General features: G+C 47.1%; 7 protein-coding genes and 1 long non-coding RNA gene across 9 annotated transcripts; 2 read left to right on the top strand and 6 right to left on the bottom strand.

The window, feature by feature from the left end:
• Positions 1-6,026: 6,026 nt before the first annotated feature.
• Positions 6,027-26,248, bottom strand: GCAT (glycine C-acetyltransferase). The gene is made up of 9 exons (XM_084809765.1): positions 26,004-26,248; positions 18,110-18,240; positions 16,844-16,945; positions 15,884-16,030; positions 15,319-15,473; positions 13,912-13,994; positions 12,251-12,422; positions 10,469-10,590; positions 6,027-8,908 (listed from the first exon to the last, which is right to left on the bottom strand). Exons 1-9 carry the CDS (start codon positions 26,203-26,205, stop codon positions 8,757-8,759), a joined length of 1,266 nt encoding a protein of 421 aa, XP_084665891.1. The 5' UTR covers positions 26,206-26,248; the 3' UTR covers positions 6,027-8,756.
• A 16,637-nt stretch (positions 26,249-42,885) lies between these two features.
• Positions 42,886-46,521, bottom strand: H1-0 (H1.0 linker histone). Its single transcript, XM_084809764.1, has one exon. The coding sequence runs from the start codon at positions 44,752-44,754 to the stop codon at positions 44,176-44,178; it is 579 nt and encodes a 192-aa protein (XP_084665890.1). The 5' UTR covers positions 44,755-46,521; the 3' UTR covers positions 42,886-44,175.
• A 12,107-nt stretch (positions 46,522-58,628) lies between these two features.
• TRIOBP (TRIO and F-actin binding protein) lies at positions 58,629-143,645 on the bottom strand. The gene is made up of 21 exons (XM_084809763.1): positions 143,565-143,645; positions 140,524-140,721; positions 131,842-131,987; positions 130,009-130,141; positions 128,390-128,564; positions 121,293-121,689; positions 119,448-119,580; positions 116,870-118,276; positions 114,252-114,338; positions 81,652-81,708; positions 79,338-79,406; positions 77,810-77,899; positions 76,436-76,545; positions 74,004-74,562; positions 72,559-72,654; positions 68,178-68,325; positions 67,004-67,115; positions 66,038-66,197; positions 65,104-65,217; positions 61,937-62,023; positions 58,629-58,871 (listed from the first exon to the last, which is right to left on the bottom strand). Exons 2-21 carry the CDS (start codon positions 140,668-140,670, stop codon positions 58,710-58,712), a joined length of 4,389 nt encoding a protein of 1,462 aa, XP_084665889.1. The 5' UTR covers positions 140,671-140,721; positions 143,565-143,645; the 3' UTR covers positions 58,629-58,709.
• Positions 143,646-150,864: 7,219 nt separating this feature from the next.
• Positions 150,865-159,549, bottom strand: NOL12 (nucleolar protein 12). Its single transcript, XM_084809762.1, has 6 exons — positions 159,400-159,549; positions 157,894-157,999; positions 157,598-157,646; positions 156,604-156,746; positions 154,289-154,383; positions 150,865-152,776 (listed from the first exon to the last, which is right to left on the bottom strand). The coding sequence occupies exons 1-6, from the start codon at positions 159,483-159,485 to the stop codon at positions 152,602-152,604; spliced, it is 654 nt and encodes a 217-aa protein (XP_084665888.1). The 5' UTR covers positions 159,486-159,549; the 3' UTR covers positions 150,865-152,601.
• Positions 159,550-162,457: 2,908 nt separating this feature from the next.
• Positions 162,458-183,322, top strand: LOC146339609 (arf-GAP with dual PH domain-containing protein 1-like). 2 transcript variants are annotated; one of them, XR_014784288.1, is made up of 12 exons: positions 162,458-162,770; positions 166,308-166,438; positions 169,389-169,480; positions 169,583-169,665; positions 173,521-173,633; positions 174,252-174,398; positions 176,165-176,248; positions 177,406-177,468; positions 178,197-178,268; positions 179,724-179,955; positions 180,996-182,017; positions 182,169-183,261. XR_014784288.1 is itself a non-coding variant. In XM_084809761.1 (11 exons), exons 1-11 carry the CDS (start codon positions 162,680-162,682, stop codon positions 181,022-181,024), a joined length of 1,137 nt encoding a protein of 378 aa, XP_084665887.1. In that variant the 5' UTR covers positions 162,482-162,679; the 3' UTR covers positions 181,025-183,322. The 2 variants fall into 2 exon arrangements, 1 of the variants encoding a protein (XP_084665887.1); XM_084809761.1 differs by having other exon boundaries at positions 162,482-162,770; positions 180,996-183,322.
• Positions 183,323-190,165: 6,843 nt separating this feature from the next.
• On the top strand, positions 190,166-191,203 carry LOC146339608 (urotensin-2 receptor-like). The gene has a single exon (XM_084811888.1). It carries the CDS (start codon positions 190,166-190,168, stop codon positions 191,201-191,203), a length of 1,038 nt encoding a protein of 345 aa, XP_084668014.1.
• Positions 191,204-196,121: 4,918 nt separating this feature from the next.
• Positions 196,122-206,121, bottom strand: LGALS1 (galectin 1). The gene is made up of 4 exons (XM_084809760.1): positions 206,051-206,121; positions 201,730-201,809; positions 197,233-197,404; positions 196,122-196,352 (listed from the first exon to the last, which is right to left on the bottom strand). Exons 1-4 carry the CDS (start codon positions 206,054-206,056, stop codon positions 196,206-196,208), a joined length of 405 nt encoding a protein of 134 aa, XP_084665886.1. The 5' UTR covers positions 206,057-206,121; the 3' UTR covers positions 196,122-196,205.
• Positions 206,122-217,447: 11,326 nt separating this feature from the next.
• Positions 217,448-218,562, bottom strand: LOC146339606 (uncharacterized). Its single transcript, XR_014784287.1, has 3 exons — positions 218,287-218,562; positions 218,057-218,176; positions 217,448-217,958 (listed from the first exon to the last, which is right to left on the bottom strand). It is a non-coding gene; the product is annotated as an uncharacterized LOC146339606 (long non-coding RNA).
• Positions 218,563-225,522: the final 6,960 nt, after the last annotated feature.

Raw genomic sequence — 225,522 nt, 5'->3', positions numbered from 1 at the left:
CTTTCTAATTTCTAGACAATCAGACAGGTGACAATCATATGCACACTCCCAGGTAAGTGAACTCAATGGGGTTTAATTCTGAGTGGACATGTACAGGATTGCGTTGTCGGACGCTCTCTGCACAGCCTGTAAGGAAACTCTTTGGTAAGCATGTCTGACATGACAGGACATATGCCTGACAATTTAGAAGTTACAAAAATGTCCAACTTCTAGTCTTGCACTATTTATTAGTAGCAGCAGCAGCAGCAGCAGTTGTTCAATAGCTCTTTTTCAGTAGAAGTCAAGGTGATCCTCAGGCAGTTGCTCATCCAGTTACTGATCAGACCCAGAACTGCTTAGCAAGGGTAAGTTTGCTTGATATGCCTCCAGCTCGTAACTCTGTCCATAGGGATGTATGTAGGGAAATAAAAGAGGAGAAAACACCCAAATGTTTACCCCATCATCATAAAACCTTACCTTCCTAAAGCACCATATTTTTCTGCGCTTCAGTACTTCTGGGTATACCCACACACTACATACTCATATTAGCTTAATAGTTGCTCCCTCTTCCCAAGGTGCACTAGGAATCCTAATCTTCCCAGGCAGCCCTAGGAACTGTACTAAAAACGGTAGCTCTGTGAAGGGGGGATGCTAGGGAAACTCTGCAGCCTTCCCCAGGCTGGGACCCTCTGTGCAGCCTTCCCAGCCTGGCATTTGATTGCAACTCCCATCATCCCCAGCCAGCTTGACCATGCTGGCCAGGGATGATGGGAGTTATGATCCAACAGTTCTGGAGGGCACCAGGTTGGAGAAGACTACAAGTATTCACCACCCCACTGAAATAGGAGCCAGCAGCTTCCACTGAGTCTAAGGTCTCAGTACCCTTACCAAAGTATAGTTCCCAGGATTATTTGGTGGAAGCCATTATTGTGGCATAAAGCCGATATAGGTTTGGAGTATATAGATGAGGCATCACCTGGGTTCAATTTCTGCCTTTCAACAACAGTCAGTCTCAGAGTAGGTCAGGCAATGATTGATAAAATTACTACTCACCCGCTTATCAAGAAAGCCCAGGACTGGAAAACGGGGAGCACTCAAGCTCTAAATAGAGGCACACCATTTGCAGGGTGTGTGTGTGAATGTGGTAGAAATATATTAGTAGCTTTAAACATAGTCAGTGCATTGCCACTTTGATCTAATTTATCCTCACAAAACTCCAGGTTTGTCATTTGTTTTCATGTCTCAAAGAGGGAAATCAAAGCTAGGAGCAATTCCATTGATGGCTTGTAATTCAGCACCATCCATCAGACCATGCTGGTGGTAGGAATGAGACAGGAATTTCGCAGTTATGAAAACTGTGGTCCTGTGATGCACTGATGGAGCTGAAAGTGACTGAACTAGGATAGCAGAGAACAAAAATTATCACAAAGAACTGGCTGGAGCTCCAATGGTGGAAATTTCAAGGGATTGGCCAAACTGGGGATGGGTGGGTGGGAGAGAGATAGGGAGTACATTCCTTTTAGCTGTGTATTGTGCTGGATGGCAAGACATATGCTACAGGGGCCATTGGGAGAAAGAGATGCCTTCTGACCTGTTTGAAACTAACTTGGTCATTTTTAAAGCTGCAACATTTATTTCTGTGAATTAACCTACACAAAGAAGCAATGGTTCAGAGGCAACATTTCTTTTCAGAGAGGAACACGCAGGCAAAAGCAGAAGTGTCATTTGCTAGAAGAAGAGCCAGGGTACTGCTTGCTGGGGGGAAGTTAGATTTGCTAAAGCAGTGTTTCTCAAACTCTTTTAAGCAGGTTCCTCTTGTAAAAGAAATATTCTACCTTTCGCAAATGTGCACATGCCTAAACTTGCACCAAACATGTGTTCCAAGTGGAAGTATGCAAGGTCCTCTCACGCAGCTGAGTGCGCCTATGTGCTTGTCTGCACAGTCTGCTGTTGCATAGGAGGATCTGTGGAGTGGGAAATTAATGTAACAATGACATCAGAAGAGGAACAGCGAAGACCTATTTGAATTCTTCCTAAAGCCACAGACAGGATAACATCCTTAGAACGGATAACAAAGCAACGACACAGGGGCATCTCCTAGGGGACAATCTTGTGCAGGGAGCGGTGTATTGATTCTGGAGGCCCAAAGCTTACATTAGGGTACAGAGGTATACAGACTTAACTTCCTTATCCAGAACAGAATGAAAGCCATGTCAGTCGATTCAAAAAACTCCAATATCCACTGTGGGTCAATACCTTCAGTAGGGCAAACCAAAATGTCACAACATAGTGAGCAAGCTGTTGATTTCTCCAGAACTCTTGATCACAAGATAGTGAGCAAGCTGTTGATTTCTCCAGAACTCTTAACCAGGCTGGATGTTAGGCAGACCAGGTGGGCAGGGGATTGGGGAGGGAGGGAGGCTGTGTTTTTTTTTGTTTTGTTTTGTTTTTGTTTTTTTGGAGTCACAAAGTCTGCATTTGGTCAGTTTTAAGATGGGGGTTGGGGGGGGAACTAAGGCTGCAATCCTATGCGCACTTAGGAAGGAGTAAGTCCTATTGAATTCAGTGGGACTTACTTCCAAGTAGACATATATGAGATTGCAATGTTAATTGAATTCAGTTCAACTAAGTGCTATGCAGCTTTCAGGTTCCTCCTTGTACTGCTGGAACAAAGAAACACGTTTTTCAGGTTGTTCATGCCCCTGTGTTGAATAGGAACATGGGAACCAGGGGCAGTATCCAGTGCTGCCAACCCACCAGTTCTAAACACGTTGCGCTAGCAAGAACAACCGCTAGCCCAACGGGAAAGTAGTGCTTACTAGCACAAACCAAAAACCTACCTGAAACTACCACTTCAGAAATGGGCAAGTCAGCAGAGCTCCCCTTCCGTGATGCAGAAGTTTCTGGCTGCGTTAGCAAGTGCGACATTCCCAGTGCGCTAGCAGTTGTTTCTGCTAGTGCAGTGGCAGGATTGGATACTGCTCTAGGAAACGAATTTCGCCTCTTTCCAATCACACCCCACAAATCCAATACAGATCAATGAACGACAATTCAGCCACCCAGTTCTAGGCCAGGGAGGAAGATTCTAGCTTCCTCAGGATGTTGTCCCTTCCTAGAACTGCCTACCCACCCAGTCCAAGGGCCCATCCCAGTGGAGGTTGGTGGCTCTGATTTCGGTGGGGCTGTGATTCCTTTCTGGGTTTTAGTCAGGACCAACAAGAACTCTAAATGAGCTTTCCAATATGCTGAAACGTATCCCCAAAATGGGTTCAGTGCCTCGGATATCCCCTTTAGATTTCTGGCTGGTTCTGACCAAAACCCAGAATGGAATTACAGCCCCACTGACATTGGAGCCACCAGCCTCCGCTGGCCCATCCTACAGTTTGAGAGCATAAACATTAAAGTTCATCAATATCCTTGGCTGGGGCCCACTGCCAGTCCCTTTAGCTTGTAGGCCCTGCTGATAAGGTGGCCATGTTTCCTACTTTTCAGAGGCCAGTCCTCTATTTGAAGCCTTCCTCTTCTATTTGAAGGGCTGTCCACTCCAAGTCTGGTTTCAAGATAAAGAGCCATAAAAATGGAGAGCCACCAGGAGCCCTTGAAGTTGCCCATCCACAGTTAGCACCTGAATAACAGACTGAGCAGTCACAAACCGGTCACCTGGTCACAGTCTTCCCCACTGTGGTGAGACGTATGGCATTTCTATTGAAGTGATGGTAATTACTGCTAAATTTGCATCTATGCCTACAAATTAGTGAGTGCAGATTTTAGGCAAATCTGTATCCTCTTTTGGTGTGTGTGTTTTTTGGTGATGCATTTCCTCTTTTCTTGGTGATGCGTAAGTGGCTACCTATCTGCTGCTCAGCCCCCTCTTGAGCGAGCACGCAGTGAGTGCAAGGAAGAGAAGTCACTTCTGCACACCCCCAGAGAAGGGGGGGGCACTGAGAGCATCTTGCCCAAGCAACCTTCCCCACAACCAGCACTGCCAATATCAGCCATGAGTTGGAGGCTCACTAGACTTGGGCCACAATGCAGAGGTTAAGGAGAAAGGTCCAGTCATGTTTCTTCCATATTCAGTTCAGCGAAGAGCTGGCCCAATCCAGTAAGTCTTGGATGGCAAAATTCAAGCAGTTCCAAGTTAACCAGGAGGCTGTTGAAGAATTACAATTACATCAGATTCTTAAAAAACTGGGCCTGGGGATCTGGTTGGTGCATCATCCGATGTGTTTCCCAGCTGAAGCCTCTTAGGGCGGCATTCTGGCTGGGAAATGATGGGAGTTCTAGGGCTTTTTTCTGCCTAAACATGCCTAGGATCGCATCCTTAAAGCCTCACGCCATTCACTTATGAAGCAGGGCTACAGTTGGGCAAGCCACTGAAGAGGGAATAGAATTGGTGTTCCCACTGTCATCACTCAGTATGCAGCAAGGTATAAAGTGGAAGGGAGATTACATTTCCCCAAGGAGTTTGCATTGCAACAATGATTACACACCATGAGGTGTACACACTGATTCCTCTAAAATGTCAAAATGCTTTAAGAAAAGCAGTCTCTTTGGAACCTTGAAACTGTGCAACTTTGCACACGCTCACTGATATTGTTCTGCAGAATGTCACCCACCTTCTTTTACAGGCGTATAATAGATTTTTAATGGGGGAGGGCGGGGGGGGCATGGTGAATTGTAACAAATATGTGTTTGGGAACTTGTGGCCTTCCAGATATTGTTAGATGACTCCCAACATTCCTGACCATTGGTCATGATGGCTGGGCTGGATAGGAGTTTGAGTCCAACAACATCTGGAGGGCCACAGGTCTCCCCCTGCCCTGCTGCAGCTTAATGCTTCTTGCTATGTCTCTCAGATATAGTATGGAGGATGTGTGAATGAGTGTATCAAGCTTGATCCAAGCCCACTTTGCAGCATGCATGAAAGCCAGGGGATAATTGTTTCATATAGGGCAGATGTGGGCATCCTGTGGGCCTGCAGATGTTTTGGTCTACAATATCCAGCATCCCTTACCATTGGCTATGCTGGCTAGGGCTGATGGGGATTGTAGGCCAAAACATGTGGGGGACCACATGTTGCCCAACCCTGCTATAAGGTAAAAAGAAACATCCCATTCCTCTCTCCCCAGTCCCCCAGCCTTCCTGTTCCCAGATTGATTATGCAGCAGAACTAACTGCTGGAATACAGAGAACCAGACAGATAACTGAGCTTCTTTTAGCATTCTGCGGAGCATTGTAATGGCAATGAATACATCAAAATGATGGGATTTTTATAATGAAATACAATCAACCTATTGAAAGAGCTCAGTTTCTGCCTGTTCTTCTGCCTCCACTTCTCTTATGCAAGGGCAACACAACTGAATTGTTCCAAAGCTGCCCTCTAGTGATGAGACTGAAGCAATGGTTTTCATAAAGATGCTTTTTTTTTTGCTGGCCATGCAATGCTGGCCAGGGGAGGGGTAAGAAGGTCACTCCTTCCTTCCCACTGCCTTGAGCTCTGCAGCAACCTGGTAGACCAGGGCCAGGACACACTACCCAAGTCATGGCTGTGGAGAAGGACAAGATGACATGCCCTCCATTCCACCTACAGAAGCTGGCAGGTGAATCTTACTTTGACAATGGTGATGGGACAATGCCCTTGACCACACTTGAAGACAGCAAGCTAACTTAGGGGGTGCAGGGCAGGCTGCCTGGAACACATAACTCTGTCCTCCAACAGAGGGGAACAGCCAAGGGATTGCTGTTGCCACCGCCACACCACCTAGCATCTGGTGCCTACTTAATGGTAGGGCTGGCCTTGCACACAGGGCTTTGATAGATAGGAAGACACCCATGATGCCATGGCCACTGAAGCTTATGGGAAGAGCCACAAGAGTAGAGACTTTATGTGGCCCGTCCCATTGTCTTAACTGGGATCTAGTCTCCACTGCAAATTGTTCTTTATTTTTGGGCACATCAGTTTAGGGCCTGTGTTTTGACAAGCTGCAGTAAACTTATACCATATCACTGGGATCATTTTGAAAAGATCCACGAGTCTCTTTGGACTGCCTTCTTGGAAGTTTATGCCCCATAAGTGTGGGCTTTTATCTTTGTGCCCTGCGCACCATTACAGATATCCTTTTTTTTTTTTAATAGGAGTTGTTTGTTTTGGTATTATTGAAATACACAAAATAAAATACCTGGGAAATATCTTTTTTTAACACTGAACCAGATGAAGGCATTGCAGGTTTTCTCATAATGTCTGCATATTTCAAGACCCAAGATTGCAGTCTACAGCAGAGTATATTGCCTATTGATTCTAGGACAGATAGGGATGCATATGCAGGTACACAGCTGTACAAACTAAGATAGAGGAATACTGTTCACATTGGCAGGTAGGCTTGGCTCACCATGTAATGTCAACCTGGGGCAGAGACCTATACTGCACACTTTTGCTCTTGAAACTACCAACACTCCACTCCCATCTGACTATGTATACTGACTATGTATACTGACTATGTATGGGCTGTATTGGCAGGATGGGGTATATTCAGTCCCTCCCGCACCCCCACAGCACACCCTGCATTAAAGCTTCTATCAAAGTAGATTCATAGAATCATAGAATAGTAGGGTTGGAAGGGGCCTACAAGGCCATCGAGTCCAACCCCCTGCTCAGTGCAGGAATCCAAGTCAGAGCATCCCTGACAGATGGCTGTCCAGCCTCGTCTTCAATGCCTCCAGTGTGGGAGAGCCCACCACCTCCCTAGGTCATTGGTTCCATTGTCGCATTGCTCTAACAGTCAGGAAGTTTCTCCTGATGTTCAGCTGGAATCTGGCTGCCTGTAACTTGAGCCCATTATTCCATGTCCCGCATTCTGGGATGATCGAGAAGAGATCCTGGCCTTCCTCTCTGTGACAACCTTTCAAGTACTTGAAGAGCGCTATCATATCTCCCCTCAGTCTTCCCTTCTCAAGGCTAAACATGCCCAGTTCTTTCCGTCTCTCCTCATAGGGCTTTGTTTCCAGTCCCCTGATCATCTTTGTTGCCCTCCTCTGAACCCTCTCCCGTTTGTCTGCATCCTTCTTAAAGTGTGGCACCCAGAACTGGACACAGTACTCCAGGTGAGGCCTAACCAGTCCTGAGTAGAGGGGAACTAGTACTTCCCAGGATTTGGAAGCTATGCTTCTATTAATGCAGATCCAAATAGCATTTGCCTTTTTTGCAGCCACATCACATTGCTGGCTCATATCCAGCTTGTGATCGACGACAATTCCAAGCTCCTTCTCGCTTGTAGTGTTGTTGAGCCACGTATCCCCCATCTTGTCACTGTGCATTGGTTTCTTTTTCCTAGGTGCAGAACTGGGCATTTATCCCTATTAAATGTCATTCTGTTGTTTTCTGCCCAGCACGCCAGTCTATCCAGATCACTTTGAATTTTGTTTCTGTCTTCCAGGGTATGAGCTATCCCGCCCAATTTTGTGTCATCTAGTAAACATAAGTAAGTTCACTTTGTGCTAAAAAAAAGTTGACGCTTGTACCATGCATAAATAACAAATTATTTGCATGACCAGCAAGTGTTGTGGAATTCAGGAGAGGGGAAAAAGTCAAAGCACAGCCTAAAACTGCATGCGCTCAGTTGCATTTTGGCTTCTGAGACTGCACCTCTTCCTTTCTTCAAAGCCTTTAAGGCTAAAATACTGTGCTTTTAAAAATTGTTTTTAAAAAGAAAGCAGAGATTCTCAAGACAGCAATTTTTACATCCAATACCAAGCTCTGTGCTTGTGTAGTGTGACCATGGAATCCTCCATTGTACAATTGAATAGACCTGCCTTTTCCAACCTGGTGACCTCCAGATGTATTGGACCACAACTACCAGCATCCTTGTCCATTGGCCAGGTTGGCTGGAGCTGATTGGAGTCTAAAACATCTGGTGAGCACCAGGCTGGAACAGGTCATGTAAGCTAGAGCTGGGGTCTGGCAGCCAGTGGGAACAGCAGAGAAAGGGGTAAGGGCAATGGGAAAAGAAAGAGGGAGATGCTAACCAGCCCACATACAGTGCAATCTTGTGCATGTTTACTCAAAAGCAAGACCCACTATGTTCAACGGGTCTAGATCCCGGGTAAGTGTGCACAGGAACACAGTCTTGGAAGGTCAACTCCACGGCTCAGGTTGCCTTTAAGGAAATAGACCAGCAACCGACCCATCTCATTTTTCTTACCCATTTCTGCACCATAGGAACAGTTAGAAAGAAGGGGAAAAATATGAATGTATAAGCCAGATCATGAGGTCAGGAAGTAGATGAGTATTTATCATTGGTTCTTTGAAGTTCTGTCAAACACAACATAAGTTACCAGCACTGTCTGCCCTGGTCAGCCCATGCCCTTCAGATCTCTAGCAACAAAAAGCTTCCTGAGGACCAGGGTCAACATCACCTTTATTACTCCAGGCCTATTGCAATCCTTCTTTAGTGGAGGTAGAATACACCGATATGAGTCACACCATAATAGTGAAAGCAATTTGAGGGATTAGTGGGAAGCACATCTTTCATCCCGCTAACACATTTGCTTGAACAAGATCTGGCAGCTAAACAAAAACCTGTATGACCGGGCGGTAAAATGGGATGAGTATACCCAACCCACACTTCCACTGCTTTCCAGAGTGGTGAAGAAGATGCCTTTGAAAGAGGAGTGGCTCTTTCAAAGACACCTTCAGCTCTCTGGAAAGCAGCACGGTCCATTTCCAGCTTCAGGTTCTGAAAGGCACCCTGCGGCACAACTCATTTTCCACCCCCAGCCATTCAAGGCAAGGCTCCATGTTTACGGCCCACTTCAGTGAAGGCCTCCACACACCGATCGATATCCTCTTCACTGTGAACGGCAGAGATCTGCACCCGGATACGAGCTTTTCCCTTGGGCACCACAGGGAAGCTGAATCCAATGACATAGATGCCTGTTGGGCAAGAAGCAAAGAGGGCGTTGCTGTAGGGTTTTAGCTTGGGTTTATTCTGCAGCTGTTTCAGACGTTATATTATGGTTTATTACGGTTGCATATTTTATTGTCTTAACTTTATTTTGTGGGTCGCCCAGGGTGCTTTGGCTGAGAAATGCAGTTAATAAAATGAAGATGGGTAAGCCTAGCAGCGGCAGTGGCTGAACTACATAAGCAAGAGCATGAGGCAGCGATTTGTTCGGACTTGTGGTGGTAGAATGTCATGCTGGCTAAGATTCAATCCAAGCTGAAATCTTAGCCAGCTTAGATTGGCTAAACTGGTGTGCTGTCATGGAATGTTCAGCAGTCCAAGGAATTAAGCAGTTTCGACTACACTCCTTCTGCGATAGGAAAGGGCTGAGGCAGCAGCGAGCAGAAGCAAGAAGGGGCTAATTAGGAGACTTAACAGTACTTCAGGAGGAGCTGTATACTATGGAGGCTGATCATGAGACAGGGTGAGTAAAGAAAGTGATTGCTAGAATCCAGGTTAGTCTCCCCCAACCTGGTGCCCTCCAGCTGTTTTGGACTACAACTCTCATCAGCCCCAGCCAGCCACTGATGCTAGGAGTTATAGTCCAAAACAGCTGGAGGGCACCAGGCCGGGGAAGGCTCAACTAGAGCCTGACAGGAGAATTATGCCGCCTGAGGCTTCTACCATCACTGCATCTTTGTGACCTGTCACTCCGAAGGGGGAATGAAAGCCAAAACAACAGTTATAAGGGGTGGATTTCACCACATTGATTTGAACTAACCAGGCTCTTCTTTGGCTGCAGGCTCCCTGGGTTGTTTGGTGCTACCAATAAAGCAACCTTAAGAGTTGCACCTGAGGATGTCTTGCAGTGTCACAGAAGGTACACCTCTTGGAGGCATTTGTGAGCGGGGGCGAAGGGGAAGAGTATTAAATCTCGTGAAGCAGAATTAACTCATCAGGATTTTCTTCTTCTCCTACTTGAAGCCTGCCAGAGAGTTTGCCTGGCTTGCTTACCGGTCTTATCTGCTGTTCAGGGCTGGATTTACACGAAATCTAATGGGGATGGGAGGGCCAGCATTCTGACTGTGACAGCTTCCAAGCAGAGAGGAGCCCGTTAGACCGTCCCTTCTAACTCAAAGGTTCTTAGACCTCGGGTGGGCAACTTTGGGAGGTCTGGGGGCATTTTTGCCCCTTGGCCTCCCCCAAGAGCCGCACCTGCCCCCCTGTGTAGCACCAAAACAAATTAAAAAGATATGGTGTCCTGAGCAGCAACAGAGCACCGAAAGGGTCAAAACTAGCTTGTTTTCAAGCTAATTTGCCCCTTTTGGTACTCTGTAGTAGCTAGAGTACTACAAGGGTAAAAGGGGTCAAAATGGCAGCTCTGGACACCATTTTATTTTTAATTTGTTTTTTACCATTTGGGGGGGCAGTGGGGGCCACGGCAGGGGCTGCATGTTGCCCACCCATCTTAGACTACCCTAGGGCTGATTGGGCACTGGCAACCATATCTGAGGGCAAAGATATCATAGGCTACATGAACCTCCCCTTACCTCTCTTCAGCATGTCATCAGCCATCACCGACGCTAACCGAGCATCGCCCAGCATCACAGGACAAATAGGGTGATTATTGCCCGAAATGGTGAATCCAGCTGCTGCCATCTTGCTTCGGAACCTGCAACGAAGAAGAAAGCCTTCATCATGGGACCTCCTTTACCCTAAGCTCATAGGCCTGGCACCTCTACAAATCAGTACAAGCACATCAAGCTTCCCTCTCCGAGTTGAGTGTGGGGGAGGGATTGTATTCTAATTTTACGTCCTTTCTGATCTGTGCCCCAGAAACACTTGTAATAGACATCACTCTTGCTAATAAAGAACTCAGCTGCTGAGTGCCAACAGCTATATAATCAAAACAGGGTCACTGAGAAACAAGCGGGAGGTATTAACATGGTCTGGGATCCCCCAAGGTTTGCAGAAATACAAGACGTCCTTAGTAAAAATAAAAATAAAGGGGCTAACCTCCCCAGAACAGTCCAATGAGGACTACGCATATTTAATGGCCTGATGACCTTACTTTGCAGGGGGAGGGGAGTGAAAACAGAAAACCTTGGGGTGGAATGGAGTATCCTGGAGGAGGACATGGCTGGCTGAAACTCTGAACACAAGTACAAGACTGTTACATTCTTGGGCCGTTCAGATAACACGCTCACCCACACTCAGTGGTTGAGTGTGGGTTGTTGTTGAACAGTGGGTTGTTGTTGAACCATGGGTTATTGTGTTGTCTGAATGGAGCATGTTTTCCACAGGGTGGGTTATCGTGTTGTTTGAATGCAGCGTGTTTTCTGCACGGTGGCCTGTTAACCATGCAGTGTGGCTTGTTAACCACTCTGAACAACCCAGCAACAAACCAGGGGTTCTCAAGGTGGCTTGTTCAAGAAAAATAAGCCACACTGCATAGTTAACAAGCCACCTTGCAGATATTCAGACAACACGCTATCCCACAATACAACAAACAACCCATGGTTCAACAACCCACACTCAACCACCGAATGTGGGTCGGCGTGTTGTTAGAACAGTCCCTTTGTTGCAGGTTCCACTCAGTTCAAACTGAGCAAGTTTCACTAGCTTGCTTAATTTGCACAGCTGTGGCTCCAGATGTTTGCTGTCTTCTCTGGAATTTTTTGGCAAGGACTGAGGTAGTGCCAGGGGATGCAGAGGAAGCACTCAAGATAGCGGAGCGCAGGAAAGAAGGGACACATTTCCTAAGAAAAAGCATTGGAGATCAATCAATTCTTAGACTGGTAGAGTGCACACTCACGGAAGTATTATTACCTGTTCCAAAATGGTGTGACCCAACTATGGTATCAAAAATATCCCTGTAGAACTCAGCTGGAACTCTGTCAGCCAGAGACAGACAGACTAGTCGCAGCTAAATTCATTCCTCACTCTCTAAGCAAAAAGGATTAAATTTCCCTCGGGAAGAAGGAGCCAGACAAGCAGGGTGAAAGTGAAGGATATGACTGTATATACAGGGGTGGGCAACTTGTAAGCCAAAACACCTGGAGGGTTGCAACTGCCATGATCCCTCACCACTGCCTATGCTGGCCAGGGCTGATGAGAGTTGTAGGCCAAAATGCCTGGATGGCCAAGTTGCCCACCCTTGCTGCACATACATGGGCCTCCCCCCTTGGATCTGTTCCACAGTACAAGTTCATAAGTGACACACACACACACACACACACACACACACACACACTGTTGTAAGCCAGCTTCGAGGATCATCTGATGGAAAGGTGGGATTGAAAATCATCTGGAAAAATAACACCTTCCCTTACTGTGTCGTCTTGGCAGCCATGGACTGTGCAATGGCATTGCTCTCCATGAGCAGATCCAGAGCCTTGGAAGCACACCCCACTACAGCAGGAGGCAGGCTATTGGAGAAGAGGTAAGGCCGAGAACGCTGGCGCAGAAGGTCAATGAGTGCTCTGGGGCCCACTGTGTAGCCACCTGCCAAGAGAAAATATTAAGATTCTCGGGCAGGCCTGCAACGCTTGCGATGCACCAGCCAGCCATACACTGTGGCCCACCAAATATTGGATGCGCAGTCCCTGCACGGCTTCTGCAATCCTAGGCAGACAGCAAAGACAGGAGGTGATTTCGAGACTCTGAGGGGCCACCAGATACGATTGGTGTACCGTATTGTCCTTGGAGGCTCATGTGTTGGGTGGGAAGAGGAAATGGAGTGAAACAGCAGGACGGGCTACCCAGCAGCTTCCCCTCTCTCTGGAACAGGATTGTTGAACCACTTTGAGCATGAGGGCCAAATTCCATTTCGGAAAAGCTCTCAGGGGCCGCATTCCAGTGGTGGGAACGGCCAAAAGCAGAAGAGGCGGGACCAAAATACCAGCATATTTTAGCTTAGAGCTCGTACTGCCAGTAACTTAACCTTTGGAGAGATATTTCAACCTTTTAGAAGAGGGCGGGGGGCGGGATGCACAAAACCCAGAAAACCACCATTGATCAGTGGTGGGGCTGGGGGAAGGGGGCGTGGCCTTCTGGGGAAACTCAGAGGGCCAGATTTGGCCCATGGACCTGAGGTTCTGCACCCCTGCTCTGGAGGGATCCCTCCCTAGATCCTGGCATGGCCCTGTGCAAGGTAGGTCAGTGGAAGATGCATGCAATAGGTGCCACCACAACTACAGTTAGGCTGGTTGGGCAGCAGGAGGATTTGCTGCCCCAGGGCCCTAAGACTTCCTTTTGAAAGTGCTCAGAGGATGGGGTTTGGCTCATGTTCCAGCCTCCATAGTTAGGACAGGGAAAGATAGTGGCTCTCTTGGTAGCTCCGGCAATTCATACAGCAAGACAAAACTTGTCCCCAAATATCCTTTCCCCTGTAGTAGGAGTCCGTGAATTTCTGCTTGGTAGATCACCCTTGTATTTAAGCACTGCCCAAGTACCCTTAGGTAAGAGCGTGGGAACAGCCTGCAAGCGGGAGCGTGGAATGGAGTGCTCTGTCCCTGTTCTGCACCCAACGAAGAAACCAACCTGGCTGCCAGAGCTGGGAAGGCCCCTCTTCTTTACACTCAGCATAGAAATGCAGCAGGCTGCTGGCTAGCATATCTATTTTTTTGCAGGCTAATAACATCTGTGGACTGATTGACAAGGCTGGGGTAGATAGCACCATATCTGGGGGGTGGGTTGGAATAGATGACCCCGGAACCCTTCAACTTGATAATTCTCTTAACTTGCTCTCCCTTCCCTGCCCCTGCTTCATTGTCTAGCTATCCTCTCTAGCTTTTGGCCCGCAGACCTGATAAGCGTACTACTCTCCCTCAAACCTTTTCCATGAAAGGGAACTTTGGAAAATTGTTCACGATGCAAGCTGCTTTGGGTTTATATTTATAAAGAAAAGCAGGGCATGTGTTGCAACATAGAATAAAAATAAAATGGCCCAGTATTTTCCCCAAGCTTCTGACCAGGACACTGCCAGTTGCACCTGCTGCTCCCCCAAGTGCCTTCCCAAGCGTCGAGTTGATTACAGTGACTTGATCCATCACTCCCAAGAGCTCATCAGTGCCCCTGCAAGGAGAGAATAACCTTATCAGCCTAGGTAGCTCAGCGACAGGCATCATACCAAAGCTACTGCAACCCCAAACCAGCACACTGCCTCTAGTGTATCCCATGCAGTCTTGCTGCTTCCCAGAACACTCCAAGAGACAATACAACCCAACAAGAAAAAGCTATCCATTTCAGTGGAACACAAACCACTATTCGCTAACCTGCTTGGCGCACGTGCCTTCCTAGGCAAAGGGTCCCTAAATCTTAACTTCTCAGAAGATAGGGAAGAGAGAATCCCGTCATCAATGCCCACTGCTTTTTACCCTCCCTCTGTGGCATCCAGCATTGCCCATAGCCAGAGACGGGATACTGGGCTATGCGGAGCACTGGTTCAGCCACTATGACAGTTTTTAATTTGCTCTCAATGCTAAAATAAAGGATGTGCTCAAAGAGGCTCCCCTGATGGAGGCCATTTTATTATTACTGTCCAAAACATACACGCTATCAAGAAATATAAATTACAAAAACAATTCTTTATTATTGTCTAAATGTTATATTTTTATTCATTCAAATGAAGGGTAGCCAACTTGTTCCAAACATCTGTCCTTGGTTTATCCTCTCTTAAGACAGATGTTCTCAGCTTGCTTCAACACCTTAACAATCTTCCAAATCTTTGCTAGCCATTCTTTCCTATGTATGAACATTGGATTCACACCCTTTTTTTAGAAGTAATAATTCTGGCAATCACTAGCAAATGCCGTACAGACTCCAGTTTGGCCCACTTCATCTGCTCTTCAAACTACTCAAGAGAGATATAACACTGAAATTACATTTTATATTGTATTTTATGTTTCCTGTATTAACTTTTCCATGCCAATTTGGGGTCCTTCTGGAGCATCTTTACAACAGCCTAAAATCCTGCATTTCAAACGGGGCTGTCTGCTTCCATTTCAAATGCAGGATCACAACGACTCCCTTTTTCATGTGCTTCCTTTTCCCCTATCCTTCCCCCCTCCTCCCCATATCTGAGTCTTCCATTATCTTTCACTGATCTTGCTCCTCTTCTTGCCGCTTTTACTCTTTATAGCTCATTATCTGTGATCTATTTAAAAATGGAACAAAGGGCCTTTAGTGCAGGAAACAGGCATCAAGAGCCCACAAACTTCCGTGAAGGAGCAATCTCAACTGCAGGATAAAAGCTCAGTGTGAAGGAGCCCCTAGACAAAAAACCAACAGTAAAATAAACTGTAGCAAACTATTCCCACCAATCACTGTAGATACATTTTCTTTCCTGAAATCCTTAGCTCCAGTGAATGAGACAAGGGGGAATAATTGGATTTCTTACCGTCCATTGGGCCCAAGGAATCCAGTGGCATGACACTCATCCACAAAAACAATAGCTTTGTATTTCTGAGCCAGGTTGCAGATTTCCTTCAAGGGGGCAATGTCACCATCCATGGAGAATGCACCATCAGTAGCTACCATCCGCAGACGATATCTCTGTACAGAAGAGCAAACGGCATGTGGGCAAAGAAACACAGGTTAACAAAGAGAACCTGAAAAAACCTGGGAACCTGAGAGAGCCAGTGTGGCGTAGTTGTTAGAGTGTTGGACTGGGACTTGGGAGATCTGGGTTCTAGTCCCCACTCGCCATGAAGCTCACTGGGTGTACTTTAGGCGAGTCAGTGACTTTCAGCCTAACCTATCTCACAGGGTTGTTGTGAGGATAAAATGAAGAGGACCATGTAAGCTGCCTTGGGCTCCTTGCAAGAGGATAAAAGACTGGATATAAATATAATGGTAAAAAAGGGTTTGTGGTGGTGAAGGGGGGCACTTTAAAAATCAGTGATCTAACCTTGTTTTGGAGCAATGTGCTGTTGAATGATCTAAGAGCAACAGCACCAACTTACTTGTGCATCCTGCAACTTGACTTCCAGGTCCTGCATATCCATGTGCTTGTAACGATATTTATTGGCCTTACACAGCCGAATCCCATCAATGATGGAGGCATGATTCAATTCATCTGACAATACTGCATCTTCAGGGGTCAGTAGGGCCTGTTACAGCAAGCATCTCTTTACTACATATCACCTTTTATAAATGTATTGCCACTTTTCATTATGAAATAATCTCAAAGCAGGGTACAATACCAATAAAATGTTAAATCACATAACCATAAACAAATAAAACAGTAGAGCAGGTGAGAACACATATACAGATAAACAACACTTTGCAAGACACAGCAACACAGACGCAGTCAAAAGCCTGGGTGAACAACACTTAGTGATTGAGTTTTCATTCTCCCCTAAAACTAGCAAAATAAACAGGCTATTCTACAAACTATCCCAAAGATGAAACCACAGAGTCTTGTGGCACTTTTCCATCCCACTGCAAGTGGGAATTAACTTAGCAATGCTAGGATGTTTGCATTATCATCAATTATGGCTGTTGTGAGTGGTCAGTGTGCTTATTTTGCATATATTTAAGCTTTAATGTAACAGTCACAGCCTGCAATTCTTGTATTTTATTTCCATCTGACTTCACCATTTACATTTTTTCCTCTATACCTGTGTGTGGGAATGTGTGTATACATACATACACACACACACGCGTGCGCACACACACACACATCCAACTGAGGATAACACTTCTTGCATCTGATAAAGTGGACTCTAGTCCTCAAAAGCTTATGTCACAGTAATTTAGTCTTTAAGTGCCTCAAGACTTTTTGTTGTTTTTGCTGCAACATACTAATATGACTACCACTCTGGAAATAATCAAGAAGAGAGTTGCTTTGAGCTTTTGATGCTTTCCATAAGCCACCCCTAACCCGTCCTCCAACAGTCTCCTACAGATAAAGTGCTACGAACCTCAAAGATTCCAGCATTGGCATCAAAACAGCTGGCATAGAGAATGGCATCTTCTCTCTGGTGGAAACGAGCAATCTTCTCCTCTAGATCTTTGTGTATATTCTAAGGAGTTGGAGAGAAGACAAAGAACACACCACAAAGGGTTCCAACTGTTATTGCTAATGTTACCGTCACAGATTTGAGTTCACTTATCTATGAGGATATAGTCACATCCTGTCAAAATGAGATCCAAAGTAGGAACCGTCTTGCATCTGGAGAATCTTGGCTCATTTTTTAAAAAATCGTGTTTCTAGTCCTTATGCCTATAAAGTTAGGCTTGAAAATATGGGCAAGTATGGGCAATGCTTGGTGAAACCCCATAGGCTAGCAGAGCGTGGGGTGGGGATAACATACCAGAAGGCCCTGCATGATTTATTGCCTGTTCCCACAGACTTGTAGAAGCAGAATAAACTTAGGTAACATAAGCAGATACATACACATCTGCTTATTCTACATCATTAGCACTATGGTTGACAAAATCTATTTTTCCTTCATGCAGATTTTTGAATTTCCTCCCCACCCCCCTTAGTGCAGAACTCTTTGTTTTGGGATCACAGCTGGCTGTACAATTAAAAACAAAACAAACTCACAATACAAACAGAGCTCCCCTTGCTTACTAAGCTAGCAACAGCTTTCATCAAGAAGATTGCCCCCAGGGCAATTACTGAAGACTAGTGGCATTTCCAGATGTTTGCACAGCAAATATGGCTAGTTGGGGGGGGGCAACATGGTGCCAGTGAGCACCATGGTGTCAGCAGGTGCCATGGTGCCCGTGAAGCTCTCCCCTTCCTACCCCCTTAAAAAATTGTTTTAAGAAAAACTTTGGAAATATTGTGGGCAGTCTTCTTTCTCTCCCTTTCTAGCCTTGCTCTTTCTCTCCCTTTCTAGCCTTGCTCTTTCTCTCCCTTTCTAGCCTTGCTCTTTCTCTCCTCACTATCCCTTTGCCTTGCTATTTCCCCCTCCCTCCCAGCCTCTAGCCTCACTATTTCTCTCCCCCATCACCAGCTCCTTAGCTCACTTTTGACTAGCCAGGCCCCCATGGCAGCCATTATGTCACTAGCCACATCCACTGTGGGAGCCATTTTGTAGTGGTGCCCACAGCAGTTTCTCAAAGTCCCAATTGTGCCCATGGGTCCAAAAAGGTTGCAGGCCCGTGGCTTAGGGTTTTGCAAAGGAAGAAACAAAAACAGAAAGCCCTTAAGGTTCCACACTCCTATTTCTTCCTACTTGTGTTCCACAGATGAAACGGACAGAACTGAGGCCAGCTCCATACTTCTTCAGGGCATCCAGTCCAGAATGGATCACCTCGGGATGACTCGAGAGTCCTAGGTAATTGTTGGCACAGAAATTCAGGATATCTGAAACAACAACGACAAGGCTATCAGGAAGACGGGAACACACACAGTCTAAAGCAGCACATGCACTTCAGTAGCTGTATGCTACTTTGACTCTAGGAATGTAGGAAGTTACCTTATACTGTGAGATTATTTGTCCATTGAGCTTACTACTGCGTGCACTGAATAGCAGCTGCTCTCTAGCAGACCTCTGACAGAAATCTTTTTTGCCACCTGCTACCTGATCCTCTGAACTGGAAATGCTGGGGACCGAATCTGAGACCTTCTGCCTGCAAACCATGTACTCTGACACTATTTTATTTATTTATTACATTTATATCCCACCTTTTTTCCTCTTTGAGGAACCCAAGGTGGTGTACATAATCCTCCTCCTCTCCATTTTAGCCTCACAGCAACACCCCTGTGAGGTAGGTTGAGCTGAGAGTCTGTGACTGGCCCAAAGTCACCCAGTGAGCTTCCATGGCTGAGTGGGGACTAGAACCCGGATCTCCCAGCTCCCAGTCCAACACTCTAGCCACTGCACCACGCTGGCTCTAACCACACTAACACCACACTAACCTATGGACCCTCCCCAATAGCTGGAGGTAGGGCTGCCAGCTTTGGACTTTAGAGAATTCTGGTTGGAACTGCAGAATTCTGGTCGGAACTGCAGAACTCAGCTCTAGTTGGGGCCAGAGGGTTGAGCCAGGACACGTTAAGGGGCAAGGCCCAGTGGCATTAATAGCAAAAGGTTTCCGTTTGCTCCTGTGTCCACTGCTGGCAGGTGTGGTGGGCCTGTGCTTGGGTCCTGGGGCTGAGCTCAACATGGTGGCTCGCTAGTGCGCACGTACATGGGCTACATGGCTCAAGCATGTACGCTGACTGAGAATGCTGCTGCTGCTACATCAAAAACTGCAGCTTTATTCAAAAGAAATTTGGCAAAAGGTCAAACAATTTTGGCTTACACACACGCGCGCACACACACAAGATTTAGTAGCTAGTGCAGAGGCCAAAAAAACTGGCCATGCTGGGTTTCCTCTGTCCCCATTTGTTTGGCCATCCTACTTGGAACCAGGTCAACAAGTTACGACTTGTCAAGTTGAAGGGCTAAACCAAACACACCAAGAGTCTTGAGCATAAGGTCAGAACTATGGAGATATTCCAGCTCATAGAGATTCTGCTTGACATATGCTGAGTTTTGATTGGTTATTAGGGTGGCTGCTCGTGCATCACCAAAGAAGAGGAAATGCATCACACACACCCTAAAATACAAAGATGGATGCAGATCTGAAATAAACTTGCATATGCAAATTTATATGGACAGATACACATTTAGCAAGGATTACTACAATTTAAATAAAAACACAATACATCTCACTATGGTGGGAAAGACTGTGACCAGATGACCTGGGTGCCTGTTCAGTCCGCTGTCCAGGTCATAACTGTTGATGGTCAACTTCAAGGCCCCTGGTTCTTTCTCTTTAAACCAGGCAGTCCTTCAAATAGAGGCCTGTTCCTCTATAAACAGGACATATGACCACCCTATGTGGCTATAAAGGGATATCAAATATTAAATAAAATAATTTCTTCTTACAATTATGGTTCACATTACTGGGCTATACTAGAGGTACGATCAGCTTTCATATGAAATCAACAGTTTAAGGAACAGATGCTGGTTAAACTTTGGTCAAAAACATAAACGGGGGGTGGGGGGAAGAACTGACACACAGCCTGAAAACTGATGTTTTTTTTAAAAAAAAAAAACTGATGCTGCAGATTAAAGTTTGTGTTTGTTTCCATATTGCCGTTCAATTGCCTTGTGGATTCTGATGGAACTTGGGGTTTCAATATTTTAGGCCAAAGACATATTTCAGTAGGAGAATTGCCTACTCAAGACTCTGCCGATCAACGGAAGAGCTGCTTCTGTGAGTGGACGTCTTTACTGTCACCAGCCCCCAAGCCCATTTGAACCATAAAATCGCCAAGTTGGAGGGAACCGTGTAAGGCTGACTTCCTGCTCTCTGTAGGAAACCTAGAGCTAGTTCACCACCATTAGGTGGTTGCCCAGACTGCCTGAAAACCTCCAGGAAGGAAGAGGACCCCCACCCCTTCTAGGTAATTGGCTCCGTCAACTACTGTTACCATTAAAAGGTTTCTCCTAACATTCAGTCGAAGTGTACCCTCCTGTAACTTAAGCACATTATGTCTAGTCCTGCCCTCTGGGGAAGCAGAGAACACATCTTTGCCCTCTTCTGCATGACAAGATATGAAGAGTGCTCTCACATCCCTCCTCGGTCTTCTTTTCTCCAGGTTAAATACACCCAGTTCCTTCAACCTCTCCTCACAGGGCTTGTTTTCCATGCTGCTGACAATCTTCATTGCCCTTCTCTAAACACATTCCAAGTTGTCCACATCCTTTTGGAAGTGCAGCGGCCAGAACTGCACTTCTTTTCCCCATCCTTCTGAAGAAAGAAGAACCTGACACTTGGGACTATCTCACTAACTGCCAGGGCCCAGGACAGACTGCCCCCATACACCGCAACATTGCCCTAATTATATAGTATGGCTTTTTAAATTATAAGCTGCTCTGGAAGCCAATCTTGGCCGAAAAGCAAGACGGAAATAAAATACTGGATATTAATTCTATCCTAATATTCTGCTTATTAGGCCAATACTGGGTGCTCATGTAAACTCTCGAAGACAAAGGCAATGATATGAAGTTTACAGTCCAAATTATTCACTATTGGATCCTCAGAACGTGATAGCAGAATGTATTTTAAAAAATGTTAAAATGAGGAGTAGTTTTTATTGTTGCTGGGAATTGAAGAAACTTTGTAAAAAAACACAGGAAAACTATCAAAATTAGAATATATTGCAAGCGTTACACTCTTTTTTATAAATACAATTGTATACTGCACTTATACGCTTTGTATTCTCCTCCAATTCTTTGTGTGTCCAAGTTCAACAATCCATGTTTTCACACTCTCCCAGTTATGTAAATACCTCCCCCTACTTCCTGTCAACACCAGTCACCATTCTCCAACTTCAGTCTTGGCTAGACTAGTATTATTATTTATTGCACAGCGAATTGTGCTGAATATCGTTGCTTTTTATCATGCTGCACCACCATTTGAATACAATAATATTTTCTTCTATTTCCTCGTGACTAATTTAAGCCTCATTGATTTAAATAGGGCTACTCTAGAAATGACTAAGGCTGGATCCAACTGCCTTGTGCATGTAAAATACAGAAGATCTTCTGTTTTAATCCCTACAGCTACTAATCATTCCAAGGTGACAAGCTGGGTTGTTTTGGCTTGCAGGTTATCCCATACTTATCAAAGCTGAAACAAACACATACACACAATTTTTAAAAGTATCAAACTGCACTTCCAACAAGTTTATTCTGGATCCCAGAATGAGGCCGTTAGGGTGCAATCCTATGCATATTTAAACAGAAAAAAGTCCTACAATTCCCAGCATGCCCCAGCCAGCCATGCTGGGAGCTGTGGGACTTTTTTGTGTTTGAACATGCATAGGATTGTGCCCTTAATCCCCTAAAAAGTATTTTTATTAGTGTGACTAACACAACAGGAGTATTAAAGTCATTTCAAAGTGGGAAAACATTTTAAGGTGGAAGCTGAAACATTTTGCTTTAAGGCTCTAGTATTTCAGTTGTGTTAGGCCATGTGTGTGGGGCGGGCTATCACAGCGGGGGCCAGGAGGGCCATTTGGCCGAGGCCTCACATTCACGGAGGGCCTCAAATGCAGACTTGACGTTATTTCCAAATGAGGTTATACATACACAGAGATAAACTGACAAGACTGAAAGAAGACGTTCATCATACAACTTTAAACTTCTGTCCCACTAGTAATGGGCCCATGGTAGACTGAGAATCATTCTGGGACTTCTTCAAGTATTTTGCACAGTTTGGCTTACTATGTCCTGGTCTGATGTAGTAAAAGCACCTTTGCTCTTCTGACTCAGTTTAAAAGAGTGTAAATGGGCACCTGCTTCATGGCCAAGAATTTACTCTGTTGGGTGAGATAATCCAGCAGGCCTGTTGATGGCTTCCAAAGCTGTGCTGCTTAGAATGCATTTTCCCCCAGTCCCTCTTTTCACCATGATCTCCCTCCTCTAGGGAAACTCATCAGCCATTCCTGCTGCTTCCTGGACATTTTAGGGTGTTTCTGCGCTCTATGTGGGGCTGCCCTTAAGGCTGCTCTGGCAGCTGGCGTTAGTGCAGAAAGCAGCAGCTTGGCTGTTATCGGGAGCTGCCCCTTTTCAGCATATAACCCTTTTTGCTGAGAGAACTGCACTGGTTGCCTCTTTGCTACTGGGCCAGGTTTAAGGTTTTGGTATTAGTGTAAAAAGCCCTAAACAACCTGGGACCAAGATACCTGAGAGAGCGCCTTCTCCCTTACCAACCTGCCCAGTCACTGAGGTCATCAGAGGGCTTGCTCCTGGTGGTTCCACACAGATCTACGGCCCGACTGGAGTCCACCTGGAGAGGAGCCTTCAGTGTGGTGGCTCCTGTCCTGTGGAACTCCATGCCTCTGGAGGTTAGGCATGTGCCAACACTGCGTTGTTTTTGGCACCTCCTGAAAAGAGCTGAAGCCTTCCTTGGTTGACCAGCCTGGTTTTTATTGGCACCCTATTTTTTAAAGAATAATTTTAATACCATGTTTCATTCTTTATCTTTTGTGCATTTTATCTCTTGTTGTTCACTGCTCTGGAATCTATTTAGATGTGGAGCGGTATACAAATGTTGTAAATAAATAAGTAACTGCCTCATGGGGCCAGTGTCAAAGGTAGGCATCTGCCAAGGGCCCACACCCCAGGAGGGGCTCACTGACAAGAGCCCCCTGGACTTCCTCCTCCTCTTCATCAATACAACCGGCTTGTTCACCTACCTTTTGCTCGGGCATATACAATGCCGGTGAGGAGGAGGAGAAATAGATGCCACTGCCTCTTTGCTCACTGACAAAGCAAGTGAGTGGTATCCTTGATGAGAAAGAGGATGAGGAGCAAAAGCAGCTGATGATATTGGCAGTGAGAAGGCAGAATCACTGAGGAAGGGGGCCCATTGAGGGTGCCTTGTCCAAGGCCCCTCCAAAATCTGGAGCAAGCACTGCTGCCTCACTTATGTCTGCTAGGCACATGTTAGAGAATTGTTTGGACCCCATAACGTTAAGACATAACACGATTCTGTCAAATGGAAAGACTCTCCGCCTTTCACCACCTGAGTAGTAACAAGCATGCCTGTAGTTGAGCAACAGACCCGCTAGGCCCTCTTTCAATTTCAGAATTTCCTTTGACTATAGGGGCAGAGCACGGTATGGGTGAACTGCTGAGGAAAGTCACAGCCCTGGAACTTGCTTTGGCCCAGATCACTTTAAACTTCCCAAAATCCACCAGTAATCTGTGACTTGGTGTTTCTTAGGGTCGACCTGCACATAACATTAATTACATAAGGTGTAGCTGACCTCTCCCTTCGTTTTTGTTTTTTTTACTGTACTGTAAATGTGCTTGGCCCTGTACTGAATTGGGAGGGGAGGATTAACCCTTCTGCCCTGTTTGCTTCCTGAAGTCCCCTCCCATGCACACACAGAGTGTTTAACCAAAGAAAAAACCCTCCATGGATGCCAATCGAGCCTTCTTTTTTTTTTGCCCCCTCCAAAGATGCGTAAGAATTTTGGGAAGCAAATGGTGCACTGTGGTCCCCATCTGAGTCAGGGCTTCATGTGAGAAGGGTCATCTACATCTATATGTTATGTAATTAGCACAGTGTGGTATTTGATTCTCATTTTCTCCCCATCAAGCAGGGCATAGCCAGACCTGGGTCTAAGGGGCCCACACCCAAATCTATTTCCTAGGGGCTCTGACCATTCATCACTGACTCCATTATATCAGGTCTTAGAAGGCAGCTTGATCTAAGTACATCAGGCAAAACGATTCCAAAGAAAGTACACCAAAGAAATACCAATGGATCTGTGTGACAAGGTCATTTTCCTCAAGCAGATACATTCTGTGAACTTTAAGCTGGATTGTAAGCCAAATGAATTGCTTCAAGAAATACTCCAACAGACTTGCTGGTGTGTTTCCTAATGTCACCATTGCATTGAGGATTTTTTTTGGTCTACCTGCATCAGTAGCTTCTGGGGAATGGTTTTTCAATGTGCTGAAGAGATCAAGACTTCCTACCATTCAACTATTTTATTATTATTATTATTATTATTATTATTATTATTATTATTAAATTTATTAATCGCCCATCTGGCTGGTCACCCAGACACTCTGGGCGATGTACAGCGTACAATAAAACAGTTTAAAACAATAAAATTCTACAGTAAAAATATTTTCTAAAATACCCTAACCCACCCCAAATGCCTGCCTGAACAACCACGTTTTTAATGCACGACGGAAGCTCATTAAAGAGGGGGCATGGCGGAGTTCCCTAGGGAGGGAGTTCCACAGATTGGAGGCCACCACAGAAAAGGCTCTCTCCCTCGTCCCCACCAGTCTAGCTGTCCTGGCTGATGGGACAGAGAGAAGGCCATCCGAGGCTGATCTTGTTGAACGGCCTGTCTGGTGTTGCTGGAGGCGCTCCTTAAAATAGGCTGGGCCGGAACCATATAGGGTTTTAAAGGTCAAAACCAACACCTTGAATTTGGCCCGGAAAACAACTGGTAACCAGTGCAACTCCTTCAGCACTGGAGTGATGTGATCTCGCCGGCGGCTGCCTTTAATCAGGAGAGGCGCCGCGTTCTGTATGGGACAAAATCATTTGAATGGCCTTGCTATGCTTAACATAATGGCCTTGCTATGTTTGACATAAACTGCGACACTGCAAGAAAACTATTTTTTTCCAGAATTGGTGAAATTGCACAGAAAAAACGCTAGAAAAGCACTTATTAAATAAAAAAGAAACATGTATTAGAAATTATTGCATGGTATTTTTTTTTGTCTTAAAAGTGTTAATTTGTTAAATATGCACATTTAAAATATACCACAATTTTTGTAACCCTGTTTTGGCATTTCTTCATTTTATAATATAATGGGAGCATCAAAACATGGAAGTGGCCCGGGCGGGCCTCTTTCAACCCCTGAGAGGGCCTGCATACACATGCATCTGTGATTATGCATCTGATGAAGTGGTCAGTGTCTATAAAAGCTTATGCAAGAATAAATTTGTTAGGAACCAATTCTATTCATGTTTAGACAGAAAAAAAAGCCCTACAGCTCCCACCACTCCCCAGCCAGCCATGCTGGGTAGGAACTGTGGGTCTTTCTTCTGTCTAAAATTGCGCCCTTAGTGTCGCAAGACTCTGCTGGTTTTGCTGCAACATATTAAAACGGCTTCCTCACAGCTACATGTGCGCGCTCGTGTGCGTATAAAGGTTTTTTTTAATATAAGGGAGGGAGCCTTTGGGAGTCTTCTTTCGGTTCTGCATATCTCAGCGGACTCAACAAAACTCTCCGTATAAGTGATCTCGCTAAGGAGTACGGGGCGCTTGGCAAGCTTACGATGCTCTCTCCTTAACAATCTGCACCCACAGAAATTCAACCGGTGCAGCTTTTAATTTCTGCCTAATTTCGGCCCAGAAGCCCAAGAAAAGAGAGAAAAGGTTCTTCCGGAGTTACCAAAAAATAATCCTCCGTACTTCTTTTTTCCCTTAAAGAAACGCCTAGCCAAAACCCTCCCTCCTTTCCGGGTATTTTCCACCGGAATGGCGTCTTTTCATTAACGTTAAAAGGGTCGCTTTTGTCCTCCCGCCGCGCTTACCCCCTTGGCTGCCTTCCACGTGAATGTGGGGCCCTTGCTTCGACGTGATCACCCGCTCGCTCTTCCAGGTCCCAGCGCCTCGGATGTCCTCGAGTTCCCCGTCCAGCAGGCGCTTCAGCTGGGCCAAAGCAGACTGCGCCCGCGAGGAGCTGAGTTGCCCCAGGGGCGCAAAGGGGGATCTCGAGAGCCGGCTGCACCACATGCCTGCGGCTGGACCGAGCTCCGCATCCAGACGGGAGCGAGAGACAGGCTGGGACAATGTGGAAGGAGGTGTAGGCTGAGGTGGCCAATCAGGTGGCCGAGAGGACCTTCGCAGCAAAACCAATCAAAGGGAAAGTTTATTTAAAGGAACAGAGAAAATTCAGACCAAAATACTTGGTGGCTGAACCGAGGTTTGGGGGCGGCAGCGCGCTGCACGGGGACAACATTCATTCATTCATTCATTCAGGGCGCAATCCTATGCATGTTTAGATCGAAAAATGCCTTACAACTCCCAGCATTCCCCAGCCAGCATAGTTAGCTGGGGAATTAAACATGCATAGGATTGCACCCTCAATTTGCCACATTTATATCGCACCTTTTCCTCTAAGAAGCCCGAGGTGGCATGAATAATCCTCCTCCTCTCCATTTCATCCTCACAACAACCCTGTGAGGCAGGTTAGGCTGAAAGTCAATGACTGGCCCAAAGTACATCCAGTGAGCTTCATGGTCAGAATGGCAGGTCTTTTAGGTAGCCAGCCTAAAAGTTCTGGGCAGGGTGGAGTGGGGCAGGGGCTCAAGAAAAAGTAGGGGTGTGTGTGTGTGATCTGGTTTGCAGGCTACTTAAAAACAAAATTGTAAACTTAAAATTTTGTTTGTAAAAAAGTGGGGGGGGGATTTAGGGGAGGGCAGGCCCCCCCAGCCCACCCCTGACTACAGGCCTGCCAATTCGGGATTTGAACATGGGTCTCCTGAGTCCTAGTGCAACACTCTTAATTACTACACTGCACAGTGGGTTTTTCCTGTAAGATGAGGGCAGAGGTTCAGCTAGATAGTTTTAGACACTGGGCTTAATAGTTTCGGGGTGGGGGCTCTTTAGATGGCCATCTGTATTACTTCAATTCTGAAGCACACAGCAATCCCCTTCCTCCCCCAGCTGTTATTTCATGCTTTAAAACTGTACATTCCTGATATGTTAGAACAACAACAGCAACAGTTTGCCAATCTTGAGCATGGGCAGTCTTGCATTTTAAGCTCTCTTACATCATAGCGCCATCATAACTACAGGAATAACATGGAGTTCGCTTCTGCACCTATGGCTCTCGGAGTGATCATTTGTGGGGCGGGGGGTGGACTTCAGTGCCAAGCTCCAGTTCTAGCTGCAGCACTGGGTTCGAACAGAAAAGAGTTCATGGAGCCAGAAGCACTGATTAAGGTTGAGTCACTGAGGTCTTCTGAAGAGACGCTCTTGGTGTTCCTACATGGATTGGAGACAGGGGTGTAGTGGTGGGGTGTCTCACAGGGACGAAGACCAGGGACTTTTTTAAGAGCCAGGTCTCAGCCTGGTCCCTCTCGCTCCCAGCCTATCGCTGTGGGCCAGGCTCTTCCAGCTGTCCCCTCCCCTCCCCTGCCACCGAGTGAGGGTGAAGCTTCCATCATATTTTATCATAGAGTATCATATTTTGAAAACCTAAAATGTTTGTGTTTGACTGAGTGGGTGAAAAAGATTTTAACACCCCTGCATTTTTTTCTCAGATGTCCAGTTGAAATACCACTGCCTTACTCTCAGCTGTGTTAGATAAAAAAAGTCCTTGCTTTCGGTTTAGAAGAAAAGGATGCCAGGCAGGCAGCAGTGGATCCAACGCTATTTTATTGAACGTTTTGCAAAACGGGTGCAGAGCAGTCTGGACCCCGAGACACGTGTGCAAAAGCCTTTTATACCATATCACTTCCATTGTTCTTGCCAGTAACCAGTGAAACAGTCAGTACATCAGCTTACCAAGTCAATAGCCAATAAACAGTCAGTATCAGCTTACCAAGCCGTTAGTCATGAGCGCGTCATTATGGTTCTCCTTTTGGCTCCGCCCACATTTTCCCCGCCACTCGGGCTCCTACGTAACTGAGGCGCCAATGGTTATGGAGTCTCTTTTTCTAACAATTCCCTCCTTTAAGTCTTTACTCACGTCTTAAAGCGTTTAAAACGGAGCCTCTTTATTGGTACAATAAAGCAAGAGCATCTGTTTTGACAGAGCGGTTTCTATCAATCGCTGGGATAAGCCTCTAACACAGGGGATAATGCAACAACCAAATAATACCAGAACTCCTACTACCACTACAAGCGAGATAAGGATTGAGGCTGCTAGGTGTTTCCATTTTCCAAACCACTTTTCTAACCAGGCGGTCACGGGGTCGTGACCCCGAATTAATCCCCGAATTCTCGGCTAATTCTTCAGACAAGGCGTTGAGGCCCTGCAAAGCCCTTGTTACCGTGCCATCTGGGGCAGTGTTGTTAGGGATGAAGGTGCAACACCGTCCACCTAGCATGACACAAACCCCCCCTTTTTCTGCTAACATCATATCAAGAACACGCCGATTTTCCCAAGCCATTTGGCTGGTGGCATCTAGCTGCTCAGCCAATCCTTTTACAGCATCTCGAGTATAGTTTATAAACCTCTGTTGATTATAATAAACGTAATTGATCCAATCTACATTTTTGTTAATGGTCACCCACCAAAACAGGGTAGATTCAAATCCTGCAGCAATTTGATTTCTTCCTTTGAACTCATCTGGCACTCCCCTTGGTACTCCTATGGAGTCAATGTATATTTGATCATCAAAAGGGGTTACTGATCGTTTCTGTCGGGGTTGGCTAGTCTTCTCTGCTGGATGATATGCAATTGAAAAGGGGACTGCCAACTGAACTAACCCACAAGCTCCGGACCAATTGGAGGGCAATACCTCATACAACTCTAGACCACCACAATACCACCAGAGATCAGCCCGTGGGACTGAAAGGGAATTATTCCTAAAGTGGGTGGAATTAACACATCTTATTTTACTCGTCAGGTTCCCTATACGCCCTTCTGTGTCTGCAAGGTTTCGGTGTATGCATCCGGTATGGTTTCTTCTTTGCAAGAAGACTGTGGAAGGTCTGACGCGATCCTTTAATTTGCGTGGGGGGCATAATTTATTGAGGGTTTGGCATTCCTCCTCTCCCCATGCATCGGGGTGTTGGAACAAACGGATCACGCAGGTGAGGAGGGAAGGAGTGTCCCACCCCAGAGGAAAAGGCAGCACCTTTGCTACTGATCTTCCTGTAGCACAAACAAAACAGTCAGACTTATTTAAGGACTTGGCTGTATACTTTATCCACTCTAACCACACATCAGTTTCCTCTGTTATTGGGATTCCTAACCTGGTTCTCCAGGGACGCCTCTCTTTCTCGGGGATCTGTACCAGAAGTGGTTTGAGGGGTGTAGGTGTGACAGTTCGGGGTTTTATCTTAAAGCTGTCAAGCCCAAGTCCTTGAGGTATCACCATCCATGTTAATATTTCTTTGACTAACATTACCAACACCACCCACAATACTTGCTTCATATTACAAGTTTTTTGTAATTTGAACCCGAGCTTTTCCCAGATGTTGTGACTTGTATATTACAGGTGATTGTGGCTCCTGGATGGCTTCTTCGCCTGTGTCCCTGGCAGCTTCCGGAGGGGTGCCAGGGAGCAAAGGACCGTTGCCCGTGTCCTTCTGTTCTTTCCAGGTGACAGAAGGAAGCAAGGGTCGCCTAAATGGCTTTATCCGGCTGCAATGTGTCCATTTGCTAGAACCCACAAGCTTTACACACGAGTGGCTGGTTGGTCCCACCAAATAAGGCCCCTCCCACCCTTCCTTTAAAGCTTCTTTATTCCACTTTTTCAGCAACACCTCGTCTCCCGTCTGGAAGAGATGGATAGGTGCATCTAACGGCAATCTCTGGAACGGAACAGAATAAGCTCGTAGCTGTGAAAGAACAAACTGTAGAGAAGTCAACTGATCCCTTAGCATCTGATCACCCATCTCCCACTTGACTTCCTCCCTCCTTCTGCAGTGTACCCGAGGCAGGAACCTAAACATCAGTTCGAAGGGGGACAATTGTATGTCCTTTCTTGGTATCCTTCGAAGCTTCGTTAAAGCTATTGGCAGAGCCTCAACCCAAGTGAGCTTCACCCCTCGTTGGAGTTTGGTTAAAGTCTCCTTGAGGCTCCGATTGATTCTTTCAACTTGTCCACTTGCCTGGGGCCTCCAGGGGCAATGTAAATGCGACTCTACTCCCAGAGCCTGTGCCAGTCCCCGTGTAATAACCTAGGTGAAGTGTGAGCCCTGATCGGACTCTATAACTTCGGGCAGGGAGAACCGGGGCACCACCTCCTGTAACAATTTAGCAACAACAGTTTTAGCTTGGCAGTTCCTACATGGAAACGCCTCTACCCACCCTGTCATTTGACACACTATTACAAGCAAATACCTGTAACCCCTACATGGTGGCATTTCAGCAAAATCAATCTGCACCCTCTGGAAAGGATAGTAGGCCCATGGTCGCCCTCCTTTTGGAGGAGGGGGTGCCCTGGGAGGGTTGGTTTTCTGGCAGACTTCACAGGTTGTGGCCAGTCGGTGGGCGCATACAGTTATGCCAGGGGAGACAAACAGCCTCTTGCAATAGTCAATCATGGCTGATGCTCCAGGGTGTCCAAGAGAATGGTGAACTTGTTCTAGAACAACCCTCTGCAGGGTCTGTGGAAGAAGCAGTCTTCCATCTGTCATCTGGATCCATCCGTCGTCGCAGGGACTTATTCCGTGTTCTTGTGCCATCTGTAACTCAGCAGGGGAGTATGTGGGGCGCTCTTTTCTTTTGGGTAGAATGAGGAATGTTCCTTGGATTCCCTCTCTGGCTGCTCTTTTTGTGGCCTCATCTGCCTTCTGGTTTCCCTGTCTCCATTTTTCCTCTTTTTTTTCCCCATGGGCTCGGACGTGGACAACAGCCACTTCTGAGGGTAGCTGGAGGGCATCCAGAAGATCCACTATTAGGCCGCCATTAGCCACTGGAGATCCGTTTGCTGTAAGGAATCCCCTCTCTTTCCACAGTTGCCCATGAGCATGCACAACGGCGAAGGCATTTTTGCTATCGGTATAGATATTTACTCGCTTTCCCTTGCTGGCTTGCAGGGCTCTTGTCAGGGCTACCAGTTCAGCGGATTGGGCGGAGAAATGAGGAGGCAACCTTTCCTCGTGCACATTCTCGTCTAGAGTAACGACAGCCACTCCTGTGTAGCGCCTTCCATCCAGCATATAGCTAGACCCATCTACAAACAGGTCTCTGGCTCCCTCTATTGGTTCATCCTCAAGGTCCGGTCGGCCTTTGGTGTCTAGGTCTAATACTTCAAGGCAGTCATGATCTGGGAGTCCCGATCCGTTTGTGCCCAGTAATGTTGGCAGTAGTGTGGCGATATTAAAGCTAGAGCAAGCCTTAAAAGTGAGGTTTTTGTTTGTTAGTAAACCTATTTCATATCGGGAATGCCGGGCCGGGTTGAGAAATTTGCTTCCTCCTCCTGATCCCAAAATTTGTGGCACCCCATGCGGCACCCAAACTTCAATGGGTCCTTCCATCGTCATTTTCTCGGCCTCGGTACAGATCAGAGCTGTTGCCGCCACTGCTCTCAGGCAACTTGGCCATCCTCGTGCTACGACATCTAGGACCTTGGAATAATATCCCACTGGTCTCCAAGAGGGCCCTTTTCGCTGGCAAAGCACTCCCGAAGCTATGCCCTTATTTTCATGCACATAAAGTCTAAATGGCCGGCTGGGATTTGGTATGGCCAGTGCGGGTGGTGACACAAGAGCAGCTTTAAGACCGAGGAAAGACTTATTCATTTCCTTAGTCCATTTCCATTTATCCAGTCTATCTTTCTGCAGCGCCTCATACAGCGGCCGCGCTGTCTCCCCATAGTTTGCTATCCATAGTCAGCAGAATCCAGTCAACCCCAGGTAGGCCCTCAATTCGCGGGGGGACTTAGGGACAGGAGTGTCACGGATGACTTCGACTCTTTCTTGCCCTAGGCTCCGAGTCCCTTTAGTTAAGTGGTAGCCTAGGAATTTTACAGTTGGTTGGGCCAACTGTACTTTTTCTTTTGACACTTTATAACCCCCCCCTGCTAGATGGTTGAGGAGAGAAACCGTCCCACTCAGGCACGCATTCTTGGCCTTGGCTGAAATCAGGAGGTCGTCACAGTACTGGAGGAGATGCACCTCTGAGTGCTGCTGGACCCAGGGTTCGAGATCCTTTTGGAGCTGCTGGCCAAAGACGACCGGTGAGAGATTCAGCCCCTGAGGGATGACTGTCCATGTTAATTGAACTTTTGACCCCCCCCCCCTCTGGGCTCTCCCATTCAAAGGCGAACAAAGGCCTTGAATCAGGGTGGAGGGGGATGCTGAAAAAGGCGTCTTTTAGGTCTATGACAGTGAACCAGGCGTGCTCTTCCGGAATTCCTACAAGGAGGGTGTGTGGGTTGGGGACCACAGGATGGGGGGCCTCAATCTGCTGATTAATGAGCCGGAGGTTTTGCACTAAGCGAAAGCCCTTGCCCCCCCTTTTTGACACAGCCAGGATGGGCGTGTTATAAGAGGACATTATCTCAATGAGCCGGCCTTCTTCTCGGAGCTTTGTTATTACTGGTTGTAGGCCCTCCTTTCCTTGATGGGAAAGGGGATACTGTTTCACATGAACAGGCCTTGCTCCCTCCTTGAGGGGAATTTTGTATGGTGCTGCCGACTTGGCACGAGAGGCCCTTCCAATCCCGGCCCAAGCTAGAGGGTAGACTCTGTTTTCTATTAGGCTCCAGTCCTCGATGGCCTCTGGGGTGGATTCTTCTGCAACCTTCAAAAGGGCCATTTGGTAGTTACTACTCTGCTGTTTAGGGAGCCGTATCTCCATCCTTCCGTCAGGAGTAAAAGCAATCTCAATTTGGAGTTTAGTCAATAAGTCCCTTCCTAGCAATGCCACCGGACAGGAGGGGGTACAGACAAATGCATGTTCTAGGTGTGTTTTCCCAACCTTGGTGAACAGGGGACGAGAGAGGGGCACTTGGGTTGCCCTTCCCTCGACCCCCATTATGGTGGTGAACCCCCCACCTCCCGTTGGGGGCTCACTGAGGGGGAGGATGGACAGGGCGGCCCCTGTGTCCACAAGGGCTTTGTAGGAGCGGCCCACAACCTTTATTTTGACCATGGGGTCCCATCTTGCCTCAGAGACGGCTAAGAGGGGGCCAGGCCCTGGTCTGTCCTAATCTCTTTCTTGTTCATACAGAACTCTCTCTGCTTCTCCCGTATTTTCCCCTCTCTCTTTCTGCTTCAAAGCCTCACAATCACGCTTCCAGTGCCCCATTTTCTTACAGAAGGCACATTGATCTTTCCCCAGGGGAGATCCCTTCCTTCCCCCTTTCCTCCCCTTTCTAGCTCCCTCTTTGTCGGGTCTAAGAACCGCAGCAAGGAGTTTGGCCTGCCTCTTGTCTTTTTCTTTTCCTGCTTCCTCTTCTCGCCTCTCATAAACCTTTTGAGCTACCTCAACTAAAACTCCTAGGTCAGCTGCCAACCCTCCTTCAACTTTTTGCAACTTCTTTCTGATGTCCTGGCAGCTATTTCCCACGAACTGAGTCGTGAGGATCCTTAAATTATTTGGATCATTCAAGTCAATGTCAGTATATTTAGCGAAGGCTTCCCTCAGCCTTTGGAGGAACACGGCAGGAGGTTTGTTTTTGTCTTGCTTTAGAGTCAGGACTTTTTGCAAATTGGGGGCCCTTCTCGCGGCTTGCTTCATGCCTGCTAAAATGAGCCGAAAATAGTCAGCATGTAAGCGTCTATGTGCCGCTGTGGCCACCCCCCAATTGGGTCGCCCTGTGGGCAGAACCTCTGCCGTCTCCTCCTCAGTTGCCTGGGGATTTTCCTCCCTATGCTTGGCTCGTGCCCCCGCAAGGATGGTTGGCTTTTGGCTGAGGAAACAGGTGTTCAATAGCATTTGTGTATCGTCCCATGTGGGGTTGTGAGTAAGCCTCACATTCTCCATCAGAGACAGGAGTGGCCCGGGATCCTCTTCAAAGGAGGGGTTAAATTGTTTCCAATTATACAAATCAGATGTCGTGAATGGGACATAAACAAACATCGTCCCTTGAGGATATTGGGCGGTAGGGTCGGGGACTTCTCTGATGGGGAAGGTGAACTTCACCGGTGGTTGGGGGTCCTTTCGCAGGTTATAGTTAGGTCCCCCTTTTGCTTCTCTTTGTAGGACCTCCAATCTTTCCTCTAGGGAATGTAGATGATCTTGGAGAGTGTCCTGACATTCAATTAGAGGGGTGGGGTCCTCTGGTACTATTTCGTGAGAGGGCTCCTTCTCGGGGGCATCTAACCGCTGGGCGGGCCCCTCAGGAGAAGGTGGTGGTTGCAACAGGCGTGGTCGCCCTGCGACGGCTGTCCCGTAGGGAGGAGGAAGCAATAGGTCCTCCGGTGCCGTGGCCACAACCCTAGGTGGTCCTTCTTTTGGTGGTTTCCTTTTGACCACCATGGGAAGGGCAAGGGACATGCATTCAACAACCCATGGAGCGGGCCTGCCGCCAAGGGGCACACAAGTTGCCCACGAATCAATATAAGGGAACTGGTCCCAACTTCCCCTCTGTGCTACTGTTGTTTGCACATCAGATACCAAGGTTGGGTCAAAAGACCCCTCGGGTGGCCATTTGGGTTCTAATATTGGCCATTCCTGGGTGCAAAAAAAGACAAGACGATCCTTTGTCATCTTAGTTCCATAATCCTGCTTAAAACGTGACCAATTGCGCAAACAACACTCCAAGGGCGTATGGGACTTCTTCGCAGACTTAGATTGGGACCCGCCCATGACGGTGGGAATTTCAATCAGCAATTCTTGCGCTTCGCCCTCCTCTGACCCAGCCCGTCTCCGGGGTAGGGAAATGCAGATCGGGGCTCCCCACTCGCTTCGCCCATAGGCGTCTCACACAATCACAAACACACCACCGTCCCACGTTTATCCCCTAATGTAAGCTGTTTCACTTACCCCAAAAGCCTCTTCTGTCCCACCCGCAGCTGCGTCCAGCTGCTTATTGATCCACTGCCGGTGCCTAAAAGGAGTGATCACATCTCCCTCTTCCTCTGGCGTTGGTCCTTACTCTCAGCTGCACTGTTTTTGGATCCCAGTTGAAGGTTGTATATCTTACAAGGTTGTGTAATCTTAGAAAGGGGCATGGCTGTGAGGGGGTGTGGCTGTGACTGTCATGAAGGGACCCTGCACTTCTGAATTTGCCACTACACTACTGGTTGGAGATCTGCTGGGAAACCACCAGGCAGTGCTGGCTCCAGGATTTTGAGGGCCCTTGGGCAAGACACCTTCAATGGGCCTCCTCCATCAGTAAATCTACCTTCTCACTGCCATTGTCACCAGCTGCTCTTGCCCCTCCTCCTCTTTCTCATCATTGCTACCATTTGCTTGCTGGACAGGTAGACAGCCAGTGAGCAAGTTGGTAGTGGAATCTCCTCCTCCTCCTCCTCACCACCACCACCACCACCGTTATCTGGGCCAGAGCAAGAGGCAGGTGAACAAGCAGGCTGCAGTGGAGAAGAGGAAGATCAACTCCAGGGGGCTCACGCCTATTATTTATTTATTTCATCTCTATACTTCCCAGTAGCTGAAGCTCTCGAGGCAGTTCACATCAGGCCTTGACACTGGACCCGTCACTAGGAGTAAGGGCCTTTAGTGTGGAAGCTCCCACCCTATGGAAAGCCCTTCCAGCTGAGATCAGGCATGCACCTACATTGCTTTGTTTCTGCCGTTTGCTGAAGATTTTTCTTTTCAGGCTAGCATTTCCCAACTGATGGATAATTTCAGCCACTGTTTTATTGACCTATTTGCTTTTACTGTAACTTTTTGTATTTTGTGTTTTAATTTATCGTACATGGCTCCAATATCTCTCGATGTGGAGTACTTTATACATTTCTTTAAAATAAAGTTGATCAAATCTCCTAACCAGGTCTATCGATCTACTTTCCTTTTATTAGGGAGATTGCTGGTTAAACATCCAGTGAATGCTTCGTGGCTAGTTAGGAAATAGCTGGAAAGTCCTGAAAGGGGGTGTGCCTCCATCCTCTACCTAAGGGTAATGTAATGTAAGTCTGTGGAAAAGTAGTGAAGCGGCAGTTTTTGAGGGAATGTCAAGGAAATGGGTGCCGCCGTGGGTGGGTGAGTGGGTGGGGGGGAGAGTAAACTCTGTGAGGTGACTTTTGGGATGCTGGACCTCTCTCTGGAGCTCTGATGGGGAACAGGGTTCTGGCAGGCATCCCCTTGGCTATGCTGGCTAGGGGTAATGGGAGTCGTAGTCCCTCACATCTGGAGAGCACCAGGTTGAGCAAGTCTGGTTTAAGCTGTGCCTCCATCTATACTCAGTCAGTATATTTATAAATAAACTCAAATATTACCAAAGACCATAAACCACCAACGACCTCCTTCCAAAGGAAGCTAAGCACTGCAGCCCTGGAACTTTTAATTGCTCAGAGAAGAGGGGCAAGCGAGACAATATTGACGCTCCGCTCAAGGAAGTAAGAGAGGTTGCATCGCACAGGTGTTCTGGGAGGCAGCTCCCAAGCATACTGGACGAGAAAGGGCGCAGTCTTGTGAGTGAGCGGGAGATCTTCGGACAGCTGAAGATGGTGGAGCTGGAAGAGCAAAGTTCACAGCCAGAGATATATAGGGAAAGAAGAATGGCATCTCTACACCAGCCTAACATCCTGCATTTAAAACGGGGCTTTCTGCTTCCATTTTAAATGCAGGATCACGACGACTCCCTTTTTCACGTGCTTCTTTTTCCCCCACCCCCTTCCCCCTCCTTCTCCCCTCATCTGAGTCTTCCATTACCTTTCATTGATCTTGCTCCTCTTCTTGCTTTTACTCTTTTCACAGAGGAAAATGAAGTGGAACACAATGGGGGTAATTTGGTAGCTCATTATCTGCGATCTATTTAAAAATGGAACAAAGGGCATTTAGTGCAGGAGATGCCTTGAATGATCACTGCGTCATGTAAAGAGCCCACAAACTTCCATGAAGGAGCAATCTCAATCGCAGGATAAAAGCTCGGTGTGAAGGAGCCCAAAAGTGTGTATGTGGGGTGGGGAGGCCATGTAGGGCTTTGAAGGTAAGGATGAGAAGTTTGTACTCCATTCAGAACCAGCTTAAGGTGCAATCCTATGCATGTTTAGATGGAAAAAAGTCCTACAACAGCAGAGCTGGCTGGGAAATGCTGTAGGACTTTTTTCTGTCTATATCTATGTGTTTTCTGTCACATAGGATTGTGCTGCTAGGGATTTATGGAGAACTGCCTGTGATCACAGCAACAAGGTGAATGGTTTTGGTGGCAGATTGTTGGATAGACATCAGGGGACCAAGGTAAGGCAATCAAAAACCAGAGAGGAGAGGATGTACACAGTGTTTCCCACAGGCAAGGTGTGCTGGGGTGGTAATGGTGGACACCTTTAGATGAGTAAAATGTTTTGTTGAAGTGCAGGTGAACAGCAGGTGCACCCTAGCTGAAAACTTAATATCATTTGATGTGGAAAGGTGGCATGAAGTACAAATGCCAGAATTTTAATGCACATATTTCCCCCCCCACACACACACACAAAAGGGATGTACCTGTTCTCTTTCAAGAAGAAATTTTGATTGACAGGACAATATAAACTCTCATTTATTCCATGTCTGGAGGAATTTAAAGTTAAATTATGAAGTGCCGAAGGTCCCAAGGTAAGCCTCCTCTCCTTATTTATTTAAAATGAATAATGTAGCTGGTAGCTTTTCCCTCTACCCCTCACAGAAACCTCCCTTGCCCCACTCTCTCGCCCCATAACCAGGGATGGGGAACATCCAGATGTTGCTAGACTGTAACTCCCATTATCCCTCACCCTTGGTTATGCTGACTAGGGCAGATGCGAATTGCAGTCCGCCAACATCTAGAGGGCCACACATTCCCTACCCCTGGCTTACATTGACCTGGTTCATACAACACAAGCCAGAGTACAGGCTGAGTATGGGTTGAGTGTGGGCTCTCTTTGAACATGGGTTGTTGTTGAATCATGGGTTGTTCTGTTGTGTGAACCTAGCTATGCTAACAAACCATGCTTTGCTAATTATGAACTCACAGTTCACAACACAACAACAAACCATGGGTTCTCTTCATGGGTTGTTTGTGGTTAACAAACCATGGTAGTGTGGCTGCATTCACACAACAGAACAACCCATGGTTCAACAACAACCCACACTCAACCCATATTCAACCCATACTCTGGCTTGTCATGTTGTGTGAACTTAGTTATTGACCTGGTTTGCACATCAAAACAAGCCACTGTGGCCTTGTTGTGAGCCATGGTGTGTGCCGAGCACAATTTGCATAATCACCACCAGGCCTTGGCTTGTCATGTTGTCTGAACCCAGGTGGCATGAACATAAGAAGAGCCAGGCTGGATCAGACCAAGGGTCCATCTAGTCCAGCATTCTGTTCACACAGTGGCCAACTGGCTGTCAACCGGGAACCCACAAGCAGGGCATGAGTGCAACAGCAGCCTCCCACCCATGTTCCCCAGCACTGGTGTACATAGGCTCACTGTACTGGAGGTAGCACATAGCCATCAAGACTAGTAGCTATCAATAGCCTTTTCCTCCAGGAACTTGTTCAACCCCCTTTTAAAGCCATCCAAAATAGTGGCCGTCGCTACATCCTGTGGTAGCGAGTTCTAGTTTAAGTATGCACTTTGTGAAGAAGTATTTTCTTTTATCTGTCCTGAATCTCCCAATACCCAGCTTCATGGGATGACCCCGGGTTCTAATATTTTGAGAGCGGGAGAAAAATGTCTCCCTATCCACATTCTCCACACCATGCATAATTTTCTAGACCTCTGTCATGTCTCCCCTTACCCTCCTTTTTTCCAAGCGAAACAATCCCAGTTGTTGTAACGTTTTCTCATAGGGGAGATGCTCCAGCCCCTTGATCATTTTAGTTTCCCTTTTCTGCACTTTTTCCAGTTCTACAATATCTTTTTTTAGGTGTGGTGACCAGAACTGGACACAGTATTCCAAGTGTGGCCACACCATCCATTTGTAGAGGAGCAGTATGATATTGGCAGTGTTATTCTCAATTTCTTTTCTAATTATGCCTAACATGGAGTTTGCCTTTTTTACAGCAGCTGCACACTTGGTTGACATCTTCATTGAGCTGTCCACCACAACCTCAAGATCTCTTTCCTGGTCAGTCACCACTAGCTCAAGTCCCATCAGGCTATACTTGAAGTTGGGATTCTTTGCCCCAACGTGCATCACTTTACACTTGCCTACATTGAACCTCATTTGCCATTTAGATGCCCATTCTCCCAGTTTGGAGAGATCCTTTTGGAGCTCTTCACAATCCCTTTTTGTTTTAACCACCCTAAATAATTTGGTGTCATCTGCAAACTTGGCCACTTCACTGCTCACTACTAATTCCAGATCATTTATGAACAGGCTGAAAAGCATTGGTCCTAATACAGATCCCTGTGGGACCCCACTATTTACTTCCCTTCATTGGGAGAATTTACCATTTATTCCTACTCTCTGTTCTTTAACCAGTTACTGATCCATAAGAGGACTGCTAAGTTTTTTCAGGAGTCTTTGGTGAGGGACTTTGTCAAAAGCCTTTTGGAAGTCCAAGTAAACAATGTCTACTGGATCACCCTGTCTACACGTTTACTGACACTCTAAAAGGTTAGTGAGACAAGACTTACCTTTGTGGAAGCCATGTTGATTCTATTTCAGCAGGGCTTGTCCTTCGATATGCTTACTAATCTTATCTTTAATAATGCCTTCAACCAATTTACCCGGAACAGATGTTAAGCTAATGGGCCTGTAATTTCCTGGACCCTGCCCCCCCCCCACCGGATCCCTTTTTGAAAATTGGTCTTACATTAGCCATCTTCCAGTCCTCTTGTATAGAGGCTGATCTTAGGGACATGTTGCATATTTTGGTTAGAACATCAGCAATTTCATATTTGAGTTCTTTGAGAACTCTAGGATGGATACCATCTGGGCCATTTGCTTTCTATTTATCAATAAGGTTGAGAACTTCATCTTTTGTCGCCACTATTTGCTTCAGTTCCTCAGACTCCCTTCCTGAAAATATCAGTTCAGGCACAGGTATCTGTCCTATATCTTCTGCAGTGAAGACGGATGAAAAGAATTCATTCAGCTTCTCTGCAATCTCCTTGTCCTCCTTCAGTACTCCTTTTAACTCCATTGTTGCCCAACGGTCATGCCCAATAGGCATGGCTTGTTGGAGGGTTAACCCCTCAAATAAAACATCCCATGGGTTATTGGATGGTTGTTTCATCCTCCAACAAGCCATGCTGCCTCAGTTCAGACAGCAAACCAAGCCATGGAAGGGTGGTTATTATGCAAATCATGTCCAGCACACACAGTGGCTGACAAGGCACAGTGGCTTGTTTTGATTGTGCAAACCAGCCCAGTGTTACACAGAATCATGCACCCCTGACTCTTTCCCCCTTTCCATTCTTTTAAAAGTGCCCAAAAGATCTTTGCTGGTGGTTATCCACAGAGGATTCCTGCACTGAATCTAAGTGGATGTTGACAGGACTGCAATATGCCAGCAGTCTTTATAATGGTTTGATTTAATCCATTTAATCTCTGTTCATAGTCCTAGAGACTTGCTTAAAAGGTAGGGTAGGAAGTTCTGTAATAAATCTGTATTAAATCTATATCCCACCTTTCCACTAAAGATAATGCTCAAGGTGGCTAATAATTAAAATACAAAATTATAATTAAAACATAAAAATAAAAATATGACAACTTTGGATGCAGCTCCAATAAAATTGTATTGATAGACAATTAAAGGATGATCCAGGAAGTCCTTATAAAAGGAGGTAGCATAAATTAATCCAGATCTCAGTACACTAAACAGATCTCTCCACTACTTAGCCAGAGGTTTGTGATGGAAGTTTTAAGTATTGGAAACACTGAGAATCACAAAACTGGATTAGGGCTTTTGAGGATTGGGAGCGGGGAGAGAAGGGACTAAACTCTTATCAGAGATACAAACACTGAATGTTCTTCTTTGATCCATGTTTCCTGCAGCTACCAGATCAGTTTGGAACAAGGCTTTCATTCTTTTACATCCCACACTAGCTCACAGCCTTCCCTTGGAGATGGAAACCCACCCTGTGATACACACCATCTACCCAGTCAATATCTGCTCAGGTTTTCTGCCTTCTGTATCACTGGCTGCCCTATCTATATACTTTTGGCTAAATATGTGATGCTACAGAAAAGCCAGGTACATAGTTTCTCCTAATTTATCCTGCCTTAGTGTCTTCCATGCCTTTTCCAGGCAGAGACTAGGCACCCAATTTTGGAAACACCACGTTTAAAAAAACAAACAGAAGAGTAATAGGTCCCATAACCAAACCATCTTTTCATACTCTGTGCTTGCTCCTGCTTGGAGACATTGATCCTGATCAGATATATTCACGTGCGACCATGTATCATGGGGACTAATAGCACGCAGGTAACAAACAACCAATTGCACTGGCTCCAGATGGTGACTGTACATTCCCAACCTACTTCACAAGACAGCTGAGAAAATCATCTATCCTGTGCAGTGGTGTGGAATCACATGTGTATCTGTATCACACTGCACTTCCAACACATCCATGTCCCATAAATTCAATAGGTTGGGTGCTGCATGTGATCCCACACTGGAAGTGTGTGCAACCCTTATCACTGGATGCAGAGAACTCATCCGTGTGGCACCTTGCTGCATATGTGGATCCCAGTGTAGCAAGGTGATGATCCATGCACAAAGTCTTCTTCCACCTGTGAACTTGACAGATTTCAACGAATTTTGCTTCTACATAGGGATGCATCTACATGGGTATTTTAGGGGATCAGATGCATTTGTCCTGCCAATCCACCCCACCCCCTCTATTGTATGTATACTATGTGTTCTACCTAAGCTGCACCCACCCCATCCCGTTGAAATGGTGATCGCAGACCAACACAAGGCTTCCAGTCTGCTTAGTCTCAGCATTCCTATGGAAGAAAAGGGGGCCTGCTTCTCCTCCCCCTGCCCCCAATTCTCTTGAAGCATTGAAGTGACAAACCACAAGCATAAGCAAGTTTATCTCCCATACCTGCACAGCAGGTGGATCTGCCATGTGTACTCTAGTCTGAAGCAGAGTTCTAAACACATAGTGGTCACACCCCAAGGAGTAGACAGTTGAGGGTTCCAGGTGCATGTCCATCATGTGTTCACAAATACACATCTACATTCTACAGTGTTTACTGCTTGCAAACACTGATGTATACACTGCCCATATAGCTTGCAACAGAGTGACTTGGACTATAAGGCTGTGGTCTCAGGCAAGGCACCAGGTAGCAAATGGTATGTTGGCCTTTTCCTTACAAAAACACACAACTGTTTGACGCTGCCTTTTTTCCACTGTAAAGTGAGATCATGTCTTGCTAGGCTGCCATCTGGTGGCTAATCATGTTGATCTTTTTCCTTAGAAAAAGCTTCCTTTCTCCAACCTGTCAGATATTCAAATCCTTCGGAATTTCCCCAGGAGGGTGTTTCTATAGTTTAGTGCAAACAAAAGTTTTTGTTTCTTTTCATTGCTTTTCTACTGGACTTTCCTCCCATTCAACTTTACACATCTGAACAGGAATTACACTCCTATCTAATTCTGAGTACAGCTCAGCCTGCAATTTTGAAATGTTTGTCTTATAACGCTGTATTTCAAAAGACAGTAAAATGAGGGAAACCTAAGACAGTGTGCAGTTTTAAATTTTATTTTAAACCCTAAAATTACAAAGACAGCTAAATCCTTCTTGCACAAAATGACACATACAAAATAAAATGGACGATCAGGTATCAATCCTATGAGAATTTTACTTTGTTTAAACAACAAGTATACTTAATTCTTTTTTTAATTGGAGTACTGAAAGTTATCCTTTCCATTCCCCATGGAAAAAAACCACCCCAAACCTAAGCAATAATAATACACAGCTTCATAAAGCTACCTCAGTAGATTCAATATTGGCTACATGTCCATTACCCTCTACATTCGTTCTTCCCTCCCTCGCCAGTTCAAGAGACCCACAACTGAAAAAGTAAAGACTGCTTTGGGAGCGGGTATATACTGTGAATAAAAGACTCTAATCAGAAAAGCTGTGAATTAGGAGGCAGGCACTGTAGGGTTGAAAAGCACTCGGATGGCAAATAAAGGACGGTTTCATCACACCTTCTCTTGAAGTTGCTAGGACAGAGATAGTGGTCAGACTCCGGGAAAAAAAACCCACTTGCCTATTTCTAAATTTCTTTGGAAGGAGAAGGGGTATTAAAATCTTCACACTCTCCACATCAGTGTAGTCAACCAGTACAGATTTTAAACAAGGGGAAATCCAAATATTTGCAGAATTCTTCACTGATCCCATTTAATACTTCTCCCCCCAGATAGGAGCACACAGTTCTTCTCTGAAAGAGCAAAGTCAGTGGAAAGCTTCTCAACCTCCCATCCAGCCCTCACCAGGGCAAAAACCCCACCATCCTACTTGCATTGTTACAGTGGAATCTTATTCATCCTTGAAAAAGCTGAACTTGTGTTTTTCTTTTTAAAAAAGGAAGTTACAGGACTCAGTCGCAGGTAGCTGATAGCTTCCACTATGGTTATTTTTCTCAAACCCAATATTTAAGGGGCCTCTACCAAGGAAGGTCCCTTCCTTATTCATTTTTTTTTTCTAAAATCCTCTACAAGGAGTAGGAATATTCAGAATACCCCTGTCAGACCGTCTTCCTTCATGCTTAAAAGACAAACAAGTATTGCATACCTTTAAGAGGGAGGAAAGATGAGCACATAAAAATATCTTTAAAATTACAATTGAAAAAAAATCCAAACCAAAAAATGGAGCTTTCCATATTGATGGGTGTTGTTTAAACTAATATAGGGGGAAATCGTTGTCTTTTATAAAGCTGCAATAGAAAGGAGTAGAGAATAAAGGAGATATCTATTTACAAAGTAGAGGTCAAGAAGAATGTCCAAGAAAGAAGGTCCCAAGCGTGCACTTCACTTTTTCTTAGCTGACTTCTTTGCGCTGGACTTTGCTTTGGGTTTTGATGCTTTTGCCTTTTTAGGCTTTGATGCCTTCACTGGCTTGGCCTTGACAGTCTTTGGCTTCTTGGCTTTCTTTGGAGCAGGCGCAGGCTTCTTCTTGGCTTTCTTTGCCACAGGCTTGGGCTTCTTGGCTGGCGACTTGGCGGCAGCCTTCTTGGGCTTAGCTGCTTTCTTGGGTGCTGCAGCCTTCTTGACTTCCTTCTTGGCCTTCTTGACTGGAGCTTTCTTGGGTTCATCCCCTTTGGCCAGGCGGAAGGAACCTGAGGCACCAACCCCTTTAGTCTGCTTGAGGACACCTGTTGTCACCAACCTCTTGATGGACAACTTGATTTGGGAGTCGGCATTCTCGCCCACCTTGTAGTGGCTCTTGATGTATTTCTGGATAGACTGGCGGGAGGAACCGGCCCGGCTCTTTTCGGCCTGGATGGCAGCCACAATCATGTCAGAGTATTTGGGGTGGTCCGTTGACTTCTTGACCGCCTTGGCCCGCTTGGGCTTGGCAGCAGGCGCTGCAGCAGAGTTCTCAGTCATCGTGCCTTGCGATTTCCCTTCAGGAAGCGCAGCTTGCCGTCTATGCCACCTGGCGTCTGGGCTAGTCTTAAAAGTCTTTCTTTAGGCACAGGAGGCTCCTTCCCAATAGGGTCCCGCTGAGGAGATGTAACAAACTTCCCCCCCCAATTCTCCTTGCAGACTTTTGTTTGTGAAATGCACCAGCGGGGTATCGCCCCCTCCAGGTCTCTTCCAGGCAGCTGGTGGCAGGGTGTGGTCAGGGCAGTCTTCCCAGGGAATGCCCCTCTGAAACTTCAGCAGCCCTGGCTAAGGCCTGCCGGCCTCCTGCCTGCGAGTTTCCTTCGCTGGGCACGCGCCCGCTGCCGGCTCCGGAGCCGCCTGATGCAAAGAGCCCAGGCCCTGCTTGCCCCCCCTTTCCTGCTCTCTGGGGCCGAATCCCCCACCTCTTCTGCCAGCCTCGGCCGCGCTCCTGCCTCTGCCTCTTGCTCTGTGTCTGGCTCTCTAGGCAGCAGCCGGCGCATCCGGGTATTTAGCGCTCAGGCGCGGACCGCGGTGAGGACAGGGCTGCTGGCTGCCTGCTCAGGCCCCGAATGGCGCCGCGCCGCCGACATCTGTGTTTCTTCCGCCGCCTAAAGCGACTTTTTCCCGCGTCTCCCGGCAGCTCCTGGGGCCCGCACCGCCGCCGCCGGCTGCTCCGGTCCTTCAGCTCTTGGGCCCCGCGGCCGGCTCCCCCTGTCGCCGTCCCCCGCCTCCTCAGGGCGCCCCAGACGGCGCTGGGTGCGAGTGGGGCGCAGCGACATTTCCCCTTTGCTCCCCCATAGCGAAGCCGCCGAGGGGAGCTCGGGCGAGGGGAAAGACGAGGAGCAAGGGCCACGCCTAGGCCGCCGGGGGACCCCCACCCCGGCCTTCTGGGCGCCCCCAGAGCCGCGCAGGGGGGCCAGGAGCAGACCCCAACTAACACAGGGAGCCCCGAGCCAGGCGAAGCTCAGCTCAGACCTGCCCGGGAAGGGGGGGAGGAGTGGCTCCCCCAAGGGTGGGGGGGTCCCTGGGGAGACCCCTGCCCCCCATCCCGTGCCCCCCCTCCTCCGGCCGCCCCCTCCTCCCCGCCCCAGCGCTGCAAAAACTTTCCTTTTTGTTAGATGGGAAGTTTGCAGCTCTCCCCTCCCCCAAGGAGCACCTGGCAGCCCCCTGCTTGGGGGTCGGGGGGGACGGGGACGGGCGACCTGGCCCTGCCTTGCCTGGACTAAGGGGTGGAAAGGGGCAGGAGGGGAGCTTGCTGCACTCACCCCCTGTCCCCCCAAAAAGTCATTCACTGGCCGCAGTGGCTTCTAAAGAACAAGTATGTCTAAATGAGAAGGGATTGGGGAGGGCGGAGGCGACACCCCCTATCTTTTTCATCGTGGTGCCGGCACCTTCCCAGGTAGCCATTGTCCCCCCACTCGCCGGGCTGCACCTGCGCCCCTCCCCCAATAGTTTTGTACCCCACCAAAGTGCTATGGAGATTTACATAGGCTGTTTTGTTCCTGCTTAGCTTTTTCAAGGTGGAGTCGATCCTATTGCTTAAAAACACTTTCTCTACCCAAGTCTTCGGGGAGGGAAGTCGGGGTACGTGACGAGTGGGGTGAAGAGCAGTTTCACGAAATGTATTAGCACTAATTTCCCAGTCCTGGGGGAGTGCTTGACTGTTGTTAGATTAAATGTACGTGCCATCGCCATCTTGCTGGAAGAACTGAGCTTGTTTTTCCCCCCATCTCCTCTTATGTGTGTTTCCCCCCTTAATAAAGATATTAATTAAAAAGCGTCGTAGCAACAATAAAGATGCGGAGCTGCGAACTGACGGCTTGCGATACCGAAGAACTCAGGGGAGGGAAAGTAAAAACACCTCTGGAACACTTAAAAAAAAATTATAAAATCAAGCTGGCATCCTAGCAACACGGAGAACACCAGCAACAAAAATATACACCTTGGCACCTCTGCCACCCCCCCCCCCCGCACACCCCATAGGTCAGCTAAAGAATTTTAAATGTGTACTATGTATTTAGGGTTTAAAAAAAACAACAACATGAAGGTGCAGTTCTCTGACTAGACTGAATAATTAAACGTCACTATATCTTTGAAATGCCCACGTCTTTTCGTATGTTTTCTTCGTAGGTCCGTTCCTCAAAAAACAATCGGACAGGTATTTATCGACCTCGAATAAGTGAAGACACTAATTTGAATGTAAAGTGAGGGATGTGATAGGATCCTACCCAGTGGTAGACAGCTGTAGGCTTGGTGTTAAGCCACCACTAACACAAGAAGTTATTCAGGGAGTTCCAGCGGGAGATGGGAGTGGGGTGGGGTGCGGGAGATCGGGCCCTATCCACCCACTTTCAATTATTTTTGACTCCAACCTGTAGATGAGTTTTGGGGCGAATGGTTAGTTCGTTTTGGTGAGATACCAGGTTTCGGGCTCAGTTGCTTTCCCCACTAACCTCCACCCTTTGCCACTAACCCGGTGTATTCATTTATAAAAAGCTATTTAGGGTATAAAAAGCTATTTAGCTATTTATCCTCCTCTGGATAGCTATTTACGCCGGTAATAAGTGGGATATTTAAACAAACAAACAAATGAACACATTTGATGGGGAGGAGATAATGTGCTGTCGTGAGCCTTTTTTGGGGGGAGCCGTTTCCCCCCTTGATTTGCGCTATCAAGAAAACGTAAAAGAGACGTTGTAATAAGAGTGAGGGTTATGCTGTCGCATTAAATGTGCGTTTCTATTTCCCCACACCCCAATATTTTAAAGTACAATGTGGGGGGAGGGATTAGTCGGTGGAGTGAGAAAGTTATCTATGGAGAGAATAAAAAGTGTAAAAAGTGCGGTGCATACAAAATTGTAGTGACTGTTTTTCGGAAAGTTAAAAGCGTTTTAGGCGAAATAATGGAAGTTATAAGATGGGGTGTTTTCTTAGTACGGCTTGAGGAACTTGTTATCATGGAAGTAGCTTTGCACGGGGCGTGCAAGTATTTCCTGAAGAGTTGAGGAAGATCGTCACGAGGGCCATCCATAAAGCAACCCCGTGCACAGTAGCCCATTGACAATCCCCTGTTGACAGTAGTCACAGCCACTTTGAAGAGCCTCTCATCAGTCAGCTGATTAGTTCATCAAGAGAGGGGGACAGCCAAGAGGAGCTGGCATTCGTCGCCGAGAGCCACCGTAGGATGCGTGAGCAGTGGCTTGTGGGAAATGTAGTCAGTGAATTGATGGGTGCCCTCCTCTGAATAGGAACGATGCTATATTGCTAAACAAATACGAACGTGACTAAGTCATTCGCCACTGATGCACAGCGGCTATAAGGGCTTCCTTGCCTTGGACAAGGATTAGGCGCGCACCAAAACGCGTTTATGAGATGTCGGCCTTGTCAACAGTAGGCAAGATCTCGCTTCCTTTGTTGTACCGATCGAAGCCACTTACGTACGTGTGTGTGTGTGTGTGTGTTTTAAAGATTTCTAGTGGTACGCGCGGTATTTACTTCCCGTTTGTGGTCTGCCGCAGCACTTTTGATTTCCACCTCAGTTTCGCCATTGAGAAACACCGTCTGCTGTTAGGAAAGGAATGCACCGTGGTGATAGAAATGAAGAGAAGGGATGGATTTTAAAGGCCGGTTTAGGTTATTTAGCGCTCAATCCTATCCATGTTTAGACAAAAAAAAGTCCCACAACTCCCAGCACTCCTCAGCCAGCACCTTAGAGCACAATCGTTTGCATGTCTACTCAAAAGTCCCATTGAATTTATTGGAACTTACTCCCAGGTAAGTAAGTATGCATAGTACTGCAGCTTTTGTGAGTAAACTTGCATTGGCTGCAACAAGAAACGTCCATTTAAAAGGGAATGGAAGATCTAGATTTACATATAATTGTATTTGTTTGTTGTTTATTCGGTCAGTCGCTTCCAACTCTTCGTGACTTCATGGACCAGCCCATGCCAGAGCTTCCTGTCAGCCGTCACTACCCCCAGCTCCCCCAAGGTCGAGTATGTCACCTCCAGAATATCATCCATCCATCTTGCCCTTGGTCAGCCCCTCTTCCCTTTGCCTTCCACTTTCCTAGCATCAGCATCTTCTCCAGGGTATCCTGTCTTCTCATTATGTGGCCAAAGTACTTCAGTTTTGCCTTTAATATCATTCCCTCAAGTGAGCAGTCTGGCTTTATTTCCTGGAGTATGGACTGGTTTGATCTTGCAGTCCAAGGCACTCTCAGAATTTTTCTCCAGTACCACAGTTCAAAAGCATCTATCTTCCTTTGCTCAGCCTTCCTTATGGTCCAGCTCTCGCAGCCATAGGTTACTATGGGGAATACCATTGCTTTCACTATGCGGACCTTTGTTGTCAGTGTGATGTCTCTGCTCTTAACTATTTTATCAAGATTTGTCATTGCTGTCCTCCCAAGAAGTAAACGTCTTCTGATTTCCTGACTGCAGTCAGCGTCTGCAGTAATCTTTGCGCCTAGAAAGACAAAGTCTGTCACTGCCTCCACGTTTTCTCCCTCTATTTGCCAGTTATCAATCAAGCTGGTTGCCATAATCTTGTTTTTTTTGAGGTTTAACTGCAACCCAGCTTTTGCACTTTCTTCTTTCACCTTCGTCAGAAGGCTCCTCAGCTCCTCCTCGCTTTCAGCCATCAAAGTGGTATCATCTGCATATCTGAGATTGTTAATGTTTCTTCCAGTGATTTTAACTCCAGCCTTGGCTTCATCAAGCCCAGCACATTGCATGATGTGTTCTGCATACAGGTTGAATAGGTAGGATGACAGTATACAACCCTGCCGTACTCCTTTCCCAATCTTAAACCAGTCTGTTGTTCCGTGGTCTGTTCTTACCGTTGCTACTTGGTCGTTATACAGATTCCTCAGGAGGCAGACAAGATGACTTGGTATCCCCATCCCACCAAGAACTTGCCACAATTTGTTATGATCCACACAGTCAAAGGCTTTAGAAAAGTCAATAAAACAGAAATAGATGTTTTTCTGAAACTCCCTCGCTTTCTCCATTATCCAGCGGATATTGGCAATTTGGTCTCTAGTTCCTCTGCCTTTTCTAAACCCAGCTTGTACATCTGGCAATTCTTGTTCCATGAATTGCTGGAGTCTACCTTGCAAGAACTTGAGCATTACCTTACTGGCATGTGAAATAAGTGCCACTGTTCGATAGTTTGAACATTCTTTGGTGCTTCCCTTTTTTGGTATGGGGATATAAGTTGATTTTTTCCAATCTGTTGGCCATTCTTGTGTTTTCCAAATTTGCTGGCATATGGCATGCATCACCTTGACAGCATCATCTTGCAAGATTTTAAACAGTTCAGCTGGGATACCGTCATCTCCTGCCGCCTTGTTATTAGCAATGCTTCTTAAGGCCCATTCAACCTCACTCTTCAGGATGTCTGGCTCTAGCTCACTGACCACACAGTCAAATCTATCCCCGATATTATTATCCTTCCTATACAGATCTTCTGTATATTCTTGCCACATTTTCTTGATCTCTTCTGCTTCTGTTAGGTCCTTGTCATCTTTGTTTTTGATCATACCCATTTTTGCCTGGAATTTACTTCCGATGTTTCTAATTTTCTGGAAGAGGTCTCTTGCCCTTCCTATTCTATTATCTTCTTCCGCTTCCACGCATTGCTTGTTTAAAAATAATTCCTTATCTCTTCTGGCTAACCTCTGGAATTTTGCATTTAACTGGGCATATCTCTCCCTATCACTGTTGCCTTTTGCTTTCCTTCTTTCTTGGGCTGCTTCCAGTGTCTCAGCAGACAGCCATCTAGCCTTCTTGGTTTTCTTTTTCTTTGGGACGTTTTTTGTTGCCGCCTCCTGAACAATGTTGCGAACTTCTGTCCATAGTTCTTCCGGGACCCTATCTACTAAATCTAGTCCCTTAAATCTATTCTTCACCTCCACTGCATATTCATGAGGAATATTCATGAGCTCATATCTAACTGATCTGTGGGTCTTCCCTATTCTCTTTAGTCTGATTCTAAATTGTGCAATAAGAAGTTCGTGATCTGAACTACAATCAGCTCCAGGTCTTGTTTTTACCAACTGCATAGATGTCCACCACCTTTGGCCACAAAGGATGTAGTCAATTTGATTTCGGTGTCGACCGTCTGGTGAAATCCATGTATAAAGTCGTCTCTTAGGTTGTTGGAAGAGAGTGTTTGTTATGCACAGTGAGTTGTCTTGGCAAAATTCTATCAGCCTATGTCCTGCTTCATTTTGTTCTCCCAGACCATGCTTGCCTGTAATTCCAGGTGTCGTTTGACTACCCACCTTAGCATTCCAGTCTTCTGTAATGAAAATAACATTCTTTTTTTGGCATACTATCCAGTAGGTGCTGCAGATCCTCATAGAACTGATCTACTTCTGCTTCTTCAGCATCTGTGGTTGGGGCATATATTTGGATCACTGTGATGTTAAATGGCTTAACCTGAATTCGAATTGAGATCATTCTGTCATTTTTTGGATTGTATCCAAGCACTGCTTTAGCCACTTTATTATTAATTATGAAGGCTACTCCATTTCTTCTGTGGTCCTCTTGTCCACAGTAGTAGATCTGGTGGTCATTTGATGTGAAGTGGCCCATTCCAGTCCATTTCAGTTCACTGACACCCAAAATGTCTATATTTAATCTTGACATCTCCCCAATAACCACATCCAATTTGCCCTGGCTCATAGATCGTACATTCCAGGTTCCTATGGTGTGTTGATCTTTAGAACATTGGATTCATCGTTCACCACCAGCACCATCGGCTGCTAGCCGTCCTTTTGGCTTTGAGCTAGCTGCGTCATCACATCTGGGGCTAGTTGAACTTATCCTCTGTTCCTCCCCAGTAGCATTTTGACCATCTTCCGACCTGGGAGTCCCATCTTCCGATGGTATACCGACATATCTCTGGTTGTACTGATCCATTTAGTTTTCATGGCAAGAATACTGGGGTGGGTTGCCGTTTCCTTCTCCAGGGATCGTATTTAGTCTGACCTCTCTGCCATGACCTTCCCGTCTTGGGTGTCCCTTCATGGTTTAACTCATGACGTCACTGAGGTGCTCAAGCTCCGGCACCACGACAAGGTAACGATCTCCTTTGCTGGAGATATAATTGTATGGTGACTCTTAAAACAATCTGCTGTTAAGGTGAAGCTGGCATTTTAAAAGTGAAAACTCAAGGTTGCACCCAGTGTTAGTCCTACTTAGAGAAGATCCATTGAAATGAGTGGGACTTACATTAGACTAACATTGGACATAACCCTCTGTGTTTCAATGCCCTGCAATCTCACAAATGTAATTAATGCTATCTATGCCCTTTCCATATGATATGGTGATGAGCGCCAAAGTAAATGGCTCTTTAAAAAAAACTGTTATATACATTCATGGAAGCCATATCTATCTGTAGCTGTTTCGGAACAATAGCATTTTGATCATAGCTGTGTTCAAAGCCCTCATTACTTATCAATGGCTACTTGTCCTGATGGCTATATGCTACCTCCAGTATCAAAGGCAGTATGCCTACATACACCCGTTGCTGGGGAACATGGGTGGGAGGGTGCTGTTGCACTCATGTCCTGCTTGTGGGTTTCCTGTGGGCAGCTGGTCCAGAATGGTGGACTAGATGGACCCTTGGTCTGATCCAACATGGCTCTTATGTGCCACATGCTGATAATGCACAAAATTGGGGATGGTTACCTCTGTTGTGCCCAATTTCATTTACAGAACCTGACCAGAGTGGCAGCTAAATTTGACTTCAATGCTAGCTGCCTTGACTGCCCTTGAGGACAGCAGGCTAGCCTGGGCCGGCACCAAGGGTAGGCATGGTTGGGCACCTATTAAGGGCTGGTGGCCCACCGACAAGAGCCCCCTGGACTTGCCCTTCCTCTTCCCCATCGCAACCTGCTTCTTCACCTGCCCACTTGCTCCTTGATGGTCAAGCAAGCACTAGGCTGGAGAAGGGTGGGGTAGACAAAACATGCAAAGCAGGCCACAATTTAAAATGTGATGGGAGAGTTAGAACCCCCCGCCCATCACACCACACCCTTCACCAATGAGTAAAGGGCAGAGGGAAGAATCTTTTAGGAAATTTATTTTTAATGAAGTTCAAAATGGCCTTTGCATGCATTATTGTCTTATACTTTTACAACAAACATGTAAGGTAGGTTAGTATTATTTTCATATTGCAAATTTGTGGGGAGGGGCTGAAAATGGGAGAAAAGGGCTTGCCTATGGACACCTCGGGCAGAATGCAGTGCTGACCATGGCCAGCCCCACCAGTTCCATTGCATAAGCAGCCTCTACTGCTCACAGAATGCTATTTAGCACGTCTGGGGGCAACCTGAAATGAGCAGAAACAATCATTTATGGAAAGGGGCAGATCGATGGTGCTCCCTTATGCAAGCTCTGCTGCCCTGCTCCCCTCCAGAAACTAGGGTTTGTGCTCATTTCAGGTTGCCCCCCCAGCACTAAATTGTCATTGCACTAGTGGTAGGGGCTACTTACACAATGGAATTGGTGGGGCACATAAGCTCCGTCTTTTAGTCTCGCTACAGTACACAGGTTTGTGCCACCACCAATTTTTGCTTAGGGCAGCTAACGTAAACAGTGCTCGATGCTTTATCCTAGGGGAAGGCAACTTGCTGCCTTCCAGATGTTTTGGAGTACAATTCCCATCAGCTCCAAACATGGCTGATGGTCAGGCATGAGGGGAGTTGTAGTACAAAACATCTGGAGAGCATCATGCTAGTTGGGGCTGATGGGAGTTGAAGCCCCAAACACCTGGAGGGCACCAGCTTGGGGAAGGCTGGCTTAATAAATTATTTAGAAAGCAGTAGTTCCCTAGACCTCAGTTGCTAGAGGGACCTGAAGATGGAACATAAAAGCTCTGGACATAAAGATCATCTCCTAATGTAGACCAAAGCATTCTAACACAGAGAAGATCCAAGTTACCATGAGACAACAGGATCTGTGGGGTTTTGTCAGCCCTTCACGCTTTGATCAGGCTTGCACTGGGAAGATTTTCAATAACATTTTAGGGACCGAATGCATAATTTAAGCACGTCACAATCTTGTCCTAGTACTGTGCACCAAGTAAGCGCCCACAGTCCTGTTCAGTGGTGTAATAGCAAATTTTTGAAGTGCAGGCATTCATCAAGACAGTCCCTATAACCACACTCCTAGAGTCCCAAAATTCAGGCAGCTGTGGATCCTTATTACTAGTTTTCCATCTCCACCAGGAACGGGTCTTTTGTGAAGCTAATGGCTCTCAATTGCCCTTTCCAGACCAAGCCACTCCAGAATACATAGCATGACAACCAGGAACAATTACTTTGTTGCTGGTAAAATTTATTCCCTCCTACATTGTCTGCTAACTTGCAAGAGTCACCATTAGCAAATAAACGTTGCAGTGTATCTCTCCCCCCCCCCCCCACTGCTCCTGTTTAGGGTTCTATCCAGCATGCCCTCCTTCCTGGCACTATATATTGGAGCTCAAGCAGGACATTCCATTTCCCACCAATCCACCCCCACTCCCCTTGTTTGCCTTTTCCAACTGAAACTTAACACTCCATAGCTACTGAACATTCTCAGTCTTCAGTACTTCGTTGAGTGAGCTTTTTGCTCTTAGGGCGCAATCCTATGCATGTTTAGACAGAAAAAAAATCCTAAACACTCAACATGCCCCAGCCAGCTGCCTGGGGCATGCTGGGAGTTTAGGATTCTTTCTGTCTAAACATGCATACGCTTGTGCCATATACGTCTATATTGATGAATGAATTCTTTATATATAAAACCGCCAACTTCAGGGATTCCCCAAGCATTCCAATACTTCTCTCACTTTGGCTCAGTTCTATTGGCACTCACCACTGGTGTCCCCTATCAAGGGAGTGAAGAAATAGTGAACGCTGGCACAGTGCAATGTGCACCAAGTAAAGCACCCAATGATAGCTGAGGCAGGTACGATTCAAATCTTGCTTCAGCCATGAATGTATGTATGGTAAGGCAAGCTCCAGCTCCAGACACCCCTCCCACCCCAGTCACCCCCATCTCTAAACTGGGGATAATGCTACTGACTGATCTACCATTGAAATGGACGGACTTCAGGCCTGTGGAATGTGCAGATTTTTTTAAAAAAATAATTATTAAGACCTCAAGGTCCACCATCAGGAGCCAAAATGCTGACTCAGGATTGGAGCCATATACAAAATGCTGACTCAAGGATGGAGCCAATATGCATATACTAGGATGACCTGTTTATACAAGTACAAACCTACATCCAAGTTACTGAAGATCAGGGACTATAACAGCCTGATTTAACGGGCAATCCTACGCATGTTTAGACAGAATGCAGAAGTTGTAGGACTTTTTTTCTGTCTAAACATGCATAGGATTGTGCCCTTAAGAAGTGTTTGTTTGTTTTTCTTGCTATTGTTAAACAATTGGGGAGTCAAGCACTTGCTGATCTACTGCAAATCATCCAGCCATCTATGAATAGATCCCCATTTACCTTCTGCCACCCCGGCCTTAAAGGATTCTAAGGAGGGAGATAAAATAGGTGACACAAACAGCACTAAGTACCCATGTTGATGATGATGAGAGAACAGCAAACATCATCTTCTGTGAATACAGAAGTCCAATATTTACCATGACGTACGTTGCCCCAACCTGGTGCCCTCCAGATCTGTTGGGCTGCAACTCCTATGATACCAGTGGGCATGCTGGTTGGGAAGGATGGGAGTTGCAGTCCGACACATCTGCAGGACATCAGGTTGGGAAAGGCTGAGTTGCTGTAGGGACGGTTTATTCTAACTTTTGTTACCAATCCAAGAGGCAAGCAAGCATGCACCACCACCTTGGTATATCAGGATTTTATTAAGTTAGTTTATAACTGTGAAGAAAAAGAAAGCATCAGCCGCCTTCATCGTTTGGCTCTGGCGACTTTTAGCAGTGAAGTCTCCCCCGCAGGAAGACACAGGTGGAAGACAAGCTTCTGGAATGCAGTGGGTGCTGTCTTCATAGCAGGACGCACAGACGTTTTCATCAACATAGAAAAAATCTGCCTTTGTTTCAAGGACATGAAAACAAATGACTAGTCCCAGTTTCTTAACGAAAGAAAGCAAACAAATAAAAAACGAACAAAAAACTCTGCGCAGTCTCTGGACCAAAACCAGTTCCTCTCAGAAAGCCATCAGTACAACATTCTCCCAGCACACTGCATCACCGTGAAGCAACACTGCCCATTCCAAGGAGACTCGCCATAAAGCTGGGATGTGTGGAATTTTGTGTCTCTGCTTGAGGAGAATTGAAAGCAGGTGGCTATTTATTCTTTAGATATACTCGAGGATTTTGGAAGAGTGATCAATTATGACGATTAAAAGGAAGCTGGAGAGAAGGATCTGGTTCACTTCTCTGGTCAACTGCTGGTTAAAAACATAGGATAGCATTTCATAATGTCACCCCCCCCCCCAAACCATATAAAATATATTTTCATGTATAAAATCCCAAAGAAGGTGCAAGTAGTAGGATCCAGCCCAATACACGCTGAGTTATGCAGATGCACGTGATGGACAGTCCGAAAGAGGCTTGGTCCTGTTTCCTGGAGAGGGACGCTGGTGGCTAGGTTCCATCTTTGTTCTCCGAAGTGAGGGACACAAAGCCAACTAACCTGAGGAACAGACAGTAAAAATTAAGGAAATTGACCACACCTGAAACATACTGAGATGTGCAAGGCTTAGGACAGCCCCCCGCCCCCAGACCTTTACTGCAGCCCTGCATGGGTACCACCCTCCTACTGCTGTGGCTAAATCCCCCCATCTGCCTGTATTCTCCACTCCCTCCCCCAGCAATCTTCATACAAATCGCTCTTTTCCTGCCACTGCTAGGAGCAAGAAATGAGCAATCTTTATCAGGGCCGGGGAGGGGCTTGTTGCATGCATGCACACGCAATGTTTGTGCAGCATGCAGGCATGCGCAAAGTAAAGAGGAGGCTCCCACGGAGGTTGTGGTTAGTCACATAATGGTTGCCGTGGAGGCCTGCCTAGTCCAAAAACAAGTAATTCACCCAAGAAACTGAGTACAAGCAGAGGAAGGGTCTGAACTTCAAAGCCAATCCACATATGCACAACCCATAGGGATGGGAAACCTCTTGATTTGGAGGAGCAGCAGCACTTGCTTTCCATGCAGAAGGTCCCAGGTTCGATCTCTGGCATCTCCAGGAAAGAACTCTGCCTGAAAGCTTGGAGAGCTGCTGCCAATCAGTGTCAACAATACTGGGCTAGATGGACCAAGGGTCTAACTCAGTATAAGGCAGCTTCCTAGGTTCCCATATTTGAGCCCACAGAAGCACAACAAAATACACATTTAAGGTTGCAATTCTATGCCTGTTTACATGGAACTCAGTGGGAATTTCTTCTAAGTAGGGTTGCTCTGCTCATTCTGTGTACACACACACACACACACACACACCCCTCTCTCCAGCCTCAAACGAAAGGAAAATACCCCCAACCCTAAAAGGAAACATTTTCCCTACCTTGACCCCATGCTCAGCCACTCTGTTTCCCACCTGATGTTCCTACCTCCTCCTCTACTGTTAGAGCCCCCTCCCAGGAAGGTGATGTGTGGATGTGCGTGTGCGTGTGAGAGTGAGTGAAGAATGAGAGAAAAAGGGGGGGAAGAGACAGAAAAAGAGCAAGGCTAGAAGCTAGGAAAGGGAGAAACGGCAACGTAAAGAGGTGCGTGGGGAGAGAAATAGCAAGATTAGAGGCTAAGGGGGGGAAATAGCAAAGGCAAAGGGGTCGAGGGGATAGAAAGAGCAAGGCTGGAAGCTGCAGGGGAAGGGAGAAACAGTGAGGTAAATAGGTGGGGAAAGGGAACAGCGAGGCTGGGAGGGAGGGGAAAATAGCAAGGTAAAGAGTTGGGGTGAGACACTGAGGCTAGAGGCTGGGGGTGGAAAGAGAGAGAGGGAGGGAGAAAACAGTGGGAAAAGGTCTGCATAGGCGGAAGAAGATAGGGCGGGGCCAGGAAGCAACTCTTCCCTTCTCTTCCTGCCCGCCAAACAGCTGATCAACAGCAGGTTCAGGAACCTGGCACCCTAACAGGTACCACTTAAAAAAATTAAAAATACATTTTTGAAGGTGCCAAGGAGTAGAAAGCTTCATGGGTGCCATTGGAGGTCCCTGTGGGCACCATGTTGGGGACCCCTGAAGGAGAAAATGATTTACAGAAAACATTAATTTTTAATGGAATGGAAGAAATTTAAGTGTGCCTTCCCTCTCTCTAATGATTTGGGGCCCAACTAGAAGAATGAGCATCACCAGAACAATCATTTTACCCTATGGTAAAATTTCGTGATCAACAGGACACTGAACCTATTTCCTTTGGGTGTCAGAGGAGCAGAACATAGGGGCGTGCGAGCTTAAGAAAAATGGAGTTCTGCAGGCTACAGTGAGCTGATAGTCCGGGGTGAGGAACCGCAGCCCTCCAGACCGAACTCCGGAGTTCAATTTTGCAGAATTGCGGCTCCCATCAGCCCTGACCATTGGCCGTGCTGGTGGGGCTGATGGGAGCTGGGCTCCAGCCACTACCAAGGGGCCACAGGTTCCCCACCCTGGATTTATACCCTTGTTCATAGGCAGCGTGCATATCACCAAGCTTCTTCCTCTTCCCTTCCCATCACCACTGGTCCATACCTCCCTCTGCTTCTCCAATGGCTGCCACCCACAATCAATTTAAGAACCGCGGCGTCTGGCGCTGGGGAGCTCTCCCTCGGAGTGCGGCTGCTTCTGCTGAAACCTTCTGCCTGAAGCAAGAACTTCATATGGCCTTCCAGCAAGGGCGGTTTTAGTCACGGGCAAGCTACAGGCAAAGATGCCCGATCCAAGCACCATACCCACTGCTGGCAGAAAAGTGCCCTGTCCCCCAAACCCTTCCTGCCTCTGCATGCTGGCCAGCTGAGCACTACTTGCCAATACTGTTGTGCAGCATCTCCTTCTCTTGCAGGGCTGCCATGGCCAGGCGCAGGTGCTCTTTCAGCTGCTCGATCTCTCGCTCCGACCGCCGCTTGATGTGGTTCAGCTCTACGTAGACATCCTGGTATTTCCCCGAGGTAAAGCTCTTGTCCTGGCAGGGGAAGGAATCACCACACCGAGATGGGTATTTATCTCACAGAGAGCTCCTCTTGGGAATCCTCTTCTCCAGTTCACTCTACACAAACCCTCTCTTTGTACAGCTGGGGGGATGTGGCAGCTGCACAGAAGTGCAGACTGCATGATGCCTGAGGTCTCTGATCATCCCCTAACAATTCCCCTGCAATGGTTTAGTTTAGGGGTGCAGAACTTCAGGCCCAGGGGCCATATCCGGCCCTCCCAGGGTTCTCCAGAGGACCACACTCCCTTCCCCAGGCCCCACCCCTTTCATTCCAACCACCAATCGTTTGGTGGTTTCCCAGCTTTTATGCAGCTTCCCCCCATTCTAAAAGGTTGAAATACCTCTCCTGAGGCTTCATGACTGGCAGTAGGAGCTTTAAGTTAAAATGTGCTGATCTATTTGGCCCCACGACTTTTGCCTTTGGCCCCACGCACCACTGGAAAGCTTCTCCAAAATGGAATTCAGCCCTCGAGCTGAAAGTCATTCTGCACCGCTGGCCTAGTTCAGAGCCTCCACAGATAAACAGGAGCAAGTTTTTAAAGCTGAAAGATTCCTGGACGCTATAAATGGGCTGGTTATGAACTTCAGCTTGACAGAAGTGCAGCTAATGCTTTGAGTCTGGGTGGGCCAATATGCTTGCACTTGATAAAAAAAAAAAATGGGTGACACAGTGCAGATCACCATTAGGTGGTTAACCCTGATCAGATGCTGACAAGCTGGAACTGGTGCTGATCTTAAAAGAAAAAGAAAAACGGGGAGGCATGCAAATCTGATAGTTTGGAAGCTGAATTATGCTGAATGGGGAGAGGGAGATGTATAGGGCAATAATAAGGAGCCACTGATATGGGATGGTCAAGACTCCAGTGATGTAAGCCTTTTGTTTCATGCTTTAGGGCAAGGGTGGGTAACTTTGGGGGTCTGGGAGCCATTCTTGCTCCCCAGGTTACACCCCTGCTGCCGCCACAGTGCTGAATGCAGCAATGGCAAAAATTGGATGATGAATTTTGGTAGAAAGATACTGTTTTTTTGCTGCAGTTTTTGGCGACGGGGGCCTCGTGTGGCCCACGTGTTGCCCACCTCTGCTTTAGGGCACAGATGGGGAACCTCAGGCCTGCAGGGCCCAAGTCAAGACTTCTCTCCACTGCCTGAAGCTCCTCCCTGAAGAGCAAAGCTGTGTGTGCTCTCAGCCAGTGCTTCCAGGAGTCATCGGAGTCCTAAGGTTGGGATTCAGACAGCTCCCAGAAGCGCTAGCTGAGAGCACTTCACTCCTCTTCTGCCATCCCCACGTGGGGAAGGTGACGGAGGAGCGAAGGAGGTTCCCCAACCAAAGCACCATCTGGAAAAGCGCCAGCCAACATTTCAGCTTGGGACCCAATGATGGCAGGGGCTGGGGCCATGGGTGTGGGAAGGTTTGTCCAGAGGAGGTAATCTGGCCCCCAGACCGGAGTTCCCCACTTTCAGGGAGACGTCCCCTTTCACTCAGATGCTGAGAAAGACATTTGTACATGTATCGTTGATTCTATTTAACCAATAGAGCATGTACACAAAAAGTACAAATGAGATCATGGATCAGTTTTAGCCACTAGGGAAGGGAGGCAGCATCTTGCACAAAAGAAGAAAGGAGTATAAAACAAAGGTGAGTCAAAGGGGAAACCAAGTGCATGAGATCACAAGAAAAACGACCAAACACAACTAGCTCCAATTGCGTTGAATTCAGACTTTTGAACTCCGAAGGAGGAATCTCCAACCACCATGATTCCAACGGGCCTGCCTGTGCCCCCATCAAAGCCTTGTCCTGAGCTGCCTGGAAAAATTCAGGCCTTGTTTCCACTTGCAGATCAGAAGTCTGGCCATCTCTTTTGCTGAAGGTGTACCCTTAGGTAGAAGGGTGCCATCCCTGTTCAATAATTATATCCATTGCTGTGGCTGGAAGCCTTGCAGGCTTTGGAAGTATAACTGTATTGCATGGTAGCTTGGATGGCAAATGCATCACACTTGTAATCAACAAAATGGAGTTGGACCTTTTCCCTTTTGTGGTCTGGATTTCTGTTCCTAAGGACACGGGGAGTGGGTTTGCACGATTATGGAGGAAAAATAAGCCACGGTGGCTTACATTCCCTCCCATGACAGTCAAGAGCTGCCTAATTACCCTTGCTGGGCATGCGTTGTCATGATGTCCAAACCCGGCGAGGGTGGCTGGCTGGAGTGGTTTACAAACCACCCAGAAACCGTAGAACAAGCCATGAATTTCAGGGTGATTCGTAAACCACCCCAGCCGCCCACCCTCACCAGGTTCAGACCTCACGACAATCTGCGCCCAGCGAGGGTAATTATGCTAATTAGGCAGCTCACGACTGGCATGTGCAGGGAGGGAAAGTAAGCCACCATGGCTTATTTTGCCTCTCTGCCCGTGTGAACCCGGTCGGTTTGTTTAGCCCTGGTAATCCTCACGCTGACCAGTGTAAAAATCCACAGCCCTGTTGTATTCTCCCAAAGTCTATGGTCCAGAAAGGATGGAAAACAAGAATATGAATGCAATAAGAAAGAGGCTTATTCTGAGCCAAAAGGCAGTGATATTGCAGGAAAGAATTGGACACAGCAACATAGGTGCTGGGGACCAAGCTACTCCTCCCTAGATGGCAGAGTGCTCTATGTAACACTGGCCCAGCTTTCCCCAACCTGGTGCTCTCCAGATGCCCTGGACTACAGCTCCCATAATCCCCACCCAACAGACATGTGGCTGAGGGTGATAGGAACTGTAGTCCTACATATCTGGAGGGCACCAGGTTAGAGAAGGCTACATTGACTGACCAGTTGTGCCTGCCTCTAAGACAGGGGTGGCCCTCCTGATGTGGTTGGAGTCCACCTTCCATCAGCCCCAGTCAGGATGGCCATTGGTCAGAGATCATGATGCAAGCTGGAGCTCAACAACATCTGGAGGGTCACAGGCTCCCCATCCCTGCTTTAGGATTTGAGCAAGGAGGACTTCACCTTCTCCCTGCAGAAGAGCAAATCTAACTTGTTTCTTAGAAGTTTACCTTGTGCATCATTTGGAGTTCATCTCTAAGGCACTGGACTTCTTGTTTTAGGTACTGGAGTTCATTCTCCTTCACTCGGAGCAGCACCTGCCGAGAAGGGCAGAAGGGGAAAAAGTAAGGGAATGGTCTGAGCATTTGCCAGGGAGGCAGTTTTCAATAAGCTAGGGTTGGCTTTATAGTACTCTGGAAAAATGCAAGAGCAAGACTGGTTTTGTATTGCCCTGGAGGAGCTGCAAAAGCAAGCGTCCTGAGATGCCTTCTGGCATGAAGCAAGGCATTGTAGCACGCACATTTTCATGAGCAAGCCAAGTGGTTTTCAATATGTGGCTAAGTACTCTTGGCTGTCTGGAGGGCAACCAGGTTCAGCAAGTAATTTGTCTTGAGTACAAAACAGACACCAAGGGCTTCTTCACACAACCATCTCTCAGCCTGTGGCAGCTCTGTGTGTGTGTGTGCGTGCACGCGGGGGGAGTTCGCCCTATGCCAGATTCCATTTGCATTAGCCCACAGACAAGCAGTTCTGTGCATCTGCTTCCAGGTTCAGAATTCAGCATGGATTCGCTTTTGCATGCCAGTAGCGTGCCATCGCAAAACTGTATTTGCAGTAGCACACCAATAGCCGATCCAAGCTCAGTGCAGCACAAGGGTGTCAGGTGCAAACAGTCATCACACCGTGGGGTTAGGCAATGTTTAATGTTTTTACGATTTTTAATGTTCCTGTTTGTATTGTTTTATTATTTTAAATGGTTGTACACCGCCTTGATGGCTTTTTAGCAGATAAGGTGGTATCTAAATAATAATAATAAATAATAAAACTAGACATTGATACAGTGCTACTGTCTTTCTCCATGCTTGTCACTGTTTAAAAGGCTTGGGCAAAGAAGCCCCAACTTTTATTGTTTACTCCAGATTTAGACTTCTGTTTGGGAAGGGAGAGCACTGCTGTTTGCTAAACAAACAATCAATTCTAGATTCGTGTTTTCAGAAAGCCCAAGATAAATCAAGTTAAAAATCGAGGCTCTGTTTTTATTGATCACAGGGATAGCTTGCCTTCCTTGTGGTCTACAGAAGACTTCTAGGCAACAACGATAGAACTTCACATTAAGTTTCAACTGAGAAATCCATTGCACTATTATAAATAGGAGGAAGCAAATTGCTAACATGCAATTTTGGAGGATGGCATCTTGCAGATGCAGATACCTACACTTCTTTATTAGTTGTATTACTTAACGACTAGCTTCTTTACAAATGCAGATTCTAGGAAACTCTCAGACTGCAATGAAACAGCTAATCCACACATCTACAGATATCAGTAGAGGAGACAGAAGTAGAAGTTAGAGAAGTTGCCAGCAGTCTGGACAAGAACTTCTTGGCCAGACTAGCTTCGCAGAGATGCCCCTCCCTTAGCATGGCTCCCTCCTACATTGGCTTCCACGACTGGCCAATCTGACAAAGCGCCTGAGCCCTGCCTCTAACTTTTCCCACTTCACATCCCTCAAGTCACGCCCCTCGCTCTCCTCCTCAGAAACCTGGGCTCTGATGGTGGAGGAAAGGGCGGGGGGCATTCAGGCTGGACCATCTGTGTGTCAAGGTCTTGGGAAGAAAGTCTTGCTGTATCCGAGCTCACTAGGGAGAGTGCCTCCTGCTGTTCTGGCTGTTCCCATCCTGAATCTGAGCTGCCAGATATCTCCACATGCTCAGATTCATCCCTGACATCTGGCCTGGACCACAATTAGTAGCCATTTCCAAAAACTGTCCAAGAGAGAAGGATGTCAGCAACAGAAAAGTACAGAGCGGGCATACATGCTAGAAAGGAAACTGTTCATAATGGAGGGAGGTACAGCAACAAACCCTTGGGGGGCAGAGAGGGAACAGGAGATCTGGTATAGCCAGGGATCTATGCATTTCACAATTCTGTGCAGACACAGAATTTGCAATTGGGCACAGATTGACTTCAGCATCCCACGAAGCCCAGATTTTAGAGAAAACACACATGCACGTGTGCAGAACAGGGGAGTTTCGGTGCCCTCTGTACCTTCTTGGCCTCCTTTAGCAAAAAAGGGAAAAACTAGAAATTCTATACACATTTGGTTAACTTGCATAACGTAGAGGGGCTGATTTATTGGAGGAAAGTTTCAAGTTTCTTTGGGTTTAACACATAGCAGGACAACAAAGTCAACACTCGGCACAGAGTACACCAGCCTTCCCCAACCTAGCACCCTCCAGATCTGTTGGACTAGAACTCTTATCATCCCAGCCAAGTTGTTGTCCAACACATCTGGAAGGTGCCATGCTTGGGAAGGCTGGAGTACACTTAGCCCTGGGGCAGGCAACCTTTTTGGGCCGTGGCCACATTTGGCAATTTGAAAAAACTGTCCTGGGCACCACCACAAAATGGCTACCATGGGAGGCATGGCAAAGGACAGGTGACCTGTCCAAATGACTGAAGACAAGGCAGAGGAGGGATCTGAGCACCAATATATCAAACAACTCCTTTGAACCCAGTTTTCAGTACCAACAGAAACCTATGCACAGCAATCCTAGCTGCCAGTATGAAAATAGGTTAATTAAAAAAAAAAAGTGGAAGGTCTAGGGCACCTTGGTGGGTGCCAGGAAAGTGTCCGGGGGTGCACTGCTGCCCATGGGCATGACATTGTCTACTGCTGATGAAGCCCCTGGCGATAACTCCTTCCTGCTCTATGCCCTCATGCCTCTGTTATTATTTTCTCTTAGCATATTACATGCATAAAATGCAGTACAGCCCTTACAATGTTCACAACCACCCTGTGAGGAAGGTCACCATTAGTTGTATTTCACAGGACAGGGAAACAAGGCTGCCCCTAAGGCTTCTTAGCAAGTCCATGGATGACTAAGGGTGGGTTTGCACTATGACCCAAGTCAGGCACTCTCCAAATTGAATCATTCTCATTGGTTGCTGTAATGTTCTCTCCTTTATAATATCTATTCCAAATGCAGATCCTACTGGCAACTGCACAGACCTCTCCCTTTCCAGCCTTCAAGTCTACTCCTTTCCAAATCGATGACTATTATCTTGGCACTCTGAGAGCAGTACGCTCTCCGATGTAAGCAGCAGTTCATTTCCGAGACTCAGACATTCAGCAAACAACGGACGTTCCATCCAGAAAAAAAGTAATAATCTTCCTCACCTCTAGCTCACAAGAGTTCCTCTCGTTGTTATGGGAAGCACCATCCCGTGAACTCTGGGCCACGATGAATGCCCGTAACTGCCCAATCTCCTCGGACAGGCGCCTCTGTAACTCCTGGAGGCAAGGAGGACGAGAGTTGGGCTTTGTTTTGTTTTGTTTAAGAGCAGCAATGGACACTAGGCAACTCATAAAGCCCGTCTTCTTATCCCTTTCTTCAGCTTTTAGTACAGCCCACGCTATTTAGAAGAGGGGCTGTGGCTCAGTGACGGAACACCTGCTTTGCATGGAGAAGGTGCCAGGTTCGATCCCCAGAATCTCCGGGGAGGGCTGGAAAAATTCCTGCCTGAAACTCTGGAGAGCTGCTGGTGCCAGTCAGTGTTCGCAGTACTGGGCTACACGGACCAGTGGTCAGACTCAGTATAAGGCAGCTCGCTGTGTTCGTGCTCAACTTGACCCAAAATCCTACGGCCTCGAAAACATCTGGCAGTCTTCACAAAGTCGTTGCCAAAAGCCTCCAGTATCATGACCCAACAGCAGCTGCTCGATAAAAACAAGCAGTAACTAGCAGCTTTGGGGCCATCTTTTGAAGGACTTGTAAACTGTTTAAATTTACAGAGATTGCAACAGGCCTCTCCCCCCACGCACATAAAGGCCTCCTTTCTCAAATGCTACCCTCCACGTCATCCCAAATCCTCCCCTTCCAGGCAGCTTCCTATGTTTAGGGGAGGGGCAGCAGCTGAGCAGCAGAGCACCTCCTTTGCGTGCACAAGGTCCTGGGTCCAATCCCCAACATCTCCAGGCAGGGTTAGGAACGAGTCCTGCCTGAAGCCCTGGAGAGCCACTGCCACTCAGCGTCAACAATACTGGGCTAGATGGACCGAGGGTCTGACACAGTATAAGGGGTCTTCCTAGGTTCCTGTGACAAGCCACATGCCTGGTTTTGCCGCAGCAGCTCCTTTCCCTCCTGTTGGCAGTGCTGCAGCATTTGCTCCTGCTCGTCTGCCTTCTGCACGAGGTTCCCGATCTCTAGGCACTTCTGCGAATACTGCTCTGAAACCACCTGCAGCTCCCGCTTCAGAGAATCCACGTCGGATCTGCAGCAGAGGTCAGAATGATGCCACCAGGGCGTCTAGGCCCACGCCAGGCCCCGATGTAAACACTGCCGACCCTCCGCCATTTCCCACCCCCCAGGCTCTCCGTGTACCAAGGCACCTCCTAACACAGGTATCTCAGTGTTTCCCCTTTGGGGGCTACAGAAGCTGTCCCTTGACCAGAGGACAGAAGGTACTGGGAAGCAGATGGGGCTGGCCAGGTCCTGAATGACCAATAGTTAACAGTTAGAAGAAAAGGGAGGGCTTCCAGTGAAAACTGACGTGATGCATTCATTTCTGTAGCACTTTGGCTTAAGGCAGGAGAAAGAGGGGAACCTCTTTCAGCCTGAGGGCCACATTCAATTTCAGAGAAGCTCTCAGGGACATTCCAGTAGTGGGTGGAGCTGAAGGCAAAGGGGTGTGGCCAAAGGCAAAACAGAGGGGGCCAAACATACCAACATATTTTAGCTTAAAGTTCTTACTGCCAGTAACCAAGACTTGGGAGAGGCATTTCAGCCTTTCAGAATGGGGGGAAAAAACTAGACAGAGGCCAGGAAACTGCCAAACAATTGGTAGTTGGGGAAAATGGGGTGGGGCCAGTGGAAGAGGGCTGGATAGGGACTTCAGGAGGGCTGGATTTGGGATACATCAGGCAGTATGTTACAACTGGCCATTCCCCCATTTCACCAACCCCAGTGGCATTGGAACCTGCACTTGGGAACACACCACAATCCCATCCCCTCTCCACTCAGCAGTCAATACTCCAAGTTTGGAACACAGCAAAAGGTCATTCCCGAAGAGTTGCTTACTGATGCTGCCGGTGAAGTGCATCTGGGTCTAACCCCCCCTTCTGGAAACTTCGGGTCCTGCCCAGCTCCTTGTTCAGTTCTTCCCTATGTGCCTTCTTCAGTGCTTCAATGGCTAGAGCAAAAGAAAAGGAAGGAAGGAAGGAAGGAAGGAAGGAAGGAGAGACACCCTTATAACATCTGCTGAACTGGGATGTCTGATGCATTTTATTGCTTCCTAACTAATGGGAAAAGTAAGGGTCTCTTGGAGAAAGGTCGGAGCTCAGTGGGAGAGTAGATGCTTTGCATGCACAAGGTCCCAATCCCAATCCCAGGCATCTCCAATTAAAGGGGCCAGTGAGCAGGAAGACTTTCTGTGCAAGGCCCTCGGAGAGCCATTGCTAGTAAGAGTACGCAGCAGAGGGCTAGATGGACTAAGGGCCTGACCCTGTATAAGGCAGCTTCACAGATGCAGAAATTGGCTGAACCTATGGAATAGGTTGGCAATCCCCAATTACTCCTATTCCATATAGCACATGTCATGATTTATATCTATACCAGCCTTTGCCAACCTGGTGCCCTATAGTTTTGAACTATAATTCCCAATAGTTGCAGCAAGCATGGCTAATGTTCAGGGATATGAAAGTTGTAGTCCAAAACATCCGGAAGGCACCAGGTTGGGGAAGGCCTGCCTATCCATCTTATCTGCCTATCTAATCTGCCTGTCTTATCTGCCTATCTAATGCATATTATCTCTATATGACAGCCTTCCCCAACATGGTGCCCTCCAGATGTGTTGAACTACAATTCCTATAATCCCTCAGTGAACATCCTATATTGTGTGTGTATGTTTTATCATGACATACATCTTGGTAATTTTATATAAAAATAAAACCACATCTTTCCTCCAAGGAGTTCAAAGATGGTTCTTCCCCCCACATTTTATCCTCACAACCACCCTGTGAAGTAGGTTAGGCTGAGAGAGGATGACTGGTCCAAGGCCACCCAGTGAGCTTCGTGGCCAAGGGGGTGGGCAGGATTTGAACCCGATAGTCCAACATTTAACCACATCACACTGGCTCATGTCACCAAGATTTTCTAGCTGGTGTATAGAAGAGACTGCTTTCATGCAGTATTTAGCATGGTGCTCTAAAGGAGATCTGTAATAAGCATGCAGGAGACACATAGTGGTTTCTACCTGCAGCAGTGGCAGCTGCCTCCTCGGACAGAAGCCGCTCCTTCTCCTGCTGCAACCATTCCATCTCCTGCTGGTGGTGTCGCTGCAGTTCTGCCATGACCTGTTGGTGGGAAGTCTCCATCTCTGCTAAACTGCGCTCACATGTCTCCTATCACATATGATTGGGGAGGGGGGGAAGAGAATGAGAATGAAAAGCTGTTGGCAGTTCAGTTGCTAGATTAAGGACGCAATCCTATGCATGTTTAGAAAGAAAAAAGTCCTACAACTCCCAGCATTGGGAATCATAGGACTTTTTCTATCTAAACATGCATAGGATTGTGCCCATAAAAATAAGAATTATGGAGAATCCAGGAAAACAACGTCAAGTTTGGTAAACACAGCCACCAGCACCTCAAACTGGGGAGATGTTTCAGGTGACAGTCTACACTCAGCACTATTACAGGAAAATAGGCTTTTTCCATAATAGGTTGGGCATCTTCAAAACACACTCTTACATGCAGAAACGGAAATATTGAGAAGTGCCTCCACCTGTCCCCACGGTAGTATCTCTGTTCACCACGTGGGGGCAGCATATAAAGAGCAAGTCATCACAGCAGTAAGAGGTTTCTCGCCATATTGAATAGGGAGACTATACAGTTCTATTAGAGAGTTAATTTAGTAAACCACACTCCCAATAGGAAAAATGTATTAGAAATAAAAGCGGTGCAGCATTGAGCATGGAAGGAATCTGATTAATTATGAGGCCATTGCAAAGAGATTGTCTCAATATTTTTTTGTGTGCATTTTAATTTATGTACTAGTATTTTAAAATGTTAGGGTGCAAATATCTATCTATCTGACAGTATATGCTGTATCTTCCAAGACTTTAACCTGAAATCTTGAGATAATGAAAGGTCCAAGGGGAATAAAAGTCTCTCTGTTTTAGAGAGTCAGGAAAGAGGTTTATCCTGCTCTTGCTAGAGTAAGAGCTATTACACTGAGTAAACCTGACTGTACCCTGTTTTGTGCTGTGGGCCTCAGGCTCCCTCTTAGCAGTTGTGGTCACTGGACTGCATGCAGTTAATTTCTATCTATATGTGGCCTCAGACTTATTTATCAACAGCCTCCTTCAGAAACAGTGCTAAACCAGTAGCAGCCCTTAGCAGCATGAAAAACAGCTATCCTGCAGGCATGGCTGCTGGGGTTTCAGAGGCATTCACTTCTCTCAGCAGTCTGGGAGACAGGGTTATGGAAGCCTCTCCAAACCACAAACAATATCGCTGTCTCAGTGCTAGTATCAGCACTAGAACAGCATTCCCCCCTTCCACAGTCCAGCTGGGCTGCAGGGAAAAGTGGGCAGGGTCCCCACAGCTCCAAGGGCCCCTGTTTTAACATTACAAAAATGAGCCACAGTGAACCTCAGCTGCACACACTTCCCCTTCTGGACCAGCAACAAGGAGTTCAGAAGCTTTTGCTTCCATTTTAGATTAATCTGAGCTTGCTGGGTCGTCCACGCCCACACAGGCTGCGGCTAATCTTACCTATGGTTAGTTAAATCAAGCCAGCTTCAACCCATTGTTTATGAAATTGGCTTGTTTCTACTAACCAAAATTAAGATTAACCACAGTTGGTCCAGGCTTGGACCACACAACAAACTGTGGTTAAACTAAAATAGAAGTTTTGATCTCCTCCTTGCAGCTATGGCAGCGGGGGGGTGGGGGTCTCGCTGTGGCTCATTCTAATAATGCTAAAGGGCTTTGTGCAACCTTCCCCAACCTGCATTTTTATCTTTGGACTGGGACACCCCCACCCCCCCAAAAAGCTGAGAAACCACCAAATGATCAGCAGTCAGGAAAAAACGGGTGTAGCCATTTGGAGAAGCCTGGAGGGCTGAATTGGGATCCCAGGTGCACCAGATTTGGCCCGCAGGCCTGAGGTTCAACACCTCTGACTTCACCCCATCCCCTGCTCCAAAGAAAGACTCTCAGCCTTTCAGCCACTAGCACAGGGCAAGCAACGTTTTCTTCTGATGGGTACAGCTTGGCTCACACCACTCTTGACACATGGAGTGTGTTTGCTGGTAATGGCACGCAAAGGAGTAATTTCCTTATCCAGCTGCAGATAAGCAAGCAGTTAGACCAGGGGGTTTTGTGACATATTTATTTGGACCCAATCCTTGAAAACAAAATACAAAACAGAAGTAGCGTCACAGAGAAAGGGCAAGAAGGGACACAGCCCACACCCCTCTCTAGTGGAGTAGGGGGCTGCTGCTCTTAGAACTCATAAAATCCAGTGTATGACTGATGGATTTTAACCCTCCTAGTCATTAGCCAGACACCTGCTTTTCAAAAGAAACAACAGAGGTTGCCCAACAGAACCACAGTGAAAAATTGGCCGCTCAAGCAAAGCATGCTTAGCTGTCAGGACAACGTCATAAGCCTTCCACAGTGGTGGCAACTCCCTCTTCGGCAAATACTGATAGGTGGAGACTCCATATCCATATCTAGCCAGGCCAGCTTCCTGCCTACAGTTCCTGAGAGAAGTATTTGGCCATGATATGTGTTTCAGTTTAAAAGGAACCACAGAATTCTGTGTTGGAAGGAAAGTATGGAGGTCATCTACTCCACCCTCCTGCTTGATAAAGATCTATCATGGAGGATGCAGCTGTATAGCATCCCTGGCAGATGGCCACCCAGGCTCTGCTTGAATACTTCCATTGAAGAAGAGCCCACCATGTCCCAAGGCTGAACAGCTCTTAAAATTAGGAGGTTTCTCCTAATATTTAGCTGAAATCTGCTTCCTTGCCATTTTCACCTGTTAGTTTTAGTCCTAATCTAATTTTTTCAGCTTTTTGTACAACTCTTGTCATTGTACCATTGGTTTAGACCAGGGGTCCCCAGCGTGGTGCCTATGGGTGCCATGGTGTCTGCATCGGCCTCCAATAGCACCCACAAATCTCTCCACTCCCTGCCCCCTTCAAAAATTTATTCTTAATTTTTAAAACCCTTGAACAACATTAGGACATCAGCTTCTCCTTCCTGTTCCTGAACCTGCTGCTGATCAGCTGTTCAGCAGGAAGGAAGAGAGGGGAAGAGCTGCTTCCTGGCCCCGTCCAATCTTCTTCCATCCACACAGACCTTTCCCCGTTGTTCCCTCTCTTTCTCTCCACTCCTGGCCTCTAGCCTTGCTATTTCTCTCCTTGCATCTCTTTCGACTAGCCAGGCCCCCACAGCAGCCATTATGTGACTAGCCACATCCTCCATGGGAGACATTTTGTGATGGTGCCCACAGCAGTTTTTCAAATCACCAAAGGTGCCCACGGGTTCAAAGATGTTGGGAAACGCCTGTTTAGACTGAATTAGACTGGGATAAAAACACTAAACAGTGCCTATCAACTAAGTAAGTTGCCCTCTTGGTAGCCAGGGCAACCACTTCACCATTACCAGGTATAAGAAAACCCACTTATCTGCTCATGTAATTCCTTTAGGAGAGGCAGGCTTGGTTGCAAAATGGGATCAGATCAGCTTTCCCCAGTGTGGGTCTCCCCATATGTTGTTGGACTTCAACTCCCATAATCCCCACCCAGCATGTCAAGGATGATGGGAGTTGGTGTTCAAAACAACTGGAGGGACCCCAATTTGGGGAAGGCTGGATTAGAGTTTGCTGCCAATTCTAGGTCTCAAAGCCCAAAGAAGTTGGAAGGCAATCCCTTGGCATCTCTGATGCTGCTCAATTTGTGTATGGGGCGGTGGGGGAATAACAGCATGGCCTTTTTGGATTTGCCAGAAAAATCAGGCCGATAATGTACGTGTCAAAGGAACAACAGCTTGGCTCCAAACAGGCACTATTAGCTCCAAAAATATGCATTGCAATTCCATCCAGACCTGTTACATGGGACATTGTATCAACTTAAAAGGACCCTGGATTACAAGAAAGCTTCTAAAATGGCCACATCAGACCTATAAGTGGTGTGCCTACACCAGAACCCCTGGTAGTATTTCTTACTGTGTCAAGTTTGCTTCTCTTTGTTCCTGACTTAGATTTTGCCCTTTATGGGAGGATGTACAAACCAACCAAGATTAGGCTAAAAAAGAAAGCTTATAAAAACAAGGGCTAGGACCAGGACTTTTCCCAAAACTGACAGCTTTGGCCATGTGCTAAGTGGAGAGTTCCTTGCATGCAGTAGCTACATATAATTAACATCGATTACAGATGGGTCTGATTGTGGTTGCTATGGCAGCAATGATCTACAAAGTGCAAGCAAATGGGTGTGACCCCTGGTTTGCCTTTTGCTGCCCTCATGGTATGGCCGGGGGGACTGGGGCGGGAAGACGGGGCAAAAAGAGCACGAGAGAGAAAGGCAGATCTTCTGTATCAAGAGCATGCTGGGCTGTGCTATTACCTGAGAGATGTAGCCTCGGGGTGCACGTCCATCTCTGTGAGACTTTGCCTCACTGTGGGCACGCAAGGACTCCCGCTGTGACCTCAGAACCTGGACCTGTGCCAAAAAAGGAAGAGACTGGGCCATACGGAAGGAAAAAAGGCATTGATTGCCGATCAACTGACTGCATCCCAGATAGATAGGATAAGGTGCCTGTCTAAGCATCCCCCGCAGCCAGATTGACACTGAGCGGGTTCATACGACTGGGGAAGGAAAGTAAGCTACCATGGCTTATTTTCCTTCCCCAATCATGTGAACCCAGTCAGACAGTTACTTCAGCTTAATAGGTCCATTTTAAAAGTCCCAAATTATAGTCACACACTATTCACACTGTGGGCCAATTGAAGCATTACTCTGTAAAGCATTATTATTATTAATTATATTTTTATTATTACTATTATTATTATTATTATTATTAAAAGCACTCTAGCCACCACATGGAAATCACTGAAAACAGTCATGTGGCAGTGGATTTAGAAAGGGGTGGCAACACTCAAAAGCCACTCTTCACTGAAGTTATCCAGTCTCAATGTGCTCTGAGTGATAACACAGACATCACTGTACTATTGTTCACCACTGCAATTATGTCTGCCTTATCACCCAACAACATTTTGTGAATGCCAGCAGTTAAGGTAATCATCCCTGTCTGTACTTTCTGCATTTCAATTCCCTGACAACACAGTTTACGTCCCCCAACCCCAGCCCAGCGAGCGTACATAAATCTGCCAATTTGAGTTTAACTCTTCATGCGTCTAACGAAGTGAACAGTGTCCACAAAAGCTTATGCCAGAAACAACATTCCATGACAACACAGTTTACGTCCCCCTGCCCCAGCCCAGCAAGCGTACATAAATCTGCTAATTTGAGTAACTCTTCACGCATCTGACGAAGTGAAACAGTGTCCACAAAAGCTTATGCCAGAATAAATTTGTTAGTCTTAAGGTGCCACAAGACTCTTTGTTGTTTTTATTGAAACACAGAAACCTTTTCGGTGATCTCTACATGCTGGCCTGGTGAAAGATGCTGAATCGAGGAAGAAAGAGGAATATGGGTGCCTCTCTAAAGACAAAGGCCACCTATTCTTGCACTGTTTGTTGCTGTGAACTGTACATGAACAAGAAACAGACAGTTTTTCCCCTTCCTGGGATGCCTTTATCCACAATGGAGAGAGTAATGCCCTGCGTCAGACTTTTACATGCCAAGAGTTCTGTGTAACTTCTCATACACACTGATAAAAGACGGTAACACCTCACACACTTGCACACACCAGCCTCTTTGCAGCAAAGCACTATATTAAGAACGGCCAGAATTCAAACACACACACAGCATGATACAAACTTGTTTTTAAAAAGTACTCTGTCTTCCTGAACATGGCACCATAGTTCTCTCTCCATGACCAATTCTACCTCTTTCTCCAGTGCCTCGCTTGCTTCCTCATGGCCTCCTTTGCTCTGGTTCAGTAGTGCCATCAGTGGTACCCGCTTAGAGTCCTTCAGGGGCAGACGCTCCAGCTCCTGCCATTTCTTCTCAATCTCTTCACTCAGCCAACTCCTCTGAGCCTCGGAGAGGGGGGTCCCTGGAGATTCATGGCCTCCTGCCTTGTGACAGAGGTCCCCTGTCAGGCCATCCGTCTGAAGGACCCCACTGGCCGGAGACTCAAACCACTTCTGCCGTTCCTCCGAGCGGGAGGCCAGGTCCCGCTCCAGCTCCTCACGCTTGGCTGCTCCATCTGCGGCTCTTACACTCCCTCTTGTCCGCTGTGGAGACCCCTGATTTAAAGGCCCCTGTTGCAAGGGCGACAGCTCAACGTAGTCAAAGGCGTGCCGCTGCCCATCTGCTTTCCTGCTGCCACCGCCCCTGGTTATAACCTCAGATCCTGGGCTCGGCCGCTGCTCTTCGGACCTGAAGGAGCTCTTCTGGGATCCATAGCTGTGGAAGGAGTTCTCCTTATTGCAGCCAGACAGCCTAGAATCAGGAGAGAAGCCACCCAGAAATTAGAAGCAGGAACAGCACAGGCAAGTGCTGTGAAGACCGCCCACGCAGACTCTCTAACCCCGTTGTATGGTCACACCCCAGTCCCAGGAACCGCCCAAGTACAATTCACCCTGTTAAACCACGTGGCGATGCAAGAGGAACATGTTTGCAAGAGGCCACAAGGACCAGGTAGTTGGGGCTGCAGCCACACACTCAAGTTCTGCTCTGCATAAGAGATAAAGTTTGGGATGAGAAAGGCAGCCAGTTACATGGCCACAGGAATTCTCTCTTCCTCTGGGGAGAATGTCCTGGATCATATAGTTTGCTCCCTCCACTTTGTCCTGAATGTTTGGCACCAGGAACTGTCAGAACCAGAACAGAATGTGAAGTACTGCCGAGATGGTGCCCAGTTAAACATTTCCCTCAGGATGACTTCACAAATTTTTTTTTTTTTGTACCAATGCCATCTCTTAATTGGGGGGGTGGGGGTCCCTGAAGCAACATGCCCTTGGTAGGTCTTCACTCCACTTATTTATTAACATAACATTTATAAACTGCTCCACATCAGTGAGAGATATTAGGGCACTGTACAATAGAACAAAAGCACAGAATACAGAAACTTACAACAAAAGCAAACAGATCAATAGAATAGCAGCTGGAATTTTGGGTTTTTTATTTTATACTGTAGTTTTAAACGTTTATATTATATTATATTATGGCGTACTTTATAGTTTTAATTGTTGCAAACTGCCCAGAGTGCTTTGGCTATTGGGCAATATAGAAATATTGTAGATAGATAGACAGACAGACAGACAGACAGACAGACTCAACAGTCAGGAAACGCTAGCCTGAGAAGTCTTCAGCAAACGCTGAAAACAAAATTGTGTAGGTGCTCGCCTGATCTCAGTTGGAAGGGCGTTCTGCACGGTGGGAGCCACCACACTGAAGGCCCTACTCCTGGTGGTTTCCAAGCGGATCTCTGACCCATGCAGAACCACCAGGCGTGCCTCTGCAGAAGACCTCAGCAATCACTTGCATGACAGCAGCTCCTTCTCTGCCGTACGCATGATTGCTGCCCACTTACTCAGTTAAGCAGGCACAGTTGAGGCAGAAGAAGCGCAGCAGCTGCCATCGCCATCAACTACTCTGGGAGAGGGCAGGCAAGCAACAGCAGCATCAAGGAACCAACAAGGAAGCCTTGCTGCTGGCTTCCCCAGGAAGGAAGCTAGTGGACGCAGCTGCAAGGAGCGGCTGCCGCAGGCAGCTCCTGGCAGAGGTGGGCCCTTCCAGGACACTGGGGCTTCAGCGTCTGCCCGAGGATGCCCACCCTCTTCCTGTCACTCACATTCAGTGCTCAGTTTTGGGTGCGTACACAGGCATCCGTGTACGATTTGACTTGCACAAGCCACCTAAAGCCATTTGTTTTGTAAAAGCACTTTGGGCAGTGTACCTTCTCTCTGTTTGCAGCACACCAAACTTTGGTTTTGCTTTACATATTTTGACCTGGTTGAGGTAGGAAGGAGAACCGACAATTCAGCCTCACAGCAAGGGATGAGATTAGAAGGGTCGCTTGCAACGGGGAAGGGCCTCAGAGCAGCAGTACAGCACACGCTCTGCATGTGGAAAGTTCCAGGTTCAATCCTGGCTAATTTAAGACCCGTTCATGTCAGTGGGTCTACTCTAAGTAGGACTTATGTTGGATTTTACCCAGAGAAAAGAAATATGGGATATTTTGGAATGCGCAACATGGTGGGTTCCAAACAAAGCTTGAAAAACATTAGTCAGCGACCCAATCAGGAAAACTGATCAAAATCGCTGTGTTGACAGGAGTCATGGGGAAAACAAAAATTCCCAAGGCCCATACTTTGTGACATCCGGCACGCAGGCAGGGCGTATACTTTTCCTCAGAGCCTCAATCCAGTTCCGTCGGATTCCCGATGTCATTGCTGATAACGTGAAGACGCCGTCTTTAGTCTGAAAAGGAAACACCACACAGGGCTTGGTTGTATATGTCAGGCAGATATGTCCCTTAGCTCCAATACAGGAAGGAGGAAAGAAGGCAATGGGGCAGATGCAAGCCAGCACATCCCACTGAAACCTCCAAGCAACATCTGGCCAACGTTTGCATACGATGCAGCCCTAAAGTTTGGGTTCTGACTAGGGATGTACGAAAGTCATTTATCTTTTCAACGGGGTGATTCGTGGGGGGGGGGGGAGGCGCTCTGCACCTCCCCCTGAAATCCTAACCTGGCCGGCTCTGTTCCGCGGGAACTCTGCAGAGCCGCCGGCCGGGTGCATTCGCAGGCGCCTTGTGGAGCCTGCAGACGGAAATTGCGGCGGTTACAGCGGCCGCCATTTGCGTTCCTGTTTTTTGGCCGTGATAGGCTACGTAAATATTTACGTAACCTATCACGGCAAAAAACAAAACAAAACCAGGGGCGCAAAAAGCATAGCGGCCGCCATTTGTGTTCCTGTTTTTTTGCCGTGATAGGCTACAGCTCATTATTTTATCTTCAACTGAAACTCAAGCCCAGTTAATTTAAACCTTTCCCCAACAAGAAACTAGCCATTTAAACCCAAAGACAGAACATTTACACTGGGATTTAGTAGGGAGCAGTTTATTCATGTTAATGTTGAAGGGGACAATGCCAAAAATAATCTTGGAGTATCCCTAACAGAAAATGTATAGACATCAGCTTGGGCCATATTTTTATTACTAAAAATAAAAAGGGTCACAGTGGCATGATTGTCAGGTTACTCTCTCTATGTTCCCACCCACTTAAGAAATAAATACAAACTTCACTGAAACCTTATGTTGCCTGCCTCCATAATCTACAAGCATGTGTAGAGAAAATGGGCATCTATTCTGTATCAGGGGTAGGCAACCTGGTGTCCTCGAGATGTTTTGGACTGCAATCCCTATAATCCATGATGGTGATGGGAGTTGTAGTCAAAAACATCTGGACGGCACCAGGTTGCCTACCCCTATTCTAAAGGAACAGTTTTGAAGAAGTAATGCAAGAAGGCCCTCAGTGCTATAATTTTATAACTACAATTTACAGAACAATTTCCATCTGAAAACCGTGTTATCAACTTTGAGCTTGTCCCATTATAATGGTATGGGATAGGCCCTTTTATCACAGCAACACCTAATCATCTCAAATGCTTTTGTGCCAAGCACTGTAGACTAGATGGCATTTTGTTTCATGTAAAGCATCTATGGATTCTAAGCACTCACATGTATCTGGAAGCCATAGTTGCGCTGCACAGCATATTCTGTCACATCGGTGCAAGAGCGCAGGTCGATCTCCCCATCCAGATCATCTGCCTGAAATGACCTCCAGAGCATCAGCTTAAGCTAGGCTTCAGGCCTAATACCACTCCCAACTCCTCAACTTCTTCCTTAAACACACACACACCCTCTTACAACCTATATATTCCTCTGGACAACTCTTTCCAAGCCCAGCAGAGTCCATGCTCTACCTACTCCTCCTCTGTTAGTACAAAAGACAGTATTAAAAATACCATAGCCTCCACTGTCCCCTTTCACCAGTGTCCTAAGCACACCACTTCTGCTCATGTTCCTCCAAAGTAACAATATACAATCATTATGCATGGTGTGGAGAATGTGGACAGGGAGACATTTTTCTCCCTCTCTCATAATACTAGAACACGAAGTCATCCCATGAAGCTGATTGGTGGGAGATTCAGGACAGATAAAAGGAAGGACTTCTTCACACAGCGCATAGTTAAACTATGGAATTTACTACCATGAGAAGTCCACCAATCTGGATGGCTTTAAAAGGGGGGGTTAACAAATTCATGGAGGAGAAGGCTATCAATGGCTACAAGTCCTGATGGCTACATGCTGCCTCCAGAACCAGAGGCAGTAGGCCTATATACTCCAGATGCTGGGGAACACGGGCAGGAGGGTGCTGTTGCACCCATGTCCTGCTTGTGGGTTTCCCATGGGCAGCTGCCACAGAATGCTGGACTAGATGGACCCTTGGTCTGATCTCGCATGGCTCTTCTTATGGTCTTGTTATACTATGCTTTTCCTCAGTGCTCAACTTGCTCCACGTGTATTCCGAAGTGTATGGCACTGGCTATGAAGTAGAGGGCCTTTTCAGTGGTGGCATCCCATTGTGGAATGCCCTTCCCAGAGAGGCTTCCCTGGTGCCTATGCTGTGCTGTTTTTCAGTGCCAGGTGAAGAACTTTTAAAAATAATCGCCCAGGCTTTTTAATCCTTCAGTTTGTAAAACTGTTCGTGCTTTTTTAGATATTTGCGCCACTCCTGGTTTTAGTTCAGTTTTCTTCTGTATCTGTTTTTGTTGTTCAACGTTTTTATGCTATGTTTTTAAACAATATTTTATGGTTTTAGCTCTGTTTTGTGAACCATCCAGAGAGCTTTGGCTATTGGGCAGTATGGAAATGTGATCAGTACAGAAATGTAAACAAGTCAGTGACATAAATAATCAAGGAGAACTAGTATGGTGTAGTACTGGGACTGGGGAGATCCAGGTTCTAGTCCCCACTCGGTCATGAAGCTCACTAGGTGACTTTGGGCCAGTCACTAACTCTCAGCCTAACATACCTCACAGGGTTGTTGTGAGGATAAAATGGAGAGGATGATTGTGTGAGCTGCCTTGGGTTCCTTGCAAGTGGAAAGAAGTGGAATATAAATGTAAAAAGAAAAGAATTCTCTCAGTAGTGGCCTGACTAACCCCATGAAGGAGAGACCATGCAGGTCAGGACACTTCCTTACCTCCTCAGCATTGGAGTCCCTGTAGTATCTCAGGCTCGAGTCTGTCAGCACAAACCAGTGCTTCGTCCACTGCAGATGGAACCATTAGGGCAGCGGGGGAGGGAAGGGCAAGACAAGAGGGAAGGGGCTAAGTTAAAGAGCCCACAGAAGCATGTAGCACTTGTTGACCTTTCAGACTTATGCTCAGGAAGGAAAAGTCAACCCCAAGGTCCAGCTGCTCCATTTTTGCTCAGGAGACACCTCCGTCCCGCTGTTTCTTCAATGGGACAAAGCAGGGGTGTTGAACCTTAGGCCCATGGGCCAAATCTAGCCTTCCGGGGTCCCTCAGATGTCCCCTCCCCCTCCCCCTTGCCCCACCCTTTCCCCCCAACTACCAATTGTTTGGGGGGGTTCCTGGCTTTTGTGCAGTCCCTGCCTCCCATTCTGAATGATTGAAATGCCTCTCCTAAGGTATCATTATTGGCAACAAAAGCTTTAAGCCAAAATATGCTGGTATTTTTGGCATAGCGCCCTTTTGCCTTCAGCTCCTCAAAAGTGCCTCCAAAATGGAATTTGGCCCTCGGGCTGAAAGAGGCGCAGCAGCCCTAGGACAGAGGCAGCATTTGATGGGTCGCATGCAACAGGGATTACAGAACACACAAAGCATGCTGGGTAAAGTGTGAGTCAAGATTCTATTCTTATGAATGAGCTACAAGTTCTCAGCTATGCATCCACTTCATTCCATTCCAAAAGGAATTCTGGAGTTGGCTCGAGAGCAGGGGTGGATAACCTGGTGCCCTCCAGATGTTTTGGACTGCAACTCCCATAATCCCTGACCACTGGCCATGCTGTCTAGGGCTGATGGGAGTTGCCCTCCAACACATCTGGAGGGTAACAGGCAGCCTGCCCCTGCTCTAGAGAGATTAGTTTTCTGTGCTTAAAAAAAAAGCCCAGTGACATTTTCACCAGCACCAGACAAACAAAAGCTTCTGTACAGCAGCATGTTTAATGATGAAGGGAAGTCAAAAGCAGCGATCATTCCTATTTCTTCAAAAAGGATTGCTCGCTTCCCCCAAAAATGTTGAAGGGGGGGGGGGAGAAAAAGAAAACTACTTTCCTTAGTAATGGGGGGCAGAAAACTTTCCAAGGCTGTTTTTCTGTGGAAAATGGATGCCACTGAATGGATGCCAATTGCAAATACAATGGCTGGGTTGAGACAACACGATAAGGGTTGAGTGTGGGTTGTCACTGAACCATGGGTTGCTGTTGAAATGTGGGTTATCGTGTTGTCTGAACCCTGCCACAATAATAAACCATGGTTTGTTAATTGTGAACAACCCACAGTTCACAACCCAACAACAAACCATGGGTTCTCTTCATGGGTTGTTCATGATTAGCAAACCATGGTTTGTTAGCACAGCTGGGTTCAGACAACATAACCCACATTTCAACCACTACCCATGATTTAACCATATCCCACACTCAACTCCTGAGTGTGCGTTATCATGTTGTCTGAACCGATTCAATATTAGGCAAGTTTGGCAGTTTCAAAGTTGTAATTAATATTTTTCAGGCGATTATCAGCAGCACATAATGTGAGAGAATACATATATGTCATTGAAATGCATATATGTCTCAGTGTATAATGGGACCAATAAGTAGTGACAGTAAAACTGAAGTTGCCTCAATAACCTTAGAAAAAGAGAGTTTAACTGTTGAAATAGATGAGTGGTGGTAGGCATATCATGCACAGTTCTTGAATTGCTAAAATCAATCAGAGCAGCCCTTTCCAAACTGGTGCCCTCCAGATGTGTTGGACTATAATTCTCAGCATCCCAACCAGTCATGCTGACTAGGGGACACTGGGAGTTGTAGTCCAACACATTGGGAGGACACCATGTTTGGGAAGGCTGAATTAGTGGTCAACAGTTTTCAGTACCTTTGTTTCTTTCTTACATGTAAGCAGTGTAAGGGAAATACATATTGTTTTGCAGTTTTTACAAGTATTCCAATAAAAATGTCTACATAATATAACATTTAAATTACATTAAATGTGCTTTAATTTCCCCCCTCAAATATTTCAGGTCAAATCCTTGTGATGTATTGGGACAAAAAATAACATGGGTAGTTTTTTTTAGCTTTGTTGTTTATTTTATCTGTACTGAGTAAACATGCAAAATTAGATCACTCTCTAGTGATTTTCTGATACAAACTGAAAATTTTATGATGCAAATAACTTTATGCAAAGTAGCCTTATGTGCATAGGAAATGCTTCAAAATTTTAAATTACGATTCAATATTTTCTGGAAAACCCACATCACTGTCTCAGCCTTACCTCTCCTGGCTCGTCCAATATGGACATCCATCCCTTCTTGAAATTGAGAAGATCCGGCTAGAAAGAGAGAAGACCACACAGAGATTTATTAAACAGCATGGGATTAAGACATAAAAGATGGAAGTCTACATTAAATCCATAAAACTGAGCTCTAACTATTTATTTTACTTATTTATTACATTTATATACTGCAGTTTTTCCTCCGGCACAAACCCAAGGCGGCTTACATAGTCTTCCTCCCCCTCTCCATTTTATCCCCACTGAGAGTCAGTAACTGGCCCCAAATCACCCAGCGAGCTCCATGGCTGAGTGGGGACTAGAACACAGATCTCCTGAGTCCCCATCCAACACTCTAACCACTACACTACACCGGCTCTCATAACTGAAACAACTATAACTGAAATATCGACTAGAAAGAGAAGATACACGTGTTCCAATTAGATCAATTACTGCACTTTCCCCTACTCCTTCTGAGTAACTAACTCAGCCTTGAAATAAGCCCCCCGAAGTTACTAGCCTGCAACATTTTTTACTAGCCTGGCAGAGAGGGACAGGGGGCTGTATTTCTAAACTGGGTGGGTAGGACTCCTCTCTTCTAACAGCCAATCCCTCCTCTGTCAGCTCGCTCACACGACTGCATGGAATCGTGCTATTTATTTCAAACCATTTATATCCCGCTCTTCCTCCCTAAAGACATCAGAGCAAAACCAGTAAAACTGTAAAATATAAACAACAACTAGCAAGCGACGAAACACACAGCAGCCAAAATATCTAGAAGGACTCAAAACCCCTATTAAAATAAAAGTTCTAACTGTCCTCCTATCCAGAAGTAGAGAAAGAGCCATGTAGAAAGAACCCCTCAAGGGAGAGGGAGTTCCAGAGGTGGGGGGCCACCACAGAAAAAGCCCTCTCATGTGTTGTCACCTTATGTGTTGTCACCCTGGAGAGCCAGTGAAATGGGCCACTGTGGAAGATCACAGTTCTCAGGCAGGATTTATATACAGGAAGGTGGTCCTTCAGATAAATACCTTCAAGATGTCCCCAACCTTTTTGGACCCGTGGGCACATCTGGGAATTTGTGGAATTGCTGTGGGCACCACCAAAAATTGGCTCCTATGGTGCATGTGGCTATTCACATAACGGCTGCCGTGAGGCCGGCTAGTCAAAAGTGAGTTAAAGAGGTGGGTGGGGGAGAAATAGTGAGGGAGGGGGAAATAGGAAGGGGTAGAGGGGAGAGAAAGAAGACTGTCCTAACATTTTCCAAGATTTTTCTTAAAAACAATTTTTTAAGGGGGCAGGGAGGGGAGAGCATCATGGATGCCCTTCAAGGTCCCTGTGGGTGCCGTGGCGCCTGCGGGCACCACATGGGGGCTCCCCTGGTTAAGGGCTTCATAGATCAAAAAACAGCACTTTGAATTACGCTCAGAAATGAATAGGCAGCCAATACAGTTGGTAGAAGAGAGGGGTTACCTGAGCCCCCTATCCTGCCCATGTCAGCAGCCTGGCTGTAGCATACTATGCCAACTGAAGCTTTGAAACAGGCTTCAAAGACAGCTCCATACGGAACACATTATAATCATCAAGACGTAAGGTGACTACGGCATGGATTACTGTAGCCAGATTAGAAAGTTCCAGAAAGGGGACATGACAGCTGGTGCACCAATTTAATTCTGCAAAGGCACTCCTGGCCACAGGTGAGGCCTGAAAATCCAGATCTAAGGCGAGATCCAACAGCATACCCTAATGGCAAACCTGACTTTTCAGAGGGAGTGTGCAACCCTTTCCAATACTGGTTGAACATCCAAATTGCAAAACCTTTCCTATTGATCAGAAGAACCTCTGATTTGCCCAAATTTAGTTTTGGTTTGTTAGGCCTCATCCAGTCCATTACTGATATCAAGCTCTGGTTACAGACGTGAAGGCCTGGAAAAAACCAGGAAAAATTCAGGAAAAAAAAAAAGTTTTCCCTTTTCCCCCCAAGGACTGTTTTTGTTTTTTTCTGAAAAACTGAACAGCTTTGGATCATGAAATATTTTCTTTTAGAATTTAAAACAAAGTATTTATATATTGTTACCCAGCCTTTACTCCCCACAAAATGATTTCTAAAAACTTTCTATAAAAGAACACTTTTACAGAAAGTCTAGAGATGTAAAATGTCTGGAAATAATGAAATCATGGAGAAAAATATTTTGTAATCCTCTCTGTAAGATTTCCAGCATAGTTAGTTCTTTCATTCCTTATTAAAATTATTGATCTAAAGTATATTTTACTGATAGACATTTATGCTCAGTTTCCCAACATGTGAGTAGAGTCACCATTGTGCATTCTTGACAGTAAATGTGTGTTCTTGACAGCTTGGGTTTTGTTCTATAGAGTCCTGTGTTTCTGATGCTGTAGCAGTCGTTTAATGTAGTTCTAATCTATTCAGACAATAATTACAAATCTCCTGAGTTTACTTTTAAAATAATAATTTATGAACAAACTGAGTCATACATAAAATACCTTTAGGAACAGAAAGGCTGCTTTATGTTCCTAAAGCAGCCCTCCTCAACCTGGTGCCCTCCAGATGTTTTGGACTACAGTGCCCAGCATTCCTGACCATTGGCTATGGTACCTGAGGCTGATGGGAGCTGAGGTTCAAAATATCTAGAGGGCACCAGATTGGGGAAGGCTGTCTTAAAGCAACAAAGTGACTTTAGATCTGTAAAGAGCCCCCGCCCCCAATTGCTTATTTTTCAATTTTTCCACCCCTCCATCCCCGGCCAGGAGAAAATCTGTTTTTTTCCCCAGGGCTTCAAAAGTTCTGGAAATTTTGCATCCATAGCCTGGTCTAGGACATCTGCAGCTTCCTTGGGACAGTCAGAAATGGAGAGATAGAGCAGTGTCCTCAGTATACTGACAACACTGCACCCCAAAATTCCAAGTAACATTTCCCCAGTGGTTTCATGTAGATCGAGGTGGGCAACACACAGCCCATGGGATTCATGTGGGTTTCACCACCCTTCAATGCACCCGCCCTTATTGTCCCCACGGTGCCTTAAAAAAAAAAAGCTGAGGGAAAAAAGGGGAAAGTTTGGCAGCAAACCACTACCAAGGCTTAAAACTGACAAGTTTAGCTTTTTTGTTTTTACTCTTCATTGTCATGATGACCATGAAATCCTGGGCCACTCTCCAACAGGAAGGCCCTGGTGTGAACAATGAAGTCACCCAAGACCATAGGTCGGCCTTCTCCAACCTGGTGCCCTCCAGATGTGTTGGACTGTAAGTCCCATCATTCCCAGGCAGTATGACCAAGATGGGAGTTACAGGCCAACACATCTGGAGGGACCAGGTTGGAGAAGGCTGCCATAAGCCCTAGTGGACTCCAATGCCATATTTTAGAGGTGAAGGACGCTAGTAACTCTTCTTCAGAAATGGCATCCCTTCATTAATTTGAATCAATTTCATGATATACGAAGATTGGATCTTGTTGAATTTATGTAAAAAACAGCTGAGTTTAGAACAATGTTTTTAAAAGGTGCTAATCCAATACTATCCATCAGTTCTTAAAACGGTGCAGGCCAATCAGCTTTCGTTTGCACATCACAGGCAACAAGCATGAAACTTTGTCATGTCTGCACAGGAGATGAGTAAATATAGAAATATTAAAGTTACCTGCCCAAAGCTATGGAACGAGTCAGATCTGAGACTACAAACAGCCTTTTGAAAATGCAAGACAGGCGCTCGGAGGAGCAAAGCCCTCCCACACATCTTACACATTCACCCCTTTCCCTGCCTGCTCCTGCTGGCAAGGCCCTTGTGCCTCACCAACGTAAACGGGGTGGATGCCATTCAGAATCAAAGCAGTTATGCCACACACTCACTCTCCCTAGACTGCTGCACCCCAACCAGTTTGGCTTCCCAGTGCAGAACAGCTGACATAGGAAGACATCCTTCTTGCACCACAAAACCAAAGAAGGGCATAACAGCCACCCCCCAACCCCACACAGAAAGTCAAGCCAAAATCATTAAGTATTTGGATGCATTATATAGATGGTAAAATATAGGAAGAAAAATGAGGGACAGAAGGAAGACACCAGAAAAACAATTGTCTGAATAATCCCCCTTTTCACATGCAAAATGCCCCCTTACTCACTCACACCCCTTCAAATCCTGCATGTTCATTCGTTCCACAACAGGTTCACATGGCTGACAATGCTGCCACTACCTCCCACCTCAGCACAGGGTTTCTTCATTTACTTCATCCTTTCCCAGCAGCGTCAGACTCTCCTCCAAGTTGGATTCTTGGCAGGGGGTACAGGAAAGGTCTGCTTCCTTTAAAAAAATCAGGATTTTCGAATAGACTGGGCCCAAGGCAGCCACAATTCTGAATGCAGGCCTGTAGATGAAGTCTTAAAATATCACTAGCTGGTCTACTCTCCAAAACGGAGCTCCTGACTTTCCAAGAAGAATTGATATAAACCCTGAAACGTCTTTTAAAAAAAGAGCTGGTTGGCTTCCACCTGGCGCCCTCCAGATGTACTGCACTACAACTCCCAGCACTCTCAGCAACCTGTGATGGAAGCTGTAGTCCAACACATCTGGAGGGTGCCACGTTGGGGAATTCTGAGCACCATACCGGTGCTATTCCAGTCTCCGAATGCATTTTTCCCCGCTGTGGAAGAGGAAAGCAGAAACGTACAAGAGGACATTATCCATACCGGAGTGCCGTCAGCATCAAGAAAGCCATTCATAGGTAAGGTGTCCAGGGGTCCTAACTGCCACATACTCCCCCTCCAGAAGAGGGTATCACGGGGAGCAGCTCAGCACCTCCTGGAAGGGTGCTCAATTCCCCAATGGACTTCTGATACTTCCAAGAAAGCACCAACCAGGTGCCAGGTGGCTCTGCAAACCCGGCTGGGTGAAACTTTCCCTTGCTTTCATCTCCGAAGGCTGAGTTCTTGGGTTACACCCAAGCTTACAAGCAGACAGAGTGAAGCACGGACAACCCGGCCCACCCCGAATGGTACAACCTGATTGGATACTGGGGAGGGCCACCTGTTGCCACAACTGTGAATCCCAGCCTATCGCTGGCACGCTTGGCTGGGGTGTCGGATTGCAGGGCCTCGATGTCGACAGGAAGCGGGGGGGGGGGAGAAAACCCCCATGGAAAGAAGAGCCAGGTGACCTCGGCTTCCTCACTCTTCACCTTCAGGATTGCCGAACACTGGGAGAAGAGCAGTGTGGGTGGTGGGAGACGACAGGGGAGGTCAGTCAGCCATTAGGATCATGTAAAATAAATGAACTTTGTAGGAGACAGAGGGAAAGAAGATTTCATGGCACATTAGATAAGCCCGATTTGGCTGTTCTGACATTATGTTTTGTAGGCAGCCCTGCACTTCCCCATATGCACAAAACTGACCGGAAAAGGCAGAAGGAATATCGATCTAAATGATCCAGGATCAAGTTATTTGACGGTGTGCCTGCGCCCATATGAGCCAACCCTGGCCCTAAAGCTCAGCTTCAGATGTTCTGCTCTTTGGCCGGCTTACACAGCTTAGGACCAGTTTACCTGAAGGAGCGCCTTCTGCCCAACTGCTAAGATTGTCAGACGCTCTTCCCTGGGTACTGCCACCCACAGAGGTGTGACGGGTGGCTACCACGGAAAGGGCTTTCTCCACCGTGGTCCCAGTGGAGGCAGGTGGCCCCACTGTCAATGGGGTGGTGAATCTGCTCCGGGTTTCAGTCAGAACCAAGCAGAACTCTAAAGGAGCTATCCAAGCTGTGAAGCACCTTGAATAGCTTCTTTAGAGATCTGACTGGTTCTGATCAAAACCCAGAGGGAATTCTGAGTGGCCCCCTGTCATAGAATCATAGAATAGTAGGGTTGGAAGGGGCCTACAAGGCCATAGAGTCCAACCCCCTGCTCAATGCAGGAATCCAAGTCAGAGCATCCTTGACAAATGGCTGTCCAGCCTCGTCTTGAAGGCCTCCAGTGTGGGAGAGCCCACCACCTCCCCAGGTAATTGGTTCCATTGTCGTATTGCTCTTACAGTCAGGAAGTTTTTCCTGATGTTCAGCCGGAATCTGGCTTCCTGTAACTGGAGCTCATTATTCCGTGTCCTGCACTCTGGGATGATGAAGAAGAGATCCTGGCCTTCTTCTCTGTGACAACCTTTCAAGTACTTGAAGAGCGCTATCATATCTCCCCTCAGTCTTCTCTTCTCAAGGCTAAACATGCCCAGTTCTTTCAGGCTCTCTTCATAGGGCTTTGTTTCCAGTCCCCTGATCATCTTTGTTGCTCTCCTCTGAACCCTCTCCAGTTTGTCTGCATCCTTCTTAAAGTGTGGTGCCCAGAACTGGACACAGTACTCCAGATGAGGCCTAACCAGTGCTGAGTAGAGGGGAACTAGTACTTCCCAGGATTTGGAAGCGATGCTTCTATGAATGCAACCCAAAATAGCATTGGCCTTTTTTGCAGCCACATCACATTGTTGGCTCATATTCAGCTTGTGATCGACAACAATTCCAAGATCCTTCTCGCTTGTAGTGTGGTTGAGCCACGTATCCCCCATCTTGTAACTGTGCATTTGGTTTCTTTTTCCTAGGTGCAGAACTTGGCATTTATCCCTATTAAATCTCAATGTCTATGGAATGCCTTTCCCAGGGAGATCACCCTAGTGTCTGTATACATTTAGATGCCAGGTTAAGACCTTCCTCTTTAAGCAGGTATTCAACTTCAGTCTGTTGCTTTATTACTGTTATTGCTGGCTCTTCAATTATTTTAATATATATCTTTAATGTGTAATATTGTATTACTCTGATCCTTTTATTGTTGTATTTTTTGTTTGGTTATGATGTTGTTGTTGTTGGTTTTGTTTTATAATTGTAAACTTCCCCAAGGTCATTTGCCAGTTGGGCAGTATACAAATCTGACAAAATAAATAAATAAAAATAAGGGGTAGTATCCAATGTTAGTCCTTTGTAGAGTAGTCCCACTGAAACGAATGGGATTTGAGTTAGTCATGACTAACTTGTCTCATGCATTTCAATGGGTATACTCTACATAGGACTAACACTGGATACTACCTAACTAAAATAAGATTGGTGGTTTACCAGGATCAGGGACTTTTCAGTAATAGTTCCACAGCCATGGGACTCCCTTTCTGTGCAATCTCTGTCTTACCCGTCTTATTCTCTTTTTAAATGGATATTGAAGACCTCTCTGAATTTCCCAAAGGCTTATCCTCTGCTGGCTTTCTTGGTGGTGCATTTTAAATGCTTTGATATTGTTTTTGTTGCATTTCATGGTTTGTTGCTAAGGCACCACGTTCAGATTTGTACCTTTAAAAGGATATACAGGATAATAATAATAAATTAGAACTGCACACACAGGAGGATGAGAACGTACAGCGGCAAACACACCAAGTTTGAGAGGCCTTCCTCCTGGCTTCCTGGGAAAAAGAGATGCAAAGGGGAAACATGCATCTGAGAATGACATTTTACATTTTATTTATTGAAAAGATTTAAGCCACCTTTACTTATAGGGAGGATTTATAAGTCAGCCTACCAAGATGCCATACTAAATTTTAAACCACAAAACACCAATAAAAGCAACAACAATAAAATCAAAATTAACAATTAAAACCATATAGCACCATACACACAACAGCACCCAATGAAGTCCTGATTCAATCATAGGCCAAGGTAAAGAAATAAGTCTTTAGTGCCCACTTGATGGGGCCTGACAGACACAACTCCACAAATAGAGGGCCACTACCAAGAAGGCCCTATCCTTTGTGCCCACCCACCAGCCTAAATACTTTGACAAGAAGCACACAAACAGGACCTCGGAATGTGTACACACCAACTTAGCTTATACTTTAATTTATTTATTGTTATTTACTTTGTTACATTTATATTCTGCCTTTTCCTCCAAGGAGCCCAAGGCGGTGTGCATGATCCTCCTCCTCTCCATTCTATCCTCACAATAACCCTGTGAGGTAGGGCAGGCTGAGAGTCAGTGAATAGCCTGAAGTACACCCAGGGAGCTTCATGGTCAAGTGTGGACTAGAACCCAGATTTCCCAAGTCCCAGCCCAACACTCTAACCACTACAGTACACTGGCTCTCAACAGTACTTGTAACACAGAACTATGGCCTGAATACATATCACAAACACCTCCCACCAATCGTTAGTATTGAAGATCTGAAACGTTGAGAAGACATCATGTTACAAACTCACATACAAACCAAATGTTGAGTTAAAACCAAAAGGCCTCGCTTCACTTGGTCAGCAACGACACAAGAATGAAAATGTAACAGGAAGCCAAGAATACATGCAGACAACCGGGAAATGATAAATACAAACACAGTCTAAACATTTGCTGGAGCATGAAAGCCAAACCTATTGCTTGCGTACCACATAGGCAGGGGGAGTGACACATGCAAGAGCCACAATAACCTTGTTTGAACCTTAAAAAATTATCAGAATGTGTTAATTTAGGAATCCTGTGCCAAATTTGCTCCTTCATAAGACAACTACGAATCAGGGTAACAGGTGACAAGTTACCACATGCCAAGCAGCATAGTAAAAGGACAAACAGCAACAGGGAATAGCAGTTACAAACAAAGAAATAACAAAATGAGCAGTAACTGTGAATATCATTGCCATTATATCACATTTTAGAAAATGTGGTACTTTTTAGGTTAGAAAAAGGGAAGTAAGAGGGGACATGATAGAGGTGAAATTTGGAATGGTGTGGAGAAAGTGGAAACGGAGACGTTTTCCTCTCTCTCATAATACTAGAACCCGGGTCACCCAATGAATGACAGGAGATTCAGGACAGACGAAAGGAAGTACTTCTTAATACAACATATATTCAAACTATGGAAAGTGATACCTCACGATGTAGTGGTGGCTGCCAACTTGGACGGTTTTAGAAGGGATTAGACAAATTCCCGGAGGATAAGACTATCAATGGCTACTAGTCAGGGTGGCTATATACTACCTCCAGTATCAGAGAGGCTGGATGCCTCTGAATGCCAGTTGCTAGGGAATGTAAGCAGGAGAGCGATTTTGAGCTGATGTCTCGCTTATGGGCTTCCCACAGGCATCTGATTGGCCACTTTGGGAAACAGGATGCTGGACGATATAGGTCTTTGGTCTGATCCAGTTCAGTGCTTATGTACCCCATTTTTGGTTTAAATCATGAGTGATTTTAAACTCAACAGAAGCGGCAGCAATCCACAAAATCCCAATTCTGGAACATCTCCACTGACTTTAAATTGGTTGGGATTGCAGCTTTAGTTTCATTAGCACTACTGGGATCAAGGCCCTACTTCAGGGGTCCCCAACCTTTTTGGGGCAGTGGGCACATTTCAAACTTTGAGATTATGTCATGGGCAATCTCTCAAAATGGCTGCCATGGAGATGGTGCATTCACATTCATAAAATGGCTGCCATGGTGGGCATAGCTGGTTGCAAAACACACATTTCCCAGAAGGCAAACTGGTGAGGCTAAAAGAAAAGTAATTCGCACAAGAACCTAATATAAAGAAGAGGTAAGGCCTGAGCTCTGAAACACAAAACTCTTTTGAACTCCATTAGAAATGGTACTGAAGGGCAGTACTTCACTTTGCAGCAGTCAGCATCCCAATTAAAATCATCACCATCATCAGAAATAAATAAAAACCAGGAAGGGCAGGAGGCTAGCGGATGGTAAGAAAGATGTCCATGGGCACCACATTGGAGACCCCGCCCTATTTGATTCCAGAATTTATCCATACCACATGTATTGTGTCCAACATTTGATGTACCAGAAGTGCCCTGGCATCACCAAACCCAGACAGCCATGCTGTTCATATCCATTCTCCCTTCCTAGAATCCTCCATCACATTCCAGATTAACTACCAATGTCCATGTTGCTATTTTCCAGAAAGAAAGAAAACATGAGGAGTTTTGCCAGAAAATCCCTAGGCATTTAGATGGCTACAGAAACATGAGCAACAAACAGCAATCAATTATAACGGATAACTCTGGCCAGTTACACCCAGATTTCTTAATGGGCCAAAGGAATGCAGTGTGTGTAATATATTTGCATTTTGCAGCCAAAATGTAGTACTGTGTTTCCATGGCATTTTAAGTCCAAATAGGCCAGGCTGTCATGCAGATCAGAAGCAACGGTAGTACTAGTCACAACAAACATCGAAGTAATGAGATGGAGCACAGTTATCTAATAAGGACACATGGTGTGTCAGGCATTTTTCCCCAGTGGAAAAAGAATAAGCATAAAATTAGACCATATTTGCAGGCGACACTAAATCAGGAGGAACAGCGAGCTGCATGGGGAACAGGCAGTGGCTTCTGCTCTTTTCGATGCACAGGTGGGGGAAAAAATACTGAAGGCTACTGGCTGTCCTGATAGCTAAAAAGGTCTACCCCCAAGAATTTGACTTTTATTTCCTATTCTTGTAAAGGGATGGTACCCACGTATTTCATGCTGGGAACTGGCTTTAAAAAGGGGCTGCAACAATTGCGGGCAAGGTTCCTATAGAAACGAATCACTGTAAAGGTACCAGTCAACAGCTCTGTTGAAGCACCCTGGGTAAAACCCTAGCTGTGGCGAAGATGTCAACAGGAGCTTTGTTTCTAAAAAGTACGGGATGGGACTACCTAATGCAGCCTTCTAAATAAGGCCACACAACTTAATAGCCCGCACAGATCTCGATTAACCTGCCTGCCCACACAAAGGGATTCTTCCCTAGGGGAGAGAGCAGGTGCCAGGGACAGAAGCAAGGTAATAGCATCTGCTTTCCACTGACTCTTTGGTACTATGTGCCTCCTTTACAGGCCTGAAAGCAACCTGTGGGCTCAGGTTGTCCTGTGCCTTGCATCTTGCAGGCAGGGTGTAACAGGCCAAGGAAGAGAGCAAGCAGGAGCCATTGTTACCTCAGTAAAGGCGCAGATGGAGAATCCCAAATGTACAGCAGCCCCGTGTTTCCTGCATTCGATACTGAGGCTAGTAGTTTAGCTGAAGCAGCAAAAGCCTCACTATACCACGCATTATCTTGGGAACACCGGATCAGGTCAGACTGTACATCTAATAGAACGTTGTCTACATCCACCTTCCCCAACCTGCTGCCTTCTAGATGGGTTGGACTAAAACCACCATCATCCCCAGCCAGCACAGGTAGTCCAAACGGACCTGGACGGCACCAGGCTGGGAAAGGCTGGTCTCCATCTACTCGGAATGGGAGGAGCTCTCCAGGGGCTCGGGACATCTCATGCTATAGCCTTTCCACAACCCGGGTGTCTCCAGACGTTGCGGGCTACAATTCCCATCAGCCCCAGTCAGCATGGCCAATGGTTGGGGTGACGGGAGGAGTAGTCCACAACATCTGGAGGGTCCCAGGTCAGGGACAGCTGTGCTATGCAATAATTTTAAATGGCAATGCCAGGGATTGAACCTGGGACCTTTGGCATGCAAAGCAGGTGCTCTACCGCTGAGCTACGGGGCTTCCTTGCCTTACAAGACACAGTGCAGCAAACCCAAGGGGAGCCAAAGTCAACACACTGCTCCCAAAGAGAGGTTCCAGAAGAAGTGAGAGGGATAGGATGCTTCAGGAGAACATGGGAACACAAAGGTGGGGAATCTCTTTCAGCCCAAGGGCCGCGTTCAATTTCGGAGAAGCTCTCAGAGGTCACATTCCAGTTGTGGGTGGGGCCAACTGAAAAGGGGGTGGTGCCAACCCCCCCCCCCCAAGCTAGCATACTGTAATTTATGGCTCTTACTGCTAGCAACTAAGCCTTTAGAGAGGCATTTCAACCTTTCAGAATGGGGTGGGGGAGGACTGCAGAAAAGCTGGAAAAACACCAAATGATTGGTGGTTGGGGGAACTGCAGTTAGGGCAGAAGAAAGGCGCATGGCCCTATAGAGAACCCCAGAGGGCCGGGTTGGGACCCTGGGCCTGGAGCTCCCACCCCCCCGTGGTAACACAACAAATCAGAGAAGGGCTTGTAACTTGTCATATTAAATTAATAGCCGCCCGGAGGAAATGCCATTGCAAGCTCAATATGTCTTGAGTTTTGAAGGAGGGATGGCAGGACTCTGAGTTAACTACACTGTCAAGCGGTAGTTTTCAGCTTAGGGCACTGTGATGCTGCTAGATACAGAAACAAAAATACTTCTCAGAGGGCTGAAGGGGCTGCATTGCAGGAAGAGATTAAAGAAAACTCAGTATGCTTCGCCTGGCAAAAATTGAGTCTACAGGGGCCATGATAGTAGCGTGCAAGTATGCAAAGAATGTAAACACCAAAGAAGGAAAGGAATTGCTTAGGATGGCACAAATGAGTAGAAGAGGAACAGAGAATGAATGATCATAAGACACGTAAGGATATGTGAGGTCCAGCAGCAGGCTGAGAAGTAGATCAAATAAAGAGACAGCACAAAGTCTCCCATTGGGAGGACAAAATATCTTGCATGCCCTCAGGAGATTTGGGTGACCTTTTTTACATTGTTAAGGATGAAAGCTAAGCAGTGGGATGTGGGATGGGGGCTCCCCCCCCCACAAGGCCTCTCTGGCTCTGGAATGTTTCCCACCAGGAGGCAGAGCTTAACAGTCCTGGGATAGGCAAAGGATGCTTGTGGCACAATCAAAGCCAAGGGCAGATGGGTGCAAAGGATGCAAGACTTCTGGATTCAGCTGTAAGGAACTGAGGATGTAATCCCTGCCCAGCCATGAATCATACTGGCTTTTCTGGCAAAGTTAATATCTGCTTGCTCATACGGACTTTCCAGGGTTGTTGCGAGGATTAAAATGGCACAGACTTTAAGCATGCTTTGGATATCAGGAGCCCAGCAGACATTGTCCAGCAATTTGTAGCAGCATTATTAGGACATCCTTTGCTCTCCTGCTCCATGCCCATTCTCAACTGGTGCACTTGAAGGAGGAGGTAGATCTCAGAAAAAGTGTAACATTTTCACATGTAAATCACACACTTAACTTGACAAAACCAATCAGTTTAAATTGAAGTGGACAAAAGGCAAGGCAAGCACAAGAATTATCTGTGCCATTACTCAAGAACTCAGAGACAGGACATCTGTCAAGATTAGGTCTCTGTTCACTGCACCAGATTTGATCTGGAGGATCTGAGTTCGAGTCCTGGTTCCACCATGGCCTGATTTTCCTGAGGCTACACAGTCACACGCCATCTCATCTGGAGCTTTCCAGTGTTGGAAATAATGGCTTCCCAAGACATTTGTAAAGATGAATATTAGATACAAAAGATAGTGCTAATTAAAATGCTTTATAGAGGATAAAGCAACAACATTGACAAGCTGAATGTGCAGCTGCTGTAAATAGGCAAATTCCATTTTAGGCATAATTAGGAAAGGAACTGAAAATAAAACTGCCTGTATCATACCGCCTGTATACAAATCAATGGTGAAACCACATGTGGAATACAGTATACAGGTCTGGTCACTGTATCCTAAAAAAGGATATCGCAGAGTTAGAAAAAGGGCAGAAAAAGGGCAACTAAAATGATCAAGGGGCTAGAGCAACTCCCCTATGAGGAAAGGTTACAACATCTGGGATTGTTTAAGGAGAGTCAAGGGAGACATGATAGAGGTGTACGAAGTTATGCACAAAGTGGAGAATGTGGACAGGGAGACATTTTTCTCCCTCTCTCATAGTACTAGAACCCAGGGCCACCCCATGAAACTGATTGGTGGGAGATTCAGGACAGATAAAAGGAAGGACTTCTTCACACAGCGCATAGTTAAAACTATGGAATTCGCTACCATGAGAAGTCCACCAATCTGGATGGCTTTAAAAGGGGGGTTTAACAAATTCATGAGGAGAAGGCTATCAATGGCTACTAATCCTGATGGCTACATGCTACCTCCAGTATCAAGAGGCAGTAGGCCTACACTAGTTGCTGGGGAACATGGGCGGGAGGGTGCTGTTGTACTCATGTCCTGCTTGTGGGCTTCCTACAGACAGCTAGTTAGCCACTGTATGAACAGAATGCTGGACTAGATGGACCCTTGGTCCGATCCGGCATGGCTCTTATGTTACGTAATGGACCTATCCAAAAAATTGCCAGATTGTAGACAGGTAATTATGGCTGAATTTTTTTTTTATCCTTAAAAGGCACTAATGGATGCATGGCCACCATGCAGTCATTCCAAGACAAACAACAACAATACCACGTCCTTTGCAGAAAAGGTCCATTTTTAACCAAACTCCATGATCAGGCTTGGGGGAAAAGGCAGAGCAAAAAAAAAACTTAGAATCAACAGGTTTCTAAGCCCTTTGAACTGCACATCTCGCCCTACAGCCTACAAACTCTCAAAAGAAAGCCCCATTTATGTTTTGCCACGGAATGAGAGTGCAAATCCCAATGAAAAACATGTAGGATTCACAATCTCCATCATGTCTGTAGCCAGCTCACCCCAGCTGAACATCCCCCACCGCTGAAAAGCAAACAGTACTTTGTATCTAGGGCAGGCTGGGGAAAAACAAACAAGCACTTTATTAAAAAGGTTGTGGGGCAGATAGGGATGAGATAAGGTGGATGCAATATTGGTTACAAAGAGAAAACCAAACATAACGTGCTGTTCCTAGCATAGGTCTTAACCCTTACAACTTCTGTTCTTTAGCAAGAAGGCATAACCAACATAGCCAAGGAATTGAGGTCCTCCTTAGCTCTCCGTTATCCTGCTTGGCAAGAGCCTGGCTCCCATTGTGGGCAACCATTTTATGGGGCTCTCAGCCTTATCTCCACGAGCCTGCAAGACTGCTCTGCTCACCTCTAAGACTTAGCAAGTTTCCCCAACGCCAATCTCTCTGTGGCCTCTCGTTGTGGGCATCTATCTAGCAAAGCCATCCTGTGGTCCAAGTGAAGGAAGAAACTCACTGTCATCCATGAACAAGAATTGCTACCACTTGAGAAACCAAATCAACATCAGAACATAAGAACATAAAAAGAGCCATGCTGGACCCATCTAGTCCAGCATTCTGTTCACATAATGGCCAACCAGCTGCCCATGGGAAACCCACAAGCAGGACATGAGTGCAACAGCAGCACCCCCCCATGTTCCCCAGTAACTGGTGCACATAGGCTCACTGCCTCTGATGCTGGAGGTAGCATGGAGTCATCAGGATTAGCAGCCATTGATAGCAGTCTCCCCCAGGAATTTGTCTAACCCCCTTTTAAAGCAATCCTAATTAGTGGCCATCACTATGTCTTGCGGCAGTGAATTCCATAGTTTAACTATGTGCTGTGTGAAGTACAGCACATAGTACAGCGCATAGAACCAAACCGTTAGCTGCTTTAAGCATAAACAAAAAAAGCAGCATATAGATATACTGAAATAAAATAAGGAGAAGCCAAAATTGTGTCAGATGGGAATTGGGGTAGCAGAAAAGCAAGTAATAAAGCTGAACCAGAAATATTTTTGACCCCCACCCCCACCTAAAATAAGAGGCTGCATGGCCATCTGTAAGGGATGCTGTAGTTGCATCCTGCACTGTAGTTGCTGCACTGAGCATGGGTTGGACTATATGACCTTCAGGGTCCCTTCCAACTTGAACATTCTATGATTCAAATCAGTAGGTATCACTCTTTATCACAGCCTTCCCCAACCTGTTGCCCTCAAGATGTGTTGGACTGCAGCTCCCATAATTGCCAGCCAGCACAGCCAATGGCACCTTGATTATTAGGAATATTTGAAAATTGAGGATTAAAAAAACTAATTGACAAAAAAATTACCTCAGTTTGGGCTTAGATTTGGGAGTGGGCACTTGCAGAAGCAGCCAAGAAAATGCATCTATGCTGGTAGAATGCAAAAAACTTTAATATAGAGCAAGCCAGCTCCTACCTTTGTTTCTTAGTAACTGTTGGCCCTGTCTAGACCAGGGACAGGCAGCCTAGTGCCCTCCAGATGTTTTGGACGACAACCCACAATTCCTGACCACTGGCCCTGCCAGCTGGGGCTGATGGGAGTTGTAATCCAAATAATCTGGACAGCACCAGGCAGCCTGCCTCCTGGTCTTGACAGCGTGGAGAGTGTGTTGGCACAAGCACCGTCCTTGTTCTCTGTCTCCCCACCCCACGCTTCAACAACACCAGCTTTAGAAAACTGAAGGAAATTGAAAGAGGTTGTGTATCAAGGCATGCAGGTCTTTATAGCTGTCAGTAGCCTGGCTAGAACTCTCTGGAGAGACTTGGGAAGTGTGATTGGACCAGCAAGTGGAGAATCTCTCTTGTGGTCTCAGAACCAGCCATGCACGACTCCCCTCACCTGCAGCAATACAAGTCACAAGAGGGATTCCCATTCTACAAGATGCATTACTAGGTACTAACAACGGGCCTGTAGGAGCTCCTCTGTCCCGCTCAAGGCACTGCTTCCTAAGAAACCGGTAGCACATCCTGCAAATGGGCATTGACGCAATAGCTTCTGCCAAGCATTGGCTGTGTTTTTCCAGTGGGAGCACTCTCTATGGAAAGTATCTTTAAAGAGCACTGAAATAAAATCATTGCAAACCAATTGGTCCTATACTCAAGCTTCCAGCTCAAGCCACGTTCACATAACGACTTTGGTTTAAACATAACTTTAATGTCAGCACTGCTCTCACAAAAAGAGTTAAAGGAGAGGAGTAATAGAGTAGCAGATATACGGTAAAACGTTCCCCATCTATTCAGTTGTAATGCTAAACTATAGTTCGGCATTATGTGAATAAGCCGCCTTGTACTCATGCATTCCCTCCTCCACACATGGCAATCAGAAACATCCAAGCCTTACTTCTACCAAACCGTGGTTGGTTGTTTCATCATACACAGGTAAACTATGGTTTGGCCGTTTCAACATAATAGGTAAACTATGGTTTGTGATGGCCACTTGTGAAGGGTAATAAGCTGATCCTGGTTTGTAGGCTACTGCAAACCATAGACAGGACTGCAAAAGCATAGTTTGCCACAACGTAAGTCTGACATCTCCAATGGCTGTGGCAGGAGGGTGAACCAGACTGCCTGAGGCTCTTCCCAGCTTGATCTTGTAATACCAAATGGCTGGGCTTTACATCTGAACAACACCTACGGGGTCAGAAGGCACAGATGACTGGTTCCTCACGTAGTTCTAGGCATATTGCTATAGGTTACTATTTGCTAAGCCAGCTTTCCCCAACCTGGTGCTCTCCAAATGTTTTGGACTTCAACTCCCATCACCCCCAGCTATCATGGCTAATGATCAGGAATGATCATATGTAGTCCAAAACATATGGAGGGCACTAGGCTGGGCGAAGTTGTGCTAAGCTGTTAGCTACTCATCCCTTTTGGTGAAACATTGAGGAATGTACTCCTCTAACACAGAAGAGTTCATAGTATAGAGCAGAAGGAAGATCTCCCTGATGTTTCAGACGTCATCTTCCAGAAGTCCCTGCTTACACTGGCCAATGGCCAAGAATGCTGGGAGTTGAAGTCCAAAACATCTGCCCACCCCTAGTTACAGTCTCCCTTCTACCGAGATGTGTACTTCCCTGGACACATCTTCTGAAACTATTTTCTAAACAGGGAAGAGCAATTAGAAGAATGCTGATGGGACAACTAAACCTCATGAAGTGCTCCTGAGTAGCACCCACAGATGAACTGGGAACGAGACCTTGCAGGCAAAGAAGTAAACAAAAAGAAAAAGAGGCATTGCCCACTCCAGTCTTGCGTATTTGATGAGATGGAATCCAACACTCCTAGAGATTAAAACAGCTCCCTTTCTGCACTGCCAGGAAACGCTTGGCTGAAGACCAAAAGACATCCACCCCCCATCAAAAGCAGGGAGAAGGCAAAACAAGCATGGAAAGGAAGGGCTAGCTTGGTTAGGATTTATGTCACTGTTGTGCGATGATGGGTGGGCAGCGGCGGAGGATTCCATGCAGTTCTACTCTTAGGCCTCAAGAAGGGAAAACCGTTTTCACATGTCAGTTTCTGTCCCTCTCTCTCTAAATCAGCAATTATCCTTGGCCTGGGTGCAAGGCAGGCTGGGGGGGGGGGGAGAGGAAAAGGAGTGGTGTCTCCAGGAAGGATAGGAAGGGCGGCAGGATATAACGAGGGTGTAGGAAGCGCAGGCAGAGCTCAGGGTCATGGCTTTCCCCTAATATGGGCGTGCAGTCACTTGACGCCTCCATTCTTCACGCAACCAGCCATAAGTCAATGCCACATGCACTGCTCATTACACCAGACATCTCTCACGGCCCAGTCAGCCTCAAAATTTCCCTTCAACATTGGTCTCCCATGAAAGACACACACAGGGATGAGGGAAGCTGCCTTACACTGAATCAGGCCATTGGTCCATCTAGCTCAATATTGCGGACACTGAATGGTAGTGGTTCTCCAGGGTTTCAGGCAGGATTCCCCCACCCCAGCTCTACTTGGAGTAGCTGGGGATTGAACCAAGAACTACAGGAACAGGGTGTGCGTGCGTGCGTGTCACATACCTTCCCCAACCTAGTGTCCTCCAGATGATTTGGACTATAAGTTCCATCAGCTCAAGCTGATCCCTAGGTCAGGGATGATGGGAACTGTAGTCCAAAAGAATCTGGAGGCCACCAGGCTGGGGAAGTCAACCTCCCCCAACCCGGTTCCCTCCCGGTGTGTTGCACTACAACTCCGACCATTCCCAGCCAACTTGGCCACCAATAAATAAGGTCACATGTTAGGCAGGTCTGCTGCACAACCACAGGAAAAACTGGCTCTCCATGTGTCCTTGGAGGGCGACTGATATCCCAGAGTTTACAAAAATCAGCCAAGTACTCTTGTTGTCTCATCATTCGCTCTCCCCCAAAGTCCCCCTGAACTGTGCACCACTCCCTGCTTATCTGCCCCATGAGACCATCCCCCTCCACCATTGCTTGAAACCAGCTGCCTTTTTTTAAAAAACAGATGATGGGAGCAGAAACACTGTTATGCTCCATTCTCTCATCTACAAAGAGTAAACTGGACCCTTTAAAACTTGTGCAGAGAGAGGAAAGACACACATACAGGAGAAATGGAAAGCAAACCGGAAGGCGAAGAGGTGAGACAGACAGAGGCCATCTCTTCCTAATCCTTTGGCTGCTTTTAAAAGAAATAGCCTTGACATATTATCACATCGACCAAGTACAAAAAAAAGAAAGAAAGAACAGGCACAGCAGCTGAAAAGCTGAATGCTTCAGGAGGCTTGTCCAAATCAGCATAACGTTCATGTCCAAAACTTGAGAGTTGATCCATTCCATGATTATAGCACCACCCACCCTCAGGAGGCCAGTGGGTGGGGGAGGAAAGGAGTTGGAATTGGGAGGACTGCAGTTGTGCAAAGCTCACTTCTTGAGCACCTCGGAAGCCGAAGCAGAGCCCTCCCCAGACATGAAAAAAAACATTTCCCTAACCCCGTAGCAAAACCAGCCGCTCTTCCTGGTTACAAACATGCCTGCTCTACCGGAGGGGGGGGGGGTGAGGAGGAAATGGACAGACCGAGGAAGATCTTTCTTGCTTCTCTTTTTATGAGGTCCATAACCTTTTATTGAAACATATGTATGCCACCTTTCAAGTTAACACAAGTCTTTCCCTAGGCGCCTGATGAAGACTCCTGTTAAAAAATAATTTTCAAAAGTACTCGAAAAACTGGCGTGCGCCTCTCCCAACCGACAGCGAGCTAAAAAGGGATCGCGTTGCCTATGTCGCGCATCGAGCCCTCCGAGGCAAAAACACGGCAACAGAAATACTCCGCGCCCTCGTGTTCGAACGTGTGAACCCCGCCAACTTCTTTCTGCACTCGTTGAAGAAATGCTAGCCCTAAAACAGGGGCAAACCAGCTAAGGCGATCATATCCAGGTCCACTCGCGGGGAGGCGGAGGACCCCTTCGGAAGTGGGATCGGAGGCGGAGGGATGGGAAGCGGGGGCTTTCCTTCTCCGCCGGAAAGGAAAGGCTACTTACGGGAAGCCGGATCTTGGGGTAGTAGCCAGTGTTAGTCCTACTTAAAGCAGACCCGTTGAAATTAAGGCGTAAGTTAGCCACGATTAACAAGTCCCATTTATTTTCAGTGGTCTACTCTAAGTAGGATTAGTGCTGGATACTGCCTTGGAGCTGAGGGGGGCAGCGAGCTGGCTGGGACGCCGTAAACTCCACCTGCACACGCCCTCCGAAGAAATTTCTGCACAACTATGGTGGGAGGTAATAAAGTTGCCTAGAGCAGGAAGGCAACTAGCTTACCGTCATGCTGTCGGCTGGCCTGAGCGGCTACAAGTCTCCTTGTACGTTTTAAAAGCGGCCAAATCTAGCAAAGCCGAAAGGAGCAAGAGCAGGAGCAGCAGCAGCAGCACCGCCGCCGCCGAAGTCCATCGTCCGGCTCCCCGCCTCCCTCTCCCCGCCTGTTCCAACCCCTTCTATCCGCCCAGCAGAAAACTTTTTCTCCCCCTCCGCTCTCTCTCTTTAAAACTTCCTGGGCGGGGCCTTCCCAGCCAATGGGACCATCTCCAGTGGGAACTTTTGCAGGGCACGACGTCGCGAGCGGCCAATGGAGCGGCAAGAGAAGGAGGCGGGGTGGAGCCTGGCCGCCCAAACGCTGGAAAGAAAGGCGAGAAGGGCGAGGGGCTCGCCGACGGAGCGGCGATGGGGAGGCGAGCGAGAGAGAGAAGACGGCGAGGGGGACCCGCGGGTCAAATGGGAGGGCCTCGAAAGCAGGCAGGGAGGCGCCCGGGAGTCCCCTGTCCGTCGCAGAGCGTGTGCCAGGCGGCGCAGCCAGCCAGCCAGCGGCGTCAACCCGTTGATGGGGAAAGAAAGGAAGGCGCCGCGCGGCGGCTGCGCTCTGGCGGGCTGGACAAAGTAACCGCGCATTTACGCGAGGCCACGAGGCGCGCGCGCGCGCGCCCCCCACCCGTCGGATATAATCCCAGCAAGAGCTGCACAGGGCAAGATTAGAAACCAGTTTCTGCTGCCGTGCTTCCAGACGAAGCTTTTACTTGTTACATTTCCATCCCGCTTAAGGCAGCGTGCATGATCCAGCTCCATTTATTGCTCACAACCACCCTGTGAGGTAGGGTAGGCCTCATGAAGAATCCTGTTTAAAGGATTCTTTAGACTGACCTGCTACTGGCCCGAAGTCACCCAGCGAGCTTTATGGCCCAGTGGGGACTAGAACGTGGATGTCCTGAGTCCCAGTCCAACACTCTAACCACTACTCCACACCACCCCTGGCTCTTTTATGGTGCTATCACCCAGCCTCATTCCTGTATGTTTACATATATGCGTGCAAGTCCAGACAATGCCTTCTACTTGTGACCGTCCCTTGTTTTCTTACAGGCTTTCCTTTTTCCTTAACACAAATTTGTTGAGGAGAAAAGGACGGGACAGCTGCTGAACGCCAGCTGCTAACACTAGGAGGCTTCTGTCTGGAAGCAGTGGCTGATCTCCTACTAACCCCCATATTCCCAGGGTGCTTCCAGATTGTTGCAGTCTAACTGTTCTGCCTCAAACAGGGGATTTTATGGGGGGTCCAGACAAAGTGGTTTTCCATTTGTAGCCTTCCTACATTTTCCCACCACTTCTTCCATCTTCCCCCTCCCTTCGTACCAACAAAAATGCATTAAGGAGGGAGAGAATAACCGCACAATGCCTTTTGATCTGTAGCGCTAGGAAGCACCCTGAGTTGCTCCCATACCTTTTGCTAAAGTTGGGAATTGGGGGAGGAGGCAGCATCTGGTTGCAATTTATAGTCTATGGGACCCTCTCATGAGGCCTTTTGGATGTGAGGAATATAGAGATATAAGGCCTCATCGGAGGGTCCCATAGGCTCCTTTTGTTTCTATAAATTGCAACGATGTAAAGATGCCTTAGGAATAAATGGGAGTAGGGGTCAAGAAGGAGGCGGCCCAGTTATTTAGCAGGGTCTCATGGTGGTTTATCTCAGCCCTCCTCAACCTGGTGCCCTCCAGATGTTTGGACCAACTCCCATCAGCCCCAGCCAGCATGGCCAATGGTTGGGTATCCTGGGAGTTGTCCAAAACATCTGGAGGGCACCAGGTTAGGAAATGGTGACCTTATCTAGCAGCTCACTTGAACAACTGGCACTGTTGTTCCCAGTGCCCCAACCAAAGTCACACTTACTGCCATCGAAAAGCAACGAGGCTCACTTCTGAGCAAGCCTGGACAACATCAGGCTGTGGTGTGTTTTGTCAAAAATAAAATATGTAGCCAAAATAAAATTTCCAGGTTTTCCATTGTTTTTCCCTTGACCAGAGATAATAACACTTACACACTTTGCGCACTGCAACAGTACGGGAATGATAAATAGTAATATCTCACCACACGAGGAAGCCCATTAGAGCACGAATTTTGTTTCGGAGAGCCTCCTAAATCAAAGCACTGAGACGTGTGGCACCTTAAAGACTAACAAACAATTGTGTTGTGAATGGCCACTGTTAGTAATGTAATTCTCACTATCTGTACTTTCTGCATTTCATTTCCTTCTGACTTCATTGTATATATTCTCCTCCGGCAACCATGTGTATATGTACCTGTAACTCAGGACAACACTTCATGTATCTGATGAAGTAGTCTGTATTCCATGAAAGCTTATGCCATTAACACATTTGTTAGTCTTTTAAGGTTCCACAAGACTCTGTTGTTTCTCCTGCAACAGACTAACACGGCTATGCTGCTGGAAACTAAATCAAGGATGACTCCTTGATTTAGTGTGTTCAACTATTCATGCCTCTTAGCGCAATGAAGGTTAACATTCCTTTGCTGGAAATACACATGAACCAATGTCCAGAGATCAGATACATCTGGGCCTACAGAAACCCACTGAATCCCTGAAACGTAGCGACTAGAGAGAAACAAACGTTCTATGATGAATACAGGCTCCCCTATCCACTGCCAGCACCAGAGGTGTCTTAATCCCATAGCACTGATTTTCACAAGGGCATGGAATGCTTCAGCACTCCACCAGGCCCAATTAAGGTGTTCAAAAATGTTATACGTGTACGTGCGTTTGTGCGTACGAACACATCCTTGAATCTCCTTAGGGGGCCTGCCTCATACTGAACATCGTAACACAGAGAATGTTAGGTATGCCATAAAGCTAGAAATTGCAAATATGCAGAAGAAGAGCAGTAGAGAAATAACTTCTGATCTTTCTTATCAAGAGAAAGAAAAAGTATGGTAAGAATTTCCCAGCATTTCTTTTTTGCACCCTCTCATACCTCCTTTCAGAAGAATAAAATGCCACCAATGTATGTTTATTCCCCTGCCCATTTGTACTTTGTATCCCACTCTTTCTCCAAGAGAACTCAGAGTGGTATAAATGGGTTCCTAGGCCTATCCAGACACTGGTGGCCACACCAAGACTTAGGGTACTTCCAGACAGAGGGCTCCTAGCATTACTGATCAAAAGGCATTGTGCAGCTATTTCATCTTTCCCTCTTATCAGATTTTTTTCTGCTAAGGAAAAGATGGAGAAAGCTGTGGGTCACAAACACAGGAGGATGGAAAAAGACGTCAGGGAGGCCTCCGAACAAGGGAGTGTTGTAATAATGGGTGACTTCAATTGTCCCCACATTGGATAAATGCATGTTCCAGTCATGACAAAGAGGTTAAATTTCTCGATGCCTGAAATGACTGCACTCTTTTTTAAACTTTAAAACAAAAAGTTGGTCATGGAACCAATCAGAGGGGAGGTGACCCTAGATTTAAGCCTAAGTGGTGTTGCTCAGGACCTAGTATGGGATGTGAGTGTTGTCAAACCGATTGGAAACAGTGACCACAGTGCTATCAGATTTAATATATAAGTGGAAAGTTGCCAAGGAAGTCCAATACAGTCACATTTGACTTCAAAAGAAGAAACCTCTCTAAAATGAGGGAGCTGGTAAAAAGGAAGTTGAAAAGGGGAGTCAAGAGGGTTAAATCCATTCAAAACGCTTGGAGGTTACTCAGAATCACAACAATAGAGCTCAGCTAGCATTATACCACAGGTTAAGAAAAGTAGCACCAAGTGTAAGGGGTCACAAGCAGTGTCAAGGAAGCTGTTAGAGAAAAGAAGGCTTCCTTCAGAATATTGGAGTCTTGCCCAAATGAGGAAAACCAAAGGGACCACAAGCTTGCACAAAGGAGATGCAAGCAGACAATAAGAGACACAAAAAGGCATTTTGAGGAGGATATCACTAGCAACATCAAGATCAACAATAAAGAATTCTTTAAATATATCAGAAGCAGCAAACCAGCTAGGGAGGCAGTTGGACTATTAGATGACAGGGAAGTTAACACAGTGCTAAAGGAGGACAAGGAGATTGTGGAGAAGTTGAATGAATTCTTTTTATTTGTCTTCACTGTAGAAGATATAGGACAGATACCTGTGCCTGAACTGATGTTTTCAGGAAGGGTGACAAAAGAGGAAGTTCTTAACCTTATTGACAAACTGAAAGTTAATAAATCACCAGGCCCAGATGGTATCCATCCTAGCGTTCATAAAGAACTCAAATATGAAATTGCTGCTCTTCTAACAAAAATGTGTGACATGTCCCTAAGATCAGCCTCTGTACCACAGGACTGGAGAATGACCAATGTAACACTGACTTTTAAAACAGGATCCAGAGGGGATCTGGGAAACTATAGGCCAATTTGCTTAACATCTGTTCCAGGTAAACTGGTTGAAAACATTATTAAAGATAAAATTAGTAAGCATATAGAAGGCAAACCCTGCTGAAAAAGGATCAACATGGCTTTTGCAAAGGTAAGTCCTGTCTCACTAACCTTTTAGAGCTCTTTTGAGAGTGTCAATAAACATGTGGACAGGGGTGATCCAGCAGACATTGTCTCCTTGGACTTCCAAAAGGCTTTTGCCAAAGTCCCTCACAAAAGACTCCTGAGCAAACTTACTAGCCATGGAATAAGAGAAGAGGCCCTCTTATGGATCAATAACTGGTTAAAGAATAGAAAGCAGAGAGTAGAAATAAATGGTAAATCCTTCCAATGGAGGGATGTAAACAGTAGGGTCCCACAGTGACCTGTATTGGGACCAGTGCTTTTCAAGATGCTCATAGATGATCTGGAATTAGTAGTGAGCAGAGAAGTGGCCAAGTTTGCTGAAGAAACTAAATTATTTAGGGTAGTTAAAAAGTGATTGCGCAGAGCGCCAAAAAAATCTCCAAACTGGGAGAATGAGCATCAAAATGGGAAATATGGTTCAACATAAGCAAATGTAAAATGATGCACATTGGGAAAAAAATCCCAACATTTAAGTATAAACTGATGGGATCTGAGCTGGCAGTGACTGACCAAGAAAGAGATTCTGCAGTTGTGGTGGCCAGCTTGATGAAAATGTTGGCCCAGTGTGTGACAGCTGTGAAAAAGGCAAATGCCATATTAGGCATAATTAGGAAGGGAACTGAAAATAAAACTGCCAAGGTCATACTCCCTCTATACAAATCTATGGTGTGAGAGCACACTTAGAATAGCGTGTACAGCTGTGGTCACTGCACCTAAGAAGGATATCGTAGAGTTGGAAAAAGTGCAGAAAAGGGCAACTAAAATGATCAAAGGACTGGAGCAACTCCCCTATAAGAAAGATTACAATTTCTGGGACTGTTTAGCTTAGAAAAAGGGCAAGTAAAGGGAGACATGATAGATGTGTACAAAATTATGCATGGGGTGAAGAAAGTGGATAGGGAGTCATTTTTCTCCCTCTCTCAAAATACTAGAACCTGGGGGTCATCCCATGAAACTGATTGGTGAGAGATTCAGGACAGATAAAAGGAAGTACTTCTTTACACAGTGCATAGTTAAACTATGAAATTCACTTCCACAAGATATAGTGATGGCCACCAATTTGGATGGCTTTAAAAGGGGACTGGACAAATTCATGAAGGATAAGGCTATCAATGGCTATGTCAGGGTGGAAACTGAGCCGATAGAACCCCAGAGCAGTTCTGATTCTGAGGATCAGCAATCCGTGGGAGAGGAGCCAGCTCATCCCTCACAGGCACAGCAGCTGGCAGAGATTCCTCCTGCCGGCATTCCTGAGATAGTGATCTTAGCAGTGAGAAAGTGCGGGAACGGGGCTTGCTTGACGCAGACGCAGGGAGCGATGAGCGATGGAGGGCGCGGAAAGGAGGCGTAGCGCCCGTTTGGCACGCAAGCAACGGCCACCTCCCGTGGACCCAAGGGAAAGAGGGAGGATCTCTCCCTAGCCCATAAGTTCAGGGTCTTCAAGTGACTCTCCTTTAAACAGGGATCAACTGCCTACTCGGCGCATAGGCTACTCTGCTGTTCCTTGCTTAGTCGCTGGTGATTAGAATCTGAAAGTCATTAAGTTGTAAAAGGATTAAAGCCTTGAAAAGAATCCTTTTGTCTGTGTCTTGAGTTGGCTATTGGAGTCTACTGAAAGAGGCCGCTAGGGCGCTCCTGACAGGCTACTAGTCCTGATGGCTATATGCTGTCCCAGTATCAGAGGCAGTATGCCTATATACCAGTTGCTGGGGAACATGGGTGGGAGGGTGCTCTTGTACTCCTGTCCTGCTTGTGGGTTTCCTGGCAGCTGGTTGGCCACTATGCGAACAGAATGCTGGACTAGATGGACCCTTGGTCTGATCCAGCAGGGCTCTTATGTTCTTATGACATCGGGACCCCGTATAAAAATTCTGTGAATGAGGCAGGGTGATTGTACGATGAAAGCCTCATCTAGAAGTACCTTTAGTTTGATTTGGAGAAGTGGAATTGTCTGGCATCTTCAGAATATTCTGTGGGTAATATCCGCTACTTGTGTTCAGCATACCATGCAGCGCTGGTTATGCTGAAGAGGATTCTTCTGCACCTTACCAATCGCCCTAGAGTGGAGGTCCCCAACCTTTTTGGGTCAGGGGGCACATTTTGAATTCTGAAAGGGTGTTGCAAGTGCTCTCATAAAACGGCTGCCATGGAGTATGCAGCTAATCACAAAGCATCCATTTCCCAGGAGGGCGAACTGGTGAGGCTAAGAAAAAAAAGAAAGTAATTTGCCCAAGCATCTAAGCACAAGGCAGAGATGGGATCTGAGCCCCAAATCATATATTTGCCCCCACCTGCTCTAGCTACCCAGCCTACCATTGTTGTTTTTATGTTTTTATCACTTTTAATATTTTAACTATTTTTATGTATTTTATTGTTGTAAGTCGCCTTGGGAGGGCTTCTGCCCTGAAAGGCGGACAAGAGATATTTTAAATAAATAAAAATTAAAAAAATTATATCCTGCCTTTTTTCCTCCTTATGGAACCCATGCCGGCATACATAATCCTCCTCCTCTCCACTTTAGCCTCACAACAACAACCCTGTGGGGTAGGTTGCGCTGAGAGTCAGTGACTGGCCCAAAGTCACCCAATGAGCTTCCATGGCCGAGTAGGGACTAGAACCCAGAGCTCCCAGCTCCAAGTCAAACACTCATGCCACTACACCACACTGACTCCAGGCGTGTGTCTTCTGGGTGGTTGGGCACCCATTGAAATGAAGCACTGGGCTGCAGCCACCCACCACATTTATTTCTTAAGAATGCCTCTGGGGCCCAGAGGGACTCCTGGAACTACACATGATACAGGGAGCCAGCACTCCACTTTGCAGCATGCCAACCTCCTGGCTATTGTTGGCAATTTAAAAAAAAACTAGGAGAATGTAAAATGAAGATCAGGAGGGGCAGGGAGCCTGGTGGCCACCAAGAGGGGTTGGGGACCCCAGCCCTAGAGAAAGGAAGCATATTACGGGGTCAGCCAATTGTCTTTTCTTCAAAAGAACTGTGGGAGAAGGAAAGAGGCTCCCCCATTCCGGCTGCCCAACATGGAACAAGCAAGCCTGGCGATCCTCCTCTCCAAGTGAAATTCAAGCTTACAGCTGAATTTCACGTTCTCTTAGTTTTGCTGCCCTGCATTTCGAGGAAGTTCCCGTTTACCTGCTGCCATCATTAGGGAATTGCAACACTTCCCCCCCCAACTGTTCTGATGCCTATCGCTTTTCTGATTGCGTAAGAGAGGAGTAGCACAACAAGTTATCAATGGACACCGCTACTTGGCTCCAGGATTCATGGCCCAATACATTCAATCAGCATTCTGTGATCCCAGGGCCAATTCCCTCCTGGAGGCAAATACTAGCTCCTTGCTGCAGCTGCTTCCCTGGAGTACCAGGGTCCTGAAACATAAGCACATGAAAGAGCCCCACCCCTGCAAGAAGTGAAAGACAAGCCAGCAACACGTTCAGTGTGCTAAAGAACTAGAGACACACAGAGACACACAAATGTCTGAGCCAAGGTTGGGGAAAAAACAGCAAACCTCTCTGTTAAAAGCCTCATTCCAATGCCCATGTTTTAACATCACGCATAGCCTGGACGGTACGCTAACAAAGCTTTAACTCCGCTGATCAGCAGCATTTATGCGATAACACTCCAGAGGATTTATAATAAATAAATAGGAGAACCTATTTGTGACCAGAAAGGCTTGTATCTTTCACCGATGGTGAATATCCACTGTGGATTTATGCATGACGATATAGAAGTCACCCTCTCTACTTGATTTGTGAGTTTCTAACTTGCTTTTCTAATAGTTTGCTCAAAGCAGCTGCTATTTTTAAAAGATCAGTCATATAACATTAAATACAAATACAGCATTTAACATTTCAACCTTACAGCCCAGCTTAGAAACAATGGATCTACTGGAATCCTAAAACGGTAAGAACAATCTGATAAAAGTGACACAGAATTTGCAGCACAGAACTACAGATTCTTTGGAGAAAGACCCATGACTGTTAAAGTAGTATAAAACAGTGGTGCTGGAGCTCTGTCAACACGAGGGCCAAATTCAATTTTGGAGAAGCTCTTGGGGGTCCCATTTCAGTGGTGGGTGGGGCCAGAGCCAAAGGGGGTGGAGCCAAAATACAAAAAATACCAGCATATTGTAGCTTAAAGATCTTACTGCCAATAACTAAGCTTTAGGAGAGGTATTGCAACCTTTTAGAATGGGGAGAAAATTGCACAGAAAGCTGGGAAAACCATAAACCGATTGGTGACTGGTGAAAAGGAAATGGGGCCAGGGGAAGGGGGTGTGGCCATCTCAGGAAGTTGGTGGCATGCTTGCTAGCAGCTAATCTGGATCCTGAGAGGGTTAAGGAGAAGGGAACACTTGCATCGACAGTGTACACCTACAGACAAAACCATACAAGCAAGCTATCACCAACACAAGGACCTGGTTTGCACATCATGGCAACCCACCAGTGCCCGTCTCTTCCGCTTTAGCACGCAACCCACAATTGGCTCCCTTCATAGGTTGTGCAGCATGACGTGCAAACCCAGACCACTGGGTTGTTTAGGGGCTTGTTGCTTGGTTAACCAGTGGGCTGTTTAGCCCCTAAACAACCCAGCAGCCTGGGTTTGCACATCATGCTGCACAACGTATGAAGGAGCCAATTGTGGGTTGCGCAGTAAAACAGTAGAGGCAGGTGCACTGCAGGCAGTGCACCCACTCATGCCCGACAACCCATCCGTTTATGTGTGAGCAGGGAACAGCTGCCTCTGCCTCCCACCTGCCATCCTTGCTCCGTCGTACATCTGGGGTAGCCAATTATTGCCTCTCCTCCACCTTAAGGTTACATTACATAACTACCTTTATGAGAAGGACCATTTTTCCTCATGCGTATTTGTAGGTTGTCCAGCATAACGTGTATCCTTCCCTAGCTATGGTTGGGAGACATTACCACACAGTGGTAATGTGAATTCTGTAGCTTCCCACCAAAAATCCTTCACTTTAAACCAGCCAACCAACCAACCAGCCACACCCTAGACTAAAGGCAACTGTATGCACATTCAGAAACTATACATGTAGAATTGTCATGCCTTCTGCAACCTGCATGTAGATCATAACACACTTCTTTGGAGGAATATTGTTGTTTATAAAAGGACACAGAGGGGTCTAGATATTGGGCTTTCCATAACCAGTCTTCTTCTGTGCAATCATGGGGTAGGAACAGTGGAGGCTGGTGGCTCTGATGTCAGTGGGGCGGTGAATCCGCTCCGGGTTTCAGTCAGAACTCTAAAGGAATAGCTCCTTTAGAGTTTGGACTGGTTCTGACTGAAACCCGGAGTGGATTCACTGCCCCAGGGACATCGGAGCCACCAGCCTCCACTAGGTAGGGAAGTACGAAGAGGACATCTAGACAAACTCTCTGCTAGATACAGCGTAGCACCAGGCATCTTCCCACACACCCAATCAAGCCATGCAGTCCAGAATACAACATATCAGATGCAGAGATGCTACTGAGTTAATAACTCCAGAAATGCTAATAGAAATGCCCGTTCCCACTACGATCACAGACACCCAAACAGGCATATGGGTATTGTGTTGCACCTTTTAAAAAATGGATTGTATATTTGCAAAGATGTCCCAAATCTATCTACAAATATCGTTTGACTTATGACACAGAATATAATCTGAGAACATGGCAAGAAATGTTTGCATCCTGACACAGGGCCTTTGCCACTGACACCAGGACCTTGGGTCATTTCAGCTTTACCGCCTCTGAACAGGGATGAACAGAGCACTCCAGCTATTGTGTTTACTGCTGCTGCAATTAAGGTGTATTGCATGCTCAGCAGTAGAGGCAATGTCTGGAAGAGAAGAGATGCAGGTGCTAGGTTTGCCCAAGGCATATAGGCAGATGCATATTATTCCCTTCCAGCTGCATTTCGAGCAGAGGCTTGTCCAAAAGGGTGGAGTAGGGGGCGCTGTATCCAAGGTACGTCTTGATGCACTGTCTTTGGATTTCCTAGCTACTCCAGGGTGCCCATGTGTCCTCTTTTACAGAGGACAGCCCGCTACTTGAAGGACTGCCGGAGGACTGTCCTCAGTTTTGAAGGCATCTTCTATGTGAAGGACTGTACAGTCCAAGTCTGGTTTAAGGATAAAGATCCATCAGAAGGAAGAGCTGGGCCTTGCAGGTGCCCATCCACAGCACCTGGACAGCAGACTGAGCAAGGCACGCAGGTCACCTGGTCACAGTCTTCCACACGATGGTGAGATGTTATGTGTTTCTATTTAAATATAATTATTATTTCTAAATTTGCATCTATACATACAAAATTAACTTACGCAAAGTCCTCTTTTATCCTCTTTTTTGGTGATGCATTTCCTTTTTTTGGCAACTCTAAGCGGCCACCCTAAGGTACTCATGTACGCACTGTTGTGGTACACCATTTGTGTGTACCACAAAGATGGTTCACACCATCTTTCACAGCCCAGCATTCCACGTTGCACCATCCACTCTCCCCACAAATCCAGACAAAAAGGTAGAAAAGCTCATGGCCTCTCATCCAGGTATTGACACTGATGTGGTAGAGCACCTACTTTGTATGGAGAAGGCCCCAGTTCAACCCCAGCATCTCCAGGTTATGCTGGAAAACTCCTGCCTCAGACTCCAAAGAGCCGTTGCCAGTCAGTGTCGACAGCACCGGGTTAGATGGACCAAGGGTCTGACTCCATATAAGCAGCTTCCTGGGTTACTAATCAGAATTGTGTGGCCTTAAAGCAGAGGTGGGCAACTTGTGGTCTTCCAGATGTTTTGGCCTACAACTCCCATCAGCCCCAGGCAGTATAGCCAATTGTGAGGGGTTGTGGGAGCTGTAGGCCAAAACATCTGGAGGGTCACAAGTTGCCCACCCCGCCTTAAAGGATGATCCAGCCCCTTTTAGCTCTGTGGCAAAATTGGTTTAGACTGCAATCCTATGGACATCTACATGGGAATAACCCCCACTGATTTCTGAGTAGACTTACACAGGAGTGCATTGTAAGCATGGTTTACAAGGCATCTCCCTCTCCAGAAAACCAGACCAATGGCCTGTTTACTACAGCACCGCAACCCTGTCAAGGACCGAGACCACTATTCAGGGGCAGCGCACGTCTCTGGTTGTAAAAAGCAAAGGCCAGGTTCAATCCCACCATCTTCCATGGAAAGGATCAGGCAGAAGGAGATGAGAAAGACTGTGCCCAACACCCTAAATAACCATTGTCTGTCAGAGTAGACAATACTCAGCTTGATAGACAAATATTCTGACTTGGTAAAAGGAAACCACTTACATTCCTATCAGATAAGTCTCACATCCATCTTTTTAGGATCTCATGATTTCTCTCTCCTAGAACTGTTTCCAGGTATTCCTTACATGGAACTGAGTCTGGGGCCAAGCATGCACCCCTATCACCGAATGACAGACTTTACAAATCCTTACAGCAGCCTCCCCCAAGCTAGTGCCCTCCAGATGTTTTTGACTGCAAGTCACAACAGCCCCAGCCAGAATGGCCAATGGTCAGTATTTCTGCAAGTTGAAGTCCCAAACATCTGGAGGGCACCAGGTTGGGGAAGGCAGCATTACAGAGGTAAGTTAATAAACAGGGCATCATCAGCCTAGCAACAGAAGACAAATCAGCTGCCAAAAACGCCACAATGGAGAAGTCAGATCTGCCGAATGTTTTCCTAACATACATTTATTTGTTAGTAGGTGCCCTTTCAAAGTGAAGAGTTAGCAATCTGGGATGGAGACCTCCAACTGATCAGCCAGACAAAGAGTTTATGCTCATGCTGTACCTTGTGTTTCTTACTGGTGTCCAGATAAAGGTCTTGGCTTCTCGAGGGGCAGGCACTTTTCAGGGATTGTCCTCTATCGAGCTGGTGCTACAAAGGAACATGCATTAACAAAGCCATATTCAAGTTTTTTTCCCCAAGAATTTCTGCTCAAAAACCAAAACCAATTTCCTTACTCACATGTTTATGGAGAAATGGTTCAGAATGCAAAAGTCATCTCTGCTCAGAAAGCAAAGGAAATCTTTGGCACATCTTCTACTGCAGCCTTCTCCAACACAGCACCCTCCCAATGTGTTGAACTACACCTCCCATAATCTTCAGCCAGCAGGGCCATGCTGCTAGGGACGATGGGAGTTTTAGACCAACACATCAGGAGGGAGTCAGGTTGGTGGGTTTTTCTGGTAAAAGGATGGAGCTTTCCAAGCATACATCAATGCATGCTGGTAACGTAGCAATTCTAAGCAGTTTTAGTAACTGCATGTACAATGCCACCAAGGGGCAGTTATTCCATATTAATCACCCTGAAATCTTCTGCATTCAACACAATTCCTGATCACCTACTATAGTTCCCTCCTACTGTCCTTCCAATATTTCCAGTGTGTTCTACCACTCCTGCCTCATCCACTGCTCCTTGTCTATATTAACTAGGGATGTGTAAAAAATCCATCGGGTTTGCATTTTAATACGAACTTCCAAAATTCACACTTCCTGAACTAATGCACAAACCAGGGTGGAGTGATACGTCAGTATAGATGTGCTTTCCCAAATTTTGCAATGCAGTTCGTGATTCAAAAAAATGCGCAAAATTTTTTGGGGGGAAATGATGGGGAAGTCTGGTTTAACGCAAACTAGGATTGCAGTGCCAAAGCTGTCATGTGAGGGGAGAGTGAGGGAGGAGTACATCTCACTCCCAGGCTTTATAAATCAAGCACCTGGTACCTTGCAGTGGTTTTGGAGTACAAATCCCATGAGCCCCAGCCAGCACGGCCAATGGTTAGGGATGATAGGAGTTGTAGCCCAAAACATCTGGGGCCACCAGGTTGCCAGAATGAACATCTAAAATGCCAGTGGGTAAACATTTATTATATAATATAAAGTGGAGGTGGGGAACCTCTTTCAGCCTGAGGGAGGGCAAAGTCAATTTTGGAAAAACTCTTGGGGACCGCATCCAGCGGTGGGCAGGGCTGAAGGCAAGGGGGTGGAGCCAAAGACAAAAGGGGCCAAAATAGAAAACACACCAGCATATTGTAGCTTAGACGTTTTACTGCCAGTAAATCAGCTGTAGGAGAGGCAATTCAACCCTTCAGAATGAGGGAAAACTGCACAAAAGCCAGGAAACCACCAAACAATTGGTGGCTGGGGGAAAGGGGGGTGGGGCTATTTGGGGAACCCCAGAGGGCCGGATTGGGACCTGACATAAAGATGCATTCTGTTTGAGCTACTCTACATTTATGACTGCTGCTGGAAGTGCCTCTTCTTCCCACAAATCCACACCTCAAGAGGCACATCCCCAAACATTGCTTTTGTTTATATTGTTGGCTGCCCTAGGGTGAAAAGGTGGCTTAAAAGCTGACTAAAACAATTTCTTTCTCCTTCTTTCATTTCTGTACTGCCCAATAGTCGAAGCTCTCTGGGCAGTCCACAAAAATTAAAACCGCAAAGCGCAGCATAAAACAATATAAAATATGAAAGCTTAAAACCACAGTATAACAGTACAGCCAGAATAAAACCTAGCAGCAATACAGAGATTAAAATACAGATTTAAAAGCTAAAAGACTAGGAAGCTAGAATGACAAATAAAAGGAAGCTAAAACAAACAAAACAAATATTCCATTCCATGTGCAACTTCGCTTGCTTTGTGCTGGAATGTTGGCCTCTTTTTTGAGGTAAACTTCATGACCCTACTTTTGAATATTATGTGCAACAATGTCCTATTTTCAGACTTTCTGTTTAGTCATCTGCATGTCTTGGGCAATGTGTGTGCCAAATTTCAGCTTTCTGGGTGGCCTGGACACACCGTAACCCTGTCAGGATGGACACATTTCAAGTCCGTTTTTCTGAGAAAGAGCTGTGGCTCAGGGGAAAAGCATATGCAGAAGGTCCCAGGTTCAAAACCTGCCATCTCCAGGTAGGGCTGGAAAAACTCCATCCTGAAACTCTGGAGAGCCCATGCCAGTCAATGTCGACAAGATTCGGCTAGATGGACCAATGGTCAGACTCAGTATAAGGCAGCTTACTTTCTTTTTTTATATACTAGTTCTAGATAGTCCCATTGTACTGATAGTCACTGTATTTTGGACTACACGTGTGCCAAATTTCAGGTAGTAATTCTGATACCTTCCTGAGTGAATGAGACCCAAGCAACTTCTATATATTTTATACACACACAGCACACATTTTGACTAAGTGACATGACTGCCTTGATGTAAAAATGAATGATATCCACAGTTACTCAAAGCAGCCAAAAATCATTCTCCTGCTGGCATGTAGGCCCCTAGCTATAATTTTGAGGGCCACAGGCAGCAGGGAACCCCAAGAAAATCTTCTCTGTAGAGAAACTGGAAGAAAAAGGTGGGAGGGTATGACAGCAATTTGTGGGGATGTCCCCATCACTTCTTTACCTGGTAGAAGAGCTTCTCCTCATCGTTCCAGTCGTTTTCTAATTGCTTCTCTGGCCTCACGGGGCTTGGACACCGTCCCTGATTCTTCCATGCATCCTCTACCCATCCTGTTGGACTCCCTTGGTTTTCCCAGTTGCTGTCCAGTTGCTGCTGTCTTGCCTGTGCAGGCTGTGCAGATTCTCCTTGGCTTATCCACTCACTTTGCAAGAGCTGCGTTGGGGTCAAATGGCACAAGGGCCCTTCATGGCTCTGCTGGCTATTCTCCGACCTCCCGGAACGAGGGGAGTCTCCCTGGCTGGTCCTCTTCTGCTCAGCAACTGGCAGGCTTGCGTGGCAGAAGGACTGGCCACAACCCTTCCAGTCATGCTCCTTCCTAGGACTGAAAGGGTTCGATTGCTCCCCTTGGCCTGGCCGATGGCTCTCAGTACTGGTCCTTCTATTCGTGGAGGGGGCTTCCCTTTGGATTTTCCGGCTGTATTCCGGGTGCTGCTCAGAAAGAGCAGAGCATCTTGTCTGCTTGGGACATGCATGGCTCGCTTCCATTGGCCTCCCAGGACCAGGAGAACATCTGACCTCCCCAGAGCTGTTCCGGCTCCTCTCCCTGCATCTCCCTGGGCTGAGGGAGCACCCGATCTCTCTTTGGCTCCCGATGGTACATCTTCCAGGACTGAACACCCCACCAGCCTCGCCATGGCTTTTCAAACCAATCCCCATGTCTCTTCCTGGACTGAGAGCACGCCTACTCTCCCCTTGGGCTCCCCAACCACCCTCCCTGCATCGTGGGGGACTCAATGCCTGCCCACTTTTCCCCCTGGCTGCCGGTCCCCTCCCTGGGCTGAGAGCATGCTCAGCTTCTCGGCAGTCCCTTGTGTCCTTGCCCAGCTGATCGGCCACACCAACGGGGAGCAAAGGTTTGCCTCGTGCCTTCCGGTCACTCTCTTTGTACCTCTCCAGTGGCTTCTGGTGGCTTACTTGACTCTTGTCCAAACTCTTTGCAGGACTGGCGGTGTGCAAGGCTTCCAGGCAGCTTTTCCATTTGGTCTCGGCACTTTTCCCAGAGCTGTTGTCGTGTAAGATGTCCAACTGGCTCTTTCTACCACTATCAGGTTGCTTGCTATGACTCATGGCACGAAGGGGAGCCTTCTCTCCACCAGCTCTCAGAGAGTGCACGGGCTCCTCCCGTTTCCTCCTGTCTCTCTCTACTCGCTGAGGCGGTGAAGCCACTGAGTGCGGAGAGACCCCTCTGCTCTGGCTCCCCCTCTCCAGGCACTGGGAGGGTCTCCCTGGGCGCAAAGACTCGCCTTGGCTCCTGCTACTTCTCTCAGGTCGCTGATCTGGTCTCCCCAAGCGCAGGGATCCTTTGCTTCTGCTGGGCTGTTCTGGCTCCCAGGGGAGTCTCTTGTTTACCTGAAGAGGGGGGAGGGAAGAGAGAGGGGTGCCTTGTTTGGCTATCCATCGCAGAAGGCTCCCTCCCTATCCCTCATGGGTCATGCCTTAAATTTAGACTGTAAGCCTAAGGGTAGAGAGTGTCATGCTACTTATCTTTGTAAGCCACTCTGGGGGCCTTTTTGGCTTAAGGGCAGGGTACACATGCTATAAATAAAATAAAATAAAAAGTGGCTCAGACAGCATCTACAGCTCCCATTACCCCTCAACATTGGCTCTGCTGACAAGGGCTGATGGGAAGTGTAGGCCAAAACATCTGGAGGGCTACAGGTTGCTCACCCCAGCCTAGAATTTGTGGTAGTTCTCGACTCTGGGGTCCATTTCATCCAAAGACACTCTACTACTGCAGGGTCAAACAACAAACCCCCTCTGCCTTAGGGAGCATTTTTTCATTTCAAGACTGGGAAATACCATGTCTGTTGCAGAAATAGTAGCATCAGAGCCGCAATTCAGCAGGCCTAGTTCAGATTCTTCTCTGGGTGGTGTCACAGGCATAAGTGGAGAGCAGACTTCTCTTCCCCCCACCCCTCTCGAAGGCCATATATTTATTTAGGATGCTACTTTGGGGTCTTTCCAACCTCTTGAGAGTCATGAAGATATTGCTGCATACAGCCAGAGGAACAAGCAGCAATGAAAAGAACTCACTAAAGAGCCAATGCAAACATTCACTGTACAGACAGTAAACTTCAGAGGGATGGGTGGGCTGGTGGGAACGGCTTGCTGGAAAGTGCTGTCCTGCCAAATTCTCCGCACTCTGCAAGTTAGGCACATCTACTCTTTCCCTTGGCTAGAATTCCTCTCCCTCAGATCATGGCGAGTTTCATGGAGCCAGGGAGAGTTCAATGAAATAGTGTTTTCAAACTCCTAACTCCCCTCTCCTGTGTGTGCCTTCTGAAGTGGTACAGTCCTTTTCTTGACTGTACCATCTGGGCATATCTAAATGTCCCTTACCATAGCTGAGCAAAAGTTAGAAAGCAGGAGCGTTGCTCTTCAGTGTGGACAGTGGTGAACACAGACAAATTGGGGGGAAAAGACGCATCAAGAGAGAACAGTTTGGGCAGGGGCCCATTTTCCCCGCACTATCCAACTGCCATACGGGACTGAAAACCCACTCTATGGACTAGCCACTCACTTCCCTGTGCAGCGTGGGGCTCGACTGCCTCCTAACTAGCCGCCCTTCCTTGGCCAGCTTCAAGGTCTTACTGTCCAGCCGCTCAAGGAGCCCCTCCTCCAGGGCTTGGAACGCCTCCAGAGTCTCCGACTTCCTAACAACCAAAAGCAAACAGAGAGTTATTAGGTATAACTAGAGTTGAACTTCAAAGGGTCTCCAAACGCACTGCAGCAGGGGTGGGGAACAGGTGGCCCTCCAGATGATCTGGGACTGCAACCCCCATCAGCCCTAATCATGGCAGCTGATAGAAAAGTATTATGGGATTTGCAGTCCAACAACATTTGGAGGGCCACACATTCTCCATCTCAGAACTACAGGGAACTTGCTGGCCCTTGTGCTCCAGCTATCAGAATTTTAACAAGCTGTGCGCATAATCTACAACCAGTGATGGGAAAAGTACCCCGAGTCGATTCGTTATTTCCTGAGAAAGTAACAAATTCATCCATGTGAGCTCAGACGAGAGTTCTCCTTTAATACAAGATCTCGTTCCGTGTATGTGAGTTTTTGCACATGTGCAGTATCAAAGTGCATCTTGGGAGCTGTAGTTTAGAATCACGTAGCGTGGCATCACGTTATGTGTTGCCATGTTATGTGCCCCCTTCCTGTATGGTGGTTTTTGTATGGCGTGCCTGTACGACATGATGTTTCTTTCCAGATCGCCAGTATATTTCATTTCATTTCTTATATTTCTATACTGCCCCATAGCTGAAGCTCACTGGGCAGTTCACAAAAATTTTAAAAAACCATTAAAATACATTACGTAAACTATGAAACCATTCATGTAATGACACAGAACAAATAGCACACACAACAACATATATCCAAAACAACAACATATATCCAAAACAATTTAAAACAATCAGCCAGAGGCAATCAAAGAGACTCCTTATATGCTGCCAAATGCCTGAGAGAAGAGGGCAGTTTTAACAGTGCCAGTGTGGTGTAGTGGCAACAGTGTTGGACTGGAAGCCGGGAGATCCGGGTTCTAGTCCCCACTCAGCCATGGAAGCTCACTGGGTGACTTTGGGCCAGTCACACACTCTCAGCCCAACCTACCTCACAGGGTTGTTGTTGTGAGGATAAAATGGAGAGGAGGAGGATAATGTAAGCCGCCTTGGGTTCCTTGCAAGAGGAAAAAAGGCGGGATATAAATGCAATAAATAAATAAATAAATAAACTTGGCGCCAAAAAGATGACAATGTTGGTGCCAGGTGGGCCTTGTTAGGGAGATTATTCCATAAATGGGGGGCCACCATCGAGAAGATCCTCTCCCTATATATGGAGGAGAGAAGACGGAGCCACAGAGTCCTCTGCTTCCTCCTCGTGGAGCCAGAGCTGCGGTGGTTACAAAGACGAGGGAAGCAGCAGTGGGCACACCAGATCATTCAAGCAGTAAATTAACCAATTCAGCACATGGAAAGAAATGGTGCTATTTAGATGCAGACTGCCCTGCTCCAAAGCTTGCAATTAATTCCAAACTTAACAGCGAATTCGTAAGACATCAATCCAGGCTCACTACAAAGGTGAGCGTTGCAAACAGGTGGCGTGGCCAGAGGAAGGGGGCATGGCCATCTGGGGAACCTTGGAGGGCTGGATTGTGACACTAGGAGGGCCGGATTTGGCTCATGGGCCTGAGGTTCCCCACCCCTGCTCTAGAGAGAACAGTAGGCATGCTCTCCATATATCCTATACTGAGAATCTATGCTGTAACATACTTAGCTCGAAGATTAATCCGGCCCTGACATTTCTTGTGCCTGACGTTCATGCCACAAAGCTTGCATCTCCCAACGCCATGCTATCTCTCACCTGCGCTCTTGTCCAAAGATCCGCTCCACCTCTGCCCGGCCAGGGCTACGGGTGCGGGAGCTGCTGCGCTCTTTTTCAAATGCCTGCCGGTGGTTGAGCCGCTTTGGCTTGGGTAGGTCAGCCAACACCGTGTACTCCTGCCTCATCAGCCCATGCCGGCCCTCGCTGCTGCTGCTCATATGCCAACTCCGGTCTGCATCTGCTGGGCTGATGGAGGAAGTAGGCCGTCCGGCTGTCCCTGCAGCATCGCTGCGGACGGGCAAAGTGCTGCAACCAACCCGGGGACGGGACGAGGCCCAGCTCGGTTCAGATTTCCGACGCTCCAGAGAGAAATAGCTACTCTCTGCTTGATGCTTCCTCCTACTGTCCCCATGATCCTGGCTCAAGGCTCTAGATTCTGGAAAGGGAAGAAATTAAGACTGCAGCAATGCCTCCCACGCTCAAGGGGTCCGCACGTTTAGGGAGGCCACGGAGCCAACAAAGAGTCAAGATGATTTTCCAGTCTCCCCCAGCCTGGTGCCCTCCAGATGTTTTTTACTTTTACTTCCATAAGCCCCAGCCAGCATGGTGAGAGCTGTAGTTCAAAACATGTGGAGGACACCAGGTATGGGAAGGCTGTGGTACTCCAAGTAAGTATTGGCAGGTAGAAACTAGGGATGTATGGACTGTGTAAAATCCATTACGTCTGTATTTCACGGGTTGTCAAGCACTTTTCATTTTGCTGTCCACCCATCATCGGAATTGGATTTTTTTGTTTCTGAATTTGCACAAATTTGCATTCGTCAAATATGCCAATGCAAATTTGACATGCAAAAATGCACAAATCCCCACAAAATGCACATTTTCACATTGTAGTGTATGGGGGAAAGGCGCATTTTTTATCAGTGTGTGTGTGTGTGTGTGTGTTTTCTATGATGAAATTTGCACAAAATTTCTGAACGTTAGAAAAATCATCTGCAAGTCTGTGGAATCTGCCCAACAGGGGAAAAGCCAGTCAGCTACAGAATCCTCAAGTTAGATTCTTGAAAATCCAAACTCATTTGGTTTCCACTGAGGATTTCTCCAATATCTCTAATAGAAACCCAGAATCACTTCTCCAAGCAGAAGCATTTTTAGCCAGACTGGGCAGCACAGAACCAGAGAACAATTACAAACTATGCTATCCTGTTAGTCAGAGCTGCCCTTTACTTTGGTGTGGCTTTATTACTACCAGAAGATGCTCACTGATGCACAAATCTATGCAGAAGCTCCCTTTGTCCAGCGTCAGCTTAAAAACACACCTACAGTGAGAAAGGAGAACCTGTGGCCCTCCAGGTTTTGTTGGACTACATACCACAGCATCCTCATTACTGGCCATGCTGGCCGGGGCTGATGGGACTTGGGAGTCCAACAGCATCCAGTGAGCCCCAGGTCCCTCACTCTACGGGAAACAACTATGAGCAGCCTGTGTGTGGGAGCAAGGGGAAAAAGCCTTACAAACTATAATTTTGGGGTGGCTGGAAATTGCTGCAGAGAAGCTGGCTTGGGCGATTTGCAGGGTGCTTCTGCTGCGGTGAACTGCCTCCTTACAGCTTCTGCACCACTATGTTAATCCTTTAGACAAAACGTACCTCTTCAATCCAGATTTGTGGCTACAATGAAAAGCAGAGAACCTTCGCATAAGAACATCTGTAAGCTAAGCCAAGGTTGTGTGCATTCTATTCCTCCATGAGGTCATGGTACCACAGGCAGAATCTAGTTTCTGGCTCTAAAATGCTGTTATTTCTAGAATCACAGGTTTATTTATTTATATATATATTTACAGAGATGGTGTTTCTAGCCCTCATGGTTACAGACATGAATTTGGAAACATGGGCAGGAAATAGAGAAGACTTAAGGCATGATCCTACATATACTTAGACAAAAATGTCCTACCAGAGCAAGCTGCTCCAGCTCGTCCAGGGACTACAGAAGCAGGCAAGCTCCCAGAGAGCGAGCGAACAGGGGGAGCAAACAGGAGTTGGCCAGGGGAGTTGCAGTGGTTGAAGAGACAACGGAGACAAAGGAGACAGAGGCTAAGAGGTAAGTGGGCTGCAGGAAGCCCAGGGGGCTGCCCTTTATCCTTCTGATTGGCTGTGAGCTCACCAGGTGCTTCTGAGAGCTCCAAGTGAATTGGAGGGGTGTGGCCTGAGTACTCCCAGCAGCTGACTGGGTGGGAAGCTTCAGTCTGTTTCCCGCCTCCCAGCTGAGCAGAGCAGAGCAAGTTGCTCCAGCTGGTCCAGGAACTACAGAAGCAGGCAAGCTCCTAGAGAGCGAGCGAACAGGGGGAGCAAACAGGAGTTGGCCAGGGGAGTTCGGCAGGGGAGGTCAAGGGGGAGGCCCCTAACATTTTTTTTAAATTATTTTTATTTTTTTATTTTAACTAACTTTTTTCCATTTATTTGTCTTGTAGCACACACTTCCACACCAGTGGGACTCTGCTTTTAACCTCTACTGAATAGAGGAGCAGGCACAGGCTAGTCTAGAACAATCACAAAGCTAGACACAAAAAGGGAAAAGAGGCTATGGAAGGACAAGACTCTCCAGTGGTGGTGACCTGCAAGGTGTGTGCAATGTTTGTTTTCTTGCCTGAGAACAACATGGCCTACACCTGCAACAAGTGCAAGTTGATCACGCTGCTGGAGGAAAAAGTAAGTGGACTGGAGCAGCGACTGTCAACCCTCCGGGGAATAAGAGAACACGAAGAGTTCTTGGACAGAATGGGGGAACTACAGCAGCAAAGGGCAGACCAGAAGCTTGAAGAGCAACAGCAAGATGAGGCAGTGGGAAATGCTGAGGTGAAGAAAAATGGAATAGAGGATACTCCTTGGAAAAGGGTGACAGTTAGGAGAAGAAGAACTAGACGCCACTCTGCACCAGTGGAAGCAGTGGAGCTGTGGAACCGATTCCAGGTACTTGCGGATGAGACTGGAGGACAGCCTGCAGAGGAAGAATCACAGGGGACCCTGCATGAGAGTGAGCAAGAGGCTGAAGGTCAGTCAAACAGAGGCGATGAAACCCAGGCCTACAAGAAGAAGAAGAGAAGAGTGGTAGTAGTGGGAGACTCCTTGCTGCGTGGGATCGAGACCCAAGTATGTCGCGAAGACCCATGGTCTTGCCAGGTATGTTGTCTCCCGGGAGGACAGATTAGAGACGTGACTGAAAGGTTGCCTGCACTCATAAAGCCCACTGACAGGTATCCCTTTCTTCTCATCCATGTGGGAACAAATGATACCGCCAAGCGGAGCTACGAAGAGGTCACGTCAGTCTTTGAAGCTTTGGGAAGGAAACTCAAGAACTTTGGGGCCCAGATAGTTTTCTCATCCATCCTTCCAGTAGTTAGAAGAGGGATAGAAAGGGAAAGAAAAATACTCCGGGTGAATGACTGGCTACGAAGGTGGTGCCGACGAGAGAGATTTGGATTCTGGGACCACGGGCTATACTTCCTGGAAGATGGGCTGTTGGCTAGGGATGGGTTGCACCTCACGAAGGATGGGAAGAATGTGTTTGGCCACAGCATGAAGAACTTCATCAGGAGGGCTTTAAACTGAATCCTATGGGGAAGGGAGATGTAATGTTGGGGGTAACAATGGACATAGGCGCATGCACTGCAATGGAGAGAACAGCTCTGATAGCGCCCAATAATAGTCTTCAGACACATGTAGGAAGAAAGCCAGACTATGAAGCACATGGTCTTCGATGTCTATATACTAATGCCCAGAGTATGGGAAACAAACAGAACGAACTTGAACTCTTAATACAAGAGGGAAATTATGACCTGAAAGGTATAACTGAGACTTGGTGGGATGACTCTCATGACTGGAATACAGCAATTGAAGGATATAACTTGTTCAAAAAGAACAGGAGGAACAGAAAGGGAGGTGGGGTTGCACTGTATGTGAAAAATACATGTCTCTGCACAGAAATACAGGAGGAGGAGCTTGGTAGCCCCATCGAGAGCATCTGGGTTGAAATAAATGGAGCAAAGAATAAAAGGAACCTGGTGGTCGGAGTCTACTACCGGCCACCCAATCAAGGAGAAGACAAGGATGAAACTTTTGAAAAGCAAATAGCCAATGTTTTAAGGAAGCATGATGTAGTAGTAATGGGGGACTTCAATTTCCACGATATTTGTTGGGAGACAAATTCTGCAAAACATGGCCCCTCCAGGAAATTCCTGACTTGTGTGGCAGATAACTTCCTCCTACAGAAAGTAGAGGAAGGAACTAGAGGATCGGCTATCCTTGACTTGATCCTAACCAACAGAGATGACTTAGTGGATAAAGTAGCAGTTACAGGAACTCTGGGGGAAAGCGACCATGTTGTACTTGAGTTCTTGGTTCTAAGGGAAGCAAAAGCCGAGTGTAGTCAAACGCGTACCTTGGATTTTAGGAAAGCTGATTTTCATAAACTCAGAACAATGATCAGTAAGGTCCCATGGCAAGCGATGCTAGCGAGAAAAGGAGTCCAAGATGGGTGGGAGCTTTTAAAAAAGGAAATTCTCAAGGCACAATCACAAGCAATTCCAACAAGAAGAAAAGGTGGAAGACAACAGAAGAAGCCAATGTGGCTTCACAAAAAGCTTAGGGATGACCTGAAAACAAAAAAGGACACATACAGGAAGTGGAAAGAAGGCCAAGTAACAAAGGAAGAGTACAGGCAGGTAGCACAGAATTGCAGGGATGGCGTCAGGAAGGCTAAAGCGGAGAACGAGGTGAGGTTCGCAAGGGATGTTAAAAACAACAAAAAGGCTTTCTTCAGCTACGTGCATAGTAAAAGGCAGAGGAAAGAAATGGTGGTTCAGCTATTAAATAAGGATGGCAAAATGATAACAGATGACAAAGAAAAGGCAGAGGTGCTCAATTCCTACTTTGGCTCAGTCTTCTCCCAAAAGAGGGTCTATGACCCCCCTGGCAAAGGCGAAGTACAGGCTGAAGGGGCAGGATTGCAGCTTGAGATCGACAGGCATATGGTCAAGGAACACCTCATTACTTTGAATGAGTTCAAATCTCCAGGGCCAGATGAACTGCATCCTAGAGTCATAAAGGAACTGGCAGAAGAACTCTCAGAACCACTGTCTATTCTCTTTGAGAAATCATGGAGGATGGGGGAAGTGCCAGATGACTGGAGGAGGGCTAACGTTGTCCCTATCTTCAAAAATGGTAAAAAAGAGGAACCTGGGAACTACAGACCAGTCAGTCTGACATCAATCCCTGGGAAAATTCTGGAGCAGATCATAAAGCAATCCATCTGGATGCACCTTGACAACAATGCCGTGATTACGCAAAGCCAACATGGATTTGTCAAAAACAAGTCCTGCCAGACGAATCTGATCTCATTTTTTGATCAAGTAACCTCCCTTGTAGACCGTGGGAATGCTGTAGACATCATATACCTCGACTTCAGCAAAGCTTTCGACAAAGTGCCCCATGACCTCCTGATGAGCAAACTAGCTCGAAGTGGGCTAGATGAAACAACGATCCGGTGGATCCACAGTTGGCTACAGAATCGGACTCAAAGAGTGCTTATCAATGGGACCTTCTCAAGCTGGGGAGAGGTAACGAGTGGGGTACCGCAGGGCTCAGTCCTGGGCCCAGTGCTCTTCAACATTTTTATTAATGACTTGGAGGAGGAGGTGCAGGGAATGCTGATCAAATTTACAGATGACACAAAATTGGGAGGGATAGCTAATACTTTGGAAGACAGAAACAAAATTCAAAGTGATCTGGATAGCCTGGAGCGCTGGGCAGAAAACAACAGAATGACATTTAATAGGGACAAATGCCAAGTTCTGCACCTAGGAAAAAGAAACCAAATGCACAGTTACAAGATGGGGGATACGTGGCTCAACCACACTACAAGCGAGAAGGATTTTGGAATTGTTGTCGATCACAAGCTGAATATGAGCCAACAATGTGATGTGGCTGCAAAAAAGGCAAATGCTATTTTGGGCTGCATTCATAGAAGCATCGCTTCCAAATCCCGGGAAGTACTAGTTCCCCTCTACTCAGCACTGGTTAGGCCTCATCTGGAGTACTGTGTCCAGTTCTGGGCACCACACTTGAAGAAGGATGCAGACAAACTGGAGAGGGTTCAGAGGAGGGCAACAAAGATGATCAGGGGACTGGAAACAAAGCCCTATGAAGAGAGCCTGAAAGAACTGGGCATGTTTAGCCTTGAGAAGAGAAGACTGAGGGGAGATATGATAGCACTCTTTAAGTACTTGAAAAGTTGTCACAGAGAAGAAGGCCAGGATCTCTTCTTGATCATCCCAGAGTGCAGGACACGGAATCATGGGCTCAAGTTACAGGAAGTCAGATTCCGGCTGAACATCAGGAAAAACTTCGTGACTGTTAGAGCAATACGACAATGGAACCAATTACCTGGGGAGGCGGTGGGCTCTCCCACACTGGAGGCCTTCAAGACGAGGCTGGACAGCCATTTGTCAGGGATGCTCTGACTTGGATTCCTGCATTGAGCAGGGGGTTGGACTCGATGGCCTTGTAGGCCCCTTCCAACCCTACTATTCTATGATTCTATGATACCATTCCCAGCATTCCCCAGCCAGCCATGCTGGCTAGGAATGCTGGGAGAGGTAGGACTTTTTCTGCCTAAACATGCATAGGATTGTGCCCTTAGACATCAAAAAGAGTGCTAGGCTGGGCTTTCATTGGTCAGAAGGGTGGACCATTGGTACCCTGTGCCGTTCCACTCACTGTACTTCTGGGTTTCCCTTGCCTGTTCCCTGTCAACTGTGGACATTTAACCCCAACTCTCCATGCTGGTTCCTACCTTTATTTCATTCTCCCTTTTGTCCTCTCCCACCTCAACCCTGGCTAAAAAACTTCAGGTTTTTTGAGAATCTAAATCAAAGCCTGATGGGAGTTGTAGTACAACATCTGGAGGGCCACACATTCCCCGGGCCTGATCTAAATGGCAGGAGCAGAATTAAATGCACGAATGTATGCATACTTATTTAATTTGTGCACTGGATTTGTGTTCCTTGGTGGAGCAGCAGCAATTCTTCCCTAAGGGGTGGAGCGTTCCTTAAAAACACGGTATCTGTGGCGAAAACATACCTGCTTTCAGACAACTCCAGGACTCTGTTCTTCCAGATGACGCTGTCTCAGCCCATCTGGGTCTCTCAGAGTGTAGGTTTTCAGGGCATACCTCGTGCTTCTGGCCTACACAGTACATCATGTCTCCTTTGTCAGATCCCAAAATGTTGTCAAGGAGCCTGGTCATTTCCCAGTCCTAGGGGGGGCAGGGGGGGGAGGAACTTTGCATCAAATCACTGAAAAGCCCTGCAGAGAGGCACATTTATTTATTTCATTTATAGGAATATTTATAGGCTGCCTTTCAGGACATAGCTCTTACAAAGCAGCTCACAACAGATTTTAGAAAACCAAAATTCACACACACACACACCACAGACAGCAGCACAAAATCCAATTCAACAACATAGGTCAGTTAAAAACCAGCAAAGCGTTCCTAAATAAATGAGAATACCCAATCCTTTAAGTAGCTCATCAGTTTTAAAATGTGTGAAAGAGAGTGCACTCATGCTAACTTATGAGAAAGCAACCTGGACAAAGAGATTTTAAAAACCCACTTAAAAAGTGGCAGCATTCAAGCTGTACATACCTCAGTGGGCAGGGAGCTCAAGCAAGCTGAGGGCCACCACTAAAAATGCTTAACCCCCTATGACTGCCAACCAAACAGATCTTCCCAGCAGGCCTATGAGTGGGGCCCCTAAAGCAGACCTTAATGGGAAGACAGGTACGTATGGGTGTAGGCAGCCCTTCAAGTAAGCTGGATCCAAACTATTTATGGTTTTATAGGCCAAAAACAGCACTTTGAATTGGGCCTGGAAATGCAGCACAGCTGATACAGAATTGGTATCATATTTTCCTGTCACCCAGCCCATGCCAACAGCCAGGCAGCTGTATTCTGTACTAGCTGAAGTTTCCAGACCATCTTCAAGGGCAGCCCCCGGCAGAGTGCACTACAGTAGTGTGGCTAAAGCATGCATAACACAGGCAAAGTCTGATCTCTCTAGATGGGGCCGTAGCTGGCATACAAGCCTAAGCTGGTAAAAGGCACTCCTAGCCACAGACACCACTTGCCCTTCTACAAATAGTCTAGGAGAACCCCAGGTTACGAACTGGGGTGTCACATAAACCATATAAGGCAGAAATGCTAGATCCCCAGTAGAAGAGCCAGTTCCTTTAAGATGATGCACAAGTTCCACTTCACTTTATTTGGCAAACTAAAAGGCAAGGGTGCTTTCACGGCACCTACAGAAATTCAAAGTGAAGAATTCTTTCCTTTAAAATAGGGCTGGGCAACTTCAGGAGGTCTGGTGTCCATTTTCCCCCACCCCCAGGACCCCCACCCCACCCCCCAAAATTGAGAAAGGAGTGAAATCACTGGTTTGCCACCAAACCCAGCAGTAAACTTTTCTATAATGCTACGGAGAGCTACTATGGTTAAATTTAGCTTGTTTACAAGCTAACTTTAACTCTTTTGGTGCTCCACACCCGCTATGGATGCCATTCGTTTTGGTAAAAAAATTATTACATTTTGGGGTGGGGGGGGACTGCAGTGAGCAGCAGAGGTTACACATTGCCCACCCCTGCTTTAAAAAGTGGGGGATCAGTAGGCTGCTAAGAGAAGAGCACACACACTTCCATCTTACCCTGCTGAGCGTGGCACTGGCGTCCGTCTCAACACCAGGGATGGCAGTGGTGGCGCTAGGACAGGTAGCGGCTTCTTCAGATTCTTCGTCAGCTGTGCAGCTGAGCTGGGTGTACTCCAAGCTTTCCTGCCAGCTATGGGGCAGGCAAAACACGAACAATTGACAATCACCCAACCTCTCAGGTGTGAGCGCTGAGCTAAGTGCTGTGCTCCTAGCAGAAAGTAGCTTAGAAGGTTCAACCCTGCCTTGGAGTCAGTGGCGACATTAGTTAAATCAGGGGTGCAGAACCTCTTTCAGCCTATGGGCCGAATTCCATTCCAGAGAAGTTCTTGGGGGCCACGTTCTAGTGGTGGGTGGGGCCTAAGGCAAAGGGGGCAGGGCCAAATGCCAAAACATGTCAGGAAGTCTTTGTTTTGAATCTTACTTCTGCCATGAACTCATTAGGTGGCCTTACGCAAACCAACTACTTCTGAACCTCGGTCCCCACATCTGCCAGATGGGTATAATAATATGGACTTAACATTCAGTGTAGCTGTAATGATTTTATTTATTTATTACATTTATATCCCACCTTTCTTCCATCATAGAATTCAGGGTGGCTACATGTGGTTCCCAGGGGTCTCCCCTCCAAGTGCTGACCAGACCCAAACTTGCTTAGCTTCAGCGAGGCGGCTGCCACACATGCCTTCAGACTATGCCCTGGGACCTATGATGAATTCTAGAGTGCTTTGAACCCTTGAAAACACCACCGTTGGCTATGCTGGCTAGGGCTGATGGGAGTTGTAGGCCAAAACACGTGGAGGGCCACAAGCTGAACGCCCCTGCACTAAATGATCAGTGGTTGTGGGAAAGGCGGCAGAGCCAGGGAAAGGGGGTGGGACCATCTGGGGAACCCAGGAGGGCCAGATTGGAATACCAAGCACGCTAGATTTGGCCTCTGGGCATAAGAATCGGGGCGGCCCATCCACATAGGCAAACTAGGTGGTCACCTTGGGCGCCAAGTCAAGTGGGGAACCAATTTTGAGGGGAAAAATATAATTAAAAATACAAATAAAATAATAAAGATGTCATTATTTCAATTCCCGTGTGTGTGCAGAGGGAATATGACTGAGGTTGTGGAGGTGAGCAAGGGACCAGCTGGGGTTGATGGTGGGGCTAAGTCAGGCCGCCCACCTGCCTGCCCTTGGGGCCCAGTCCTCCCTCAGACAACGCGGGATAGCCTCCTGCTCTGCTGCTACTCTGTGTTGGAGGCAGGGAGTGAGGGGCTCCCCCGAGAGCAGCCATTTCCTTTGCCCTCAGAGGCCTAAGCCTAGAGGCTGGTGGTGCCTCGTGGGCCATATCGCCCCAAGGATGCAGCTGGGACCCTTCTTCCAGGGACCTCCCTTGGGCGTTGTGGATGGGACTTTTGTTCCCTCGCAGAGTGGACAGCTGTGCTTGTCTTCTTTGTTGTATTTATCAGACCCTCTGTGCTGATACTGTGCTTAGTAAAAAAAAAAAACCATTTGGGGTGTGTTTTATTATAAATGATAATAGTTCTGCTTCCAAAGATGCAGGGTGGGTGGGTTGCCTCTTCATCAAACGAAAATAGGGGCAAAATGTTTCCCAGATTACCAAAAGCCTCAACCTTGATCTGCCCTTTGGGTTTGGAGGTGGGGTGCCGACTGCATGGTTCGCCTAGGGCACCAGCTGCTGGCAGGTAGACTAGGGCCTCCCCTGCTGAGAATCTTTAGCCTGGCGATAAGCCATTGAAGGTCAGGGTATAAATTCTAGAAATAAATAAGTGAAACAAATAGAATATCTTCTCCTCCCCCAACCCCCAAATGCAGTACTTACCTCTCAGTTCTGTCCTCCGAGTCCACGCATACGTAGAGCTCACACTGTGGCACTAAAATGCACAAGGGGTCCCATGGGTCACAGGGCCCAGATTCGTTGGTACCAGCAACACAGTCAGGAGTTTTCACTGTCGGTTCCTCCAATTCCTGTCAAAGGAAATGGGAGCCAACAGATGATGGACCAACAGCACCCTATTGCACCTTCTGCAGTGCTCAGGGGAGAGACAGAGGCTGCTTTGAGCAGCAGAGATTAGAACAAAAAGTTGCCTCATTTTCCCCCAGCCACCTTTCCATTCCATTTGATGAGAGTTCTATGTAAGTTTAAGGATTACATATTCATTTACTAACAGAAATTAAAGTACTAACAGGAAAAGATGGCTTACACATTCTGTATCTCTGGCTTAAGAAAATAACAGAAGATGCCTCTACTATTCAGTTTGATTCTCCTCCTTCTCTGGGGCAAGAGAACTATTTATTTGTCCAATCAGCTCCTTGACTCTTAGGATATCACGTTAAGCTAAGCCCATCTCCAAATGTTTTGTGATTTCCTCTTGTGCATATATTCAAATATAATGTTGCCTTCTTGGTGGTAGTCCCTTGATTGTGGAACTCCCTCCTAGAATTTTTCAGTTAATCTTTCCCATGAGCCTTCTTCCCTCCCCCTCCAAAACAAAAAGGCCTGTTTCATGAAAAATGCAGGGCGGGAGGACAGGGAGGCAAAGATCGCCTCCACTGCTCCTCCCGCCCTGCATTGGATGAACAGAAGCCTCCAAATTCGGGGGCTTCTTATAATTGAGGGTGCAGCCCATAGGATTGCACCCTAAAACTCTCACTGCCAGTAACTAAGCCTTTGGAGAGGCATTTCATCCTTTGGAGAGGCATTTCATCCTTTGGAGAGGCATTTCATCCTTTTAGAGTGGGTGAAAAACTGCACAAAAGCCAGGAAATCACCAAACAGTTGGCGGCTGGGAGAAGGGGATGGAACCAGGGGAAGGTGGCATGGCCATCTGGTGGATACTCGAGAGTGAAATTTGGCCCCTGGGTCAGAGTTTTCAAGGATTCCTAAGACAGTGTCATAGAGTCCAACCCCCTGCTCAATGCAGGAAGCCTGATTCCCAGGCGGTCTCCCATCCAAGTACTACCCAGGGCTGACCCTGCTTAGCTTCCGAGATTCCTACCCCATTCTAAAGCAGTGGTTCTCAGACTATGGCACACTGAGCAACCCTGCACCAAACTTGGGAGCCTTCCCATTTGTCAAGATTAAGCCCGTATTCATTTTAAAGTAACATTCACACACAAGCCCGAGGCATACTTTACGAGGGCCTGAACCAAAAAGCTTGCAAAGCAAAAATATAAATAGCGTTGTTATCCCAACTGATCTCCAGCACTATCAATCAAGAGCCTATGCTGCGGAGGGCAATGCCTTCTGCACTGCATGAACCAGATGGCGGAGAGGGCGGGAAATACCCATCTTGACACTTGTGCTGTCACAATCCCGGTATGCACTAGAAAGAGATTGTGTCTCCCTTGGCAACAGTTTGCACCTGTTTATGGAACCCTAACTGGCTTTACAGCTCCTCCAACATGGTGCGACTCATTAGTTTCTGCTCTCTTACTGTGGCACAGGATCATCTAGAGCAGGGGTGGGCAGAAAGCTGGTCTCCAGATGTTTTTGACTGCAACTCCCAACGCTCCTGACTGTTGGCCAAGCTGGCAGGGGCTTCTGGGAGTTGAAGGCCAAAACACCTGGAGATCCAGCTTCTGCCCACTCCTGGTCCAGATGGCACAAGCTAACCAGAGAGAGGAGGGGTGCTGAACCTCTTTCAGCCCAAGGGCCACATTCCATTTCAGAGAAGCTCTTGGGGGCCACCTGCTAGTGGTAGGTGGGGCAAAAGGGGTGGGGCCAACATACCAAAAATGACAGCATATTTTTGCTTAAAGCTTTTTCTGCCAGGAACTCAGCCTTAGGAGAGGCATTTCAGCCTTTTAGAATGCGGGGGGGGGGGGAACTGTATCAGAGCTGGGAAACCACCAAACGATCAGTAGTCAGGAGTAGGGCCAGGTGAAGGGGGCATGGCCATCTGGTGAACCCTGGAGGGCCAGCCCCCAGGAGGGCCAGATCTGACCCCCAGGCCTAAGGTTCTGCTCACCTAAAGTAGAGAGGCCAAATACAGAAAACCCTTCTCTTTTTTTGCAGGAGGTCAAGCTAGACGGCCACCCTTCATCCAATCCTGCAAGTCTTTGGGTCGGATCACCACCCCTCCCACTCAACTCAACATGCAGCATGGGGGGAAAAGCACTTTTGGAGGCTTGATCAGAGCTGAACCCCAGAATGGGAAGCCCTGCGTATTGCCTGCGCTCCACTGCTGGGGAGAAAAAGACTCTGGAAGCAGAGAGAGAGAGAGTGAGAAAAGAGCAGACACTTCCCCTGCTTAGATTCAGAGTGGAACCTCAACCCCGCCTGTCCCTTTAAGAGCTTCCCTGTTGCCCTGGCAAGCTAGAGAGAATCATCCCCTCCAGCCACCCCCTCCTGCCTTCTCCCCAGCCCAGTTACCTCAGCAGGGTAGTGTCACCCAAGGGAGGGTCCCTAGCAGGCGGGCTGTCAGCACCTCCACTTCCCCTCCATTGTCCTGCTCAAGCTGGGGTGGGGTGGGGAAAAGGCTTGGAGCAGATCGCAGGCGAGCCAGGAGGAAATTCTAGAGGGCCAGGAGTGGGGAGAGAGGGAACCTCATTACTATTTCATAATCTGAGGCTGATCTAGCCCAGCAAACAATGAACAACACGAAACCCTTTGTTAACAGGACACCAGCTGGCACCCCATAGGGAGAGATGGAGTTTACACCTGCCCAGCCAGGGAGTGGGTCAGGAGCCAACAGGTGACTCACTCCAGCCTTTTCAATCCTGCCACATTTGAGAGGCAAACACTTGCTAAAGAAGAGATGTTGATCCAGTGTTGTAATGCCCATGATGTCTGTATCCTAGAGGGCACAGCAGAAGTAAAAGCAGCAATATGAAACAGCGTTCACAGGTTGCCACTATTCATACATTTAGGAGGGATTTGCCCAGTGGAGGTTGGTGGCTCTGGTGTCAGTGGAGCGGTGAATCCGCTCTGGGTTTGAGCCAGAACTAGTTAGAATTCTAAAGGGACTGTCCAAGGTGCTTGGATAGCTCCTTTAGAGTTCTGGCTGAAACCTGGAGTGGATTCACTGCCCCACTGACATTGGAGCCACCAGTCTCCACTGGATTTGCCATCAAAATGTCTCTCTCCCCATCACCAAATCCTAGGAAACAAAGTTCTGCAAGGGGACTAAAGGTACTCCCAAACTGAGAGGTCCTAGCACTAGCAGTCAAAAGGCGCTGTGGAGCTATTCCATCTTTTCCTCCTTAACTGATTTTTTTTTCAGAAAGAAAAAAGACAGAAATGGTGGGAAAACATGAGAGAGTTCGACAGTGGAAGATAACATCTGGATATCTGTAAAATTCTGTGGATGAGGCAGGGTAATCACATGATAAATGCCTCATCTGAAAATACCCTAGAGAACTCATAAAGGTAATTCTTACTATTTTCCCTGTCATAAGAATTCCCAGGGTTTCTCATGGAACCAAGACAGTAAAACAGGCTTGAAACCAGATTTACAATGTTTGCAATGTAGATGCAGCCTCAATCCTGGCCTAAGAGAAGGCAATGTAATTCTGATCACAGTCTATTCAGTCTTATGGTTTCCTGTCAAAATTGTAAAAGGATTCATAGAATCATAGAATAGTAGGGTTGGAAGGGGCCTACAAGGCCATCGAGTCTAACCCCCTGCTCAATGCAGGAATCCAAGTCAGAGCATCCCTGACAGATGGCTGTCTAGCCTCGTCTTGAATGCCTCCAGTGTGGGAGAGCCCACCACCTCCCTGGGTAATTGGTTCTGTTGTCGTATTGCTCTAACAGTCAGGAAGTTTCTCCTGATGTTCAGCTGGAATCTGGCTTCCTGTAACTGGAGCCCATTATTCCGTGTCCTGCACTCTGGGAGGATCGAGAAGAGATGCCGGCCTTCCTCTCTGTGACAACCTTTCAAGTACTTGAAGAGCGCTATCATATCTCCCCTCAGTGTTCTCTTCTCAAGGCTAAACATGCCCAGTTCTTTCAGGCTCTCTTCATAGGGCTTTGTTTCCAGTCCCCTGATCATCTTTGTTGCCTTTCTCTGAACCCTCTCCAGCTTGTCTGCATCCTTCTTCAAGTGTGGTGCCCAGAACTGGACACAGTACTCCAGATGAGGCCTAACCAGTGCTGAGTAGAGGGGAACTAGTGCTTCCTGGGATTTGGAAGCGATGCTTCTATGAATGCAGCCCAAAAGAGCATTTGCTTTTTTTGCAGCCACATCACATTGTTGGCTCATATTCAGCTTGTGATCAACAACAATTCCAAGATCCTTCTCGCTTGTAGTGTGGTTGAGCCACGTATCCCCCATCTTGTAACTGTGTATTTGGTTTCTTTTTCCTAGGTGCAGAACTTGGCATTTATCCCTATTAAATGTCATTCTGTTGTTTTCTGCCCAGCGCTCCAGTCTATCAAGAGCACTTTGAATTTTGTTTCTGTCTTCCAAAGTATTAGTTATCCTGCCCAATTTTGTGTCATCTGCAAATTTGATCAGCATTCCCTGCACCTCCTCCTCAAAGTCATTAATAAAAATGTTGAAGAGCACTGGGCCCAGGACTGAGCCCTGTGGTACCCCACTCGTTACCTCTCCCCAGTTTGAGAAGGTCCCATTGATAAGCACTCTTTGAGTCCGATTCTGTAGCCAACTGTGGATCCACCGGATCGTTGTTTCATCTAGCCCACTTTGAGCTAGTTTGCTCATCAGGATATCATGGGGCACTTCATCGAAAGCTTTGCTGAAGTCGAGGTATATGATGTCTATAGCATACCCACGGTCTACAAGGGAGGTTACCTGATCAAAAAATGAGATCAGTTTCATCTGGCAGGACTTGTTTTTGACAAATCCATGTTGGCTTCAAGTAATCACTGCATTGTTTTCAAGGTGCTTACAGATGGATTGCTTTATCATCTGCTCCAGAATTGAGGGTCTTGAATGTAAAGCAGTGGGACTTGACCTGTCACTATTAGAAATTCCATCGCAGTTACACTTTCCTAGTCGCAAACTCCCCGTACAGCTGCAATCCTATACACCAGGCGCAGGGGACATTTGCCCTTCTAGGTGCTGTTGGACTGAGGCTCCCATTATCTCTTACCAGCATAGCCAATGGTGAAGAATGATGGGAGTTGTAGTACATTGTCATCTGGAAGGCCATGCATTCCCCACCCCTGCTATACCCACTTACTTTGCAGTAAGGTCCATTGAACCTTACTTAAGACTTACTTTTGAGTAGACACGCATAAGATTGTACTCATTTGCATTAGCACTGGAAGAACAAGCATTAGTTCTGAGCCTCTCAGGAAAGGCAATAATGAAACCAGTGCAGGTGATTTGCAGTTATTTCTTCTCTGCGCTTTTGAGCAGCAACAGCTAGAGTATTTAATATTATAACATCCATACTCCTTTGCTCGTTGTAAGATAGCCATTCCAGCATTAAAAAGAAAAAAAGATAAAAGATTGCAGGATGGGAGAAACCAAGGCAAAAGGAAAGTCACACCCTGAGTAACCAAAGGCAGGGCTAAATTTAGGTATGAGATGCAGCATGCATGTTATTATTTTTTCAGCGAACAAGCATTTCATTAACATATCTCTTAGGGGAGAGGCCATAGATCAGTCAGTGAAAGAACACCCGCTCTGCATGCACAATGTCCCAGGTTCGATCCCCAGCATCTGCAGGTAGGACTGGGAAATCCTGGAGAGATGCTGCCAGAGTGCAGGAGCGAAAACTGAGCTAAATGAACCAATGGTATAACTTGCTACAAGGCAGCTTCCTATGCAAGTTAGGGCTGTCTCCCCCACTGTTGAATTTTAGGATTGCAAGCTCTTTGGGACAGGGACTCTAAAGTGCCATGCACATGAATAGTGTTACATAAAACAATTGGAAAGCTTCACCTGCTGAATTGCCAACTGCCATGCTACTGTAAAAGACACAGAGCTTCTGTGTAGTCCGCTAACTGCTCTACACAGCAGCCACCAAGACCTCATTTGCAATCTTTTACACCTCCTGCCAGAACCCTTAGTATCTCATTAACACAGTATCTACCAGTCCCTGTGCTTGCATTCAGAGCCAGCATTTGCAAATAGCATCTCAACCATCTTGTTTGGGGAATTTCTCTTTCTTTGCATGACAGCAAAGGAAGCTATCACTGTGCTGCAGAGATGCTCAGATTACAGAAACCACTCCTCAGCCTTCTTGGGATACCCTAGAGTAGGAAAATGGAGGAACCAGGCAAAGGCCAGGTCTATTGCCTTAAGTATGCTCGATGGCAGGGAAAAATCAACTTTTCAACGCTGCAGCATTCAAAGGGGGCAACTCGTCACATCACAGTGCTGCAGGGGTGAGAAAAGCTGCACTTGCCAAAATTCCCACTTCTTCATAACTGTTTTAAAAATAGCCTTATTATTGGAAATTCAGCCCTCCTCGCTCCATGGCAGCCTTCCCCAACCTGGCACCCTCTAGATGTTTTGGCCTACAACTCCCAGGATTCCTGACTAGTGGCCATGATGGCTGGGGAAGTCCAAAACATGGGGGAGGGGCACCAGGTTGGGGAAGGCGGCTCTACAGTTTGAGCCTCGCTTATACTGCACAGGTAAATAAAAGCCAAAGGAATTACAATGAGAACATAATCCGATGTAATTAATCTGGGGAGAGATGCTAAGCGGGAGCATAGCCAGCCTTCCCAAGTGATGGATTCGGAGTGACCTGTGGAAGAGGGGGCCATCACCAGGTTGCCTATTTGTCAAGATGTTAGGATCAATGACTGTGGGGTAGGGCCCACAAGTAGGGAAGAGAAGATGTGGGCAGAGGCCGGAAGACAGCAGCTTACTCCAAGTCACCCTGCAAGTCTATGGCAGAGTTGAGATATTCCCCCAGTTCTTCAGATCCGAGACAAGCCATTAAACCACACAGGCTGTTACCACGGAAGATTCACTCCAAAATCCATTTTAAAATAATACCCTTACTAGGCCAACCAAAAGATCACAAAAACTATGCAAGCCTTCAAGATCACCAGATCTCTTCATCAGACAAGACGTTACAAAAAGCAGGTTTGCCGAGACAGGGGCGGGTGCAGGGTGGGGAGACGAAAAACCTGACTTGATGATGAAATTGCCATGTCTGCATGTTCGGAGTCCCAAGATGAAGTGGGGGAGGAGGGGTCTGCAGATACTCAAGTTAGGCTCTGCAGGTCATGTGATGGTTACAAGGACAGACCTGGAGTTGCCCGTGGGGTTGCTGGGAACAAGAAAGGAGAAAATGTTGGATCTCCCATTTTGGAAATTCAGCTGTTACTCAGACATGTTTCCATACTGGTTGTTAATTATGAACCATAACAAGGTTAATAATAATGTGTTTTCAGAAATGGAGTTCAATCACTGCTTCTCTATCCCAAAATGCACTGCTAAGTATAATCTGATACCGGCAACACCTACCACTGACTAATTCATTCAGACTGCCATCTCCATTTTGGAACTGGGTCTACCTAAACTATAGACCTCATGGCCACCACATCTGGCCAAATATTTGAACTTTGCTGTTTCTTCCCCCATCCCCTGCTTTTTGTATCACCTAGCCTGATGAAGAGTCCTGAAGCACTCAAAACCTTGCACATTTCTGTGGAATTTTAATGGGTCCTAATAAAGGTACTGGTTGCAGGTTCCTATGATCAACATTCCTCTTCTGGCAATACCCATGCAGCAGGGACCTGTGCTATACTGAAGGCCACACCTGATTTCTGAGGGCTCCCTGAAAAACCTCCCTCATGATCACAACCTTGAATCTACACACCTTCAACCATCTCAGTCACCTTGGCTACAAAATCATTTCACAGTTGCACTCTGATCCCATTCATTCAGCTCTCTTACCACACCCACTGCCGTGATGTTCTAGCCGACCCCAAATACACCCCCCCACACACACACACACAGTGCTCTGGCACTTTCCGCCATGCTCTGCCCCAAGATTGGTCCAGGACATTTTGCTGCTTGAGGCAAAAGACAAGATGGGGTGCCTCCTACCCCAATTCTATGTACAGATGCCAACTGGACTGGCAGTCAAATCTTACTTCAAGCACTGACAACAGGACAGCATCCTCCACTGCACCAAGGGCAGCAGGCTAGCTTAGGACTACAACTCCCAACATCCCCAACCAGCACAGCCAATGGTCAGGAATTCTGCAAGTTGTTGTCCAAAACATCTGGATGGCACCAGGTTTGGGAAGGCTAGCTTAAGGGAAGCAGGATAGGCTGAATGGCAGCCGTACAGTTCTGTCTTCCAACAATGGGCCTGGCCGGGGTGGGGCTGCTCCAGCCACTGCCCCCCCTCCACCCGGGGCAACTTCCTCACTCTGCCAACTCCCTGGCATCAAATTGCCAAATTTCTCAGGGTTCTACCCTTGATCATTTAAAGCTGGAGCACCAGGAAAATTGCCTCCATTATCATGCCCTCCCCTAGGAAATTTTCATTGGTTCCACTTGATCACTCCCCGCCCCCAGTAAACCCCCCACCCCTGCATGAAACACTGATTAAATGGTACGCTCACCTGGTTACCACGCTGGTGAGCAGCGACAGTTCGGAAACAGTTCTGGCACCGGCTCTTGGCAAAAACATTGGCCTCAAACTTCTCACAGAGAGGGTGATCGGCTATTTCTGACATGGTCCATGCAGGGAAGGGAAGGTCCCTCAGCATGCAGGTCTAAGGAACTAGCTGCAATGGAGTGTGGAGGGGGCAGGGAAGCAGCTGTGAAAGGATCATAAGACAAGATTCATCAGTCCTCCAAGTTCCTCCAAGCTTATCAAAGAGAAATCAGTCTCCTACTGCTTGGCATTCATTGGCGGCCAGGCAGCAACAGCAGGAAATTATCTGCAATCACATCAGAGAAGGAGTCTTCAAGCCATGGTAAAGCATCCATCCATGTTAGTGTTCTTCATCTAAATGCACCTGTCCCATTTGGGGCAGTGTCATATAGTGGTTAGAGTGTCAGAAGAGGACTGGTAAGAGTGCAGTTCAGATCCCTACACAGCTAGGAAGCTCTCTTGCCCTGTCACTCTCTCTCGGCCTAACCTACCTCATACGGCTGTTGTGAGGATAAGATGGGTAATGGGAACAGCAGGGGTAAGCAGAAGGTAGATCAGGATGTTAGATCTCTCACGGGATCTGCAGTAGATCGACAAGGATTTCTGACTCCCAATGGACGGCATCTGGATGGCATCAGGTTGGGGGAGACTGCCTTAGCCTCTTTGCTGCTTATGATTCAAAGGCCATGTCACCATCTCCTCTACTCAGCCCACTTGGTCTCGTCTCCCCCTGCCCATGGGCTTCCACCCACAGTAACCTGGTCATCCCCCTTTGTCTCCAGAAAGGGGAACGCCTTCAAGGTGGCACCAGGAATCTGCAATACACACAGGATTCCTAGAGAAGTTGATTTTAGGTTGCACTACCCCCAACAAGGATGCAAGGGACTCCAGCTCAGCCTCCCCCAACATGATGTCCAAAATATCTTGAGGGCACCAACTCCCATCATCCCCAGCCAGCATAGTCAATAGTCAGGAATGCTGGGAGTTGAAGTCCAAACTGTCTGGAGGGAACCAGGTTGGGGAAGGCTGCTTCAGCTGGCAAGGTTGGGACCTAGAACAGGGGTGGGCAGAAAGAAGACCATAATCCACCAATAGCTCACTGGCCCAATTCTCATGACTGTGCTGGTTGCTGGGATTCTTGCCAAGCATGCTGGGCTAACTGGGCCTCAGTCTGATCTAGCAAGGCATGCACAGGATCACTTAATGCAGGTTAGTTATGTTTTTCCAGTTAAGAGACTCTGAGGATGTGCTCAGAGTGTTCTTACATTTTAAGAACACATTGGTGAAGCACAGACATGCCATTTCTAGCTTGCTTGTTTTTGAAAGCAGACCTCACAAGACTTAAGTCAGCCCATCCTGGGGAAGAAGAAACATATTATGAACAACACTTGATGCCCCGCAGTTGCAGCGCACCCCACATTCACTACCCACGCAGCTTGTCTCATGCTTTGGCTGGCCCTGGCTGATGGAAGGAACGCATCAATAGCTTCACATTTGCTAACTAGATGTACACCCTTGAGCAAGGACTTTCCCAGCATTGACGGATCATTTATGCTAGTGCTGCGCTCTCAGGAACACTAGCTGTAGCAGAGCAGTTGCCCTGCTGGAGAGTCCTCTTCTCCATCATCTCAGTAAAGCTCCAACTTTCTACTACATGTCCTAAGCGCTTGCATCTGTCTGCTCAGCGGCTTCATGTTAAAATCATGCAGCATTTGCAGCGTGCAGATCTCCACCGAAGATTATCGCACAGAGCCCTCAAACCAGATCTGTGACATAGGCTCATTCTAGTTTCTGTTTGACAGATACTGGAAGTGGTAAGGATCAAGATCACACGGAAGAAAAGACTTTGGAGAGTGGGGGGTGGAATAGGAGCAGAAGCTCGATCACCAGGCTAAGTTTAACAGTGAGGCAGCAATCAATGTGCGTTTGCATAAGCATAAGGTTGGATTAACTTGCCCCTACTTTTAACCTACTTATGCTCACGAGAACATAGGTAATGATAAATCAAGTGAGAATACTGAAAAAGCCATTAAAAAAAGCTGCATCTGCAATTTAGTAACTTTACAATAGATATAATACTGGTTTGCTTTCCCACTCCCCCATACCAGGATTTTCTCTGGATCAGAGGTACATAGGCAGCCTAGTGCCCTCCAGATGTTTTGGGCTACAACCCCCAGATACCCGACCATTGGCATTGTTGGCTGGGGCTGATGGGAGTTGTAGTCTAAAACATCTGGAGGCCACCAGGCTGCCTACCCCTGCTCTATATACTATTTCTGGGTGCTGGATTAATGAGCCACTTCATACCAGTTTTATTTAAAAGACTTCCCTAAGTTCTATCTGGAAATATTTTACCTGAAACCAGTATCACCCTGGAAAGAGAATAGTTATAAACGACAGGCCATGCCACCATACATTTAAAACTATCACTAGCATGCAGTTTCCCCTCTCATCACAGGACAACACACCCAATTTTGCTAACAAAATTTTGCCAATTTTGCTAACGCTATTTGTTATTTATCAGACTTTTTTTTTTAACTAAGTAAAAGCAGTTTTTCTACAGGACTTCTTGCACGAAGAAAAGAATAAGTTCTCATAGCCAAACCATGCCTCACAGCTTCTTCACTTCTCATCCTTCCTTGCATGACTTTAAAAAAAACAGCCGCACACAATACCTTTTTGCTCCCTTTCTTTTTGGCCGCTGTTTTTAATTAACACGCAACGCATTTAGAGACTTATTTAAAGGAAACACAGCGTAGCAGAACCACTTGCAGCTACTCGGGACCTCAGCAATAAAATCAGGTTTTATTGTATCACCTGGGGAAAACACAAGCCCTTTACAATGCATTTTCTCTGCCTGTAATGAGAGTAGCAGCTAGTTTCACGTTTGCATCACAATTGAGAAGATACTGCTAAAACACTTGGGCCGTGTTTAACACATCAATACTGCCCGCTTAGTCCGCAGCCTAAAATATAACACGCTCGAAGCTTATCAATATAACATACCGGTAGAAAACAACAGAAACGCGCCCTCCAGAGCAGAGTTCCTACTACACGCGTTTATAGCCTGGCTCGGTTGGAAGGCTTCCGCCGCTGTCTTCTTTTTTTAACAATGAATACAAACTTTCCTCCGGGAGGCGGACTAAGGCCCCACCCACTTGCTACTTTTTAATTGGTTGAGCGGACTACCTTCATTTGAATGCTACGTCTTAAGTGGCTGTCCGGGAGAGGGGTGGACCGATTTGGCAGCGAATGGAACGCGGATCAAGAGTGGCATTTTCAAGAGTCGAAACTTTCGGATTTTTTTAAAAATTAATTTGACGCCTCCCCTCCCCCCATGTTTTGTAATCGACGTTGTAGTGACAGCGGGTGCGTGATTGATTCCCCCCTCCCCCCCCACACACACACTTTCCTTCCAGTGTCAGCTCGCTTGGCCTTCGTGCCAAAGCAACATTCCCCTTACGCCTTGGGATTTTTTAATTATGAGAAGGAAACGTGAAATACACGAATAGGAAGACATATGCTTTGAGTACTTGTGGAGATCGCTGACTCGCTTTTCACCATCACGGGAGCGCCGCTGTCTCTTTTCTGTTCAGGACAATTCAGCTGCCCTAGTCTCCTCTCTAGGTTCCATTGTCCCCAAGCATGCAAAACCACGTTTTTGGCGAGAGTCCCATCACCAATTAAATGCCATGGACCTTTGGCTCCGCTTTTTACCATTTTTACTCCAGCTTGCCCAAGGGCACATTCCAGATGTGTGAGCCTGTAACTCCCATCGTCCTCAGCCACCAAGCCCACACAGTAGGTGGATAATGAGGGGTGAAGTCCAACATCTCTGGAGGGTGCCAGGTTGGGGAAAGCACATTTAGGACACAAGCCTATGCATGTTTAGACAGGAAAAAAGCTCCCAGCATTCCCCAGTCAGCCATAGCCTGTATGTGCGTGTGTGGATCAGGAGTGGGTAGACTTCAGGCTCATCAGATCTACTTTGTATTTTATTAGAACCCCAAGTTTCACCAACTAGAGCCAGGTGCAAAAGATATATGCTTGGCATTAAAAAATACACCAGGTGCCTCTGCACATATTCTGAGCCTAGGAATCTCTTTTCGTTAGCAGAACTAAACTGTTCTGGTACAGTCCTTTCACACCAAAGTCCACTCCTGGTTACTCCAGGCTTTCTTCATTTCAGCAGGCAAATTTAGGCGGAAAAGGGCATTTTGAAATAATTTGTAACCACATCAGAGGTTATGGATGAAGCTGAACTGGAGTCTCCTTCCATCCCTCTCCATGTATGCAAAAATGAGTGCCTCTGTGTACCCATTGCGGAGGAACATGAGTGGGAAGATGGTATCGCACTCATGTCCTGCTTGTGGGTTTCTCATGGGCAGCTGGTTGGCCATTGTGTGAACAGAATGCCGGACTAGATGGAACCTTGGTCTGATCGAGCTGGGCTCTTCAAATTCTTTCTTGTAACTGGAAAGCCAAATATGTAAAGAGGGGGCAGGAATCAGCTTCTTCCCCCCTCCCGCCCAGACCACTGTCCTCTGATTCAGAGTCCTTACCCTTTAACTCCGGCTATGCAGAATCAACCTGTGGCTATGCAGTGATAGGACACTTTGCACATGCTCAGAGGCACCATTTCTCACAAACTTCCATGATGTAGCATGGGGGGACCTGATACTGAAAACAGATATCAAGCTTTGGACACAGGGAAAGTATACATTTTCCTTGGTGTAGGCCTTGGTATAAGATTAGGATTATGACCTCCCCACGCCCTCACAGTCTTTAATAGATCCCTTTTGCATTCGATCCAATTTTTGCTGTATTTCTACAACAGTTCTCACAACGCAAGCTGGGCTTTAAAAAAGTCTCAGGCATTATCGAGGAGTAGTAGGTGCGCCTCTTTAATATTTCCCTTACCCAAGGGATTATTTTTTGGGGGAGGGGAGTGTCTTCTTTGAACCAGGTCATAAAGCATCCCTTCTATTTGTTGACAGGATGGATGATAACTACCAGGTTCCAGTATAATTATCCTAGTTTTCATAGGCATTTCCACATCTCATACAGAAGTTTGGGCCCTTCCTGCCACGCCCTCTTTCTTTCCTCTCACTTAAGTCTGCTTCTCCCTTAAGGAGGTGGGACGATGGCCTCATAGGAGCTGACCTACCTCTCTTCACTTCGTCTCCATTAATCCTGGGCATGTTTTTCTTCACTGCACGAAGGGATGTTCACCAAAGCCAAGTCTGAATATCTCTTCATTAGACCACCCAACCACTGAAGGCTTGCTCTTCCGCACATCAGTAGGAAAAGCTAATTCATTGCACATTTAAGCATGCGCACACTATTTCTAATTATGGATGATTCCCAGATGTAGCAAGGCAAATGCAGGCAGACCCTGCAATCCCATGGTGCAGCAAAGATGGCTGCCACTAAACCAGAGCTTACACCGGTATAACTAGCTGCGATTCCATGTTCCCACGCTGCCGTGGAAACAGAGTGGTAGGGAAAAAAGACCAACAGTGACAGTCACTCTCAGCACATCTCTAGCAACTCTGCCACCAATCAGTGTTGCTTACTGACAATGGACCATATCATGCAAGCCTCCCCCAACCTGGTGCCCACCAGATGTGCTGGGCTACAACTCCCAGGCAGCATGGGAGTTGCAGTCCAACACATCTGGAAGACACCAGGTTGAAGAAGGCTGATCTATGCATAGCAAGTACCAGTCAACATGTGGTAGCCATGGGAATGCTAGGATGACATCACCAAACCCAGTACACATAGACCCACCCTCCACACATTGCACACGAGTGCAGTCCGTGGAAGCACCCACAGCACTGTGGCTGAGCAATGAGGAAGGTAGCAACTGATGCCTACAAGGATCCCTACCGACAAGGATCCCTACCGACAGGGATCCTACAAGGATCCCTACCGACTGTCCTTTTGGGACAGGCAGCCCAAAAACAGAGCTTTTGATACTGAAACTGCCAGGGAAGGAAGGAAGGAAGCCCATTCTAGTCTCAAGCACCAGTTAGCTCCACAGTTTGGCAGTGAGGAAGCCTGCAGGTAGGATCCATATGTGACAAGTCGCCCCAAAGAGAAAGACTGGAGTCCTGCTGTGGAACATTTGTTTCTGCACCAATGCCAGCTCCAGGTTTTTGAGGGCCCTTAAGCGAGACACCCTCCATGGGCCCACTACATCAGTGAGGCTCCCTTCTTGCCACCACCGTCACCAGCTGCTATCACTCCTCATTTCTCATCGTCGCTACCGCTTGCTTGCTTGGAAGCGAGCTAGTGAGCAAGGATGCAGCGGAGTCCCCTGCTCCTCCTTCTCCCCGCCACTGTTGCCTGGGTCAGAGCAAGAGGCAATGGGCAAACCAGCAGGCTGCAATGGTAAAGAGGAGCAACTCCAGGAGGTCGTCAGTGGACCCCTGCTGGGGTGTGGGCCCTTGGCAGGTGCCCAACCCTGCCTACCTTTGACACTGTCCCTGCTAAATATCATGCTGCAGTCATGGCTGCTTCAGTGTCCACTCATGCATCTCTTTTCATGGGTGGAGGGCTTCAGAGGAGGGGTGGAGGAAGAGAAGGAATTCTGCTCTGCGGTCTGCACTTCCTCTAGTGATCAGATGCAGGGTGCTTCTGAATACCAGTCACTGGGGAGCAAGCTCTCATCTTCAGGCCCCATCTCCAGATACAGGGGCCGAGGCCTCTGTGGCACACAACTCCATATATGTGATGCACCCGCTAACTAGGGCTCACATCAAGGATGGGCAACTTGTGGTCCTCCAGATGTTATAACCTACCACACCCATCATCCCTCACCATTGGCTATGCTGACTATGGCTGATGAGAGCTGTGGCCCTCCAGATGTTTTGGCCAACAAGCTGCCCACCCCTATCGTTATCTGCATTTTATACTACAGCATGTACTGTAGTTGCAGTCCAGATGTTGTTGGACTTAATTCCCATCCTCCCTGACCACTGCTCATTCTGACAGGGGCTGATGGGAGCTGAAGTCCAATAACACCCGGCAGGCCACAAGTCCCCATCCCCCCGGTACTACAACACCGGGCCTTTCACCCACCCCATTTCCCTTCTCTTGCTAGTAAAAACTTGGGGCTACAGAGAACGCTTCTAAGGCTGAACAGAATCCAAGCATTGCTCCTCAGCAACAGTAATTAAGAAAAAATATTTTTTAAGAGATCATACCCTCATTACATTTTTCTTTGGACAGTGAGGATTCTATAGCGAGCTAGAAACCAGGAGATTCAAGGAAAAAGCAGAACGTCATCTGACTGCCACAACGCTGGCACCTCTGGTTTTAGCTGTACGCCAGGAGTAGCCCAAATGCTTAATCCTATGAGCTGCATACCAAAATCCTCACATGACTGAGTCATGAGATATAGACACACACACACACTCCGCTGCCCCCCTTGATCACCATGTCTCTGCTTCCCCACTACTATGGGTCATTCCTGTGTTCTCCTAGGCTCCATTACCAATTACAAAGAGATCTGCAGTTTGGCTGGTGCAGTTACTGCAGGGGTGCATACTGCCCTCACGCAACAGCATCTGCACTGCCCCCACCTAAATTCAGAACACCATGTCCAAATGCTCCCCTCCGTTCTGCCCCAGCAGGATAGGCCAAAAGGCACTTCCTGTAGATCAGGGGTGGGGAACAGGTGGCCCTCCGGATGTGGCTGGACTGCAGCTCTCATCAGCTCTAGCCTTGCTTATGGGAGTTGCAGCCCAACCACATCTGGAGGACCACCCATTCCCCACCCCTGCTGTAGATCTACCTGTGCACTGCATTCAAACACAAAGGCATTCTGGGACATTTCCCTCCCTCTCAAGGCCTGCTGACATTCTGGACGTGTTTCAGAAGCTCTGCAAGACGATTCTATTTGAGCTTTTGGTGGGATAGATTGCAGGGATGGGACAATCTAAAAGGACCCCTCCGTTACACCAAGGAGCTAGCAGAGTATCTTTTCCTCACTTACCTTCAGCAAGGTGGCAGAGACATTAGCAAGCAGCAAATATAAAGAACTGTGGCACTTATTCACATATCCCAAATGCCCCACAGAAGAAGATGCCTTATTATATATATTGCATTTCTCTATTGCCCATTAGCCAAAGCTCGCTGGGCAGTTCACAGCGAGTCAGACCATTGGCACACCTAGCTCAGTATTATGGATGCCAACAAGCAGCAACCCTCCAGGGTTCCAGACAGAAGTCTTTCCCCGCCCTAATTGGGATGCTAGAGATCAAACCTGGGAGCCTTTTGCCAGCCGCACGTATGCTAGACCACCGTATGCTACGGCGGGGAAAAGGATCTCTTTCTGGATTTCACTTTGTCGTGCAGCCAATAAAGCAGCCTTCCCCAACGCGGTGCCCTCCAGATGTGTAGGACTACTGGCTGGGGATGATGGGCATTGTAGTACAACAACTGGAGAGCAGGGATGTACACATCAGCAAAACCCGAGCGCGGGAAGTTCTCCGAACTCCATCTCAAAGTCTATGCTGGCTCAAGCTGTATCAGGTCAAGAGGGTTTTTTAATTTTTGCATAAAAATCCATGCATACTTTCGTACATTTTTCTAAATGTATGCATCAGTTGTGCGTATCTTTGAAACATATGCATGCTTCTCCCATTAAAGCATATTTGTGCGCATTTTTCAAAAGTACGCATCTTTTCCTGCACATTTTTCAAATGTACGTATGCTGTACAATCCATTTTTGGGGAGTACACAAATCACATTGTAAGCTCCACAGACTTCGACTGCAGATTGCGTCAAGTCCATGTTCTGTCCGGAAGCTGCGAACTGGGTAAATCCTGATAAAAAATGAACTGAATTTCCCATACATCTCTATTGGAGAGTGCCTGTTTGGGAAGGCTCCGATAAAGATACAGGAGCATAAGAAGCTGCCTTGTTTCAGGTCAGACTGTACGTCCAGCTAGCCCTACCTGCTGTGTACTCTGACTGGGAGCAGTTCTACAGGTTCTTGGGCACACATCTTGTGCATCACACGCTACCCAATCCTTTTTTATCTGGAGCTGCCAGGGATTGACCTTCTGCATCCAATGCAGGTTCTCTGCCACTAAACTCTCGCCCCCGTCCCCCATCTTATTGGGTGCCCTAGAGCAGGGGTCTGTGGCCTGTTAGGAACTGGGCCATACAGCAGGAGGTGAGCGTAGGGGTGTGCGAAACCCCCTTACCTTGGGTCCGCCGGGGGGGGAGGCGATCCGTCCCTCCCCCCCCAGAATCCTCGCTGGCCCTGCTCCGCGGCAAGTCCGTGGAGCTGCCGGCCTCCTCTGGCCACTGCTGGACTTCTGGCCACTGGGACGCAAATGGCATCCGCATAGCGGATGCCATTTGCGTCCCTGTTCAAGTAATAAGCTACATAAATCTTTACGTGGCCTATTACTGCAAAGTAATAAATGTAATGCAGTTGAATCATCCTGAAACCATCCCAAAAATTGTCTTCCACGAAACCGGTCCCTGGTGCCAAAAAGGTTGGGGACCACTGCCTTAGGGGGATAGGCTATATTTGGCTCCTGGGCACCAAATCCAGCCCAAAGGGAGTTCCCCCTCTGCCCCCAGCTTAAGCCCATGTCGCATCTGCATGATTATTATAAACCTCAGCTACGTTTTCTTCTGTCAAGACCTAGGGAGAAGGCCCTGCACCATCTCATGTGAATGACAGAGGTTCTGTCCAAGTCTGTTCAAGCCGAGTGGAATCAAGCAACAAAACCAACATGACTGAAGGCCAGGGAAGAACAGCTTTCTGCCTGGTGTCAGGAAGACATCAACTCTAATGCAAGGCGAGCTTGGGAGAGAGGGAGGGCACTCCAGATGCAGGGAACTACAACTGAGAAGGCCCTCCCTCGAGTCATCCCTGCCTAACCTCAGTAGGCATGGAGGACAGACTCAGGTGGCCAACGTGAGGCAAGGGTGGACGGAAGGTAGACCAAGATCTATTGGTAGATTTGAGTGATTTGCAGTAGACTAATGAGGGTTTCCAACTGTTTAAGAACAGCAACAATGAAATGACTTTTCCCACCTAAATTAGGTTTGGGGTAACCAGGAGTGGGCTTTGTGTGAAAGGACAGTGAGCTCAAGACCATTCTGGTGCTAAAAACAAATTCCTAGGCTCAGAGGCACCTGGTTCTAAGTGAATGTCTTTTGCACCCAGCTCTGGTTAGTGTATCTCGGGGCTCTAGTAAAAAAAGAAAAGTAGATCGCACAAGCCTGACACCCTTTAAAAAGTCGTCGAGCTGTGCCCAGAAACAGATCAGCAGCCAGTGCTACAGCACAAGATCCATTGTTCAAAGGAACAAAAACAACACCAGAAATTGTAGTGGGTAAGTGCAAAGCCATGGACACATCTAAAGAAGCTCTTGGGTCCTGGCCATTTTATATTTTTGACAGCCAGCGGATGGAGCGCTGGACTCTGAACTGGCAGACTGAGATTCCATCCAGTCTCTGCCATGGACTCACAGCCTGTGACCACCCGCTGTGTCTTAGGGTGATTCCAGATGAGGGTTTTGTAATACAGTCGCCCTGCCCCATTCACAGCAGTTTATGGCAGGGGGTGTCCAGATGACACCAACTTCCACTTGTAACCCACGTGTTTCTGCATCACTTCTTCAGTCTTTTTTCTTTCCACAAAAAATCCATTAAGGAGAAAAAGACAGAATACCTGCACAACATCTTTTGATTGGCAGTGCTAGGAACTGCCCATCTGGAAGCACCCTTAGTTTCCATCTCCAAATGGGAAAGGCAGCAGTCAAAACGCTGTGCAAATAATAGCAGTCGGCATAACCTCCCCCTTACCGAGCGTCGGAAGGATCAGTGAGAAACAAAAGCACATGCAATTCCCTTATGAAAAAAGGCATTTATAAATTTAAAAAACAATGACGCCCAGGAGGAAATATGACCTTTTGTCTACGCCTTGCTTTCCCAATCTGGCCAGATGTTTTGGACTCCAACTTCCATCAGCCGCAGCCAGCATGGCCAATGGTTAAGAATGCTAGGAACTGGAGTCCCAAACACCTGGAGGACACCAGATTGGGGAAGGCTGGTCTACACACTCACCCCACTTGAATGTGGCATTTGGCCCTGAGCATCTATAACAGCAGATGGGCTGGAACTGCACAAGATGGCAATCTGTGGATGCAAGAGCCAGAATATAAATTGGACCCTCCACACAGACTTGTCCACTGATTAAATTGGGGATGGGCAACCTTTTTGGCCCTGAGGGCTGCATGTGTTGCCGGGTTGGGGACCACATACACATGTGCACAGAAAAGTCTCCCCCTACCCTCCACATCTCAGCAGGCAGGGATGGGGAGGTTTAAACTTCCCCTTCTTATCTGCTGAGATGGCATTGCTGGGGGTGGGGGACGACACATGAGGTTAAAGCCTACTCCACCCGCTCCAGCAACCCTCTCCAAGATCACCATTTTCCTACTGCTATTAGAGGCAGAGAAATGGTGATTGCAGCAAGTCCAGGATTGCTGGATCAAGATCCCCAACTGGATCACTGGAAGGGAGGGGCGGAAGGCTACAGCTTCTTCCCCTGCTGCAGTGACCCTGACTGGGATCGCTCTCCCAGAACAGCCGTCTTTTTCCCGCAGACCAGCTGAGCCGCATGGAAAAGCGGGTGGTGTTTCCCAGGCTGCACAAAGAGCAGAGAAAGGCCACATGCAGACCACAGCTGGCCCAGCCCTGGATTATTGGACCTAGCTGTAATCTGTACCTGGAAAAAAGGCACACCTGTCCCCCACCTCCATTTCTTCTGTGGGCAAGGGACCCATACAGACCAAGAACCATCACACTAGCTCAGCCCAAGTGGGCAATTTTGCACAACAAAGATTTGACAGGCCTCTCATTCCTCAGCTCCTGGATTAGTCTGAGAAAGCTCCGCAGCTCCTCTGTGGCGCCCAGCATGGTAAGCTCTCATTCAGATAAACTAGGCTGTAAGCCGGAGATCGTAACTTCACGTTTCTCCACAGGCTTTGCTGCCATCGCTTCGGCCTGCCCCTCAGTCTTGGAAATGCCTCCCTTTGCCTGTCATTTTCCGGCGCTGGGACTTGCTTGTGCGCCCTGCGCTTGGCTTTTGGGCTCTCTTCTTTATGCTTTGACTGTGTCTGGCCTGCTTTCCTTTTGTCTTTTTCTGGCTACTACGAGAGTGCAGCGACGCAGTGAGCGAAGAGATCCTGGAAGCGGGAGAAGAGCAGAAAGTTTTAGATACAAGCTGGTTTCTAGTCCTAACTTTTTAGATTCTTCAGCCCTGACCACATTCCCCCTTGCCCCATCACACACCTTCATCTTCTATTTAGAAGGCATGTGGTACAGTTCTATTGCTGACATTAAGTACATCTGGCCCTCTAAGCTGCCTGGGTGGGTGACCGCCTGGGAAGAGGCATAACTCAGTGGCAGAGCACATGGTTTGTATGCAGAAGGTCCCAGATTCAAGCCCCAGCCTCTCCAGGAATCTCAGGTAGCAGGAAAGACCCCTGCTTGCTCCCAAGTATGCTGGTACAGAATTCCTCACTAAAACTCTGGCCACAGGCCAGGAATGATCAATATACTATTTAAGTAAAAGGAAAGAAAGGGACAAAACCAATAGTCAGAATAAAAAACTGCTCATAAAAATGTATGTGACAAAATTAAGTCACGGACACCGATTTAACCCATAGCTATTTTAATCTGAATGAACTTGAGCACACTCCGGGAGAGAGCGCAGGACAGGAAGGCCTGGCGTGCTATGGTCCATGGGGTCACGAAGAGTCGGACACGACTGAACAACAAAATTTTAATCTGCCTACTTAACAACTAGAGAAAACAGCATTGGCATCAGGCAGTGCACTGCCCCCTTGTGTCACTGTAAAAAACAAACGCGGTTTTGCTATGTAAAGCTATTTAAGCTTTGGGTCTAACTTGACGTGAATGTGCCATGACCCATGTGTTAAAACAAGGGCTGCCACCAAACAGATAAAATGTGGAATTTGGGGAAAATGCTTACATGCAGACGAGTGGCAAAAAACAACTCACACAACTGATTTGCTCCCTGTGGGCCTTGCTTTCTATTCACTACAGGCCCATTGGCTACCAGGGGGTGGGCGGGGGTTGGGGCAGGAGGAAGAGAAAATTGAAGATTTCGGGGGGAAGCATGGAAGAGAAAGCATGTTCAGCCACCCCTTCCCACCCACCATTTCTCTGTATGAGGTCATCTAACCCCACTCCACTTTTTATCTGTTTGGTGGCACCGTCCCATGTTCTAAAATAGAGGTCTGCCTCTCTTAGTTAGACTAGGGATCAGCAACCGGGTGCCCTCCAGTTCTTTTGGACTACAACTCCCATTAGCCATGCTGACTGGGGCTTATGGGAGCTGTAGTCCAAAACATCTGGAGGGTGCTAGGTTGCCTACCCCCGAGTTAGACCCACAGAAGTATGCCAAGAATACTGTTAAGCATAGCTGGCTGGGGCATGCTGGGAGTTGTAGGCCATTTTTCTGTCTAAACATGCATAAGATGTCACCCTTTGCACACTGTAGACATTCAGCAGTCATTTGTTCCCAGACAGGTTTGTGAATGGATCAAAAAGGGCAAGGGAAAGGCTCCCCCTGAACCCCAGAACAATCTCTTTGAGCAATCCCTTCCAAGGACTGACAGGGTGTTCTGAATGGCTTCTGGGGGGTTAAAGGAAGGTTAAATAATCATAATGACCTTTGAGACAGGAAAGGATCTCTAGATTTTTTAGGCACGGTGCTTGCAGGTCTGCTTGGGGCATCTTCTTCTCTTTCCAGTCCAGCATCTTCCCCCTGAAAGAGCCACACAAGCTCACATGTCACCACCACACAGCAGAAACCTGGTTCAATTTGCCAAACAACTAATCAAACCTGCAGATGAAAGAAGAGCGGCTGTGATTACATCAGAACAGACCTCTTTGAAAGGGTAATCAAAACTGACAGTGTAGGTCCCAACCTGGTGCCCTACAGATATCTTGAACTGCAACTCCCATAATTCCCAGCTAGCATGGCCATTGGCCATGCTAGTTAGGAATGATGGAAGTTGCAGTCTGACACATCTGGAGGACGCTAGGGTGGAGAAGGTTGGTGTAGATGTAAAACCACTTGTGCGGATTCATTAAGAGCAGTGGCTTTCAGTGTGAACTGTGACCCAAGAAAACCTGGTTCAAGTCTTGGCCACGTGGTGGATTTAGGCAAGCTACTCCTCACCCCATCTTGCACTATGAGGATATGCAGGCCTATCATCCAGTGCTGCCGCAGGTATTGCCAAGATCTTGTTAAATCCTTTAACACTCAAAGAGCTATGTAAATATATAAAAGCCAGCATGGTGTAGCAGTTAGAATATCTGGCTAGGACCAGAGAGATCCAGGTTCAAATCCATGCTCAGCCACGAAGGTCACTGGGTGACTGTGGGCCAGTAGGTCTCTCTCAACCTAAACTACCTTACAGGGTTGTTGTAAGGATCAAAATGTGGTAGTGGTGGGAAGAACCATGTGCACTACTTTTGCTCCTTGAAGGAAGGGCAGAATAAAGACTGAGCAAATAAATATATATCTCAACTCAAGCCATGTCTTTATGATGAACTTTCAATCAATTAGATTGTATCTGTTAACACATTCCTGCTCTATGCTGTGCTCATCATTAGAGTCTAGGATGTGTTAAAGAATATACAGTCACATCTTTAAATAAAGGCCAAAAATTTAACACACACACTCTCAAGTCTGAGCATACACACTCTTAACAGCCAATTTAAATGAGCAGCATTTGCAGTTCTTGGGAATCTGGCAGATATCAAAGCAAACTGACTTCCCCAAGCAAGGATCCAGCTCAGAGAAGGCTCTTCCACCAGCTGTGCCACAGTGACTAAGCAGACGGCTTCCCTGGGGGAACGCAGAAGGCGTCTTGGAACATACAGCAAGCACTGGGTTCTCCACCATTGATTCAAGAGAAATGTATCTTCAACTAAAGTTTCTGCAGATGCCACCTGACATAGAGATATTGTTCGTATTTATCTGCTGAACTCTGGAAGAAGTTACTCCCAGCAGTTGTTTAACATTAAAACAGGAAAGTCTATTTCCTTCCTCCTACATGTTGAATTTTAGATTGTAGGTTCCTTGGGGAAGGGACCTATCTTTTTGTTGCACACTGGTAACACCGCATAAAAAGACATGCTAGTTCTAAACTTAAGCTGCTGCAAGCTAGTTGGCACCATATCCTCCAGCCAGCCTGCTTGCTTGCAACCCTGTCCTCTGCCCTTTGTACTGGTGCCGGACTTGTGTTCTGCTTGTTTGCTGGCCCATGTGTCCTCTGCAACTCCCCCAAAAGATCTGTTTACTATCCTAACCCTGGTTGTTTGGAGGACCTTTTCCCCTGTCTTGACAAGGAAGAGTTTGTAAAGTGAAGAGATTGTATAAATGTGTTAATTCTGGACTATACTCTCAAGAACTTCTGATCACACTTTTTTGCACTGAAAATTTGGTATGGCCTCTAGACAGTGCCTGGGGGGCCGTAGGATACTTCAGATTCCTGGGTCCAAAGTCGGAGGCAGCGCTCTGACCTCGGATCCAGGAATCCGTGCTCTGCCCCCCCTCGCAGCCAGCGTGAAAAGAGCCGTGCCAGGTCCTCTCAGAGGCTGGGAACCTGAATTTGGAGAGGGGGTAAAGGTGGCATTTCAGTGGGTGGGGAGGGGGCTGGAGAGGCTGGGATACCAGCTATCCTGAGGCATTTCCAGCCTCCTTCCCTCCCCCTCTGGAACACCCCAACTAGATGGGCAAAAAAGCCAATTTAACGAAAATGCAGAGTGGGAGAAGTGGTGCAGATGACCATCACCCCTCCTGCTCCGCACTGGATGCTCGTAAGCCTCCAAGGTCAGAGGCTTAGAACCATTGGGGGCACAAGCCATAGGATTGCATCTTAAATCATCAAATACCCCAAGACATCCCCAGTAAAAGTTAGAACCGGGCCAAACACACACACACACACACACACACAAGCTGGGAGGGAGGTATTACCTCATGCGTGTTCAGTCCCAGCAGGCGCACTCCTGAGAGGTCCAAGTCACTGATGGTAGTAACGGTGACAGTGTGGCTTGGGTGATCATAGCTCACAGATTCTGTCTGGGACGTCACCATACGCTCCAACTCGTCCGCTTCCTCTGAGAAGGTTAAATAAGGAACAGACTGAAATTGCAAGTGTTAAAGCAGTTTCTGTCACCGAACTCTTGGAGGATGGCACCCATGTTCCAAACGAAGAAGACACCATGAAAGAAACCCCTCCAAGTTTGGGCTTCTCAGAAATGCCGCTATTTCTTCACGCATGCTGGAGCTAGAAACCCGACTGCTTTTTTTTGCTGTAGCTAGCTGCTTTCTAATGAAAGGATTCTAATGATCTACATCAGGGGTGGAGAACTTGTGACCCCCCCAGAAGTTACTGGACTAATGGGGTTTGTATAGTCCAACCACATCTGGAGGGCCGCAGGTTTCCTATCCCTGATGTAGATCATTAGAAGGTTCTCATTAGAAAGCAACGAGCTACGACAAAAAGGCAGTCAGGTTTCTAGCACCAGCGCGTGCATGTGTGTGTGTGTTAGAGAGAGAGAGAGAGAGAAAGAGAGAGAGGGAGATTGATTTGATCTACACCAACCGTCCAGCCCACAATCTAGCCAGTACAGGCCATTATATACAACTGTCCTTCTAAAAGACAGAGACAGTAAACTTATCAATAATACTTCATCAGAAAGAAGTGCAGAGAGTGTTTTTCTCACAATTGCTTGTAATGCACACCCCAGTTCAAAGCAGGTTTACCCTGGTCAAATCCCATCAAGTTCAAGCCAACACCAGCCTAATAAATCAGCTTAAGGCCACAGCCGCAAAGACTGAAACAAGCCCCCATAGGGCAGATGATAATAATGCTGACCACAGCTCAAGCCCACTCACTCCATGCCCTCTTGCCTCCCTGCCACCCCCCCCCCCATTTTAATGGTTACACATTCAGGTGCACACTCACCTAAGGCTTCCTCTCTCTCCTTCAACATCTTCATGTATTCCTTGTGCCTCTACAAGCAAGAAAACAAGGGACAGCCCCAAATAACTGAAGTGCTTTCAGATAATCAACTATTTGCTCGGTCTTGCTCAAGACACCAGTCAAAAACCTACCATCCAAAACTCATGCACTGCTTTCCTACAGAGCTGGGTGGCTGTCAGCTAGACAGGAAGTGGCCAGAGTTCAGTTTCCCAAATAACATTGTACTTCCAAGGCAAACAATATAGGTATATACCCATCTGCCCCAAACAGAACAGTACCTCTTCCTTCATCTTCTTTTGCTCTTCCTTCAGTTTGCGTTTTATCTCCTCCACAGCTACTTTCCTCCTCTCCACCTTACGCTTGTGGAACCCTGTCAAGTACTCCCTGGGAAGAGTAAACACATAGCAAGTTAAACACAGTGGAAGAAAGCCCCCCCCCCCCCCCCGCTGTTATCCTCCTACATATCTTACCAACATGCTACCAATAAGCTACCAGACACAACCAGTAGACAAAAACAGGTAAAGCATTTGCCTATACGAGCATTCAATGGGCACATCGCATCATGTAGGGGGGTATGTGTATGATGGGCTGACCCCCCCCCCCCCAAAAGTGCTTTCATAGGCCCGGTCTACATGAGCAGCAGAACTGCCCAGAGAGCTTTGCCTATTGGTGGTATAGAAATTTAATAAATAAATAAGTAAAATAAATAAGTAAAATAAATAAGTAAAGTGGTAGAATGGACTATACTACTTCAGCCTGCTGGGGTGATGGCAGTGGGCGAGAGATGCCATTTTTGAATGCTCTCTTTAGTAAAAACAAAACCTTGCATGCCAGGTAGTGTCAGTGCTAGGTTAGGTAGGTGTCTCTTTGGACAAGTTACCCTCTGTGGGCCTCCCTGAGTGGGCTGTTTACTTCCTTGCCACTGCCTCCACTGCCCATTCTCTCCCCCTCGGCCCAATCTGCACAACTACTAGGGAGAGGGAGCAAGCATGCACAAGACAAGTGGAGGATGCTACCCAGTCTCCCCAATCTTGTCTCGACTTGCATACGCAGAGAGGGCAGATAAATAGGCAGCAACAGTGAGGAGGAGAAATAGGCTCAGGAACATCCAGAGGTTGGTACTGGGCCCCTGCAAGGGTGTGAGCAACAGCAGGCGCCCAACTAAGCCAACCCCTAACATCAGCCCTAACATCAAGAGAGAGTTTTAGTCCAGCTTTTTGCCTTCTGGGCCGGCTTACTGTTTTTGCAGGGAGTTTTTACATATTGAACATTCAAAAATGGTGCCATCACTCACCCCTGTACTGATCCAGTCAATTCTGCCACCCCCCAGCCCCGCAGTGTTACAATCCATTCTCCTCCCGCCCCTCCCCCGCCCATTCTACACCTTCAGAATTTCACCACCTGCTGCACGTGTGAATTCGGCCCTAGTAAAACGCTGCGTGCGCGGAACGGTGACATGGGCAAGGGCTTTCCCGGCGGCGGAATCCAGCGCCAAAGTCTGACGGGCGTGGGGGCAAGCTCTGGACAATCCGCCTGCTTCCACGTGGGAGGCTCCGCTGGACGCAGGGATGTATGTGGGCGAAGGGAGGCTCCACGGTGAACCCGTGGGTAGTGTGCAACGTTAGTCCTACTTAGAGCAGACTCACTGAAATGAATGGGATTTAAGTCAGTCATGACTAACTCCCATTCATTTCAATGGGTCTACTCTAAGTAGGGCTAACATTGGATACTGCCCCGTCCCCCTCCCTCCTGCCCCGTCCCCCTCCCTCCTGCCCCACACGCACCGTCGACTCTCCTCATCGAAAGTCACAACCCGCCGGAGCGCCGCGCCGCCCTCCTGCCGCTGCTGCCTGCTCTTCTTGCGGCCCATGCTGAGCTCCGCCGGACAAGGCGCGCTTCTTCCGGCTGCACTCGCCAACAGCTCCCGCAGCTCCGGCGCCCTCCAAACACCGCCTCTTCCTTTCTGCTGGGTCCTCCCTCCGCTGAGCATCATCCTACGCCGCCCAGTTGCTCGTTTCTCTCCACCTGAAAGGGAGAGGGGAAAACAACCCGAGTTCACTCCCCCTTTTTTCTTCATTAAGGACGCAGTCCTATGCATGTTTAGACAGGAAAAAGTCCTACAACTCCCAGCATTCCCCAGCCAGGGAATGCTGGGACTTGTAGGGCTTTTTTTCTGTCTAAACGTGCATAGGATTGTACCTTAAAAGGATTTGCCCGCTGCATTTGCAGTTTATTACCAGGCGCTTCTTCTCGTCCGGTAGGCGCTGCTCCTTCTCTAAAGAACTTCGGATCAGGGCTACATTTCAGAATCCACGCTCTGGCAAGACCTTTATTACGATCAACTCAAGTGTCACAATCTAGAGAGCAGGAGGCTACTGAGCTGAAATCTGCATCGGGTTGGATGTGAAGGAAAAAATTTGCAGCCTGATCTTAGAGATTTACACCGGCAAGTCTCAGTGAATTCAGTGGGTTCAATGGATAGAACTGCAGTGTTAAAATTATACAAATCAACAAAGAAACAAAAGGCAGCTGTGTTGGCCATGAGAAATATTTCTGAAGTGTAATGCTTTTATTAGGTCAAATCAAAGATCACAAAAAATTTGCAGGCTTTCAAGAGCTCCAGATCTCTTCCTCAGGCACCATTCATAGGCAACAACAGTAAGGAGGAGGAACACACCCAGAGCTTGGTTTCCCCTTAATGTTCTCTTCTCCAGGTTAAACATACCCAGCTCTTTCAGCTGTTCTTTATAGGACTTGGTTTCCAGATCTCTCACCTCCCAAAAGCAGGTGGTGAGGTACCTGCTTTTTGTAATGTCTGATGAAGAGATCTTGAAAGCTTGTGCATCCTTTGGGTTTGTTGCACTGGCTTAATAAAGGTATTACACAGTATGGATTTTAGTGTTAGAATTGTTTCCTGCATTTCCCACAGTTGTAATTCTAAGTAAAGCCTACAGTGATTGAAGTAATGTAGATTCAATTTAAAATAGGCTCTTTAGGTTTCTATCCCACATTAACAACATTTGCAAATGACACATAAGAGGTGTTCTTAACACTACGATCCTATACATGTTTACTTAGAAGCAGGCCATACTGGGTTCAGTGGGGCTTACTCTCAGGTAGGCACACATAGGGTTACAGCCATTAAAAAGTGTGGAACACTGTTTTGTAATGGTTGGGGACTGTAGAATTGGGGGTTGGTGTGTTAAGATGATGGAGAAAAAGTTCAGTGCAAACCAACAGCTTTTGTCTACTTTGTAATAGCATGTCTTCTGACATGAATCTACCCGTACTCTACGTTCAGCATCTTAGGTCCTCCACTGGATGCTTCCTCCAAGGGAGGCTTGGGAGATAGCAACAAGGGAGAGTACCTTCTCAGTGCTGGCCCCTCAGTTATGCAATGGTCTGCCTGACAAGGCCTGCCTGGAGCCAATGTTTTTATGTTTTTGGCCACAGGTTACGACCTTTCTCTTTTCTCAGGCATTTGGCAGCATGCAATGAGTTTAATCCTGTCCTGGATTTCTCTTATGGTTATGGTTGATTGCTTAAAGTTGTTTTCGATATATGTTGTCTCTGTATGTACAGTCTGTAAGTTTTTATGTAAATGGGTTCTAAACTTTATATACTGTATTTTTAATGGTTTTTAATCTTTGTAAACCACCCAGAGAGCTTCAGCTATGGGGAGGTATAGAAATGTAATAAATAATAATGATAATATGATCTCTTCCTTTTGAGTTCATTTTTTAAAAACATGAACAATGCCAGCTCCGAAGGGACTTTTTGTATAGGTGGTTTATGATGAGTGCTCTGAGCTCCTTTATCAAACAGGTGCATAGTAACAGCTTAGGCTGGTATACCAACTACGCCCTTATCTGGACAGAGGTAGCCTAGCTACAGTTATCCATGCTCTGATAACTTCTCGTCTGGATTACTGAAATGCATTATACGTGGGGCTGCCTTTGAAAACGGTCTGGAAACTTCAGCTGGTCCAAAATAAGGCAGCAAGATTGTTAACAGGGACTGGCCTGCAAGCTCATATTACGCCAGTACTTTTCCAGCTGCACTGGCTGCCAGTCCATTTCCGGGCCCGATTCAAAGTGCTGGTGTTAATATTCAAAGCCCTTAACAGCTTAGGGCCAGGTTACCTGAAGGATCGCCTCCTCCCATATGTGCCTGCCCGGACCTTAAGGTCATCGTCAGCGGCCCTTCTCCATGAGCCCCTGCCAAAGGAAGTGAGGCAGGTGGCTACTAGGAGGAGGGCTTTTTCTGCTGTGGCACCCCGGCTCTGGAACGAGCTCCCTAGTGAGGTTCGCCTGGCATCTACATTGTATTCCTTTCGGCGCCAGGTGAAGACCTTTTTATTTTCCCAGGCATTTTAGCATTTTAGCTTTCTAAATTTTTATCTTTGCTGTTTTAAATCTGTATTTTAAACTCCTGCACTGCTGCTAGGTTTAATTGTGGTTGTATTGTTATATTGTGGTTTTAATGTTCTGTATATTTTAAATTGTTTTATTGTGTGTTGTTTGGTTTTAGTTTTTGTGAACCGCCCAGAGAGCTTCGGCTATTGGGCGGTATAGAAATGAAATATAAATAAATAAATAAATAAATAAATACACACGATGTTGATTGTAATGGAGCAACGTGGGCGGTGTTGCGTTTATTGCTTTTGTGCACTGCTTGTGTTACTTTTTCTGGGGCTCGTCCTTTGGCCCTATACACGATCTTGAAAAACCGGTTCCGTGGTTAATAGCTGTACTTCCCTTCACACCCACAGGTTTTCCCTCCTTTTGCTGCTGCTGCTGCTGCTGCTGCTGCCTGGGCCTATCACACCTCTGCACTGAGCTTGGCTTGCCTTGCCTTACAAGGGCCTTCTGCTGTTCCAGCTGCCTTGCAGAGAGGCTGTTTCTGATTAACCCTGCAGCTGTCTCCCTCTCCAAAAGAAAATCATCATCATCGTCGTCATCCTGGCTAATTCTACCTCTTGTGCAAGGTGCTGGTCGTGTGATTACAGGTACAGAGGAAACAAATCTTTCTCTGCCTGGAGGGGTTCCTACGCAGTCAAGGGCGATGGCTGCAGAAGATGAGAGGAATGCAAAGATCCTCCAGGAAGTTTGGAGGAGAGAAGAAAACGCCTTGTGTGCAGATTGCAGGAAACCTGGTAAATCGCTGTCCGGGCGGTGCAAAAACAGACTGTAAAGCAAGGGTGCAGGATGGGGTGGGGAACAGCTCGCAAAGATGGCATTTGCAGCAGAGAGAGGAATGATAACATCTTGGAAGAAATAGGGGCTGGGTGTGTGTGTGGTGGAATTAGTCCTGGCTCTTGGGACACACCTGAGGGGGACATGCTTTCCCTAGCCTGGTTTGGGGCTGGGAGGTGGGTCAGGTTTGGTCATGTGTCAGTGAGTGCTTGTGTAGACTTCAAACAAAGATAGCTTGACTCATTCATTCATACTGCCGATCTCCATTTTGAGACTGGGTCTATCTATAAACTGCAGACCTCATAGCCACAACATCTGACCATATTATTTATTTAAAGTATTTTTACACTGCTCCTCAGCTTAAAAAGGAAAAAGAAAGGCTCCCGGACAACCAGTTATCAAAAAAGACAATCCCTGCCCACAGGCTTAGAATCTTAAAAGAGACATGACACACAAGGAAAAATGGATGGAAAGGGAAGAGACTTTAGGGGCTTTTCTGTTTCTTCCCTCATTACCTGTTTTTTGTACCACCTAGCCTGATGAAGAGTTCTGGAGAGCTCAGAAGCTTGCATGTTTTTGTGGAATTTTGATTGGCCCTAATAAGTGTATTTCCCAGCTGTGGATTGTGTGTATGTGTTTTAAAACATTTCAGCTGCTGTCAGTGGTACAGCTAGGTCATTTTTAGACCCTGGACTTAACGTTCTTATGGTCCCCTCTTTAGATGGTCTTGTGTATTACTTCAGTTGTGAAGCACACAACTAATATTTTTCTTCCTGCCCCCCCACCTTTTCATATTTTACAACTGCTTCCATTCCTTATATCTTAGAACGTTTGCCAGCCCTAATGTTTTTTTTTTTTTATAAAAACCTAAACTCTAAGCATGTGCAGTTTTGCATTTCAAGCTCCGTTAAATCATAGCACTATCATGACTACAGGAATAAAATGGAGTTTGCTTCTGCTGACCTGCTGCCCTCGTCACCTGTTACTTTCTGGGTGGTCCTTTGGGCCAACCCTGGGCAGCAAAGCCCTGGATGTCGGCCACAAAGCCTGGGCCAAGCTGCACCACTAACTGCTGTGCAAGAAGTGAATTCTTGTCACTTCTATTAATTGTGGAAATTTGCATATATTCCATTATTTGCAAAATGTATCCCGTTTCAGCCTGTGATGAGGAGAATGAAATGACTGTGCAGGGCATTGAAGCCCCCCACCCACCCACCCACTCATAAATAATCTTCTTCCATCCTGGTATAGCTTCTCACACTCCACTTTGGTAGCCTGTAACTTTTTCTGTTGTAAGGCCTGTACAGAGCCCCACTGGGTGCTTCTGGATGGGAGGACTCAACACAGGGATTAAGGGTGCAATCCTATGCACGTTTAGATAGAAAAAAGGTGGCTGGCTGGGGAATGCTGGGAGTTGTAGGACTTTCCCCCCTCTAAACATGCATAGGACTGCACTCTAAGGTCCTCTTATGGTTCTTATACAAACCTCTGTTCTGTAACATGTCCAGCTCTTTCACAGCCATCCAGTACAACCTTGGGTGAGTCCCTCAGGCTCCACGTAAGCCTTTGATTGTGCAACCGTCCTGCCTCGTTCATGGGATTCGAGAGGGGAGGGGGAAATGACCATTTTTGAGGGCCCTTGGGCCAGCCACCCACAGTGGGCCCCTCCCTCAGTGAGCCTGCCTTCTCACCACCCTGGTCACCAGCTGCTGTTGTTCCTCATCCTCTTTCTCCCCATTGCTACCGCTTGCTTGCTTGACAGGCCGAGAGCCAGGGAGCAAGTGGGCAGCGGCATCTCCTGCTCCTCCTCACCACCGCCACTGCTCCCTGGGCCGGAGCGAGAGGCAGGTGAACAAGCAGGTTGCAAGGGTGAAGAGGAGGAGAAACTCTAGGGGGATCTTGGCAGCGAGCTTCTGCTGGGGTGTGGGCCCTCGGCAGGTGCCCAACCATGCCTACCCATGCAGGCCCCGCGACAACGTCTTCTGCTTGTAACCCTCCTGTGTTTTCCCACTACTTCTGTCTTTTTTCTTTCCTCAAAAAATCTGTTAAAGAGGTAAGGATGGAATAGGTGTACACAGTGCCTTTTGATTGGTAGCGGTAGGGGCCATCCATTTGGAAGCCTTCAAAAACTGACATAACCAGGCAACATCTTTCTTTAAGCCTTTTACTGTTTGGGCCCAAAGCTACACACTATGCTAGAGATCCACAATTGGATCCCTTAACATTTTTATTTTTACTTTGTAGTGGCTGCAGAGGAAGGGGAGCGAATTAGACTGCAGCAGTAGCTCTGGCCAGTGCTTCGCACCTTGGATAACTCCTTTAGGGTGCCATCCTATTCATGTTTAGACAGAAAAAAGTCCTACAACTCACAGCATGCCCCTGCCTGCCATGCTGGCTGGGGCATGCTGGGAAGTGTAGGACCTTTTTCTGTCTAAACATGCATAGGATTGTGCCCTTCGAGTTCTAACTGAAACCCGGAGCGTATTTACTGCCCCAGTGATGTCGGAGCCACCAGCCGCCGCTGGCCCTGGCAGAAGGGATGTTTAACTCTTCCCTCCGGGTGGCATCGTTTTCCTAATAGTTGCCCCCCGCAGCTGCTACTAACTCCACAGTTGGGAGAGGGGGAAGACAGCTTTCTGTCTCCCCCCCCCCCCCCAGGGCTAACAGCAGCTTGGGAAGGGGATTTGGAATGGGAAAATGGTGCAGGGTGGGGAGAAAGGAGTAAACACTCTCTCCCCCACCCCTGTGTTAGTGCACCAATCAAATTCAGAGCCCGTGGTGGTTGCTTAAGGCTTCCATCCTATGCAGACTTACCTGGCCACAAGCCCCCTAGAATGCAGTGGGACTTACTTCTAAATAGACATGCATAGGGTTGTGCTGTTAAACTGAAAATGATCTCTCGTGTAATGTGCATTTTGCCCTTTCAGGCAGACTACCAACGGAGGCAGGAATTACTTTTGGCCCGGTCCACCTTGTTAACCTCTGCTTGTACTGTAGCATTTTATACAACCTGCACATTGTGTGTCGGGAAAGATCCAAGGTGAACAGGCATGCCTTTGAGTGAATAATTGGACTACCAGGCTCTAAAGCAGGGCTGGAGAACCTGTGGCCATCCAGATGCTGTTGGACTCCAATTCCCATCAGCCCCGACCAGCCTGGCCAATGGTGAAGGATGACAGGAGCAATAGTTCACCAACATCTGGGGGGCCGCAGGTTCTCCACCCTTGATCTAAAGTATGGTTCCTACGATAATTCTCACCATATCCACATTGATCTCAGTCAGGATTTGTAAGCATTAATGGGATGTGAGTAGGAAACAAGGACGATAATAGTTAATTGCTACCCTAATCTTTACTTTCGACCTGAAAGTAACTTAGGCAGCTGGTGGCCTTTCATATATATTTGTCGCTGGCTTGGACACATTGGTTGTTCCGTGTTATCCCCTTCTCTGTCAGGAACCAATCCTCAATCATGGATACTGCTTTTATTCCACTCAGATCCTGACTGGGCCTCTCATACCTTGGGTGTCTTCGTCTGCTTAGACTGCTCGAGGATTCATCGGAACATCTCTAGTATCAGCAAAGTTAAGTCAATAACGATGGACCGCTGGGAGGAAGACCAGGTTCAGGTGAGTCTTGTTCGAAGAAGATTTCTGCCCTGTTATTTGTATGGGGCAGGCATACATCTCCCTATCTTTTCTCTCAGGAACACTGGGAGTAAGGAGGGAGGCAGGGCCAGCCTTCCCATGAAACAAGGTCAGGCACCCACATCAGGCAGTGAATTGTGCCGCTCTGCCCCCACCCCCCCAGGAGGGCTTGCTGCCACTGCCCTGCTACCTCCAGTGGGTGCTCTGAAGAGCCAGCTGCTCTCCTGCCATGGGATTTGCCACAGTGAGAGAGCAGCTGGTGGGGCTCTCTAGAGCAGCCACCTGCCCTCTGTTTAAGTCCTCGCATGGAGAGCCACGCAGCCAGAAGAAGCGGCTCTCCACGGGACGAGGCAAATAGAGGGCGGGCAGTGGTGGCAAAGGTTATGGGGGGGTCACAGGGTGGTGGCAGCACATGTTCTCTCCTGCCTCAGGCAGCAAGAGAGCTTGCACTAGGGATGAGAGGAGGTGGCACTAAACTGGGATGGCCACTTCTGCATCATCAAAAAAAGAGGACAAAAAATAAATCTGCAGGGGTGGGCAAGGGCCACCTGGCACTTGTTCAGTGAACCCTGGCCCTTCCTGCACCAGGCCAAGTTCTTGTGTCTATGCAACTCCTAAAGGTATAGGACTTGGCAGTCCTAAGGCTGCTTCATATGTTACCATTTTAGATGTACACCTAGGATATTCTAAGTGTACACTGGTGGTGATCTGTCCTCTTTTTTTGTTTCTTTATATTACTCTGCAAGGGGCCATCTAAATAATAAGATACGTAGACATTTAAAATATTAATGCAATGACAGGTCAGCAAACTCATGTGCCATGCAACACACCCATAACAGAGCTGTGATGGACGGCACCACCCTACTGAGTGTAGAGTTCAGCTTTCTCCAGCCTGGCACCTTCCAGATGTGCTTGACTACAACTCCTAGAAACCCCCAGCCAGCAGAGTATTCCCACATATCTGGAGAGCACCAGCTTGGAGAAGGCTGGATAGGTGATGGCAAATCTCAGGCTTGACTGTAGCCCTGTTTGCTCATTCCCCCTCACCTGGTCCACGTTGCATGATGCAGTGGAGGCTGGTGGCTCTGATGTCAGTGGGGTGGTGAATCCATTCTGGATTTCAGTCGGAACTCTAAAGGAGCTATCCAAGGTGCATGCTCCTTTAGAGTTCTGATTGGTTTTGACTGAAACCCGGATCAGATTCACCACCCCATTGACATCGGAGCCACCCGCTTCTACTGGCATGATGGGACTGAACAGGAGCGCTCTTGTTGGCCTTGCCCCCTCCGCTGTGTTTCCAGTGGTCCATCCCTGCAGCCCTCCTCTCGTGGAGGTTGAACTTCTGCAGCACAGGGGAGCGTACTGTACATGTGAACAAGGCTCCTTGTGCGGTTTAGACAGGCCATCAGGTACACTTCAGAAGGGGTGAAGACAACAGGTGTGTCCCCATTCCTCCCCCAGTTGCAACTGGAATCGTGTGAGGGGAAATGACTGAACAGGGCCTCTGCATTGTGCAAAGCTCAACGGTGTGGGATTCCAGACCATTGGGATTCTCTGTTGCAGGGGTGGGGAACTTCTTTTAGCCCAAGGGCCATGCCAGATTTAGGAACAAGCCAAGTAAGCCATATTATGAGGGGCCTCTAAATAAGTTTGCGATAACTTAAGATGTATTATAATTGAAAGTGCTTTCATTTAAATGTGTTGGAAAGTCTGGTGTGACTTCCAGCAGAGTTGCCTTATATAGAGAAAGCATGGCAACACAACTTTTAGTATTGGAGGCAATAAATACAGGCTAGAGCCAGTTTAAAAGAAGTTCAAATCAACTTAATATATTAGTGTTTTTATACACATATTCAGAGAAGGCTATCTAACACTGTTTAACTACAAGCGCTGGGTGGTACCCTTTCATTACCCTTTCTATTGTAATGTAATACACTGTTTTCTCCTTATTTATATGGTATGGGGCCTCGGAATCTTGACATGGCTTAGGGCCTATGCATGTCTTAATTTGGCCCTGCCCAAGGGCCTAATTCTGTTTTGGAGAAGCTCTCATTCCAGAAGCTGCATTCCAGAAGTGGGCAGGGCAAAAGGGGTGGGGTCAAAATATAAAAAATACCAGCATATTTTAGCTGAAAGGTCTTAATACCAGTTAACTAAGCTTTAGAAGAAACATTTCAACCTTATAGAATGTGGGGGGAAACGTGCTAAAGCTAGAAAATCACCAAATGATACGTGGCCAGGGGAAAGGAATATGGCTAGGAAAAGGTGTTATAGCCATCTGTGGAACCTCAGGAGGTCCAGATGTGGCACATGGGTCTGAAGTTCCCCACCCCTGCTGTATTGTGTATTAGGGATTCCAGAATATGACTTGGCAAAATTCCCTTATTTATTCTGGTGCTGATCTGGGGAGATAATTCTTTGTACGGAGACTGGGTATCATTCAGAGTTTGTAGGTGGCGAGGGGTTAGGAGATGGCAGGGATGGGAAGTAGGAGTGGGGGCTTCAACACATGGGGTTTTTACCCTGCTATTGAGATTGGGTACTCACAGAAGTTTGCGGGTCCTTTACACAACATCGTCAACCTCCAATGCCTCTCCCGTGCTTTCCAACCATTTCCGTGGCTTTATTTGAAATGGAGATAATGAGGTAATTAAAAAAAATGAATTGAATGTGTCCGTGTAAAGAGAGAGTTGTGCTATGACAGCAGTGCCATCTAGTGGCTGTATAATGAAACGTATAGAACTTGCAGCCTTGAAAAAAAGAGGAAGTGTGTGTGAAGGAGCCAAACTTAATCCTGCAAAGAGTCAGGAAGCAGAAGCCACAGTAAAGTTGTGGAATAAATAACCTGGTATGGAGAAGCTCTGGGACTAGTCAGGAATGTTCCTGTGTGAAAGGGAAAGAGTGTTCAGTGATGCATCTTCCTGCTTTGCAGTTTTTGGCGCAGCACGGGAACGCGATGGCCAAAGTGACGTATGAGGCCCATGTCCCTACATACTATTACTGCCCAATCCACACAGACTGCCTGTAAGTGCCATTGCTCTGTCAGGATCAGGAGGAAGGGATTGGGGGTGGCTACTGTTGGACTTCTCTTATCTGTCACATATCTCTTGTTGTGACATCTTACAGAGTCCTGAGAGAACAATGGATACGAGCCAAATATGAAAGGAAGGAATTCACGGAGCCAGGAAAACAGCCACTGTATTCCAACGGTAATGAATCTGCAATGTTCCCAAATCCATATAGTGTAATCCTGGGGTCTCCAACATGATTGCCTATGTGCACAAATGTACCTGCAGACATTTCTCTTGATGCCCACAAGGCTCTCTGCCACTCCTGATTTTTATTTTAATTCTTATGCTTTTTGAATTAATTATTTTTTAACAAGGATGCTGGCATGCTGCAAAGCAAAGGGCTTCCCTCCAGAACCATCTTTAATTGTATTCAGAAAAATAGTTTTGTGTTCTCTGGAGCTCAGACCCCATTTCTGGTTTGTACTTAGGTTCTTGGGCAAGTTACTTTTCTTTTTGTCTCACCTTTTGCCTTCTGGGAAATGAGCATTTTGTGACCAGCCATACCCATACCCCCCATGGCAGTCATTTTATGAATGGGCAGTCCCTCCATGGCAGCCATTTTGTAAGAACACCCACAACACTCTTTCAAAATTCCAAATGTGCCCACTGACTCAAAATCATTGGGGATCCCTGATGTAATTCCTTTGTTAGGCCAACTCAAAGTTCACAAAAAAATGTGCAAGCTTTTGAGATCTCCAGATCTCTTAATCAGGCAAGACACTACAAAAAGCAGGTTGGCGGGGGAATAGGAGGAGGAAAAAAGGCTGACTGCATATTGTAGTCAGGATGTCTGCATAGTTAGAGTCCTAAGGTGATATGGAGGAGGAGGGTTTGCAGATTTCAAATTGGGCTCTGTCAGGTGATGTGATAGTTTCAGGTTTCAGTGCCCCTAGGACCACTGGGAACAAGAAGTAGCAGACAGTTGTTTTTTAAAATATAAAATCCAGCTGTTAACTCAAAGCTGTCTGCAACAGAATCTGTTCCCACTCTGAACGACTTTGTTAGCAGCGGTGAGACACAGTCTAGCAGCTGCTGCTCACACTACAACCATCTTAGTACAATTTGCAGAAGCCTGGGCCCCATCTACACTGGGCTTTTACTCCGGGGTGTGTGCGAGTTGAGGTCCCTCATGATAGATGATGCAGTTGTGACTTCATAGCCATCCATGGTTTTCACCTGGAAAATGCAGAGTTCCAAGGAGTCGTTTTACTGCGATTTTTTGAGTTTGCTGCAGGTTTCCCCATGGTTGCGGGCTGTTTGTTTCTTCCCCGAACCAACTTTGCATCTTGCAGTGGCCGTGTTGTAGGCGTGCGTAGTACCTGCGTCACTCTGTGATGCCCCTTTACTCCCCCATCACTTCACAGCTGCGCAGTTACAGAGGCACAGAAGGGCGTTTTCATCTATTTAATCACACTTTTGCACAGTTTTGCAGCTTCGTATCGTCGCAAAGGTTGCTTTTGGACTCAGTACCCAAAGGCTGGGGGGAGACTTGGGGGAGAACCAACATCGCTCCGGCCACCATTTCGGAGCGATAGGTAGGCACGTAGCACTCACGCTTATGAGTATGAACCATAGCGTGAGTCTCACGCAGGGGAACTGACAAACTGATGGTGTGGAAATCAAGGAGCACAGACCACCCACTTTTTACCTAAAAAGGGATGGAAAGACACAGCAGAGCCCCTCAAATACAAAACAGCCACTGAAGTGTCACACCCCCACACTCATGGGGCTGCACAGCTGCGCATTTCATTAAAATGGCAAAAAAAAGGGCACAGCGAATCTGTAAGGGAAGCGCGCAGTACATCGTGAGTCTATCGCAGGGGAAGTTGATTCGAAGCCGCATTGCTGCGCAGTTGCAGTGGGGTGGAGGGTCAAAGCAGTGCCATATAGATGGGGCCCTGGTTAGTACCAACAGTTGGGTTTATTTATTTATTTATTTATTTAATTTCTATACCGCCCAATAGCCGAAGCTCTCTGGGCGGTTCACAAAAATTAAAACCAAACAACACACAGTAAAACAATTTAAAATATATAGAACATTAAAACCACAATAAGAGACTAGACCCTGAGGAGGAAGTTACGTAGAATTTGACCAAGGGAGACTTTTCCCAATCACACTGCTAAAGTGACAGGAGAATCTGAACCAGATCGAATTTCCTCTTCTGGCACAGGTGAAATTGTACTTGTTAAGCTGTCAGGTTCTGGACAATTCATCCATTCACTATGGTCAAGTAGGGCAAAATGAGTATGGCACGAAAGGGCTTAGAACATTGTGTTTAAAAAAAATTTTAAGCTTTTATTTTTAATTTGCAAATAGAACAGAAAAGGAAATAACAGAAAGGTCAGTCCACAATAACATTAGCAAAAAATCAACACTCGTATCTTAAAAATACGCATTAATTATTAATGCATATAGTTAAGAAACGAGTGTTGAATTTTTGCTAATGTTATTGTGAACTGCCTTTTTGTTTCTTTTTCTGTTATATTTGTAAATTCATGATTAATATAAGCAAGCTATATAGCTGAATAGGTATCCCAATGAGATTGACGACTATAGGACAGAGAACATTGTTTTATTTTGAGGATTAAAAACAGAGCTTGTTGGACTTGGCAACCCAGAGCCCTCTCGGGGTCTAGAGTTGACAGTCCTGGCTGATATATGAGAACTCTCTCTGGTGGAGTCTGGGTAGCAAGTATCACTAAAAATCTAACCAGCTAGTTCTTATAGGGCAGATGCTTGCTGAAGCATCTTTCTCCTTAAAGCTGCAGTTAGTGGCTCAGGAAATGGTATTTTTAGTGCTACAGGATGTCACTTGGTTTCTGGCCCCTGAAAGAAATACTGTGCCCAGAGAGCCCACCAAATGTGACAGCAAGAATTAGCATTTGTGGTCTATGCAGGCTGGAGAGTGTGAGGCTGTGCAGCAAACAGCAAGATACCATCTCTATGTGTGAATGTTTTCTCCATGGGAACAGGCACAGCAAGTGTCCAGCCCACCACCCCTTGGAGCTGAAATACTAACCATACGGCAGTCCTTTTTCTTCTGGCAAAGGCCCTGCACTTTCAGAAGATAGATGACAGGCAGAAATGCAACCACTGATGCTTTCCCCAGCAGTGATGGATGAAAGTGAGCATCACTGGTTGCATTGCAGCCATTGCACCACCATAAAAGCCACAGGAGTCCTGCCAGAAGAAAGGTCAAAGTTCCTAAGTAACCACAAATCATGTAATTCCTGGTTAATCTCTCCTCAAGGCCATCTTCCCTCACCCTCACATATACATCCCCATGGCCAGCCCTACCATTATGCAGGCTGATGTGCCCGCATCAGGTGGTGGAACAGGAGGAGCAGTGAATTGCGCCACTCTCCCTCCCCTGACTTTGCCAGGAGGGCCTGCTGATACCTCTCTGCCACCTCCAGTGGGTGCTCTGGAGAGCCCCGCCAGCTGCTCTCCCACTGTGGCATTTGCTGCAGCTAGAGATCAACTGGCAGGGCTCTCTAGAGCAACCTACTTGGTGCGCTGCCTGCCACTGCTTCGCCTTACCGTGGCTGGCCATGTGCCATGGGGCTCCCATGAGAGTCGTCCGATCTTTCTCGATAGTTCAGCTGACTTCTCATGGGAACCCCGCAGCTGCGGCATAAGGCGGAAGTGCCCGGGTGGGCAGGAGCATGTGGCTAGCTGGGCTGGCCGGCCAGGCAAGTCAGCAAGCAGCTGGCTGGCTTGCTGGGTGGGTGGGCGCGTCACCTGAGCAAGCAAGTGGCTGGGCAGCGGTGGCAGCACTGCCACCTCACTTGAGGTGGCAAGTTACATTGGGCCAGCACACCCCCATGCTAGGAATTGTGATCCAACGCGCCTAGAAGACGCCCAGCTGGGGAAGGCAGGCATGGAGTCTATAGGCAAATAGTCTGATGGTTCACAAGGCAGCTTCCGGTGTTCTGAGGCTCTCTGACGCTTCCCCCTGGCCATTGTATGTACTCTCCAGCCTTCTTTTCTAGGACTGAAGGAAGGGACCCTGTGGAAACAAGGCCGAGACAACGGGCAGTATCTGCCACGCAGGTTTCTGCTGTCCGAGAGAGAGGGGTGTCTCAAGTACTTCGTTAAACAGGATGTGAGTAAGAATTGCCTTGCGAGTTCATCCCAAGCTGGAATATGCAGCCTTTCCTAGGGCCAGAGAGACATTTCAGGACCATCTCTGGAGTAATCTAAGGGAACCTTAGAGAAGGGGTGCAGAACCAAAGCTCCCCCACCCAGGGTTCCCCAAGCCCACGGCCCATTCCCTGACCACCCATCCCTTGGTGGTTTCCCAGCTTTTGTGCAGTTCCCCCCTCCTCCGCCCCCACCATTCCAAAAGGTTGAAATGCCTCACCTAATGCGTTGTTACTGGTAGTGAGGTCTTTAAGTCAAATTATCCTGGTATTTCCCCCTTCTGCTTTTGGCCATGCCCACCACCGGAACGTGGCCCCCGAGAGCTTCTCTGAAATGGAATTCAGCCCTCTGGCTGGAAGAGGTTCAACACCCTTGCCTTAGAATGACTCTTGCCTCCCTGCTGTCGTCTCACCTGTTTTCAAAACTGAAATTGTATGCTCATTTGGGGCAGAGACCTGTTGTTGCTGCTGTTATGAAACTCTGAAACATCTCATGAACATCGGTGTTGTTGTAGAAATAATATTAATTAATACTAATACTAATAATATTAATACTACTACTAATAATAATGTGTTCTCAGGTGAAAGAACCCAAAATAGCTGTGAAAATTGACATGATCAATGCCATGTTCCAGCCAGAGAAGACAGGGCACCCCCATGGCCTGCAGATCACCTATCTTAAAGATAACAAGACTCGCAACATCTTCCTTTACCATGACGATGGGAAGGTATGTGTGGAGCTGGCCAGCCAATATGCTGCAGCACTACCAGCCACATTGACAGGTCATTCTGGATAAAGCCTGGATTAGCAGAGTCCTTGTCTTAATTCAGGGGTAGGGAACCTTACAAGGCAGAGGTCTTGTCCGAGCCCCAACACACTTCCTATCTAGATGCCCATCAGCCTCTGAACTCTGAGAGCCAGAGCGGTGTAATGGCGAGAGTGTTGGACTGAGAGCCGGGAGATCCGGGTCCTAGTCCCCACTCAGCCATGGAAGCTCACTGGGTGACTTTGTTCACAAACTCCCAGCGCAACCTACCTCACAGGGTGGTTGTTGTGAGGATAAAATGGAGAGCAGGACGATCATGTAAGCCACCTTGGGTTCCTTGCAAGAGGAAAAAAGGCAGGATATAAATGCAATGCATGCATACATAAAACTTGGAGCCTGATGAGCATCCTATGCAGAGCAGAAGGAGCGTGGAGGTGATTGTCCCCTCCGCGCTCCTCTCGCCCTGCTTTTTCGCTAGATGGGTGATTTCTAGCTGGGGTTCTGCGGAGAGGGAGGGAAGGAGGCTGGGGCGGCCAGAGGATTCTTCATAAGCTGGCCACTGTGGTCGCCTTCCCTCTCTGCCCACAGAACTGCCTCCTTTCCCTCCTCTCCAGTTCACATTTCTGAACTCCTAGAGGTGGTTCTCTCTGCACTGGCTGTGAGGAGGTGGGAAAGGGTGGAGAGCTCAGCCTCCTGGGTCCAATGTTAGAGTGCACCTCTAACTTCAGGTCCAGGAATCCAAACCATCTTATGGCCCCCCAGATGCTGTCTAGGGGCCATAGGCGTGCTCTAGAAGCATCTCTTTTGAACCCACGGTTTTCAGCACCAACTGAAACCTATTTCATAGCAATTCCAGCTGCCAGTAAGAAAAGGTGTTAATTTTTTTAAAAAGTAGGGCCTAGAATCAAGGATAGGGCACCTTGGTGGGCACCAGGGCCACCGCATTGCCTGCCCCTGTCTCGAATGGTACTAGAGGCCTAAAGCTGTCAGTGCGAGCGATCCGTAGGAACAATGGCAACACTGAACACGAGTCCTTAACGTTGCCTGTAAATATGTCTGGGATAAGAATAGGGAATGCTGCTCTTTAGGGTCTTATGCATGCTGGCTGTGGGAGATGTTCATAGGACCGGATCGCATGCCAGGCTCACTAGGTAGCATGCAGCTCTGTTCCTTCTTCCTCTTAAATCAAGATCAAGCATGGGGGTGATTTGGGGGCGGGGGGAATAGCAGTGCATGGGGAGGGTTGGGTTGCTGTTGCTGTTTTTTAACTATTTTACTGTTGCTTGTAGCTGTGCAGTGGGGCAGACTTTTGGGGAGAGGGGCATGGCTGGGAAGGGAAGGGATAAGCCTCCCCTCCCTGTGTGTTGAGATCCCTCCCAGATTGCCCCCATCCGTGCCTGTAATTATTCACAAAAAAGAAGAGACATCGCTACACCAGCCTTCCCCAACCAGGCGCCCTCTGGGTGTGTTGGACTGCAATTTCCACTAGCCCCAGTCAGCATGGCCAGTGGTAATGACAACCTGTGATTTGGCCCATAGATAGTGCCTCGTAGTACTCCGTTCTGTTGGGCTTCAGGTTCCTCAGACTCACACTGCCATCTTAATTGTATCGACTAGGGAGTTGAGTTCCATAGAACTAAATGGGGCTTTCTTCTGAGCAGATGTCTTGAGGATCAGGCTTCCAATCAATGATTCATTCTTCTTTTGCATGCCTTCTCTCTTCCTAGGAAATAGTGGACTGGTTCAACGCAATCCGTGCAGTACAATTCCACTATCTGAAGGTGGCCTTCCCTGTAGCCAGTGATCAAGAGGTAAGAGATGTAGCAAGCGAGATAGCCCACTAGCAAGGCCACCGGGCTATGTGGCTTGCCAGATCAGGCTTTTACTGAGCCATTGCCCTGCCTCATTCACAGAACTTTACAGGATGTCCACACAGCAAAGTCTTCCATTTGAAGCCTTCCTATGTTTTACTGATGCTTCTTCAGTCCTTTTTCTTACCAGACAAAAACCCTATTGAGAAAGAAAAGAGAGAATAGTGGCACACTGCCTCTTAAGAACATAAGACTGGCTTCCAGTCCATTTCCAAGCCCAATTCAAAGTGTTGGTCTTAACCTTTAAAGCCCTAAACTACTTGGGACCAGAATATCTAAAGGCACCCTCCTCTGGGTGCCCCCACCAAAGGAAGCTAGGTAGGTGGCAACAAGAGAGAGAGGGCCTTCTCAGTGGTGGCACCCCACTTATGGAATAAACTCCCCAAAGAGGTTTGCTTGGCACCTACATTCTTATCTTTTCTGCGCCAGGCAAAGACCTTTCTTTTGTCGCAGGCATTTTAGAGACCTAGTTCTACGTTATTACAGCTGCTTTATCAATTCCTGCGCTGTTTATTGTTTTGCATTATATTGTATTGTATTCTTTTAAATATTTGTCTTGTATTTTATATTTTTAACAGTTATATGGCAGTTTAGGGGTGTTTTTTTTTAACTGTTTGCAATCTGCCCAGAGAACATTAGTTATTGGGAGGATTAGAAATGTGATTAGATGGATGGACGGACGGATGGACGGACACTGAATCAGACCAAAGGCCTATCTAGTCCACACAGTGGCCAACAAGTACTTGTGGGAAACCCACAAGTAGGTCACGAACGCAATAGTGGCCTGCCACTCATGTTTCCCCTGCCACTGCCTCTGTTGCTGGAGGTAATATATAGCCATTGTGACTAGTAGCCATTGATTGGGAGCATTAGGAATCTTCCATCTGGAAGCACCCCTAGGGACAATGGAAATCTCATTTTTTTCAGCCCTTTGGCCATCTTTGACTCAAGGTGAAATTGTTTGTCTGTCTGTGTGTAAGTCTGGTTGGGTCAGCCTTAGGCATTTTGATAACCTGAGTAAAATGACGGTGTGATTATCCAAAATGGTCAAAATTTCTGAGCATTCTGATCACTCAGAACTGATTCCTTTGTTGCAGCTGAGAAGCCGGTTGACGCGGAATTTCCTGAAAGAAGGTTACATGGAGAAGACTGGGCCCAGGGTATATCCATTTATTGATTTATTTAGATGCAATTTATTTTATTACTTCTGCTAATCTCAGAAGCTGCAGGTACATGGAAATACATTAAAAATAAAAACAGATCTAACCTATCCAAGGTTTACCCAAGAGAAAAAGTATCAGCAGAGCAAAGACATCAAGAAGGCATCTCATAAGACCCCTGAAAGGCGCAATCCCATGCATGTTTAGACAGAAAAATGTCCTACAATTCCCAGCATTCCCCAGCCAGCTGGGGAATGCTGGGAGTTGTAGGACATTTTTCTGTCTAAACATGCGTAGGATTGCGCCCTAAAACAGCCTTCACCAACGTGGTGCTCTCCAGATGTTTTGGACTACGCTCCTTTTTGGACTGGTGCTGATTGGTTTTAATAGCTGGCTAGTTTTGGTTGTATTTCTATTGGTTTTTATCTTGGGCTGGAAGGTTTTTTGTTTGCTTTAATGCTGGCTTTTATTAATATGTTATGGTATTGACTTCTGTTGTTGTTCAAATGTTTTTGTGGGGAATGTGGCATATAGAACAGGCTGTGTGGTGACACCGTAAGAAAACTGGTAGGTGACACATCCAAACCCTAACCTACTATTCCACTAGACCAGATGGACACTGTGCAGGAATTGAGCGTAGTTCTAATGCCACTTCCCCAAATGCACCAGCAGAGGGTTCTCTCCCCTTGTAAATGTCCTTGGTTCTCTCTCTTCTCTCTCCTCTGCAGCAGAAGGAGACTTTCAAGAAACGCTGGTTCAGCCTGGACCATCGAAGACTGATGTACTTCAAGGATCCTTTGGTGAGCCAGCAGATGAATTCCCCCCTTACTTATTTTTATCTCTCCCAGTTCTTTAGGCTACACTTTCTTCTTCCAGCAGAGAAATGCTAATCCATTGCTGGATGTAAGAGAAGGGTTGTTCCCTATTAAACCAGCCTTCCCTGACCTGGGCCCCTCCAGATGTGTTTGACTACAATGCCGGTAATCCCCAGCCAGCGAGCACACTGGCTGGGTATGATGAAGCCTGTAGTCCATATCTGGAGGACACCAGATTGGGGAAAGAAAGCTGCAATAGATGGTTGCTGCTGCTGTCACTGTTCCAGCTGCTGCTCTTGGGGGCTCCGTGGTGGTCTTAGGGGAGAATAATTCTCACCCTTGAGGATGAACCTTCTGGGCGGATCTGCCGAGATCTGGCTTTGCTGTGCGGGGATCTTCTCCCATCAGAGAAGGCCCATGTACAGCGAAGCCACTTTCCTGCCCTGCACTCACTCCCATTTGGGAGAGGACGCAGAGCTGGCAAATCTGCCCTCCCACTTCCCCCTTGTTATCTCCGATTTGTGATCAGAGATAACAAGGGGATTCCCCTGTATGGAGCACACCCTCCATTGGGGTAGGGAGCAACCAGTGGAGGCTGGTGGCTCTGATTTCAGTGGGGCTGTGCATCCATTCTGGGTTTCAGTCAGAATCAGACAGAACTCTAAAGGAATGATCCAAGGTGTTGAACCCTAGTTTCAGCACCTCAGATAGCTCCTTTAGAATTCTGGCTTGTTCTGACTGAAACCCAGAATGGATTGACAGCCCCACCACAATGAGAGCCACCAGCCTCCACTGGGAGCAACACACAGGGGAACCCCTTGTTATCTCTGATCACAAATCAGAGATAACAAGGGGATTCTTCTCTCAGTCTCCTCACAAAGCCCTTGGTAGGGGTGTGGCTTGGGGAGAGGGAGGGACTTGAGGACAGGAGGAGGCAGAACCTGTGGAGGGAACTGGATGGGTAATCTCCGCAGGACGTATAAGGCCCGTGGGCCAGAGGTTGTTTTCCCCTACACTAGATATTTTGGTTCCTATGGACAGGGCACCTCTTCACCCAGGCAGCTGGACAGTCTGCAGTTCCCAGCTCTTCCCAGGGACATGGTTGACTAGGGAAGGCACTGGAGGGAGCGGTGCTGGAAAACGTCCACTGCCCAAGCTTAGATGTTACCACAGCTGTTGTTGCTGCTCCAGCTGCCCTTACTTCGAATGTTAAGTGTTGGGAATTAAGGTACTGTGTCACACCACTCCCTTGCCAGTCAGTCCCCAGGAAAACTGTTTGACGACTCTGGTTCATAGAATCATAGAACAGTAGGGTTGGAAGGGGCCTGTAGGGCCATTGAGTCCAGCTCCTGGTTCTGGGCTCTCAGCCGCTCACATGGGCCAGAGTTGCAATGAGGTCTCTAAGGCAGGTTTCCCTCCCATTTTTCTACCACCTCCCAGGACGCTTTTGCTAAAGGTGAAGTGTTTGTGGGAAGTGGGGAACACGGGTACGGCGTCATACAAGGGCTGCCGGCTGGCACGCAGGGAAGCTTCACCTGGCAGTATGGCATCACCATCGTCACTCCTGACCGTGATTACCTCTTCACCTGTGAGACCGAGAAGGATCAGCAAGAGTGGATGGCAGCCTTTAGGCACATCATAAAGCAGCCCATGACACCCCAGGAGTATGCAAGTAAGTGAGTCTCAGCAAGACTTTGACCTTCTGCACGCATGCATGCATCCAATTCTTACACCTGGGCATTTATACCTATGCTTAACATTTATTACCTCTGTAATAGCAGGGATGGGGGACATGTGGCCTGTCTGGTGTGGTTGGACTGCAGCTCCCAACCCTTCGCTATGCTGGCAGGGGCTGATGGGAGTTGAAATCCAAAACATCTGGAGATCTAACTTCTGCCCACCCCAGCGTTAGAGGGCTGAAGGTGCTTCACATACACGATCACTGTAATCCTCCCCACAGCCCTGTAAGATAGGCCAGTATCATTAGCCCTATATTGCAGATGGGGAGCTGAGACGTAGAGCCAAGGGCTTGCCAAAAGTCATCGAGGGAGTTCATAGCCAAGGTGACATTTGAAGCAGGGACTTCCTGATTTGGAGTTCAGTCTCTTAGGCACTATGTTGCATCAGCTTGCCATATATTTACTTATATTGCTAATTCAGCCTTCCCCAGCCTGGTGCCCTCCAGATGTGTTAGACTGCAACTCCCATCATTCCCAGCCAGCATGACCAATGGTCAGGGATGATGGGAGCTGTAGTCCAAAATATATGGAGAGCCCTAGGTTGGGGAAGGCTGATTTAGAGGGTCTCATGAAATGCCAATGACCATGCTGGCTGGGAATGATAGGAGTTGCAGTCTGACACATCTGGAGGGCACCAGGTTGGGGAAGGCTGACTTAATTTACTCTGCTTCTTCTAGTCATTGAGGAGGGGGAGAGATCTATGCTGGGCACTGAAGTCCTACCAGACCCTGCTGCCCCAGACCTCTGGAAATTCTAACCTCAATTTTGTGGTTTCACCAGGCATTGTCCACATTCTTCCAGGCATGTCTCTGCAGCCCTGAGGGCTAGAAACCTGATTTTAGAACTACATTTAAAGCTGCATTCTGTGCCTAATAATATGAATTCTGTGTGAGCGTGTAACTGCAGAACTCACCCATCCCTGACTGTAGCTGCTCATTTTTGTGCTCTAATAAATTTCCCTGTTTCCTTACAGTTGAAGCTTATTTCAAACTCAAGCCCTGATGTCTCCGAAGGAGAGAACCTAGCTGCTAGCCTACTTGGTCTGCCCCCTTTGGAAAACACAGGGGGAAAGAAGGCACCCTCTGCCAGATATGCTGCTGTGCTCTATGCCAGTGCTTCGTGGTTGGGAAGATGCTTCCTTCAATCTGTGGAACCAAATCACTTCCATGTAGACTGTGCATCCTCTTAAATGGTCCTTTTTGTTGGGAGGGTGTGTTAAATTGATCCATATCCCATCACAGCGTTTGCCGTTCGGAAACTGCTCGATCCAGCTGGACGTCGGAGCATTCTGCCCTTTTGAGCAGCAACAAAACCAGATGGAAAGATGGGGCGAACAGAGGTGGAAGTTGGTGGCTCTGATGTCAGTGGGATGGTGAATCCGATCCGGGTTTGTCAGAACCAGTCAGAACTCTAAAGGAGCTATCCAAGGTGAAAGGCATAGCTAGGATACTCCAGAGACTGGGCCGAGAATCAGGAGGTACAATAGGCATGAAGCACCTTGGATAGCCCATTTAGAGTTCTGACTGAAACCTGGAGCAGATTCACCGCCTGACTGACATCGGAGCCCCCAGACTCCACTGGGAGCGTTGGAGCTGATCTAGACCATGTGATGCAAGTCTTCGTGCTGCCCCAGCACAGGTCTGGCAGGCTTGCCCCCCGCTGGGCACTGTGTGCAGTTTGCCCTCCTCTGTGGCACGCTGCTGCTTGCTACTGCTTGGCTGCTGGCTATGAAAGGCTTTGGTGGGCAGATCCACAAATCCACTCTTGTGACGGCTGTGTGTGCGTGGCACTTAACAGGTGCATGTTTCTCTTGCATCCATTTCTGACCAGCCCCTTGCCCCTCACCTGAGATTATTCGGATCCCTCGACTACCAGCTTTCTCTGTCTTGCTGTCTATTGAAGGTCCTGCTATAACCTCCAAGCCAGCTTTGGCTTAACCCAGGAGTGGGTAACAGGCGGCCTGCAAGCCACATGCGGCCTCCCTTGGCCAATTTTGCACATGCACCCCTGCCAAATTTGCCACTGTGGCAGCAAAGAAGACACGATTTTGTAAGAAAACAAGGTGTGCGGGGAGCACGCGCCTTGTTCGGAAGCAGGATTGCGCTCCCAGAAGCTTCCTGGGAGTGCGATTCTGCTTGTAAACAAGGCACATGCTCCCCGCACGCCTTGTTTTCTTACAAAATCGTGGGGGCGTTGCTGCTGCTGCCACAACACATTCAGCAGCAGCAGTTTCGGTGATGGGGAGAGGTCTTGCTCCTGGTGGGTTCTGGCGGCAATGTGGCCCCTGATCCATGGACATTGCCTGGCTTAACCTCCAGGGCTGGCCCAAGACCTTCTGCTGCCTGAGGCAAAGAACAAGATGGCACCCCTCCCTTTCCATGTACAAAAGCCAGCTGGACTGGCAGCTGAATCTTCCTTCCACACAGGTGATGGAACAGCATCCTCCCCCTGCACCTGAGGGCATCAGGCTAAGTTAGGGAGATCAGGGCAGGTCGTGTAGCATACAAGCTCTCTTGGACACCTTGCTGCTGTCTCCCAGCATCTGTTGCCTGAGGTGGCTGCTTCATTCTACTTAATGATAGGGCTGGCCCTCTTAACCTCAGGTTCTTGACAGCCTGCAGTGGTGCTTGTCTTTTGAGTTGACATTGTTGCCTCCAGCGAAAAATGGGGAGTGTCATAGGTACAGAGATTGCCTCTTTCTCAAAGCTGTGTGTGAACAAATCTAGATAACATGCCCAAGCCCTTTCCAGAGGCGTGGTGGCGCAACCCTCCCTCCAACTTCTTTGGGTTTTGTTTCTCCATTTTTGTTTCCCATTTGTTTTAATTGCATTTGTTTCATTTTGACTGTTTGACATCAATGGAGAAATGAAAACAGAGATCCAGCCAGTCTTCTGCTGCCTGTGACTTCTACATTTTGGATCCAAATATCATGCAATTTCTAGCCATTCTAATATCCCTCCCGCAAACATCAGACCTGCCATATTTGAGGCTGATCAGACAAAGGGACCCAGTTTTTCTAAGCCATCAAAAGTGCATAGCCCTGTTGCCAATTTCCATAGGAGAACCATGTCTGTTGCATGTTACTTGGCATGATTTTTTTTTTTAGGGTCCCCATTTGGTAGACGCTGTGTTACATCTGTCAGTTTCACTGCATGTATGCTCTTTCCCCTCCTTTCCCTGTAATCTTTCTGTGACTTGTATAGCCTGTTTCAGATTATTTCCATTTTTCTTCCCAATAGAAAAAAAAGGAAAAAAGAAAATCAAACAAATAAAAAGAGAGGAAGGAATGAATTTTCACTCAGAACGCCTTCATTTGAATTTCTATTTGTTTCCATAACTAAAAAGAGTGAAACAAAGGGTCTTGTTCTTTGTTTTCCATTTATTTTAAAAATGAATGTACAGCCCTCCTTGGGAGGTTGCTGCCATAATCCCACACACCTGTCTTTATACCCAAGCAGGTGGGGTTCCTGGGGATTCACAACAGCCAGGTGAGCCCTTTTCTGTGGCCCTTACTCCTGCCGAGAAAGTCAGTGCGATGCTTTGGGATGGCTTTTCTTCTTTTAAAATCTCCACTTCTGCGCTGAAAACAGCCCACTAAACATGTCTACTCAGAAGTAAATCACATTGTCTTCATTTGCACTTCCTCAGCATGGGAGGGGAGAGGGAGTGTGGAGTTGGGAATTGCTTTGCCTTTTGTTTTAAATCTGTCCTTATCCAGAGGAGCGGACCCACGCACAAGGGATGGGGAGTTGGGAATTGCTTAATTGCTTTGCCTTCTGTCTTTGTGTCTACTTGGAAGTAAATCAAATGGTCTTCAGTTGCACTTACTCAGCACTGGAGAGAGGAAAGGGGAATTGGGAATTGCTTTTGGGATGACCTTTTTACTCTCCGCTCATCCTCTGCAGTGCACTTATGCAGAAACAGTTGATGACACTGCATTATACTTGCGGGACTCTGCCCACATAACCCAGAACTAATGTGGTTTCAGTTGCCATTTGCCCTGCAAAAGTGATGTTTTGTTTTGTTTTGTTGAAAAACTGTATACACCCCTTTACTGGCTACGTGTGCCACGGGAAGAGCAAATTTGAATTCATGAAAATCCGGTTTTAAACAGAATCGGCTGAGAAAGCATGTCCGTGTAGATGGGGCCCAGGACTCTCCTTTTATCAGTCAGCAGATGAACAAATCAGATGAAAAGGAGGTTCGGGATGGGCAGTCTCCACAAATGATCGCAGCTCGTGTTTGCAACAGGAAAGCCATCTCAGAAGTGGGGGAGAGTTTCTGTTTAGCGGAGTGGTTTGCAGAAAATGACTAGAGATAGATCAGGTTGCATAAGAGTAAGGGCATAATTTGTGACTTGGGTTCAAAGAAATTGCTTCAGAGCAGCTCAGCAAAAAATCTAGAACTATCCACGGGATAATTATTTTATTGAACTTAATCCAGAAAGAGCTCTGAACCCATTGGTTCCACCGCCAAAGCCCTTCACAGTCATGCTTTCCCCTTTACGGATCAAGCTGGCTTCACAGAACAGCTCATCCAGCAGCCAATTGCCAGGGCAGCTGTTCTTCACGTTGCTTTTGAGAAGCTCAAGAGAATTGGAAATAAATGGGTAGAGAATTCCATAGAGCACTATTTCAGTCTGGGTATTACTGTCGCTGCTGACAACGTGGCATAAACCAGGGGTGGGCAGCTTGCAGCCCTCTAGATCTTCTGGCCTACAACTCCCATCATGCCTCACTATTGGCTATGTTGGTTGATAGGAGTTCTAGGCCAAAACATCTGGAGGGACACAAGTTGCCCATGCCTGGCATAAACAAAAGGTGTTTTGCTCCAAGCTGTGCCATGGAGCTGTAACATCCACTGCAAATGTGTCCAGGCCTTCTTGCTCATCGTGGGTAGAATGTTCTCTCTCTCCCTTTCTTTGTTGTAGCCCATTGGGTAGGGTTGGCAAGAGTCTTGATTTGATCAAGAGACAGGAAAATCATGATGCAGTCCTGAATACAAAACCATAGTTTTCAAGGCAAGGACATATCCAGAATGTTTAAAGCAGAAAAAAATGGCAAGCGGCTGTGTTTGTCCACTATTTAAAATCCAAAAGTAACAGTAGGGTAATACTTTTAGGACCAATGAGTGCAAGAGACATGTTAGATAGCAGCTGGTTTGTATAGTTCCAGAGCGGGGGGGGGGGGGGTGTCCATCATTCTGTTTTTCCTTCTTAGTAGTTTTTGGTGCAACCTGAAGTCTGTTTTTCACTAAGGGTCAAAAGAGACATTACTTGAAATATGTGTCAAGCAGCTACACATTTTCATTTTTACTCTAGAGTAGGCACAGGGGCCCTGATCCAGCTTGGGACACCAGCATGAGGGGTAGGGATGCTTGAAAGGCTTGAATTGGGGCCCCTGCACCTACTGTAAAGATGCAAAAATAACTGCTAGACACACATTTAAAGTAATGCCGGTTTTGGCCCCTAGTGTGGTCCAAACTTATCAAAGTTGCAATCCATGCATAGTTAGTTAAGATAGTTAAGATAGGCCCAGCCTATCTTAAGGAGCGCCTCCAGCAGCACCAGACAGGCCGCTTAACAAGATCAGCCTCGGATGGCCTTCTCTCTGTCCCATCAGCCAGGACAGCTAGACTGGTGGGGACGAGGGAGAGGGCCTTTTCTGTGGTGGCCCCCACTCTGTGGAACTCCCTCCCTAGGGAACTCCGTCATGCCCCCTCTTTAATGAGCTTCCGTCGTGCATTAAAAACGTGGTTGTTCAGGCAGGCATTTGGGGTGGGTTAGGGTATTTTAGAAAATGTTTTTATTGTAGAATTTTACTGTTTTAAACTGTTTTGTTGTATGTTGTACATCGCCCAGAGTGGCTGGGTGACCAGCCAGATGGGCGATTAATAAATTTAATAATAATAATAATAATAATAATAATACCTAGAAAGTAAGTCTAAATGGGAAAGTGAGATTTACTTCTGAGTAAACACGTAGAGGATCGGGCAGCAAGTCTGCAAATTGCATCCTCCACTACGCTGCATCTTACAAAGGCTAGGGCCTTTTTATCAGACCCAGCAACATTCCCCACTCCCTGCAAACAGACACACACAAATACTCCCACTTTTGGCTTAGCCCCCAGCCTATAGAAGAGTTCTTGTAAATACAAAAGCCTGCTCACTCTTCTGTGATCCTTTAGTTGTTCCTAATAAAGGCATTTCTCTAATTTTTTTTTAAAGCAGCCTTCCCAAACACCTGCCAGACGTTTTGGACTACAACTCCCCTTAGCCCAGCCACCATGGCCAACGGTCAGGAATTATGGGAGTTTTAGTGCAAATCATATGGAGAGTACCAGGTTGGGGAAGGGTGCCTTGGAATGGATAAGATATATACTGAAAAAAAAATACACATGCTGAACTTAACGGCATGCTAGCTTCTCATGAAACGCTCACATAAAACCATTGCAGTTGCAAAATTTAATCAGTTTTAACGTTTATATAGCATGTTAGTATTCAAAACACAAACATCATGAAAAGGCAGTCTGATACACAGGAGGCCATGACACTTTGAATGTTTATATTTTTATGATTTTGTTTCACAAAATATTTTAGTCCAACAAGGTGACTTTTTAAATGTACATTTATATTCTCCTTCCTCATTCCTGCATCGTAGGCTGGTTTTATTATCCTCAAATTACAGATGTGTGGTGTGTTGATGCCCAGAGAATAACAGTTTGCCCAAGGTCACCTGAAGGCTTTGGAGCTGAGGTGAGCTCATAGTTAGCCAGTACAGTACACCAGCGTCCAGCTCTAATCTAAACCTGCTAGTTGCAAAATGTAACTGCCTGCTTTTTGTAATATCTCACCTGATGAAGATATCTGGAGATCTCGCAAGCTTGAACATTTTTTGGTGATCTTTCAACTGGCCTAATAAAAGTATTACCCTATATGGATTTTGGAATTTTTCTTATGGCCAACAAGGCTTCCTTTGTATTGCTAATTCAGGAATCCAAACTTCCTCCTTGTTGCTCAGCTGGCAAAGAAAGTGGAGCATACGCACTTGCAGCCTGTTATAGGTCAATGGAAGAGGATGGGGAAGGTGGCAAAGAAAATAGCACTGCAGATTGGTTGCATGGAAAGTGCTCTAAAGAAAAGGAGATTCAGTTATCTTAGATAAGGATGAGTGAATCAGTCAGTTTCGCTTTCTCTTGCATTTGCTTTTTTTAAGATCTCAAGTTCTTTTGCTCCTGAATATGTAGAACTTTGAGAATTTTGGTAAATTCTTTTAAAAAATGAACTGAAACGAAATTCACATCCATTTGCACCAGTCAAATTAAGGAGGTACAGCTATTCTCAGCATGAAGAGGACCTTGTTGTATCTGCTTAACGTATGTTGAAGATGAAAAAAAGAGGTAGCAAGCCCAATTCAGAATACATAGGGGATCAAAGCCAGACTTTGAAAAGCTAAGCAATCAAAGCCCTGGGCCTGGATGGACAAGTCTGTCAGTTTTGGTTTCTCCCACATTTGCATGTTTTAAATCTCAAAAGTGTTTGTATCCCCAATATGGAGAACTTTGTGAATTTTGGTAAATTCTTATCAAAATCAAACTGAAATTAAATGCTCACCCATCCTTAGTCTTAGGCCACCTTCACACATTGGTTTTTTAGCAGGCTCGTTTTTCTTTAATCTCTGGCTTTTGTGGGAGCATTAAACAATGCCGCTGCTCTCCTGCTGCTGTCTCACAACTTCCCCTCCCTCTTCCCATGTCATCTGAGAACAGGGAAAACCTGGCATTTTCTGCGCTTGTGATTGAAATCGCCATTTCCCCCCTGTGTATTTCCCCTTTAGCACTTTGTCCCACTTTGTGTGGCCATGTGCTAGGGGGTGTTGCTAGGGGGGTGTTGAATAACATTGTCATGACAACAAATGGGGGTGGGGAGGACACTGACCATGCTTCTAGTGGCCAGTTCTTCCTCTCTCCCATTCCACTACGGGCACTTGAACTGTAAAGTGGTTAACCATCCCAAATGCTTCTCCGAGATCCCCCTGAACACAGCAATGCTTACTTCTGAGTAAACCCATTGGCTGTAAGGCTTTCCTTTCCTGGGAGTAAGTGCCACTGAAATTTGGCTTGCTTCTGAGTAGGCATGCATAGGAGTCCATTGTAAGTCTACTTAGAGTAGCAGTCTTAAGGTCTCCCATCCCCTTCAATGCATTTACTTTGACCCCCCCCATTGACTTCGCTGTCTGCTTCTTCTCCCTTTTGCTCACCAGTTTGATGGGCTTTTTACATACAGCCATTGAATGGACTTGCACTCATGCCTGTGAAAACATCCGTACAATGGGAAGGCAGCCAGCCACTATCTCTTCTCCTAGCCTACCTTACAGGGTTGTTCAAAAGCCAGAATAAGGGGGAAGAGCAACAACAGTGCACAGGGTCTAATGAAGGTGTCTCCGTGAAGAGGTTGCCAGGAGGTGAGGGGCTGCTTGGTGCATTGACTGTATATAAGTCTGTTTGTGGATTTCTCACTTCTGTAGTTGGGATCCTGGAAATCGGTACACCCTTCAAACTCAGTAGGGCAAGCAATGTACTGTATTTAATTCCATCACACACTGACATATTTAGCAGAGAAGGACTAGCAGTGCCAGCAACCTCAGGGTAAGCCACCAAGAAGACTCTCCCTTGCCGCAAAGTCGGAGGAAGGAGGGAGGCAAGGGACCAGCTCCCATAGCCCACTATCCAGGTCACTAGAAGGGCTTCTGACTTCCCTCCTGCTGTGGAGGAGTGGAGGAATGGGGCGGAGCCATCAATCATGTTACAGGAACAAATGATCAGGGGAGGGGAGGGGGCACAGGGCCAGCAGCCCCCTTCTGTCCTGATTTTTCTGTGCAGCTCTGCCCAGCCATGAAAAGGTATAAAGTAGAGGGAAGCATTATGAGAGATGCCTGTACACAGGGCCAGTAAATCCCAGAAAGGATCTGAAATCAAAAGGACCGGTTAGTAGTGGGATAAAACGCCAGGTATGAAGACAGCTTTTAGTGACTTGATCACATCTTACAGATTTCCCTGAGAAGGCAAGGCAGACACAGAGCGAAATGCAGCCAGCTGTGTAACACCATTCTGCCGATGCACTGTTGTGTGGTTTTCCCAATGGTAAAAGCAGATACTTGCACTGACCAAAATGCCAGCTTCCACTCTGTGGAACAGGAAGTAATGCTTACTGCTCACCCCAATAGGGGAACTTGGGAGTTGCAATCCAACACATCTGGAAAGCCCTCACTTGTGGAGGTCTGCTATACACACTCACATAACCAATAACAGTTGCAAACTTCTCCTTTCACCCCAGCTCTTTTCTTTGTTGACACGTTACTCTTTTCTTCACTCTTAGCCACATTTATATTAATTAAGGACCTTCCAGTCTTCCATGGATATGGGTGAAAAACAAAAAGGGGGAAAGCTGGTAAGTAGAGGCTGGATCCAAAGAGAAAGCAGAGGAGAGACAGCCAGAAAAAGGAAAGACAAAGGAACGGGGTGGGAGGCCGGGAAACCTTGTTGGATAGAAGTACAGTGCCTTCCTCAGTTCCTAGCTAGAAGTCCCGCAGCCACTGCTGAGCACGTTGGCGCTTGAGTGTGAAGCCATGAGTCAGACATGTCCCTCCTCCACTGAGAGGGGAATGGTATTTTTGAGTGGGGGGCAGTTGTGGAAGCGCAACAGAGAGGAAAGTGAGGAGGAAAACTGCTCGGCTGCTGTGGGGCAGTTTTCTTTGTGTTAACAGACCAGCAAATAAGACGGAGAGAAATTGAAGAGAGCGAGAGAGCAGTCTCTGAAGGCAGAAAGCAGCGAGAAGATATCATCCCGTCTAATCCACAGTGTGGCATGGATGTGCTGCTTCCTGTCACCTTGTTTCCCTGAGGAATGGTAAGGAGCCTCGCTGAGCACAGCCTGGAAAGAAGACCGAGGCCCCCTGATGGCCTACGTCATTTCATAAGAGAAATAGGTTCCCCCACCCCCACCTCAAAGTCATTTCGGGTTTCTCCCCATCACTCTTTGCATCCATCCTTCCCCTCAATCTGTAAAGCTGCCAAGGCGGCTGTACACAACAGGCGCGTGCCGTAGTTTTCCCGAGAACTGGAGGACGCCTTGGCTACCCCGCAGATGGCAGAGCTCGCCGAAGACGCTTCCTGGGGCAATTTCTCCAGTGACGCGGAGCTTGGAGAGGACAGTCCTGTCACTGGGGTCTTGGGCGGAGTGCTCCTCTTTATGTGTCTTGTTGGGGTGACGGGGAATCTCTACACGCTGGTGGTGGCATTTGGGGGCACAACTGTTCGCTCGACTGGTGCTTTAGGTGTGTATGTGATCAACCTGGCCTTGGCTGACTTGCTCTACCTTTCCACCATCCCCTTTGTGGTCTGCACCTATTTTGCCCAGGACTGGTTCTTTGGGGATGTGGGCTGCAGGTTGTTGCTTAGCTTGGACCTGCTCACGATGCATGCAAGCATTTTCGTGCTGACAGCCATGAGTTTGGAGCGTTATTGGGCGGTGGCCAGGCCATTGAGGGCCAGGCAGGCAGGAAGCAGTTACCGCAGACTTGTCAGCATCGCTGCGTGGCTCCTCTCCTTGCTGCTTACCGTGCCTATGATGGTCATGATCCAGGAGCGGGAAGGCAGAAGCCACAAGCATATTTGCTTCCCCACATGGACGCCTGAGGCTTTCCGGGTTTACCTCACGATTCTGTTCGGCACAAGTATTCTTGGTCCTGGCTTGGTCCTTGGCATAGTGTACTCCCGTCTTGCTCGGGTCTACTGGACTTCCGTGAAAGTCATGCAGCCGCAGGTGATGGGGAGGGTCTTGAAACAACAGCTGTTCTCCAGGATTTTCGGCATCATTGTAGCCTACTGGGCCTGCTTTGTGCCATTCTGGGCTTGGCAGCTAGCCAAGCTGTACTGGTCTGAGGGCTTGGAGATTGGGCCTACTGCTCAGGCTTACCTCAACTTTGGTGTTACCTGCTTGACCTACAGCAACAGCTGCATCAACCCATTCCTTTATACCCTGCTCACCAGGAATTACCGCGAGCACGTGGCAGCTCAGGGTGGGGAGAGGCAGGGTGGGGGGCGTGCTGTCTTCAGGAGGAGGAAGGATGGCAAGGGCCAAGCAGAACATGGATCTGTGGCTCAGGGAGGAGGGGTTCCATAAAGAAGGCAAAGGGTACCTCCTGATAACTATCCCCAAAGATGCATTTGCATGTATGAATCAACCTAATCCCTTAGAACATCTTCTGGATCCTTGCTAGGGTGGCCAGTGTCCTACTTTACAGAGGACAGTCCTCTATATTGGAGAGCTGTCAAAGAACAGTCCTCTGTTTGAAGGTGTCCTCTGTTTGATGGGTTGTCGAGTTCAAGCCCCATTTGAAGTCAAAGAATCCTAAGGGGGAGATCCAGCAGAGGCCTTCAAGTTGCCCAACAGCTTTTAGCACCTGGAGAGCAGACTGAGCAGGCACACAGGTCACCTGGGCAGTCTTCTCCACTATGGTGAGATGTATCGTATTTCTATTTAAATTATAGGAATTATTTCTAAATTTGCATCAATACATAAAATTAACATATGGAAATATTACGCAAATTGGCATCCCCCCCCATGATGCATTTCCTCTTTGGGGAGGGGGGTGATGTGTAAGTGGCCCCCCTGCTTCCTATCACTCTACCATCAGCTGTGTGGGATGGCGGGACAGGTATGAGGCAGAGCCTTTTCTGTGGTTGATGGGATGCCCTTCCCCAAATTACTTGCCTGGCTTTCTCATTAATGGGACTCAGATGATGATCGATTTGATCCTGCTGTTGGGCATTTGGGACAATAGGTGACAAGTCCCTATGCTCTTTCTGGCCATGTTGCATAGGGGGCCTGCTGCCGTTTTTATGATGTTGCTTTTTAATGATGTTTTTAATTGCTGTTTTCGTAGAATGAGTTGGATCCAGACTTAGTCATAGTTACAGTAGACCCACCAAAATCAATGGGATTTAAGTTTGTCATGACTAACTTACGCCATATTGATTTCAGTGGGTCTACTCTAACTATGACTAAGTTTGGATCCAACCCATTGTTGTTAGGTTGTCTTCAGGATGAAAACTCAGGATGTTGAATTTTAAATAAATAAAATAAAGAGGAATTGTAAGGACAGAAAAGGTCCTATTGATATCCAGTGTATCAAGTGATCCCCAGAGATTCCTGACGACTATTTGTATCAAACAGCACTGCAATGAACTCTGGATTGATTTGTGCTCATTCAGGGTGTATTCACACACGTTAAAGTATCGGTGGTACATTTCCTCTTTTTCGATGATGTGTAGTGGCCACCCTGTCTGCATCAGCCAATGCATTGATCTTCATGTGATTTGTACTGTTAGATTGAGGCCTACCTGACTTGTCTCTGATAAAATCATCCCTAATTTGCCTTTTAGGAAGACATTGGGCGATGTCTTTTAAAATGTTGTTTAGTGCACAAGTGCACTAAAGTTATTCAGGTTTCTTGTCCCTGCTGTCTATCTCTCTGGCCCCCTGCCCTGCATAACCGTATCCAGATTGTAAGCCCCTCAGGGCAGGGACCTGTCCTCTCCTTCTTTGTAAAGTGCCATATAGAGAGGTGGTGCACTATGATGATAATAATAACAAAATTTTAAAATCATCTATTCAAGAGTTTTTTTTAAAGGAACTTGAGAAGACTCTTACGAGTCCCCTGGACTGCAAGGAGGTCAAATCAGTCAATCCTAAAGGAAATCAACCCTGACTGCTCATTGGAAGGACAGATACTGAAGCTGAAGCTGAAATATTTTGGCCACCTAATGCGAAGAGAAAACTCTCTGGAAAAGACCCTGATGCTGGGAAAGACTGAAGGCAAAAGGAGAAGGGGACGGCAGAGGATGAGATGGCTAGATAGCATCACTGATGCAATGAATATGGACTTGAGCACGCTCCGGGAGACAGCGCAGGACACGAAGGCCTGGCGTGCTATGGTCCACGGGGTCACAAAGAGTCGGACATGACTGAAGGACTGAACAACAACAAAGCTGTGTCCATTTGCTTCAGAAGCCAGAGCTGGGCAACTATTGTCCAATCAATGAATACAGCAGACAGGCCAGCAAAGAGCAACATGTAAAAGTAGGAAGGGAGGGGGGCGTAATCCTTGGTGTGAGAATAGATGTTATAAATACACAAATGTCTCTTGCTTGGTCTGTGAAATATTGGCAGGGTATGAGACCACCTTAGCTCTTAGGGCGGGTCTTCCACAGCAGCAGAAGGAATGTGTTATGTGGCTGTAACATACCTAATTGCTGGAAAACCCCAGAAGGCAAGAGAAGGTAGGTGGAGAGGGGAGGGAAAGATGGAGGGGTCACAGTACCCTGTGTGGTGGTGAGTGCATCCCCATAGCCATACCCCCAAGGAGAGGCCAAAAATGCAGGCTGCTGTGTTGATCGATATCAACAAACCAGAGCTAATAGTTTTCATCTCTATCAGGAGCCAGTCTTTTGGAAAGCAAATGGTCTTCATTGCCCACTCAAGCCCAGGCCACCCACAAATACTTTATATTACAACAGGGAGAGCTCCCAACAATATATTGCTGCTGGGAAAATTCATTCCCTTCCGGCTACTGTGAGGATTGCAGGGAAGCTTAGAGGGAACAGGGATGCCTGAGGGAATGGCAGTGGCAGATGATGTCATCACCCTTGCTAATAAAATGTCCCCGGGCTTCAACCCTTTGAGCCCTGGTTCCACTACATCTCTGATCCTGTGACTTTCGGAGGGGTTTAAGGGACATGCCAATTTAGGGGGAAGCTAGGAGATGATCATTGGCCAAATGGTAACTTACCCCTGCACGCCTATAACCACTGGATATGCCAGTTTTTAATTTATGTAGAGCTTAGTAATTTTTTTATGCTATAACAACAGTTGCCCATACTGACCTACTAACCAGTGAGGAAAATCTCATTCCACTTTAGTACCTGATCAAAAAATCCAGGGAAGCAAGAGGTTCTCACAGGATATCTTAGAGATGGCCAGCGCATCAAGTGGTTGTATCAACCCCAACCCAGTACCATCCAGATGTTTGGGACGTCCAACAGCCCCAGCCGGAATTACCAGTGGTCAGGGATGATGGGAGTTGTAGTCCCAAATGTCTGGCAGCACCAGGTTGGGCAAGGCTGGGTTATATGCACACTATGGTAAGATACTGCAGACTAACTTGGTGCAGACTGTCTATCGCATCCCATCCAGCTGCTCCTTCAGATAAATAGAGCTTTTCTGCACGAGAATGTTAATAGGCTGTTAATCCACTGTATCTACTTTTGCTTTCGTCGCAGAATTGAGATCCAAGCACTACATGAGGAGCGTTTCCTTTCCTGCTTTTCTGCTACATAACCTCTAGGTGGCACTGTGGCATAGTGGAATAGCACAAATACACAAGAGGAAATTGCACTTTGTTTCACTTTGCCAATTAAATGCCACATTTTCCCTGCTCTAAAAAAAAACTTGCCGAAAATGCTAGTTAGACACAAAAGGGAAATTGGAGGTGACGACATTGTCTAAAGAACCCATAAACAACCGTGACTAGGGAATGACGAGCGCACAATAAATGTCTCATATAGAAAAGCCCATAAAGCAGTCTGGCAGGAAAGGTTAGCTTCCTTCCTTGCCAATTCTTGCAGGGGTGGGGAACATATTTGGCATTGGGGGGGGTGGCTGACCCCCACCCACTCAGCCTTTCATGGATGGATGTGGTTATGTCCACTGATGTAATCCAGTCCCTGGCTTCAGCTGGGGTGGTTTTGACTGCCCTGCACCCTCCCCCATTGGGGAAGATGTGGGGTGGGTGAAGCTCATGGGGAAGGGAATCTCTGTTGTTATCTACAATCAGAAATAACAGTGAAAATTCCCCTGTGTGCCAGTTGTGAGAGGGAGCAGCATGCCAAGGGGAATCCCCACTGTTATCTCCAATCAGAGATAAAAAGCTTTTCTAAACAAAGCATTTATTGCATGCTTGTGATTTCTTGCTCAAGGTTGTTTATGGGTTCTTTAGATGATGTCGTGATCCTCCACTTTTACTTCTATTGTTTGAGAGCCCTTTCCTAGGTTTTTTTTAGAGTGGGGGAAAAGGAGTATTATTTCTGAAAGCGAAAGGTGTTTTCTTACTTCTGTAATTGCAAATTTCTGCTATAGCACAGCACCACCTAGAGGTTATGCAGCAGAAAGGGAAACATTCTTTGTATAAAGCTTGGATCTTAATTCTGCGACAAATCCAAAAGAAGACACAGCGATTAACAGCTTCCTGTAGAAAAGCTCAACAGCAGGGATTCCCCTCCCCGTTAGCTTCACCCACCCTGCATCCTCCCCAATGAGGGAGAATGCAGGGCAGCCCTCTCCCACTGTGCATTTGTGTGTCCTGAACACTCATTATGCATTTATGGCTACAGAGAAATAACCTTGGAAACAGGTTGGCACTTGGCAGCACCTGATGGAGCCCCAGAAATTGGCCAAGCAGGGCTTCCAGGGGTTAGGGCAGCCCTCTCCAACCTGGTGCCTTCCAGGTGTGTTGAACTACATCTGTAGACCCCTCCCCAGCAGCGTAGCCTGGTGGCTCCAATATCAGTGGGGTGGTGAATCTGCTCCAGGTTTCAGTCGGAACTCTAAAGGAGCTATCCAAGGTGCTTCACCACCAGATTCACCACCCCACTGACATCGGAGCAACCAACCTCCATTGCCCCCCAGTGCTGGCTAGAGAATGCTGGGAACAGTCCAACACAACTGGAGGGCACCAGGTTGAGAGATGCTGGGTTAGGGAAATCAGACTGCAGGGTTCTATTCCACTCTTTGCCTCTCCCCCTGGTTAAAGAAACAATTTTTTAAAGTACTCCGGCATATTTATTCAGATTGTAGGATAATGGTTCAATTTGACACAGATGTTGGAACATTTGTGTGTGACCCTAGTCTTGGCCCATGGCTTGTGTTGTCCCCAGCATCAACCAACAGCCAGGGAACATAGCCCACAACCACGTACACAGGGATGCTGCACCAGAGAGATCCATGAAGCTCAAGGGCAAAGGACGCAAAGACATTGCACCAATCACAATCAGAAATCAGCTGCATTTATTTTTCTGCCTCATTAAGCAGGAGAGGGAAGTAGGGCAGGACCAGGAGGAGGGACCAGTTAAGCAAGCGAGATGCCTTTGAATACAAAGTCGCCTTCGACGCAGGCATATTCGATGCCTTCAAAGGCGGCGTTGTTGGGGACCTTGAACTGATGGTTGCCAGGCAATGTAACGGTCACCTCTTTTTTGTCATGAGAGAAGAATATCTGAAGGAGAGAGAAAAGGGGGTGGGGAGGTGACGCCATCCATTAGTTATGCCAGTTGTCTCTCAAGCTAAGTATATGGAGTGGACGGAGTGGAGTAACCGGAGAGGAGTTATGACTACCAATGGTCAATGTGCCTACAAGGCTGATAACTTGACAGAGCTGCTGTGCTTTCATTTAATTAATTTAGGGTGCAATCCTATGCAAGTTAAGACAGAAATAAAGCCTACAACTCCCAGCATGCCCCAGCCAGCTATGCTGGGGATTGCACTTTAAATTAATTAAATTTAAATTAAATGACATTACATTTAAATTCATGTAATTAATTTCATGACAGGCAAAAACCTAGCCGATGAAGATTCTTTACTATCTCCATCAGCTTTGCCCAACTCGGTGACCTGCAGCTGTGTTGGCACTTCAACTCCCATCCACCCCTGCCAGCCTGGCCGATGGCCAGGAATGCCGGGAGTTGTAGTCCAAAACATCTGAGAAGCACCAGGCTGGTGAAGGCTGAGCTACATCAGCCTTACCCAGCTTGGTGCCCGGCAGATGTGTCAGACTACATCTCCCATCATCCTCAGCCAGTGCAACCAAGGTTGGCGAAGGCTGTTCTATATACCAGGACAGCTGTACCTGCTGAATGTCTGCTTCTCATGCAGCTGCTAACAGCACAAAAAGGTGACCTGCCAAAGGGGGATGGGGGAGAAGAAGCCCCATCATTTTGTGTAAGTAGCATAGGAGTTGTTGTGTGTCTTCCATCCAGCAGCATCTACTTCACCTGTTTGTACTGTATGGAACCCTCTATCCTGGTCTCTTCCTAACATTGGCACAGCCCTTCTACGCATGCCACCCCCCACAACCAATGCACTGCCAAATCTCTCACCTCCGTACTACTGCCCTCTTGGAAGGGAAAGTTGGTCTCCCGCTGTTCTGTGCCCCACTGCCCTTTGTTCTTGGAATTGCACACGATGGTTCTTATGTCCCCATGAGCATCAAAACGTGGATTGAAATGCAGCAAAAGGTTGTCTTTGTTTTTGCCCAGATTCATTACAAAACTGAAACAGATGGGACAAAATTATCATTAGGCACTAGAGACAGACAGAAACACCATTTGTTTGTTTAAGGCCGGGGTGTTGATCCTCAGGCCAAATCTGAGTGTAATTCAGAGTTCTACAAGCTGTCCCTTTTCTGCTGTCAGCAGTTCTCTTCAAATACCTTAAAGCCCCCTAGTAGCTGGTAGAAGAGGCGGAGGCATGAGATGAGTGCCAACTCTAGAGACAAAATGAACTAGTAAACAAGTTGATTTATTAAAGGGATATTTTGCACAGAAGGGAATACTAACGTTTACTTTGGGGGTTTCAAAAGAATGCTTGATGACACTTCTTAAGGACTCAAGTGATAGTTGCTAATACAAGCCTCTTAGGGTGCAATCCTATCTGTGTTTAGACAGAGAAAAGGCCTATAGCTCCCAGCATGCCCCAGCCAGCCATGCTGGCTGGGGCATGCTGGGAGTTGCAGGCCTTTGCTCCCTATTCTTAAAGGTTGAAATGCCTCCCCTAAGGCTAACTGGCAGAAATACCTTTAACCTAAAATATGCTGGTATTTTGGCCCTGCCCATTTTGACTTTGGCCCCACCCACCACTGGCATGCAGCCCCTGAGAGCTTCTCCAGAACTGAATTTGGCCCTCAAGCTGAAAGAGGTTCAACACGCCTGCTATACAATAAGGACTTCCTCCTCCCTTTAATCTTGTGTATGCACAAAAAATACAGAGAACTGCAATTAAGCCCAGCTCCCTAGTACAGCCTTCCCCAGCCTGGTGCCCTCCAGATGTGATGGTCATGCTGGTTCAGGATGGTGGGAGGTGTAGTCCAACCTAACTGGAGGGTACCAGGTTGGGAAAAGGATGCCCTCTATACATTTCTCATTGTACACAAGATCAGAGAGGTGTCTGCACCTGAAATATTACAGATAAATCAGGTAAGCATTGAATGGTAACAAAAGCAACTCTGGGAAGAATTGGTCCTCTTTCTAGGATTCCTGCTGCCTCTCCAAAGTGAAGTTGCAGGCTGCCCATGATTGCCCACAACAATTTTCAACAGTACCGGCTCCAGGTTCTTGAGGCCCCTTAGGTAAGACATCCTTAATGGACCCCCTCTCATAGTGAGTCTACCTTCCCACTGCCGGTGTAACCAGCTTCTGATGCTCCTCATCCTCTTTCCTGTCATTCCTACCACTTGCTTGCTTGACAGAGAGAGCCAGTAAGTAAGTAGGCAGTGGCATCTACTGCTCATCCTTCTCACCACCACTGTTGTCTGGGCCAGAGTAAGAGGCAGGTAAACAAGCAGGTTACAGTGGAGAAGAGGAGGAACAAATCCAGGACACTCTTGACAGTGGGTCCTGCTGGGGTGTGGGCCTTTCGCAGGTGCCACACATTACGCACTCTTGGCACCAGCCCTGAATTTCAGCCTTGGAGAACTGCAAGCTGCCTCTTCCTGCCCTTGAGGCAAGATGGAGCAATTAGCTCACCTCCCCAAATACCTTTCTCAAAGGAGCTCGGTTTTCTTGGATTGGATGAGCGTCACCTGCCTCTTCTGAAGGACCCTCCCTACCTGTGAGGCTCCATTGTGTGGGTGTGAGCCAAGAAGGTTTTGAGAACAATGGGCCAGGAAGCGTCACTGATGTTATCGGCTAAGAGGGGATGAGTTAGGACATATTCATCCTCAAGATAATGTCTGTTCCCAGTGAAGGAGCCAAGATCCCTCTAAGTGGCCAAGAGGCTCCCCGCTACTCAGCTACAGACCTTCCACTTCTCCAGCCTGGCCCCTCCAGACCTGTTGGAACACATGTTGGAACACAGCCCCCATCATCCCCAGCCAGCACAGCTCGGGATGCTGGGGGCTGTAGTCCAACACATTTGGAAGGTGCCAGGTTGGAGATGGCTGTCATGCTCCCAGAATTTCGCAATGTTGAATCATAGCCTGCAATAATGACTTTCCCTGTTCCCTTTGAATGCTTACTCTTTGTACAGTGAGAATTCAGAAGGAGAGAAAATAAAAGCCACGCCTGTCTCCTGGAAGCTGTTGAATGGCCTCCGGTGGCTAGGCTTTGGTGCTGCAACATGTACTTGTGCAGCCGACTTCAACGAGTTGTGGTGCCGTCCCTACGCTACCGGCTGGTTTTTTTTAAAATTTTGTACGAGAATCTCTCAGCCAGCAGACCTGTTCCATCAGGTCTTTGCTTGGGTGGATTTCATGCAAATCCAGTTGCAGCCCCCCCACACACACCTGGTGCCTCACCACAGCCCCATCCCCCTCTTCTGCCTTCATGTCAAGCCAAGCCATGTCAAGCTGGCCCAAGACACTTGGCTCCCCAATTCCATGTACAGAAGCTGGCCGACCTGGCAGTTGAATCTTAATCAGGGCTGGCTCCGCCATGAGAGAGAGTGAGTTGGTTGCCTCAGGCGGCAGATACCGTGTGGTGTGGAGGGGGTGGTGGCAGCCGCCGCCACCCCCTAGCATTTTTTTTTTTTACTGCTGGAAAACAGAGCTGTGCTTTCCAGGCAGCCTGCCCTGCACCCCTTTGCTCGCCTGCTGCCCTCAGGTGCAATGGAGGATGCTGTCCCATCACCAGTGTCAAGGTGAGGTTCAGCTGCCGCTCTGGTTGGCTTCTGTAGGTGGAACGGAAAGGCACTGTCTCATCCTTTGCCTCAGGCTGCAAACTGTCTTGGGCCATCCCTGACTTCTTACGTCAGTGTTCCCTACTGCGACTGGCAGCAGCTCCCCAACTTATCTGCTAACTGTGATCCGTTTTATCTGTGGAGAGATACCAGAGATTGAACCTGGGATTTCCTGCATGCTGGGGCATCAGCCAAGGGCCAGACTAAGCGAGATGGGATGCCAACTACATTAATGCAATGACTGTGTGCATTTTTGTTACATAAATGGTGGCCACAGGAAGTCTGAGCAGCCTTCGGGTGGCAGTGGTGATGGTGGGGAGTTTATCTCCACTCTCCCTGCCAGGATTTGGGAAGCCTCCCTTGGCCTCTGCTTACCTAACAACCAGAGACATTGATTGCATGCACACAATTAGATTGTGTCTAGTTTGGCCCCAAGGATGCACTGAGCTCAGGCACAGACAACCAAGAAGACAAGCAATTTTTGAGTGCTCCCATTTGTTTAATTGCTTTGGAGGAACTGCACAGTTTTACCCCACAGAACTGTAAATCTAGGGCAAGGGGAAAGACTCAAATAGCGGAAACCACAACTAGGGGAAAGAGCATGAGTGTGCTCTTTGCATCTCACTCTGCACTTTTTTCCTGGCACGGCAACAAATAGGAATTGGTTTACTATGCACAGCAGATGGAGGGAAAATACGTTATAAGAGGAGCCGAACAGAGGGGGTGGGGGTGGGGAACAGCCGCCTTCAGCAGCTGGTTCTGTTTAGTCACTTGGCAGAAGGAGCACAGTGATGGGGGAGGGGGGTCATCAGCTAGTCCATGTTTGGATGTGACTCACCAGAAAACACTGCCGTGGGTGGCCATTAACCCCTTTATGGTAGCTGTTCTTTCCCCTTCAAAGCAAGAAGAGGGAGAACGGAAGGAAAAGGGGTTCTTCTCTCTAGCTCCCCAGCCTGGTGCCTTCCAGACTGGTGTTACTTCACGCAAGCACATCATTAAACTAAGGAATTCTCCACCACAACATGTAGTGTTGGCCACCAATTTGGATGGCTTTAAAAGGGGCTTAGACAAATTCCTGGAGGAGAAGGCTATCAATGGCTACTAGTCCTGATGGTTATGTGCTACCTCCAGTACCAGAGGCAGTATGCTTATGTACACCATTTGCTAGGGAACATGGGCGGGAGGGCGCTGTTGCGCTCATGCCCTACTTGTGGGTTCCCGGTCGACAGCTGGTTGGCCACTGTGTGAAGAGAATACTGGACTGGATGGAGCCTTGGTCTGCTCCAGCATGGCTCTTCTTATGTTCTTAGATGTATTGGCTGCAAGTCCCAGCATCCGTCAGCCAGCATGGGAATGGCAGTCCAATACATCTGGAGGGCATGGAATTGTTACAGCATGGATGGCTGCTGTAGCTTGATGAGGACTAACTTATCCATAGCTCTCCCTCCTCTCCCATATCGCCAAGGGCCTATCTGCACACTTGATACTGGTTTAATCATCATTCCCTCTGCCCTGGAATCCTGGGAATTGTAGATCTGCGAGGGGAGGCTAGGGCTCTCCAAGAGGACTCTCAGTATGTTAGCGAACAACAGGTTCCAGGATTCTTTGGAGGAAGTCAAGATGGTTAAGGTTGTATAAACTGTAGTGTGCAAGATTCTTTGGCATGATCCTCCAAGATCATGTCCCCCACGAGACCAACTTACCTCTTAGCTCCTGGTGGAACATCCCCTTTCACAGTAATGCGCTGGCCAGGTGCGACATGCAGGCTGGTGCAAATAACTCCCTAGAGAAGGAATCCAGAGAGGGGTTATTTTTACCTCCCTTTGCTGGCAGCAGGAAACTGGGATGTGATCATATCACAGATAAGTGTCCTTGGGTAGTTTACCACTGATCTTCTTGTTCTAATTCAGGAGCACTGAGCCTCTGGCTCCTGGACCAAATGTGGCCCACTTGGTGTCCCAATCAGGCCCTATGGGGTTCCCCAGAAGGCCCCACCCTCTTTCCCCAGCCCCACCCTCTTTCCTCAACCATAGAGAATTTGGTGATTTCCTGGCTTTTGTGTGTTTTCCCCCAAATTCTAAAAGGTTGAAATGCCTCTCCTAAGGCTTAGTTGCTGGCAATAAGAACTTTAAGTTAAAACATGGTGCTATGGGTGGGGAGTTGTCCTATCCCTTTTTTGCCCCATCCACCACTTGAATGTTGAAACAGGTTCAACACCCCTGCTCTAACAAAAAAAGATGCCATTTTATTATCCACCCCTGCCCCCCACAAAATATGGGCATGTAGCATGCTGGATCCCTTTACTCCAAAGCATGCTGATACTTAAACTAACTATAAAAAGCTGTCAACTAAAAACCAGCCAGAAACCAAGTCTTGTGACAATTTAGGCTTAAAGTCTAACAAGTTTATTGTGGCATGAGCTTACTTCATCAGTTAAAGGTGCAATCCTATGCATGTTTAGACAGAAAAAACTGGGGCATGCTAGGAGTTGTAGGCCTTTTTTCTGTCTAGATGTGCATAGGATTGTACCCTAAATCAATATTTTTAACTACCTGGTTGTAGGAAAGTAATTTTTTTGGCAGTTGGAGTTCCTTGTGCTAACATGTACTATCATTCTTGTTAACATGTTAGGGATATTCTGGAGGGAGGGGGGATTAAAAAGAAAGCATCCCTCCAAGAGATATTAAAAAATGTTATTAGATTCTAGCCTGGATCAGCAATTCTGAGAAGCATGCCAGACAAATGAACCTGGAACAAAGACATTAACTCAAGATCACTCACCTCTTGGCTGACTTATTAAACTCATCTGGTCAGAAAAAAGGACTGGTTCTTTCCACCCCTCCAGTGCATTTTTATAAGTAAATGGTGTGTGAGTGGGCTCCTTCACACCGGGCTTTTATCCTGCGATTGAGATTGCTCCTTCTCGGAAGTTTGTGGGCTTTTTACATGACGCAGTGATCATCCTAGGCATTTACTGCAGTAAATGCCTTAGTCTGTTCCATTTTTAAATAGATCGCAGATAATGAGCTATCAAATTACCCCGTTGTGTTCTGCTTCAGGTCAAAAGAGTAGAAGGGTCAAGAAGAGGAGCGACATCAATGAAAGATAATGGAAGACTCAGATATGGGGGAGAAGGAGGGGGCAGGGGTGGGGGAGAAGGAAGCACGTGAGAAAGGGAGTCAGGATCCTGCATTTAAAACGGAAGCAGAAAGCCCCGTTTTAAATGCAGGATTTTAGGCTGGTGTAGAGATGCTGTGCGTGCGTTTCTAATCTGCATTAGTGATTTAAATACAGATCCAGGGAGTAGCAGTTATTCTAAATTAGCGCGGAGTATCAGGGTGTGATCTTACGTAGGCAACACTGGTGAGATTGAAAGGATAACCTTTGATAGTCAAATGACAACCTAACTGTGTTATTATCAGGAAGAACAGACGCATTTGAAGCCATTTATTTATATCCCATGGGGAGAGGTCTGGTTACAACTTTTAATAGAGCTGCAGGGGAGCTACATGGGGGCCCCACTTACGTACTGTCCCTTCTGCTCTTCACAGCTGCCCCATGCTCTCCGCCAGAGCAGAATGGAAACAGCAGAAGGAGCGTCAGCTTGTGAGTGCTGGCGAGCGCCCCTTTTCTCCTTTGTGCCGTGCAACAGCAAGCCTGAAAGTGGAGCACCGCTTCCAAATTTGCTGCTGCCCCATGCATGGGAGTCCAGTCCAGCCCACCCCCCCGAGCCATCTTGTGACAACACAGGAGGACGCGGGCGGGGCGTGTCACCGCATGAAGGGAGAAGTGGCTTCCTGCTTGCTCTCCTCTCTGGAGCCTTGCAATGATTCAAGAGATTCTGGGGCAGCAGGAGTTCTTTTCTGAACTCCCGTTGTTGGGTGGTCATGGGTGAAATCCAATGCAAGTCCTAGTTAGAGCAGACCCATTGAAATAAATGGAACCTAACTTAGGCATGATTACTTAGGTCCCATTCATGTCAATGGGTCTAAGCAGGACTTACGTTGGATTCTACCCCATGTGTTCCACTTGTCAGAGGACAATCTTCTATTTGAAGGCATCCTCTACTTGAAAGGCTGTTGAGTCCAGGTCCAGCTTAACGATCAAGAAGCAGGCAGAGCCAGCAGGGGTGCTGAAGCTGCCCATCCACAAGCCAGCTCCTGGGTAGCAGACTGAAGAGCAAGCACACAGCTCACCTGGTCGCAGTCTTCCCCACTCTGGTGAGATGGATAGTACTTCTATTTAAATTATAGCAATTCTTTCTCAACTGGCATCTTTACACATAAATTACAACATGCAAATTTATGCAAATCAAGGTCCTCTTTTTGGTGATGCTTAGGTGGCCACCCTACTCACTTGGGAGGACAGCTAGCTCAGAGCCAGTGTCTCTGGGCTTGGCAGCCACCCTGCAGGATGGGAGCTGATGCTTGGCTCGGTGGGCCCAACACAGGGTCCTAAGCCTCAGTCAAGTGCCAACCAGGACATCAAACTCATGTTAACCTTGTGAATGCCTGAGTGGTAGCAGACAACAGAAATGTTTCCAGCCTTCCTTCCCTAAAGCTTAACAGAAGGCATGAGTTCAGTCTCCCTGCTGTATTGATCCTGGATGCATTGGTGTGGCTTGCTCGGCAAACCACTCTCGACTCAGTTCTCCTATCAGTGAAATGGGTACAAAAGTTTCTCTTTTGGGGGGTTGTTTTGAAGATTAAGACTTGCAAAGCACATTATACGAATAGTGAGTAACATATAGGAACCCCAATTGCAAGTTTTTCTGGCTCATGCTCCTTTTAATAGCACCCATTGTCATCTTTTTGGTGCTAAGTTAAGACTTTCCTCTACTCCCAGGCATTTGATGGCATATGGTGGGGCTTTTTAATCTTAATTTTTTGTTTAATCAGGTCCTGGTTTAATTGTTCTTTTCTCAAACTGTTTTAAATTTTAGTATGTTAAAGGGTTTAGATCATGTTTTATCACGCTGCAAACTGCCCAGACAGCTTTAGCTATCGGGTGATATAGAACTGTAATAAATTAATGACTGAATGAACACAATAATTAAGCAAGTGGGGCTTTTCCTGCCACAGAGAAAAAGAAATGGGGAAAGCTGCATCTTAATGCTTGTATCAGGAGCATGGCCAGGAATAAGAAGGTAGGTTACAAGATTTAGTTACAAGATTTTCCTTCCCCATCCAGGAGAGACAACCACAACTTTTTCCAAGGTGGGGAGAAAGGCTTAACTCGAATACTGTTCTGAACCACACTGCTTTCAACACTCCCAGTGGTCACACCCAACAGATGTCTTTACTTGCTTCAAATTCAGGGATTTATGATTGCTCTGGGCTGCAAGCAAGTTTCAAATAATGGCATTAGAGAGAGTCTGGGTACAGGATGTTCGGGCTACTGCCAGAAGCTGTTTCAGCAGCTTTTCCCAGCAGCTGAAAAGGTGAGAGAAGGCTTACAGCAGCCTCCCCAAACTGGTGCCCTCCAGGTATGTTGGATGACAATTCCCAGCACACCCAGCCAGCTGGGGACAATGGAATGTGTAATCCAACACATCTAGAGGGCACCCGGTTGGGGATGGCTGGTGTATAGGCTGAGTGCTGGGAGAAATTCATTATCACTGAAGCAAATAAACCTAAGCTGTACTCCACTTCCTCCCCCTGCCCCAACACTCACAAATACACCCTTCTTAGAAAGAGAGGCAGATGCAGAGAGCTCCCTGCTAGGCAATTCTCCCCTGAACCCCTACTCTAAATGGCAGCCTGTTAACACACCACCTACTTAACTTTATAGCCAATGCCCCATTTCACTACTGTCAGCACAACTTTAAAGAATGCACCATCGATCCAGCTCAATAGCTAGACCCTTTCCCTTCAAAATCCACCCTTTCTGTCTCTTACACGTCTGCAGATTTCCAAGGAAGGCAGGCAGACACCCAAATGCCATTGGTGCCTTTGAAAGTCTGCCCCAGTTGGACAGCCAATACCCTCAGACTTCTGCATCTGTTGCCCTCCCCCACAAACTCACAGACATGGTGCTTTTCTTCAAGATGTTCGTTCCTGCAGCTCAACTGATCAGGTCCTGCACACAGATGTGGGGAGAGCAAAGGGCCACTCCCTTGCCCTTAAAAAGCCTAGCAGCAGGGGCGTCACAAGCTCCACCGGCCAATCAAAAAAAATCAACAATTGGAGATTGCTGGGGAGGGAGTAGCCTAGTTTTTGAGCTAGGCTGGGGAGGGAGCAGCGTACTTCGTGGCGTTGCTTTCTGGATGCTGAACCCTGCGTTCGTTATGCATCCTGGGCCGTTGCTGGAAGGGGAAGATCCAGCTCAGCCTGGTGATGACAAAGCCAGTGGAAATTGGAAAATAGTTTTACAATGAGAGGGTTTGATTGTCCAAGATTTGCCTAAAAATTTAAACATGGCAGTTGGCAGGCGTCATCCTAGGCGCCTTTGTTGAAAAAGTCTACCACAGCTAGATGGACCAGAGCCAAGAGATGCAGAGATATTTGAATAAATGGCCCTTATAAAAGGAAGGGAGGGGGGAAAAAACCCACAGAATTGCTGAGCTGGAGTGTTTCCAGGGACTATATTAACCCATTACCAAGACAGGATTCTAACAGCTATATCAACTTATCATGAGTTTGTCCAGCTACTGAGGATGGGAAGGACTGTGGCTCAGTGGAACAGCACCTGCTTTGCATGCAGAAGCTTCCAGGTTTGATCTCTGGCATCTCCAGCTAGGGCTAGGAAAGAATCCTGCCTGAAACCCTGGAGAGCCGCTGCTGCCTGTCAGTGTCAACAATACTGGGCTAGATGGACCAATGGTCTAACTCAGTATGAGGCAGCTTCCTATGTTGCTATTCAACGACATCCAGTGCCGTGAGCTGGCTTAGCTGGGGTTGGTCGAGATCCATGCCCAGGGGGAGAGCTGCTGCCAGTGCCTGGAGCCTTCTGGCCCTGCTGCTCTTCCTCTTTGCGGTGGCTGCCTGTTCCTCTGCCCTCTCCAAGTGAGTGGGCCATGACAGGAGTGCGGAGCAGGAACCTCTGAACACCTGGAACTTTCCCTCTGAGAAGTGGCATGGATCCTGATGGGAGAGGCAAGCAAATGGGCACTGGCAACCGTGGCAAGGAGGAGATGGGTGCACTCAGTACGCCCCCCCGCTAAGAGCACCCTGCCCGAAGCCCCCCCCCCCGGAAACCATGTGCCAGGCCTCTTGCACTGTAGTAGGGCCTGGTGGTAAACTGGAAACACTTCTAGCTCTCTGAAGTCTACAACAGAGAGCCAGTGTGGTGTAGTGGTTAGTGTTTTGGACTGAGACTGGGGAGATCTGGGTTCTAGTCCCCACTCAGCCATGACGCTCACTGGTGATGTTGGGCCAGTCACTGACTCTCAGCCTAGCCCACCTCACAGGGTTGTCATGAGGATAAAATGGAGACGGGGAGGATCATGTAAGCCGCCTTGGGTTCCTAGAGGAAAAACGGTGGGCTATAGATGTAACATGCAACAAATAACAAACAGCGGCAGAAAGGACTAGAGGTGAGGAACTATGTGCAGGCACCTTGTCAGTGATGTTTGTGCACATACATGTGTTCGCTTGTTACATTTATATCCCGCCTTGTTTCCTCTTGCAAGGAACCCAAGATGGTTTACATGGTCCCCCTCCTCTCCATTTCATCCTCACAACAACCCTGTGAGGTAGGTTAGGCTGAGAGTCTGGGACTGGCCCAAAGTCACCCAGGGAGCTTCATGGACAGGTGGGGACTAGAATCCAAGTCTCCCCAGTCCAACACTCTAACCACTACACCACACTGGCTCTTTCCACAGCTACCTATTCTCCATTCTCTACATTTAGAGAAGGAAAGGCAAGAAGCAGAAATTAGGGTGCTCCTGCCATACTTCATGTCAGGTTGCATGGCCTCTTCTGCCCTTACTCCATAAGCCACCACTGGATGCGCACTCTCATGCCACATGTTAGAGGGTCACACCCATGTCCTGCAGATCCATTCATCTGCAGTGAATGATGAATGCATCCATTCATCTTTATCCACTCATAAAGCCCACTGACAGGTATCCCTTTCTTCTCATCCATGTGGGAACAAATGATACCGCCAAGCGGAGCTACGAAGAGATCACGTCAGACTTTGAAGCTTTGGGAAGGAAACTCAAGAACTTTGGGGCCCAGATAGTTTTCTCATCCATCCTTCCAGTAGTTAGAAGAGGGATAGAAAGGGAACGAAAAATACTCCGGGTGAATGACTGGCTACGAAGGTGGTGCCGACGAGAGAGATTTGGATTCTGGGACCACGGGCTATACTTCCTGGAAGATGGGCTGTTGGCTAGGGATGGGTTGCACCTCACAAAGGCTGGGAAGAATGTGTTTGGCCACAGCATGAAGAACTTCATCAGGAGGGCTTTAAACTGAATCGTACGGGGAAGGGAGATGTAATGTTGGGGGTAACAATGGACGTAGGCGCATGCACTGCAATGGAGAGAACAGCGCTGATAGCGCCCAATAATAGTCTTCAGACACATGTAGGAAGAAAGCCAGACTATGAAGCACATGGTCTTCGATGTCTATATACTAATGCCCAGAGTATGGGAAACAAACAGAACGAACTTGAACTCTTAATACAGGAGGGAAATTATGACTTGATAGGTATAACTGAGACTTGGTGGGATGACTCTCATGACTGGAATACAGCAGTTGAAGGATATAACTTGTTCAAAAAGAACAGGAGGAACAGAAAGGGAGGCGGGGTTGCACTGTATGTGAAAAATACATATCTCTGCACAGAAATACAGGAGGAGGAGCTTGGTAGCCCCATCGAGAGCATCTGGGTTGAAATAAATGGAGCAAAGAATAAAAGGAACCTGGTGGTCGGAGTCTACTACCGGCCACCCAATCAAGGAGAAGCCAAGGATGAAACTTTTGAAAAGCAAATAGCCAATGTTTTAAGGAAGCATGATGTAGTAGTAATGGGGGACTTCAATTTCCCCGATATTTGTTGGGAGACAAATTCTGCAAAACATGGCCCCTCCAGGAAATTCCTGACTTGTGTGGCGGATCACTTCCTCCTACAGAAAGTAGAGGAAGGAACTAGAGGATCGGCTATCCTTGACTTGATCCTAACCAACAGAGATGACTTAGTGGATAAAGTAGCAGTTACAGGAACTCTGGGGGAAAGCGACCATGTTGTACTTGAGTTCTTGGTTCTAAGGGAAGCAAAAGCCGAGTGTACTCAAACGCGTACCCTGGATTTTAGGAAAGCTGATTTTAATAAACTCAGAACAATGATCAGTAAGGTCCCATGGCAAGCAATGCTAGCGAGAAAAGGAGTCCAAGATGGGTGGGAACTTTTAAAAAAGGAAATTCTCAAGGCACAATCACAAACAATTCCAACAAGAAGAAAAGGTGGAAGACAACAGAAGAAGCCAATGTGGCTTCACAAAAAGCTTAGGGATGACCTGAAAACAAAAAAGGACACATATAGGAAGTGGAAAGAAGGCCAAGTAACAAAGGAAGAGTACAGGCAGGTAGCACAGAATTGCAGGGATGGCGTCAGGAAGGCTAAAGCGGAGAACGAGGTGAGGTTAGCGAGGGATGCTAAAAACAACAAAAAGGCTTTCTTCAGCTACGTGCATAGTAAAAGGCAGAGGAAAGAAATGGTTGTTCAGCTATTAAATAAGGATGGCAAAATGATAACAGAGGACAAAGAAAAGGCAGAGGTGCTCAATTCCTACTTTGGCTCAGTCTTCTCCCAAAAGAGGGTCTATGACCCCCCTGGCAAAGGCGAAGTACAGGCTGAAGGGGCAGGATTGCAGCTTGAGATCGACAGGCATATGGTCAAGGAACACCTCATTACTTTGAATGAGTTCAAATCTCCAGGGCCAGATGAACTGCATCCTAGAGTCATAAAGGAACTGGCAGAAGAGCTCTCAGAACCGCTGTCTATTCTCTTTGAGAAATCATGGAGGACCGGGGAAGTGCCAGATGACTGGAGGAGGGCTAACGTTGTCCCTATCTTCAAAAAGGGTAAAAAGGAGGAACCTGGGAACTACAGACCAGTCAGTCTGACATCAATCCCTGGGAAAATTCTGGAGCAGATCATAAAGCAATCCATCTGGAACCACCTTGACAAAAATGCAGTGATTACTCGAAGCCAACATGGATTTGTCAAAAACAAGTCCTGCCAGACAAATCTGATCTCATTTTTTGATCAAGTCACCTCCCTTGTAGACCGTGGGAATGCTATAGACATCATATACCTCGACTTCAGCAAAGCTTTCGACAAAGTGCCCCATGATATCCTGATGAGCAAACTAGCTCGAAGTGGGCTAGATGAAACAACGATCCAGTGGATCCACAGTTGGCTACAGAATCGGACTCAAAGAGTGCTTATCAATGGGACCTTCTCAAGCTGGGGAGAGGTAACGAGTGGGGTACCGCAGGGCTCAGTCCTGGGCCCAGTGCTCTTCAATATTTTTATTAATGACTTGGAGGAGGAGGTGCAGGGAATGCTGATCAAATTTGCAGATGACACAAAATTGGGAGGGATAGCTAATACTTTGGAAGACAGAAACAAAATTCAAAGTGATCTGGATAGACTGGAGTGCTGGGCAGAAAACAACAGAATGGCATTTAATAGGGACAAATGCCAAGTTCTGCACCTAGGAAAAAGAAACCAAATGCACAGTTACAAGATGGGGGATACGTGGCTCAACCACACTACGAGCGAGAAGGATCTTGGAATTGTCGTCGATCACAAGCTGAATATGAGCCAACAATGTGATGTGGCTGCAAAAAAGGCAAATGCTATTTTGGGCTGCATTCATAGAAGCATCGCTTCCAAATCCCGGGAAGTACTAGTTCCCCTCTACTCAGCACTGGTTAGGCCTCATCTGGAGTACTGTGTCCAGTTCTGGGCACCACACTTTAAGAAGGATGCAGACAAGCTGGAGAGGGTTCAAAGGAGGGCAACAAAGATGATCAGGGGACTGGAAACAAAGCCCTATGAAGAGAGACTGAAAGAACTGGGCATGTTTAGCCTTGAGAAGAGAAGACTGAGGGGAGATATGATAGCGCTCTTCAAGTACTTGAAAGGTTGTCACAGAGAAGAAGGCCAGGATCTCTTCTTGATCATCCCAGAGTGCAGGACACGGAATAATGGGCTCAAGTTACAGGAAGCCAGATTCCGACTGAACATCAGGAAAAACTTCCTGAGTGTCAGAGCAATACGGCAATGGAACCAATTACCTGGGGAGGTGGTGGGCTCTCCCACACTGGAGGCCTTCAAGACGAGGCTGGACAGCCATTTGTCAGGGATGCTCTGACTTGGATTCCTGCATTGAGCAGGGGGTTGGACTCGATGGCCTTGTAGGCCCCTTCCAACCCTACTATACTATTCTATACTATTCTATTCTATCTGGAATAGCCACCACGCCACACCCAAGTTCCACGCATTAGCCTCCGTATAGGATGATGAACCTTGTCACCAGGCTAAGACTCAGCTAAACAGGTGTTAAGTAAGCCAGGGTGGTGCCTCCCACCAACATGAACATTTCAAAATGAGTATTTCAGTATTGAGTGCACACTAGCAAAAGGGTAAAATCTCATTTCCATCAGACAGGAGACATCATACGGCTGTATATAGGTAGAGTTGACAGGTAATTGCAATTCAGTAGAAACAGCAGCCTGTATCAGATACCCTTCAAATATCTGGAAGAAGAAAACCACGGCACTGCTATCATATTACAAGAACAAAAGGTTATTATTGAGAATGCCAAATGAACAAACCTGTGTGCTTACCTTCACTTGGGCTGGGGTCACAGTGTCCAGCGAGTATATACACATGGTATTCTTGTGGTGGACATGCCTGCGGAAGAGAGGGAAGGTCTTCCCAAATTTTACAGCACTGAACATTGTGTGTAACTGAACCCAAGCACCGTTTTCACACCACCCTCTCCAATAGATGATCAACGCTTGATGGCACTGACTACCTATTAGATGAGGTCATCTTTGCACATACATGGGAGCATGCATGTGGCATGCAAGGATCTCTGGATCAGCACCACAGTAAGAAAATAAGCATGGTAACTTTTTCACAGCTCTGAGAGTGCACTGTGTGCAGAGTGAAACAACATATATTCTATATACTGTGTATCCCTTAAAATACAGTCAGGGGCAGAAATATTGGAACAAGGATAACTGTTTTGGCAGTTGGCCTCTGTACACCACCACATTGAAGTTGAAAGGAAACACACCCAGATGGGAGTGAAGTCAGGACTTCCAGCTGTAATTCAAGGGGTTTGACAAAAGTGGGGCACTAACCATTTAGGAAGGACAGCCAGTGGCATACACACACACCCATTGTTGGTGGCTCATAAGTAATGGAACAAACCAACATCATTTCAAACTTAAGGGTCACCTTTAATACCTGGATGAAAATCCTTTGCAGTCAATGACTGCCTGAAGTCTGGAACCCATGGACGTGACCAAATGCTGAGTTTCCTCCCTCAAGATCCACAGTTGGCTACAGTTGGATCCACAGTTGGCTACAGAATTGAACTCAAAGAGTGCTTATCAATGGGACCTTCTCAAACTGGGGAGAGGTAACGAGTGGGGTACTGCAGGGCTCAGTCCTGGGCCCAGTGCTCTTCAACATTTTTATTAATGACTTGGAGGAGGAGGTGCAGGGAATGCTGATCAAATTTGCAGATGACACAAAATTGGGAGGGACAGCTAATACTTTGGAAGACAGAAACAAAATTCAAAGTGATCTGGATAGACTGGAGCGCTGGGCAGAAAACAACAGAATGACATTTAATAGGGACAAATGCCAAGTTCTGCACCTAGGAAAAAGAAACCAAATGCACAGTGACAAGATGGGGGATACGTGGCTCAACCACACTACAAGCGAGAAGGATCTTGGAATTGTTGTCGATCACAAGCTGAATATGAGCCAACAATGTGATGTGGCTGCAAAAAAGGCAAATGCTATTTTGGGCTGCATTCATAGAAGCATCGCTTCCAAATCCTGGGAAGTACTAGTTCCCCTCTACTCAGCACTGGTTAGGCCTCATCTGGGGCACTGTCTCCAGTTCTGGGCACCACACTTTAAGAAGGATGCAGACAAACTGGAGAGGGTTCAGAGGAGGGCAACAAAGATGATCAGGGGACTGGAAACAAAGCCCTATGAAGAGAGCCTGAAAGAACTGGGCATGTTTAGCCTTGAGAAGAGAACACTGAGGGGAGATATGATAGCACTCTTTAAGTACTTGAAAAGTTGTCACAGAGAAGAAGGCCAGGATCTCTTCTTGATCATCCCAGAGTGCAGGACACAGAATAATGGGCTCAAGTTACAGGAAGCCAGATTCTGGCTGAACATCAGGAAAAACTTCCTGACTGTAAGAGCAATATGACAATGGAACCAATTACCTGGGGAGGTGGTGGGCTCTCCCACACTGGAGGCCTTCAAGACGAGGCTGGACAGCCATTTGTCAGGGATGCTCTGACTTGGATTCCTGCATTGAGCAGGGGGTTGGACTCGATGGTCTTGTAGGCCCCTTCCAACCCTACTATTCTATGATTCTATGAGATGCTTTGCCAGGCCTTTACTGCAGCTGCCTTCAGCTGCTGCTTGTTTGTGGGTCTTTCTGCCTTCAGTCTTGTCTTCAGGAAGTGAAAAGGATGCTCTATTGGGCTGAGATCAGGTGACTGACTTGGCCATTGAAGAACATCCCACCTCTTTGCCTTGAGAAACTCTTGGGTAGCTTTTGCTGTATGTTTTGGGTCATTATCCATCTGCAATATGAAGCGGCGTCCTATCAGTTTGGCAGCATTCGGCTGAATCTGAGCAGAAAGTATAGCCCTATACACTTCAGAATTCATCCTGCTGCTTTTATCAGCAGTCAGCTCATCAATAAACACCAGTGACCCAGTTCATTGGCAGCCATACATGCCCATGCCATAACACTGCCTCCACCATATTTGACAGACGATGTGGTATGCTTCAGATCATGAGCTGTTCCTTTCCTTCTCCATACTTTTCTCTTCCCATCATTCTGGTACAAGTTAATCTTGGTTTCATCAGTCCAAAGAATCTTATTCCAGAACTGGGCAGGCTTTTTTAGGTGTTTGCTGGCAAAGGCTAATCTGGCCTTTCGGTTCTTGAGCGTTACATAGTTGTGAACCCTCTGTATTTACATTAATAAAGCCATCTCTTGACTGTAGATGTTGACAATGACATGCCTACCTTCACAAGAGCGTTCTTGACCTGGCTAGATATTGTGAAAGGGTTCCTCTTCACCATGAGCAGAATTCTGCAGGCATCCACTTTAGTTGTCTTCTGTGGTCTTCCAGGCCTTTTGCTGTTGCTGAGCTTGCCAGTTAATTCCTTCTTTTCCAGGATGTTCCAAACTGTTGTATTGGCCACTCCCACTGTTTTTGCTATCTCTCTGATGGATTTAGTTTGTTTCCTCAGCCTAATGATGACCTCCTTCACTCACATGGACACCTCTTTGGACCTCATGTTGGGAGTTCCAGTGAACAGCTACCAAATGCAAATGTACCACTCAGAACCACCTCCAGGCCTTTTATCTGCTTGATTGGTCATGGGGTACCCAGGAAACAGGCCACACCTGGCCATGCAACTGCTTGTCAGCCATTTGTTCCATTACTTATGAGCCACCAACGATGGGTGTGTGTGTATGCCACTGGCTGTCCTTCCTGAATGGTTACTGCCCCACTTTTGTCAAACCCCTTGAATTACAGCTGACAGTCCTGACTTCGCTCCCATCTGGGTGTGTTTCCTTTCAGCTTCAATGTGGTGGTGTACAGAGGCCAACTGCCAAAACAGTTATCCTTGTTCCAATATTTCTGGCCCTGACTGTAGGTACAATTGAGCAATATGTAACTAAACGACACATTTTTACAAGACAATCACCCAACACAAAGTGGAACCACATGCAGGTAGGCTTTTCTGCCTCCACTGAAGATCTCTGTTGATCCCCTTTGTTAAGTTGTTTCTGCATTCAACCCACTGCCATGGCACCTGAGGATGACTCATGCATGGCACAACATTGCCCAAAGGAGAGGTTGGGTCAGCTAGCCAGGCTGGGGTGGCCTGAGTTTGTTAGGCTTATAGATCTCCAATCCAACCTTGGGTGGGTGCAGCTTGGGGTGGGTGTAAGGCGGGCAACAAATGGAACAACAGAATGGTTTGATGCAAAAAGTCCCTTCCAGTACATTCTACATATCTTGAAATCTGCCCGCGTTTGGTGTATTAGGCCAATTGTGACTCATTCTAGAGGGAAAGGACTTTTCCGGGTGCAGGGGGGCGGGTAGAGGAGAAGTTCCTTCTCTGCAAAAGCTGCATCATTCTCTATAATTAAATCTGTACAGCAGGGAAAAACCAGGCTGCAGGCCAAACGTCTGCTTTTGTGGTTTGTCTTTTATGTCTTTTCATCACAAGACAGGCTGAAGTCTTCCAAGAGCTTCAGAACAAATAGCGTTCTCTTCCTCTACCATGCTAGATACTATGTGTTTATGGAAACGACATTAATGGTTCAGAATATCATATTAGCCCTCAAGCTGAAATTCCAGAATTAAATACCTTGGTGATGTAGTTCAGCCTTCCCCAATCTGGCATCTTCCAAATGTGTCAGATTATCATTCCCATCATGCACTGCCAGCAGTGGCCATGAGGGCTGGGGATGATGGTAGCAGTAGTCCAACACATCTGGAAGGCATCAGGTTGGGAAGGCTGGTGTAGTACAAAGATAAGAGAAATCACAGCATGTTGCTGGATGGTGGTAGTGTTGAGAAGGCATAACGGCCCTTGTTCAGCAACAGCGGTTGTTCAGATGATCAGTGGGGGAAACAACGCAGCACGGGGGCAGGGGAAACAACTGACACTGTGTTGTTTCCCCCACTGATTGTCCAAACTCAGGCACAGAGTCACTTCTCCATTATCATGGTGCCAACTCTGATGTAACATTGTAACTGTACACATGTTATGATTGGTCCCAAACTTGTTGGACCCATGGCCACATTTGGGAATGGCTCCCATGCAAGGTGCGGCTAATCACATAATGGCTGCCATGGGGGCCTGGCTGATCAAAAATGAGCTAAAGAAGTGGAGGAAGAGAAATAGGGAGGCTAGAGGCTGGGAGGGAGGAGGAAACAGCAAGGTAAGGGGATGGGGAGAGAAAGAGCAAGGCTGGGAGGGAGGGGGACACAGCACAGCAAAGGGGGAGAGGGGAGAGAAAGAACAAGGCTAGAGGCTAGAAAGGGAGAGAAAGAAGACTGCCCTAACATTTTCCAAGGTTTTTAAAACAATTTTTTTTAAGAGGGCAGGGAAGGGAGAGATTCATGGGTGCCATTAGAGGTGCTCGCAGGCACTGCATTGGAGAGCCGTGTGCTATGAGTTAGGGGGAGCCTCTGAATTGCAGCTATTATCCCCATGTTCCACATAAGTCAGCCTTCCCCAACCTGGTAGCTTCCAGATGTTTTGGGACTATAGCTCCCATCATCTCCAGCCAGCACAGCCATTGGCCATGCTGTCTCAGGATGATGGGAGTGGCAGTTCAACGCAGCTGGAAGGTGCCAGGTTGGGGAAGGCTGATCTAAGTCAATGGAAACATGACAGTGACAAAATGAGCTCACATGTTTTCTGGCCTAGTCAATTTCACCCCCCCTGCAGAAAACTAGCAGGTGTGGGTACCTCACATCCAACTCTAAACCACGCCCCTTGACAGCTGCCATGCCCCTTTGGAGACTAGAAGAGGTCCCATCTCTGGAAGTCCCACCCTAGCAGAAAGTCCCACCTCCAGAGGTCCTGTCCCAGATGGGGAGATCAGCTGACAGGGTCATGTGACCCCTCGACGAACTTGTCATGCCACCATGGACTAATGGGAAGAGCTTTTAGAGCCCTAACAGATGCGGGGATAGAAATGGCCCTGTGGGGGCCATTTCCAACCCCACCCCGTATTGGCCCAGAGGAGTCATGTGAGTCCTCAGGGAACTTGCCCCATCACAATGGACCAATAGGAAGAGGCTTTAGTGTCCTGACATGGGCAGAAATGGATACGGCCCTGCAGAGGCCATTTCCAACCCCTCCCTGGATTGGCCTGGCAGAGACAATGTGGCCCTGTAAGGTCATGCCCACCCCGCAGACCAATAGGGAGAGTCCAGAAAAACACCCTTTTCTGCAAACCAATCAGAAGCAGGGGCAGTCAGATTTTCTAGAGGCACCCTTTTCCCTTTCCCAGACATGTTTTTTGCATAGACACCATGGAGCTGCTAAACACCCCAGTTTTTCTAGTTGTGTTTGTATTTCAACCAAGACTGCCTAACTGGATTAAATCCTAGAATCCCAGAATGTTTGCAATATGTTTTACAAAAGAGGAAAACATACACCAGTTTTCAAATGAAATATTTGTATTCAGTGATTTGCTTTACAGATGTAAGGAAATATTTATAGGAACTGTTTTAATCACTTTCATTACATGATTTAAACATGCATGGTCAGACTTTTTCAGGGTTTTATTCAGCTGTTTCGGGGCCTTGTGCGAGTGACCAATTTTAGTAACAATACAGTTTAGACTGTGTTCTATTAGACTAACAATATGCAGTATACTTTTAAAACATATTTTCCCACATACAGTTCTTAGCTTTCTAGAAATGACACTCTTGAGTGAAGATAAACTTTCATGTGAGGATTGTCCAGGAGCTTGGATTATACATCCCATACAGGTATCACGTAGATACTGCATTAAGTAGTGCTACAGAATGCCAAAAGCTGCAGCTCTCACAATGCATTGCATCACTCTACTGCATTTTCTTGGTGAAGGGTAGCTTGTTTCACCACCTTGCAGTCCTAGAATACTTTTCAGGATGGTATGATTTGGCTGGTCCGTTGTCAGCTCAGCAGACTCCTAAAAAGAATTTAAGAAAATACTTTGACTTTTTCCCCCTTAAAACACACACATACTTCATGTCTTTAATACTGGATGTCAGAAATAATCACACGCACCTGTATTTGGATGTCTCCTGTTGAAGCCATCTTCCACAATGCCACCAGGGATGGCGTCTCTGCATCAGTTTCACCAGATTTTCCAGGATCTTCTGCATCTACGTTATTTACACCCAGTTCCTAGAGATGGAAGGCATCCTATGATTAATCATGATGCTGCCAGTAACTTTTTTCCCCAAACCAGACAGCACAAAAACCTAACCAGGTAGAGGGAGACATTAAAACTTTACCTGTGCTACAAGGTTCTCTGCTGAAATGACTTCCAACATGTTTTGCCACATTTGGGAGATCTCATCCTGTTCCTTGTGTGGAAGCTTAGTTGGAGGAAAAGCCTCATAATCAGAACTGGAATTGATATACCATTTTGGGGGGTTAGGTTCCACAGCCCGTGGAGGTATAGCTGTAGGCCCCAGAGGGCTGCTTAGCAGCTCCATATTCTCTATGCAGAAAGCATGTCTGAGCAAGGAAAAAGGCTGCCTCTATCGAATCTGACTGCCCCTGCTTCTGATTGGTGGGAAAGGGTGTTTTTCTGGACTCTCCCTATTGGTATGAGGGGTGGGTGTGACCTTACAGGGCCAAGTTGTCTCTGCAGGGCCAATCCAGGGAGGGGTTAGAAATGGCCCTTGCAGGGCCATTTCCATGCCCGCATCTGTTAGGGCTCTAAAAGCTCTTCCTGTTGGTCTATGGTGGCATAACGAGTTTGTAGAGGGGTCACATGATCCTGTCAGCTGATCTCCCCATCTGGGACAGGACTCCCAGAGGTGGGGCTTCCAGCTAGGCGGGACTTCTGGTCTCCAAAGGGGCAGGGCACCTGTCAAGGGGTATGATGTGAGGTACCCACTTTCACCACTGATGCTTTTGAACGGTGGGTCATTGCTGAGAGCAAGTAGTGGTTCTGCACTGTTCCCCCTTCCCCTCTTGAATGGCACCATGAGCATATGTGTGGATAATTAAGAAGCCACCTTTTCACATAAGAACAAATTGAAATCAAAACAGTTTCAAATCTGCTGAGAATTGAAAGGGTACATGTACCAACGCTTAGGTGAACAGCAAGCTCATTCACCATACGTGGTGTTGGGATATAATGTTTTTGCTTTATCCTGCTGATCATGACATAGAGTCCAAAATGGCCATTTTTCACGCACCTTATCTAGCTGTCAGTTTGCCACTCTGCTCCGCTCCACTTGAGTGAGGAGAATAGTGCAGTGCTAAATCCTAAGACTGGGCAGATTGGCTAAGAAGCATAACACCCCTCCCTGCCTCCATAGGAATCTGCAGGGCAATTTTGCCAGCGCAGACAAAATATGACAGCAGCATTTTAGTGGGGAACTCTTGCATAAAGTATTTGAGGCATGGACAGACTTTAAAGGTGCAATCCTTTGCATATTTAGAAAGACAAAAATCCTACAACTCCCAGCATGGTGGAAGTTGTAGGATGTCTTTCTGCCTAAACGTGCATAGGATTGCACCTTATTGAGAATGGGCTCATTTTAACTGTATTAATTTCCCCCCAAAGACCTCATATCAATGCAGTACACCATTTCTCTGTGATTATGACTATTTCATGAATAACAACTTTCTCCGAATTGTTTCATAATGAAAAAGTAGCTGGGCACTAGAATGCCTAAATATTTATATATTTTTATGTGGGCTGTTGTTTAAAGTCCTCCCATTTCTGAAAGTTGGCTTTGTAGAGTACTTTCCTTAGCAGTGTTATTACAGATTTTACCCAGATTGTGGTATGACTTGGAAGATAGCCAGATTGGATAACCAATTTCATCGGCTTGGGCAAGAATGTCTTATGATGCTCTAGAAATATAATAATATAATCTACGTATAAAACAAACATAAAACGTATGCTCAGTGAATCCAGATTTTGTTCCACTAATACTTTCTTCTTCCTCAAAGCTCATTCAAAGGCATCTATTTTACCATGTCATATAAAATTGGTAATTGGCAACAAGCTCATTCAAAAGCTTCTATTACTATGTCATATTAAATTGGTGAATGGCAACAAGGAGTCTCCCTGCTGCATCCTGCACTTTAGCTGAAGCAATTCTGAAAAGGGCCATTCTGTTAGGACTCTAGATACAGGTGAATTATAAATTATTTCTACCTATATTGTACAGCACTCCAGCAAGCCATATGCTTTATGCAAACGGTAATAGTTTCCATTGCATCTCATCACAGAAGGAGTGCCCATAGCAGCTACCTGCTAATTTGGCCTTCCTTTTAGATTCTGCTCCTAGATCTATTACTTAAAAGGCTTTTAAAAAATGTCACTTTCAAAGCACAGAACAGAAACCTTGTAAATGAGGAAGAAGCAGGAAAACCTATGCCTTAAAATAAAATATATTAACCATTTTCTTTTTAATTACTTTTTCATTTCCCCAACTTTTTATATAATAACAAAATGTGAAATACAAACCAGTAAACAAATAAATAAGTAATATAATAAAACACCACCAACACCAACACCTACATTAAAAAACAAGGAGGAAAAAAGCGAAGGATGGAGTTATTTTATACATTCTGGCGTCACTGCCTCTCTTGCAGGTATAAATCACTTGCATTAGGTTACAATGCTAAATTAAACATTAAGAACTATTTATGCAAAAATGTGGTTATTTATGCACAAAAGCACATAGTTAAACTATGGAATTTGCTACCGCAGGTTGTTAGACAAATTCCTGGAGGAGAAGGCTATCAATGGCTACTAGTCCTGATGGCTATGTGCTACCTCCAGTGCCAGAGGCAGTGAACCTATGTACACCAGTTGCTGGGGAACATCAGGGGGAGGGTGCTGCTGTGCTTGTGTCCTCGTTGTGGGTTCCCGGTTGACAGCTGGTTGGCCACTATGTGAACAGAATGCTGGACTAGATGGACCCTTGGTCTGATCCAGCATGGCTCTTCTTATGTTCTTATGGTGTACATGGATCTGATATCAACCATTTTGTAATGATGGTATTCAGGACCACACTGGGCTCCTCACTGGCAACCAGAGGGATGTCATGTTGAGAGACTTGGCCAATTTTCTGCTGTCCAGCTTGGGTCAATGCAGCCTTTCGTCGCCTGGTACCAATTTATAGCCAACAAAAACAGGTCCCCCAGTTGCTTGGACCAGCCTGAACTCTAAGGTGTTGTCAGGAGAAACACCAGATCTGCTTAGCTATAAAGAGGGAGTTCCTTCCATTAGCCCAGGTTTCGCCAACCTGGTGCCCTTCAGATGTGTTGGACTAGTTGTAAAGACCTGTTCTTGCTGGCTATATACTGCCCTGGTCCTCAACTTCACAGGAGCTGGGTTTACCAGCAGAGAAGACTGCAGGCCAGAAGAGATATGTTATCTCTTTTCTTTTTTTAGGGAAGAGAAAAGAGAGAGCTGAAGCAGATCAAAAGTCAGTCCTTGCCCCAAACAGAGGCAATCCTCTTATCATTCTCATCCTGCAACAAATTCCTTTCCGCTGGTCCCCAACTCCTCCTTGCCTACAATAGAGCGTGCATCTGTGCTGGAATTCAGTGCTAGCTAGGCAGGTTGCCGCTCCCTTCCCTTGGGTGACTCATCTCTCATGCCCCCAAAAGCATCTGGCAGAAATCAGGCTCCTGCCCTGCACCGCAAAGAGATCTGAATGATAACATATGGTGTTAAGAACAGGAAAGCGAGCTAACAAGTACATTAAGTCAATAGAATTCTGTCTGTGTAGCCTGGCCTGGGATGGGTGATTCACACATGCAAGTCATCACTGGATGTTGCAGTAATCCAACAATGAATGTGCATGTGTGAATCAGGCTTGGTACAGGTGCTCAGTGGTGACCTGTGGTCTTTGGTGTGGGCAGGAGGTGCCATCATAAAGAAATATCCTTGGAATCACATGTTATTGCTGTTTTTCAAAGCAGTACATGCCTGTGGTGGTGGGTGTCTCTGTCACCCCCTTCTGTGTGTGTGTGTGTGTGTGTGTGAGAGAGAGAGAGAGAGAGAGAGACCCCCTTCTCTCTCTCTCTCTCTCTCTCTCTCTCTCTTCTTCGTACCCAGTGGATTGCTGGGGAAGGGCTGAAGTTGTTGTGTCTGACATGGTTTTGACCCTGGAGACCTCCTCCAATGATGACTCAGATGCTGCAAACCCAAAGGCCCTCTGGCACAGGTAAGGCCCCCAACTCCAGCACCATTCTGGCCAAACCCAGCAGCTCTGAAGAGGCCACACTGGGCCTACCCACAGAGGAGGACCTGGATAGACCTGTAAAATGGCTCCCCAACTACCCTACAGATGGAGTCAGAGGGGGAGGTTGAGTCACCTCCCAGCCCCAGAGAACGCTGCCACCAGAAGGGGCAGACACAGGCCACCACTTGGAGGTGAAGCATGTGTCTCAAAGTGGAAAGCCACTATACTACTCAAGAGTAAGGGTCTCCTTAGGAGTAGGGAGGCACTGAAGACAGGGTAACTGTTTGCAGCTGTGTCTGGGTGTGGGCTAGGAGTCCTGACTATATTAGCTCTCTGCTGTGTGCTGCAACCATGTATTTCATTTAGCTCCTTGTACTTCACAATGTAGTTTTCCTGGCCCTTCTTCTCTTGACTGCTCTCCTGTACTACTGACCCCTGGACTCCTGCTAAAATCTTGGATTGTGTGTGCATCGGACTGCTTGCCTGTGCTTGACTTCAGCTTTGCTTCAGACCTTGCCTTTGAATTGCTCCCTTCTTGACAGGTAACACTGCGCTTCTGATCTCTGCCTGCCTCTTGAGCTCTATGGATTTGCCCCAGGATTGAGCTTTACTCAACCATAGCAGGACAGAAGTGATTGCTTGTGGAAGGCTTTTGAAATTTGGCCAAGGACCACATGACATTAGGTTGAGTGCCACAAGTTGCCCACCCCTGCTCTAAACATTAGAACTCTTTAAAAAGTGGCTGATCACAGGATGGTTACTCCCCACATCAGTCCCACTTAAAGGAAGGATTATTGGGTGAGGAAGGAGGAACCACAATCTAATTCTCCCAGCTGGTCTACTTGTCTTAGGGATTCATCACACGGAGCTTCTATCCTGCTATTGACATGGCTCTCTCTCGGAAGTTCGGAGGCTCTTTAGATGACGCCATTACCCTCCAGGGTGTCGCCCGCCATTTCCTCCAGCCTATCTCGTGTTTTCCCCAAATGGAAAAAAATTTGGTATTTTTTCCAGCCCACGGAACAGGAGTGTCATGGCCGCCCTGTGAAATTCTCCAATAGCAGGAGAAACCACTGTGTCTGCCTGCTGAGGGCATTTGTTTTCAGTTGGGGTTGCGGTCAAGATGAGATATGACAGGCGTGAGGGCAAGAATCGCCAGTGGATTGCATCTTCTGCCTCTGCATTTCTCAGTTGGAGGGAGAAGAAGGTAAAATGCCTCTCTGCAATGAAGGGAGACACATCTGATCCCCCAACCCACCAAGCTCAGCAGCAACGTCCTCTGTGGTTTCAGAGCACCCTATTAAGTTCAATGGGGCTTACTCCCAAGTAAGTATGCTGAGGGTTGCAGACTTACAGGGTGATCTTATGTCTACTCAGAAGTAAGTCCCATTGAGTTCAATGCAGCGTACTCCCACGTAAGTGTGCCAAGGGTTGCAGACTTACAGCACAATCTTACATGTGATGTCTAGTCAGAAGTAAGTCAGAGGTTTCTTGAGGGCTGCGAGAAAACAGTACAGACAAAACGCTGGACTAGATAGGCCTTTGGTCTGATCCAGCTGGGCTTTTCTTATGTTCTTAAAGGTAATTCTCCAATTTCAAGAGAGAAAATCAGTATTCAATCAACTGTCTGCACTTCACCATTTTCCTGCATTTAGACCAAAATACAAACAAACACACAAAACCTGTAGGGAAAGGATGAAAATTCAAGGAAGAAAACTGGGTGGATCTTTGGCTTTCTCCCGATAGTTGGAGCGGCCCTCATCAAGCAACCGCATCTGAAACATAAAGGGCTCCACCTCTTCAGCCATGGAAAGTTCTCGATATTCGTGGCTTGGATATGCATCTCTTTCTATGTAATTGCTGAGGAGATGGTGCCATCAGTGTAAAACTACATGGGGAGTCCACACCCCTCTCCCTGGTTTACGTGCCGCAGTTGCTGTTGCCTGCAGCTTGGCAAGCCTGTGCAAACACTGGATTCTCAGGCTTCCAAACTGAGCTTGGAGCTTGTGAAATGATCCTGTTAGGCCTGACATCTGTTTATTTCCTTTCTATACCGCCCAATAGCCAAAGCCACCTGTTGTCTAGCCACCTGTTTGTGTACGGGACAAGTAGTAACTATGTAAGCATCCCACACATGCGGTCCTCCCCCGGTCCATGTACCCTTAGCTCTGCACAGCTTGAGTTTCTTCTGTTGGTGGCTTTGGACTGTTAACGAGAGGCTCCATCCCTTGTCTGGTACACGTTTCGGTGCTGAGTGACAGGGGAAGTGACCCCTTCCAAAAAGATCCAGTGGCTAGAGCAGGGTTAAACAACATTTTGGGGCCTGTGGGCACATATTGGCGATTTGCTAATCTGTCCTGGGCACCACCACAAAATGGCTGCTGTGGGAGATGGGGCAAAGGACAAGTAACCTGCCCAAAAGTCTGAGTAAAAGGCAGGGGTGGGGCCTGAACCCCTGTAAAGGAAGATGGGACCCCTGGACTCTACTAGTCTCCTTGATCCGCTGCCACCACACCTTGTGCCTTCAGTCCTTGGACTGCCCAAACCGCCACTCCAGGTGGCCAGATTTGCAAATCTTCCTGCAGGATCCTACTCCTACCATGAAACCATAAAAGTCCCACCTAAAAACATGCAGTACACTGTTAACCCTTTCTCACCATACCTGTGGCTCCATGAGGCCTTCTCCTTTACAACCCCAACACACTAAACAACTCCTTTGAACCCACAATTTTCAGCACCACCAGAAACCTCTTTCACAGCAAAGTAAGTGTGTGTGTGTGTGTGTGTGTGTGTGTGTATTAGGCTAGGTGGTGCTGAGAAAAATGTCCGGGGGTCCATTGGTGCTTACAAGCACCATGTTGCCTAGCCCTGGTCTAGAGGAACTCCCCAATGAGGAAAGGTTACAATGCTTTGGTGGCGGGGAGGGGGTTAGCCTAGAAAAAAGGCAAGTAAGGCAGGGGATATGGTAGAAGTCTATACGATTATGTACAGTGTGGAGAAAGTGCAGAGAGACTTCTCCCTGTCTCATAATACCTGGGGTCATCCAATGAAGCTGAATGGTAGGAAATCCAGGATAGACAAAAGGAAGTACTTCTTCACACAGCACATGGTCAAACTGTGGAATTCATTACGGCAAGATGTAGCAGTGGCTGCCAATTTAAGACAGTTTTAAAAGCGGATAAGCCAAATTAATCAAGGATACGGCTATCAATGGCTACTAGTCATCATGGTGGCTGTATATTACCTCCAGTAGCAAAGTCCTGAGCAGGAGGGTGCTACTGCATTCATGTTCAGTTGTGGGCTTTCCAT

Source organism: Heloderma suspectum, chromosome 7 (assembly GCF_057233095.1).
Source record: "Heloderma suspectum isolate Gila_16-S chromosome 7, 16-S_ref, whole genome shotgun sequence".
NCBI lineage: Eukaryota > Metazoa > Chordata > Lepidosauria > Squamata > Helodermatidae > Heloderma > Heloderma suspectum.
This window is presented reverse-complemented; position numbering and strand designations above follow the sequence as displayed.

Bases quoted from the DNA above. Each gene is read 5' to 3' on its own strand.
- H1-0 (XM_084809764.1), bottom strand. From the start codon at position 44,754: ATGACTGAGAACTCTGCTGCAGCGCCTGCTGCCAAGCCCAAGCGGGCC.
- NOL12 (XM_084809762.1), bottom strand. From the start codon at position 159,485: ATGGGCCGCAAGAAGAGCAGGCAGCAGCGGCAGGAGGGCGGCGCGGCG. The intron at 158,000-159,399 runs GTGCGTGTGGGG...TACTCTTCCCAG, and splicing joins TTCGATGAGGAGAGTCGACG to GGAGTACTTGACAGGGTTCC. The intron at 157,647-157,893 runs GTACTGTTCTGT...TCTTGCTTGTAG, and splicing joins AAAAGAAGATGAAGGAAGAG to AGGCACAAGGAATACATGAA.
- LOC146339609 (XM_084809761.1), top strand. From the start codon at position 162,680: ATGGCTGCAGAAGATGAGAGGAATGCAAAGATCCTCCAGGAAGTTTGG. The intron at 169,666-173,520 runs GTAATGAATCTG...CTTCTTTTCTAG, and splicing joins ACAGCCACTGTATTCCAACG to GACTGAAGGAAGGGACCCTG. The intron at 174,399-176,164 runs GTATGTGTGGAG...CTCTCTTCCTAG, and splicing joins TTTACCATGACGATGGGAAG to GAAATAGTGGACTGGTTCAA.
- TRIOBP (XM_084809763.1), bottom strand. From the start codon at position 140,670: ATGCTGAGGGACCTTCCCTTCCCTGCATGGACCATGTCAGAAATAGCC. The intron at 131,988-140,523 runs GTGAGCGTACCA...TTCCTTTGACAG, and splicing joins CTCACCAGCGTGGTAACCAG to GAATTGGAGGAACCGACAGT. The intron at 114,339-116,869 runs GTAAAGAAGTGA...GTTCCTTTGTAG, and splicing joins AGGAGAAGCTCTTCTACCAG to CACCAGCTCGATAGAGGACA.
- LGALS1 (XM_084809760.1), bottom strand. The intron at 197,405-201,729 runs GTAAGTTGGTCT...CATCTGTTTCAG, and splicing joins GTTCCACCAGGAGCTAAGAG to TTTTGTAATGAATCTGGGCA. The intron at 196,353-197,232 runs GTGAGAGATTTG...TCTCTCCTTCAG, and splicing joins AAGAGGGCAGTAGTACGGAG to ATATTCTTCTCTCATGACAA.
- LOC146339608 (XM_084811888.1), top strand. From the start codon at position 190,166: ATGGCAGAGCTCGCCGAAGACGCTTCCTGGGGCAATTTCTCCAGTGAC.
- GCAT (XM_084809765.1), bottom strand. From the start codon at position 26,205: ATGTGGTGCAGCCGGCTCTCGAGATCCCCCTTTGCGCCCCTGGGGCAA. The intron at 16,031-16,843 runs GTTCGTAGCACT...TTGCTGTAACAG, and splicing joins CCAATGCTGGAATCTTTGAG to GCCCTACTGACCCCTGAAGA. The intron at 13,995-15,318 runs GTAAGAAATCCA...CTCTCCTTGCAG, and splicing joins TTCCTTGGGCCCAATGGACG to GGGCACTGATGAGCTCTTGG.